The sequence below is a fragment of the Heteronotia binoei genome, chromosome 11, assembly GCF_032191835.1.
Source record: "Heteronotia binoei isolate CCM8104 ecotype False Entrance Well chromosome 11, APGP_CSIRO_Hbin_v1, whole genome shotgun sequence".
Classification (NCBI taxonomy): Eukaryota; Metazoa; Chordata; class Lepidosauria; order Squamata; family Gekkonidae; genus Heteronotia; species Heteronotia binoei.
In genome coordinates, this window is record NC_083233.1 from 11,120,960 (window position 1) to 11,409,317 (window position 288,358).

Here is a 288,358-nt window from a genome sequence, read left to right on the forward strand (position 1 = left end):
ACGCACTTACAGACAACTTTTCTATGACCTGGTACAGTTATAAAACAAATCGAATGCATGTAACCCATGCTTTGGCCTGCACATCTTCACCTTTCCCTGCTTTCTTCTCTCCTTCCCAGCCTCCCACCAACCTGCCGTTTCTCGACCCCCTCAATCTTCACCTCCATTTATTTATTTCCTTCGTTTAAACCCCACCTTTTGCAACTCAAAGCAGCTTAGGTCGTTTCCTTCTCATCCATTTTATCCTCGTTAACAACCCTGTGAGCAGGGGGGGACTGGGAATGAAAAAAAAAAAACTCTGGAAAAGGGCCCAGGTATGATTGCCAATCTCCAGGTGGGGCCTTGAGCTCTCCCAGAAGTATAACTATTCTCCAGACTAGTTCCCCTAGATCAGTTCCTCTAGGGCAGTGGCTCCCAACCTTTTTGGCACCAGGGACGGGTTTCATGGAAGACAATTTTCCCATGGACCTGGGGGGTGGGTGGGTGGGTGGGAAATGGCACTGGGTTTTTTTCTGCCCCAGGCTGCCCCCTTGCATGCGCCCCATCCCTGCCCCCCTGGGGTCTTTAAATGGGGGGGGCAGGAGACTGGAGCTGCTTCTGCTGCCTTCCAGCTTGGTAGGCAAAGGTTGCTGCCGTGCTGTCCCTTCCACTCGCCTGGGACCCAGGTGGATGAAAGAAGTGAGGCTGCCTTTCCTTCAAGGGGAAACAGCTTCAGAGCGAGGCTGTGCTGCCTCTTTCGTCCGCCCAGTCCCAGGCAGGCCAAAGGGGCAGCAGGGCTGCTCTGCATCCCTCCAAGGCAGCCTCCCCTGGATCGTCAACTCCAGGTTGAGATTTGGGATTGGAGCCTAGGGGAGGGGAGAGACCTCAGCAGGGTACAATGCCTTCGAGTCCCCCCTCCAAAGCCTCCATTTTCTCCAGGGGAACTGATCTCTGCAGCCTGGAGATGAGCTGGAATTCTAGGGGATCCCCAGGCCCCACCTGGAGGCTGGCATCCCTACCAGGCCCTACCTGAAAGCTGGCAACTCTGACTTTATGGCAGAGCAGTGATTGAAACCCCACATTTCCCCAGTCATCACTGAAACACTAACCACTACGCAGTGTGGAAGGAGGGCTTCTTATGTTTGGAATGACCTAAAATACGACACTTCCTCTGAGGCCACGGTTCTGTGAGAGAGTGCATGGTTTTATATGTGGCCTGTCATTTTGGATCCATGTCATCCTTCAGTAAAGGGTCTTGGGTAGGAGGAGAAGGGAGATATTCTGCTTGAGAGGCGGGTGAGCCAACGGTTGCTCTCTATGTAAGGCAGTTTTATGTATGTGTGGCCAATATGGCCATCCTGTTTCTGTGCCCATGTGCTAAAGACGAAAAGCCGTGTCCAGATGATTCAAAACATTTTTGGCAGCCCTGAAACGCTCCTTTCTTTTTAGCTATTGTCATTCCTGTGTTTTTTTCCCCAACCACTTAGTCATGGTAAGATGCAACGGATTCGATTTGGCTGCCTGATGATGATGCATGATACATAATGATGATTAGCTTGCTCCTTAATGTCATTATTAGGTAGCCAAATCAGATTGGTTGCAAACAATCATGACTTTGCATATCCTCTTACATCTCAGAAATGAGAAGAGCCATATGCCTGGGACACTGTCATTCTGTGACAAGGACTCATTTTCCTTCTCCCCCCCCCCCCACCGTTTGCTTTACCAGTTGCCAAAACCGCCCTCCACTGTTCACTGTTTTCCTTGGAAGATTCTGTTTATTTTGGAATAGGTTATCTTCTGCTGATTTAAAAGCCTAGGGTTAAGGATATGATTAAAAACATGATTGTCCTATAGTCTGTCATCAGAGCTGGGCAGGGATCATTTTGTAGAAAAATAGGTGGTGGAGCTCATTAGCATAACTCATTAGCATAAGTCACCCCACCACCAGCCTAAAGTAACTCGATGCAAGAAAGGAGAGCCTTGGGTAAGAGAGGCCTACTTGAGCTGGCTAGAGATCCAGCCAGCCCAAGCAGGCCTTGCTCACCTGGGGCTCTCCTATTCTGCCCCCTCCCCCAGTCAAAAGGCCAGCAAGCCACCCACTGCCCAAAATCACATAAGAAGTGGAGAAAGGGTGGCGTGGGCTTCTCCAGGGGTTAATGAGGGCTGCTGGGGGTGTGTGGCAAAGCCTCTGGTAGCTGGCTGGCTGCCTGCTCTCCTAATCTAGGGATTGTTATGCAGCTGCACTTACTATTCAATGGATAAGGTAGGTAGGTGGGGAGGAGGAGGGGGAACCATCAGAAAGGTTCAGGAGCTGCACTCCTGTGAGCTCCTGTGGAATCTGAGGCCTGAAGCCGGGGCCTGCCTGACATTTCTGTCTCCCTCTTTTGTGGGGAGAGAGGCGAGGGGGGTGGGGAGGCAAGCAACTTTAACCTGGGTGCTGAAGCTGAGGGCAAACTCAGGGCTGCCACGAGGCACCAGGAAGCCTCTTTGCTTTCCCTTGGTGCCCCTGCCTCTGGGACCCTAGGCGATTGCCTAAGTCTATCTAGCTGCCAGACCGCCTCTGCTTAACATCAGGTTGCCAGTCTCCAAGTAGGGCCTGGAGTTCATATATGAACATATGAAGCTGCCTTATACTGAATCAGACCCTTGGTCCATCAAAGTCAGTATTGTCTTCTCAGACTGGCAGCGGCTCTCCAGGGTCTCAAGCTGAGGTTTTTCACACCTATTTGCCTGGACCCCTTTTTGGAGATACCAGGGATTGAACCTGGGACCTTCTGCTTCCCAAGCAGATGCTCTACCACTGAGCCACCGTCCCTCCCCTAAACTTTACATCCACAATTCTTCCACAATTACCACTGATCTCGACCATAGAGATCAGTTTCCCTTGAGAAAATGGCTGCTTTGGAGGGTAACCTCTATGGCATTACTCCCCAGTGTGGTCCCTCCCTTCCACAAACTCTTCCGTCCCCTGGCTCCAACCCCAAAGTGCCCGGGTATTTCTCAACCCAGATCTGGCGATCCTAGCTCAACACCAAGCTAGATGAAGATGAAGAAGAGTTCTGTGGAACTCAAAAGCTTGCACTCAGTTTTGGGTAACGTTTTGGTTGATGTGAAGGTCAGGGTTTCAAAGGATGTTTGAACAGATGTAGCAGGATGTAAAGTTTGACCGCTGTGGTAGATTGAAGTCAAGCGGCTTCTCAGTGCAGTTATTTCAAATGTGGCATAAGGTAAATGGTTCAGTCAGGAGGCTCAACATGATGTAGAAGTGTGGCACATGGCACTTGCTGGCCTTGTTCACTTGTAAAATTTCAGTTGTCAGTTCTTGGGTGCAGGGATCAGCCAAGGTTTTTATTCTTGAGGTGACTCTTTGGCTGTCGCACAGCCTTTGGAATCACATAGAGCGTTTTTGCACTGACCTTACTCGGGAGCGACGTCTCTCTTCACCGCGCAGCGTCTGCGTGGATTTCGCACTAATTGCTCCGCAGAACCCGGAAGAGCCGCAAAGTCCTGCGGCTTTTGCGTCGCAAATGTAAACTGGCCAAAAAACAGTTTACATTTGCGACGCAAAAGCCGCGGGACTTTGCGGCTCCTCCGGGTTCTGCGGAGCAATTAGTGCGAAATCCGCGCAGACGCTGCGCGGTGAAGAGGGACGTCGCTCCCGAGTAAGGTCAGTGCAAAAACGCCCATTGTATGTGGGCCAAACTAGGTGTAACAGCAGCTATGTGACCACAATGAGGAAGGCGCTGCTGCAATTTTAATGTGATTTTAAAGTGCTATAAGAACTCAATCCTGATTCATCCTGCAGCGTGACAGTCTGAGGCATACTTGTCCCCCCGCTTCCAAAATGCTGAAATGACTGGGGGAGGAACAAGAGCACCACACTGTGAACCTGATCAGAATTAGGCCTTCGTGGCATTTTAAGATCACTTTGAAATGGCAGCTGTGTCCTTGTGTCCATCGTATCGGCTTTGGTCCTGTGTGTGAGCTCCTTCCTTCTGGAAATTCTTTTGTGAGCTTCCCCTTGAAATTTGGCTCCGAGGCAGGTACAGTCTCCTTTTAAAGCATTTGTTAAACTTACGTTACATTATTATATTAGCGCTGGTTCTGTATTTGTTTCATGGGCTTTGCAGCTACTCTTTTTCTGTTTTTTTGCAGTCAAATCACAGCTGTTCGTGTTGACCCTGTAGGGTTTTCAAGGCAAGAGACGTTCAGAGGTGGTTTGCCACGGTCTGCCCCTGGTATTTCTTGGTGGCCCCCCATCCAAATACCAACCCAGCTGAACTTCCGAGATCTGACGAGATTGGTCTACCTGGGCTATCCAGGTCACTTATGTACAGTTTTTCCAGAAATGCCACTGGATTGCCATGTTTTCCCATCCAAAAAAAGCAATTAGTCCCAGGTAGAGTTGGATAGAGTCCTCGAAACAAAGTCACAGCATTAGTGTCTAAAAAGGGAGAGAAAATATATTACCTTTTCTTTGGTTTTTAGAAATAGGAAGAGGTCTCCTGCAGCAAAGTACTGAGGTCGTTTGGAGATTTAAACAATAAGAGTTACTGGAAAGGAACATCCACGCACAAAGGGGCGAATCACACATCATTTGTCATTGAAACAGCAATCAAATAAACCTGTTACTAAGGTCACATGAAAAGCAGGCAACCTACACTTCCCCCCCTCCATATATGCCGTATAAACAGTTAAAACAGACATTAAACAGTTTTAAACTAACCTTCAAATTGCCTCTGAAGAAATCAGCTAAAGTGAGGATGAGGAAAGAAAATATCTGAGAAGAATCTTAAGAACATATGACAACCAGTGAGGGTCCATCTAGTGCAGCATCCTGTCTCACACAGTGGTCAACCAGTTCCTCTGGAGGACCAATAGGACACAGAGGCCAAGCAAGGCCTTCCCCTCACGTTGCCTCCTGGCTCTGGGATTCAGAGACTGACTGCCTCTGAACATGGAGGCTCTCCTCACTCACCATGGCTGGTAGCCATTGACAGACTGCCTGAAAGTGCAAGAAACCTAAAATAATGTAAAAGTTACCTGTTTGTACTGCTTACACTAAGGGCGTTTTCACACTGACCTTAATCGGTAGCGACGTCCCTCTTCACCGTGCAGGATCTGCGCGGATTTCGCACTAATTGCCGCGGAGCACCCGGAAGAGCCGGAAAGTCCCGCGGCTTTTGCGGCGCAAACGGAAACCGCCAAAAACCAGTTTCCATTTGCACTGCAAAAGCCGCGGGACTTTCCGGCTCTTCCGGGTGCTCCGCGGCAATTAGTGCGAAATCCGCGCAGATCCTGCGCAGTGAAGAGGGGCGTTGCTACTGATTAAGGTCAGTGCGAAAACATCCTAACATTTACAGTATCAGAAGGCAGAAGTGGGGCCTTGACCTGGATAGCCTAGGCAAGCCTGATCTCATCAGATCTTGGAAGCTAAGCAAGACCAACCCTGGCAAGTACTTGGATGGAAGATCTCCTTGGAATACCAGGAGTGGGAGGCAGAGGCAGGCTGCATCAAGCCACTTCTCTGAACATCCTCCATCACACACACACATATACAGAAAACAGCCCAAGATAATAATAATATTGCAGAAGTGGAGATGGCATCACTCTGGGGGCACTTTCATGGAAATGAGAGTTTGAATGGGTGATACTATCCTGTTCCAGAAAGGATGCCTGGGATCTGTGTATGACTAATGCAGGAAGAAAAAAAATAGCTGGCGCAACCAGGGAGGCGAAGGAGTGATATGGAAAAAGTCACAGCTAGTGCAAAACACAAGTTTTATTTTTAAACAATTTTCAGTCCTTTTCTAAGAAGGAAAGTTCCCCTCACTAATATGGGAAGTCATATGGGAAGCGTTGGTGGAACCACCTTCCAGAGATGATACGAGCCCTGCGGGACCTGAATCAATTCCGCAGGGCTTGCAAAACATTTCGTTTCCAGCTTGCTTTTGAAACAGAACCTGATTAACTTGACGTGCGGCCACCTAGCCATCTTGTGGATATTATGACTTACAGTATTTTAGCACCCATTTTATATATTTTATCTATTTTAAATAATTTATTATGTAATTGATTGTATTTGAGACTGTTTGCATTGTGTTATTGAATCATGGAATTCCATGTCTGTGAGCCGCCCTGAGCCCGCCTTTGGCGGGGGAGGGCGGGATATAAAAATAAAATAATAATAATTATTATTATTTCTCACTGAAAACGAGAAGTGGCAAGAAGTACTGCTCTATTAAGAGAAAACCAGCTTCCAAACATATTTTCCCTATTTTCCTTTGACACTGAAGACCAGTCGCCAATGCCATGATATTGTTCACATTGTTTGGCCTCCCTCAGTGGCTCAAGCACTACCTCAGTGCCGTTTTGTGGTCCCTGAAGGTCTGGACATCACTTCAGCCTGTGCCTGAGGCCAGCCAACATGTTGTCTGAGGAGCCCGTGATTTCTGGTTGAAGAAAATCTCCCTCGAGCACTTTGGTGTTTAGCTAGAAGGCAGCTACCTGGGGTCAGTCTTGCGGTCCCCAGGGGTTTTTCTTGTCTTATTCTCAGAACAATCTTTCCCTCCCTTTCATCTCGGCAATAGCTGTGCATGTTGAGAAATTATTCTTCTGTCAGCTCGGTCATTGCTTCTAACTACTATTGCTTCTAACTACTATTTAGCATTGTCACACTAACCCAGTAAGGTAGGCTTATATTATCATCTCCCTATTACACATGGTAAAAAGGTCAAGGTAGTCCCCTATGCAAGCACCAGTCGTTTCCGACTCTGGGGTGACGTTGCATCACGTTTTTACGGCAGACTTTTTTTATGGGGGGGCGGTTTGCCATCGCCTTCCCCAGTCATCTACACTTTCCCCCTAGCAAGCTGGGTACTCATTTTACCAACCTCGGAAGGATGGAAGGCTGAGTCAAACTGGAGCCAGCTACCTGAACCCAGCTTCCACCAGGATTGAACTCAGGTCATGAGCAGAGAGCTCAGACTGCAGCTTTGCCACTCTACACCACGGTGCTGCTATTACACATGGTAGGCATGTACATATATTCATTCAGCTCACATGAACACATTTTTAAGACAGTGCCTTATTTAAGACCAGCTAGTGTGCTTGGGGTCCAGGTGAGATAGTGGTTAAGAGTAGGAAATAGCAAGAGTCCAGCATCACCTTTAAGACTTAACGAAATTTGTGTCGGGAGGAGTTTTTGTGAGTCACGGCTCATTCTTCAGATACACCCAGAATGTGAGTCTGTCCGTCCTTATATCTTGCCCCACTCTCCAAGATATAAGGACAGATGGACATTCTAGCTGTATGAAGAAGCGAGCCGTGACCCACGAAAGCTTGTTTCCTGCCTCCGAATTTTGTTAGTCTTTAAAGTGCTCCTGGACTCTTGCTCTTTTCTATCTGAAGAAGTGAGGAGTGACACACGGAAGCTCCTACCTTGCCAGGGGTGCCAGGTCTGTGTTGGAGAATACCTGGATGCTTTGGGCATGGATCTCGGAGAGGGTGGGGTTTGGGGAAGGGAGGGGAGCGGCCTCAGCATTGTACAATGCTATAGAGTCCACCCTTCACAGCAGCCATTTTCTTTAGGACAGCTGATCTCTGCCAGTTGGAGATCAGTTGTAAAAGTAGGAGATCTCGAGGCCCCACCCAGAGGCTGGCAACTCTGTACCCTGCTACAAATTTTGCTAGTTTTTAAGGTGCTTCTGGTCTTCTCTTTTCTGCTGTTACAGACAGACAAACATGGCAACCCATCTTGATCTATCAGTGGTTAAGAGTGTTGGAGTAGGATTTGAAGACCCAGGTTTGAATCCCTGACTGTACGATGGAAGCTCTCTGGGTGGCCTTGGGGCAGTCCTACTCTCTGAGCGTAGCCTACCTCACTGGGTTGTTGGGAGGATAAAATAGAGAAGAAAATGCTGTAAGCTGCTTTGAAAGGTGGGATATAAATGAATTAAATACATTTCAACCTGGGGCTTGCTTTGCTCGCTTGCTTGCTCATTCATTCATTTATACTTCATCTTTCCTCCTAATGGAAACCCAAGTTAGTATATGTCATCTCCTCTCCTCCCTTGTACCCTAACAACAACCCTGCAAGGAGCTTAGGTTAAGATCCAGTTCCAGCACTTTAACCACCGCCTCACACTGGCTTCCTGAGTCACCTGTTAAGGTTCAAGCTAGACGAGCTATTGGAACATCTGTGATTATATCTCCAACGCACTGTTTTTGTGAAACAGCCATCATCTCCTCAGCCTGAAATATATTCTGCCCAGCAGCTTGGAGACATATAGGCGATGTGAAGGCAGTTGTATGTTTTTCCTATTAGGGCAAACAGCTGCTGCTGCTCAAGGTGGCCATTTGAGGTTGGGAAATTGGGGAACGGGCTAAGCACATGTGCTCCTTTCCCCATGACCTTTGTCCAAACTGTCCCTCCCCGCGGTTGTTATTTAACGATTATAAACCATGATGACTGTCCAATGGTGGATCTTTCTGTTTCTTTTCTAGATCGGTTTTAGGCCGCTACACAAGGCCAGCATTTCTTTTGCACCCTCGTTTTTAAGAAGCAGCAAGAGCTCCACAAAAGAACAAGGGAAGCTGTGTTTCTACCTTGGTTAAATGGCACTGGGAAACAACTGACCGCTTGCATCTGGCTGGAATTAGGAGCATTAGGACAAGGAATTGAATTGACAGAGAGCTAAGTTCTGCCTACCTTTTAATCTAAATGGATCTATTGATGGGAAGAAAATGGCTGCAGTCCCAAACTATCCAACCCTGCCCCTGTCTGAAATGATTAAGCTGATGGCCTCACAAAGGCTCCCACCCCCCTTCCTTTTGAAAAGTGGGTAAAGCAGGACACTGTCTTTGAGTGCTGCTGCCTGGTTCTCGAAGGAAACCAGATGAGGCAACTAGGATGCTCACGTGGAGCAGGACGAGTGCTTTGGGCCCAAAGAATTTGTGATGATCTGAAGCTGGGTGCGGCTGAACCTTGGGTTGATCAGGCAAATTATCGAAGGGTTGGAGCACCTTCAACGCCAGGACAAAGCTTTTTCATCCTCAACCTTTTTGAGACCGTAGGCACCTTTGGAATGATGACACAGGATGGGGGGAGTGACCATGACATGGCCACTGTGGGAGGGAGGTTACAAAATGGCCACTGCAGGAGGCAGAGGCAACCACATGCGTAGGAATCCCAAGTCCAGGGGAGAAGAGGAATAAAGAGAAGTCAGTGCACTTTAATCTGCATAGGCCAATCAGAAGCCCTGCTGGGCAGGAGCCCACCTGTCCCACCCACTTTCTGAGAACTCTTGGCTGACACCATGATGCCCCTGGGCACTGTGTTGGGAACCCTTGGCTTAGAAAAATGACAACTAATGGGAGGGTGGGGAGAAGGGCATGTGCTGGGAAAATAAGTGGGTAGATTTTTCCCCCTTCAGTAGAACCAAGAGAGGTAAACAAATAATGCTTTGCACAATGCTTAATTAACTTGTGGAACTCACTGCCGGATGAGGTGATGGTGACCACTTGCTTAGTGTCAAATTAGGTGAGATGCTGAGAGAGAGAGAGAGAAAGAGAACAAGAACTGTGGAAGATGGCTCCCAGACTGTAAGGTCCAGGTAGAGGCTTGAATCCAGGTAAGATATTTCTGGGCACAAGCAAGTCTCATTTTGGGCAGGAGCTCACAGGAGCAGAGCTCTCAAAGCTCTAAATTTTATTGTGCCCTTTCTTTCTTAACCCCACCTCCCCCCAAAAAGAAAGAAATACTTGCTTCTGGGCTCCATTGTTCAAACCCTCTGTGAGAATTTTGCTGTACTCTTAAGTTTTGGCAAACTCAAATATTTTTCCCACAAAAAAAGGAAATATCCAAAACGTATCAAGCAGACAGATGGAAATCTTCCTCATGCCACGTAGCGTCACTGTGGCCGCATAGGAGAATGTAATGTAAAAAGTATGACGGGAGTAAGGTTTTATTATGACCATTATAATTCAAGAAGCATTTTAAGGTAGATGCTAGTCCACCTTCTGGTGATGTCAGGGGTGTGTGGCATATGCAAATGAGTTGTGCTAATGAACTCCGGTGCCTCTTTTTCTACAAAATGACCCCTGGACCGGGATTCCTGCCCATGGAGTACAATTTCCTCATCTTCCCCTCCTGAGGCAGCTCCAAATGACCCCCGAAATTCTGAAGGAGAAGGAACCCCCAGCCAGGTAGGCTTGCCAGCCTCCAGGTAGTTGTTGGAGGTCTTCTGGTATCGCAACTAATCTCTGGGCAACAGAGAAAATGTTTCCCTGGAGAAAATGGCTGCTTTGGAAGGTGGGATCTGTGGCATTCTACCTCTCTCTTCCCCAGACCCTGCCCTCCCCAGATTCTCTCCCCCCTCCCAATCTTTAGGAGTTTCCCAACTTGGAGCTGGCAACCCAACTCTGAGCGCAGCCATAGTATTCTCAGCTTCAGGGAGTGGACCTTCTCCCTCTCAGCGCAGGGCCTGAGATGCTTCCTGTCTAAGTTCTGCCTCCTCGCCAGTGATTGGTTTATCCTTTCCCCTCTATTTTCCCATAGCCCAGCACTTGGGAACTGTAGGCCTGTTGGAAAATTTACACAAAGGCCTCAGGTCTTTGAGGAAGAGACGTCTCCTTGCCTCCTGTAGGCCACTTGTTCTTAGGCCTGGCATCAGTACAAGAATGACTTCCTTGCTTCAGAAACAGCCAGTGCACCAGGTACTCACCCACTCAGGGAGGAACCATTAATGGGACTGGGCAGCAGGTCAAGTTAGATAAAAGGCTACAAGTGAGGAACGTGCCCTGGGGTCTCTGCCTCATAAAAGAGGCGATTGAAATAGGGTTGCCAGCCTCCAGGTGGGCAGAGAAATCCAAAGCACAAGGCTTTCTGTGAAAACCAGCCTCCGTACAACCTAGGGTTGCCAAGTCCAATTGAAGAAATATCTGGGGACTTTGGGGGTGGAGCCAGGAGACATTAGGGGTGGAGCCAAGATCAAGGCTGTGACAAGCATAATTGAACTCCAAAGGGAGTTCTGGCCATCACATTTAAAGGGACCCCACACATTTTCAATGCCTTCCTTCCATAGGAAATAATGAAGGATAGGGGCACCTTCTTTTGGGCTCATAGAATTGGACCTCCTGGTCCAATCCTTTTGAAACTTGGGGGGTATTCTGGGGAGAGGCACTAGATGCTGTACTGAAAATGTGCCTCTACCCCAAAAAACAGGCCCCCCCCAGAGCCCCAGATACCCGTGGATCAATTCTTCATAATTTTCTATGGGAATAAATCCCCATAGGGAATAACAGAATTCCCAGCAGACATTTCCCTCCCCTCCCCCCGCTTTCTGACGACCCTGAAGCGGGGGAGGACCTCCAAACCGGGGGATCCCCTGCCCAAACCTGGGGGTTGGCAACCCTAGTACAACCAACAAACTCACCAAACAATTCAGCAATTACAAAAGCATATGTTAGTTCGTAAAAGACCATACAATTAGTCCTTAGCAAATTAGGGAACGTGTTCACCAAGAATCAGGCGAGTTCATTTCAAGGAATCCTAAATACATGACAAGACCATATCAAGATTTGTGACTTATATGCATACTTGTTAATTTTGTATATGGTCTTGTCACGTATTTAGGATTTTTGCGGCTCGAAGAAGCCTGTGCGAAACCAGGGTTCCAGCACGACCTTGTTCTTTTCAACCTTTTGGATTGCTGGCGGCATAGATTGAGAGACACTGATCCATTGCACAACTATTTCACCAGGATTCCTTGAAATGAACTGAGCAACGATTGCTATAAAGACTGGCCTGATTCTTGGTGAGCACCTTCCCTAATTTGCTAAGGACTAATTGTATGGCCTTTTACGAACTAATATATGCTTTTGTAATTGTTGAATTGTTTGGTGAGTTTGTTGGTTGTACGGAGGCTGGTTTTCACGGAAAGCCTTGTGCTTTGGATTTCTCCGCCTATATTTGCCGTGATTCTCTTTGTGGATTGCACGGCCTCCAGGTGGGGCCTGGAGATCTCCCACTTTTACAAGTCATCTCCTGCTGGCAAAGATCAGCTACCCTGGAGAAAATGGCTGTTTTGGAAGGTGGACTCCGTGGCATTGTGCCATGCTGAGGCCCCTCTCCTCCCCAAACCCTGTCCTCTCCTGGAATTACTCCAAAGGCTCCAGATATTTTCCAGCACAGACCTCGCAACCCTACAGTGAAATTTGCTTTTGAGTATGGGTCCCTTCCAGCTTAAAAGTGGTTTCCAAACTTATTAGACCCATTTCCACGTGTGGTTTGTACATGCGATGCATTAGACGTGTTCTGTGTGACTGTCAGGGGTGCCAACCTCCAGGTGGTGGCTGGAGACCTCCTGGGACTACAGTTGATCTCCAGACAACAGGAAAGGGGTTTCAGGCTCTGTGGGTGGAAATCCTTACACCTGCCGAAAAGTCTACCCTGGATCCAAGCTGGAGCGTTTGTTACTCTCCTGTTGCAGAGACTTAAGGCTTGGGTGTGGCCAGACACACGAGCCCATGGGCATGAGCCAGTTTGGGAGAGCCAGTTTGGTATAGTGGTTAAGTGAGTAGACTCTTATCTGGGAGAACCGGGTTTGATTCCCCACTCCTCCACTTGCACTTGCTGGAATGGCCTTGGGTCAGCCATAGCTCTGGCAGAGGTTGTCCTTGAAAGGGCAGCTGCTGGGAGAGCCCTCTCCAGCCCCCCCACCTCACAGGGTGTCTGCTGTGGGGGAGGAAGGTAAAGGAGATTGTGAGCCGCTCTGAGACTCTTTAGGGTGGAGGGTGGGATATAAATCCAGTATCTTCTTCTACCTCACAGGGTGTCTGTTGTGGGGGAGGAAGGTAAAGAAGATTGTGAGCCGCTCTGAGACTCTTTTGAGTGGAGGGTGGGATATAAATCCAATATCTTCATCTACCTCACAAGGTGTCTGTTGTGGGGGAGGAAGGTAAAGGAGATTGTGAGCCACTCTGAGACTCTTCGGAGTGGGGGGTGGGATATAAATCCAATATCTTCTTCTTCTTCTTGGCCTCCAGCGCTTAGTCTGAAGGCCACAGTCAAGAGCCAGCAGAAAGGTCTCCTGGAAGAAAGAGAGAGAGATTTTCTCTGCATTTAGAACCCCCCCTTCTTCTTTTTCTTTGCCTCTTCTGTTATTCTTGTGGGATGAGAAGGGCCTTTTTTCCTTTGGAAAACAACATCAAATGATGCCAGTGCTCCTATCTAAGGCTCTGCTAATTGTCACCAGTTCGCCCCTCAGTCTGCAGAGCCCCACTAGGCTGCTGTGGAGGGTTCATCTTTGTTCCTCGAGCTGAGTTGGGGATGGCCAGCACGGGATCAGGACTTGGGAGACCTGCTCCAAAAGGTACCAGTGCTCAGTACCAGTAGGTAGTGGACAGGACCGGATATACATGTTTTTTGAGGGGGGGGGGGAATTAAAAAATGCCGCCCCCTTAGGGGCCATTCTATCTTACGGTCCCATAGAATATAATGGACTCCATACCCAATTTGGCGCCCCCCTCCTTCGGCGCCCGGGGCAAGCACCCCCCTCTGCCCCCACCCCCTAGATCCGGCCCTGGTGGTGGAGGAAAGTGCCACCATCAAAGCACAGCCCTGTGGCAAAACCCGTAGGGTTTTCAAGGCAGGAGACATTCAGAGACATTCCATTTCTAGGAGCAGTATACCTCTCCATATAGATTCTGGGGCCAGACCTGTCTGTGGGCGCCCTGCTCTTCCTTATGTCAATCCTGAAAAGCTTATGGGAAAGCCGGAAGAAAAAGGGGTTTCCGTACACCATCCCCTGCTTATAGCCCTTCTCCTGTGGTCATTGACGAAAACTGCGAGCTCAGTGCCTGCAAGTCTATCAAGGGGGGGCATAAATCAAACTGCAGCTCTTTCCCAGCTTTGTCTGGGAGATCATTAGATGGAGAGAAGACAATAGGAGGTTTGCTTTGGAAACAATGCCCACCCCATTTGGCCCATTCCGCTCCTACGGAAAGTCAAGCTGGAATTCTCCCATCAGTCCTCATTAAATTACGGGGAGGGAGATTTTCAAGGGACAATCAATCACGAGGGTGAAGCCCAAGGAGGCGAAATTACCTCGGAGGGAGGGAGGGTGGGAGGCAGGGAGGGAAGGAAGGGGGCTGCGCTAGGACCTTGGAGGAGACCCAGCCAAACTGGCAGGCATTTCTCGCTTGGCTTTCAGACAACAAAGGCAGAGAGTGCTTGGGTTTCTCTCCTTCAGCATCTCCACCCTGCGAGCTGAAAAACCGGTAAGTAGAGCTGGAAGACTGCTATGTTCTTTCTCTCTCCAGGCAGAAAGTAAAAGATGTCAGCTGCAGGGGGAAGAGAAAGGCAGGTCCGTTCGTATGGAGGATACATCCCCTTCCCTGCATTCCTCTCTTAAAAGTTGCCTCGATGTCATTGTTCCCTCGGAACCACTCCTATACCTATGGGAAGTGCGGAGGAAACGCTGTGCCGCTCGCTCGCTCGGAAGAAGAGGGAAAGAGGGCAGGGTAGTCCCACAGCAGTGACAAGGAGAAGGTCAGAGACGGGTCAGTGTGCCGCTGTAGAAAGAGCAAAAAAAGAGACCGGGAAACGGACGGGACCGGATCCGGTCAGCAGAAAGAAAGCAACAGCTTCCTCAAGGTTTGGTACCAGATTGGGTTTTAATTCCCAATTCTGCTGTGCAAGTCCGCTCCGCACAGATGTGAGCTGCATGTTAATAGTTCGGAGCGGCAGACTGACAGCTGGGTTTACCCCCTTTTGCGGGGCTCCTTTTTTTTTAAAAAAAAAAATGTTCCAAGTTTCCGGTTGCAAGAAGACAGGCCAGCTCTTGGGGCTCTGCCCATGGTCACGGTTCTCCCTGTCATTTCCCCCCCTCCCTGCCCAAATTAAGCGGTTTCTCTCTCTCCGCTGTAATCATAACGTGACAAGGCGGAACAATGAAAGGTGCCCGTTTCGGGTGGCATGATGCACAGGGTTCTATTGGGTACTTAATTTCTTTTTTAAAAAACCAAGCGCCCAGTTTAAGAGAAGGAAAGATAAAGAAATAGGAATGCTGAGGGGGCTAAATTAAGCCCCCTCCTGATTAAATGAACGCAGAGGAGGAAAATACTGTCATGTAAGAGAAACTTAATTTCTTGTTATTTGAATGCTGGGGGTGGGGGGAAGGGTTTGGTCTGGGTTTTTTCTGCCCTTGCTGGTTCTGTTTTCTTGGAAATTAAGGATGGTCTGTGAAATTGATTGATGGCTAGGAGGGGTCTGTGGGGGAGGGGAGGGGAGGGCCGACTGCTCTCCCTTCCCGAGCAGCTGGTCACAAAGACCACTGCATCGGAGCTGTGTTGCCTGCTCAGGTCCATCAGCCCTTCTGGCATACAGTCCCCTCTGCTGAAATGCCCCTCTGACACAAGGGGTTTGCTCTGTCAACACATCAACTCAACAATAGGTTTGAAGCCCTTGCGGGGCTGGTTCTTCAGCCTTCAGGGGGTCAGAATCCAGGCTTTGGGCGTGCTTGGCTTTGCCACGTCCACGCATCGACACGCGTGCTATTAAAGTTTTCCAGGCTAAGCTGCAGTGAAACTTCCCTGCACTGATCACAGGCTCTTCGTGGTGGGTGCACATCTCCACCGCCGGACATCTCCGCTCCAATCTCTCATCCCTTCTGTTCCTCAGTGATACAGAGAGAGCGAGAGGTCCCTAAAGGACCACTGCACTGCTCAGAAGACCGCCTTCCCAGTACTTGAAGCATCTCCCAACCTTCCAGGATGAACCTCTCTCTCCATCCAGCCATCCCAGGGAGGTGAAATGCCTGCCTTTCTCCCCCAGGAGCCCAGGTTGGGTTCCTTTTAAATGAAAAGAGCTCCAGTCCAAGACCCACCTCTGTTTGCAGTTTCTCTCTCTGCACGTTGTGGTCGCTCACTTGTGATTTCTCCTTTGCACCTTTCCTCCCCCCTGCCCTCCGTCCTCCTCAGTTTCGCATCTCTAGGGCTCACCGAGCTATGGAACTTGATTTTGGACACTTTGACGAAAGAGATAAGGCGTCCAGAAACATGCGAGGCTCCCGTATGAATGGCCTGCCCAGCCCCACTCACAGTGCCCACTGCAGCTTCTACCGAACGAGGACCTTGCAGGCGCTGAGCAACGAGAAGAAAGCCAAGAAGGTGCGCTTCTATCGCAACGGAGACCGCTACTTCAAGGGGATTGTGTACGCCGTCTCTTCGGACCGCTTCCGGAGCTTTGACGCCTTGCTGGCCGACCTCACCCGGTCTCTGTCTGATAATATTAACCTGCCTCAGGGAGTTCGCTACATTTACACCATCGATGGCGGCAGGAAGATCGGGAGCATGGACGAGCTGGAAGAAGGTAATTGCTTGGCGGGAGACGGTGCGTGCCTGCTGGTGCGGGGAGGGTGACGGGAGACAGACTGCTGAGTTCCGAAAGCGGCACCCGGAATTCCACACCGCTTCTGCTCCTGATAGACAAAAGTGGGAGACCCTGGTGGGGCTTTGGTGGAGGCAGGATGCTCCCCAGTTTGGTGTAGTGGTTGGTGTAGAGAGCCAGTTTGGTGTAGTGGTTAAGTGAGTGGACTCTTATCTGGGAGAACCGGGTTTGATTCCCCACTCCTCCACTTGCACCTGCTGGAATGGCCTTGGGTCAGCCATAGCTCTGGCAGAGGTTGTCCTTGAAAGGGCAGCTGCTGTGAGAGCCCTCTCAGCCCCACCCACCTCACAGGGTGTCTGTTGTGGGGGGAGAAGATATAGGAGATTGTAAGCCGCTCTGAGTCTCTGATTCAGAGAGAAGGGCGGGGTATAAATCTGCAATTCTTCTTCTTCTTCCCCCATGGATTTTTTTTTCTTTTCACAAATGGCATTAGAGTTTCTCTCCAACATCGAACAGGGAAACAGAAACATAGGAAATGCTTTTCTCAAGTCAGACTGTTGATCCCACAGAGTGCCTTACTGTGACTAGGAGTGGCTCTCTGGGGTCTCGGGTGGAAGACTTTCCCACTCTTGCTTCTCATGACTCCTTAACTAGAGACTCAGGCGCCACATCTGGGATTTCTGTAGGTTAAAGCAGGCTCTCTGTGGTTCATGCAGGGACAGGGAAAGGGTAAGCTCCTCAGAAAGTTTTCCAGTGGATGGTGCATGCCAAAGACCAGTAAAGGATGAGTCTCATTGAGTTTGGGGGTGTGTCCATGATGCTTCTATGCAAATGGAGTGCATAGACGGGGCTGTGCATTTTATGATTTCTTTCTCTCATATGTATAGGTTGTGGGTGTGTTTAAGCATGAGATGAGAAGCCAGTACACACACACACACACACACACACACACATACACACATGGGGATGTCTTGTGTACAAGACATTTAATGGGAATGTCTTCTTTTGTATACATTTTTTTCCTCTCTGATAGTTAGGCTAGATGTGCCGCAGGGTTTGTATGATGCACTGTCTCCTTCTGAAATTGTACCCCTATCTACCAGCAGAGAGTACCGTGCCTACTATGACAGAGAGGAGCATTTAGAACCAAGCAGACAGGCGCACAACGGGTTTGCGCAGGATATTAATAAGATGCCACTTCAGTTTGGGTAGCTGATTGAGAAGCTGGGTGTATTTGTTCGGTTCAGCATGTTTGATTTCTGATGTGATTGGAATGTCGGTCTGTGGGGAGAGAGGCTGCTTTTAGTATACCCTTAGGAAAACGGCTATGACACCGTTGTCTTATCCCGGTTGTCTGCATTGGTGCTGGGTGCTTTGCACAGAAGGGGGTGTGCCTGGGATTTTTATAAGAGTGGGTGTGAAAGAGAATGCATGCGGTTGGGGGCTTTGTAAAAAGTACTTCTGTTATGGGTGTGTCTGTGTGAGGCTCTGTCTGTGTAAGGGGCGTGTGAACAATTTATGCCATATGCCACCTTCTCTCTGTGTGTGAGTGCGCATAGCAGGGTCGTATAGGTTTAATGTGCAAATAGCCCCTGTATTTGTGGTGGTGACTCAATGGCCGCAGTATGCAGAATCACTAACTTGAAACATTCAAATGTCACATTCGGAGTAACAAAACCACGAGAATGCCTTAAAAGCTAATGAGATTAAGGAAAATACACAACTGGCATGATCATTACATTTTATTTGGTGCAGAAAGATGTGCTATATATAGCAATAAATATATGACAATATATATGTATTTTAAAAGTCTTTATTGCTTTATGAGTTGGGGAGGAATGAAAACTGATATCTTAAAATGCAAGCTGTGGCTAACATGCGTGTACTACCTGTGGCTTTAAGAAGTGTTTTGTTTAAAAGAAAAATCCCCCGGACCTCCTATAAATGACTATCCCTGTGTCTGCAGGGTGTGTCCCTTTGTTTAGGGCGGCAGCAGTCGCTGTGTCTGTGGAAACACAGTGGGGACGACACGACACTCCACATAGCCACAGGGGAAGGTGTGTCTGTCGCGCGTGAGAGGATTAAGGACACAGGAGGCAAGCCCGTGTCTCTCGGTGGGGCTGTGGGGAGGGGGTGCACGGTGTTACCTGCATTAGGAGGGAAGAAAGAGTTGTGCGCATCACAGCCTGTAGGAGGGAGTGCAGGATGGTGCATAGTGCGGTTGTGTGGGGTGTGCCTAATGTATCTCATGGCGGCACTTAGGCAATGGGGGGGGGTGTAGGCTTCGCAGTGACACCTGCCGAGGTAGGGAGTTATGCCAAATTTTCCCGCGGGGAGGTGTTTGCTGCGATAAAGTGGGGAGAGCACAGCATATCAGAGAGGGCAGATAAAAGCGAACGAACGGCGTATGTATGCAGGGCTATTCATTAGCCTCTGCTGTGTGGCTGCGGCGCTGGAAGAAGGGAAAATGCACCTGTGGGTTTTGTAAGGGCTTTGCTCAGTTCTGAACCTTTGTGACCGTCTGGGCGAATGCACTGGATGCATTCTTGCCAGGTGTATTTGGGAAGGTGCAAAGGTTTAGCATCACAGTGCTCTCCGTAGTTGTTGGGAGTCATGGAGTTACTTCGCCCGCCTGCCTGCCAGCCAGTTGCCTTGAAACCAACAAGCTGCCATCTTGAATGATGTCATCCCTTGGAAATGCTATCCCAGAAGCTAGGATTTCCAAGAATGACATCATGCTGTCAGCAACTGTCCAGGCCTGCTTTTGTTAACACTTTGCCAGGGGGCTGGAGCCGAATCTTTGACAAGGTCGCCCATCGGCTGAGGCTGCATGGCTTCGTCCTTTGTTTCAGCTTCTGGATTCTAATCTTCCAGTGCGAGAAGCCAAGCGGTTTCGCTTTTCTTTCCGGGATTCGTTTAAAACGCAGGGCTTGAACCCTACATCGGCTTCCTTCCTTTAGGAAAAAAGAGAAATGGGAATAAGGGGGGAAAGTTCTGATCCTGCCAGCTTTATTCAGGCACTCCTGTGTGACTCTGGAAGCAGGGTGTGTTGTAGTGTTGTGCGAAACTGTTATCCAGATGCAGTACTGCACTCTAAAACACCCTATACGTGGGTGGTGCAGTGTGAGTTAATAAAAAACATCATCATCATGCAAAGAGCGTTTTGCTACAAGTCACTTGTATTTCAGAAGACAAAATGACTTGTGGTGACAATTATAACATGAATTTTCAGACCACTGGGACTTAGGGTTCCCAGGTCCAATTAAAGAAATATCTGGGGACTTTGGGGGTGGAGCCAGGAGACTTTGGGGGTGGAGCCAAGAGCAAGGGTGTGACAAGCATAACTGAACTCCAAAGGGAGTTCTGGCCACCACATTTAAAGGGGCTGCGCATCTTTTCAACGCCTTCCCTCTATTGGAAATAACGAAGGATAGGGCACCTTCTTTTGGGGCACATAGAATTGGATCCCCTGGTGCAATCCTTTTGAAACTTGGAGGGTATTTTGAGGAGAGGCGTTGGATGCTATACTGCAAATTTGGTGTCTCTTACTCAAAACACCCCCCCCCCCGAGCCCCAGATACCCGTGGATCAATTTCCATTATACCCTATGGGAATTGGTCTCCATCGGGAATAATGGGGAGCCCAGCAGACATTCCTCCCCCCCACCCGCTTTCTGATGAGCCTGAAGCAGGAGGAGGGCCTCTAAGCCAGGGGATCCCATGCTCCCCCCCCCCCCCCCCCCGGGGACTGGATCTGTAACTGTTTGACAGATCGCACCCAAAGAGTGCTTGTGAATGGTTCCTCATCCTCTTGGAGAGGAGTGACAAGTGGAGTGCCTCAAGGATCTGTCCTGGGACCTGTTTTGTTCAACATCTTCATCAATGATTTGGATGAAGGAATAGAGGGAATGCTTATTAAATTTGCAGATGATACTAAATTGGGCGGGGTTGCAAGCTGGATATAGACAAGGTCGACCATCGGCTACTGACCCGCCGCCTCGCCGATGTTGGGGTTAGGGGGTTGGCCTTACAATGGCTTTCCTCCTTCCTTGAGGATCGGGGACAAAGGGTGGCAATCGGGGGTGAGCTCTCCCAGAGGCGCACACTACATTGTGGGGTGCCTCAGGGAGCAGTTCTCTCGCCGATGCTATTTAATATCTATATGCGCCCCCTTGCCCAGATTGCCAGGAGGTACGGGCTTGGGTGTCACCAGTATGCAGATGACACCCAGCTCTATCTGTTAATGGACGGCCGGCCTGGCTACGCCCCAGAGAACTTGGACCTGGCACTGCAGGCCGTGGCAACTTGGTTAAGGCTGAGCGGGCTGAAACTGAATCCGGCGAAGACAGAGGTCCTTTGCTTAGGTCGGGGCGCTCTAGGAGGGGAAATACCTCTCCCGGTCTTTGGCGCCGGGTCAGAAGCCTGGGAGTTCTACTGGAGCCTTCATTATCAATGGAGGCCCAGATAGCAGCCGCTGCCAAGTCAGCCTTTTTTCGTCTGAGGCGGGCAAGGCAGTTGGCCCCCTTCCTGGAGCGTCGGGACCTGGCAACAGTGATTCACGCAACGGGCACCTCGAGACTGGATTACTGTAATGCCCTCTACATGGGGCTGCCTTTGTGCCGAACCCGGAAACTGCAGCTAGTGCAGAACGCGGCTGCCAGACTGTTGTTGGGGCTCCCAAAGCGGGAGCACATACAGCCGGGGCTGCGTGAACTGCACTGGCTGCCAGTTATATACCGGATTCGCTACAAAGTGCTGGTCATTACCTTTAAAGCCCTATATGGCCTAGGACCTGCCTACCTTAGGGACCGTCTCTCCCCGTATGAACCCCAGAGAGCACTGAGGTCAGCAGGGAAGAACCTGCTGACTATCCCCGGGCCAAAGGAGGTAAGACTCCAGAGTACCCATACTCGGGCTTTCTCAGTTATGGCCCCACAGCTGTGGAATCAGCTCCCAGAGGAAATGCGGGCCCTGCGGGACTTTGAACAGTTCCGCAGGGCCTACAAAACCATCTTGTTCCAAACGGCCTTCACCAGCTGAAACTACTAAACTGCCAAGTAAACTTGCCAGCGAAATAGCACTAAATGTATTAATGTTTTTAGAATTTTAATGGATTTTAATTAATTGTAGTTAAATGCTATTTATTGTATAATGTATGTATTGAGTCTTTTGCTGTTAGCCGCCCTGAGCCGCTTGGTCGGGGAGGGCGGGATACAAATAAAATGTGACTGACTGACTGACTGAAGCTGGAACAGGTCCAGAGGAGGGCGACAAAGATGGCGAGGGATCTGGAGACCAAGTTCTATGAGGAAAGGTTGAAGGAGCTGGGAATGTTTAGCCTGGAGAGGAGGCGGCTGAGAGGTGATATGATCACCGTCTTCAAGTACTTGAAGGGCTGTCATCTAGAAGATGGTGTGGAATTGTGTTCTGTGGCCCCGGAAGGTAGGACCAGAACCAATGGGTTGAAATTAAATCAAAAGAGTTTCTGACTCATCATTAGGAAGAACTTCCTGACCGTTAGAGCAATTCCTCAGTGGAACAGGCTTCCTTGGGAGGTGGTGGGCTCTCCTTCCTTGGAGGTTTTTAAACAGAGGCTAGATGGCCATCTGACAGCAAGGAGGATCCTGTGAATTTAGGGGGAGGTGTTTGTGAGTTTCCTGCATTGTGCAGGGGGTTGGACTAGATGACCCTGGAGGTCCCTTCCAACTCTATGATTCTAACAGGCTTCCCCCTCAGGAGGTGGTGGGCTCTCCTTCCTTGGAGGTTTTGAAACAGAGGCTAGATGGCCATCGGACAGCAATGAAGATCCTGTGAATTTAGGGGGAGGTATTTGTGAGTTTCCTGCATTGTGCCGGGAGTTAGACTAGATGACCCTGGAAGTCCCTTCCAACTCTAGGATTCTAGGTTTTTGAACAGAGGCTGGATGGCCATCTGACAGCAATGAGGATCTTGTGAATTTAGGGGGAGGTGTTTGTGAGTTTCCTGCATTATGCAGGGGGTTGGACTCAATGACCCTGGAGGTCCCTTCCAACTCTAGGATTCTAGGTTTTGAAACAGAGGCTAGATGGCCATCTGACAGCAAGGACGATCCTGTGAATTTAGGGGGAGGTGTTTGTGAGTTTCCTGCATTGTGCAGGGGGTTGGACTAGATGACCCTGGAGGTCCCTTCCAACTCGATGATTCTATGAATACTGACGGTGGACTGATGGTCTTATTCAGTATAGGGCAGCTTTATGTGAATCAGGGGATGCAGGAGGGGTGAGGGACCGCTAAGAACCAAGCTGGATGTGATGGGCAACTACGTGCTTATAAGATGGCCAAGACTGGGTTGGGGAATTCTTGATGGTCTGGGGGTGGAGCCTGAGGAGGGTGGGGTTTGGAGAGGAGGGATCTCAGTGGGGTATAATACCATAGAGTCCAGCTTTCAAAGCAACCATTTCAAAGCAGCCAGGGGAACTGGAGTTGTTACACTAGGAGAACTCCAGGCCCATCTGGAGATTGGAGACTGTCAAATACACAGATGTCTGAATTTCCTAGGCAGGGTCAGGGCCTTTTTGGTTGATGCTATCCATGCCCTGCGGGATCTTATGCAGTTCTGCAGGGCCTGTAAGGCAGAGATTTTGGCTGAGGACAGCAGTGGTTTTCTATTGTGGCTCGCACTGTCTCCTTTCCCTAATTCTAATCTTGTGTTCCCTCTTCCCCGCCCAGAAAGTGGCCAGCCAGTCCAGAATCAGGAAGTTGTTTCTAGGGATGCCATAGAATCATAGAGTTGGAAGGGATCTCCAGGGTCATCTAGTCCAACCCCCGAAATCTTGGATTTCTTTTTAACCTATAGGGGATCTAACCTTTGTTGTCTGTAGAAAACTCCAGGCCCCACCTTGAAGTTGGTAATTGGGCAGACCACTTGCTGGTAATTGCGGTGACAGCTGGTAAAACCTGGAAGTGATGTCATGTAGTTCAAGGAGTTGCCAGAAACTCTGATTTTCCCATAGAGTTTCCAGTAATTCCTAGAGCGATGTGATTGAAGTGACATCATGCAACACTGCAGCCCTCCATGTCCCCGCCCCCCAAGCTCCCTCCAGTTGTCAGGAATGACATGGCAACCTGTTAGGTGTGGGGCAGAGCTGTGATGGGGGTTCGCTCCCTCTATTCATGTCCCGCTTTTTGTCAAATAGACCCCCTACTCCCATGTCCGAACAGCAACAAAAGAGCGGTTCACAGAAAGGAGAACAAACCAATAATAATACAGTGAACAAATTATAAAGATGTCATCTCTGTATTCTGTCATTTAGTCATAATTTATACAAACTCCAGACATGTGCCATAATCTATATCATTGTAAATTGCCAATATACAACAGATAAGCCTGGTGGTCTGTCAATAGTCCAATTTTCATCCAGAATTCTCAATGGATTAAAGTGCATCGTACTATAGAAGATACTCCTGAATGATCAATTTCCATATGTTGGACAGTGGGTCATTGAAAGGACACCCCTGATAGAACAGAATGATCCACTGTCCAATTATTAGATATATATCTAATAAACAAATGGTTTATCCAATCCCTCTCCCAAGGAGCTAAAGGGTCTATCTGTCTGTCTGTCTATCTATCTAATCTGCTGTTCGCTCACTCCGCTATTTTAGCTTCACAACAGACTTGTGAAATAGGTTAGGCTGACAGCAACTGGCCCGAGGTCACCTAATGAGCTTCATGGCGGAGTAGGGATTTGAGCTTGGGTCTCAGTGGTTCATAAACAATTCATGGTTAAAGTCCAATGCTACGTCACATTGTCTTTCTGCCCTCCTAATCTCCCTGAGACACCAGCTCCCATATTTGCTAACATGACATGCATGCATTGTTGAATCTGTCCACACGGAGCCAATCAATGCATGCACGTTGGGAGTAGGATCAGTGGAGCATGGTTACAGTCAAAAAGCCATCCACCTCTCACATGCTATTCTGGGCATGTGCGCTTGGGAACACGGGGCCCAATCCTGGAGGACATCATGCCACCGATCCTGTCTGGGCTCAAATTAAAATTGTGAACAACATCCTTGAACGCTTGGGGGGACGGGAAACTCAGTTTTTAGTGATCGTTCTAAACGTTTCTAGATTAGATCCCTAGCACTTCATGCATGCACATTATTGCTTTGTGAGCTGGGGGAGACACCAGCCCAGAAGGAAACTGTGCTTTTTCTTCCCTATCCTCCCCCCACCCAACACACCGAGAAGAGCCTAGGAAAAAGTATTTGCAAATGGGAAGCTTTCTTCTTTTGTGTCAGCTGCTCGCCTCGCCCGTTTTGCCCACCTGAGTTCTACTCCTGCTGGGAAGCACAGAGGAAAGCTGCATGGCTTGTCTCTCTAGCCTTTCCCCATCTTGTGTGCTGGTTAAGGGTTCTGACCACAAAATTCTGCACACGTGCATTGCCACCACTTGGGAACTGTGGTTCATATGCGGGGGGGGGGGAGGGCGGAGTGGAGGCATTGCAGTTGTCTAGGCTACTGTGTGGCACTCTAGATATGAAGAAGAAGAAGAAGATATTGGATTTATATCCCGCCCTCCACTCCGAAGAGTCTCAGAGCGGCCTATAATCTCCTTTCCCTTCCTCCCCCCACAACGGACACCCTGTGAGGTAGATGAAGATACCAGATTTATATCCCGCCCTCCACTCCGAAGAGTCTCAGAGCGGCTCACAATCTCCTTTACCTTCCTCCCCCCCAACAGACACCCTGTGAGGCAGATGAAGATATTGGATTTATATCCCTCCCTCCACTCTGAAGAGTCTCAGAGCGGCTCACAATCTCCTTTCCCTTCCTCCCCCACAACTGACACCCTGTGAGGTAGATGAAGATATTGGATTTATATCCCGCCCTCCACTCTGAAGAGTCTGAGCGGATCACAATCTCCTTTCCCTTCCTCCCCCACAACTGACACCCTGTGAGGTAGATGAAGATATTGGATTTATATCCCGCCCTCCACTCCGAAGAGTCTCAGAGTGGCTCACAATCTCCTTTCCCTTCCTCCCCCACAACAGACACCCTGTGAGGTGGGTGGGGCTGGAGAGGGCTCTCACAGCAGCTGCCCTTTCAAGGACAACTCCTACCAGAGATAAGGCTGACCCAAGGCCATGCTAGCAGGTGCAAGTGGAGGAGTGGGGAATCAAACCTGGCTCTCCCAGATAAGAGTCCACACACTTAACCACTACACCAAACTGGCTCTCATATTGTCTAATGCCATCATGAGGCCTTGCCCCACTGAGCATGCTCCAGCAGCAGCTACCAGCTGACTGTTGAGGGTGAGGACGGATGCTGCTGACTGTACGGGCACAAAAGCAGCAGAGACGCTTGAAACGCAGATTGCTTAAGAACGGGAGCATCTCGGCAGCGTCTGGGTGATCAGCTCATGCGAGGAAAGGTCATGACAGGCAGGGTAAGTTGAATTTCCAAGCGCATTATTGGCGAGGGTTCTCGAGATTTCCAGCCCCGTGTTTCTCATTATGAGGAACAGCACAGCCAGGGACTGCGATCCTTTTCCTGGCAGCACTCTTATAATCTCGTAATGGGGATTAGTTACAATTTGTGCTTCGGATACCTACGTTTGTGATGATTAAAGAATGGATTTTGTTTCTGCTGTTTCAGTGCCTGGTAATGAAAGTAGCCTCCAATGATTCATCAAGAGCCAGTGCGGTGTAGTGCTTAAGCCTGTCAGACTAGCAATGCGGGATACACCGGCTTAAATTCCCACGCATGCTGTGGAGGCTTGCCGGGTGACCTTGGGATAGTCACGCTCTCTCAGCTTGACCTACCTCACATGGTCGTAGTGAGGATAAAAGGAAGGAGAGGAGAACAATGTATGCTGCATAGGGGAGAAACAGAAGAAAAGCTCTGCTGGGTCAGACTAGTGTCCATCTGGTCCAGCATTCTGGCCTCTGGAGGGCCAGCAGCAAGGCAGAGAGGCCAAGGCTTTCCCTCGTTGTTGCCTTTTGACTCTGGGATTCAGAGGATTGGCGCCTCTGAATGTGGAGGTTCCCCTCCGTGGCGGACCGGGTCTAAAAATATTGGTTGCTGGGAGATAAAGAACTTCTATTATATTGAAGAAGAAGAAGATATTGGATTTATATCCCACTCTCCACTCCGAAGAGTCTCAGAGCGGCTAACAATCTCCTTTACCTTCCTCCCCCACAACAGACACCCTGTGAGGTGGGTGGGGCTGAGAGAGCTCTCACAGCAGTTGCCCTTTGAAGGACAACCTCTGCCAGGGCTATGGCTGACCCAAGGCCATGCCAGCAGGTGCAAGCGGAGGAGTGGGGAATCAAACCCGGTTCTCCCAGATAAGAGTCCGCACACTTAACCACTACACCAAACTGGCTCTCCATAAGCTCCATATTGGAACTTCTATTACATTTTCAAGCTACTTAAAAGGTCATTAACATTTTAAACATACTGTCTAATGTTTAAGGGGGGGCATTTCCTCAGGGGCCCACGGTGCTCACTTGCCATCGGGCAAGCTGACAGCCTGGCCAGTCCACCACTGGTTCCCCTCAACCACCATGGCTAGTAGCCATTGCTAGACCTGTCCTCCTTGAATCTGTCTGTTTATTCCTGTGCCATCGCTGTGTCCTCAGGCAGCAAATGCCACACTTTAATCACTCTCTGTGTAAAGCAGTATTTCCTTTTGTCTGTCTGGAACCTATGGAGTACAAATGAATTCAATAAATGTTATGTGTAAAGTAAACTAATCAGAGGAGCCCCGTGGCGCAGAGTGGTCAAGCTGCAGTATTGCAGTCCAAGCTCTCTGCTCACGACCTGAGTTCGATCCTGGCGGAAGCTGGATTCAAGTAGCTGGCTCCAGGTTGACTCAGCCTTCCATCCTTCCGAGGTCGGTCAAATGAGTCCCCAGCTTGCTGGGGGGAAAGCGTAGATGACTGGGGAAGGCAATGGCAACCACCCCGTAAAAAGTCTGCCGTTAATGTCGTGAGTCGGAAACAACTGGTGCTTGCACAGGGGGCTACCTTTACCTTTTCAACTAATCAGATCTGGACTCGCAGTGACAAATACGGGATAGACTTTTTGTTGTGCTCTAAGAAATTCTCTTTGTGATGGAAGGAGATCTGTTCCACACACTCCCAACTTCCTCGTTACTCAGGTGATGAAGTGCAACCAGGAAGGGGTGGAAGATCTGGGGATTTTCCAGCTGCAAAGTGTGAGTCGTAAACTCACATTTGTGAAAGTGACCTTTTGCTTTTGGTTTGGGGCTGGTACTCAGCAGTAAGGGCTAAATAACTGAAAACCACTTAGTTTTGCAGACGTCTCTGTGGGACATTCAGAAATACTCAAGTGTCCAGTGGGATGATGCTCACATGATTCATTTGTGCGTACATGCACACACATTTTGTTACTTTCCCCCTTCCCCACCAGTTCCCTTTCCCACAAGCCACAGATTTTACCTTGGGTGGGGGAGAAGCTTGTCCTGGATGGGTGGATCTGTCAACAGAAATGGCTTTTTGCTGTCTCTCCATCATGACTTCCTGCTGGGATTCGTGGAAATTCTAGTTTCACAGCTTTCCAAATTAAATCACAAGGCCAGGAAAACTACAATTCCCAGCAGTCCCCGGGGGAGGGGAGGAAGGTGCAGTGAAAAGTGTCGAAGTCAATGGGTTTAGAAGGATAGAACTCTGGTTAGGATGGCACAGTAAATCTTGTCAGTTCTGGATATGCACCAGTCGGGACTGCCTGCTGGCTACCTTGGAGATCACGTTTGCCTCCCACTGTGCCAGCAGGATATGTTAAATTGTTGAGCACATTATTTATGAGGAAAGCAGCCTGGCTAGGGCTGATCTGAGACGATTTTATGGCCAGAATCCAATACTGTTGTCTACTTAGAGTAATAAATAACCCTGCTGGCAATACGACTGCTAAGTTTAACGGCAGAAACGGTTGTTAGTTTCTGCATAACAGCAAGGCTTCCTAGCAAGCCCGCTAGAAATGAAGAAAGACATTAATGGGCTACAGCGTATAATGCACTGCCAGCATTCGCACCTGATTTAGTAGTTCCAGGGCGATGCAATTCATTTGTGAAAGTGACCTTCTGCTCATGGTTTGGGGCTGGGTTCGAAGCTCTGAGCAAGCTGGAAACTAGCTTAGGAAGGGGAAATTAATGTTCTATGCCCGTTACGTTTATTAGGCTGCAGTTTTGCCAGATGGCGACTTGGAGAACCTGTCTTTGCAGGCAGGCACAGAATAAGAAGAACCGACTCCGTTGGATGGGATAATGAAAGGGGCAACTTTGATTTTACATCGATTGAGGGATTTATGATGCCGCTGGGTTGCATCCAGAAGTCAGTTGCAGGGCAGGCATCCCATATTGCAGGGGTGATGCTCCCTGGCTCTGAGCCCTGAGCCAGCATCGTGATCACAGCTCAGCCTTCCCCTTTGCCAAGCTTTCTTTAGCTTTCAAGGAAGGTGTTCCACATCCTTTCCCACTAGCTGCAAAAGTCTGTGGGTCAAGAATAATGGCATCACCTGGCCAGCCTGCTTGGAGATGGCACTTGTCTCTTTAAATCGCTTCGCCAAGCCAAGCCAGCCAGTAGCTTGGAGAATGCATTTAAAATTAAAGTTGCTTTCTTTCCACTTCTCCTTCCCCGGTCTACTTTCCTTCTTTTCTGTCTTGCAGCTCTCAAGCATCTGATGTTTATTCTGTGTGGCTCTTACACTGAGCAAGTTTCGCCACCCCTGCCCAAGAGGTTCATGTCCATCAAGGGACTGAGGCCCCGGGCTTCTGGTCTCAGAATTTTCTCTTCTGCCTCCAGACTGATGCCTCGGGGTGTTCATCAATGTTCCCTCTAAGCTGCAGTGTCTTGAGAGCAAAAATTCTACTTTGTGAGCTCCTGGCATTAAAGTTGTGAGCTGCTGCATAAATTATTGTGCTCTGGGGTCATCCTTCCTGAGCTAAGACAAAAAGGTGTGAGCTGGAGGTTAAAAATCTATGAGCTAGCTCACACTAACTCAGCTTAGAGGGAACACTGGTGCTCATACAACGTCTGTTTTGTATCTAGGGTTCTCAACCCCCAAGCAGGGCCTGGAGATTTCCCAGAATTATAACTGATCTTCTGAGTCAGAGAGATCTGCATTCCTACTCCTATCCAATGAAGGGAGTGTTGACTCTCAGAAGTCCTACCCTGAAGTTCTTGTCGCTCCTGGGCTCAAATCTAACTGTTCTACTGCAGACCGACATGGCTGCCCTCTGAACTTATTTATTTAGAAGAAGAAGAAAATATTGGATTTATATCCCGCCCTCCACTCCGAAGAGTCTCAGAGCGGCTCACAATCTCCTTTACCTTCCTCCCCCACAACAGACACCCTGTGAGGTAGATGAAGATATTGGATTTATATCCCGCCCTCCACTCCGAAGAGTCTCAGAGCGGCTCACAATCTCCTTTCCCTTCCTCCCCCACAACAGACACCCTGTGAGGTAGATGAAGATATTGGATTTATATCCCGCCCTCCACTCCAAAGAGTCTCAGAGCGGCTCACAATCTCCTTTACCTTCCCCCCCACAACTGACACCCTGTGAGGTAGATGAAGATATTGGATTTATATCCCGCCCTCCACTCCGAAGAGTCTCAGAGCGGCTCACAATCTCCTTTCCCTTCCTCCCCCACAACAGACACCCTGTGAGGTAGATGAAGATATTGGATTTATATCCCGCCCTCCACTCCGAAGAGTCTCAGAGCGGCTCACAATCTCCTTTCTCTTCCTCCCCCACAACAGACACCCTGTGAGGTGGGTGGGGCTGGAGAGGACTCTCACAGCAGCTGCCCTTTCAAGGACAAGCTCTGTGAGTGATCTATGGCTGACCCAAGGCCATTCCAGCAGGTGCAAGTGGAGGAGTGGGGAATCAAACCCGGTTCTCCCAGATAAGAGTCCGCACACTTAACCACTACACCAAACTGGCTCTATTTATTATTGAATGTATATCCCATGTCCAATGACAGTGTGGAATAACATGATTTAAACAAGTTTAATACTATATCAAAGGAAAGGAAATATAATACTATATTATGAGGAAAGGTTGAAGGAGCTGTGGGCATGTTTAGCCTGGAGAGGAGGTGGCTGAGAGGTGATAGGATCACCATCAAGTACTTGAAGGGCTGTCATCTAGAGGATGGGGTGGAATTGTTTTCTGTAGCCCCGGAAAGGAGGACCAGAACCAGTGGGCTGAAATTAAATCAAGAGTTTTCAGCTCAACACGAGGAAGAACTTCCTGACCAAAACAGGAGTCAGGTTGCACCTTAGGCCAGTTGATGTTGCTGGTAAGATCAACTGGTAGATAAGACCAACTTCGTTTTATTCAGAATGTAAAATGTGAGAATGTCTGTTAATAACGATATTGTATTAAATCTGGGTCAAAAGGAAGGTATTGAAATCTCAGAATATCTGAGATATAAATACCTTCCCTTTGACCCAGGCTAAATACAATATAGCCATTAACAGACATTCTCACATTTTGACATATTACCGCTTTATTGCTTTTGCATGCTCGTGCTACTCAGAGCAAAGGTTTGCTCAATTTTGTTAATTTTACTGTTCTGTCACTGAATCTTAAATTTGTACCATTTTGCATTCTAAACCACTCCCTACCAGATAATTTCACTATACTGCCATTGGATCTTAAATTTGTACCGGTTTGCATTCTGAGCAGCTGACTACCAGCTATGCGTGGCTTTGCTCACTGTACCGGATTCCTTGTCTGATGAAGTGTGCTTAGAGAGCACACAAAAGCTTACGTTCTGACTAAAACTAAGTTGGTCTTAAAGGTGAAACTTGACTCCTGTTTTGTTCTACTACTTCAGACCAATATGACTGACTACTTGGATCTAACTTCCTGACTGTTAAGAGTGGTTCCTCAGTGGAACAGGCTTCCTCGGGAGGTGGTGGGCTCTCCTTCCTTGGAGGTTTTTAAACAGAGGCTAGGTGGCCATCTGACAGCGATGAAGACCCTGTGAATTTGGGGTAGGTATTTGTGGGTTTCCTGCATTGTGCAGGGGGTTGGACTAGATGACCCTGGAGGTCCCTTCCAACTCTAGGATTCTGTGATTCTATGTAACAGCCAACAGCAGGATCAACTAACATAATGCAAAAGAAGTATAAATAAATGACAGGAAAGTCAGTATAAAAATCTAAAAATGTCAGCATCAAAAACTGGAAACCACAAAATCTGAAAACCAGAGGGGAGAAATAATTAGAGCTGAACAGAAACTGGTTGATATCAATACAATCCAGACTGCAGATATCAGTTCCCCTGGAGAAAATGGCAGCTTGGGAGGGTGGTGTCTATGGCATTAGACTCCAATGAGGTCTCTCCCCTCTTCAAAACTCTGCCTTCTTCAGGCTCCACCCCCAAATCTCCAGGAATTTCCCAACCCTGTCTGACCCCTCAAGCATCTTCACTTGAACTGCTGCAGGGGATACCAGACGTCTAACATATGATGCAGGCCAGTGATTCTGTCTCAGAACTTTTGGAGCAGAGAAGGCCACTCCCCCCACACCCTCCATCAAGAAAAAGGAGAGGGAGACAGCCAGTGGCCCTTTAAATGGCATCTCTTGCCCCCACCCCATCAAACATAATGTGTGAAAGCACACTGGTGGGGCTGGCCAACCCTCCGTTCTGCCCGCCTCCTCTGGTCTCTTTGCCTTCCTCCTTCCCCTGTCAATTTTAGAGGGCATAAGAACATAAAAGAAGCCATGTTGGATCAGGCCAATGGGCCATCCAGTCCAACACTCTGCGTCACACAGTGACACAAACCAGGTGCCGTCAGGAGGTCCATCAGTGGGGCCAGGACGCTAGAAGCCCTCCCACTGTGCCCCCCCACCCAGCACCAAGAATACAGAGCATCACTGCCCCAGACAGAGACCGATTTCCCACTAAACTTACGGCGCTCTCACTCTCCTCTTCCCTGCAGGCCGCTGCTGGATTTCGCACAAACTGCCCTGGACCAGCGAGTTGCTCCACCTCTCTTCAAGTTCTCTCCGCAGCAGGCAGGATCCTCTGGAAACCGGTTTCTGTCTGCTGCAGAGGGAACATGAAAAGGGGCAGGGCAACTCACCGACTCGGGGCAGCTTGTGCGAAATCCAGCAGCAGCCCCGCAGGGAAAAGGAGCAACGAGACCGAAACAAGGTGAGTGGGAAATTGGTCAGAGTTCCATCTGTACCCTGTGGCTAATAGCCACTGATGGATCTCTGCTCCATATGTTGATCCAGTCCCCTCTTGAAGCTGGCTATGCTTGCAACTGCCACCACCTCCTGTGGCAGGGAATTCCATGTGTTCATCACCCTTTGGCAGTCAGTCATCCAATCGGTGGGCGGGTATGTTGGGCGAGATATGGGCGGGTATGTTGTTATCTCTGCCCAATGAGAAACCTTGACCAAGAAGCCTTTCTAACCTGTGACCCATAGGTGCACAGAGACTTCCTTCGCTGGTTTAGCCAGGTTGGCTGCAGTTCCCTCCTTTGGCCAGGTTTGGGTTGTGGTGGCCAAGTGGAAACTGACACTGGCATCTCTGAGGCCACCCCTCTCACACTGCTCTGTGGGCTTGACACACCCTTTCTGCACTTGGAGCTCCGGGGTGCCTTCATTTGGATCCGCATATTCTCTGTGTGTTCCTGTCCTGCTCTTTGCATGTTTGCAGAGTACGTATGGAAGATCAGCGCAGAAATAACGAGGGATAAGTGGCACATACTCAATTTAAAAGTCTTCTGCTCAAACAGAGGCCCCGCTGTGCTTGGCTGAATTGGTCACTGAGAATGAATGCTCTGCTTGTGTCAGATTTAGGACGGCCCATTCATCCACACAACTCTTACCTGCGTGGCCCAGGCTCATCAGGTCTCAGAAGCTAAAGATCAGCCCTGGCTAGTATTTGGATAGGATTACTAGGTTGTGATGTGGAGACAGGCAATGGCAAACCACCTCTGAATGTCTCTTGCCTTGGAAACCCTACAGGGCCACCGTGTCACTTGATGGCACTTTCCACCACGGCCATTCATCCACGCAAGTCATCGCTCGATCTTCCGGTCACTGAGGGATGGAAATTTATTTACCTGTTTTCTTACTTTTATTTTATAGTCTGCCCTTCCTGCAGAGTCTTAAGGCAGATGTCACAGTGTCAGCCAATGCAATCACAAGGAGGGGGGCCTCTAATAAACAGTATCGTAGGTCTAAGATTACAGCAATCTGGAACAAAGTACAGAATGTTTGACATGATACCTTAAACAGTGCAGGAAATGACATCACATAAGTATAAAAACAAAGCAGCCGGAGTAAGTTAATGTATACAGCAAACAAGTAATCACGCTCTACATCCGTTTGCAAAAGTGTCTTCCAGAACTGTTTTGTTATAAAATAGCCATGCTTCCTTTATAAAAATGCTCTCCTGAATGACTCTGTTTTACGCAGTGTGCAGAATAACAGAAACATGGGAGCCTTCTTGACCTCTTGGGCAGGCCATTCCACAAGGTGGGGGCCCAAAAGAGAATGTGCGTGTACAGGCAGGTGTTGGTTTTGCCCATTTGTAGGGTGGCACTTGCAGAAGGCTGTGGTCAGATGGCATAACAGGAGACAGGGACCAAGGCCATGAATGGCTTTGTATGTGATAGCCAGTACCTTGAATTGAACCTGGTAGCTGATGGATGGACAGCCAGCCATTTCATGTTTTCCTAGGCTCAGAGCATTTTTATATTTTTAGTTTCTGCTCTCATACTTGTTCTTGATGTTCTGTTTTTCAAATTGCATTGCCAAATCCCGCTATTCCCCCACCTTTCCATTTTAAACAAAATGTTGCAAGAGTTTTATGCATCTTTGTATTTTAAGTTAAAAAGTAATATCTTTAATTGTGTTTGTCTGTGTCCTTTACAGGAGAGCCAGTTTGGTGTAGTGGTTAAGTGTGCGGACTCTTATCTGGGAGAACCGGGTTTGATTCCCCACTCCTCCACTTGCACCTGCTGGCATGGCCTTGGGTCAGCCATAGCTCTGGCAGAGGTTGTCCTTGAAAGGGCAGCTGCTGTGAGAGCTCTCTCAGCCCCACCCACCTCACAGGGTGTCTGTTGTGGGTAAAGAAGATTGTGAGCCGCTCTGAGACTCTTCGGAGTGGAGGGCGGGATATAAATCCAATATCATCATCATCTTCTTCTTCTTCTTCTTCTTCTTCTTCTTCTTCTTCTTCTTCTTCTTCTTCTTCTTCTTCTTCTTCTTCTTCTTCTTCTTCTTCTTCTTCTTCTTCTTCTTCTTCTTCTTCATAAAGTTTATATTTCTGCTGCCTGGCATTACATTTTATGACACCCATGGCCTGGCGCCACAAAGTCCCATTTATGTCAGATCTGATCCTCCTAACAAAAGAGTTCAGCAACCCTGATCTAGAAAATCCCCATGGGGTTTGGATAGAGATATAGAGAGCTGGGTGTCATCAGCATATTGGCCTCAGATTCAGCAGGAGCTCACAGGAGCGCAGCTCCTGAATCTTTCTGAGGGTTCCCCCTCTTCCTTCCCACCTGCCTTGTAGATTGAATAGGAGGTGCAGCTGCATAACCATCCCTGGATTAGGAGAACGGGCAGCCAGCCAGCCACCAGGGGCTTTGCCACACCCCCAGCAGCCCTCTTTAACCCCTGGAGAAGCCCACACCATCCTGTGCCCACTTCTTATGCGATTTTGGGTGGTGGGTGGCTTGCTGGCCTTTTGACTGGGGGCAGGCGGCCCAGGAGAGCCCTAGGTGAGCAAGGCCTGCTTAGGCTGCCTGGATCTCTAGCCAGCTTAAGCAGGCCTCGCTTGCCAGGGGCTCTCGTTTCTTGCATCGGGTTGCTTTGGTCTATGGTAATGGTGGTATATGCTATTGAGTTATGCTAATGAGCACCACCACCTACTTTTCTACAAATCGACCCCTCGTGATACCCAGTTCCTAAACTGTGAATGATTTACCCTGAGGCCTTTATGTAGAAATGTTATAGGGTTGCCAGACTCCAGACTGGAAAATCCTTGGCAATTTGGGAGCAGAGCCTGGGGATGGCTGAGTCTGGGGCGAGGAGGGCGCTCAACTGAGGTGTGGTGCCAGAGCCCAGGCTCTGAAGCTGCCATTCCTCTCTGGGGTCTGGAGACCAATTGTCATTCTGGAAGAACTCTTGCTTGGAAGTAGGAGGAGGAGGAGGAGGAGGAAATTGTGTTTATACCCTGCCCTTCATCACTTGGAGTCTCAGAATGGCTAACAATCTCCTTGTGGCTGACTCAAGGTCACTCCAGCAGTTGCATGTGGAGGAGTGGGGGAATCAAAGCCGGTTAAGTCCACACACATAACCACTGCACCAAACTGGCTCATGTAGCACAAGCAGAACCCATTCATGGGATCCAGGTTCTCCGCCCTTCTGTTTTATCATTAATGAGGTAGATGATGAGGCTCAAGGGAAGAGTCACTGGCCTGAGATCACCTTGTGCTGAATGGGGAAGGAACCGAGATCTTCCCAGTCCCAGATCACCGTTCTAAGCTCTATACTTAGATCCCAGAAATGTGAAGTCTGTCACTACTTCCATGTCTTCCCCTTCTATTTGCCAAGGTGTCATGGGGCCAGATGCCATGATCTTAGTTTTTTTGATGTTGAGTTTCAAGCCTACTTTTGTGCTCTCCTCTTTCAACCTCAACAAGAGGTTCTTTAGGTCCTCCTCACTTTCTGCCATTAGAATAGTGTCATCTGCATAGCTGAGGTTGTTGATGTTTTTCCCGGCAATCTTAATTCCGGTTTGTGCTTCATCTAGGCCAGCATTCCGCATGATGTGCTCTGCATATAAATTAAATAAGCAGGGTGACAATATACATCCTTGTCGAACTCCTTTTCCTATTCTAAACCAATCAGTTGTTCCATATCCCATTCTGATAGTTGCTTCTTGACCCTTATATAGGTTTCTCAGGAGACATGTGAGATGGTCTGGTATTCCCATCTCTTTAAGGACTTGCCATAGTTTGTTGTGATTCATACAATCAAAGGCTTTAGCATAGTCAATGAAGCAGAAATAGATGTTTTTCTGATACTCCCGTGCTTTCTCCATAATCCATCGAATGTTGGCACTTTGATCTCTAGTTCCTCGACCTCTCTGAAACCCAGCTTGAACTTCTGGTAGTTCCCGCTCGACATACTGCCGAAGCCTAGCTTGTAGGATCTTTAACATGGCCTTGCTGGGATGTAAAATGAGTACAATGGTGGGATAGTTTGAACATTCCTTGGCATTACCATTCTTTAGGATTGGAATATAAACTGATCTTTTCCAATCCTGTGGCCACTGTTATGTTTTCCAAATCTGTTGACATAATGTGTGCATCACTTTAACAGCATCATCTTTTAGGACTTTGAATAGCTCAACTGGGATACCATCATCTCTGCTCGCTTTGTTGTTAGTAATGCTTTCTAAAGTCCATTTGACGTCACACTCCAGGATGTCTGGCTCAAGGTCATCGATTTCACTGTCATGGTTGTCCGGGACCTTGAGATCCATCTTGTATAATTCTTCTGTGTATTCTTGCCACCTCTTCCTGATCTCTTCTGCTTCTGTTAGGTCCCTACCATTTTTGTCCTTTATCATGGCCATCTTTGCACAAAACATTCCCTTGATTTCTCCAATTTTCTTGAATAGATCTCTTGTCCTTCCCATTCTCTTATTTTTCTCTACTGCTTTGCATTGTTCCTTCAGGAAGGCCTCCTTATCTCTCCTTGCTGTTCTCTGAAAATCTGCATCCAGTTGGGTAAATCTTTCCTTTTTACCTTTGCCTTTCGCTTTCCTTCTTTCCTCAGTTATTTGTAAAGCCTCATCAGACAGTCACTTTGCTTTCTTGCATTTCTTTTTCTTTGGGATGGTGCTGATTGCTGCCTTCTGTACAATGTCACGAACCTCTGTTCATGGTTCTTCAGGCACTCTGTCTATCAACTCTAGTTCCTTAAACCTATTCTTTACCTCCACTGTATATTCATAAGGGATGTGATCAAGGTCAAACCTGAATGGCCTAATGGCTTCCCCAGTTTTCTTCAGTTTAAGCCTGAATTTTTCGATGAGTAGCTCATGATCTGAGCCGCAGTCAGCTCCAGGTCTTGTTTTTGCTGACTGTAAGGAGCTTCTCCATCTTTGACTGCAGAGTATATTATCAATCTTATTTCTGTGTTGCCCATCAGGTGATGTCCACGTGTAGAGTCGCCTTTTAGGTTTTTGGAAGAGGCTGTTCGCTATGACCAGCTTGTTCTCTTGACAAAACTCTATTAGCTTTTGTCCGGCTTCATTTTGTTCTCTAAGTCCAAACTTATCAGTTGTTCCGGTCACCTTTTGACTTCGTACTTTGGCATTCCAGTCCCCTGTGATGAGGAGGACATCTTTTTTTGGTGTTAATTCTAGAAGGTGTTGTAGATCTTCATAGAACTTGTCCACTTCAGCCTCTTCTGCATCAGTGGTTGGGACATAGACTTGCATTACTGTGATATTAAATGGTTTGCCTCGGATATGGACCATTCTGTTATTTTTGAGATCATTCTGTCATTTTTGAGATTGTATCCCATTACTGCCTTCCTCACTCTCTTGTTAATTATAAAGGCCACACCATTTCTTCTACGGGACTCTTGGCCAGAATAATAGATGTAGTGATCCTCTGAGTTAAATTCACCCATTCCCGTCCAATTTAGTTCACTGATTCCCGAGATGTCGATGTTCAGCCTTGCCATCTCTTGTATGACCACATCTAGCTTACCTTGATTCCTAGATCTTACATTCCACGTTCCGATGCAGTATTGTTCTTTGCAGCATCACAGTTTAGGACTGCTTTAATCCAATGCGGTCCTAAAAGAAATTGTCTTCAGCGGCTGGTAGTTTCTATTCAAATGTATAAATTTGTTTGCCTCGTTCCTACCCCACCTTTCTCCTCAGTGGGGACCCAGCGTGGCCAACATAGTTCTCTTCTCTGTTTTATCCTTGTAACACCAACCTTGGGAGGTTAGTCAGGCTGAGAGGGTGTGGCTGGCCCCATGGCCAGCCCTGCCACTTGACAAATTAGGCATTTGCCTAGGGGTGCTGGACTGGGGAGTTTCGAATGGGGTGCTTCCCTCCATCCCGGTGCCCTAGGCAAATGCCCCGGTTGCACAGTGGCTGTGTAGCCACTGGCTTTATTTACTTATTTATTTCATTCGATTTATATCCCTCCCTACCCCACCGAAGCGGGCTCAGGGCGGCTTACAACATAAAACTCTAACAATAAATCAGTTTAAAATATATTAATAATTTATACAGTAAAATACATAAAAACACATTTATCAATATACCATGCTACATCTTCCCTAAAAGTCAGTTCTTCAAGTATTCCAGTGTTCAGCTATGCTGATGTTCACGAATTTGGATATTCAGATATCGGTCAGTTGTATGCCAACCGGAAGAGGGTTGTCTTACAGGCCCTGCGGAACTGTCCGAGATTCCGCAGGGCCCTCACCTCCTCCGGGAGCTGGTTCCACCAATAGGGGGCTGCAATCAAAAAGGCCCTGTCCCTAGTTGTTTTCAGACGGGCCTCCTTTGGCCCAGGGATTGTAAGGAGGTTCTGAGACCCCGATCTCAGCACTCTCTGGGGAACATGTGGGGAGAGACGGTCCCTAAGGTAGGCTTTGCTCCGCCTCCCTTCTGATTGGAAGGGAGGCGGACCGAGGCCAGCAGGTGCGCATCGGTCGACTGGCTTTGCTTCAAAGCAAAGCTGGCAGGCTAGTGCAGAACTGCTGACTTCGCTCCTCCGCCCTTCCAATTGTAAGGGAGGCGGAGTGAAGCCAGCCAGCTGGGATGGCTTGTGTGCCTACACCTCTCTTCCCGGGTGCCCTCCCTGGCCCTGCTTTGCTGGAGGAGGGCAGCATGTCTGCCTGGGGGGCCGGCCAGCAAGCTTCAATGGCAAAGTGTGGATCCAAACCTGAGTCTCCACAATCCCAGTCCGGGTCTCTTACCGCTACACCATACATGTTCTTTCTTGGCTCTTTTTGTAACGGTTGGAAGCGGCCTGAGCTGAAGGAGCTGCACTGGCTTCCAATTATATTCCGAGTTCGCTACAAGGTGCTGGTCATTACCTTTAAAGCCCTATATGGCCGAGGACCTGCCTACCTTAGGGACCGCCTCTCCCCACATGTTCCCCAGAGAGCACTAAGATCTAGCTCCCAAAGCCTCTTAAGGATCCTGGACCAAAGGAGGCCAAACTGAAAGTAACGAGGGAGCAGGCCTTCTCTATAATGGCCCCCCACTGGTGGAATCAACTACCGGAGGAAGTGCGAGTCCTGCGGGACTTTAATCAGTTCTGCAGGGCTTGCAAAACCACCCTCTTTCTGCAAGCTTATAAGGAACCCTGAAAGTGACATCTAGCCATCGGAATACATCTGTTGAATATAGCACCTTAATTTATTTTTAAATGTAATGTAGTTTTAAATTTTATGTAACTGTTTTTTTAAATGTATTTATTAACTGTATTTTAAAATTGTTTTATACAAATCATGGTATATACCATGTCCTGTTAGCCGCCCTGAGCCTGCTTCGGCGGGGGCGGGATATAAATAACATTTATTATTATTATTATTATTTGGAATTATTTTACCATGTCTTTAAAAGTCATTGTAGTCAGTCTTGTGGAGTCATTAATGGATGGAAGAGCTTTCTTTAAAAATTGATTTTCTACCAGCCCCTACATAAAGCCCCGTTCACAAGCTGCTCAATCTACTCTGGAGTCAGGGGCTGTTTTCTTAACTTGCTCATCATAATGACTTGCATCATTTTGGAAAGGATGCAGCCAGGTCTCCAGAGGGGCTCCGGTCCCTGCTGTGCCAGATATTAGATTATTTGTTATGATTATCGCAGCTGTCCCTGAAGGCACCGATGGAATTGCACAAAGGCAGGAAGGGGTCTCTTGGACAGACAAGACAGGAAGCACTCTGAGACTCAATTTTGTGTGGGTTTTCACAACCTCTGTGCGTGAGGTGGTTTAAAGTTCAGGCAGCAAAAACTGAGCAAAGCACAGCGAAACTCCCCCCAAATCCTCTGAGGGTGCGTATTTCCCACTCAAATTATGAATCCATGGAAAGTGAAAACTGAGCCCATCCGGCAAAAACACAATCCGAATGTGGCACATAATGGATGATCCTGGTGAGCTCTGCTGACAGCTGGAGAAATGGGCTGCTGCCCTCTGGAGATGGTTCACTGGAATGAGTTTTCATGGATGGGATTTCCAAGGGGGGCTCAGCCCGGGTTTCTCCTCCTTCACCCACCAGATGGTCATGTCCAGCTTATTATGTGGGCTAACCTGACACTTCCCTGGAAAAGGTGACCTTTTTTGTGGCCCCGGAAGGTAGGACCAGAACCAGTGGGTTGAAATTAAATCAAAAGAGTTTCCGGCTCAACATTAGGAAGAATTTCCTGACCGTTAGAGCGATTCCTCAGTGGAACAGGCTTCCTTGGGAGGTGGTGGGCTCTCCTTCCTTGGAGGTTTTTAAACAGAGGCTAGATGGCCATCTGACAGCAATGAAGATCCTGTGAATTTAGGGGGAGGTGTTTGTGAGTTTCCTGCATTGTGCAGGGGGTGGGACTAGATGACTCTGGAGGTCCCTTCCAGCTTTATGATTCTATTAGGAAGAACTTCCTGACCATTAGAGCAATTCTTCAGTGGAACAGGCTTCCTTGGGAGGTGGTGGGCTCTCCTTCCTTGGAGGTTTTTAAACAGAGGCTAGATGGCCATCTGACAGCAATGAAGATCCTGTGACTTTAGGGGGAGGTGTTTGTGAGTTTCCTGCATTGTGCAGTGGGTGGGACTAGATGACTCTGGAGGTCCCTTCCAGCTCTATGATTCTATTAGGAAGAACTTCCTGACCATTAGAGCGATTCTTCAGTGGAACAGGCTTCCTTGGGAGGTGGTGGGCTCTTCTTCCTTTGAGGTTTTTAAACAGAGGCTAGATGGCCATCTGACAGCAATGAAGATCCTGTGAATTTAGGGGGAGGTATTTGTGAGTTTCCTGCATTGTGCAGGGGGTGGGACTAGATGACTCTGGAGGTCCCTTCCAGCTCTATGATTCTATTAGGAAGAACTTCCTGACCATTAGAGCGATTCTTCAGTGGAACAGGCTTCCTCGGGAGGTGGTGGGCTCTCCTTCCTTGGAGGTTTGTAAACAGAGGCTGGATGGCCATCTGACAGCAATGAGGATCCTGTGAATTTAGGGGGAGAGATTTGTGAGTTTCCTGCATTGTGCAGGAGGTTGGACTAGGTGACCCTGGGAGGTCCCTTCCAACTCTGTGATTCTGTGATTCCATCTTGCCAGTTTGCATAGCTGGTTTGCCTTCTTTTTTCTTTTATATTTATTCCTACACTTAAAAAATACATGTGCACATAGCTATGCCCGGACCCCAGGCACCTTCCGACATAATTAAAGCAATAAAAGATCAAACGCTAACGTTTGAAAGATCTGCGATCAAACCCAAATGCAATCCACCACTGCATTAAAAAGACTTCAGTAAAGTAGTAACAAAATACTAAGTGCACTTAATGCTCAGGAGAGGGAAGGATAAAACCAACATTTCCGCTTGTGTCAAAAGCTGAAAAAAAAATAAGTGCCAAGACTGTGCAGTGGGAGCTCTAGAGTGTAGCACCCCCAGAGAGGGCCTGTCTCTTGCGGCAATCCACTTTACATTGGGGGGCAGGGGAGCAGAACATGCATCTGCCTTGTACTGGATCAGAACAGTCTGTATTGTCTACTCAGTCTGGCAGCAGCTCTCTATGGTCTCAGATCAAGGCCTTCCATATCCTCAGGGGTCATTTTGTAGAAAAATAGGTGGTGGAACTCATCCAGGGATTGTTATGCAGCTGCACTTTTTTTTTTTTTTGCGAATTTATAGTCCGCCCTTTCCCAGGATGGGCTCGGCAGACTACAACACAATAAAACAGTTAAAAATTAAACAGTTAAAACCATTAAATAAAAAAAAAATGACAATTCAATGGGCTACTATTCAGTGGACAAGGTAGGTAGGTAGGTGGAGGGGAGGAGGGGGAACCCTCAGGAAGGTTCTGGAGATGCACTCCTGTGAGCTCCTGCTGAATTCAAGGCCTGCATATCCCCATGGCTGAATCCTTAACTGGGGATGCTGGGGACTGAGCCTGGGACCTTCTGCGTGTCAAGCAGGTAATGTACCACTGAGACACAGCCCTCTCAGAAAGTATGACCTCCGGAGAGGACTGATAGGCAGCCAGTTTGGCTAGGAGAGCCGGTTTGGTGTAGTAGTTAAGTGTGCGGACTCTTATCTGGGAGAACCGGGTTTGATTCCCCACTCCTCCACTTGCACCTGCTAGCATGGCCTTGGGTCAGCCATAGCTCTGGCAGAGGTTGTCCTTGAAAGGGCAGCTGCTGTGAGAGCCCTCTCCAGCCCCACCCACCTCACAGGGTGTCTGTTGTGGGGGAGGAAGGGAAAGGAGATTGTGAGCCACTCTGAGACTCTTTGGAGTGGAGGGTGGGATATAAATCCAGTATCTTCATTTACCTCACAGGGTGTCTGTTGTGGGGGAGGAAGAGAAAGGAGATTGTGAGCCACTCTGAGACTCTTCGGAGTGGAGGGCGGGATATAAATCCAATATCTTCATCTACCTCACAGGGTGTCTGTTGTAGGGGAGGAAGGTAAAGGAGATTGTGAGCCGCTCTGAGACTCTTCGGAGTGGAGGGCGGGATATAAATCCAATATCTTCATCTACCTCACAGGGTGTCTGTTGTGGGGGAGGAAGGTAAAGGAGATTGTGAGCCGATCTGAGACTCTTGGGAGTGGAGGGCGGGATATAAATCCAATATCTTCATCTACCTCACAGGGTGTCTGTTGTGGGGGAGGAAGGGAAGGAGTTTGTGAGCCGCTCTGAGACTCTTCGGAGTGGAGGGCGGGATATAAATCCAATATCTTCATCTACCTCACAGGGTGTCTGTTGTGGGGGAGGAAGGGAAAGGAGATTGTGAGCCGCTCTGAGACTCTTTGGAGTGGAGGGCGGGATATAAATCCAATATCTTCATCTACCTCACAGGGTGTCTGTTGTGGGAGGGGAGGAAGGTAAAGGAGATTGTGAGCCTCTCTGAGACTCTTCGGAGAGGAGGGCGGGATATAAATCGAATATCTTCATCTACCTCACAGAGTGTATGTTGTGGGGGAGGAAGGGAAGGAGATTGTGAGCCGCTCTGAGACTCTTCGGAGTGGAGGGCGGGATATAAATCCAATATCTTCATCTACCTCACAGGGTGTCTGTTGTGGGAAGGGGGAAGGTAAAGGAGATTGTGAGCCACTCTGAGACTCTTCGGAGAGGAGGGCGGGATATAAATCGAATATCTTCATCTACCTCACAGGGTGTCTATTGTGGGGGAGGAAGGTAAAGGAGATTTTGAGCCGCTCTGAGACTCTTCGGAGTGGAGGGCAGAATATAAATCCAATATCTTCTTCTTCTTATCTGGGAGAACCGGGTTTGATTCCCCACTCCTCCACTTGCACCTGCTGGAGTGGCCTTGGGTCCGCCATAGCTCTGGCAGAGGTTGTCCTTGAAAGGGCAGCTGCTGTGAGAGCCCTCTCCAGCCCCACCCACCTCACAGGGTGTCTGTTGTGGGGGAGGAAGATAAAGGAGATTGTGAGCCGCTCTGAGACTCTTCGGAGTGGAGGGCGGGATAGAAATCCAATATCTTCTTCTTCAAATGGGAGAATGCCCAGAGTCTCTCTCCACACGGAGATTTGAAGGCAGTCACCAGCACCTTGAAGGAAGTCCGGAAGCTTTGGCAGTCTGTTTTGTGTTTATGCAGCACACGAATTGACCAAACCCACACATTTGCAATTTCTAGTGTTCTAAAAGCAAACAGGCATTAGTGCGATGGGACCAGCTGCCACTTCCTGATGGCATTTGCCACCATCTGATGCCGGAAGCAGCTGAGGTCTTGATTCTTGCCTAGCTTTTAAGCGTGGTTGGGCTGCCACACCGAGGGCTCCTATGCCTACTTTTTTTGAACCGAATTTTTATTTTAACATTTTAACATTAATATCAGCTGCGCTCCCCTTCTGTCCTGTCCGCAGAGATGCTTCAGAAGGGTTAATGATGACCTCATTTGTTTTGTATCCTGTCTCCTCCAAGGTTATCCCGTTATATCCTCTCTGTAACCACCATAACCGCTGGAAAAGACAACAGTGCCAGGAGAAGCTGAAGGCAGCAGGGAAGAGGAAGACCCAATAGGAGATGAATTGGCCCGGTAGAGGAAGCCACGGCACTCAGTTGAGCAAGGCTGTGAACAGTGGCACATTTTAGAGGACATTAATTCGTAGGGTTCCTCTAAGTCAGAAGTTGACTTAATGACACTTATACATACACGTGCATAACCTTGTAAAGTAGATTAGGCTGAGAGAGCAACTAGAAGAAGAAGATATTGGATTTATATCCCGCCCTATATTCTGAATCTCAAGAGTCTCAGAGCGGTCACAATCTCCTTTACCTCCTCCCCCCCCCCCACAGCAGACACCCTGTGAGGTAGGTGGGGCTAAGAGAGCTGTTACAGCAGCTGCCCTTTCAAGGACAACTCCTGCGATAGCTATGGCTGACCCAAGGCCATTCCAGCAGCTGCAAATGGAGGAGTGGGGAATCAAACCGGTTCTCCCAGATAAGAGTCCCCACACTTCACCACTACACCAAACTGACTCTCAGTTTGATCAGCTAGAGCACAGTTTCATCCAGATAGATCTGAACCCGAGTCTCTTTCACATAAACCAGGGGTGGCCAACAGTAGCTCTCCAGATGTTTTTTGCCTGCAGCTCCCATCAGCCCCAGCCATCAGCCATGCTAGCTGGGGCTGATAGGAGTTGTAGGCAAAAAACATCTGGAGAGCTACCATTGGCCACCCCTGACATAAACCAATGCTATAAGCACTCTGAGCCCTGGACCTGCTGTTGCCCTTTACTTGGCTGCTATCCTGAGGATGAGAAAAATCCTGAGGATGGGTGTGTGTTAAACAAGACAACACACACACACACGAGTACACACGTGGAGCTGCCTTATACTGAATCAGTCCATCACGGTCAGTATTGTCTGCTTAGACTGGCAGCAGCTTTCAAGGTCTCAGGTGGAGGTCTTCTATATCGCCTATTGTCTAGTCCTTTCAACTGGAGATTAAACCTGGCACTTTCTGAACCACAACCCATCCCCATGGCTCTCCAGGGTCTCAGCTGGAGGCCTTTCATATCACCTGTTCCCTGTTAACAGGAGATGGGGAGGTTGAACTTGGGACTTTCTGCATGCCAAGCAGAGGCTGTACACTGAGCACGGCCCCTCCCCAGTATAAAAAAGCAAGTGAAGAGAGCAGAAAGGGCTGCCGGTTGTTCACCCAGAGACATCACCTTTTCATTTATACCTGCTGTAGGAATACAAGGAAGAATGCAGGCATTGAATATCCCCCCCCTTCAGCTTCCTCTTCTTCTGCCTGTGGTAGATGAGATGAAGAAGATATTGGATTTATATCCCGCCCTCCACTCCGAAGAGTCTCAAAGCGGCTCACAATCTCCTTTCCCTTCCTCCCCCACAACAAACACCCTGTGAGGTGGGTGGGGCTGGAGAGGGCTCTCACAGAAGCTGCCTTTCAAGGACAACCTCTGCCAGAGCTATGGCTGACCAAGGCCATTCCAGCAGGTGCAAGTGGAGGAGTGGGGAATCAAACCCGGTTCTTCCAGATAAGAGTCCGCACACTTAACCACTACACCAAACTGGCTCTCCAATCCTGGTAGGCAGGATTGACAACTCCAGATTGGAAAGAACCTCAGCGGAGTATAATGCTATACAGACCACCTTCCAGAGCTGACATTCTCTCTGCAGAAACTGTTCTCTGTAGTCTGATATCAGTTGTAATTCCAGGAAATCTCCACCTCCCACCTGGAGGTTGGCAGCCTTAGTGGTAGGACACAACGGACATCTGGCCAGCCTTCTGTAGGTTGAGAGCCAGTTTGGTGTAGTGGTTAAGTGTGGGAGAACCGGGTTTGATTCCCCACTCCTCCACTCGCAGCTGCTGAAATGGTCTTGGGTCAGCCATAGCCATCGCAGGAGTTGGGTTAGCCATAGCTCTCGCAGAGCTGTCCTTGAAAGGGCCACTGCTGTGAGAGCCCTCAGCCCCACCCACCTCACAGGGTGTCTGTTGTGGGGGGAGAAGACATGGGAGATTGTAAGCCACTCTGAGTCTCTTATTCAGGGAGAAGAGTGGGGTATAAATGTGCAATTTTTTCTTCTTCTTCTTGGGCAGGGATGTGGGTTGTCCACCCAACCAGCCACAGACCAGCCATGACATGTGACTTTGCAAGGAATCCTGGGGATTGTGCCTCTTGGAAGATGCCATTTAGGTTAGTCAAGAGTCTTGCCAGCCTTGCCTGTGGCTCTTCTAGTATTTCATTGAGAGAGTCCTTGAAGAATTTCAGCAGCTTGAATGGAGCTCCGTATGGCCTTTGGATAGGGTTACAGCTGTGCTGTAAATATCATAGGGTGTCGGGTGGGTGTGACACAGATCTCCCTCTCCCCCGTCAAGAGTATGTTTGCCCTTTCTCTCTCACCCAGATGGCTGCAGTTCTCCAGCACAACCTCAGTCTTGAGGGTTTTCATAATGGCAGGGTATTAAATTCCCACAGACTTCATCATTTATTTACTGCATTCACTGCTTCCCTTTCCCATAAAATGCTCCAGGCGACTTACAAGCCCATTAAAATGCAACGAGTTGGGATACACAGAATTCGGCTTCTGGAATCAAAGCTAAAACGGCCGTTTGCTAAAAACAACAAGGCGGCGTCTGTTACTAAAACCAGCGTTTGCTTTGCAGAAAGGTTTACGACAGATTCCTCTCTGAGGAAGGACAGGGGTCTCCCAGGAGTTACTGCGGGGTTAAAAAACATGCGTGGTCATGTCTCCGTATCTGGGAATCGAACCCCAGGTTATGAGGATTTCTGCTGTTTCCCTCTGATGGCAATTGACATTAGCCACAGAGAAACAGTAAGGAGGGGGACGCTAACCACCCAGTTGCAGTAAGCTTATTAGAGGCTTCCTTGTGGGCTAAACCTATTAGAGGCCTTGCCATATGTTGAATGGAGGGAGCGTCTCTCCTCGCTTCCTGAGCAGGTGGTAAGCAGGTGAGGACAAGCAAGGACACCTTGCTACAGCGAATGCTTTGAGGCGAGACAACAAGGGTGGGAAAGCTTTATAGGTTTATGTTTTTTTAAACCTAATGCTCTACTAGCCGTTGCCCTGTTCAGCTGTAAGTACACATTATCTAGTCTTTGTGCAAAGGTCAAGGTATCCTTTGAAATGCCCCAGCATCTCTCACCCATCTCGAGGGCTGCTGGGTACCTCCAGGGGCTCCCAAACAAGGGCTGATACCAGACCAGGTTGGCTTCAAGCTGTCCCAAAGAGATGCGGCTGGAAATTGAATGCCCTGGAGCTTCCGGACGGCACTCGGAAAGAGGACGGGCCGTGGGCACCTATGGAGCATCTGGAACACTCACGCATCCCGTCCATGGCTCCCTGGGTGCTCTCTGGCCGCTCCCTGGCCTTTCAGATGGCTGGGGAAGCCCCTTGGAGGCGCCCCAGTGAAAAGGCACCACTTTCAAAGATGTGTGCGTGTGGACGCACTTTTTTGGTCTGCCTGCCTCCCATCCCCCAGGCGGCTTTAAAAGCCCGTCTGTTATCAGCCAGTGATTGCCTTTCTCACCATCCAGACCTAATAATTACAAGAAAGAAAATCATGTGTCTTTCCTACCTACTTGGGACCCTGGGGAGGCCGGAGCCCTTTGGAATTTGGCTCCCCTAGCCCAAGGGTGGCCAAATTTGCTTAAAATAAGAGCCACATAGAATAACATAAGAACATAAGAGAAGCCATGTTGGATCAGGCCAATGGCCCAGCCAGTCCAACACTCTTTGTCACATAAGAACATAAGAGAAGCCATGTTGGATCAGGCCAATGGCCCATCCAGTCCAACACTCTGTGTCACATAAGAACATAAGAGAAGCCCTGTTGGATCAGGCCAATGGCCCATCCAGTCCAACACTCTGTGTCACATAAGAACATCAGAGAAGCCCTGTTAGATCAGGCTAATGGCCCAGCCAGTCCAACACTCTTTGTCACATAAGAACATAAGAGAAGCCATGTTGGATCAGGCCAATGGCCCATCCAGTCCAACACTCTGTGTCACATAAGAACATAAGAGAAGCCATGCTGGATCAGGCCAATGGCCCATCCAGTCCAACACTCTGTGTCACATAAGAACATAAGAGAAGCCATGTTGGATCAGGCCAATGGCCCATCCAGTCCAACACTCTGTGTCACATAAGAACATAAGAGAAGCCCTGTTGGATCAGGCCAATGGCCCATCCAGTCCAACGCTCTGAGTCACATAAGAACGTAAGAGAAGCCCTGTTGGATCAGGCCAATGGCCCCTCCAGTCCAACACTCTGTGTCACAGAAGAACATAAGAGAAGCCATGTTGGATCAGGCCAATGGCCCCTCCAGTCCAACACTCTGTGTCACATAAGAACATCAGAGAAGCCATGTTGGATCAGGCCAATGGCCCATCCAGTCCAACACTCTGTGTCACGTAAGAACATCAGAGAAGCCCTGTTGGATCAGGCCAATGGCCCATCCAGTCCAACACTCTGAGTCACATAAGAACATCAGAGAAGCCCTGTTGGATCAGGCCAATGGCCCATCCAGTCCAACGCTCTGAGTCACATAGGAACGTAAGAGAAGCCCTGTTGGATCAGGCCAATGGCTCCTCCAGTCCAACACTCTGTGTCACATAAGAACATAAGAGAAGCCATGTTGGATCAGGCCAATGGCCCCTCCAGGTCCAACACTCTGTGTCACATAAGAACATAAGGGAAGCCATGTTGGATCAGGCCAATGGCCCCTCCAGTCCAACACTCTGTGTCACATAAGAACATAAGAGAAGCCCTGTTGGATCAGGCCAATGGCCCATCCAGTCCAACGCTCTGAGTCACATAAGAACATAAGAGAAGCCCTGTTGGATCAGGCCAATGGCCCATCCAGTCCAACACTCTGTGTCACGTAAGAACATCAGAGAAGCCCTGTTGGATCAGGCCAATGGCCCATCCAGTCCAAGACTCTGAGTCACATAAGAACATCAGAGAAGCCCTGTTGGATCAGGCCAATGGCCCATCCAGTCCAACGCTCTGAGTCACATAGGAACGTAAGAGAAGCCCTGTTGGATCAGGCCAATGGCTCCTCCAGTCCAACACTCTGTGTCACATAAGAACATAAGAGAAGCCATGTTGGATCAGGCCAATGGCCCCTCCAGTCCAACACTCTGTGTCACATAAGAACATAAGGAAGCCATGTTGGGTCAGGCCAATGGCACATCCAGTCCAACACTTTGTGTCACCGAAGAACATGAGAAGCCATGCTGGATCAGGTCAATGGCCATCCAGTCCAACACTGTGTGTCAAACAGTGGCCAAAAACCCCGAGTGCCTTCAGGAGGTCCACCAGTGGGGCTAGAAGTCCTCCCACTGTGCCCCCGCCTTCCAAATGTCAGATGTTGAGAGCCACAAGACATGAATATCAGATGTAGGAAGGAAGGAAAAAAAACATGGGGAAGGGAAGAAGAGGTTGGGAAGAAAGCAATGTTAAATGCATTCTCCAAGCCGCCGTCTGGTTTGACTTGGAGAAGTGATTTAAAGACAAATGCCTTCTCTAAGCTGGCTGACGGGGCAGTGGGAGCTTCGAGAGCCACACAATATGTGTGAAATAGCCACACGTGGCTCCTAAGCTGCAGTTTGGCCACCCCTGCCCTTGCCTAATCCAGCCCTGACCTGAGTAGCTCAGGTGAGCCCAACCTTGTCAGCAGTTCTGGGAAGTGAAGCAAGGTTGTCCCTGGTTGGAACTTGGGTGGGAGGCACCAAGGAAGTCCAGAGTCACTCCACAAAAGTGGGGAATGGCAAACCACTTCTGAACATCTCCACTGGAGTGAACGACTCAACATGCCTGGACATTGGGGGCCTCAACATCACTGTAAATGTGTGTAGCTGTTATCTCTTTGAATAGGATCTTTGTCTTAGCCTGAGAGCTGCCCTCTGACCCTCTTCTCTCTCTCACTTTGTCCTCCTCTCTCCAGTTTGGTGTAGTGGTTAAGTGTGCAGACTCTTACCTGGGAGAACCGCGTTTGATTCCCCACTCCTCCACTTGCACCTGCTGGCATGGCCTTGGGTCAGCCATAGCTCTGGCAGAGGTTGTCCTTGAAAGGGCAGCTGCTGTGAGAGCCCTCTCCAGCCCCACCCACCTCACAGGGTGTCTGTTGTGGGGGAGGAAGGTAAAGGAGATTGTGAGCCGCTCTGAGACTCTTTGGAATGTAGGGGCGGGATATAAATCCAATATCATCTTCTTCTTCCTCTTCACATGGCCTTCCGTGAAGACACCTGTCTCTGCAGCTCTCCCCAGTAGAGACAGTGCCCTCCTACTTCCACAGGCATGATGCTGGACAACCTGGCCCTTTGTGACCGGAAAAGGACTCTTTAGATTAGACTTCTCTTTCCACTTTTGACTGCAACCTGAATGTGAACTGGATCTCCTTGAATAAATGTAGGTTTTTGTAAATGCTCCTTGGGACATTAAAGACGCTGCTTGTACAGCCAATTTGGCTCTGAACAGTGTCACACATTTATTTCCTGCACTCAGTATTACATTTCCGTGATTGGGCAAAACTCTGCCATATTAACCAAATATCCCAGTTGCCTTGAAAACTCTGCAGGGTTGTCATAAACCAGCTTCAGCTTGATGGCCAAAAAAGAAAAAAGCCCGCTTCCTGCCCCTTGGTCATCCTACTGTCTTTCACCTCTGCCATGGTTGCTGCTTTGCAAAGGGGGAATGTTTTGTGCATGTCAAAATCCGAGAACACAGTTAAGACTTCTTTTTTTAAGTGTTGGTAAAATTGACAAGGCTTTGCATGCTCCTACTGCAAAGAGTTTGGAGAAACCCAACTGAAGCTGAAAAGCCTTGTTATTTCTTCTGGCTTCTCCCAACTTGTTGGCAGGTTTCAGAGCTGCTTTAGAAACAATGACAGCGTCTGGGGACTGGCAGGTGCCACTGTGACGGCAGGGGCTGGAAAGCTGGGATTAGGCAGGCTCACCAGCAGTTTCGCTAATTACTCCCCTGCTTTGAGTGAAACAGTAGAAATGTAACTGAAATCCTGGTAAATTAGAACATTGGAGGACAAAAACAAGAACAACAATCATGGGGAGGAAGGAACCGACTGGAGGGGTCTTTGTTGTCTTTGAAAGGCCTGTAAGGAAAGGACAGACTTATTTCCTGGGGAGCTAATTCTATCGTTTTGATTCTTGTGAATCATTTTAGGGAGGGCATTCTTACTGAAAAACAGGGCAATTGTGACCAGAACCTGGGGAGCCCAGCAGGAACTTATTTGCATATTAGGCCACACCCCCTGATGACACCATTGTTCCCCACAGGGCTTTTTTAATGGGAAAGGCCCAGTATGAACTTATTTGCATATTAGGCCACTCCTCCTTACACCAAGCCAGCTGGAACTGTGTTCCTGTGTGTTCTGGATAAAAAACAAGCCCTGCGATGAATCATGTGTTTGGAGAGGAAGTGAACTATTTGGAAATCTCCACATTCCCCAGATCTCCACTTCTAGGATTCTGTAAGGTCACAGAGGCTTGAGCTGATATTCTCCACCCCCCTTCCAATATAAGCACCACTGACTTGGGGATTCCCCAGACATATGGAGACCTCTGCGTGTGGCCTGGTTTTGTAGTTTACATAGTGAATTTGGAGGACAGCTACTTTATTATTAGTAAGAGCCCCATGGCGCAGAGTGGTAAAGCTGCAGTACTGCAGTCCGAGCTCTCTGGTCATGACCTGAGTTCGATCCCGGCAGAAGCTGGGTTCAGGTAGCTGGCTCAAGGTTGACTCAGCCTTCCATCCTTCCGAGGTCGGTAAAATGAGTCCCCAGCTTGCTGTGGGGAAAGTGTAGATGACTGGGGAAGGCAATGGCAAACCACCCCACAAAAAGTCTGCCGTGAAAACGTCATGATGCCGCATCACCCCAGAGTCGGAAATGACTGGTGCTTACACAGGGGACTACCTTTACCTTTTTAAAAAAAACCCAAAACTTTACTATTACATGATCATTTAATGGGGATGGGCCATTGCTCAGTGGTAGAGTCTGTTTGATGGGCAGACAGTCCCAGGTTTCCAGCATCACCAGTTAAGAACAGAGATTTGCGGTAAGTGATGTGAAAGACCTCAGCCTGAGACCCTGGGATGCCACTGCCAGCCTGAGAAGACAGTAATGACTCTGATGGACCAGCTGTCTGATTCAGTATACGGCAGCTTCATGCATTCATGCGACGACTATGTCTTATTGGATAATTCCAAATAAAAGTATAGGCAATCTGCATATTCATCATCCGAAACACACTATATAATGGTTTCATTTACCCTAACCAAAAATAACAGTAAACAAGATCTGTCAGACTTTTACCTCCGGTCCATCAACTTTCCATGATAATAATATTGAGTATCAGGATGGAAAGAAATTAGGCACACAGGTATGCATATCCTTCAGACATCCTGATGGATATTTCTAATTACATTTCTAATTGACATTTCTAATGGCTAACTTATATTATTTCTCTTTTAGAACAGTGTATCAGAATATTTGGTTTTTTTGTTTTTGTTTTGTATTGACATCCTCAAATGGGGGATATTGGCTGTTTGGCTTATTGCATATACCAACCCATCCTCCACTGTATTTCAACGTCTTCCTTTTTTTCTAATGGCAAACTATAATGATTGTTATAATCACCTGAAAAACCATGCCCTCTGTTTAAACTGACAAAGCCAGGATGTTACTTAGATTTATGGCACTTCGCACCTACGACAGCAGTCTGCTTTTTATCCCCCTCCAGTGCTTTTTTCAGCCCTGCTTTGTCCTAACACTAACAAACACAGATCCCTATTTGTGATTCTTTTAATCTGCTGAAAACATTCCCATGATTCCACACTGCCCACTTACATTAAGAATTGCTGCGTCCATTCCCATACGTCTGACGAAGTCTGCTTAAGAGCATACGAAAGCTTACATTCTGAATAAAACTAAGTTGGTCTTAAAGGGGCACTTGTCTTCTACTGGTTTGCTCTGTTGCTTCAGACCAACACGGCTGCCTGCTGGGATCCATCCTTCAGACAGTTGCTGTGTTGATTTTTTCTGCCAGGTATCCCCAAATTCGTTGTACTGTAATACTTGGCACAGTACCAGTGGTGGAGCTTCCGTCCCTCTCTTCCGAGACCGAGTGATGCCTCAGCCACGCACCCTGCGGATCACTTGGATTCTTTCGACAAAGCAGTCTGGTGGCGATCCGAAACATAAGAGAGAAACTGATCCTGTAGATCAATTTGTGGAAGAGGATGAGCTTTCATGAATCACGTCTCACTCTCTTAAGATACAAGCTGTATGTATAAAATGTATCCGAAGAAGGCAGGAATGCCTCACGAAAGCTCCGCCCCTGCCACTAATTTGGTCGGCCTTGAAGGTGCTACTGGGCTCCTCCTCTTTTCCACCGCTGCAGACAGATTCACACAGCTGTGTACCTTGCAACTGATCCGGGGGTGTCGAACTCATTTGTTACGAGGGCCAGATCTGACATAAGTGAGACCTTGTCGGGCCGGGCCATGTAGGTACCTATTTAAGATTAGGTAGCTCAGATATAAACTTTATAAAGGACACAGACAAACACAATTAAATATATTTATTAAAAAAAAACCCCTTAAAACACGCTTAAAACATTAGCACTCGTTGGTCTTAAATGGAACTGGGCGAAGGAAGCTGTGGCTCTTTCCTTCCTTCACCAGGGGACTGGGGGGAAGAAGCCTCAGCCAACAGAAGGGAGGAGAGGCTTGGCTCAGTAGCTTTGCTATGTGATTGAGAGAACCTGGAAAAAACAAGCTCTGCCTCTCACCCCTTCCTCCCCAGGAGCCTCAGCCAATGGAGAAAATAGAAGTTTTGTTCTGTAGCTCCTGTGCAATTGAGCAAGCCTTGCAAAGCAAACTGTTATGCAGAACAGGGAGATGGAAGCGAGATATAGGGAGATGGAAGCAGATAACAGCCAGTTGCTCAGGGGCCTGATAGGAGCCTTCCAGGGGCCTGATTCAGCCCCCAGACTGCATGTTTGACACCCCTGCTATCGATGATTACTCAGAAGAAAGCCCCACTTCATTGGGAACTTCCAAGTAAATGCTCATACTATGCAGCCATAGTGAGTATATGATCAGAATCTGTAATTTGGTAAGTGGTATCTGATAAATGGACCACAGAGCAGGAATTCTTCTGAAAATATGGTGGGTTTTTTTACTGTTGATTTTTATTCTGCAGCTGTCTGTTGAGTCTGGCAGTGGCCTAATATTTCTCCTGTTATAACTAAGCAAAAGCCCAGAGCTGCTAAAAACCATATACAGTTATATATTTAAAACTATTCTATGCCACCTTTCTACCAAATGGAGTCCCCAAGGTGGCAAAAAAACAAAACATTAACACTTCAATACTGATAGATCCAAATAGGCGGCCATGTCGATCTGAAGTAGTAGAACAAAATAGGAGTCAATTGCACCTTTAAGACCAACTTAGTTTTATTCAGAACATAGGCTTTCGTGTGCATGCACACTTCTTCAGATGAGGAATGAGGCACAGTAAGCAGAGCCACATATCGCTGGTGGGGTTTGGAATGCCAGGTGGTACAAAGTTAAAAACCAATAGCAGAATAGTAAAATTAACAAAATCAGAAAACCTTTGATCTGGGTTGCATTAGCGTGGGAAACCATAAAACAGTAACATGTGAGAATGCCTGTTAATTACTCTATTGCTAATAAACCTGGGTCAAAAAGAAGGCATTTCTTTCCCAGAAGTTTTTCCTGTCCAACTAATTTACCTTTTAACATGTAACATACATCATTCTAGTTTGCCATTAGGAAAAATACATTAAAATATAGTGGAAGATGGGTTTAGTATGTGTAGTGAGATAAACAGCCAATATCCCTTGTTTGAGCATGTCAGTACAAAAGCATTATTCTGATACACTATCCTAAAAGAGAAATACATTGGAATACTGTGGCTATATCGCCATACTTGGGGAAAGTGGGTTTAGCATATGGAATGAGATTAAAAAAACCCCAGAACATCTCTGTTCAGTTCTGGGGAGGTGTTTGTTCCAAGTTTCATAATAGTTTGTAATTCAGCAATTTCCCTCTCCCTTCTGTTCCTGAAGTTCTGAGAGTATTGAATATTGATTCACCAGGGGTAGCAGTGTTAGTTGACAGTGTTTTATTGCATTTGCCACAATTCATTTCTCTCTTAGGGCGTTTTTGCACTGACCTTACGCCGGAGCGACGTCCCTCTTCACCGCACAGCGTCTGCGTGGATTTCGCACTAATTGCTCCGCAGAACCCGGAAGAGCCGCAAAGTCCCACGGCTTTTGCATCGCAAATGTAAACTGCCAAAAACCAGTTTACATTTGCGACGCAAAAGCCGCGGGACTTTGCAGCTCTTCCGGGTTCTGCGGAGCAATTAGTGCGAAATCCGCGCAGACGCTGCGCGGTGAAGAGGGACGTCGCTCCGGTGTAAGGCCAGTGTGAAAACGCCCTTAGTGAATTCCAGAAAAGCACATTTTCTATGCTTGCTGTTTGTGGCAGACAAAATGTCTTATAAATTGTCCTAACAAGAGTGTCTAAGGCTGTCATCGCACATACTAAAAAATGCACTTTCAATGCACTTTCCAACTGGATTTTACTGTATGAACTGGGAAAATCCAGTTGGAAAGTGCACTGAAAGCAGATTGAAAGTGCATTATTTAGTGTGTGTGATCACAGCTTGATTCTCTCCTTTTCTTACAAGGCTTTCTTTTTCTATATGATAACAAAACCCTGTTTTTAAATTTGAAATAGTATCTCCTACCAAGTTCATAGAGTTGGAAGGGACCTCTAGGATCATCTAGTCCAACCCCCTGCACAATGCAGGAAACTCACAAACACCTCCCCCTAAATTCGCAGGATCTTCATTGCTGTCAGATGGCCATCTAGCCTCTGTTTAAAAACCTCCAAGGAAGGAGAGCCCACCACCTCCCGAGGAAGCCTGTTCCACTGAGGAACTGCTCTAACGGTCAGGAAGTTCTTCCTAATGTTGAGCCGGAAACTGTTTTGATTTAATTTCAACCCACTGGTTCTGGTCCTACCTTCCAGGGCCACAGAAAACAATTCCACACCATCCTCTATATGACAGTCCTTCAAGTACTTGAAGATGGTGATCCTATCACCTCTCAGCCACCTCCTCTCTAGGCTAAACATCCCCAGCTCCTTCAGCCTTTCCTCACAGGACTTGGTCTCCAGACCCTCACCATCTTCGTCATTCTCCTCTGGACCCGTTCCAGCTTGTCTATATCCTTCTTAAAATGTGGTGCCCAAATCTGAACACAATACTCCAGGTGAGATCTTACCAGAACAGAGTAAAGCGATACCATCACATCACGTGATCTGGACACTATACTTCTGTTGCATTTGCCTTTGCCTTTTTAGCCACCGCTAAATTGCATTTGCATTTGCCTTTTTAGCCACCGGCAAATTGCATTTGCCTTTTTAGCCACCGCATCACACTGTTGACTCATGTTCAGCGTATGATCCACTAAGTTATCAATAGAATGTGTTTTGATGTGCTGTCGTTGATTATTACAGTTTACAAGAAGATGATATTGGATTTATACCCCACACTTCACTCTGAATCTCAGAATCTCAGAGCGGCTTACAATCTCCTTTACCTTCCTCCCCCACAGCAGACACCCTGTGAGGTGGGTGGGGCTGAGAGAGCTCTCAGGGAAGCTGCCCTTTCAGCTCTGCGAGAGTTGTGGCTGACCCAAGACCATTCCAGCAGGTGCAGGTGGAGGAGTGGGGGAATCAAACCAGGTTCTTCCAGGTAAGAGTCCGCCCACTTAACCACTACACCAAACTGGCTCTCAGATTTCTTAGATTTTCTGGTCTCCCATCCAGGTACTAACCCAGACTGACTCTACTTAGCTTCCCGACAAGATCAAGCTAGCCTGGATGTATTACACGTTTATAAGAAAATCTGCTTTGTTGCAATGCTACTGTTATTTGTAATGAGATTTATGTTCTTGCAAAATTAAACCTTGTAAAAAGGTTTGTAATTAAAGGAGAAACTATATTGCAAATGTCACTACAGTTTTCTTCCCCAAACAGTTGGAATATTTATGGGCATTCTGTGTCATCGCTCCAGCTGCGCTCATCTTTGTCTGTGATTTAATTGCCACGAGCACAAAACAATATATAAAGAAAAAATATTTTTTCCCCCTGTGTAGAGCATAATGGCATATGGAACGTTAAATATGGTGGCAGGCCCAAGCTCACCCAGCAAACTTCTGTGGTAGAAATGGGGATCTGAACCCCGGTCATCCAAGGCCGCTCTGGGGATCTGAACCCCGGTCTGCCGCTCTGTCCATTACACCACACTGGCTGTATGCAAATCTAAGCTGATTGATTTCAATTTGCTCAGACAGGAACAATTGTGTATAGGGCGGCACTGTTACTGTGATATTTTTCTTGTCTCTGTCCAACCAATATCTTACTGTGGCAAAGTAGTCCATTGGCGCAGTCTTTTGCAAAGTTTCCTCAATCTAAACCCACTGATTGCGGTGGAATAACTTTGCATAGTACTGCAGGGTTTGACTTCTACAAATTGATACGGACATCTTGCCCTATCTCTTTTGAGCATCCACCGATGTGTAAGGAGGGGAGATGATGTTATCATAGCCATGGGGCAGAGTATGTAGTTTTCGCTGTTTCAGACAACTGTCTACATCAAAGAAACAGTTGCACAAAGTGAACTTCTTCTCTACTTCCAGCTCCTGCAGGAAGAGAAATGACACTCTGCTCATTCCCTGTTTTTTTTCTGACCACTTCTCTGCCTCTCTCCTCCCAAGGTGAAAGCTATGTGTGTTCTTCGGACAACTTCTTTAAGAAAGTGGAATATACCAAGAACGTCAATCCAAACTGGTCGGTCAACGTGAAGACCTCGGCCAACATGAAAGCACCTCAGTCTCTGGCCAGCAGCAACAGTGCCCAGGCCAGGGAGAACAAGGATTTTGTGCGTCCCAAGCTGGTGACCATCATCCGGAGCGGGGTGAAGCCAAGGAAGGCCGTTCGTGTCCTCTTGAACAAGAAGACCGCCCATTCCTTTGAGCAGGTTCTCACTGACATCACAGAAGCCATAAAACTTGAAACGGGAGTTGTCAAGAAGCTCTACACTCTGGATGGGAAACAGGTAGGGCCTTTGGGGTCGTCCACCTGGCTCCTTACCTCTTTGATCCGTACATCAGCAAGATGTGCTATAAAACTGTGTGTGCCCTAAGAGGTTTTCCCCAGCGATCCTGTTACTTGCAAACTTTGGCTCGTTCCTAAGGAATGGGCCTAAGAATGGGGGCCCAGTTAATGTACTAACATCTCTCTCCTAGACTCCTGCTGATTGGGTAGCCAACTCTGGGTTGGGAAATTCCAGGATATCTGGGGGTGGAGCCTGAGGAGGGCGGGGTTTGGGGAGGGGAGGGACTTCAGTAGGAATGTGATGCCACAGAGTCCATCCTCTGAAGCTGCTCTTTCTTCCAGGGGAACTGATCTCAGACGTCTGAGAATCAGTTGTAATCCCAGGAGATCTTTAAACTGCGCTAGGAGCTTGGCAACACTAGTTGGTGGCCAGAGTTGGAACTCTTCCCTGGCCCGAAAGGAATTTTTGTCTCTTATTCAAATCCCTTATTCTATCCTTGGCCCAAAAGGAATTTTTAGCCCTTACTCAAATCTGCTACTGACTATAGCCAGAGCCTACCCACACGATGTTTCTGTAGGTCAGCAGACAGTTCTATAGGGCTTCTTTCTTTCTTTCTTTCTTTCTTTCTTTCTTTCTTTCTTTCTTTCTTTCTTTCTTTCTTTCTTTCTTTCTTTCTTTCTTTCTTTCTTTCTTTCTTTCTTTCTTTCTTTCTTTCTTTCTTTCTTTCTTTCTTTCTTTCTTTCTTTCTTTCTTTCCCTCCCTCCCTCCCTCCCTCCCTCCCTCCCTCCCTCCCTCCCTCCCTCCTTCCTTCCTTCCTTCCTTCCTTCCTTCCTCATCCTAGTTCATAAGTATTTTCAAGAGATTAGCAGTGCATTACTGAACAGAGTTATGCCTTTCTAAGCCTACCGATGTCAATGGAGTTAGGGAGGGGTGACTCTGATTATGATTGCATTGTATTTTGTGGGGTCACAGCTTTGGGGGACTTACGGAGTTAATAAACACACAGTTCTCAAGCAAAAAGTGAGCCTGTCTAAGTCTAAATACACTAACATTTAAATGTAATGAAATAATCAATGGAAAGCCAGTTAATTACTCAACTAAAGATCCCTTAATTGGTTGAGAGTTTTAGTCCCTTCACACTCCATGTTTCTACAATCTCATTCCTCCCCCCTTCCGCCATTCCCCTTATTCCTCTTCTACTGCTAAACCCTTGCTGGCTACCAGGGCAATCCTGTGCACAGCTACTCCATTCTATGCCCACTGACATAATGGAATCAGATTGGAGTAACTCTGTATGGGATTGCGCTGTAAGGGAAGGCCTGCTGAAGCCTAAAATTAACCTGCCAAAGTTGCCACCATCTGTTCCTACAGGAGCTCAGCTTTTCATGCCAGTGGTTGTGTTACTAAGTTGTCGCTGGTATTAGTATCAGGCAGGGAATGCAGCCAAGCGTTTGAGGGAAACAGATGCACAGTCACCACTGGTCTGAGTGCCAGGGAGAGGTGCATATTCCCCAAAGGATTTCTGCCTCCCTCCCCCCAAATAATACAGGCTGCTTGCATATTGCTGTTCTTTTGACTTTAGGGCACTGCCTCTATCATTCTTAGGCTTTGAGTTCATCAGAAGATTTTAGAGCAACTCGGGGTGTTTTCTCTGTCATGCTTTCAAACAAAGGCAGCCTCCCATCTCAGAAGAAAGCTGGCATAGTGGAAAGCACGGAGTAAGAAACCTAAAAGGTTAATATGCAGTTAAAGGGCCAGACATTAAAAACAAAGTGTAAAAAAATCATCAGTCAACATACATGTATTTATTGTAGAAAGCGAAAACCATTTAAGGGCCCATCATAAGCCTCTATCCTATGTAAAATCATAAAACCTCAATGGGAACCCACTCAACTTGACCTGACGCGTTTTGACCTAGATTGGTCTTCTTCAGAGGTCAGAAAGGTAAGTACACATATTGGCTCATAATACAGAACGGAGCCAGTTTGGTGTAGTGGTTAAGTGTGCGGTCTCTTATCTGGGAGAACCGGGTTTGATTCCCCACTCCTCCACTTGCACCTGCTGGCATGGCCTTGGGTCAGCTATAGCTCTGGCAGAGGTTGTCCTTGAAAGGGCAGCTGCTGGGAGAGCCCTCTCCAGCCCCACCCACCTCACAGGGTGTCTGTTGTGGGGGAGGAAGGGAAAGGAGATTGTGAGCTGCTCTGAGACTCTTCGGAGTCGAGGGCGGGATAGAAATCCAATATCTTCTTCTTCTTCTTCTTCTTCTTCTTCTTCTTCTTCTTCTTCTTCTTCTTCTTCTTCTTCTTCTTCTTCTTCTTCTTCTTCTTCTTCTTCTTCTTCTTCTTCTTCTTCTTCTTCTTCTTCTTCTTCTTCTACAATAAAACAATAGAACAATGCTGGACCACAAGGAAATTTGGTGAAGTGACAAAGGCTTAGAGATGTTCTTGAGGCCTCTTGTTCTATAGCCTTCTGTCTTAATCAAGGGCATACCTATAGCATACAGTGTTTTTGTTGTATGCCACGTGGTCCAGAATTGATCAAGTAAAGTCAGAACCTGTGTGCCAAGAGCTGTGTAGTGGAAAGCACCCCAGGGTGGTCAGACAGTGCACGGCCTGCTGCTGGAACAGGGATGGACTGTGCGCACCCTTGAGGAGCAGTTATGCCACTCAAGCGAGGTGCTTTCCTGGCACACCCTGGCCATTCAAATGGCCGGGAAAGGTGCCCCAGAAGTGCTTCAGTGATTTGCCTTCAGTTACAAACTGCTGGCTTTTTTAAAGCAGGAGAAAGACAGCAGAGGACCAGGTAAGGGTGGGAGCAAGGTGGGACCCAGATGTGCATGTTTGAACGCGCCTTTTTAATCCGGACATAGGGGGTGCCTGTGTTGGCCCAAATTGGCCGTCTGGATTCAGCTAAAGTGAGCCCAAAGGGAGGCAATAATCATTATGGGTGGGATGGAATTCCTCCAGTACTTTCAGGTGTTGCTTTGTAGGTTCACTGGCTGTACTTAGGGCTCCTCTCCACCTGCCTTTTTGGGAGCAGTTCTGGCGCAGTGGCAGAGCATCTGCTCAGCATGCAGAAGGTCCCAGGTTCTATTCCCCATTATCTCCAGTTAAATGGATCAGATAGGAGGTGATGTAAAAGACCTCTCTGAAACCCTGGAGGGCTGGTGCTAGTTTGAGTAAATGTTTGAAACCTTCTTCCAGCCTAAAGAGCCTTCCTCCAGTGTAAGTAGCTTTTCCAAAGCCACTGAAATTAGAGGAAGTCTCCTTAGGCTAGAAGAAGGCTCTTTGGAGGATGATTGGAGCCCTCCCACTGACTAGTGGAACAAGTTATACAGGAGAAGGAACGGCTCCAGAGACAGGAGAATCCATCTTGTGTCATCTGCCATCAGCTGAGTTAAAAGGTGCAATACCACCCTCTGACCACTAGCAGCAATGTCACAAGGGTTGTCAGGTCCATCCTGGCCACTGGCAGGGGATGGGGTGGGGGGCAGGGTTGCCACATCCAAGCTGGGAAACTCCTGGAGATTTGGGGATAGAGCCTGGGAGGCCGGAACCTCAGTGGGCTAGGGAGTCCACCCTCCAAAGCATCCATTTTCTCCTTGGGAATTATCTCTGTAGTCTGAAGAAGAGCTATAATTCCAGGGTATCTCCAGGTCCCAAATAGAGACTAGGCATTCCTAGATGTCACTCAAACTCAGCTGTGAGTCAGACAGCTCTCTCTTCTAGAAAGTTCCCAGAGTGGAACAGGGTAAAAGGGATCCGGTTCTTTCTACTACGGTTCAGTGTCATAGAATCATAGAGTTGGAAGAGACCTCCAGGGTCATCTAGTCCAACCCCCTGCACAATGCAGGAAACTCACAAATACCTCCCCCTAAATTCACAGGATCTTCATTGCTGTCAGATGGCCATCTAGCCTCTGTTTAAAAACCTCCAAGGAAGGAGAGCCCACCACCTCCCGAGGAAGCCTGTTCCACTGAGGAACCGCTCTAACGGTCAGGAAGCTCTTCCTAATGTTGAGCCAGAAACTCTTTTGATTTAATTTCAACCCACTGGTTCTGGGGCCACAGAAAACAATTCCATACCATCCTTTATATGACAGCTCTTCAAGTACTTGAAGATGGTGATCATATCACCTCTCAGCCACCTCCTCTCCAGGTTAAACATCCCCAGCTCCTTCAACCTTTCCTCATAGGACTTGGTCTCCAGACCCCATCGCCATCTTCGTTGCCCTCCTCTGGACCCATTCCAGCTTGTCTATATCCTTCTTAAAATGTGGTGCCCAAAGCTGAACACAATACTCCAGGTGAGGTCTTACCAGAGCAGAGTAAAGTGATACCATCACATCACATGATCTGGACACTATACTTCTGTTAATACAGCCCAAAATTGCATTTGCCTTTTTAGCCATCGCATCACACTGTTGACTCATGTTCAGCGTATGATCCACTAACACCCCTAGATCCTTTTCGCACATACTACTGGTAAGACTACTGGTCTCCCCCATCCTATAACCATGCATTGGATTTTTCCTACCTAAATGCAGAATTTTACATTTATCCCTGTTAAAATTCATTTTATTGATTTTAGCCCAGTTTTACAGCCTGTCAAGGTCATCCTGTATCCTGCTTCTGTCTTCTTTTGTGTGCAACCCCTCCCAATTTAGTATCATTGGCAAATTTAATAAGCATTCCCTCTATTCCTTCATCCAAATCATTGATAAAGATGTCGAACAAAAACAGATCCCAGGACAGATCCTTGAGGCACTCCACTTGTCACTGCTCTCCAAGAGGATGAGGAACCATTCACAAGCACTCTTTGGGTGCGATCTTACAGATCCACCTACAGTTACAGGTCCACCTAATGGTAACAGGATCCAAACCACATTTTACCAAATTGTCAATAAGGATAGTATGTGGAACCTTATCAAAAGCCTTACTGAAATCAAGATAAACGATATCTACAGCATTCCCTTGATCCAGCAAGGTAGTCACTTTCTCAAAAAAAAAAATAAGGTTAGTCTGACATGACTTGTTCTTGAGAAACCATGCTGGCTCTTAGTAATCACATCCATTCTTTCTAAATGTTCCAGGACTGACTGTTCGATGATTTATTCTAAAACTTTTCCAGGTATAGATGTCAAGCTGACAGGTTGGTAGTTACCCGGATTGTCTTTTTTCCCCTTCTTGAAGATGGGGACAACATTCTCCCGCCTCCAATCTTCCGGCACCTCTCCTGTTCTCCAAGAATTATCAAAAATAATAGCCAGAGGCTCAGAAATTGCATCCGCAAGCTCTTTTAGAACTCTTGGATGCAATTCATCTGGCCCTGAGGACTTAGTTTCATTTAAAGAAACTAGGTGTTTATGTATTACCCCTATGCTGATCCTAAGTTGGAACTTCATACTCTCCTTATGTGTTCTGTTTTATATGTTCTGAAGTTGTTTTCAATGCCCTCAGTTCCAATAGAATTCTACAGAATCAGAGCCCACTAAGAGACAAATTGTTCCCTGAATCAGCTATCTTGTTACACCTGACTGCCACATTAAAGACACATTCCTTTCCAAGAAATTTCCAATTTCATTGCCAGCCAAGGCATGTGAGAATTATTTTATAATCTGCATATTTTATGTAGTAGAACATGTCCATGTTAAGGATTTTGTTGATAGAAATTTGTCTCCCTCGATTTAAAAAGTTCCACAGGTGATGTCACAGCTGGTTCCACCCACTAATCTCATCTCCACCTGCTAGTTATGGTTATAGGATTCTAAAGCAACAGCATAATGGGACATTTGACTACATTTTCTAAAAATGAAAACAATTTTTTTTGCGGGGGGGAGGTAAAGTAGCTTTATGGACTGGTTATGAACCCCTTGAATAAAGAGGCACTAGCCATGCTTTGTGGGTTTTCTTTTGATGATATTGGATTTATATCCCGCCCTCCACTCCGAAGAGTCTCAGAGCAGCTCACAATCTCCTTTCCCTTCCTCCCCCACAACAGACACCCGGTGAGGTGGGTGGGGCTGGAGAGGGCTCTCCCAGCAGCTGCCCTTTCAAGGACAACCTCTGCCGGAGCTATGGCTGACCCAAGGCCATGCTAGCAGGTGCAAGTGGAGGAGTGGGGAATCAAACGCAGTTCTCCCAGATAAGAGTCCACACACTTAACCACTACACCAAACTGGCTCTGGCTTTTATTCCCTTGCTTCCGTTTTGTCTAAATGTTAGCTGTCTTTTCCATGAAGTTACATGTGTTCATGTGTCAGGACATTTATGGTCTTACTCATCAGAGAATTCTTTGTTATGATAATTCCACCCCCCCCCCTCCAAAGCAGTCTTTGCCTCTATGAGAATTTAATGTGGCATGTGGCAGGTGAGTCCATATCCCTACCTGGAAAGCAGATGCCAACATGTGGCAAGGCTGGGTAATTTGTAGCATCTGCAGAGGAGACATTGCCTCCCTCTGTTTAGGTGATGTGTGAAGTGAGATTGCTCCAGCGGAGAGAGAAAGATGAATTTAAGGAAGAGCAGGTCTCAGCCCAGGTGCCTGAATTGGAATCTTGGGTCATGGCCAGAACCACAATTGATCCGGTGGTTTCCAGAGGGGCAGTGGAGTTCCTCATCAAGGTCTATTAAGAGACACAGTTGCTATAGCACAGGGGTCCCCAGCCTTTTTTAGCCTGTGGGCATCTTTTCAGTTCTGACACTGGATGGTGGGTGCAAGGACAAAATGGCTGCCATGAGAAGTGGAGTCAAGCACAAAATGGCTGCCATGAGAGGTGGAGCCAAGTACAAAATGTCCGTGAGTGAAATCATGCATAAGAGCCAGTTTGGCATAGTGGTTAAGTGTGCGGACTTTTATCTGGGAGAGCCGGGTTTGATTCCCCACTCCTCCACCTGAACCTGCTGAAATGGCCTTGGGTCAGCCATAGCTCTCATAGGAGTTGTCTTTGAAAGGGCAGCTGCTGTTAGAGCTCTCTCAGCCCCACCTACCTCACAGGGTGTCCGTTGTAGGGGGCGTGGAAAGGTAAAGGAGACTCTAAGATTCAGCATATTGGGCGATATAAATCCAATATCTTCTCTGTCAAGTGCAGACAGTGAGTCTCAGGCTGAAGTCAGCAACTGCCCGCCCCCAAGTCCTGCAGCCACCAGCCTCACCCCCCCCCCCCGGGGTTGGCAGAGCCCTTGCAGCTTCAGAGAAGGCAGGCCGAGGGGGAGGTGCCAATGCCATAGCATAGTGTGCCCTTGGCAGCTCAGCACTGGTCAGCCTCAGCCTGTGAGCTGGAGTCATTACAGGATCAGGGCTGACAGCCCTGTTGAGTGCTTAGCCATTGAGGACTGGCACCTGTCCCTGGATAACCCAGCAAGTGGGTGAGTTGCACCAGGTAAGAGTGGGAGCGATGACACTCGATAAAAGCAGCCAGAAAAGGAAGAGGTTGCATGGAAGCAACCTTTGCCAAGAGAGCCAGTTTGCCAGGAGAGCCAGTTTGGTGTAGTGGTTAAGTGTGCGGACTCTTATCTGGGAGAACCGGGTTTGATTCCCCACTCCTCCACTTGCACCTGCTAGCATGGCCTTGGGTCAGCCATAGCTCTGGCAGAGGTTGTCCTTGAAAGGGCAGCTGCTGTGAGAGCCCTCTCCAGCCCCACCCACCTCACAGGGTGTCTGTTGTGGGGGGGGAGGAAGGAAAAGGAGATTGTGAGCCGCTCTGAGACTCTTCGGAGTGGAGGGCGGGATATAAATCCAATATCTTCATCTACCTCACAGGGTGTCTGTTGTGGGGGAGGAAGGTAAAGGAGATTGTGAGCCGCTCTGAGACTCTTCGGAGTGGAGGGTGGGATATAAATCCAATATCTTCATCTACCTCACAGGGTGTCTGTTGTGGGGGAGGAAGGTAAAGGAGATTGTGAGCCGCTCTGAGACTCTTCGGAGTGGAGGGCGGGATATAAATCCAATATCTTCATCTACCTCACAGGGTGTCTGTTGTGGGGGAGGAAGGTAAAGGAGATTGTGAGCCGCTCTGAGACTCTTCGGAGTGGAGGGCGGGATATAAATCCAATATCTTCTTCTTCTTTGTGTGTGTGCGCATGTCTGCGGTGTAGATGGCTGTGTGCCTTGACTTTCTGCACTGTGACCTGACTGGTGCTCTTTGGATTTTGCCCTTCTGGTGTGACTCTTGGACCTTTGACTAGCTGTGCTTTGACCCTGTCTGCGTTTGGACTGTGCTTCTTGCCTCTTGTCCAGGGGCCCGCTTGAACCGGGGCAATATATGCAACTGCCTTGTGTCAAGTCAGACCAGGGGGCCAGTGCTGATCTCTGCCTGCTCTGTGTTGACAGGCAGCAGATCTCCATAGGCTTAAGGCAGAGAAAGAGCTTTTCAAGCTCCCGTTCCTTTGAACTAGTAATGCCAACCACTGCACCTGGGACTTTCTGCCTGCAGACCGTGCGCTTTGTCATTGAGCCATGTTTGCTTTTTGAAGTTGTCCTCAGAGACTCTTCTCTGGGTGCCCTTGCCTTCAAAGGTTGGGTGAGCGGCAGTGGCAAAGGCTAGGGCGTTTTCTGTGGTGGCCGCATCTATGTTATTTGCTCCCCAGAGATATTTATTTCGAATGTCTGTATGCTGCCCAGGCCTTGGATTCAGCAGGAGCTCCCAGGAGCGCATCTCCTGAACCTTTCTGATGGTTCCCTCTCCTCCTCCCCACCTTGTCCATTGAATAGTAGGTGCAGCTGCAGAACAGTCGCTAGATGAGCTCCGTCAACTCTTTCTCTACAGAACGACCCCTGATGCTGCCCGTTCAGAAACCTGCCTGAGGCAGCTTACAATTTTTTTTAAAAGAAGATGTTTATTCAGATCCACAATTAAAAAACTCAGTCTGAAGGAGACCATAAAAACAGACCACTGACAGCTCAAAATAATAGTCTCCAGACTAAAACATCATTTAAAAAAAAAGAGAACAACGTAAGTGGCCAGGTGGCCTGAACAGGGAGAAGAAGAAGAATTGCAGATTTATACCCTGCCCTTCTCTCTGAATCAGAGACTCAGAGCGGTTTACAATCTCCTTTACCTTCCTCCCCCATAACAGACACCCTCTGAGGTGGGTGGGGCTGAGAGAGCTCTTACAGCAGCTGCCCTTTCAAGGACAGAGTCTCAGAGCGGCCTACAATCTCCTCTACCTTCCTCCCCCATAACAGACACCCTCTGAGGTGGATGGGGCTGAGAGAGCTCTTACAGCAGCTGCCCTTTCAAGGACAACTCCTGTGATAGCTATGGCTGACCCAAGGCCATTCCAGCAACTGCAAGTGGAGGAGTGGGGAATCAAACCTGGTTCTCCCAGAGAAATGTCCACGCACTTAACCACTACACCAAACTGGCTCTCTCTTATGGAAGGGCATTCCATAAGTGAGGTGCCACCACATCACCTTTTGCCACTCACCTCACTGCTGAAGACAGAGGCACAGAGAGCAAGGCTTGGGAGACCGATCTTAATTGGCAGGCTGAATGATAAAAGAGGAAGCAGTATCTGAATAACACCAAATCTGTGGTGTATCTTATGCTCCAGAAAGACAAGTTTTCTTCTCCCAAGCATGCAATGACTGTTTTTTTCTTTGATGCATCTTATTCGTTTGCTTTAGAGTTATATTCGTGGTCTTTGGAGGTTCAGAAGTTAACAGGTATGTGTATAATTGACTCCTGTGGTTGGTCGACAGTATGAATCCTTTGGATTGTATGGATTCTAGTCTAGCTATACAAGTATCCACCACAGCCTTGGCAGGGGATACCTCAGTGCAGTATGTCCAGCATTTTAAAATGTCTCCGGCCGAGGAACGTGGCTTTTGTGACCCCTGAATGTTTTGCAGATTCCCTAGGTAAGAGTTACATTTAACAGAAAGAAACACGAATAGAAGGCTATTTGGGTCAAAATGATGGAATAGATTTTGAGCAGCAGTGCTGGTTAACAGATCATATCCCTCTTGGTGATGGCTCTGAATGGAAACTAATGCAAAATCTAGTGGAAGGAGGAAGATTTGTGTTGCGTACATGGGAAACTGGCAGGGGAGAAGGGGCACACATAAAGCAGTGAAGAACACACTGGCTCCGTAGGAGTCGTTATGCAGCCAGTCTGCCTGTAGAGCAGAGGAGAGCTGGGCGGTAGGATCCTGCATCGTTCTTGCCATCTGTTCTTTGCTGCTGCTGAGCTGCTGCTTGGTCAACTGGGAAGGCCTGACAAGGCCTGTTGCAGGTGTCACAGTCTGTTCAGGTCTGTCCCACCATATGTTGTCAAGTGCTGGGAAGTTCAGGAGCCTAGCACAGGGTACTTGGCCTCTCCAGTCGTGTCTAGTGTGGAAGAACATCCAATGGCAAAGGGTCTCCCTCTTTTAATCACAAATGCAAGCAAGGCTCTTTGCCTTGGCAGTGGGAAAGGATTTTTGTTTTCTGGGGGCCGTGAGTAGTGGAAGCAAGCAGAGATATTCTGATGTCTACTAAACGGCAGTAATTGCCCTTGTTTCATGACAGGTGCGGTCCCTAAGCAGAATTAAACCTTTCTAAGTCCTTTGAACTGTTTGATAAATAATGCACAGAGGCAATGGATTGTCATTTTAAAATGAAAACTTAAATTCTATTGGGACGAAAGAACATCGAGATGATTCTAATAAAATAACGAAAGATCTTCTTCGTGGTCTCTGTGCAGTCCCACACATGGGTTATCCGCCAGGATCGAACCCGACCTCGGAGAATTCAAAGCAATCTTGGAGTGTTAATTTTGGCGTGCACTTCCTCTCGTCCCGGGGAGGAGGCATCCATTGCGCATACCTAGACGAGAGGGAGGCGCTTCACCCACCCAGTTTCTTCTTTACCGCCGCCAGGGATACACCTACCTCTCTGAGTCTCCTCTATTCATCACGATCTTCATCCTTTTCCTGTATTATTTCCTCACCGTTTTCCTCACCATTCATCCTTTACTTCAACTCACTGGTATCGTAAAAAAAAAAAATTCTTACTATCCCTCTCCTTCTCCTTCAGCCTTTGTCCCTCTCCTTCCCCTCCCTCCCTCTCCCCCGGGCGGATGGAAGGAAAAGACAAAATCACTTTTAAAAAGTGTGTTCAGTGCGCCTCAAAAATCCCATCTACCGACGGACATTTTTTATGCCTTTTCTGTCTGGATGAGGCTCATCGTACCGACACTTGCCTGCATTGCAGCCAGTTTGGGAAGCAAGCGAGAAAAAAACCGCGCGGCTAGACTCAGAAGTCACTTATTAGAGTCTTCCCTGTGCCCTACTATGTCCCATACTCCGGGATCCCAAACCTCGCCATCTTCCCTATCTACTCAAAAGGGAATGGCTTGACCGGCAGCTTCCGTGGCCTCGCTTCCCAGCAAGCTTAAGCCCGGGAAACATTAGAAGAAGTCTGACGGTTCTAGGAAGAGACATCACACAGAATCGACTTCTAAAGATCCTTCGACTGACATCACCAAAAACTAAGTCTAAGACAAGCCATAGACCCTCGGATTTGAAGTCTCCAACAATGACTTCTGCATCGCACCCGACTATCGACACCGCGACCTCGGTACGGACAGCACAGACTCCATTGGAAGTCTCGGCGCCCATCGATACCGTACCTCTCGAGGTCGTACACATTCATTCTCCGTCCCCTTCAGTTCACAGATCTTTACCAGACAAGATCCTCGACACCGAATCTCCAGATTCCATCAAAAGTCAGCGCGCAAACATTCTCGGCACACACTCATTCCGGGAGGTCTTGATGCCTACCAAACAACAGATAGTGACACCCGCATCTCCACTCCTAAGAGAACCCTCGACACCGAGAGAGCCATCCACTCGAGTTCGAGCCGAGAAATCTCGAAGCCGTCATAGGGAATGCTATTATTACAGCCCATCGAGGTCCAGGTCACCATCTCCTCGCAGGTACCGAAGATATTACAGATCACCATCCTCGGATTCCCATCGGTATCGATTCCGTGAAGACTGATACTGTGAAGACTCTCGATACCGTGAGGTATTTTACCATCCCTCGCATCGGGATCAGGCATATCAGGATGACCGTCCTGGGTACCGTGAAACTCCTTCACATCGAGAGCAGGCATACTGTGAGGACCGTCCTTGGTACTGTGAAAGTCCCTATCGTCACCCTAAACACTACACTATGGTGTCGAAGCCATTGTCTCCAACCAGATCGACGTCGGTGAGTTCAGTCTCTTCTAAACAACTGGAACAACCTCCTCTGTTGACCAAACAAACTGCTACAATTACTAAGCCTCTTGAGACACCCATCGAAACCCAGGAAGAGTCCAAAGCTGAGCAATCTGACTCATCCCACTCCACAGCCTCAGCTCTTCCTTCATCGGCATCTGACATTATCAAACCAGCTGATCTTTCACCCTCAGGGGGTTCCAAATCCTATCTGGATCTATTATCTAATATGGCAAATTCTCTTAACATCAAGCTGACTACTGACGCACCTAGAGTTTCGAATGTAGTCCACGATTTAGTGCACGCAGACCTGCCAGCAGGCTCCTATCTTCCGATGCTTCCGGTTCATCTGGAAACCTTGAAAGAAGCTTGAGACAAACCCGCTTCAGTGCCACCCACATCGAAACGAGTTGAATCCCTTTACAAAATTCATGCTCCTGAATCTAAATTTCTTTTCCATCATCTGGCCCCAAATTCCATGATAGTGCATTCGTCCTCAAAATCAAAACAAACAAGACACCCAGTCCCACCTGAAAAGGAAGGCAAGAAATTGGATACTCTAGGAAGAAAAATCTATTCTCTTACCACCACCACAACAAAAATCCACAGTTATATGGCCTATTTTTCGGCATATGCTTTCAACCTGACCTCCCAACTTAACACCTTGGTTCCTTCCTTACTGGATACAGCACAGAAGCAGGCTTCGCACCTCCTTCAGGAACTTACTAGGGTCAGCAAGCAGCAAATTAACACAGTGCGTCATGCTGTGGCATGTTCATCTAGGACTATGGCCTCATCGATTGCCCTATGCCGGCATGCATGGCTTAGGTCCTCATCACTGCAGCCGGACATCAAATTCAAAATAGAGGACTTATCTTTTGACGGACATGGCCTCTTTAATGCCACCATGGATGACATTTTGACCACTGTTGACGACAGTAGGAAACGGGCCAACAGATTGGGAGTTATTCAACCGCAATCCCAGCCTAATCGGCAGAGAACCTGGAAACCATCGTATTACAAACGCTCTCGATCCTCCCGACAAGCCGAATTCTGGAAACGTAAGGCTCCTCCGGCAAAACAACCATTTCAGCAGAGAGCACGTCCACAGACCTCAAAAAAGTCAACACCGGCCCCAAAGCAGTCTCTTTGACTTCTTCCCTCTACCTCTCGACCAGCCACAATACCATCCAGACACCACCACCAGACTATGACCATTCTACTCCATGTGGGAATCCATAACATCGGATTCATGGGTCCTGGCGATTATCCCCAGGGGTTACATCATAGAGTTCGATTCGACTCCAAAATTCCACAGGTTCATACCTACACCCCCCTCTCCTCCTCTACAATCAGAAATCGCTACCTTGCTGGACAAGGAAGCTATAGAACCAATTCCACCACAGTTCCATCACACGGGATTCTACTCCCGTTATTTTCTGGTCCCGTTATTTTCTGCACCCTATACTGGATCTTCGAGAACTCAACCTTCATATTCGCTACAAGAAATTCCGCATGGTCACTCTACAATCTATTCTACCACTCATTCCAGAGCAGGCCTGGATGGCGTTGATAGACATACAAGATGCCTACTTCCATCTCACCATCAGTCACCATCACAGAAGATTCCTCAGGTTTGCTGTGGGAGATCAGAACTATCAATTTCGCCCTCTCCCCTTCGGTCTCTCTACAGCACCGAGAGTCTTCACGAAATGTATGGCTGTGGTGGCAGCAGTACTCCGACAACAACAGGTCTCCATTTACCCTTATATAGATGATTGGCTGGTCGTATCCCAAACAAAGGAACAACTTCAGAAGAACATTTAATCTACCCTGTCCCTCCTGTCTGCACTAGGTCTTCAGGTCAATCATGCAAAATCCAACCTGAATCCCACTCAGAACATACAATTTATAGGAGCGTGCCTGTCAACAATATCTCACAAGGCCTATCTTCCAGCAGACAGAGTGCAGCATATCCAATCCTTAGCCAATACGATAATAACACATCGTTCCCAAACAGCCCTCATCTTTCAAAGGATGTTAGGTCGTATGGTGGCCACCACTGCCGTCCTCTGTTTTGCAAGACTTCACATGCGCCCTCTTCAACTGTGGTTTGTTCGGACATTCCATTCACACCGGCAACACCAAATGACCTTACTTATGGTTCCATCTCACATTATCCCATCTCTAAGATGGTGGACGGTGGATCGTCATCTCCTGGCAGGAATGTCGTACAAACACCGCCCTCTGTGATTGTCGTGACCGATGCCTCCAAGTGGGGTTGGGGAGCCCACTTGGGAGCACTGACAGTTCAGGGACAATGGACTGATTATGAGAGATCCCTTCACATCAATTGTCTAGAGCTTCTGGCGATCCACAGAGCCCTGAGATCCTTTTTCCCGTCTCTTCACAACCACCACATTCAGGTCACCTCCGACAATGTAGCCACTGTCTTCTACATCAATCGGCAGGGAGGCACAACCTCTGTTCGACTATGCAAACGAGCCCTATCCTTATGGCACTGGAGTATCGCTCACGGCATTTTCCTGACAGCGGTGCATCTACCAGGGGTCCAAAATGTCTAAGCAGACACACTGAGTCGCCATCTAGTCAACGACCACGAATGGGCCCTTAACCATCGTTACCTGCACGCAGTGTTCCAGACCTTCGGAACCCCAACAGTAGATGTATTTGCATCTCCAGACAACGCACAGTGCCTGCGCTTTTACACTCGGGGCCCTCCATCTCCACTGTCGGCAGGGGACGCCTTCCTCCAGCAATGGTCAGGGACACTACACTATCTATTCCCACCAATCCCTCTCATCACGAGTGTATTACAAAAGATAAAGTTAGATCAGACCAATTGCATCCTGATTACCCATGGTGGCCTCGTCAACCTTGGTTCACCACTCTTCTCCTCTCAGACAACACATTCCTCCGACTTCCCCAAGTTCAGGACTTGATTTCACAGCAAGAAGGCAAGGTTCTACACCACAACCCGGCACTTCTACGACTGACTGCCTGGAAAATCAATTTCTGAATTTCCCTTCGGACATTCGCCATGTCTTACTCAACGCCAAAAAACCTGCCACCAGAAAATCTTATTATTTGAAATGGAAACGTTTTTCGGTGTATGCTGTTCTACATAACTTCAAACCTAAACTCTCCACTATCACTCAGATCTTAACCTACACCTTATCTCTCTCTAACTCAGGACTTTCATACTCTTCTCTAAAAGTCCACTTAGCGGCCATCTCTGCATTTCATCCGCATATTGAAGGCTGCACTGTTTTCTCCCACTATGCTATTAAAGCCTTTCTGAAAGGAATCCTCCATCTTCATCCTCCAATCCACCAGATTCATCCTACCTGGAGCTTGTCGCTTGTGCTGAGCCAGCTAATGAAGCCACCCTTCGAGCCCATGGCATCCATTCCTTTACACCTCTTGTCCTGGAAGACAGCTTTACTGGTAGCACTTACTTCTGGCAGGAGAGCTAGCGACATCTGCGCTTTTAGAGCAGACCCGCCATACACCATTTTCCATCATGACAGAGTCATTCTATGTCCTGACCCCTCCTTTCTACCAAAGGTGGTCTCAGCGTTTCATCTGGGGAAACCTTCGACTTTACCTGCCTTTTTCCAACGCCCTACCGATGCAGGTCAACGAACTTTACATAACCTGGAAGTACGTAGGGTTCTTGCCTTTTACATTGAAAGGACACGCTAGTTTCGAAAGGACACTAGACTCTTTATAGCATACGCAACCCACAATCAAGGCACTAAAATCTCAACGCAGAGATTTTCTAAATGGATTGTGGCTGCTATTACATTATGCTATAGACTGGCAAAACAGCCTATACCTGAACATTTACGAGCTCACTCTACTAGAGCCGTTGCAACCTCAACAGCCTTCTGTAGGGGTGTTTCGATGGAAGACATCTGCTGCTGTGGTCTGGTCGTCACCATCTACATTTACCTTGCACTACGCCTTAGAGGTCCGTGCCCGGCATGACACGTCCTTCGGACAGGCTGTACTACGATCCATCTTCGACTGACGTCCCCAGTCGCCTACACTGTAAGTACGATATTGCTTCTTATATGCATAACTAACCTTGTCCTTTGGTTACACATCCAGCACCTGCCTCCGGACAGAATAGCTTGCCAGTCACCCATGTGTGGGACTGCACAGAGACCACGAAGAAGATAAACAGGTTTCTTACCTGTAACTTCTTCAAGTGGTCATCTGTGCAGTCACACACGTCCGCCCATCCTTCCCTGCTGCTGGTTTCTTGTTCCTGAGTAAAAATTTTCCACCTGTGTGGCGGCGGGAAGAAACTGGATGGATGAAGTGCCTCCCTCTCGTCTAGACATGCGCAACGGATGCCTCCTCTCTGGGACGAGAGGAAGTGCGCGCCAAAATTAACGCTCCAAGGTTGCTTTGAATTCTCCGAGTTCAGGTTTGATCCTGGCGGATAACCCATGCGTGTGACTGCACAGATGACCACTCGGAGATCATCAGTTACAGGTAAGAAACCTGTTTTTTCTAAAGCTACATATTTAGTCAAGAGTAGATTTATACACAGGGCTTTTTTTGAGCAGGAACATACAGGAATGCAGTTCCGGCTGGTTGGCACCGGGGTTGAGGCCTAATATGCAAATGAGTTCCTGCTGGGCTTTTTCTACCAAAACCCCCCTGCTTAAACATAAAACATGGGTAGTGACCATAACCAGTACTGAGTGCAAGCAGATAGCAAGGTAGGTAGGAGAAGCAGATAGACAAACAAGGCAGGGGAGGCTAATAGGGAACTAGCCTCTTTTCGACATTCCTGACAGGAAGAAGCTGAACACTAGCCAACCAAAACATTGATAAGTTAAAAATCCACCCAAACGATTTATCAAACACACCAATTAAAACACAGGATCGGCTCTGAGCCAGGTTGTCCTTCCAGGTCAGGTCTATGCTGGAATTAAGGGGAGGGACAGTGGCTCAGTGGTAGAGCATCTGCTTGGTAAGCAGAAGGTCCCAAGTTCAATCCTCAGCATCTCCACTAAAAAGAGTCCAGGCAAGTAGGCGTGAAAAACCTCCGCTTGAGACCCTGGAGAGCCACTGCCAGTCTGAGTAGACAATACTGACTTTGATGGACCGAGGATCTGATTCAGTATAAGGCAGCAAATTATGTTCAATATGATAACATAATTAAAACGAATACGTTAACCCTATAATGATTAAAATTTAGATCTTGCCATATCCCAACATGAAGTCCATGGATGTAAAAGGATGCAACTCTGTTTAGGAGTACATAGGCAGTTTACTTTTAAGTTGGCCATTTCTGTGTTGTTTCTTGGCTAGCAAAGACAACCCAGTTTTTTTTATCTTAAAGCCTTTCTTCATTGTAATTGGTGCTATTAAATTACAAAGACATAAGAATGGGTAAATTTGACATTGGGAACTTTAAACTGTGATCTTATTTGAGAGGGTTCATGCAGACTGCAATATGAGCTAGATTCAAGTCCAGAGACCAACAAAAGATTTTCAGGGTATTATCTTTCATGAGTCAAAGATCCCTTCGTCAGATACAAGCAGGAATGGAGAACACTGAGCTCTTATATACCAGTCAGAAGGTGGGAGGGGTGTTCATAGTTCTTCATCACAATGAATTGTATGAATTATATCTCAAATGATTAAGGGTCTTTTGTCCTGATAAAATTTGGTATGGAAACTAATATATCTTAATTGATAGAAACATTTTAAAAGGGACATTTTTGACAGCTGACAATCAAAAATTCTTCTCATAAAAAGGCTGCACAGTATTGTGTGTGTGTTTGTAAAATGCTGGCAAGTTACAGCTGATTTATGACAATCCCAGCAAGGGGCTTTTAAGGCAAGTGAGCAGCAAAAATGGTTTACTATTGCCTTTCTCTGCAGTGTCTTCCTTGGTGGTCCCTCATCCAAGTACCAACTCTGCTTAGCTTCTGAGAGCTGATGGGACCAGGCAATATTCTGTTTTCCCTCTCACAAGGTATCATAAACCAAGTCAAATCACCAGGGAACATGGTCAGGTTATTTAAATATTACTGCACTTGTGCAGGTGATCCTGGGAAAGAGTAGCTTCCATGTTTCTAGAGTAAAGTTTAAAGGGCCCACAGAAAGGGTCCAGAAGAGTTGGACTGTCTGTTGGAATTAGCTTTAGGAGGTTTCCATTAGTCAGCTACCTGTTTTTACGCTTGCAGAGCAGAAGATGAAAAGGGTATTTGGTATACGTTTGAAGTGTGCAACAGATAATTTCGTATATTTACAAACCTTCAAAATCAAAGGGTGTTTTCGTACTGACCTTACGCCGGAGCGACGTCCCTCTTCACCGCGCAACGTCTGCGCAGATTTCGCACTAATTGCTCCGCAGAACCCGGAAGAGCCGCAAAGTCCCGCGGCTTTTGTGTCGCAAATGTAAACCGCCAAAAACGGAGCAATTAGTGCGAAATCTGCGCAGACGTTGCGTGGTGAAGAGGGACGTCGCTCCGGCGTAAGGTCAGTGCGAAAACGCCCAAAGTTTTTCCCCCTTTAAAAAAGCTTCTACAACTCAGCAGATGTATATATTACCTTATTCTGAAATCCAGTCAGATTACACTGTTCTGCAGGTAGATTCTCTGTGCCAAATTTTACACAGCGGGCACAAATTTATCTTGATTTTATGATCAAAAGACTTTTCAAGCATCGTAACGCTAAAAGAGTAGAATCTTTTGGCATCTTGGATGTTATTTGTCTCAAAGCCATTTTTTATTTCAGACAATCCTAGCTAGAGTAGATAGAATAGTATTGCCAAGTCCTTCCTGGCTGCCAGTGGGGGCGCTGTCCTCATGCATGTGAAATGATGATATCACCCGGAAGTGATATAATTGCACTGGGATGCTTTAGCATTTTGGTAAAAAAAACTCTATGGTGCCATAGAATTTTTTTACCCAAATACTAGAGTGTCCCCACACAACATGCCCAGCGCAATTATGTCACTTCTGGGTAATGTCATAGTGCCATGCACATCAGGCACCAACAGAGCTCTTCGGGGTGGGGTTTCCCTGCCAGCCAATCCTGCACCAGCGGGTTGGAGGGCCATGCCATTCCACATTCTGAACTCTACTGTAATGGGTGTGAAATAACAGAAGGCCTTTCTCTCTTTCCTCCTAACATACACATATCAAAAATGTTATCAACGGCTGGCAGGCTGCAGGATTACATGTAAATGAAGAATCAAAGGCGAGAATTAGAATCTTAGTGCTGATGTGTCCTTGAGAGGCTTCACCATGGATTAGAACCAGCTTGGCCTCCATTGCTTAATGCTTGCTGAAAGTTTAAGGCACCGCTTCTGCTGAATTTTAATACAGTTATTACTTTCCCTGGAACTATAGATTTTCTGCTATTTTAAACAGCCGCAGTCATTGAGGTTTATGTTTTGACAAGTACATGTCAGAACAAAACTGAAAACCATAAAGCCATCGCCAAATAATTAAGTGCTTTGCCCGTATAGAAATTTTCTTTTTTCTCCTTTCACTTTTGGCATCAGTTGCTGTTTAAAATATGAAACACATTTTAAATGCATTCCTTATTTCTTTGCTTTCTGATGTTAATCTGCCCGTGTAACGTTTTTCAAAAATCCTGTTTTCCATTGTGTTGAGGGACTTCCCATCAAAGTGCCCACAAGCGCTGGGCTTGCTTTTCCTTCTATGATGCCTTTTTCTTCTGCAAAAAACAGACACCAAAGAAACTTTCAGCTGTGCCTGATAGAAGGGATCTGGAAGACTTTTAATTGCCAGTATTAAGTATTCCGCTGGCAAAAGCATCAATGCATGCTTATTGGTGTCACAGTTAATGGGCAATATAAAGACCGTGCGCTGCTTGCCGCCAAGACGCCTTTTCTAGATCTCATAAACTGATCCTGAAACCATTCTGAATTAGTTGTAATTTCCAGGTTGTCTTTAAGGGCAGCCTCACAAAGAATATGCCATGGTACCCTAACTCTGAGATTACAGAAGCATGTATTAGCATGCTCAGGCCTGCAGAGTTTAACACAGAGGTGGTCAAACTGCAGCTGGGGAGCCACATGCGGCTCTTTCACACATATTGTGCAGCTCCCAGTGGTCGAGGAGGTACTTAATGCAGGCTTACTTACAAGCAAGTGTGCTTAACATTGGGACCTCAGTCAGCCTCTGAGTGCTGGCCAATAGGTAGGCAACTATTTCTGCTGTGTGTGAAGTGGGAAAGAAGGGGGGAATAAGTAGGCTTGCAAGCTCTTATCCTCCACCACAGAGGTTGCCCAGAGACCTAGAGTGGGGAAAGAGTGCAAGAGCCAAGGGAGCCACTGGAAGGAGGGACAGAATTAAAGTGGGCAGTGCAGGGCTCCCGTTTAGTTTCATAGCTCTTGCAGGAGCCGTACTTACTAAGCTCGCTGTCAAGGCAAAGGAAAAAAAAGGCATAAGGGCAGTGATTGATATGATACATGTGTGTTTCCTTCTCCCATTGGTGCCACAAAATAATTCCCTAACCCTTTCCCTGTGCTGGTCTGATGAGCTGTTATTCCCAGCTTTTGCTTTTTTTAAAAAAGTCTCCTTCTAGCATGGTTGTGTTGTAAAGTGCATTCATATGTATTTATCTTTATGTGCAAAGAAAATATTAAGAGTTTTAACAAAGATGAGTGTAATATCTGTTCTTGTCTTGTGACTCTCAAACATCTGACATTTATTCTGTGTGCCTCTTACGTTAAGCAAGTTTGGTCACGCCTGGTCTATCAATAGGGTTGCCAAGTCCAAATCAAGAAATATCTGGGAGCTTTGGGGGTGGAGCCAGGAGCAAGGTTGGGACAAGCATAACTGATCTCCAAAGGGAGTTCTAGCCATCATATTTAAAGGGGCCGCGCACCTTTTAAATGCCTTCCCTCCATTGGAAATGATGTAAGATAGGGGCACCTTATTTGGGGGCTCATAGAATTGAACCCCCCAGTTCGATCCTTTTGAAACTTGGAGGGTGTTTTGAAGAGAGGCAGCAGATGCTATGCTGCAAATCTGGTGCCTCTGCCTCAAAAAAAAACAGCCCTCCCAGAGCCCCAGATACCCGCGGATCAATTCTTAATTATGTCCTATGGGAATCGGGCTCCACAGGGAATAATGGAGTGCCCAGCAGACATTTCCCTCCCCCTCCCTACTTTCTGATGACTCTGAAGCAGGGGAGGGCCTTCAAACCAGGGGATCTCCTGCCCCCAACTGGGGATTGGCAACCCTATCTAACAGAAGGACAGAGCTGGGAAACCAGCCATAGGTGGGAAAAACACCACCATAAACGAAGAGTGGGTCATATTGGCCACTACTATTAATAAAGACAGGGCAGGTATCATCCTCCATAGACAGGGCCTTCATTTTGGCCCATTTCCTATGAAACTCCCTTCCTTTATCTGTTCCTCTGCTGCAGACTCTTGAATGTTAAACTCTAGATCAGGAGTCCCCAATGTGGTACCCATAAGTGCCTGGCAAAACCTCTCCTGAAGTTCACCAAGTGTTTTCTGAAAGTGGGCTTAGCCAGATGGCACTTTTGCCAAGAGGGATTGACCGTTAGAGATCTGATTGGTTGAGCAGGTTCTTTTTAAATGTTGCTTTTAAGAACAGCTCCCCCCCCACCGCAGCACAAGGCTCTTCACTGTGTGACTGAAGGTAAGCTATGTGTATATGCACAGAAGTGTTTTAAAACAGTATGTTCATTTTAAAAAGCATTTTGTTAGAGCTTCTCTTTGAGGCATTGAGGAGTTGCTATTAAGAGTTATTCTCTGGTGTCCTGTGGTTGGCTCCCACTCCTCTGCCAGCCATTTTGAGGTTAGCTCTGTCTCTTGCGGCACCCATTTTGTGGTTACGCCCACCACCCTGTGTCAGAATTCCAAATAGGCTTCCCAAATCTCCCGCTCTGGCGGGAGACTTCTGGTTTCACAGCCTCACCTCCCGCTTTTCAAAACTCTGGAAGCGGGGGTGGGGGGTGGAGGGGGGGGAGAACATACCTTTAGGCTTTATGTTGTAGAGCTCCTGAGCCGTTTGCAAAATGTCTGCCCCTTTAAGGCTGGGCAGGAAGCCGGAAACAGGAAGGGCTTTTGAGAACGGCCCCTCCCTTTCTTTGCTTTCCTTTTCACAGGAAGTAGAGTTGTCCGGAGGAAGATCTGGTAAGTGTGTGTGTGTGAGAGAGAGGGAGGGGGCAGGGGATTCCCTAGTTTGGAGGCCCTCCCCCCCTTTAGAAAGCGTGGGGGGGGGGAGGGAAATGTCTACTAGGCACTCTATTATTCCCTATGGAGAACAATTCCCATAGGGAATAATAGGAAATTGATCTGAAGAAGAAGAAGAAGAAGATATTGGATTTATATCCCGCCCTCCACTCCGAAGAGTCTCAGAGCGGCTCACAATCTCCTTTACCTTCCTCCCCCACAACAGACACCCTGTGAGGTGGGTGGGGCTGGAGAGGGCTCTCACAGCAGCTGCCCTTTCAAGGACAACGTCTGCCAGAGCTATGGCTGACCCAAGGCCATGCCAGCAGGTGCAAGTGGAGGAGTGGCGAATCAAACCCGGTTCTCCCAGATAAGAGTCCACACACTTAACCACTACACCAAACTGGCTCTGTGGGTATTGGGGGCTCTGGGGGGGGCTATTTTTTGAGGTAGAGGCACCAAATTTTTAGTATAGCATCTAGTGCCTCTCCCCAAAATACCCCCCAAGTTTCAAAACGATTGGACCAGAGGGTCCAATTCTATGAGCCCCAAAATATGGTGCCCCTATCCTTAATTATTTCCTATGGAAGAAAGGCATTTTAAAAGGTGTGCTGTCTCTTTAAATGTGATGGCAAGAACTCCCTTGGAGTTCAGTTATGCTTGTCACATCCTTGTTCTTGGCTCCACCCCCAATGTCTCCTGGCTCCACCCCCAAAGTCTCCTGGCTCCACCCCCAAAGTCCCCAGATTTTTCTTTAATTGGACTTGGCAACCCTAATTCCAAAGGTACCCACAGGCTTAAAAAGGCTGGGGATCCCTGCACTAGATAAAGCCTATTATTACATTTATTGTTTCGCCTTTGAGCTGTTGTTATCTTTTGTTGAGTTATCATTTGTCATTGTTGGTCTTTAATGTGAGGTGAATGGCTTTTGGGTCTTGTTTCTGTAGTCAGGGTTACCAGATGTCCTCTTTTTAGAGGACATGTCCTCCTCTCTTGTTTTTTGTGACCTTCCTCTTTTGGGCTCTTTTTAAAAAACTGATGAAACCATCTTCTATTTGGGTTCGGAGGTTGAACCTGTTTTGTCCTGTAGTCCCTTAGTGGAGGCAAGTTTTAGCTGAAAGAATCGGGGTATCTAACATGAGATTTTTCAATGTAATCAGTTGTTTGAAGTAGCCAGTCAGGAAATATTGCCCTCATTTTTTATTTTCGATAAATGGTAACTCTAATAGTGAGGCATGTTTTTATGGTTACTGTCAGTATTTATGCTGTGGCTCATTTTTTTGCTACTGTTTTTTCCGTTGCTGATTTGTAGACTTGCTTGTCGTTTTATTGTCTTGTGTTTTATTGTGTCTGTAGTGAGTAGCGATGGGCACAAATTGAACCAAGAAGCAAAATTTGTGACAAATTTTGTCCTGTTTGTGGCTTGGGAACTGAGTCCATGATGGGCCCACAGCAGGAAAGCTGCAGCAGCAAAGCTGGGCCCAGCAGGAAGCAGACCGACCACAGGTGATACCCAGCCCACATGGTCCCCAGGCTGGAGTGGCCTCCTTCCCTGCTTGGCACCACGTTCCCCACCCTGGGTTCATGGGGTGGGCTCAGCATCTGAAGGGACTACAGAAGAAGGCTCAAAACAGCGCCCCCACTGGCAGCCAGCTGTTTTTGCTGCTTTCTGAAAACCCCATTTAAAGAGTGGCAGGGAGCTCCCACCACTCAGCTCTTTTTGCTGCTTTCTGAAAACCCCATTTAAAGGGACTGCAGTCCCTTTAAATGAGGTTTGGAGGGCTCACAAACCACAAACTAAACTGGTTCATCAGAGAGTGACCCAGTTTGGTTCATGGTTTGGCCAGAAACCAAACCACAATTTTGCAGTTTATGCCCATCCCTAGTAGTAAACCCCTGAATAGTCTTTGATGATGAAAGGCTAAAAACATGTCAGACAAATAAGCCAAGGGACAAATACATAAAGACCCCTACAGGGCTAGCAGCTCCATGGTTTTGGGAATTCCTGGAGATTGGTGAGGGGGTGGAGCTTGGGAAAGGTGGGGTTTGGGGAGGACCTATCTTCCACCCTCCATAGGGTTGCCAATCCCCAGGTGGGGGCAGGGGATCCCCCGGTTTGGAGACCCTCCCCCCGCTTCAGGGTCATCAGAAAGCGGGAGGAGAGGAGGGAAATGTCTGCTGGGAACTCTATTATTCCCTATAGAGATTTATTCCCATAGAAAATAATGAAGAATTGATCTGAGGGTATCTGGAGCTCTGGGGCGGGGCCGTGTTTTGAGGTAGATACACCAAATTTTCAGTACAGCATCTAGTACCTCTCCCCAAAATATCCCCCAAGTTTCAAAACGATTGGAGCAGGGGGTCCAATTCTATGAGCCCCAAAATATGGTGCCCCTATCCTTCATTATTTCCTATGGAAGGAAGGCATTGAAAAAGTGTGCCGTCCCTTTAAATGTGATGGCCAGAACTCCCTTTGGAGTTCAATTATGCTTGTCACAGCCTTGATCTTGGCTCCACCCCAATGTCTCCTGGCTCCACCCCCAAAGTCTCCTGACTCCACCCCCAAAGTCTCCTGACTCCACCCCCAAAGTCCCCAGATATTTCTTAAATTGGACTTGGCAACCCTAACCCTCCATAATCCGCCATTTTCTCTGTAGCCTGGAGATCAGCCGTAATTCTGGGAGACCTGTGGGTGGAGCCTAGGGAGAGCAGGGTTTGGGGAGGAACATCAGGCGTGTCTAATGCCTCAGAGCCCACCCTCCAAAGCAGCCATGGGAACTGGTTTCTTGTGGTCTAGAGATCAGCGGCAGTTCCAGGAGGTTGGCAACCCTACCCTTCCCTTGTCTTTTCCTGTGCTTGTGGTTAAAGAAGCACACTCACAGAAGGAACAAGGATCCCCCTTCAGGGGCCTCGGTCTCTTCAGACTGGGAGACAAATGCCTGACAGAGTCAGTCCCCACCTTCTCCTCTGCAGGCGCTTCCTTCCCATAAGTCAAGGCTTTTGCTCCAGTCTCCCCCCACCCCTCTGGCAGCTGCCGGGGCCAGTTGCTAGGTGACCGTCTCTGCAGCACAAAGAGCTCTGGCTGGGGAGGTCAGTCCTGCCACTCCAAACAGCTGTGCAAAAGCCCTGTTTGCTTTTCGTTCATTGTTGCTAATCGCAGGCAGCCGAATCAGCAGAAAATACCCACTGGCGACAACAGGCCGGCAGCTACTCTCCCACCATTCTTCTCCTTCCCTTTCCTGTGTTCTCTTCTCTTTGTGAAAGCATCGTTGCCTGTGCTTGGCCAAAGAGTTAAGAGCTGGGGGTCTAAAAGGCAAAGGGGCTGGCTTCCCTTGCTCCCCATGTGCCCCTTTCACATAGGTTTGAGGCAGAAACAGGATTTGCCAGGGTGAGCACTGGAGGCCAGCTCCAGCGTATCCCTGAGGCAGTGTTCTGGTGTTTTGCTGGTAAAACACATCCAGATTTGGCACACTCCACTGCGAATAAGTAGAGCATGTACAGGCTTCCCATTTCCTATGAACACATCCCATGTCCTGGGCGGGGGTGGGGGGTCGAGTGGGGGGGAGACTCCTCATCCTAAATCAACAGATGATCTTGCAGCTCTGGCTTTCTGCCTTGCTTTTGCAATCGGCACCCCCCTCCCCCGGTCTGCATTGCAGCTAGGGTGGGGCACAGAGCAGAGAGCTGGTGTCAGATGAGCATTGCAATGCGCCAGAAGCAGACCTGACCTCAGAAATATGGCCAGTGCAGGGAGACCCAACACAAAAGACTGACAGGAAGGGGCTGACTGCTGGAAGGGTTGGGGCGGCCTGTAGTGGTGCCTCCTTTAGGGCTCCCAGATCCAGGTTGGGAAATGCCTGAAGATTTGGGGGCGAAGCCCGGGGAGGGATCTCAGTGGAATATAGTGCTGTAGAGCAGGGGTGTCAAACTCATTTGTTATGAAGGCCGGACTAGACATAAATGAGACCTTGTTGGGTTGAGGTGAGCCATGTCAGACCAGGCCATGTGTGTAACTGCTTAAGATTAGGTAGCAGAGATATAAATTCTATAAAGAACACAGACAAACACAAATATATATATTTTTAAAAACTTAAAACATGCTTAAAACGTTAGCACTTATTGGTCTTAAAGATGTTTTCTTTGTATTTCTCCCATGGGATCCAGGGAATTGGGCAAAAGAACATATGAACATCTGAAGCTGCCTTATACTGAAACAGACCCTCGGTCCATCAAAGTCAGTATTGTCTTCTCAGACTGGCAGCGGCTCTCCAGGGTCTCAAGCTGAGGTTTTTCACACCTCTTTGCCTGGACCCTTTTTTGGAGATGCCGGGGATTGAACCTGGGACCTTCTGCTTCCCAAGCAGATGCTCTACCACTGAGCTACCGTCCCTCCCCTAAAGAAACTCTGGCTCTTTCCTTCCTTCCTTCCCCAGGGGACTGGGAGGGAGCCTCAGCCAATGGAGAAAATAGAGGTTTTGCTCTTTGGTTCCTGCGCAATTGAGCAAGCCTTGCAAAACAAGCTGTTATGCAGAAGGAAACGAGAGAGAAGAAGAAGATATTGGATTTATATCCCACCCTCCACTCCGAAGAGTCTCAGAGCGGCTCACAATCTCCTTTACCTTCCTCCCCCACAACAGACACCCTGTGAGGTAGATGAAGATATTGGATTTATATCCCGCCCTCCACTCCGAAGAGTCTCAGAGCGGCTCACAATCTCCTTTCCCTTCCTCCCCCACAACAGACACCCTGTGAGGTGGGTGGGGCTGAGAGGGCTCTCACAGCAGCTGCCCTTTCAAGGACAACCTTTGCCAGAGCTATGGCTGATCCAAGGCCATTTCAGCAGGTGCAAGTGGAGGAGTGGGGAATCAAACCCGGTTCTCCCAGATAAGAGTCCGCACACTTAACCACTACACCAAACCGGCTCTCCGGAAGAGAGGGAGAAGGAAGCAGATGACAGCCAGTTGCTCGGGGGCCTGATAGGAGCCCTCTGAGGGCCTGATTCGGCCCCTGAACGGCATGTTTAACATCCCTGCTGTAGAGTCTACCCTCCAAAGCATCTATTTTCTACTGGGGAACTGATCTCTGTAGTCTGGTGATGGTTTGTAATTTGGGGAGATCTGGAGCCTGGCAACTCTGTTGTTCCTCCTATCCAGAGCCTCCAGTGGGTTCCTTGCTCACCTGGCTCTTCTTTTGCCCCATTGCGTCTGGCTCTGATTAACAGGGCTGTGTGGCCAGCCTTCCTTGGCTTCCCCCCTCCCCTACTTATGAAGAGTGGCACAGGTATTGTGTTAATACGGCATGGCAGTGCCCTTAGACTACAACTTTTGCAGTGTATAACCAGTCATGGCTGGCTCTGCCCACCATATTTTGCCTTCCCTGTTTCTTGCTGGGGGGGAGCTTGACCAGACCCTCCCAGAATGCATTTCAGTCAGAGATAGAAACATAGAGTTGGAAGGGGCCATACAGACCATCTAGTCCAACCCCCTGTTCCATTCATTGATCATTGAATTTCCTAATTCAAACTAGAAGCCAAAGGGGTACATGTTGTTCAAGTTTTAGGAGGGTAGTCATGTGGGTCTGCAGGAGAACATCTCAGTTCAAGCCCAGTAGCACCTTACAGGCCAACCAGATTTTCGGGATGCCAGCTTTCAAGTGCCTGAGCTCCATTTGTCATTTGGTATCTGACGAGGGGAGGTGTGACCCCCAAAAGCTCATATGCCAAATGTCTTCTTGGTCTACAAGGTGCTGCTGGACTCAGATTCATGTTGTTCTGGTGTTTCTATCTTCATGCTTGTTCCCATGCTCTGAATCCAGAGACCCTTTCCCAAACCTTGATGCCATCTCTCATTTTTTGTAGCCAAGCCAGGACATGTGAGCATCAGCAGCTCCTAAGGAATGTCACCTCCCATTGCTGCCAAAAGCTTTCTAGAGCTTTCTAGAGCAGTTTCCTGTGCGGGTGGAGCATAGATAGCCCAGAAGGCTCCCAGAGATTTGAAGGTCAAAGGCTAATAGAAGGCAATGAGTGGGATGACAGATAAAATCTTTGTCTTGGTTTATTCCCACAGAAAATTGGCCCAATAGCTAGTGGTTATTACATTTCCTGCTCCCACATCTTCCGACTATCCATGCTACTTTGGTCCAGGAGAAAAGAAAGACAGGCAGGCTCGCAAAGATGTAGAGTGCTATTCTGAAAGGTGTGGTCCCTTTGTATGCATCTACAATCCTCTGGTCTGGAGACATTGTGTTATATCCAGTTCATGCCCACTACCCATGCATCTTGTGAGGACACTTTTATCATGCGACTTGAGCAAGACGTGGACTTTCCGTATGGCTGCAGCTTTAGTCACATGAACCAGAGCCCTGAGGGAGGGAATCCAAGGAAAGCACAGTACTGGAGTGAAACTCCCATCATCCTGTTGACACAATGCAGCGATCGCATGAATTGCACCCCCTAATCCTGTGCCTGGCGGACTCCCACTCTGCATGAATGGGATGCAACACTGTGAAGAGCTAGCATGTAGAGAGATCTCTTATGCAAGGACTCTAGGCACAGCCCATCAGGTGATCAGGCCTTGAGTGGGTTGTGAGGATGAACCACTCAGGTGAAATATGCACCTGCAGAATATTTGATGTAGTAGCTGTTGGGCAGGGGCAGCTATAGTGGAAAATGCAACAGTGGAAAATCTTTGTCCTCCTGGTTCTTTGCATCAATCACAGACATGATGGCCATTGAAAGTGCAGATCCTACCCCTGTGAAAAAAGGCACCCTGTGATATTGATGTTCAGGGTTGCATTACACAGTCAAGGGGGATATTGTAAACTAAGAAAGAGACGGATAGAGAAACACCACCATAGCAGATGGTGCTTGGCCTGAACACATAAAGGGGTGGGGGAGCTTGGAACCAGCAGGTTCTAATCCACATTTTAATCCTCTTTAGCTCAGCTAACTGATGTCAACAGTAGTGATAATGCTTGCATACCTCTTAGGGATTTTCAGGCAATGTTCATTAGCTAGATACAGACCATAGCTGGCTGTACCGTGACATATGGGGGAAGGAATCAAAAGGAAACAACAGACTGGGGCAATAAGGTCCTATCACATGTACCATACCAAGAGTACCTTCAGAGCTGCTCTGATCAGGTGGTGTCACTCTTCTGGTTGTGCTGATGTCCTTTGTGAAGGAAGAGATCAAGGGGGGCAATGAGAAAAGGTGCAGGGGAGAAGTTCTTTCATGGCCTTGGTCCCTCTTATCTGTAGGCCCATCTCTCTCCCTCTGCTCCACCCCAAAAGCTTTGCTCATCCCAGCAGGGCTTTCTGCAGGTAGTATCCCATAAATGGACAAAATCAATAACCACCTGTACTCCTGAATTCTCTATTGTGGCCTTAGGCACTACCTTCTCGACAAGATTGGGAAGGCCCCCCTGGCTTTCCACAAACAATACAAAGTGGAATTATTTAAGAGAGAGTTTTGCAGAGGTTAAATAGTATTGCACTGTAATGAAATTATCAGCAAGCTGAAGTGGTAAATGGATAGGGTCTGTGGCCTGCACTACTGTACTGCTACCTATAATTGTAAGTATGCTCCAGACTAGGTAGTTTCTATACCATTTAACATATCACATGTAAAAGTTCAAGCTTTGTTTCAGCTATCAAAGATTTCAGGTTTTCACGGCTGGTAACATCATTAGGGTTTGTAGAATCTTTCGGGATCAAGTGCCTTGTTCTACTGGAGAAAGTTTTCCTTCCAGATGTTTCGTTCTCAGCTGCGGAGAACATCCTCAGTGGCATTGCAGCCAGAGCAGGCGCTCTGACCTTCTTGGCTGCTGTGCATTTGTTTCAGCTGTTTGATATTCCCCCCCCCCCCCGATTTCTGTAGTCCAAATCTTATAGTCAGGGGTGGAGTTCTAGCAGGAGCTCTTTTGCATATTAGGCCACACACCCCTGATGTAGCCAATCCTCCAAGAGCTTACAAAAAAAGAGCCTTGTAAACTCTCGGAGGATTGGCTACATCAGGGGTGTGTGGCCTACTACACAAAGGAGCTCCTGCGAAAATTCCACCCCTGCTTATAGTATTGTTCATAGGATGTCTCATCCTGTTGATTGTACTTGATTTGCAGTATGTCATCTGCCTTGAGTCTCAGCAAGAAGGGTGGACTATAAATAACAACAACAATAATTAATATTACCAAAGAGCTAACAAGACATTGTGAACAAAATTAAGTGGAGACAACACGGTAAAGGTAATTAACATGTGGGCAATCCCAGTTCTCAGATACACAGTTGGCATTGTTGATTGGAAACAAGTGGAATTCGAATCAGTAGACTGCAAAACTCACAGAGAATTATTTTATTAATTTATCATTGCTATTATAAAAATGTTGTTACTCGCCCTATGGTAGCAGGGGAGGGCGAGTCATAAATTGATTAAGTCAATAAATAAGTAATGACAGTGCCCCAAGCACGACACCCTCGAAGTGATGTTGATCAGATGTGCTTACCAAGAAAATTAGGTGGAAGAAGGCTTCTGAAAGTTAAGCCAGCAGTTAAAGAAGAAAAACAAGCTCTGAATGACTAAACCAAGAAAAGCGAAGAGAAGCTTCTAGCTGAAGTATACTAGGCAGACTTATTTCACTCAACGCACAGCAGCCAAGAAGGTCAGAGCGCCTGCTCCGGCTGCAACGCCACTGAGGATGTTCTCCGCAGCTGAGAACGAAACGTCTGGAAGGAAAACTTTCTCCAATAGAACACGGCACTTGAGCCCGAAAGACTCTACAAACCCTAATAAGACTTATTTCAGGTTACAAAAACCAAAGAAGATTACAAAAAGATTGAAGTCAGAATTCACTTTGGCAGCTGGAAGGAAAAGCACTTGCATGGTCAGTATTTGAAAGACACAGAGAACAAAATTGATAGTGAAAATACCTGAAAGTGGCTCCAAAATGGGCACGTGAGGAAAGAAGCAGAAGGACTCGTTCTAGCTGCACAGGAGCAGGCACTCAACATGAATGGTATGGAAACCAGGATTCAGAAGACCAGCAAATGTCAACTTCATTCTGTTTTATTTATTTGTTTTGATTTATGTCCTGCCCTGCCAGCAGGAGCCTTTGCAAGACGAAGGGTGAAACAGTCGACCACATGGTCAGTGCCTGCAGTAAAATTGCTCAAACTGACTATAAAGAACGTCACAATAGAGCCGCAGCCATGTTGCACTGGAATCTCTGCAAGAAGCATGGCTTACCATCAGCCAGAAATTCACGGGAACATAAACCAGACAAGATTACGGAGAATGATGAAAAGAAGATTTTTGGGGGGGACTTTTTATTGCAAACAAATTAACACCTTGAGCATAACGCCCCTGATATCACCGTTGTAGGAAAAACACAGAAATAGGGTCTGGACCATTGGCATTGCGATCCCTGGAGGCAGCAGAACAGAAAAGAAAAAAACAGGAGATCTCAAAATACCAAGACCCTACAAGCAGAGTAGAAGAAGAAGGTGACCATCATGCCAGTTGTCATTGGAGCCCTTGGAGCAGTGCCTAGAAGTCTCAAGAAACACCTGGGCATTCTGGGCACAGACCGACTATCGCTAGCTCAGCTCCAGAAGTCAGTGTTGCTTGGAACAGTAAGAATCGTGCAAGGATACATCTTCAGTTCCCAAGGATTTGGCTAGATCTCAAATTGCAGAACACCGTCTACCAGTCCAATATCTGTCTGTGACAATTCAAAATGATAATGTCCGAAATGCCCAACCGATCTAGGGTGTCATCTGGGATGGAACAATGATCTCTCCCCTCTGTGTCAAAGCCTACATAACAGCTCCGTCTCTTCCACCAAAGAGGAATTCCACACTTAAATTGCACTGCATTGCCACAGGGGAAGGGACATCTCTTAATTGATAGCTTTGGAGTCTGACAAACAGCACCTATGTTGGAAAAAAAAAATGCTCCCGGTAATGCCACTTCCTTGCTCTTCTGGGGGAGATTTTGTAAATGGCTCTTCCAAAATAAGCGAAGTAAATCCTTCAATTAGCATAGGATTTGACACAGTAGATCAGACCATTCGTGCCTGGAGGTCTGTGATTTGCCGCTGCTGCTGGCCTTTAAAAAAAAAAAAAATCAAAATCCCATCAGACAATGCAGTACAGACCAGCTTTGGCAATGTGGAACAACATGTAGCAAGGTGATTTTGGTCTTCAGATTATGCGTCAGATTTTTTTTTTTTTTTTTTAAAAGTCTCTTGCTTCTGAAAGCCTGGCTTTGCAAACCTGATTTCAAGCCTAAGGCTCGGAATCAGAACCGGTTCGCAAAGCCAGGCTTCAAGCTGAGCTTTCTGGGGTTTGGATTTTTATTCAGATGTATAAACCGAAGTGACAACAGCACTGATGTCGGACATGTATAATGTATGCCTACATCCTATAGGGGAAAAAACTACTTTGCTAGAGGAGATCAAAGCTGAATGAGCACATGCCGAAATCCGAGCTGCTGTACGTGAGTCAATCAGGGGAAGTAAACAAGATTTTGATTACTTCTGCTGATTGACGGAGGTGTGCTGTCTCTGATTTCTGTACATGTCCGTTTGTGCTTCGCTCTTATCTTTCTAAACAGGCTTCCACACTCCACTGGATCGGGGCATTCACATCATTATCTCTGCACAAGGGCTTTATTTTCTGCTTCCCCATCCTTACGAAATCCGATGGTGCAGTCTTCATTTCGGTACAATGGCATGTTCATCGGTGGACATTTTTTGGGGGGTGGGGGTCTGTGGTGGTGGGAAGTGCTGTCAAGTCTCAGCCAACTCACGGCAACCCCACAGAGTTTTCAAGGGAAGAGATGGACAGAAGTGGTTTGCCATTGACTGCTTGTGTGTCGCAATGCTGGACTTCCTTGTTGGTCTTCCATCCACATACTAACCAGGGCTGACCCTGCTTAGCTTCTGAGGTCTGGCAAGACTGGGCTAGCCTGGGCCATCCAGTTCAGGGCAGGGGGTTGGTCCCAAACCCTGCAGGGGCCACAGAGACTCCTGTTAGGGCTGCCAGTCCTCTGGCGGAGATGGAGAGTCCCTCATCCGTGGTTTCCATTGGTTGCTTCTGCTCCCAGCAGTGGTGGGGGAAAAAAGCAGTGCTGTGTGATGTCTGGTTAAAAAACCTGCCTTACCCCCTCCCCCAAAAACCCCTCAATTGATTGAAAACTGTGGCTACATATTTGGCTGGGATGGGGGGATTAATCAAATCCTATCATCATCATCTCACCAGGGAAATATCAGCAGAGGGGCACTATGCAGGCTTCTAGGAAAAGGCTAGAGACTCAGAAGGCAGCATGGTTGAGGGGAGAGGTCATGGCTCCATGGTAGAACATCTGCTTGGCATGCAGAAGGTCCCAGGTTCAATCCCTGGCATTTCCAGTAAAAGCAATCGGGTGGTAAGTGACGGGAAGGATCTCTGCTGTCAACGCTGGTGAGCTACTAAATGATCTGGATAGAGCAATGGTCTGATTTTATATATGGCAGGTTGATGTGCCTGAGTGGGAACAGTCTGTGTGCTGCACACGGAAGGTGCTTCATTGCACAGATTGGGCTCAGGCAGGGGATGTAGACCATTACATGCAGGGCAAGTCTGTGTAGCTGTCGGGATGGTCTCCTGACATGAGTTTCCAGTATTGCTTTCCTTGCTCATGGATTACAAACCTTGTGGTGTGTTCTGTATCTTGGTATTATTTTCCTTGCTTATGAATCACATATCCTGGTATCGTTGTCATTTTTTGTGATTCTCATTTTATATCGCCTTGAGTTATTATTCTGATTATTTATTCATTTGATTCTTATATTCATATTCCTTAACATGCAATCACCATGTATATTATTCACTGTATAATCACCATGTAACCGGACTTTATATTGTAGTTTTATTATTGTTAACTATAAGTAAGAGTTTGCGGGGGCATTGGCATTGGGTCATTACCTCTGGAATATGATTATCTGGTATCCAAGACAACGGACAGGACTAGCTTAGGCAAATCTTCCTGCCAGTGTAAAACTAACCTTGAAATTACAATAGAGATATTGTAAAGACTTGGGAATCATTTTAAATGTGTGAAGAGCGCGAACTCTGGGCATGCAACCTTGGACCGTTATATCTGTATATAAATATGTGCTTAGTTTCAATTAAGCCATTTCTGGCAAGGATCACCTTGCTGCGTGTGGTCTGCTGATCTTTCAAATAAAGCTTTTTCTGTATTCATCAGAGGAGCCTCCTTGACTGAATCTGGGTAAAACCTCACAATAGCCTCATTTTGCCTCAAGGTTGTGCAGGAAAGGAATAACAAGGCAATCTCCCATAATGTGATATTTGAAATGGAACTCCTCACTTGGTTTTTAAATAGTCGGGGGTTTTTTTTCCAAAACACTAATAAGAAAGCAAAGCTTCAAGTTCTGAATAGACTAAGCATAGGTTGAAGGAGTAACCCTTTCTCTCCCTCTGTTCCCTGCACAGCCCCAAGGCAAATTGAGACGGCATTTAACACCGGAGTGCGATATTGATCTTTCATCTTGTCCATTGTGATCTATCTCTTTCTGAGCTCTACTTCAGAGTGCTCCTCTGCATACACACATAAGCAAATATTCTACTACATAGAAAACTGGCTGCTGGGAAAAATTATTCTAACCAATAGCATGACTTGACTATTGTGACTGGGTCTCTGGATATCTTTTCTTTAAAAGTGGCCAAAGAGAAGTCAACTTGGATTGGTATTGTGATGTTGGGATACGGGAGGTTAGCTTTTGTGGCCACTAAAGGTAGGGCCCTCTCTGTTGCAGTATCCTTCCCATAATTCTCCCCCTTTTGCCAATTGTTTTGACTTACCACCACCTGGTTAAAGTTTTCTTCTTTGCCCTGACATCTATGGATGGTTGATGTCTCGTCCTGTTTAAACAATTCTAATTGCAGTTGGCACGGGGATGGGCAATCCCAACTATTCACGAAACGGCATGGAGGAACAATCCATGTAGCAAGATGACAACCATGGGTACATTTGTGGTTCAAATCCACCTGTGGCCACTTATCCCAAAGAACAGTGCTTGTTTTATGTAACTGCAGAAAAGCGACTTCCCCTGTGATGTTCAGGGCTGCACATTGTCAGTATTCCACCCAGCATTCGTGAACCCCAAGGGGGATGAATGCAGAACAAGCAGGTCCGTACATGGCAGGCGCATCTTTTGTGGCAATAAGCTACCTCTACAAAGGCAGGGTCTCATCTGAGGATTTCCCTCTGAATTAGAACATCGTGTTGATCCAGCTCTTCCAGTGTCTGTGGCTGCCTGGCCCTTTGGAAGAAATGCTGGCTGCATGTGGCTTTATTCTTTTGGTTGCCAAGTCTCTTCTCCTTTTGTTTTTAGCTTCTTTTGCACCACAGAGCCCTTTTGATTCCTGGCCCCCTCCTCTCATGGAAGCTTCAGTCCCTCTAGGCCCGCTCGTTGCTCACCCCATTGTTGGGAGATTCAGAGCTCCAGACTGTGTCCCACCAACCCGCACGTCCCGGCTATTAGCAAAGCTGTCCCTTTCTTTCCTTTACTCCAAAGTTCGTTCAGCCTCTGCCTCTTTTGGATCCTGTTCCTCCAATGCATTGACTCAACTCTGGCAGATTAAAGAGTCAGCAAAATCTAAGCCGAGATCACCACAGCCAGCTGGCTATTCAGCCTGGGTGAGATGGGGCGGAGGGATTGCATCAGCTGCTAAGGAAACTATTAACATGTGTATTGCCTTTTTTTAAAAAAAAGGCAGAGCAGGAGTTCTCATATAAGTAGTTGTGGTTTTCCTTAAGCATGATATTGCTCAGGCTGTAAGCAGTTTCAAAATCAGCTGTGTTTGACTGTGTAAGATCTGCTTTATCTGCGCATCAGCATCTAGGGAAATAAGTTTTTTTTTCAAAATGGTCTATCCACAGATGAGGAGTTACATATTTGAAAGCTCCTTGGGGTGGTGGGGGAGAACGCCCTCCTTGCATGTAGAAAGCAAGGGTGTTAGGAAAAAGGGTTCTGTCCAGCTTTCTCCTTGGTGTTCTGCATGCAAGGCTTCTCTCCTTCAATAGGGCAGCATTTAAACAGACAGACAGGAAAAGCTGTGCCGTTTGATTTCACAGCATGTTCAAACTGGGCCTTAAGAACACAATTTCACACAAAGATGACTTCCAGTAATTCTGTGTTCGTGTGGTGACAAAATCTAACCATCCAATTTGAGATGGACTGCTGTTCTCTGCTTTAGAACAAAGTGAGAGTCCAGTGGTACCTTTAAGGCCAACAAAGTTTAATTCAAGGTGTATGCTTTCACGTGCAAGCAAGGGCACAAAAGCTCACTCCTTGAATTAAACTGTGTTGGTCTTAAAGGTGCCACTGGACTCTCACTTGGTTCTGTTGCTTCAGACCAATGCAGCCACCCACCTTGATCTGTTCTCTGTTTTGCTTCTCTTTATATCCCTCTATATTTTGTCAGTGCTGCTGTTGGTTTCTGCAAATGGATTTTGTACAGCTTTTATATGCAATTGACGGAGAATGTATAGATGAAATACGTGTGTAACATATAGTATAATGCTGTTTTATTGTCACACAAAAAAACCCACTGACGTGTAGATTTTTTTATTGGAAAAAAAGACTAGTTCTGCAAGTACATAGAAAATGATGGCAGAACAGTGAATCACAGGTTATCTGAATCACATAAAGGAGAACTCAGATCTCTGGTGTAGAGACAGCAGGGGTGAGAAATTCAGAATCTTCCCTACACCGCATGAAGGAGGATTGTGTCCCCGAGGAACTGTTCATGGTACTGAACACAGGTCATATTCACCCAAGTTTCATCCCTCTGGGAACCTGGCAAAGATGTAGCTTAAATTGAACATATGAACATATGAAGCTGCCTTATACTGAATCAGAACCTTGGTCCATCAAAGTCAGTATTGTCTTCTCAGACTGGCAGCGGCTCTTCAGGGTCTCAAGCTGAGGTTTTTCACACCTATTTGCCTGGACCCTTTATTGGAGATGCTAGGGATTGAACCTGGGACCTTCTGCTTCCCAAGCAGATGCTCTACCACTGAGCCACCGTCCCTCCCCTAATTCAAAGATACATTCATATAAAAATGATTTGAAGGCCATAATTATGCCACATCTGAAAAATAACAAATGCAACTAGGATATGTTCTACTTTAATCTGTCACCCTACTTTTTTGGATCAGGAGTCAGTGCAGCCTGAGAATGCACAATTTCCATGTGTCAATTTACCACATGTATGGCACGAGAATCATTTTAAACAGAAGTGCCCACTTCTGTGACCCAAAGATTCAAGAGTCAAAAGGACAAGCCAAACAGGAAGTGCATGTTCTGAGATAGGAAGAAGAGACGACACAACAGAAACTGTTCAAACATGCACAACAAGGGAGGGGGAACAAAAGAATATGAGAAGAGCTGGCTATAATGAGTGGTCCATCTAGGCCAGCATCTTGTTTCACACAAGTGTCAACCAACTGAGGATCGAACAAACAGAGCATAGAGTCCAATCCTGCCCTTCAGTGATGCTGCGGGCCGTCCTGAGCTCATCAGGGGAGGGCGGGATATAAATTTGATAAAATAGAAAACAAAAAACAAAACAATGGTTGTGTCAGGGTGTGTACCTTATATGCAAATGAGTTCCTGCTGGACTTTTTCCAACAAAAAAGCCCTAGTATGCACCAAACGGATTGAGTATTCAACTGGCATCTGACTGACAACTTTGAGCATGGTAAATTTGATAGTCAGATGCATTCATGATGAAATTTGCAGTATTCCTACCCCCAGGGCTTTTTTTGTAGTAGGAACTCCTTTGCATATTAGGCCACACACCCCTGAGGTAGCCAATCCTTTAAGAGTTTACAGGGCTGTTAGTGCAGGGCCTACTGCAAGCTCCAGGAGGATTAGCTACCTCAGGGGTGTGTGGCCTAATATGCAAAGGAGTTCCTGCTACCAAAAAAAGCCCTGCCTTCTCCTGATGCTGCCTCCTAGTACTGGCTTGCTGCCTCTTTGTATGGAGGTCATTTCAGAGGGTAGCCATGTTGGTCTGCAGTTGGACAACTAGATCAGAGTCCACTAGCGCATTGGACCCCTACAAGATTTCCAGAGCGTAAGCTTTTGAGATTCAAAGCGCCATTTGTCAGTATCTGACAAAGGCTTGTAGCCATTGATGGACCCCTCATCCACAAATCTCCCTTTGTAAGCCGTCTGTGCTCGTGGCCATCGCTAAGTTCAGTGGCAGCAAATGCCACAGATTAATTCCTCATTGAGTCAAGCAGTATTTCCTTTTGTCTGTCCTGAAACCTATTCCCCACCAATTTCATTGGGTGTTCCCAAGTTCTGGTAGTATGGAAGAGAGAGAAAAGGCGGTATATAGATCCAAGTGAGCAGCCATGTTGGTCTGAAATTAGTAGAACAAAGTAGGAGTCAAGGGCACCTCTAAGGCCAATAAAGTTTTATTCAGAACGTAAGCTTTTGTATGTTCCAAGCACACTTCCTCAAACGAGGAATCAGGTACAGCGAGCAGGCCTATATATAGCTGGTAGGCAGTGGTTTAGAATGCAAAATGGTACAAAGTTAAGATCCAGTGACAGAATAGCAAAATTAACAAATTGAGACACACATCCCTTTCAGCAGTACGCCTTTGTTAATGCTACCCAGATTTGCTCATACTACCCTGATCAAAGGTTTGCTCAATTTGTTAATTTTACTGTTCTGTCACTGGATCTTAAATTTGTACCCTTTTGCATTCTAAACCACTGCCTACCAGCTATGTATAGCCCTGCTCGCCGTACCTGATTCCTCGTCTGAGGAAGTGTGCTCGGAAGACACGAAAGCTGACGTCCTGAATAAAAAGCTGTTATGTTGCCAATTCTAAGAATGCAATCCTTGGATTCAATTTTATTCCGTTTAAATCTTTGTAGCTCCACAATCTTCTGTCCCCGCCCCCCACCCCCAAAAATATGTCTCTTTGTTTTTATTTTTCACAGACTGAGTAACGTAAAGTGCATCTCCTGACTTTGTTGGGAGGCAAGGCCAAGTGTATTTGAAGCAGAGCCTTGTCACAAAGGTCGTCTTCAGGATTTAGAGGGCAAGCATCCCAAAGCAACCATCGCAATGCCCCTCTGTTGATTCTGCTTATCTCTGCTGCTTAAATACTCATACTTCACAATTAATTTCGACGCAGGGCTTCAGGGAATTGGATCCTAATACTGCTAATGGAAGCGGGGTTTTCTTTGTTTCAGCCATCCTCCATTGCCTTGGGTAGGATAAATCTATTATTTTCTGAATTGGATTATCGCCTGGTGAAACAGGGTGGTGATTCCACTGCGCTCTAAGGAAACAGCTACCACCCAGCTCTGCAGAGGCTGCAAACGGGGAAGGCAGGCAGGAGTCAAAGCTACAAAGGTTGTGGGGGGGAGGGAATCCTCCAGCTGTTCCACCTTAACAGCTGGGTGATGGAAACTCTAAGCTCTTTTTCCAATTTCCTTTCTACCCGCGTGCATATCTATAACAAGGCATTCAAGGTTCCTGTTGGAACGCTAACTGCACATCCCTTTCAGCAGTGCGCCTGAGCTGCCGCTGTAACCAAGTTACCAGTAAACTCTTTGTTTAAGGCACTGCTGCAGTGCAGAAGAAAGGTGCCGCTAGCCAGCCTCCAAGATCTGCGATCAGGGAAGGCTTTGTCCTTTATGCCTGTTTCTGTGATTCGTTTGCTTTACAAGGGAAAGAAGCTTCCATCCTCCCCTCCTCTTTTTTAGGATCTCTTTCCAAATCATTCACTCAGTTGCTATTTTGGATTTGGGGCTTTTCAGTGACCCAATGCAAATATCTGGCTTTGGGTTTGATGTCAGGGTCAGCCTGAGAGAAGGTTGTCTGCCCCGCTGCAGCTGCAGGGTTGCTCTCCCACTGGGAGAAGTGGCTGGGGGCAAGGGGGGCAGCGGAAGGCAAGACTGTCTTCTCTGGGCACTCCCCCTCAGCCTAGAGATCCCTGCAGTGGCTTGTTCTTGCTGCTTTTTGATTTACCAGCAATAGTGGGGTGGGTGGGGGAAGGAGCAAGAGCACTTCCTTCAACATTGCAATTGGGCAGGGAGAAGATGAGCAGGCTGAATAGCACAGTTTAGCCCAAGTTTGTCAGCTCTTAGAAGCTAAACTGGATAGGCCAGGGTTAGTGTTTGGATGAGAGACCACCAAGGAAGTCCAGGGTCGCTATGCAGAGGCAGGCAATGGCAAACACCTCCACTTCTCTCTTGCCTGAAACACCCAATGGATGGAATAGGGTTGCTAACTCCAGAATAGGAAATTCCTGGAGATTTGTGGGGTGGAGCCTGTGGAAGATGGGGTTTGGGAAAAGGAGAGACCACAGCAGGGCATAATACCATAGAGCCCACCTTCTAAAGCAGCCATTTTTTTCCCAGGGGAACATACTTCTCCAGTCTGGAAATCAGTTGTAATTCCAGGAGATCCCCAGGCCCCACCTGGAGGTTAACATCCCTCGAGTGGGACTGCCATGGGTTGGGGATTACTACTGCTGTAAGGTGTGGGATGACTGCAGTGGGGTGGGGTGAGGAGAGGATGCAAAGGAGACTGTGTGTTGCTGAAACAGCACAGGAAAATAGTCTTGACATGATTACTGGCTGAATTTCATGGCTGTTTTTTGTGTCTGTGCAGCCAGCAGCAGCAGCAGATTTGGGAAGTGATCATAAGAACTGGTGGTGCAGGGCCCTTTTTTTGGTGGTGCAGGGCCCTTGATTCACCTGTTGAGAACAACAAGGACCAGGGCCTTTTCTATCATGGCCCCAAAACTGGAGGAATGCTTCGTCTCAGGAGGCTTGTGCCCTGTGGGACCTGTTTGTGTTCTGCATGCATGAAGAAATGCCTTTTGGGGGGTGGAGGTCTGACCTGAGTAAAACCTTTACGAGAAAGCTTTTAAAGTTTTTCCTCTCTGGGTAGGGAGGAGAAACGGGCAGGAAAGAGGAAGTCAGTCAGTGACTTTCCAGGCTCATCTCAGCTACCTCTTAAGAAATGCCAGTTGGCCTAGGTAGAGACAATAGGGTTCAGTCTCCTCCTGAACAGCAGGGAACAGAGATTTGGAGGTGTTAAATACTGGAGAGACTTTAGGAAGAAACTTCTGGAGACTTCCAGGGAAAGCTTCTTTGACCTGGCCTCACCTGGTCAGTAGGTGGGGAATAGAGAGAAGATAAAGCTCCTGAAAGCCAGGAGGAAGGTCTCTTTGCTGCTGAGTCCATCAGAGCAGACAGAATTGTTAACTAAGGTCTGGAGGAGGCCATTAACCATCTGCTGGCCTAGACAGCCAGATGAGACTTCAAGGTAATGCTACCTGTAGAGCTCTGTAACGTCCTTAGCTAAAGGGCCTGTGCTATATTTTGACATCTGATAGGGCATGTACGGAGAGAGGGACAGAGGAGCTGCATTTTATCGATTTCTTTTGAATCTCTTGCTCAGTCTGATGCTGTGCTAAAAGCATGCTTGTGAACATTTTTTCTTTTTAATAAATACTGTAACTTTTGATGCTGGCAAGGGTTCTCTGTACCACATTGACCTCTACTGTCTCAGACACACTATTTTAGAAAAACTGGGGGCGGGGGGGGGGGGGGAAGGAAGTGAGCAAGTGGTTATTCCTCCAGGGTCTCAGAGGGGAGTAAACAGTCCCTGTGAACTTGGAAGGAGAGCGGGGAGTCCTGACCCTCCCAGCGGGCAATTCTGTACAAAAATCAGGTGGTGGCAGTGGGCAATCTGACAGTGAAAGAAAAACCTATCCAGGTGTTGGGAAAACCTTGGAGGACAGGTTGGAACAGGGCCTGCAAGCCAGAGGGGACCCATTTTGTCACAGCATGTAAGACAGAATTATCCCACCAGGCATGCCGCTAATGTAATTTTGGTGGACTCGACCATCATGCTGCTGATCTTTAAAATGCCAGAGTGTTAGTTTGCTGTGTGCTGAGTTTTTAATTGGATTGTATTAACATGGTGATCATCTTATTGCAATTGTATTGTTACGTTGATGATGATATTGGATGTTGTTAGCCGTGCTAGCCCATAGATTTTTAGCCTCCAGCTCACACATTTTGGTCTTAGCTGAGGAAGGATGACCCCAGAGCGCACTAATTCATGCAGGAGCTCCCAGCTTTAATGCCAGTAGTTCACAAAGCAGAATTTTTGCTCACAAGACTCTGCAGCTTAGAGGGAACCTTGGTTGTTAGCCACCTGGATCGCCATTCTGGAGGAAGAATGGGATACTGTGGGATTCTGCGTACACAGAAGATAGGTAGGTTTCAGGTCAAAAACTGCGAGTCCCCTTCTCTCCCCCGCTCCCTTCTCCATTTTATCTCCACAATAATAATAATACCTTTTATTTATATCCCGCCCTCCCTGCCGAGGCAGGCTCAGGGCGGCTCACAACATATAAATACAATGTACAATAAAACCATAATTCACAATAATTATCATGATATAAAACCATCATTAAATCAACTTGTATTAAAATTAACGTTACGGTGCTATGACTCAGATCTTCTATAAAATTCAGTGGCTAAAACATGTCCAGCGAATCTTTCTTGGCTCGGTATTAAGTGAAGGCTATTTTAAAGAGGTAGGTCTTGCAGGCCCTGCGGAATTGGTCTAGACACCGCAGGGCCCGCACCTCCTCCGGGAGTTGGTTCCACAATAGTGGAGCTGCAATGGAGAAGGCCCGATCCCGAGTAGTCTTCAATCTGGCCTCCCTTGGCCCAGGGATATTCAGCTGGTTCTTTCCAGCTGACCTCAGCGCTCTCTGGGGTTTGTATGGGGAGAGACGGTCCCTCAAGTAGGCAGGTCCTCGGCCAATGTCCCTAGAGTGAGCTAAGAGGGATTGATTGACCCAAAGTCACCTTGGGAGTTTTGTGGCAGTGTGGGAGCTTTTTACTTGGGTCTCCCTGACCCTCGTGTCCTGCTCTAAACAATACACCACCCCACGCTGGCTGCCTTTGAACAAATACTGAGAAGTAAGAAAATCAATGAAACAAGGAGGGGCGGAGAACCAATGGATTTAATGTGTTATATGGAAAGCAGACCTCGTTAGATGACAGATTGAATTAGAGATTTCTGTTGATAGAATTGGGATCCACTTGCGCCTGAGCACCTATTGGAATCGGGGCTTTAGCCTTGAAGCATTTGGGTGTATAGATTATTTTATTTTAGCTTCCCTTTTTTGCCTGCTGGACACAAGGGGGAGACCCAGTCACTTTTTAGTTGTGTCTTCATGAGGCTACCCTGATTTGACCTTCAGGAAGAGAAAGAGTAAGTCCTCTAGAAATTGGAAGCCATATTTGAGTGGAGTTAGCAGATTTGGTGCTTGGCCTGACCTAGCCAGAGAAGATAAAAAGGACTGAAATAATTCCCCCCCCCCCTCCTTTCCAGCTGGGAAGTGAATGAATCTTTGCATGTGGTGGCCCTCAATAGCTGGGGTGTTCAATAAGTCTCAACTGCCATAATCACAGGTGCAAGATTGGATGGATTTTCTTAGACACAGACATTCCTTTCGCAAGCATTTGGCCAATTTCTGTCGCTGCTTCCTGGGGCCAGGTGTGTCTGTAGATAAGCACCAAACAAGAATGCAGTGGAGGGAGGAGGTGAACAGAGGGGTGGTCTGTTTGGAAGGTACAGAAAGAGGTACAGAAATGCTAAGGAGAGGAACTGCTTAGAAAATCTGAATGCAACTGAAAAGGGATTATAACTTGGACCTCTTACATGGTTTATTGAGATAAGAAAAAGTTGTTTATGCTAGATTCCAGTAACTTCATATTTTTACAGTGTCTTTTTAGCATCTGCCCAAGAACTGGTGGTGGCAGTGCGACCAAATTGGAGCCAATTTATGGTGATCCCTCATAGGTGTTTTAAGGCAAGAGACATTCAGGGTAGTTTGCCGATGCCTGCCTCTGGGTAGCAACCCTTGGTGGTCTCTCATCCAGGTACTAACCAGGGCCAACCCTGTTTAGCTTCTGAGATCTGAGAAGATTGGGCCAGCCAGGTCAGAGAACCCAGGAACTAGGGATGTCCATATTTTCCTTGTTCAGTTCCAGAATTTCTTTCTCTTGAGAAGTCTGCTCCTTTGTAATTCAGGCTTCCCTAGAAGAATTGCTAATCATTAGGGATAGGCACAGACTGAATGCCGAGCCAAAGTCTGGCCTGGACATGGCCCAGTTTGTGGCTCACGAGTTGAGGTCCGTGGAAGGCACCTTCCCCGGACGCTCACCCCAAGCTTTTCAGGTGGGCCTCAGGTTTGTGTTCAGCATGATGCACGTCTGCCTGTTCTGAGTGGTATCAGACCCTGCCCCCAGTGTGCCCATGTTTTCCAGAAGTGACACAAGCAAGCATCACTTCTGGAAAAGTTGGCATACCAGGGTGGGGTCCAACGCTACCCAGAGCTGGCAGGTGTGTGTCTTCTGGGTAATGGGGGCATACTGGGCTTGAAGATACTCATATGAACATCTGAAGCTGCCTTCTACTGAATCAGACCCTTGGTCCATCAAAGTCAGTATTGTCTTCTCAGACTGGCAGCGGCTCTCCAGGGTCTCAAGCTGAGGTTTTTCACTACTCGAACCAGTTCTATTTGGGTGGGGTTTGGGGCTCAGGGGTTCAGTTCAGGGTTTGATCCAGGGCCGCCTGGCTTTCGAACCAAATTTTTGGCAAGGGGAGTGAAAGTGGAAGTGCCAGATGAAAACTGTAGCTGTCCTCAGCCAAATACCTGGTGGAACATCTCCGTCTTACAGGCCCGACAGAATGTTAGTAACTGATACGAAATAACAGTATATTTACTAAATACTAAAGACTCGGTATAAGGAAGCTTCATGTGTTCTAGGCACGGATTGTTCCAGTATGGAACTCCAGATTCATCTGCTGCTTGGCCTCTGAATTCGCAGATGAGTGCCTCTTCTACCTCCACTGACAAAGCAGCTCAGAAGGAGAAGGTACACACACACACACACACACAATAGCAAGTGTCTTGACTGACTCGTCAATGCCCAACCTGAGCTCTTGGACCTGAGCTCAAAGCCCAGTCCAAACCCCTGGACCTAGAAACCCAAAATTCAAGGAGCACATTCCTTCTATAACTTAAGCACCCACTAAAGGAATTTTTAGAAATTCTACCCCTTAGGATGTGGAAATAACCTGGTGGAACATCTCTGTCTTACAGGCCCTACAGAATGTTAGTAGCTGATATGAAATATCTGCATGTTTATGCTACCTGTTCTTTTCCCTTCTTTCCCATTACCAGTGCACAGATGTTTTTGCATAGGGGTAAAGGTGTGCTGCGTGCCTGGCAGGCTACTGCCTGCTTCCATGCCCCCTCTCCCTGATTGGTCAGCTGCAGAGCTCGGTGTTCAGAGATGAAAATTAGTTAATGCAAACTGCAGACAGTTGAACAGGTGTCCTGACTGACTCATCAATGCCCAACCTGAGCTCTTGGACCTGTGTAATAACATTGCCACTGCTGCTACTGATGTTGGGAAGGACATAGGGTTGCCAGCTCCAAGTCATGAAATTCTTGGAGATTTGAGGGGTGGAGCATGGAGAAAGTTGGGCTTGAGGAGGGGTGGGACCTCGGACAGATACATTGCTATAGACTCCATCCTCCAAATCAGCCACTTCCTCCTGGGGAACCATTGTTACCACTCTCCAGGTGAGGGCTGGAGATCACTTAGAATTACAACTGCTCTCCAGATGGCAGAGATCAGCTCCCCTGGAGAAAATGGCTGAACATATGAAGCTGCCTTATACTGAATCAGACCTTTGGTCCATCAAAGTCAGTATTGTCTTCTCAGACTGGCAGCGGCTCTCCAGGGTCTCAAGCTGAGGTTTTTCACACCTATTTGCTTGGACCCTTTTTTGGAGATGCCGGGGATTGAACCTGGGACCTTCTGCTTCCCAAGCAGATGCTCTACCACTGAGCCACCGTCCCTCCACCTGCTTTGCAGGTGGGACTCTGTCATTATACCCTGCTGAGGTTGCTTCCATCCTGCTTTGGTCCACACTGTGATTTCAGACCACTCATAGACTTTCAGCCTAACATACTTCATAGGGTTGTGCAGACCAAAAGGCGAAGTTGGCACTAAACCAAAATAGGCATTTTTCATAACAGCCAGTATGGCAACTGATTTTATAAATCTTCCAAAACCCTTCCTACGTAAAACAAACAATTTTTTTTAAAGGTAGCTAAATGTCACAGCAAAACCCTCTCTCTCTCTCTCTCTCTCTCTCTCTGTGACATCTACATCTTTTCATCATGATTTTCTTTTGTCTGGGAAAATCTGACTGCGCAAAGCAGTGTATCACAGGAGACAAAAAGATCATTTTCATCTGATAAATAATTACAGATGCCTAAATAAAGCATCATTTATCCTTTTAAAAACATCCCTCGGGTTTGGCACTTTTTCCGAGCGCTTTCAGCATAATACAAGTCGTTGGAACCAGCAGTGATTTCCCCATGCAGTGTTGATCTCCACTTATTTAATATTTCATCGGCTTTTATAGCTAGTTTAAACTGTGGTCTTGGATGGATTCATAGCCATACTAGCATTCCTGCTTATAGTTGCATTTAGGACGCTGCCATGAAACTCAATAAATGCTGCATTCAAAATCAGACCAAAGGTCCATAAAGATACAGGCGAAATATTTCCTTTTCGTGTGTGCATCTAAATCTGTCTTTTTGATATCGAGCTTGTATTGCATTTTACTGTTTGGTTTTGTCTTGTTGGTGTATTGTTACGTTTCTGTTTTGTAAATCATTTTTGTGTGTTGCCTTGTGGGTTATTTTAATGGAAAAGCAAAATAACAGATGTTAAATAACTATCAGTAAATATTATTCAGCATGCTGGATTTCACAGATGGTTCCAGGAAGTCCCCAGAGCATGAAGGCAACACCAATTCCTGGCTGTCTCCTCTCTCCCCAGCATACGTCCTCTAAACCTACAGGCTGTATTCAACTTGCATGGCTAGCAGCCATTGACAGATCGCTCCTCCATGAATTTGCCTCATCCCCCTTCCTTTAACACCATCTAACCCATCTGTCATCATATCCTGTGGCTGTGAATTCCATACAGTAAAGATAGGAAGGCTTGGGAAGATCCAGGCTTAAATTTAAAAAAAACTCTCCTCCAACACCACATTTCAAATGAATCAACTTTCTTCTTCCTGTCAGCTTTCTTCATTCTGGCCACAGCCATAGATGGCTTTAAAGGGGGATTAGATAGATTCATGGGGGACAGGGTCCACCAGTGGCTACTTGCCATGGTGAACAAAGGGAACCTCCACATTCAGGGGCAGAAAAGATCTAATTATCAGTGCTGGGTGGTAACCTCAGGGGAAGGCCTCGGCCTCCATGCCCTGTTGTTGGCCCTCCAGAGTTGGACTAGGTAGACCATGGATCTAATCCAGTAGGCCTCTTCCTGTGTTCACTGGTGACGGACTGGTGATGCTGGAGGAGAGGGAACATGGGCTCAGTGGTGGTCTAGATCCAAATGGGCAGCTGTGTTGGTCTGAAGCAGTAGAACAAAGTCAGAGTCAAGCGCACCTTTAAGACCAACAAAGTTTTATTCAGAACATAAGCTTTCATGTGCTAGAAGCACACTTCATCGTACAACAGGATGTAATGGAAAGCAGTCCTACATGTAGAGAGAGTGGGCAGTGAATTAGTATGCAAAATCATGGAAATGTTTCTTTATCAGATTAAAAGGATCACAGGTTGGGGTCTGGTGATTGCTAGTTTGTGTTGACTGGGTAGAAACAACAGCAAAGGCAACAAACGTTAGAATAGCAGATTGATGTCTATGTCATTAGGTATCCTAAATGTGAAGTGCAATAAATCTGTTGTAATGTTAGCAAATCTGGGTTAAAATGAGGACATTTCTTTCTCAGGGGTTTTTCCTGTCCACTCTCTGTATTAAGAACTGCTTTCCATTCCATCCTATTGTCTGATGAAGTGTGCTTCTGGCACACAAAAGCTGACATTCTGAATAAAACGTTGTTGGTCTTAAAGGTGACACTTGACTCCTGCTTTGTTCTACTGCTTCAGACCAACACGGCTGCCCGCCTGGATATATCTCACTGCTGCTGGGTGCTTCCCGACTTGGCTATTCAGCCATGGACTCTGGCTTTGAAGGGACTTCATTGCCCTCAGACCTCACATGACCTGACTTGATGGCTCTAGTCCAGTTCTGTTTCTGGAGTATCCCTTAACTTGATAGGTTAAGGCAGGGGTCCTCAAACTACGGCCCGCGGGCCAGATGCGGCCCGCTGAGGACGTTTATGCGGCCCGCCGGGTTATGGCAAAATCAGACCGGAAGTGACGTTCGACCTAAACTCGCATTAGCAATGCACACTTCCGGCACTGGGCTGAGGCGGCAGAGACAGAGGGTGAGGCAATACCGAGGTGAGGTGAGTTCCCAGGCTGGGGTGTGTGGTGTGGGGAAGGGAGAGAGATGCAGAAGACGGAGAACTGACGGCCCGCGGCCTTGTACAGTAACGGCAGCCACCACAACAGTCCGGCCCTCCAACAGTCTGAGGGACAGTGAACTGGCCCCCTATTTAAAAAGTTTGAGGACCCCTGGGTTAAGGGGAGGGGCTGTGGCTCAGTGATAGAGCGTCTGCCTGGCATGTGGAAGGTCCCAGGTTCAATCCCCGGCATCTAATGTGGTGTTGGAGGAGAAGGAACATGGGCTTAGTGGTGGTCTGTGTGGGTATGGGAGTGACTTATGCAGTTCCAGACAAACCTTCCTTTCCCCGCTCCCGTTTCCAAAGGCTGCCAAGTATTGGAGGGGGCCAAGTGTCGAAGAGACACAGGAGCAATCAGTACAGTCAACAGAATGAAATATGCATGGGAATGAATTCCTCGGCTGTCTAAACATGACCCTTGTCAGAAGGAGAGCTGGCTGCCTCTGGCTCCACTCGCTGCTGCAGGGAAGTCTTCCACTGCCAGGGAGCTCACGGAGGGTTTCTCCAGGAGGGGCTCAGTAATGCTGGGGAAGCAAAATCCAGGGGAACCGGAAAGGTTAACAAGTTTTATTTCAGTGTGAGCTTCTGGTGCCGCTTGATTTTTTTTTTTTTAAAAAAATAGTTTTTGCCCAGAATGTCTTACCTGACTTACACTATCCATTTCCCTCTTTTGAATGGCACCCTGTTTCTCTCTGGCTGTTTTCGCACTGACCTTAATCAGCAGCGAGCCCCTCTTCACCGCGCAGGATCGGCGCGGATTTCGCACTAATTGCCGCGGAGCACCCGGAAGAGCCGCAAAGTCCCGCGGCTTTTGCGGCGCAAACGGAAACCGCCAAAAACCAGTTTACATTTGCGCCGCAAAAGCCGCGGGACTTTCTGGCTCTTCCGGGTGCTCCGCGGCAATTAGTGCGAAATCCGCGCCGATCCTGCGCGGTGAAGAGGGGCGTCGCTGCTGATTTAAGGTCAGTGCGAAAACAGCCTCTGAGAATGCAGCGCTGTTTTGCCTGCCTTAGTAGGATGGACCAACATAATGGGCAGAGAGGTGGAGTCACTGTTGTCTCTTGTGGCTCGCCTCTCTTGCCAGGTATTCAGTCCAACAGCTCCCCAGTTTTGAGTGGCTGCCCTTAACGCCAGACTGGTTCAGAAGGAGTCTGTCAGTATAGCTCCCACCTGCTGCCTAAGAGTATCCCTTTCTGATCTTCTCAAAGAGCCTGGAGATATTTTTATTTACCCCCTGCTATTAGGATTGCGGTTACTATCCCACATGCTTTAAAAATAATTGATTTTAAACAGCCTTTAATAGGATGTTATTATGGTTTATGCAACACACCCCGAAGGTCGAATAGCACGGGGAAAGTTGGAGAATGAAAAATAATAGCATTTACATGGTTTTTAAGCGAGATGTGCCTGATCTCATTAATGTCTGCCACAAACCTGTAAGGTCATCGTTATTGCTGCATATTGGGGAGGGGAGATGGATGAGCTCTGTGGCTAGAAAGAAGGATGATGGTTTGGGGAGGAGCTGCGGCTGTGGAGGAGCCTCTGCTTGGCATGCAGAGGGTCTAGGCTCACCCCCCAGGGTCTCCGGCTGGAAGGACCAGGCAGTAAGTGATGAGGAAGACCTCAGCCTGAGCTGCTGCCACTTTGGGGTAGATGAGGCCGACTTTGGCGGGCCAGCGGTCTCATTCAGCAGAAGGCTGCTTTGTGTGTGTTCGTGCGTGACTGTTTCCATGCGAATTCGAGGAGGAAAGGGAGCAAGCCTGCAAGGATAAATCCATTCTGTATTATGAAAAGGATCATTTCTGCCACAGGAACAAATCGCTCGGAATCTGAAAGAAGCCTTAAACTCTCTTATCTCTCCGATGAGTGATTTCACCCCTTTTGCAGTGTCAGCTCTTGCAGCCTTTGTCATTTATCCAGTAATTACCATCCGCTTTGCCATGACAAAAGTACAAATCTGATTTGTGCAGAGGCCGAAGCATTGTGCCGTGCCCGCGCGGTAGCCAAGGGCAGCGTAATTTGTCATTAAAAGCCTTTAATTTCAGCTAATCTTCATTAAGAATATAATGCTGTCCCTGCATTCTTTCGGTGTGACTGTCGTAGATGTAACACAACACGCTGTATTCTGTCAGGGTCTTGTTTGGTGGATGATCTGAGGGTAGATTTATTAGTTTCATTTCTCACGGGAAAGGAGGATGCTGCTGGCACATTCAACAGGGAGGAGGACACAGGGCCAAATCCTCCCCTATGAAAAGTTCTACTCTTAGCCTTCTTTCAAGGGAGATGTATAAATCTCAAGATTGCCCTGACCTGGATAGTCTGATCTCATCAAAAAGGTCAGCGCTGGTTAGTACTTGGATGGGAAAACTTCAAGGAAGCCCAAGGTAGCTGCGCAAAGGCAGGCAACGGCAATCCGCCTCTCATCAGATCTTGGAATCTAAGCAGGGATGGTTCTGGTTAGTACTTGGATGCAGGGGCCGTTTTGTATAAAAATAGGTGGTGGAGCTCATTAGCATAACTCATTAGCATATGCCACCCCCGGCGACCAGCCAAAAGCAACTTGATGCAAGGAAGGAGAACCCTGGGCGAGCGAGATCCAGCCAGCCCAAGCAGGCCTTGCTCTCCTGGGGCTCTCCTTGGCTGCCCCAACCACAGTCAAAAGCCAGCAAGCCACCCTCTGCCCAAAATCACATAAGAAGTGGAGAAAGGGTGGTGCGGGCTTCTCCAGGTGTTAATGAGGGCTGCTGGGGGTGTGGCAAAGCTCCTGGTGGCTGGATGGCTGCCTACTCTCCTAATCCGGGGATTGTTATGCAGCTACACCTACTAGTCAATGGACAAGGGAGGAGGGGTGGTTCAGGAGCTGTGCTCCTGCGCGCTTCTGCTGAATTCAAGGCCTGACTCGGATGTTTCTGAAAGTATCTTTGAGTTTCTTCCTGGTGTTTAGTGGTGTTGTGTACATTTATGTGACGTTTTATCAACCTTGATGCAATTGCATGTATTATCAACATCCTTTCTGTTCTATGTTTTAACAATGAATAGGAGCACATCCCAAGTCTCTGGGGGAGGCATTGTATACATTCCCTAAATTGAGAAACACTCGGAAATCTTGATGAAATCATTTGTAGGATCACACTGTCTGCTTTTTAAATATTGCTTTATCAATCCTCACATGTACATTTTTGAAGCAGAGAAGAAAAATGATGAAAATATAGGTAAGAAATCGGAAGCTCCAGCAACCTGCTTGTCAGCTTATATTCGGGCGTATAGCCATGTTTGAAGCAACCAAACAAAAGTCTAAGTCCATTGGCACCTTTACAATCAACACAGTTTAATTCTGAGTATAAGCTTTCATGTGCATACACACTTCTTCAACTTATACCCAGAATTAAACTTCATTGGTCTTAAAGGTGCCCCTGGACTCAAACGTCGCTAGTCAACTTGTGGAATCATCTTAGAAATTCATTTAGTTAAACCAGAATTCAGGAGTGGAATGCAGGGCAGGGCAAACCCAGGAAGCAATTAAGAAACTGAAGAGAGGAAGGCACCGATCCCCATTTACAGCCCTGTAAGGCCACCCAGTGTTATTTCTATTGTGCAGACCGGTTGGGCAATTGCTTCCTTTTCAGATCTCAAGGCATACCAGTAGCGCTACCAAAGCAGGTTTTTGCCCAGGGTTCTCCTTTCTTGCATCAAGTTGCTTTTGGCTGGTCGGCGGGGGTGGCATATGCTAATGAGTTGTGCTACCAAAGCAGGTATGTCTTTGCCAAATTTGCAGCCTGAGTTTACAGTGGTCTACAGCATCTGCTGCAGCGGCTCATGTCTTTTACTGGGGCTGTGATTCATGCAAAGAAATCCAATGATTTTCTTCCAAGGCATTTGTATCAAGTACCTTCAGAACACAGCGCTTTAGTACAGCGCAAGTTAAGAGCGCGGAGAAAATTTCATGCTCAGCTATGCACAATGATTTGAATGGTTTATATTGGGGAAAGCATACTGGTGATGGCACGTGGTTTGTTTTCTTCAGCTCAGCTGTTGCCTCCATTTCCAGAGTTGAACGCATTAATCAGAGTTGTTTGATTAGTCTGTAAGGTTGTCAATCCCCAGTTGGGGGCTCTCTCCCCACTTCAAGGTTATCAGAAAGAGAGGAATGTCTACTGGGCACTCCATTATATCCTATGCAGACTGGTCCCCATAGGATATAATGGAGAATCAGTCCATGGGTATCTAGGGCTCTGCAGGGGACTGTTTTTAAAGATAGATACACCAAATTTCCAGCATAGCATCTGGTGCCTCTCCTCAAAACACCCCCCAAGTTTCAGAAAGATTGGACCATGGGTTCCAGTTCTGTGAGCCCCAAGAGAAGGTGTCCCATCCTCCATTATTTCCAGTGAAGGGAAGGCATTTAAAAGGAATACTGTCTCTTTAAATGTGGTGTTCAGATCTCCCAGAGCACCCTTGCTCCTGGCTCCACCCTCCAAGTCTCCTGGCTCAACTCCCAAAGTCCCCAAATATTTCCTTAGTTGGACCTGGCAACCCCTAGTCTGTTCACTGCACATTCTACTCAGGGCTTTAGCTGATTGCATCTCAGGATTTCATCACTGAAATTTGTGTGCATCTCTCCGTGCAGGAAGTGGGCAGGATTAGGATCCTGTCAATGGGAGCTGCATGCAGACCCCTAGCCAGAGGGCATTCAAGTGAGATGAGATGTTGGAGGGAGGAGGAAGAGGCTTTGCTGATGACTTAGCCTGGAATCTTGATAGCAAGTTCCAATATGAGAAATTCCTGGAGATTTGGAGATGGAGAGGGGAGGGACCTTAGCTGAGTATAATTGCATAGAGCCCCCCCTCCCAACCAGTCATTTTCCTCAGGGGAACTAATCTCTATCATTGGGAGATCTCCAGGTGCAAGGCTGGCCACCCTACTTCCTTTCCTGCCCCTTTTGACCTCCAGATAAACCATTCCCAGGTCTGCAGGAGCTCAGAGAGGCAGGGAGTGAAGAGGTACAAGGGGGAAGAAATCACTTCCTTCAGCAGAGGTGTGCTCGTGGAGGAGGAAGAGATGTTCTAGCCCCTTGTCCCTTCTTATTCTACCCCCCCTAGTCTCCTTGGTCCTTCCTTTGTGGCCCCAGGAATGATCTTGGTGGTGGTTGGGAGAGGCTGCAGGAATGGAGAGGACTTTGGGGAAACCACATTGTGTGCAATAATGGTGGTATGCAGACCATCCAAATCTTTTAGCTGCTCCTCAACACCAGGAAAGCTCTCTTTCATGTTCACATTTCCACTTGCCTGGTATTGGCCCATGGCAAAACAGCCTGAAATGATTTTCCAGACAATGAATGGGCACATTGTAGATGGTTTTTAGTCTTTGGGAAGTTATAATTATTCCAATATCCTCAAGAGTATCACGGTTGCTTAAATGGTTTAATTAGTTAATAGCAGCAGGACCATTAAACAGCTTGTAAAATTTTAATCAGTTGGTAACCCTAGTATTCTTCTTTCTGTATGGACAACGCCTTAGAAGAGTGGATATAAACCTTTCTGGACCTGGGATCTACCTTTAGCCTCTCGGTTTTAGCCCAGGACCCAGCAGGCACATGCCAGGAAGTCACATAACTCACAGTCACATGAGTTTTGGCGGGTAATAGGAAGATGGGGAGCCAGAGTTCTGTGGAGTCGCCAGGTCCCCTTGATGGGTGGTGACATGGAAGTGACGTCTTTGTGTTGGCGATGTCTTGTGCAGTGCTCTGGTTTTTGGGTTTTTTAGCGTGGTGATGTCGTCTGGAAGTGACATCATTGCATGGGGGGATGTTGCGTAGCGACCTCCCTGTCTGAGGGTGGGGTTTCTCCCACCAGCCAGCTGGCCTGCAGCAGACCGAAGCCCCCTAAAGTGGGGGAGCCCCCACTGGGACCTGGGGACTTGCAGCCCTAGAGTGATGACCTCACTGGTGTCAAGACCAAGACTGCAGCAGTAGCAAACCAAGAAAGCTAGGGTGGGAAATACAAGACAAACAGCAGGCTATTTCACTGTAGTAAGTATTGCACTTGTTACACTATCATAAGGGTCAGAGCCCTTGGGGAATCCTCTTCCACTACGGCTACTTAACTCCAAGGTGGCCCTTCTCCTGCTGTCCAGTGTTGCCCTTCTGCTAGTTTCCTGCAGGCAGCAGGAGGAAAAAAGAGTGGGAGAGGGGGAACAACAATGGACACATGAAGCTGTCTTATACTGAAACAGACCCTTGGTCCAGCACTGTCAGTCCTGTCCACTCAGGCCAGCAGCTGCTCTCCAGAGTCTTTCACATCACCTGATTCTGACTGGAGATGCTAGGGATTGAACCTTGGACCTTTTGCATGCCAAGCAGTTGCTCTTCCATTGAGCCACAGCCCCATTTCGTGGGCGTGCATGGTAAAGTAAAGTAAGTAAGGTAAATTTATTTTTATATCCCGCCCTCCCCCGCCAAAGGCGGGCTCAGGGCGGCTCACAGACATGGAATACCATGATTTAAGTAAAATACAATCTAGACAAAACAAATTTAAATACAATTCAGTTACATAGGTTAGTTAAAATAGATAAAACAGCTGTTATGGATTGAAATTAGGTTAAGGTGCTATAGTTCACAATCATACATAAGATGGCTAGGTGGCTACAGGTCAGTTTAGCCGGGTTCTGTCTTAAAAGCAAGCTGAAAGAGAGTGGTTTTGCAAGCCCTGCGGAACTGATTCAGGTCCCGCAGGGCTCGCACCATCTCTGGAAGTTGATTCCACCATCGAGGGGCCATTGCCGAAAAGGCTTCTGGCAAAACCCTGGAAGTGATGTCTCCAGGGCTTTTGGGGGGGTTTTTTTGAGCAGGAATGCAGTTCTGGATGGCTTGGCATCAGGGGGTATGGCCTAATATGCAAATGAGTTCCTGCTGGGTTTTTCTACAGAAAAAGCCCTGGATATCTCTGTTGCGCGCGCTCTCTCTCTCTCTCTCTCACACAACACCTTAGGAATTCCCCAGATCTCTATGACTATAAAATTTTGAGGAACTGCTAGAGTGTTGCAGTTGCCTATGAACATTACAACATACCTGATGGCTTTTGCTGGGAGTCACACTGCAACACACCTGACTTCTTCCTGAAAGCTTCTGCTGTTTGCCGGGCCCAGACTGGCAATCCTAGAGTGAGCTCACCTTCCCGTCCTCCTGCTTCTCTCTGCGTGTGCGCAAACAGAGGAAGAAGGTACGGATGGTGCCTTTGCTCTTGACACATCTGCACTAGCAGCATTTCCTTCCCCAGAACTGTACTGGAGCTCACAACCCATCTTAAACTGAAGGCTCCTTAGGAAAAAAGTCCACACAAAATAGAAGGCAGGGAACTCGCTGGTGTGCGATTGAAAGCGAAGTTTAGCGGTGTGCTTTTGCAATTACTTCCACATCCTTGAGCCTGGGTTAATGCAGCAAAAGGAAAACACTTGTTAAATCAGTCTAGTGTGCCAGTATTATCGTGTTTTTTGTGTTCTAGGCCTCGCCCGGGCATGCTAATTCCAAAGACGACATGAAGTTTTATGGGTAGCGTGGCCTTTCCGTTTCTTAAGGCAAAGCATTGGTCAAGGAAATTGAAACCAAGAAATAAAAAGGCAACTCTCTTGGCCTTTTGGGGAGGGTAGAGAGAGCAGCACGAACCTGCATCCACATCCCACTGGACGGGTCTAATCGGGGTTGACAGCCTTCTGTGGCTTCCAGGCTCTTTTGTGCTCAAGATCTAGAAGTTAAATTTTTTGAGCATTTGCAAATCCGCACACATACCTTCTTGCATGAAGGCAGTGGCCCTCCAAGTTGCAGCTACCAGACGCCGGCTAGACAAATGCCACAGGAAACCATCACCTAGTATTAATCAGTCGCATCAAGTCGGAGGGGGCCATGGCTCAGTGGTATGGCATTTGCTTGGCATGCAGAAGGTCCCAGGTTCAGTCCCCAGCATCTCTTGTTAATGGCTTTGGCAGTAGGTGAAGTGAAAGACCTCTGCCTGAGACCCTGGAGAGCTGCTGCCAGTCTGAGTAGACAGGACTGGCTTTGATGGGCTGAGGCTGATTTTGTAGAAGGTGTGTTCAAGTCGATTGGCAGCCAGACTGCACACCACAGGGTGGAATGATTATTGAGATACTTGGTTAGTATAGCAGAGTTTTGCCCCCAGTCACAGAAGTGTGATAGTGCATTAAATAAATCTTCCAAAAAGTATATGACAGGTTTCCGGCTTAACATTAGGAAGAACCTCCTGATTGATAGAGCGTTTCCTCAGTGGAACAGGCTTCCTCAGGAGGTGGTGGGCTCTCCTTCCTTGGAGGTTTTTAAACAGGCTAGATGGCCATGACAGCAATGAAGATCCTGTGAATTTAGGGGGAGGTGTTTGTGAGTTTAGAGCGGTTCCTCAGTGGAACAGGCTTCCTCAGGAGGTGGTGGGCTCTCCTTCCTTGGAGATTTTTAAACAGGCTAGATGGCCATGACAGCAATGAAGATCCTGTGAATTTAGGGGGAGGTATTTGTTGAGTTTCCTGCATTGTGCAGGGGGTTGGACTAGATGACCCTGGAGGTCCCTTCCTATGCTTCTATGGAAAAAGAGAGAGATAAACTTACCTTTATTCAGGTAGATCCAGTTCACATTCAGATTGCAGTCAAAAAGAAAGAGAAGCCTACTCTAAAGAACATGTTCCCAATTACAAATGGCCAACTTGTCCGGCATCGTTTGTGGGGGCATGAGGGCATTGTATTTACAGGAGAGACCTGCAGAGACATGTGTCTCCATGGAAGGCCAAGTAAGGAGAGTGAGAGGACGAAGTGAGTGAGAGAGGAGGGGTCCGGGGGAGCTCCCAGATTAAGACAAAGAGAGGCATCCCATTCAAGGAGATAACACCTAGACACCCTCAGAGTGCTGCATTGTTGTTGTTCAGTCGCACAGTCAAGTCCAACTCTTTGCGACCCCATGGACAAAGTCACACCAAGCCCTCCTGTCTTCCACCATTCTCCGAAGTGTGTTAAAATTTGTGTTAATTACATCAGTAACACTATCCAGCCGTCTCATCTTTTGCCGTCCCCTTCTTCTTTTGCCTTCTGTCTTTCCCAGCATCAGGGTCTTCTCCAGTGAGTGCTCCCTTCTCATTTGGGGGCCAAAGTATCTGAGCTTCAGCATCTGACCTTCCAGGGAACAGTCTGGGTTGATTTCCCTCAGGACTGACTGATTGGATCTTCTTGCAGTCCAAGGGACTCTCAAGATTCTTCTCCAGCACCACAGCTCGAAAGCATCTATTCTTCTGTGCTCAGCCGTTCTTATGGTCCAACTCTCACAGCCATACATTACGACTGGGAATATCATTGCTTTGAGAGTGCTGTAGCACCCCTCAATATCCAGGCGTGCTGAGTCACTCACTCCAACAACGATGACTGAATCCCTTCACTGTAGTTGGGAAGGGGGATTTTGATCAGCGGCTGCAGCAATGGGCAAAGGGGCTGGTGCTTTCCCCATTCACCTTTTCCCCTGGACAGAGTCCCCCAAATGCTTGTAAATAATTGTAATCTCTGACTGGACGCTTGTCTCTGATTTGCAGTTATCACTAAGCAGTATCGTTTTTTTTTAAATGGGTCGTTCTTTTTGATGGGGCCTGTGCAGGAAAAAGCGATTTGTTGGAATCAGTGGTGTGCCGCTCGTTCCAAGAAATCCTGGAGTACTGTGGAAGTGGATCAGAGTCAGGGTTGCCAACTCTGGGTTGGGAAATTCCTGGAGATCTGGGGGTTTGGGAAGAAGAACCTCCACGGAGTATAATTGCCATAGACTTCACCCTCCAAAGCAGCCGTTTTCTCCAGGGTAACTGATCTGTGTAGTCTAGAGATCAACTGTAATTGTGGGAGATCTCTAGGCCCCACCTGGAGGTTGGCAACACAAAGCAGTGTTCTTCCTCATTGCGAAGATAAATAACGGCGGACTAGCGCCATCACCATCACCAGCAGAATTAGCTAAAGGGGTGCTTTCCTTGGTTGGGTGGCTCCTGCTGGAACCGGGGAACTGCATGAATTGTGTGTCTGCTACAGCCTCACTTCTTTTGCCTGCCTGAATCCCAGAGCCAAGTGTGTCAGTGTCAGTTGGTGAGTTCTAAATTAGATCATAAATGTCTTGTAAGGTTTCACATTGCTGCCTGGGAACTGCAGTTCAGAGCCTGCGCCAGTGCAAGGAACGCTGCCGACTGCGCAGATGCGAAAAGCAGCACCTGCGTTTTATACAACGCCCAGGGCTTTTTTTGTAGCAGGAGCTCCATTGCATGTTAGGCCACACGCTCCTGAGGTAGCCAATCCTCCAGGATCATACAGGGCTCTTTGTACAGGGCCTATTGTAAGCTCTTGGAGGATTGGCTACATCAGGGGCGTGTGGCCTAATATGCAAAGGAGTCCCTGCTACAAAAAAATCCTATGATGACCCTGAGGTTTACGTTATCCAAGGCAGAAAATTTGTGCGCCTACGCCAAACTGCTGTCCTGCAGGCCTCCATGCTGAATGCAAAATCATTTGAAAGGTTGCTTATTAGGCTTCCCAATCCTCCCGCTCTGGCGGGAGTCCCCTGGGTTTGCAGCCTCATCTCCCGGTCTTCAAGAAGTGGGAAGCGGGGGGGGAGTGGAGGGGGGGGGAGAACATACCTGTAGGCTTCATTATAGAGCTCCTGAGCCGTTTGTAAAATGTCTGCCCCTTTAAGGCTGGGCAGGGAGCAGGAAGGGCTTGGGAGAACAGCCCCGCCCTTTCTTTTGCTTTCACTTTCGCAGCAAGAGTTCTCCGGAAGAAGATCTGGTAAGTGTGTGTGTGAGGGAGGGAGGGGGCAGGGGATTCCCTGGTTTGGAGGCCCTCCCCCCTTTTAGAAAGCGTGGGGGGGGGAGGGAAATGTCTACTGGGCATTCTATTATTCCCTATGGAGAACGATTCCCATAGGGAATAATAGGGAATTCATCCGTTGGTATTGGGGGCTCTGGGGGGGCTATTTTTTGAGGTAGAGGCACCAAATTTTTAGTATAACATCTAGTGCCTCTCCCCAAAATACCCCCCCAAGTTTCAAAACGATTGGACTAGAGGGTCCAATTCTATGAGCCCCAAAAGATGGTGCCCCTATCCTTCATTATTTCCTATGGAAGAAAGGCATTTTAAAAGGTGTGCTGTCCGTTTAAATGTGATGGCCGGAACTCCCTTGGAGTTCAATTATGCTTGTCACATCCTTGTTCTTGGCTCCACCCCCAAAGTCTCCTGGCTCCACCCCCAAAGTCTCCTGGCTCCACCCCCAAAGTCCCCAGATTTTTCTTTAATTGGACTTGGCAACCCTATTGCTTATTTTGGATTGTGAGTGATTTTGTGAACTTACGGGGTGCTTGACTTGAAAGATCACGGCTATTAAGGCATGTTTGATTTTGGAAAACAGCATTGGAGAAAACCGAAATCTAGTTTCGGGGAGGAAGATAAGCTACTTTAGGCCTGTAAAGCCGGCTGGCTGCTGCGCCTCGTCAATTAGTGGTTGGTGGAGAGTACGGATAAGTCACAGCCAGCAACCCTGGATTTGCTTGGTGATCTCTCGTCCAAATGCTAACCGCGCAATCCTGCTTAGCTTGCAAGATCTGATTATACTGGGGAAGGCGGTGCCATCTAGGTCAAGGCCCATTGGTTAGCCCACCTGTTTAAAAAAAAAAAAATGGGAGAAGGATAAATGAATAGCTTGAAATGTATTTCGTGTGTTTGCTGCAATTCATGAAGGGTTTTATTTGTAGAGACGTCTGGATGTTATTTGTGGCAATCTGCAAACGTACACATAATTTAATAAATCTCCTATCTTATTTCTCTTTGTCCTGTGGGGCAAGAGAAGGAGCGCATCTTAAACCATCTGCCTCCGGTATTTTCCGCTAGGCTACCGAAGCTGGAGGCTCAGATTGTCTCCTGATGAAATTTTCCTGTTACGCAGCAGCAAGCGAACGTGATGGGATTATAAATTAGGGCTATTTTTCACTCTAGAAATATTTGCACTCGTTCCAATTAGGCAGCCTCTGCTTTTTATACATCTATTTCGGTCTTCGCTGCATCCGTTATTCAATTCGTGGAACTGGGCACTGAACGGGTACTTGTTGCTGGGGCTGGAGGCGGCAGGAAAGCATTGCTGCGTGTCTTTTGAAAGATGTTTGGATTTTGATGGCTGTGGACGTCTTTACACATTTCTATTTTAGGCATCCTCATTCAAACGAACACTGTGAATGTGACACAAAGGTATTAGAAAGTATAGATATCATACAGGCACACTCTTCGAAATGACCGAATTCACGGCACTTTTCAGTTTCAGGGAAGGGCCACAGGCCAGCGGTGGAACATCTGTCTTTCGGGCAGATAGTCCCAGGTTAAATCCCTGGCATCGTCTGCTGAAAGGACCGGGCAGGAGGTGATGTGAAAGACATCAGCCTGAGACCCCGGAGAACTGTTGCCAGCCTGAGTAGCAAGACTGATTTCAGTAATAATAATAATAATAGATTTTATTTGTATCCCGCCCTCCCCGCCTAGGCGGCTCAGGGCGGCTAGCAACATTTTATGTATTTACACAGTAGACCAAAGGACTTAATTATCAGACAGCTTTTTGTGTGTTCTTGTAATCTAATAGCAAACCTGGGTTTGTTGTCCTGTCATAGGTGAAATGGCCCTATGTGAGATACGTGGCATGACCATGTGTGAAATGATTTACACACACGCCTGGAACAAAATGTTGACTGTACAAAACTTGCCTTGTAGAGTTTCAGATCATAGATCCATCTAGCTTTTGAAGTTGAGTTTCCCAGATTCTAGTCTGATGCTCCAGCCACTGCAGCATTCTGGTCTCCGTAGCCCAATCCCATCAACCTGGCTCCGAGCACCTCTGAGGGCACCCTTCGCCGTTCTACCCCTGGTGCCCCTTTCCTGCCACCACCTCCCCACAGATAGACAGTGAGGTGGAAGAGGACAGTGGAGAGGCAGGTGGCAAGAGCAAGCCCCACAGCAGCAGGGAAGGGGCACCAGCAGCAGTGGGGGCGCATGCAAGGAGGCAGAGGGGACACCCACCGGCCACCCCGAGGCCAGGTAGGGCCCTAGGCAGCCACCTTACTGGGACACTCCGGCCCTGAATCCCATCATTATCTTCTGAAGCAGGGGCAACCAAACTGCAGCTCAGGAGCCACATGTGGCTCTTTCGCACTTATTGGCCAGCTTTGAGAAGGCACTTGTCTCTTTAATCAGTCCTCTCAGCCAGGCCAGCCAGCTGTTTGCATTTAAAGTTAAAGTTGCTTTCTTTCTACCTCTTTCTCCCTTCCCCCATCAATTTTCCTTCCTTCCTTCCTTCCTTCCTTCCTTCCTTCCTTCCTTCCTTCCTTCCTTCCTTCCTTCCTTCCTTCCTTCCTTCCTTCCTTCCTTCTGACATCTGACATTTATTCTGCGTGGCTCTTATATTAAACAAGTTTGGCCGCCCCTGTTCTGAAGACCACTTATTAAACTGAATTATACAATGCAAAACATCAGTTTCTCCTGGCTTGGTATTCTCTACTTTGACTGGGATTAGGGTTCTTCAGGATCTTGGGCAGAGCAATCTCTTTCCCAGCTCCTCATACCTGGAAGTCCTTTGTTATAGAAACCAGGAACTAGGGTTGTCAGTTTCCTGGTGGGGGTTGAGATCTCCTGGGCTGCGAGCAGACGGGCAGCTTGCCGCTGTAGCCTCTTGGCTTTAAAAAAGCCAGTGCCGTTCAAGGTGCACTGTGGTGAACAGACAGCGCACACCCAGAGAGGTATGGGCTGTGCACATGCTAGAGGAGCAGTCACACCCCTCGTGCACATGCGAGGCACATCCATGGCATGCCCTGGGCATTCCATAGTGCCATGGAAGCGCTTCAGCAATTTTCCACTAGGAAGTACCCAGTTGTTTTTTTAAAGCAGAGTCGAGGCATTGGAAGAAGAAGGCGGCTTGGGGCCCAGATGTGCGCATGTAAACACGCCTGTTTAATCCGGGGGTTGGGGGTTGCTATGTTGGGACAAAATGCCCGTCTGGATGAGGCCCTGGAGAAAATGGCTGCTTTGGAGAGTGGATTCTCTCTCATTATAAAATCCCCAGTCCTTGCCTTCCCTAACCCCCACTTGCAAACCTTTGGGAATTTCTTAATCCAGAGTTGGCAACCCTATCAATCAATCAATCACCTTTTATTTATATCCCACCCTCCCCGCTGAAGCAGGCTCAGGGCGGCTAACAACAAAATTCAATATACATTGTACAGTACAACATTTTAAACTACAATTAATTAAAATCTGTTAAAATTCTAAAACAGTAAAATTAACATTTTGTGCTATGACCTAGATGGCGAACTTACTTCGCATTTCTAGTCAGTGAAGGTCATTCGAAACATGGTGGTCTTGCAGGCCCTGCGGAATTGCTCAAAGTCCCGCAGGGCCCGCATTTCTTCTGGAAGTTGGTTCCATAACTGTGGAGCCATAACGGAGAAAGCCCGGTTACGGGTGCTTTGAAGTTTTACCTCTTTTGGCCCGGGGATAGTCAGCAGGTTCTTCCCTGCTGACCTCAGTGCTCTCTGGGGTTCATGTGGGGAGAGACGGTCCCTAAGGTAGGCAGGTCCTCGGCCATATAGGGCTTTAAATACCCTACTAGGCATTGATCCTGGATCTCATTCATGCAGGTTTTCGTTGAGCTATTAATCGGCTTTTCCGCATACGGATAATTCATAGTTCTATATTTAGTGAACGTAAACAGCGCAGTGTCAAACCGAGTGTTCTGCAACTTTCCAAAAATCTGATGGCTTTCTTAAGTCTGCGGCTTTACAGCAACTGCCGCCGTCCCTGTTCTTCAGCAGGGCTGCTGGGACCATGTCAGGGTTGAAAACATTTCCTTTTAGCCTCTTGCTAATCTCTAAAATTAATAGTCTAATAGAGATCCATGCGCAAGCGGGGGATTTAGGCAGTCGAAATGTCTTTGCAAACCCCTTTCAGAATAGCTTAGCAAGTCCCTGCTTCGGCCTAATACCAGGGAGTGCGGGCAGTTTGGACTGAAGGTGGTGATCCCAGAACGGCTTCGTGAAGATGCTCTGCTGCTACAATTTTTATCTAATGTCGAATGACTTACTGGCTGCCGACAGGCTTCACGCTGCTCGGCGGGAGGTGAGAAAATGCAAGGCTATTTATAGTCCAGAGCGGGGAATTTGGGAAAAAAATTAGCTTCGGGTTTTTCTTTCTTGGAAAGCAGAATCTCACACGTTAGTTTGCTAACTTGTCAGAAGCAAGGAGGGCGAAGCCTCCCTGCAAATCCCCTACATCCCGACCCTCTGCAAATCAAAATTGGAGACGCCAAGGATCACTGCCTGACTGCCCCCGTTATTAAGGTCGCCAACCTCCACGTGTGGCCTGGAGATCTGGGATTGCAACTGGTCTCCAGACCCCAGAGATCAGTTCCCCCTGGAGAGGATGGCTGCTTTAGAGAGTGGATTCTATGGCATTATACCCTGCTGAGGTCCCTCCCCTCCCCAAACCCCATCCTCCCCTGGATCCGCTTCCAAATCTCCAGGAAGTTCCCAACATGGAGTTGGCAACTCTACCCATTACTCATTGCTTTAGGCCATACTCTGTCTCTTCTGCAATGTCTTCCTTTTAGGCTTGCCAGATCCAGGTTGGGAAACTCCTGGACATTTGGGGGTGGAGCCTGGGGAGGACAGGGACCTCAGTGGGGCACACTGCTCTAGGGTCCACCCTCCCAAGCAGCCATCTTCTCCAGGGGCACTGAGCCAGTTTGGTGTAGTGGTTAAGTGTGCGGACTCTTATCTGGGAGAACCGGGTTTGATTCCCCACTCCTCCACTTGCACCTGCTGGAATGGCCTTGGGTCAGCCATAGCCCTGGCAGAGGTTGTCCTTGAAAGGGCAGCTGCTGTGAGAGCCCTCTCCAGCCCCACCCACCTCACAGGGTGTCTGTTGTGGGGGAGGAAGGGAAAGGAGATTGTGAGCCGCTCTGAGACTCTTCGGAGTGGAGGGCGGGATATAAATCCAATACCTTCATCTACCTCACAGGGTGTCTGTTGTGGGGGAGGAAGGGAAAGGAGATTGTGAGCCGCTCTGAGATTCTTCGGAGTGGAGGGCGGGATATAAACCCAATATCTTCATTTACCTAACAGGGTGTCTGTTCTGGGGGGAGAAGATAGAGGAGATTGTAAGCCGCTCTGAGTCTCTGATTCAGAGAGAAGGGCGGGGTACAAATCTGCAGCCGCCTTCCTCCTCCTCCTCCTCCTCTTCTTCTTCTTCTTCTTCTTCTTCTTCTCCTCCTCCTCCTCCTCCTCCTCCTCCTCCTCCGCAGTCTGGAGATGAGCTGTAATTCCAGGGGACCACCAGGTTCCACCTGGAGGCTGGCATCCCTACTTCCTTTCCTCTGCAATGTCCTAATGGCCAGAAAACCCAAATCAGTGTTGTTGTTTGAGAGAGAGTGACTGGCCTGAGTCCAACCATTGATTTTTATGGATTAGTGAGAATTTGAACCTGGGTGTCCCCACAGTCCAGGTCCAGAACTCTAACCACTACACTGTACTGTCTCACTTTCAAAAGCATAGTAAAAACTGGGCAGTCCTTTAGCACACGTCTCCCGAATGTTTGCAGATGAAGGGACCCTACTAAATAACTTCCCTGGCGTTAATCAGCAAACTCCGTGGTTTCTTTTCACAACCGACAACTGTAGTTATCCTTTGTCACTTCATAGAAATATCAGGCTGGCCCATACGATGCCTATTTAGATAGTCACCATTCTTTGCAGTTGGAAATTCAGCCTTCTGGTCCAGCAGAGGCAGCAACTCTGGGAACAAAATGTCAGGTTGACCCACAGTCAGCCATGAGGCTGAGAAACAGGGATTCAGAGGGATGTGCATTTCCCCCCACCCGTTTTGAACCTTCAGTTACTTGTAATTGCCAGTCCGTATAGTGCTGCTGACATGGATGGGGCCATGTGCAAAGGCTTAAAAGCACACTTGAAATCCTACAATTAATCTAGGGTTTCAGGTGTTTACACAATACTTACAGACGTTAACGCCCCCCACGTGGCTGCGGATAGGTGGCTGAGACAGATCCGGCACATTGGGTGTATGTAAGGTGTGCTTCCGTTTTGCCCTGCGTTCATTTCCATGCATAAACTTGCAAATATATGTTTCAACACACATCACCATCTTCAAGTACTTGAAGGGCTGTCATATAGAGGTTGGTGTGGAATTGTTTTCTGTGGCCCCGGAAGGTTGGACCGGAACCAGTGGGTTGAAATTAAATCAAAAGAGTTTCCGGCTCAATGTTAGGAAGAACTTCCTGACCGTTGGAGCGGTTCCTCAGTGGAACAGGCTTCCTCGGGAGGTGGTGGGCTCTCCTTCCTTGGAGGTTTTTAAACAGAGGCTAGATGGCCATCCGGCAGCAATGAAGATCCTGTGAATTTGGGGGGAGGTATTTGTGAGTTTCCTGCATTGTTCAGGGGGTTGGACTAGATGACCCTGGAGGTCCCTTCCAACTCTGTGATTCTATTACTCTAACACTAGAAGCGGATAACCTGTAAATGGGTTGGGGACCTCCATGTTCAAGAATACTACAATGCACACTCATTAGCACAGAATTCCCCAATGAGTATCATGGTGCCCGCCGACACCTAACCTGCTGCCCACCAAGTGTTTTCAGGAAGCAGGTGAGACTCTTGCCTAGGACAGCTTCTGAATGACCACTGGTGATTTCACTGGTTGTGCCAGTTAAAATAACGTTGCTTTGTTAGCAGCTGCCACCACAGCATTGATTTTATTCTCTCTCTCACGCTCCTGTTTCTCGGTGTCTTGTTCAAAATCACCTGACTTCCCTTTGGACTTCCTCTGGGTGTGCGTGGGGCTCCGCCTCCTGTGGCCGCCATTTTGTGACTGCACCCGCCATCCTGAGCCCGATTTCCAAAGGTGCCCACAGGGCCAAAAAGGATGGAGACCTCTGCATTAGAGCATTCTAGTTGAATGGCTACATATCTAGGCTCTAGTAATTTGAGTTAAAAAAATTATTTTCTTAGTTATTATGACCGAATCATTTCTGGACTGTGGAAACTTTGGGTCCCTGAATTGCTGACCCATGGGGTCATCCATTCCACTCAAGAGCGGAGTGTGGTCAGAAAGTTTCCTGTATTAATTTTCTCCTGAGCTGCTCACTGAATTGGAAAATCCAGACAGTTAAAGACCTCGTCCCGATAACTCTTAACGGGGGGGAGCTAATCCTGCACTTGGAAGTCAATACACAGGCCTCCCCACCCAGAAATACACACGGAAACTCTGGCAGAAGCTGAATCAGACTCGGGGCTTGACACAGTAATAACAGCAATACTGCCGAGTCTGACATCGATTTTCCCCAGCATTTATTCTGGCAGGGAGCTCTTGGTGTCAGCGGGAGCGGGTGCCAAGTGTTTCAGCCATAGAATTTAATGTGAGACTTTCACGCTGAGCAAAATATTCCTCCGGAGCCATTGGAGAGCCAAATCCCTTCGCAATGTTTCCTTTTCCTACTTTAGGTATTTTCCAGCGATACCCCAGACTGTCGTAAAGATACACTCTTTTTCAATCATTTCTACACTTGGCCCTTACGTCATCTTGCAGAGAGGCGGTGAGAGACACCTTCCCCCCCCAACCCCCCCCCCCCCCCCCCTCCTTTCTGTCTCTCCTGCATCTGCTTCACTCATCAGAGCTGCTGGAATGTTGAACAGGGAGAGCTGGCACAAAAATCTGGCAGATACCGGAGAGGGTTTTCTGTCCTCGTTGTTGCCATGGTTACATGAGTGATGAAGGGGGGGGGGCGTGTCTGGACCCTGCAATTTGAGCGAGCATAGCCAAGTGGGGCTACTGAGATGCATTAGAAAACAGCAAGAGTCCAGTAGCACCTTCAAGACTAACGACATTTGTGGCAGGGTGATTATAATATAGTGGGTTCCATGCAATGAGGTGGCAGCCATCATAGCTCTTCTATCAGATACAGCATGATATAGCGCTGCACTCAATGACTGGAGACTGGGCCAACGGGGCCAACTATACACACACACAAAGTTCCTGCGCTAGCATGCTATTAGGCCATTCAAACCAGCAGGGGGGCTCGTGATTGGAGCAGGGCAGCAGGGATTTGGATCCTACTGCCTATTGTTCCTGAGTCCCCAAGCTCAGTCCTACGGGCTCCAATGAGCCGGGCAAGAACTCCATATCATAGCCACAGTTCCGATCACATACACAACAGTGATCCTAGCAAGGCTGTCAGTGGACCCAGCGACATCAGCCACACCGTTCCAGGTTTGCGCTCGTCCTCTAATGTGATTCATGCCAACATCTGTCAGCAGTACCCTTCCACCCTCTACCTAGGACAAAGGGGCTAGTCCCTGGGACAAAGAATAAATATTCTGACATTAGGAACCACAACATTCAAAAACCAGTGGGGGGGGGGACATTTTAACCTTTCAGGAAATTCAGTTGCTGACCTAAGAGTAGCAGTTCTCTTACAACGGAATTTCAGAGGAAGATTAGAAAGAGAAACTGCTGAACTGCAGCTGATAATGAAACTCGAGATAACGCCTCCTGGACTGAAACGAGACCTAGGTTTCCTGTCTCATTACGAATGCCAGTTTCTCCACATATACTTCCCCTCTGCGTGTTACACGACCCAGTCATGCCTGCTGTTGTCATTCACCTGCTATTGTCATTTGGCATCTGAAATCACTCCACCCTCCAAGATATTAGAACAGATGGACTCACATTCTAGCTGAATCTGAAGAAGTGAGCCATGGCTCATGGAAACTTCTACTGTGCCACACATCTGGTTAGTCTTTAAGGTGCTCCTGGGCTCTTGCTCTTTTCTGCGGCTGCAGACAGACTAGCATGGCCACCCATGGAGATCAATTGGAATTCCAATGTATTTGCAACAGCAGTTCCAGGTCTCAGAATGAGCCAGCGCCAAAGTGGTTGGCCATGAACAGGCCAACGAACTTTTGCTGTAACACCAGTCGATAATCCAACCTCCGACGCCATTGGCTCTCGGTTCCTTGTTTATACGGAGGAAAATAGCATCTCAGCTTGGGAGTAATTGAATTTCTCCTGTTTGAAGGGAACAAAAGTTCACCAGACACGTTCAATTCCCTTTTGTCTTGGGCAAGTTGGCTGTTGGCCAAGAGGCAGTCGACTTTATTTCAGACTGACATGCAGTTGGGGGTGAGAGTGGGTAGTCTTTAAATAGAGCAGCACTTAATCATGTGTGTGTGTCCTTGTTTGGGCTCAGCAATGTTCTGCAAACGTTTTTAAAAATACGAATAAGGAGCTTTCAAGGGGTTCAGCAGATTTCCCAAAAGGCCACCCCAGTTTACCTTTTCCATGGTATTCACAACTCCACTTGAGTGGAGCTTCAACAACATTTTGTTTGTTTAATTCATTTTATATCCTGCTTTTCCCCCCAATGGAGACCTGAAGCAGCTTACATTCTTCTCTAATGTGTCCTCACAACAAGAACCCTGTGAGGTAGGCTAGGCTCAGAGAGTATAACTGGCCCAAGGTCACCCAGTGAGCTTCCATGGCACTAGTGGGGATTCGAACCTGAGTCTCCAAGACACTACTCCAACACTCTTAACCACTATACTACACTGGCTTTCTTTCTGTTTTATAGTAGCCATCTGTTTTCCTAGTAAGAGTGACGTCAAGTTCGGTTATATTTGGTGATGTCACTAAAAGCATGTGAAGCTAGTTCCGTGCCCTCACTCTGAAGCAGCATTCATTCATTCATTCATTCATTCATTCATTCATTCATTCATGTATGTTCCCCACTCCTCTGTTTTGTCTTTCCAAAAACAACCACCCTGTGAATAGGCTCTCAGCTTTTTTCAGCTCAGAGAAGGTGATCCACTGAGTTTCATGGCTTCCTCAGTGGAGTTTCATGGATGATTATTTGTTGGAGATGCTTTAGGCTGATCCTGCATGGAGCAGGGGGGTGGACTAGATGGTCTGTATGATCCCTTCCATGATTTATGGCAGGTCAGGAGAGAAGTAGGAGGGTTGGACTAGATGACCCTGGATGCCCTTCCAACTCTGTGATTAGAAGAAGAAGAATTGCTTTTTTCTCCCCTAAGGAGTCTTAAAGTGGTTTACAATCAGAGAGAGTTCTGAGAGAGCTGTGGGTGCCCCAAGGTACCCCCAGCAGGCTTCATGTGGAAGAGGAGTGGGGAATCACACCCAGTTCCCCATACTGCAGTCTGCTGCTCTTAACCACTGCACCACCCAGGGGGGATTTGAACCTCAGATTCCCGGATCTGGTTCCAACACTCCAGCCAGAACACCATACTGGTTCATTTGCCATTGGTGAAATCACTGCATAGCCAAACCTGATTGGGTGCCTAGCAAAATCACTGTTGCTAGGAGGGAGGGCTCTGCTGACTGAAGTAAATGAGAATGAAGCTGGGGTCACGATGAAGTCCACAGAGAAGAGGAGGCAACGTGCCAGGCTGGCTACGCAGCAGGGCAGGGCTAGAGCAGTGCCCTGAAGGTGAGCCCTTGCAGGATCATGGCCAGTGCGCAGCTGCCTCAGGAACTCCAGCTCCTGTCGCCAGTAAAGCTGGGCTCAAATGTCTCCCAATTTACCTAAGCTGGGGCTTGGAAAAACAGCCTCGCTGGATGAACCAGTTTGTAAGGCCACAACTGGTGCATGCTGTATCAGTGCTAGACCCTGCTGGTTTGTGACTTTGACTGCTCCTGACCTTGCACAGTGACCATATGCAGGGCAAGTCCTGCCTCTCAGGGAGACCAGCTGAAGGCTGTAGTTAGCGGGAACTACTGGCCCAATCACAGCACCACTCTCAGAATGGCCAGCAGAGGAACTAAAACAGAGACTGAAGAGGCCAGTGAAACTTCCTGAAAACAACTGACCGCAAGGACCAATGAGAGCTGCCCTGGCAGTATAAAACTCTGACCTGCAAACTAAACCTGCCAGTCTGAGCAGCTTGTCAGTAGTGTGGTGCTCTGTCTGCTGGGCCTGCCGCCTGACTGCTTTCACTGGGATTGTCATGCATATGACCATGCTTCTTCTTACTCTTGGTTTGCCACCTCAGCTCCTGGCTTCTTGATTGGCCCTCAGTATGTTTTTGCCATGCCCTATAAACTTGCAGTCCGAAGCTCTGCTCACGACCTGAGTTCGATCCTGGCGGAAGCTGGGTTCAGCTAGCCGGCTCCAGGTTGACTCAGCCTTCCATCCTTCCAAGGTCGGTAAAAGGAGTACCCAGCTAGCTGCAGGGAAAGTGTAGATGACTGGGGAAGGCAATGGCAGACCACCGTGTAAAAAGTCTGCTGTGAAAACAATGTGAAAGCAATGTCACCTCAGAGTTGGAAACGACTGGCGCTTGCACAGGGGACTACCGTTACATTTATAAATTTGAGATATCCTACAGACTTAAGAAGACACTGGAAAAGACAATAATGCCAGGAAAAGCTGAAGACCCAATATGAGATGGAGGAACTCCACAGAGGAAGCCATGGCCTTCCACTTACAAGACCTGAGCAAGGATGTTAATGAGAGGGCATCTGGGTGGTCATTAATGTATAGGGGCTGTATTCTGAATACATAGTGCACACACACAGATAGTCTCTGGGTTTCTGGTGTGGCTACCTTATCTTGGACTTGACTAGGGCTTTTTTTTTAGCAGGGATACAGTTCTGGCTGGCTTGGTGTCAGGGGGTATAGCCTGATATGCAAATGAGTTCCTGCTGGGCTTTTTTGGGTAGAAAAAAGCAAAACAATTGTGAGGTGAGGGGGTGTAGCCTGATATGCAAATGAGTTCCTGCTGGGGGTTTTCTACAAAACAACAAAAAAAGCCCTGGGCCTGACATGGATTATTCTACTCTTTCTGACCTTCCTTATAGCTTAGTATCTGACAGTAACTTAGTGAGCTTATTGACTAGATCTGTCCAGCCAAGTGTTTCCTGCCTTCCCGCTCCCATCGCCTATTGCTGATGACCCCAGCCCATAGCAGGAAATTAAGTAGAGTGTTAGTAGATTTCTGAACGGGGGATTTGCAGTTCCAAAGACTGAGGGACATTTGGATGAAGAACCTTTTGGAAGCATTTCTATGATTAGTGTAGCTTTATTAAAATCCCACAATTCCTGTCGTTCTCTGGGTCACTTGAAAGGAACAATGCTTATGCTTCAAGCAAAAACCCACTTACTGACCTCCAGTGATGAGCTAGGGGTGCCAACTTTGGGCTGGAGAATTCCTGAACATTTGAGGGTGGCGACTGAGGAGGGCAGGGCTTGGGGGATAATACTACAGAGACATCCCCTAAAGCAGCCATTTTCTGCAGGGGGGACTGTCTCTGTCGTCTGGAGATAAGTTGTAATTCCAGTAGATCTCCAGGCTGCACCTGGAAGTTGGCAATCCTATAATGAGCCAAAGTGAGCTCCACAATTTTTTCTTCAGGACTTCTGGTTTTGAGGATTATTCTTTGCTTTTCTGATCTTAAATGTGATAAAGCACTTTCCTGCAGAACAGCTTTTCAGCCTGACCATGAGCCCGTCAGCTGAGGGCAGGATATAAATCTGATTAAATAAATAAAATATTTCTGTAAAAGAAAAATCCTTTCAGAGGAAACAGGAAACCGCCAGGCTTATGAGAAGTCTCATTCCTGGTCCCAGGGACAACATATTCATGCTAATTTACAAATGTATCGGGTTGTGTTTTTAAAATGAAAGCAATGAATGTAACTGACAGTTTGTGAGCCTGATCAAGCAGCATTCATGCAGGCAAACCAACTTCGTTGTGGAAGTCAAGCGGCCAGCTGTGGGTTGGGAAATACCTGGAGATTTTGGAGGTGGAGCCTGAGGTGGGCAGGAGTTGGGGAGGGGAGGGACCTCATAAGGTTATAATGCCATAGTCCGTCTTCCAAAGCATCCATTTTTTTCCCCAGGGGAATTGATCTTGGTTGTCTGGGGATCAGTTAGGGTTGCCCGGTCCAATTCAAGAAATATCTGGGAAACTTTGGAGCTGGAACCAGGAGACATTGAGGGTGGAGCCAGAAGCAAGGTTATGACAAGCATAATTGTACTCTAAGGGAGTTCTGGCCATCACATTTAAAGGGACTGCACGCCCTTTAAACGCCTTCCCTCCGTTGGAAATAATGGATAGGGGCATCTTCTTTGGGGGTTCATAGAATTGGACCCCTGGTCCAATCTTTTTGAAACTTGGTGGGTGTTTTGAGGAGAGGCATTAGATACCATGCTGCAAATTTGGTGCCTCTCCCTCAACCCCCCCCCCCCCCGAGCCCCCAAATACCTGTGGATCAATTCTCCATTATACCCTATGGGGGAATCGGTCTCCATCGGGAATAATGGAATGCCCAGCAGACATTTTCCTCCCCCCCCTCACTTCCTGATGATTCTGAAGTGGGGGGAGGGCCTCCAAAGCAGGGGATCCCCTGCCCCCCAACTGGGGATTGGCAACCCTAGGATCAGCTGTAATAGTGGGAGATCTCCAGGTGGCCACCTGGAGGTTGGCAGCCCTAGTTGGAAAGGGTATGCAGATATAACACTTTTTATTGTCAGTGAGATCAATTGTACATATTATTTTCTCTAATGTTTGAGAGCATTCCTTCACCTACTCCTTCAGTCTTGTTTACCTGAAGCATTGTGGGTAAATGCCATTGTTCCATCTGATGAGTGAGGAAAGCTATAAATGCCACATTGATTCACTTTGGGGAGCCAAACATGGCTGGCCTTTGTGAAGGAGAAAGGGCCCACAGAGGCGGTTCCCTTTGTATCTGCTGTTTACCAGATGTTATCCCTTCCTTCTTTTCTTCCTCTTTCTCCGCTCTTGAAATCTCTGATAAACCTACAAAGGGAAAGGAGCCGCCACACAGTGCAAGGATGCAGGAACTGACAGGAAGGACGACTGTACAAAATGCTTCACCTATTTTGGTGGCTATTTTTATATATTTATCCTCATTGGAAACACCATTTTATCCTTACAATGAACCTGTGAGGGTAAACATAAGGCATAAGAAAAGCCTTGTGGATCAGACTAGTGGTCCATCTAGTCCAGCATCCTGTCTCACACAGTGGCCAACCAATTCCTCTGGACAGCCAACAACAGGGCATAGAGGCCGAGGCCTTCTTAAAACATCATGAGAGCCCTGCTGGGTCAGACCATTAAGAGTCCATCTAGTCCAGCATCATCTCTCTCTCTACAGTGGACGACCAGTTCATCTGGACAACCAACAACAGGGCATAGAGGCTGAGGCCTTCCCCTGATGTTGCCTTCATGCATTAGACTGAGCATGTGTGACTGGCCCAAATCACTCAGCAAGCTTCTGTGGCAATACATGCACAAATTAGTGAATATTCAAATTTGGGTCTCTCAGATTCTAATGACTACACAACACTGTATCTCAATGCAATCACACTGCTAACCATATTGTCTAAGTATAGTATATGAGAGTCTGGTTTGATTTTTAATCCATATTATCATTAGAATAAACCATTTCAAACTTTAAACCATTAGAGCAGTGTTGGCTTCTATTTTGTCATCTCAAAAAAAGCAGCAATGGTTTGTTAAAGGATTAATTTTTCTAATCAGGAAACTACCCATGAAAATCACCCTGACAACAAAAATAGCCCCAACAATGAAATAGTCTCTATGATAAAACAGCTGCCAAGCCCTTGGGCCGGGCGGGGATTCTCCCGCCCTGGAGGTTCCCAACCCGTCAGCCCACATTGGGCCGGCGGGGGGAACCTCCCCTGACGTCACCAGTACCATAGTTTTTCCCTCTCAAATTGCTAGAGTGTCCAGGAAAATCATAGAGTTTTCCTGGAAATGCCTAGAGTAGCTAGCATGATGACGTCACTTCCGGGTGATGTCATTATGCCAGAGGCCGCGGGGGACTTGGCAACCCTATGCCTGAAATATAACTAATTTTAAAGCAGACCAAACATTTAAAACCAAAGGACTTTGAACTATAATATACAGTATGTCACAGAAGTGAATATACCCCCTCGCATTTTGTAAATATTTAAGTATATCTTTTCATGTGACAACACTGAAGAAATGACACTTGGCTACAATGTAAAGTAGTGAGTCTACAGCTTGTATAACTGTAAATGTGCTGAGTACACCCCTAAATGATAATGTCCAAATGGGGCCCAGGTAGCTGTTTTCCCTCCCTGGTGTCATGTGACTCGTTAGCGGTACAAGGTATCAGGTGTGAAGGGGGAGCAGGTTATCGCTCTCACTCCCTCCTGCTGGTCACTGTAAGTTCCACATGGCGCCTCATGGCAATGAATTCTCTGAGGATCTGAAAAAACGAATTGTTGCTCTACATAAAGATGGCCTAGGCTATAGGAAGATTGCCAAGACCCTGAAACTGAGCTGCAGCATGGTGGCCAAGACCATACAGCGGTTTAACAAGACAGGTTCCACTCAGGACAGGCCTTGCCATGGTCGACCAAAGAAGCTGAGTGCCTGTGCTCAGCGTCATATCCAGAGGTTGGCTTTGGGAAATAGACGTATGAGTGCTGCCAGCATTGCTACAGAGGCTGAAGGGGAGAGGGGTCAGCCTGTCAGTGCTCAGACTATACGCCGCACGTTGCATCGTATTGGTCTGCAGGGCTGTTGTCCCAGAAGGAAGTCTCTTCTAAAGATGATGCACAAGAAAGCCCGCAAATGGTTTGCTGCAGACAAGCAGACTAAAGACATGGATTTCTGGAACCATGTCCTGTGGTCCGATGAGAGCAAGATAAACTTATTTGGTTCAGATGGTCTCAAGCATGTGTGGTGGCAACCAGGTGAGGAGTACGAAGACAAGTGTGTCTTGCCTACAGTCAAGCATGGTGGTGGGATTGTCATGGTCTGGGGCTGCTTGAGTGCTGCCGGCACTGGGGAGCTACAGTTCATTGAGGGAACCATGAATGCAACATGTACTGTGACATACTGAAGCAGAGCATGATCCCCTCCCTTTGGAGACCAGGCTGCAGGGCAGTATGATAACAACCCCAAACACACCTCCAAAATGACCACTGCCTTGCTAAAGAAGCTGAGGGTAAAGGGGATGGACTGGCCAAGCATGTCTCCAGACCTAAACCCTATTGAGCATCTGTGGGGCATCCTGAAACGGAAGGTGGAGATGCGCAAGGTCTCTAACATCCACCAGCTACGTGACGTCATCATGGAGGAGTGGAAGAGGACTCCAGTGGCAACCTGTGAAGCTCTGGTGAACTCTGACCATTTTCGCACACAGCTTACCGTGCAGTCGCAATCCTGTTCCACAATCCTGTCGGATTTCCCACCATCTGCGCCGGAGTTACAGGAAGTGCCGCAGCTTTTGCGTAACAAACGTAAACTGGGTTTTAGCGGTTTACGTTTGCTACGCAAAAACTGCGGCACTTCCTGTAACTTTGGCGCAGGTGGTGGGAAATCCAACCGGACGCTGCGGAGGGAACAGGATTGTGACTGCGAGGTAAGCTGGGTGCGAAAACGGTCTCTGTGTCCAAGAAGGTTAAGGCAGTACTGGAAAATAATGGTGGCCACACAACATATTGACAGCTTGGGCCCCATTTGGACATTATCACTTAGGGGTGTACTCACTTTTGTTGCCAGCAGTTTAGACATTAATGGCTGTGTGTTGCATAATTTTGAGGGGACGGCACATTTACACTGTTATACAAGCTGTAGACTCACTACTTTACATTGTAGCCAAGTGTCATTTGTCACATGAACAGATATACTTAAATATTTGCAAAAGATATACTTAAATATTTACAAAATGTGAGGGAATGTACTCACTTCTGTGACATACTGTACATTAAGAAAAACTGACTATATCCAAGATCCTCTGGCTTTACAAATTTGAAACAGGAATGCACAGATGTGCCTGTTTTTTGTTACTTTTTATTTTCGAACTTATTCATTTCAGTTCTGCTATTTCCTTTGGTAGTTTTCCCATTTTGATTTTTTAAATGCTTTTTGTATGCTATTTTTACTATATGGCATATTGTAGAATGCATATGTTGTTTGCCGTTAATGTGCAAATGTAGGCATAGATTTTAACACAGCTTTGTTACTATGACTTAGGATGGTGGGAGAAAAAACTCGCAATGTTAGATGTATTGCTATGTCACTTCCAGGGAAAACCCAGAAGTAACATAGGCCGTTTTCCCACTGACCTTATTTCGGAGCGACGTCCCTCTTCACTGCGCAGACGCTGCGCAGTGAAGAGGGACGTCGCTCCGGAGTAAGGTCAGTGGGGAAACGGCCATAGAGTAGCTCTAGGAGTTGCCATAAACTCTTTTAACTGGAAACTTGGTTTTTCTGGTGATTCCTAGAACTACCTCTGACATTTTTGGATTTCTGTGGATGTAACATAGTGATACAGCCCTAACCCTCCTGTCGGTTGCCAGATTCAGCCTGGCAATCCTACCCTCCCTGGAGTTTAGACCTGGGTCGGTCAGCCTTCTAGTCTGGCATTTTATCCACTGCAACATGCTGGCTGCCAAGACCTCGCGAGATAATTTTGTGAGATCTCAGTGCAAACTATTTTATGTTCCTTCTCTCTTTTTCAGTTAAGTTGAAGGTTTTTTTTCCTGAAAACCTGAGAGTTCCCCCAGGTTTGCAGAACTATCTTCCTGATCTGAACTCTGTTATATTGTGTTGTTGGTACATACAGTTATTAGACTGTGGGATCTTACAAAGCAGCCAGTCAAGATGGATTGTTGTTGCCATGGCAATTTATTTCCATGCACAACACAAGGGGATAGTTTTTCCCTTACAGAGGCATGTGTTTCTCTCTTTCTGGAAAAAAAAAATGTTAAATGTGCAATCGACTAGAAGCCCACTTTTAAAGGGCTTCAATTATGGTAACAAATCCAAGACATCTGCAGAGAATCAGAGATATAATCTTGTGGGGAGGGGGGAGGATTATTTTGGGTTTGACGTTGCAGCTGTGGACCAAAAAGGACTTAAAATCTGGTGAATGAACCAACAATAATGCAGTCTCATTACTTTTATTCATAACATTATGGTCTTCCATAAACACGTAAAGAAACCTCTTGTGTATGGACAGCAGTTGCAGTTCTCTCAGCAATTAAGAGGGCATCTTGTGGCTCAGACAAACTTGGGGCATTGTTAGTTGCTTTAGCATTCTCGGTTGTGCATGCCGTGCTAGAGGGCAAGAGGGTTAGGGAAGGGATAGTCCGGCCTCCAGAAGCGAAGAGGTGGCATGCTATACTATAGCTCAAGCTCATCAGGTCGCAGAAGCTAAGCGGGGTCAGTACATGGATGGGAGATCAGGAAGGAAGACTCTGCAGAGGAAGGCAATGGCCAACCACCTCTGCTTCTCACTTGTCCTGAAAGCCCCTTGCTGAGGTCAGCTGTAACGTGGCAGCATTTTATATACACACGTACAGTTTCCAGACTCCATCTCTAAGCCTGCCTCCCCTGACCCAGTTGGAAAGAGACAGCAAATCACAGCTGACTCCTCGTGACCCCACAGGGTTTTCAAGGCAAGAGATGTTCACAGGGAGTTTGGCCATTGCTTTCCTCTGCATAGCAACGCTGGACTTCCTTGGTGGTCTCCATACATTAATGAGGGCTGTCTCTGTTTAGCTTCTGAGGTCTGACAAGGGCTGGTCTTAGCCATGCAGGTCAGGACCATGTGTGGATATTCACATATTAATCTGGAGCAGGCAGCAGCTGGTGACTCTTGACTGTTCCTTGCAGCCAGTTTGGTGTGGAGAGCCAGTTTGGTGTAGTGGTTAAGTGTGCGGACTCTTATCTGGGAGAACCGGGTTTGATTCCTCCACTTGCACCTGCTGGAATGGCCTTGGTTCAGTCATAGCACTGGCAGAGGTTGTCCTTGAAAGGGCAGCTGCTGTGAGAGCCCTCTCCAGCCCCACCCACCTCACAGGGTGTCTGTTGTAAGGGAGGAAGGGAAAGGAGATTGTAGGCCGCTCTGAGACTCTGTCCTTGAAAGGGCAGCTGCTGTGAGAGCCCTCTCCAGCCCCGCCCACCTCACAGGGTGTCTGTTATGAGGGAGGAAGGGAAAGGAGATTGTGAGCCGCTCTGAGACTCTCCGGAGTGGAGGGCGGGATAAAAATCCAATTTCTTCTTCTTCAGCTCCGTCTTATGCTTCTCCCTGCATGAAATGCCACATCCTGGGGATGTCTAAGGCAGTGGCTCCCAACCTTTTTTGGCACCAGGGACCGGTTTTGTGGAAGACGATTTTTCCACGGACCGGTGGTGAGGTATGCTGGGGGTTTTGCCGCCCCAGACTGCCCCCCCCCTATCCTGTCCCTGCCCCCAATGAGGGATAGGCGAAGGTCGTCATGATGCCCTGCCCACCTGGGACCCAGGCAGGTGAAAGTGGTGGTGCTTTGGAGCTAGGCTGCGCTGCCTCTTTTGTCTGCCCAGGTCCTAGGCTGGTGAAAGGGGCGGTAAAGCTGCTCTGCCTCTTCCAGTGAAAGGCTAGCTGGGCTGCTGTGCCTCACTCCGTGGCCCTGTTGCTAACAGGCCATGGACTGGGGGTTGGGGACCCCTGCTCTAATGCACTATCCTGTTTTCTGGTGGGAGCAGATGGGCTAAGCAACTGGAATTCTCCTGGTCCATCCACACCGTTAGGGTTGCCAACTGAGGGTTGGGAAATTTCTAGACATTTTAAAGATGGAGCTCGGGGGGACAGAGTATGGGGAAGGGAGGGACCTCTGTGGTGTAAAGCCATTTAGCCTGCCCTCCAAAACAGCCGTTTTCTCCAGGGGAAGTGATCTATTTTGTCTGGGAGATCTCCAGGCCCTAACTGGAGACTGGCAATCTTAACATCCACAAATGCCCTCCATGCAGATTTTTTTTTTTACATAGGACATGCAGAAAGTCCCAGATTCAGCCCCAGGCATCTCAGGTAGTGCTGGGAAAGGCCTCTGCATAGAGATGTATGGCCAATGAAAAGGATTCAGGCGGACCAACGGTAAGGGAGCACAAGGCATCCACTGAAACCTGGTATCATTCATTTTCTCCATTCGGTTTCTCCATTTACTTATGATACAGAAAACAAAGCAATATCGTTTTTCATAGAACAAAACCGTGTAGCTTTTAGTAGTTGATTTTGTTCTGTAACGCAGCAATTACATTATTCACAATCCTCTGCTTAATTCCAGCTTCAGCATCATGTTGCCCTCTAGCAAGCTGCTCGTCTTCTTTCCTGAGCTTTGCCTTAATATATTCATTGCTAGGAGCATAAAGCAACATTTAGAACAATTAACGATGTGCCGGATATCTGCTTGGATGTATTTCCACTGACGTGTTTCCTCTTGGGATTCCTCCGTTTTTCCGGACTAATTATGGAGTGTAATTAGAACATCCAACTAGAATAAACATAAGTGACAACCACCCGTTTTCAAGTGAGTCAAACTTATTTGGAAGTATTTCTTAGGCTCGGTTTAGAGTTGGTGGAGGCCACGAGTCAAGCAGACATTGTTGTAAGCGTTTTGTGTTGCTCCCACCGTTCTTAAAAACAAACAAGGCAATGCCAGTCTCCAAGTGGGACCTGGGGATCACCCACAACTCCAGATCACCTCCAGACTACAGAGATCAGTTTTTTTTCTGGAGAAAACGGGAGACTTTGGAGGGTGAGCTCTATGGTCTTTTGTCCTCCCCAGTCTCCATACCCAAATCTCCAGGAGTTTTCCAACACGGAACTAGCAACCCTCCCTCCCCCACTCCTCTACTGGTTGCTTGCTGGGGGGCGGGGGAGGACCTGCCAACCCTCAATACAACATAAATGGGTTGGTTCATTGATATGAAGCATTGCCAGGCCAGGAGCACACCCATCAAGGCTAGGAACGCTTCTAAATTCTACCTGGATTTGGGGCCTCTAAATGACCTGGTCTCCTTTTAAAAGCACATCTGATGCATCTGGAACCCTCCACTGAGTTTGCATTTTGTTTTGAGATTTCCGGAAAGCATTTGCCGTTTGCAACAGTGTTAAAAAAAAAAAAGTTAAGGTAGTCCCCTGTGCAAGCACCAGTCGTTTTCGACTCTGGGGTGACGTTTTTTCACAACGTTTTCATGGCAGACTTTTTATGGGATGGTTTGCCATTGCCTTCCCCAGTCATCTACACTTTCCCCTTAGCAAGCTGGGTACTCATTTTACCAACCTCGGAAGGATGGAAGGCTGGGTCAGCCTTGAGCCGACTACCTGAACCAGCTTCCGCTGGGATCGAACTCAGGTCGTGAGCAGAGAGCTCCAACTGCAGTACTGCAGCTTTACCAGTCTGTGTCACGGGGCAACAGTGTTAAGCACCTAAAAATTCTTTTCTCCCCTTCCCTTCCACATGTGCAGGGTGTGTGTGTGGGGGGAAGTAATCTTGGGCTGATTCCGCACTCACCTTGGTCCAGGGCAGGCTTCTGTTTCTGAGTGGAGCAAGCTGGTGATTTCGCACCAGTTGCTCCACACCACCATTTTGCCTTTTGTTTTTTTCAGGTTTACACTGCGGCGGGGCAAATTGCAGGTTTGCCCCACGCAAAATGGCGCGGGGCAACTGGTGCGAAATCACCAGCTTGCTCTGCGCGGAAATGGAAGCCTGCCCCGGACCAAGGTGAGTGCAGAATCAGTCTTGGTGTGATTACCCCTATGACCGCATCAAGAATCTCTGTGTGTTGTTTTACCAGTCTATATGTTGGGGGTTCTCAACATTGTGCCCATGCATCTTGCCTGCTGAAACCTTTCTTGGTACCCACCAAAGGTTTTTAGGAAGTAGGTGGGGTCACATGTCTCGCTTGCCAGCAGGGCTTCTGATTTGCCACTGAAGATCTGATCGGGCATGCAGCTTAAAATAATATTATTTCAGTGGCAGTTGCCACTACACTTCATTCTCTCATAGCTCTTTCCTACTGTATTTTAAATTATCCCCCCCCTTCTCCCCTGTGGTTGGCCTTCTTGTGTGTGTGGCCCCGCCTCCTGCAGCAGTAATTTTATAGTTGGCTCCGCCCTCTGTAGCAGCCATTTTGTGGTTGTGCCCAACACCCTGTTGTCAGAATTCCAAGAGTGGCCACAGGCTCTAAAAGGTTGTGGGCCCTGCTGTATCTAATAGCTATATATCCCTTTTCCTGTGTTGATCAAAAAATCCACACAATGGGGGTCATAGAGTTATTACAAGTCTCAACAAAACCCCAGGTTTGTGGGGAAAATGCAAAGCAACTTTTTAAAATTAGGAGAATTCCCCAAGCTGTACAAGTGGTATCTGTTAATGCAGTCATCAAAAAAAGAAAAGAGTTCATTTACATTTTGTGAGAACATCTTCTGAGATCTGTCACTATTTTGGGTAATGATGAGAACTCCACCTTTGTGATCCGCAACCCTAGATGAGGTGCTAGAGATGGCAGGTAAGATGGCAACTTGAGAATGAAGCCGGCAGTATGTGTGGGGAAGCAAGGGATGGAAGGGAGGAGCGGGGGAAGGGATAGGAAAGGGGCAGGGTGAATGGAGAGAAGAAAGAGCAAATGGATCGGGGCAGGGGAAGCCTGAACAAGAGACAGGGCGTTTTCGCACTTACCTTTTACTGGCGCGAGTACCCTCCTGACGCCGGCGAATCTGCAGGGATTTCGCACCAGAAGCGCCGGCGCACCCAGAAGCGCCGGCAACTTCAGTGGCTAAGCCAGCGCAAACGGAAATCGCAAAGATGCAGGAAAACGTTTGCGCTGGCTTAGCGACGGAAGTTGCCGGCGCTTCTGGGTGCGCCGGCGCTTCTGGTGCGAAATCCCTGCAGATTCGCCGGCGTCAGGAGGGTACTCGCGCCAGTAAAAGGTAAGTGCGAAAACGCCCACAGTGAATCAGGGGCCGCTACAGGAATGGGTTTTCCCCTCATCAGCAAGAGCCAGTTTGGTGTAGTGGTTAAGTGTGCGGACTCTTATCTGGGAGAACCGGTTTTGATTCCCCACTCCTCCACTTGCACCTGCTAGCATGGCCTTGGGTCAGTCATAGCTCTGGCAGAGGTTGTCCTTGAAAGGGCAGCCGCTGTGAGAGCCCTCTCCAGCCCCACCCACCTCACAGGGTGTTTGTTGTGGGGGAGGAAGGTAAAGGAGATTGTGAGCCACTCTGAGACTCTTCGAAGTGGAGGGCGGGATATAAATCCAATATCTTCATCTACCTCACAGGGTGTCTGTTGTGGGGGAGGAAGGTAAAGGAGATTGTGAGCCACTCTGAGACTCTTCGAAGTGGAGGGCGGGATATAAATCCAATATCTTCATCTACCTCACAGGGTGTCTGTTGTGGGGGAGGAAGGGAAAGGAGATTGTGAGCCGCTCTGAGACTCTTCGAAGTGGAGGGCGGGATATAAATCCAATATCTTCATCTACCTCACAGGGTGTCTGTTGTGGGGGGGGGGGGAGGTAAAGGAGATTGTGAGCCGCTCTGAGACTCTTCGGAGTGGAGGGCGGGATATAAATCCAATATCTTCATCTACCTCACAGGGTGTCTGTTGTGTGTGTTTGTGGGGGGGAAGGTAAAGAAGATTGTGAGCCGCTCTGAGACTCTTCGGAGTGGAGGGTGGGATATAAATCCAATATCTTCAACTACCTCACAGGGTGTCTGTTGTGGGGGGGGAGGAAGGTAAAGGAGATTGTGAGCCGCTCTGAGACTCTTCGGAGTGGAGGGCGGGATATAAATCCAATATCTTCTTCTTCTTCTTCATGGGTCCCCTTTTGTGCACATAAATATAGATCAAAGAAGAAAACAGATATCAACAGAATATTGGCGTCGTCATCATCAATAATTTATTGATCACCCAATCCGTGCTGCTGCAGCGCTCTGGGCGATTTACAATGTTTTAATAAAACATAATTAAAATACATTTCAGAACATTTAAATATTCAAGAATAGATGGCGAATGGTAATTTCTCCAAATTGCAGACTGCCGGCTTCTTCGCGGGCGGGGGAGGGGGAAGCGAGCTTGAAGCAGGCAGGCAGGGGGGCAGTTTAGGATGAAACTCTTGCTCAAACTCCCGGCAGAACATCTCAGCCTTACAGGCCCCGTGGAATTGCATGAGGAATCGCATGCTCTAATTTCAGAATTAATTTTACAAAGTCTTACTTCCCAGGCACCCACAACGTGACATCTAAAACATGACATCCGCAGCATGGCGTATAAAAGATGTGTGAAAATTGAGAATAGCAACGGCAACTCTTTGCCATTTGTATCTGTCAAGCTTTCTGCGTTCCCTCTGCTTTAATAGTGTCACACGCTGAAACCCATCAGGGTCATGGAAACCTTTGCATTGGATTTACCAAGGCTTGCAATTAATTTATTCACAGTCCAGTTCAGATCCGTCTGGTGGCAATGGAGATGAACTACTTCTGGCTCAGTAGACAGTCAGCTTATGTACATTTAGCCCAGGAGGCATGGCACCTTCTAGGGGGAAAGCATGGGCGCTGTAAATGCTGCAACTTGGGCTGCATGAGCCAGGCTGGGGGTTGATGCGTGCCAAGAGAAGTGCCGTAGTTCAGCTCCATTGGGAGGCTGGAGCCAGGAACCTTCTGGAGACTACAGGTGGGAGAACGACTATCCCACATTTGCTGCAATCATTTTTATTATAGATCATCACTTTTACTTTTTTAATAATAATAATAATAATAATAAATTTTATTTATATCCCGCCCTCCCCACCTCGGCAGGCTCACAGCGGCTAACAACATTTTATAAAAACATACAATAGTAGATAAAAGCCTTAAATTTAACAATATAAAACATTAAAACATTAAACTTAATAACATTAAAACCAATCCAATAAGTGCAGTTATTCAGCGGTATAGGTCTTCAAACCGCATTGGCGGATCTTTAATTACCGATCTTCTTAGCAGTGCAAGTGTGCAAGTTTAAAAAGGGCGGTCTTGCAGGCCCTGCGGAACTGATCAAGGTTCCGCAGGGCCCGCACCTCCTCGGGGAGTCGGTTCCATAGGGTAGGGGCCGCGATCGAAAAGGCCCGTGCTCTGGTACTCTGATATTTTATTTCCTTCGGCCCAGGGATAGTCATTAGGTTTTTCCCGGCTGACCTCAGTGCTCTCTGGGGTTCATATGGGGAAAGACGGTCCCTCAGGTAGGCAGGTCCTCGGCCATATAAGGCTTTAAAGGTAATAACCAACACTTTGTACTGGACCCGGTATATAATCGTGGGTGCTCGAAAGGCTTTGCATTGGGCACAATCTCTCTTTTATAAGGCAAGTGGAGTTTTAATTATATTTATCTAACACATTAATTATTTATTAGCTGCCTTTCTCCCTCGATGAACTCCAGTTGGTTACAATATGAATAAAGCAAGTATAAAAGCAATAAAAATCAATAAAGCAACAGTTATAAAAACGCATAATGTCACAATTTTAAAAAATGAATGAGGACTGCCACTAAATAAAAACTAAGTTAGTCTCATGCAGTCCTAAATAAAACAGTCTTCCATTGCTTCCTGAAGATTGGCAGTGAGGGGTCCAGGTGCACCTCCTGGAGAGGTCGTTCCATAATTGTGGGGACAGTCAAGAGGGCCTCTTCCTGTGATCTTCAATCCCAGCTGGGTAGGGACATGTAGAAGAAGATACCCCGGTCCCAAGCCACAAAGGGCTTTGAGTTCAATTCGGTCTACAAAGTTTCTCTGTGTCCCAAATTCACATGAGATGAACCAGTCAAAAACAGATAACATGTAGAGATGCCAGTCCCCAGGTGGGAACACAAAGAAAAACCAAGAAAGAGGAAGCTGTGTACAGGACTAGAAAACGAAATGCAAAACACAGCTATATTACTGGCAAAATAAACAATTTTTTAATAAATACTTCAATAGTACCACTCAAGGCACAAATTTCATATGTTCAAAATGGGTGGTTTGCCATTGCCTTCCCCAGTCATCTACGTTTTCCCCCCAGCAAGCTGGGTACTCATTTTACCGACCTTGGAAGGATGGAAGGCTGAGTCAACCTCGAGCCGGCTACCTGAACCCGCTTCCGCCGAAATCGAACTCAGGTCGTGAGTGGAGAGTTCAGACCACAGTACTGCAGCTTTACCACTCTGGGCCATTGGGCTCCATCAAGGGGGCATGGCCTAATATGCAGAGGAGCTCCTGCTAGAAAAAGAGCCCTGCTTGCACCAGCGGATCAGAAGTAAGAACCCCGTTAATTAAGATTCTGGTGACGGGGCCGCAAGCTGGAACTAGCCGTTTCACTGTTGAGCTTCATCAGAAATGTGAATTGGGGTATTCATTATTTATGCATTACTTAGTACTCTCTAAACCTGACGAATCGTAAAGCTGGCTCCTCCCAGGACGTCAAGAACACAGTGGACTTTTGAACAATTGAGATGGACTTCGATCTCCGCTGTCAGCGGTTCATTTGTTGAAAGCATTTTTGCACATATTGAACATATAAAATTTATGCCTTGAATGGTGCTATTGAAGTATTTATAAAAATTGTGTTTATTTTGCCAGTAATATAGCTGTGTTTTGCATTTTGTTTTCTAGTCCCTAGGTGGAGGCAGGGGATCCCCCAATTTTGGAGCCTCCTGCCCGCCTCCAGCAGGCTGGCGGGGGGAGCCCCACCCCAAGTGTGACTGATGGGCCCTCCAGCTGATTTGCAGGAGCACATGACCTGCCAACCAGCTGGAGGGTCCTTTAAATCTTGCAGAGAGGCAGCCACTTCCAGAGAATTTGCACTGGAGTTCAGGTGCCACTGCTTCTTCCAGTCAGCATTTAAAAGATCCCTTTAAACGTTGTCTGCAAGAAGCAGGTGGTGTGTGTGTGCCTGAACTCCAGTGGTGAATTTGCCACTTTAGAGTTCAGGTGTGCAGGGTGCCAGTCCGCAATGTGATGACATCACTTCCGTATGATGGCATTGCATTGGGGACATCCCTGCTCCTCCGGGAATGCCTCCTAAAGCCCCCTCCGGGGAGGAGGCAGGACCTGGCAACCCTAGAGAACAGAATTAAAATATTTAGGACTCTTCCTGACTGCTTAGAGGAAATTAACAATCAGATGCGTATGTAACCATTTTTTAAAACATTGCACCCAAAGAAGATTGTAGTCAGAGCTTCAGTTCCCTTTACGCAGTTGGTCCGCTCTGACTCACCTTAATTCGAGCTCTCTGTAAGACAGGCTGACAGGGTGATGTGAGGCACTGTGGAATTATTGCTATTTCCAGTAGCTTCATCGTGAAACTTAGTTATCTTGTTGTTACTGTGCAATCACAACGGAGAGTTCGCAATAAGGTACTATTAAATTGTCGGGCTCGGGCTGACGAGGAGTGCAGGGGAGCTTGTTTCTTGCTTGTTATTTGTGTGGCCGCCATTGTTCTTGGCCTCGCCCTGCCATCGCAAGGGAGGTCTGTCTTTCCCATCCCTTTATGTAACCGTCATCGGTAGGTGCTAGCCGTGGGGGAGCCTGTCTTGCGCCTCCGCGAATCATCCATGTTGTGAAGCGACCTGGGCAACTGTTCTAGCAAACTGTTCTGTTACTGAGTAGGCGGTCAGCTGACAGGCATGAGCCTCACATGACCTGCAGAGGCTCCAAGAAGAGACGGCTGTGGTGTGCTTGGGGTGGTGGGAGTGAAAAGTGCCATCAAGGGCGGCCATATAGGGCTGCCTCTGTGCTGAACCCAGAAGCTGCAGCTGGTGCAGAACTAGGGTTCCCAAATCCCCCGCTAGGCCTGGAGACTCCAGATTTGGAGCCTCCTCCCCCCGCTGGCCATAAAAGGGAAAGCGGGGGGAGGGGAGGGAGGAGAACGGCAGCCAGAGCTCTTCCGTTTTCTCAGGCTGCTTCCCGCCCCCAGTCAGCTGGCCGGTGAAGGGAGGGGAGCCCAGCCACGCCCCCAAAGGACCATGTGCCTTTGCACCTCCGGAGGTGAGTGAGTTCTGTCCCCTGCATCAGATTTCCCAGAAACGGGGGGGGGGGGGGGGGTGGAGAGGGAAACGTCTTCTCATAGGGTATAATGGGGAATTGATCTGCAGGTTTCGGGGGCTCTGGGAGAGCTGTTTTTTGAGGTAGAGGCACCAAATTTTCAATATAGTATCTAGTGCCTCTCCCCAAAGTATCCCCCAAATTTCAAAACGATTGGACCAGGGGGTCCAATTCTATGAGCCCCAAAAGAAGGTGCCCTTATCCTTCATTATTTCCTATGGAAGGAAGACATTTAAAAAGGTGTGCTGTCCCTTTAAATGTGATGGCCAGAACTCTCTTGGAGTTCAGTTATGCTTGTCACACTCTTGTTCCTGGCTCCGCCCCAATGTCTCCTGGTCCACCCCCAAAGTCTCCTGGCTCCACCCCCAAAGTCCCCAGATATTTCTTGAATTGGACTTGGCAACCCTATGCAGAACGCAGCTGCCAGACTGTTGTTGGGGCTCCCAAAATGGGAGCACATACAGCCGGGGCTGCGTGAACTGCACTGGCTGCCAGTTATATACTGGATTCGTTACAAAGTGCTGGTTATTACCTTTAAAGCCCTATATGGCCGAGGACCTGCCTACCTTAGGGACCGTCTCTCCCCGTACGAACCCCGGAGAGCACTGAGGTCAGCAGGGAAGAACCTGCTGACTATTCCCGGGCCAAAAGAGGTAAAGCTACAGAGTACCCGCACTCGGGCCTTCTCTGCTGTGGCTCCACGCCTATGGAACCAGCTTCCGGAGGATATGTGGGCCCTGCGGGACTTTGAACAGTTCCGCAGGGCCTGCAAGACCATCCTTTTCCGAATGGCGTTCACCGACCAAGAGAAAGACTGCTGAGCAAGCTTACCATCTGTATAATAGCACCAACGGTGAAGGGACGGTGGCTCAGTGGCAGAGCTTCTGCTTGGGAAGCAGAAGGTCCTAGGTTCAATCCCTGGCATCTCCACTGAAAAAGGGTCCAGGCGAATAGGCGTGGAAAACCTCAGCTTGAGACCCTGGAGAGCCGCTGCCAGTCTGAGTAGACAATACTGACTTTGATGGACCGAGGGTCTGATTCAGCATAAGGCAGCTTCATATGTTCAACATATTAGTTAATTTTATTGCTTTTAGAATTTTAATAGAGTTTTAATTAAATTGTTGAATTGTATTCTACTGTTCAATATTGTACAATGTAAATTATTGACTTGTGTTGTTAGCCGCCCTGAGCCTGCCTCGGCAGGGAGGGCGGGATACAAATAAAAATTGATTGATTGATTGAAGTTGCAGCCAGATTATGGCAACCCCATAGGGGTTAACGGGTAGTTTGCCATTACCTGCCTCTGCATAGTGACCCTGGACTTCCTTGGTGGAAGTACTAACCAGGGCCAACCCTCCTGAGCTTTGGGACATAATGAGATCAGACTAGCTTGGGCTATCCAGGTCAATGCACGGTTGGGGTACACAATATCAAAATAACAAATCGGTGCTTGGAAAATGTTGTGTTCGGAGGCCGTAGGCCTTAAGTCTCCAGTCAGGCCAGCGGTATAACACGACTTCCATTTTTGTGGTGGTTTGGTAGGCCTAGGAAGGCAGCACGATGTTCTGACAAGGCTTTCTGCCCCGGTCATCAATGACGATGCTGTTCTGTTCTACCTACTGGCGGTCCTATTCTCCAAGGAGCCCTGAATGCCCATCATCACTGTGAGCACTAGTGGGAGGAAAAGTTCTTTCTTTTTTAATGTCATTTGTAGCAGTATGTTACACTGGGGGAATCCCAGAGGTTAGGGTTAGGGTTAGGGTTAGGGGGGTCAGCCAGGAAAAACCTGCTGACTATCCCCGGACCGAGAGAGGTGAAGTTGCAAAGCACCCGTAACCGGGCCTTCTCCTCTATAGCCCCGAGCCTATGGAACCAACTTCCAGAGGAAATGCGGGCCCTGTGGGACCTAGAACAGTTCTGCAGGGCCTGCAAGACCTTCCTCTTCAGACTGGCTTTCCCTGATGAAAAGGGAAATTGCGAAGGAAACCGCCATCAGAAAAAGTAAACATAGCACTAGCACTTTTAAAAATTAATTAATTTAATTTTAAAACTTAACCAGATTTTAATTAAATGCTTATAATGTTTAATGTAATTTTATCCATTTGTATAATTCAACCCTGAACCATGTTGTTAGCCGCCCTGAGCCTGCTCTGGCGGGGAGGGCGGGATACAAATAAAATTTGTTGTTGTTGTTGTTGTTGTAGGTGACGGAGGGTATCTCTAGGAATGTGGCTTTTACCGTAGAGAGATTCCAATGATTTCTACAGCTACCCTATGTCCCTTCCAGGTTTCCCCCAGAAGTGACGTAGCAGCACAGACAACAATGCCCATGTCCCTCACTTCAAGCCTAAGGACGATAAACCTCTGTGCTGGGAGGCTATAGTAAAGGCAGTGCTACTTTATGCTGGCCTCTCTGCCCTGTCCGTTGGCCCTCCAGAGCTATTTTGCGAAAGAGGGTGCTGACTGGGTATAACACGGATCCATCTTCTGGGTTCCTCTCCAGGACTTCCACATGTCCAGTGATGACAGCAAGCTTACAAGTAGATCTGGTGACCTCTCCATATTCTGTGCCCCTCTCAATGGAAAGCAGGCCTTGTCTCCCTTTTTGCTAGGGATGCCAGCCTTTGGGCAGGACCACGAGATCCCCTGGAATTACAGCTCCTATCTAGAATACAGAGATCAGTTCCCCTGGATGCTCTAGAGGGCGGACTCTATGGCACTGAGCCCCACTGTTCTCCCCAGGCTCCATCTCCAAATGTCCAGGAGTTTCCTATCCTGGATTTGGCAGCCCTACCCAACCCAGTCCCCCAGCCCCCACTAGTGGCCGGGAGGGGGGGTGGGTCCTGGCAACCCTACTTTATGCTTACCAGAGGGTGGTGATGATGTGGAGGATCCCACACTCCACAGATGCAGAAAGACCTTAGACTTCTCTGCATCTGTGTGGTGCACACAGGGTAGATGACACTGGTCTCCATGTTGCACCATCTCCAGTAATAGAGCACATGTCCTTAAGGGTGAATGAGCTCCATATGGGTCTAGAGGTAGGCTCAGTCCTGGGGGGGGGGGGGGGAGAGCACCTGGGGAAAAAAAAAAGAGAGCTAAGACAAATAGATTTAAGGGCAGCTTCTATCCACGTGCTGTGGTTAGGCTAAATGCAGGGCTATGAATGGTTATCTGTTTTAGATGTAGGCTAAATGTAGGGTTATGAATGGTTATTTGTTTTAGATGTATTTAAATGGTTTATGTATATATTTTTTTCTTTAGTGTTGATGTGTTGCTATGTTTGTGGAAGAGCACCTCATTTCGTTGCTCTCATTTTCCTTTTTTGAGAACAATGACAATCTATCTATCTATCTATCTATCTATCTATCTATCTATCTATCTATCTATCTATCTATCTATCTATCTATCTATCTATCTATCTATCTATCTATCTATCTATCTATCTTGCCACAACTAGTGGTGACTGGTGAGGTCTTGAACCATTACCATTTGCAAAGTAGCAGGTTTCCCGTTTTTAAAAATAAGAGCTTATACACGAAGTGGGCTTTGCCTCGCAAGAGGCCGATGAAAAACTGTAACATTAGCAGTTGAGGGGGAGGAGTTTGCATGAAACCTGAGCCATAACCAGGTCTGCCAATTTAAATTAAACAAATTGCTTTGTTCTCTCGGTAGGTGACCTGCCTCCATGATTTCTTCGGGGACGATGATGTGTTCATTGCCTGTGGTCCAGAAAAGTTCCGCTATGCACAGGACGACTTTTCTCTGGATGAGAACGGTAATGCCAGTCTTGCGATGATGTGCTCTGTGTTTTTGCGAGATCTCACTACTTTTGCCTCTGCTTAAACTGGGGTTTCTGTGGGACCATTGAATTTTCAATAATCGGGTTTTGCATGCATGTGCTTGTACTAGCAGCACACAGGTCTGTAGGTCTTGTAAAAGATACAGGCACTCTGACATATAGGTGCCAACTCGTGGTTGGGAAGTGCCTGGAGATTTGGGGTTGGGTGGGGTGTAGAACCTGGGAAGAGTGGGGTTTTGGGGAGGGGAGGGGCCTCAGCAGGGTATAATGCCGCAGACTCCACCCTCCAAGCGGCCATTTTCTCCAGGGGAACTGATCTCTGTTGTTTGGTGATGATACTCTGACATCTGGTATCTGGGGAAACTCTTTTTAAGATGCTGAGCATCATCTTGTGGCTGTTTTATTGAAAACCAAACTAGCAAAACCAGGTATTGAAGGATGGCTGTGCCATGTTTGTAAATCTGAAAGCGGTGAAAGAATGCAGTTTAACGAAAGCAGAGTGGTTGCAGAGGCTGGTGTTACGCCAGGTAGGCACACTGACGTCCTGGATGCAAACACAATCTCCAGGTGAATTCACTGAACTGGGACTGAAGAACAGGAGCTCCTTCTTCTTTCTTCGACACGTCCTGCTCAATTAGAGTGCAGAGCTGAGCCGCTTCAACCTGGCACAGTTGCTGTGACTGTTGCCAACTCTGGACTGGGGGATTTGTGGCCATTCAGGGGGAGGGGCCCTGAGAAGTGGAGTTTGGAGTTCCCTCCTCTGAAGCAGCACTTTCCTCTGGGGGAGCAGACCTCTGTAGTCTGGAGAGCAGGTGTAATTCTGGGAGAGCTCCAGACCCCACCTGGATAATTTTGTATAAAACAAAAATAGGCGGTGGTTAATTAACTAACAATACAAGTTCATTCCAAAATCAATCTCGGCTTGACTTCGCGAACGAAGATTTAAGAAGAGTGCAGTAGTCCACGTCTGCTGCAGGCTCGCTGGTGGCTGACAAGACCAATGCGGGACAGGCAGATCCGGCCACAGTGGCTGCAGGGAAAAGTCCGATTTGGGGTTGGTGCTGTAGCAGTGCTATTCTTCCTCAATCTCCTTTTGTCCTCGAGACCAGCTATGCGTGCGTTCTCAAAGGAAGAGACAGCCTGGTGGATGGTGTGCCTCCATGCTTTGCGATCTGAGGCTAGGTCAGACCACTGGTGATGGTTGACCAAAATCAATACAACAATATATAAATTCCTGTACGTTGATACAAAATGCCTCATATCAGTCCAAACAGGCTCATCCAATTAATAAAGGGCTTGTGCAATGTCTTCTTCTATATATTAAATATAATAATTTCAGAATCTTGTAACGGATGCTCCAACGCCACCTCTGACATCGCTCACTAGCTGGCCAGCACGTTTCAGTCGCCCTTCCTCACAGAGTAGTAGAAAGTTGTCCGCAAGATGACAATTTCCAACCGCTGGAATACTTTCACTTTTATTCTGAAGAAGATATTTCATCACACTGCTTTTTTAAATGATCCAAATGCTTCATTACAGAACATAACACCCTAAGAATTTAATTAAGAAATTAATAAGCCAATTGGATGAACACTCAGGAGGGATTTCCAGAAGCCTGGATGATAAAGCTTTGTAGCCTTCCGTGGTTTTTTCCAGTGAGAATCAGAAACAGAATAAATTATTTTGAGCCAACATATCTAAATTCAGTTCATTGACAGAAGTAATTTATCTTCCAGAATCCAGTGTTGCTCTGGTTTTTGTGCAACCTGGGCATCGGATTTCCTTTTCTTTTGTGCTTTAGAGCAAAAAGGATGTACAGATGTCATATAGAGTCATGCCTGGAGGCATGGAAGTTTTTCTCCCCCTAGATCTCCTGTATTCATATTTGATACAACATGATCTTCCCCCAAGTCGCATGACCCACATGTGACTTTCTGGCATTTTGAAGAGAGGACTGAAGTCACTTCCAGGGGAAACCCTGAAGCGATGGCAGTCCTCTCTAGGGATCGTGAGGAATTTCAAGATAAAACCACAGAGTTTCCAGTGATTCCTAGAGAGGACTGACATCATTTCTGGCTTTCTCCCTGGAAGCGAGTCAAGCCATAAATTCAGCAGCCATTATTTTATTTTATCTCCCCCCTCCCTCCCCCCTCCGCTGCCACTGGAAACAGGAACTGGGGGTGGGGGATCCACACTCCTACCAGGGGACTTGCAACCCTATTGTGACATCTTCCAGAAGTCTGGCTTTGACTTAGGTGGTTTTTGAGCCTCACATTATAAGGCGTGAAGTTTTTCAGAGAGAGAATCTGAAATTGCCCTGAAGATTTAACAGAATCTGAAGGCCTACTTGAGACTAAGATATTGGCTGCAGTTTGAGCCTGATCTGAATGAGTAGAGAGAGTTCCCGCTTCTCCGTTCTGCTTGGGACTCTTTCCTTTGCCAGTATTTCTTCATCCTTTCCCCACATTCAGATGTGCACCAGAAAGTTTCTCTGCTGGTTTTTACTCATCTGTGTGTGGCCATGTTCTCTTGTAAGCCTTTCCTTCCAGCCTCAATAGCCAGCTCTGGGTTGGGAAATTCCTGGGGATTTTTGGGCTGGAGTTTGAGGAGGGAGCTTGGCAGGGCATAATGCCATCGAGTTCACTGTCTAATGCAGGCATTGATCTCTGTTGCCTGGAGATCATTGGAAATCCCAGGAGATCTCCAGCCACCACCTGGAGGTTGCCAACCCTGGCTTAGGAAACTCCTGACATTTGGGGGCGGGACATCCTATGGAGGGTGGGGTTTGAAGAGGTGGGGCTAAGTTCGCAGGGAAGTGATATCATGGCCTCTGTCCGCTACAGCTGCCATTTCCTCTGGGGGACCTGATTGTTGTAGCCTGGTATAATATAGTGGGTTCTATGCATGGAGGAGCCGCCAGCTGAGTGATCATAAGCTCTTTAATAGACATGCTATAGATCTTGGGGTCATGATAGATAACTCACTGAAAGTGTCAAGACAGTGTGCGTTTGCAATAAAAAAGGCCAATGCCATGCTGGGAATTATTAGGAAGGGAATTGAAAACAAATCAGCCAGTATCATAATGCCCCTGTATAAATCGATGGTGCGGTCTCATTTGGAGTACTGTGTGCAGTTCTGGTCGCCGCACCTCAAAAAGGATATTATAGCTTTAGAGAAGGTGCAGAGAAGGGCAACTAGAATGATTAAAGGGCTGGAGCACTTTCCCTATGAAGAAAGGTTGAAACACTTGGGACTCTTTAGCTTGGAGAAACGTCGACTGCGGGGTGACATGATAGAGGTTTACAAGATAATGCATGGAATGGAGAAAGTAGAGAAAGAAGTACTTTTCTCCCTTTCTCACAATACAAGAACTCGTGGGCATTCGATGAAATTGCTGAGCAGGCAGGTTAAAACGGATAAAAGGAAGTACTTCTTCACCCAAAGGGTGATTAACATGTGGAATTCACTGCCACAGGAGGTGGTGGCGGCCACAAGTATAGCCACCTTCAAGAGGGGTTTAGATAAAAATATGGAGCACAGGTCCATCAGTGGCTATTAGCCACAGTGTATGTGTGTATATAACATTTTTTGCCACTGTGTGACACAGAGTGTTGGACTTGATGGGCCGTCGGCCTGATCCAACATGGCTTCTCTTATGTTCTCTTATGTTCTTAATATGGCAACATTGCAAGACTGGGAATGGGGCCTACCGGCCCAATTTATATATACATCTCTGGATTCCCGCGCTAGCACATCATTGGGTCATTCAAACCAGCGGGGGCTTGTGATTGGTCTAGGGCTGCAGAGATTTGGATCCTGCAGCCCTTTGTTCCCAAGTCCCCCAGCTCAGTCCGTATGGCTCCAATGAGCCCGGCAGGCACATCCAAAGTCTTCACTTGAGTCCAAATACATAACACCGCTCCCCCCTTAGTTTGCAAGCTCCTAGTGGACATAGTCTTTTAGGTACACAGCCTTGCAATGCTCTCGTGTCGACCGCCTGAGCGCTGGTGTGGCTGGGGATGCGGCGGCAGCTCTTGGCGGCCTGGGCGTAGGGCTTGGTGCCAAGGGGATCTCGGCTGGCAGAGCCGGGTTCCCCACGGTATCTAGTTCAGGTGGTAGTCTTGGTTGCTCTGCCATCTCGGTTGCCGGCAGGGGTGTTGCTTATGGTCTTTCTGCTTCCTCCAGCTCGTACGATGCGGCATCTGCGTGGCTGTCGGATTTGCGACGCTCTCGTCCCCCTCCTCTCCGGGCGACTCGTGTGCCCATAATTGTGCCGCCTCATTGTGAAACCTTCCTTGGATGTAATCTCATACATAACAGCACCCAATATTCTGGAAACCCATGCTGGCCCATCCCCGAAGTTTTTAGCAAACGCTAAGTCCTCTTGTAGGTCAGGAGTTCGGTCTGGGTGCATACAGTCAAGCAGGGTAGTCAGCCGTCAGCCCATGAGCTGCTCAGCTGGACTATGGCCGGTGACGGTGCTGGGGGTGGAATGTTGTGCCAAGAGGCATTTGGCTAAGCGGGCTTCCCACTCTCCATGTATGATGCGGTGGAGTGTTTCGTTCGTAACCTGCACCATCCTCTCTGCTTGGCCATTGGTGGCGGGATGAAAGGGGGCCGACTGTATGTGCTTTATTAAGTTCCGGCCGCAGAAATCCTGGAACTCGGCCGAGGTGAAAGCCATCCCGTTATCCGATACCAACGTATCTGGGAGGCCATGGGTGGCAAAAACCCTGCGGAGGGCCCCTAGCGCCGCCCGCGTGGATGTGGATGCTACTGGAATTACCTCCATCCACTTAGAATAGGTGTCCACAATAATGAAGAATACCTGCCCCTGGAGTGGCCCTGTGAAGTCGAGGTGCAAACGGGACCAGGGGTTGCGAGTGGACTCCCAATGTTGTGCTGGGGCCCGGGGCGGCTGGTCGGGTCTCCTGACATGGCTGACATCCGGCCACCCAGGATTCAATTGCTTCATCTATCCCGGGCCACCACACATAGCTGCGGGTTAGCGCCTTCATGCACACAATTTCCAGGTGGGTCTCATGCAGGGCTATTAGGACTCACTGCCGCAGTACCGGGGGCACCACCACTCTACTTCCTCACAACAGACATCCTTTATGTACAGACAGTTCATCTCTATGAGATGCAAATACCAAGAATTCAGAGCCCACCCAGCCTTCCGGCCACCGCCTCCATACCCAGTCCAGAACTCGAGATAGAGTTTTGTCCTTGGAGGAGCAGCAGGCAATGTCCTTGGCATGCACTGGGCGGTCTGGGAGGGACTCTAACGACATGATCTGGCATGGCCCATCGCCTTCCCCGGGAGGTATTTGAGGTCGTACTGTTACCCTGGGAGGAAAATGGACCACCTCAGCACCCAAGGTTGGGGTGCATTTGGGGTGCTTGGTGGTCAGGGGCGAACAGGCCCAGTAGGGGTTTGTGGTCCGTCAGGATGGTGAAGGGCCAGCCATACGAGAAATCGTGGGATTTTTTAACCCCCGCCACAATGGCCAGGCCCTTTGTCTATCTGAGTGTAGTTTCGCTCCAGTTTCTGCAGAGTCCTCGAATAGTAAGCTACTGGAAACTCGCAGCCATCCAGTAGTACGTGCGCCAGAATGGCGCCCACCCTGTAGGGCGATGCATCGCATACTAAAACAACGGACAGCCTCTCGTTGAAGTGCGCCAGCAAGCTGTTGGACGTTAGAATGTCTTTTACAGCCTGAAAAGCAGCAGCTTGCCGGCGACCCCAAACCCATGGTGCTCGTTTGTCCAACAGTCTGTGTAAGGGCTCCGTTACCACTGCTTTGTGGGGGAGGAAGGCGTGATAGAAACTGAGGATTCCTAAGAGGAATTGTAATTCCGCCTTGTTGGTGGGAGCCGGCACATCACAAATGGCCTTTATTTTATCCTGAGTTGGGTGAATGCCGCTCGCGTCCACCGTATTCCCTAGGAAATCAATGGAGGGCACCCCCAACACACATTTCTCCCGTTTCACCTTCAACCCTGCCCCGTCGAACCTCTGCAACACAGCCCAGAGGCAGCTGGTGAACTCCTCTTTGGTGGCGGCTATCAGCACATCACCGAAGAACGGCTGGACCCCAGGAATACCTTTAAGAAGGGAGTCCATCAGGTTCTGAAAGATTCCCAGAGCCACACTGAACCCGAACTGCAAGCTCTTTACTCTGAAGGCCCCTCGGTGCGTAACGATAGTTTGCACCTCTGCTGTGGCGGCGTCCATAGGGAGCTGTTGGTATGCCTGTGCCAGGTCCAGTTTCCCAAAAATCTTTGCCCCCACTAATAAAGCTAGGACATGGCTCACCACTGGAACTGGGTAGGCATGGCCCTGCAGCACCTTATTAATCGTGCATTTGTAATGAGCACAGATGCGGATGCTGCCATTACCCTTGATCGGGGTGACAATGGGGGATTTCCACTTCGTGTTCGCTACTGGTTCTAGGACCCCTTGAGCCATGAGGTGGTCTAGCTCCTCTTCAATCTTGGGTCTCAACGCTAGGGACACGCACCTGGCCTTCAGCCATACGGGCTGCACATTCGGGTTTAACTGTAGCGCTACGGGGTCCCCTGTGTACGTTCCCAGAGTTTCGTCGTGCACAGCGGGAAATTCCTCGCACACGGTTTGGAAGTCTCTTTGAATGGGAGCGTGATGGATACCCGTTGCTAGTATCCCTAGGGCCTTGAACCAGGCCCACCCCAGAAGGCTACTCAGGCCCCCTTTGGCTACGATTAGGGGAAGCTTGCCCTTGAACCTCCTGTAAGTGACTTGGACCAGGCCCACAACCTCCCGCTTTGAAAAATTGCAGACTATGAATGGGGATGGTTGTAATTGGGCCTCTCCTCCTGGGCATAACCCCCTAAAGGTGCGGGCTGAAATGACCATCTGGCCTGCCCCAGAATCTACTTCCATTTTGCAGGGCTTGCCGTCAATGAATACAGTCACGTGGTACTTATCGGGGGACAAAAGGAGCAGTTGGTATACCTGGGTCCCTGCTGTGGAGAGTGCCTGTATGTCGTGGCGGCAGCCATCTTGTTGGTGTGGAGGTTTCCCTTGTCACTGTGCCAATGATCAGCAGACCCGGGCCAGGTGCCCGGCCTTTCTGCATGTGGCAGGTCATGCTCCGGAACCTGCAGGTGCATTGCTTGTGTGGCTCCCCACAGCTGGCACAGGTCTTGGGGGTGGTTGTTTCTGTCGGCCATTCTTGTGGCTTTTGTCGACTTGCCAGGTGCAGTTTCAGGGTATTGTCCCCGTCAGAGTCTTCCAACTCTGTGGCCAGTCGCAGATGGCAAGCGCTGGTGCCCAGGCGGCGGCCCTTCTCCTTACTTGCATCTTCGGCGGCAGTGGCTATCTGTAGCACCTTCGTCAGAGTAGGATCGTCTTCCGAACCAATCTTCCTACGTGCCTTCGAGTCCCGGAGGCCGTGAGTGAACTTCACAATCAGGGCATCTTCCAGTTGCATGCCATAGTCCGCCTTCCTTCCCATGTCACGCAAGCGGGCCAGGAAGATTGCGGCCGTCTCATTAGGTTCCTGGAATCTATCGAGGAACTGTAGCCTCCAGGTGAGGTGGGTAGGCTTCGGGACGAAATGGCCAGTCGGCGCCTTGATGATCTCATAGAAGGAGGATGCTTTGAGCATTCCTGGCACGACCAGGCCCTCTACGAGCTGTAGGGTTGCGATCCCGCAGTTGCTCAGCAGGATGGCCTTTTTGATTTCAGGTTCGTCATCCTTGATTCGTTCCGCCACGAGGTGGTACTTAAGTCTTTTGACCCAGGCCTCGGGCTGTGCTATGTCGAACTCTGGAATGGAGTTTTGCGATCCGGACGCGGTGGCCATGCCTGTTGCGTGGTAACACATGAGCTCCGTGAGTTTGGCGATGCTGGTTGGTCCTGGGCCTCGCTCATCCGGATCCCACCTTCGTTGCCACTATAATATAGCGGGTTCTATGCATGGAGGAGTCACCAGTTGAGTGATCATAAGCTCCTTAATAGACATGCTATAGGATATGGCTACATTGCAAGACTGGGAATGGAGCCTACCGGCCCAACTTATATTCATCTCTGGATTCCCACGCTAGCACATCATTGAGTCATTCAAACCAGTGGGGCTTTGTGATTGGTCTAGGGCTGCAGAGATTTGGATCCTGCAGCCTTTTGTTTCCAAGTCCCCAAGCTCAGTGTGTATGAGCCCGGCAGGCACACCCAAAGTCTTCACTTGAGTCCATATACATAACACCTGGAGAATCAGCTGTAATCTCAGGAGAACTCCAGACTCCACTTAGAGGCTGACAGAGCCCTGCTTCCAGACATTAGAAGAAATTCCTGTGTTTGTCAGATTTCCCCCCCCTCCCCGTCACTGGTGGGGGATGGGAGATAGGGTTGCTAGACCCAGATGGAGAGACTCCTGGAGGTCTGGGGATGGAACCTGGGGAGGGCAGTGGGATACAGTGACCAGAGTCCACCCTCCACAGCATCCCTTTCCTCCCAGGGAACTGATCTTGGTAGTCTGGGGTGAGCTGTAATTCCAGGGGATCGCCAGGTTCCACCTGGAGGCTGGCATCCCTAGAAATTTCTCTTTGCCCCTTTGGTTGGCATGAGTTAGGCTGTAGCAGGGCTTTTTTTTTTTTTTTAGCAGAAACTCCTTTGCATATTAGGCCACACATCCCTGATGTAGCCAATCCTCCTAGAGCTTACAGTAGGCCCTGTACTAAGAGCCCTGTAAGCTCTTGGAAGATTGGCTACATCAGGGGGTGTGGCCTAATAGGCAAAGGAGTTCCTGTTACAAAAAAAGCCCTGCTACAGCCTAACTCATGCCAACCAAAGGGGCAAAGAGAGATTTCTAGGGATGGTATTTACCCTCCCGCTTTACTACTGCACCCTTGTTTACTGATAGAATACTAGAAGTCTTGATGTGATCAAGCATATAATTGCATTGAGTTTCTTTTTTATGTAGAGTATCATTGGCGCTCTCATGCAACGCTGCACACAAAAACAGCATTTAAAAAGCATCTTGATGCAATTGCGAGCTTGATCATACCAGGATTTCTTTCCGAAGTGCTTTGTTAGTGCATTAGCAATGGTGGGGAGGGAGAGGCTCAAAGGAGCAGAAAGCTCCTCACAAATTGGGCCTGTGCAAACCAAAGGAGAGTTCCTAATGCTTTGGGACAGATCCAAGGTATTTCGAACTCTACAGTCCAGGGAAAAGGTTGGATGAATAGGATTTGGAACATCTCTAAAACTGTGGGGCCTGGATTGCTAACTCTTGTTCGGGAAATACCTGAAGGTTTGGGGGGCAGAGCCTGGGGAGGGCAGGGTCTGGGGAGGGGAGGGATCTCAGCAGGGCATGGTGCCATAGTGCCTACCTTTCAATGCAGCCATTTTCTCCAGGGGAACTGATCTTGGCTCTCTGGAGGTCTCCTGTAGGCTTCCCAACCCTCCCACCCTGGCGGGGGACCCCCGAATTTTCAGCCTCCTGCCCTGCTCTTAAAAAATCTGGGGGCGGGGGGGAGAGAGAACATACCTGTAGGCATCATGTTGTTTTACAGCTTGGGATCCGTTTTTAAAATGTGTCCCTTTAAGGCTGCACAGGAAACAGGAACGGCCCCTCCCTTTCTTTTCCTGTGCAGCTTGCTTTCGTTTTCACAGCGAGCAAATTCTGCTGGAAGAAGACCAAGTACGGTAAGTATTTGTGTGTGTGTGTGTGTGTGTGTGAGAGAGAGAAGGAGGGGGCAGGGAGGGGGATTCCCTGGTATGGAGCCCCCCCTTTAGAAAGCATGGGGGGGGGAATGTCTACTAGGCACTCTATTATTCCCTATGGAGAACGATTCCCATAGAGAATAATAGGGAATTGATCCATGGGTATTGGGGGCTCTGGGGGGGGCTATTTTTTGAGGTAGAGGCACCAGATTTTTAGTATAGCAGCTAGTGCCTCTCCCCAAAATACCCTCCAAGTTTCAAAAATATTGGACCAGAGGGTCCAATTCTATGAGCCCCAAAAGATGGTGCCCCTATCCTTAATTATTTCCTATGGAAGAAAGGCATTTAAAAAGGTGTGCTGTCCCTTTAAATGTGATGGCCAGAACTCCCTTGGAGTTCAATTATGCTTGTCACATCCTTGTTCCTGGCTCCACTCCCAATGTCTCCTGGCTCCACTCCCAAAGTCTCCTGGCTCCGCCCCCAAAGTCCCCAGATTTTTCTTTAATTGGACTTGGCAACCCTAGTCTCCTGTAATTCTGGGAGATCTCCAGGCCCCACTTGGAGGTTAATAACATAAACCCAAAGGGTTCCTATGACCCACATTATTGTAATAATAAACATACATTTATTACAAGAAAGACAGGCGAATACTACAATTCTCAATATATAGCCATTGAGGAAATTCCATGCCTAGGGAAATTTATGAAACAGGAAGTGGAATTCCTGTTGCCAGGGGTGGAATTCTAGCGGGAGCTTCTTTGCATATTAGGCCACACACCCCTGATGTAGCCAATCCTCCAAGAGCTTACAGGGCTCTTAAGCTCTTGGAGGATCGGCCACATCGGGGGTGTGGCCTAATATGCAAAGGAGCTCCTGCTAGAATTCCACCCTTGACTGTCGCACACACATCTTTTCACGGGGTTTGATGCCATTGGAACATGACCACATGCATCAAATCTACTGGAATCGACATGATTAATATGAACTGAGTATTTTATTACTGGACTGAGTTTCAATGGCTATATATTGAGGATTGCAGTATTTGCCTTTCTTTCTTGTAATAAATGTATTTTTATTACTATAGTAATGAAATGAAATGTTCTCTTCCCTTACGCCCATCTCGCATCTGTCTGGCCACTTCCTGCTTCTTTGCCTCTGAGCTCTTTCAGAAAAAGGTGATCCCGTCTCCTTTAAATCTCGTGCTCTTGGCCATGTCTTCGGGCTCCTAAAGCAAGTCCTGCTGCATCCTCATTTCTTAAAAATTGTCATTATGGGTGTCAGAACTCCCTCCCCCCCACCACCTAATTCTGATATGTCACCTTTTTTCCAATTGTGGCATCTCAGATGAGCGGCTGTTTTATTTCCTTTCTTCCTAATTATAGGGAAATGCGGGGAGCTTTATGGCCAATCTCTGCCGTGCCACTTGAGGTGTAAAATTACTTTGCTGTCAGCTCAGCCCTCGTTGGTGAACTGTGACTTGGCTATGTAATAATGTTGCACTTCTGCATATAAATACTCTTATTTCCTGACATTTAATTTTATTCGACTGTGTGTTACATGTTACGTACCATGAGACAGCTTCTTACTACTCATTCTTATCACAGATGGACAAATGTTTCCTCTTTCATTTCTACGCTTTGCTGTCGGTTTTTGTAGATTTAGTTCTATTGTGTGCATGGATTTGTATGTAATGCACAGGTCGTGCAGCATCTGTATGTTCAGTGATTATCTGTCTACTGTTAGCCACCCGTGGCTTTGATCTGCAGATATCTAAACCCACAGATTGGGGCCATGTGGAGGCTAAACAGATCTTTCTGCACACTTGGGAGACTCCCCCAGAAAATCTGAAATGATTACATTTTCCCCAGAGTAAAATAAAAATGAGAAAAAGCACTGTCTTTGCATGCACAGACAACACACTCTAAATCTGTGGAGGCTGGGAGCTCCGTTGGAGCCCGGCACTAGCTGCAGAGGAACCCTGGAGTGCTAGTGGATGTCAGGAGTTGCTTGGGATCTGGCTATGGCAGCAGTGGACACATGGGAACCGCTTAGGCTTCCCAACCCTCCCGCCCTGGCGGGGAACCCCAGGATTTCCACCCTCTTCCCCCGCTTCCCCAAAAAACGGAAGCGGGGGGAGGGGGAAATGGCACCAGGGAGCATGGCGAGCCGCCGCATGCCGGAACGGCCAAGGCTGCCGCGCCACGCAGCTGCCGCCTCCTCCCTGCCCACCGCAGCTGCTCCTCCGAGATGGGCCCAGGCTGAGCCCATCTTGGAGGAGCAGCCAAGAGGCGGCAACAGCGCAGGCAAAACCAGAGAAGGGGAGGGCGGAGGCAGGCCAAGAGCATGGCGAGCCGTGAATTCGGGCCCTTCTAGGACCCGGACTCGCGGCTCGCCACGCCCCCGGCCTGCCTCCACCCCCCCCCTCCGATTCCACCCCAGAGGCGGAGCGGGCGAGGCTGCCGCGCCGCTGCCGCCCCCCCCCCCCCTCCCGGCAGCTGCTCCTCCGAGATGGGCTCTGCCGCCTCTTCTCCGCTCGCCGTGGCTGCTCCTCCGAGATGGGCTCAGCCTGAGCCCATCTCGGAGGAGCAGCCACGGTGAGCAGAGAAGAGGCAGCAGCCGCGCAGCGGCGTCGCCCGCTCCGAGACGGGGCGGTTCGCCACGCTCCCAGGCGCCGTTTCCCCCCCTCCCCCTAGCTCCACCCCAGTGTCTCCTGGCTCCACCCCCAAAGTCCCCAGATATTTCTGGGATTGGACTTGGCAACCCTAGAACCGCTTGGGGCTTAGCCACTTCAGCAGCAGGCACAAGGAGCTGTTTGGCGCTTGGCTGCCACCGCAGTACATGCTGGGATCCACTCAAGGTACAGCCAAGGTTGCAGACACCAGTAACTGCTTGGGCCTTAACCACCACCCCACACTGCAGCACAGATTGGGAGCTGCTTGGGGCTTGGAGCAGCTCCCAGACACTGGTGTGGCAACGGCCCAAGGTGAGTGCTAGGCCCTGGCAGAGCTGGCCTTGCACTAGGCAGACTAGGCAATTACCTAGGGCGCCTGTCTTTTGGGGTCGCCGAATTGGGCACCTATCACATGACTCGGTGATGTTATCAGTGGGGGGGGGGGCGCCAGAAGTTAGCTTTGCCTGGGGTGCCATATAGTCTAGGGCTGGCCCTGGGCCCGGAACGTGCTGGCTCAGCTATGGGGGGGGATTCCCCCCTGCAAGTTTTATAGCCCCTCCCTTGTATATATAACACACCTACATACAAATAATGCGTAAGTAATTTATTGACACCCAAGTGAACTCTGAAAAGTAAGTACAGTTTACAAGAAAACCCAGTGTGAGGCTACAGAAACAGCTTGAAATAAAAATCTGCAGATCCAATTTGCACCTGGCAAAAATCCGGAAGATTAATTCAATAACAAAAGCTAATGGTTTTCGGATTGCCTGAAACAGCGTGAATGGAAGAAGAAATTTCCACAGAGTATTCCAAATGGGCAGCAAGCCCAGGAGACAGGATTTTCTTTCTCTTTTATATTTTTGGATGCGTGTGCACCTTGGGGAGGCAGCATTGTTTGGCAGGGACAGCAGCCGTCTCCACTGCAGATGGCTGTCCTACCGGGTCTCCAGGCAGGCTCAAGTAATTCTGTTGCTGTCTTTAACCTTCTGCATCTGGTATTGTCTGCAGCTTAAGGCCAAAGCTTTGAATATTCCATGCTAAAAATGTCCCCTGCCCTGCATAAATTAGGCAAATAGAGCAGATTTACAAAATGCCTTCGGTTTTGCATACATTATTCTGCATCCTTACCATTTTCATAACTTATTCATTTATGCTGGTCAAAAGGCCTGTGCAATACACTGGATAGACTCAGAAAACCCTCCTGGAGCCACCAAGATGGTCAGTGACGGGACAAAAGTAGAAACTTTTAGTAGAAAATTTTCAGTTGGAATTAGGGATCGTCAAACACCAATTGGTTTGGCTCATGTTCTGTTCTAGCGTTGCCAGCCTCCAAGTGGTGACTGGAGATCTCCTGGGATTACAACTGATCTCCAAACCAACAGAGATCAGTTCACCTGGAGAAAAAGGCCACTTTGGAAGGTGGACTCTGTGGCATTATAACCCACTGAAGCCCCTCCCCTCCCTCCTCAGGCTCCACCCCCCAAATCTCCGTTATTTCCCAACCTGGAGCTGGCAACCGTGTTCTGCTCTTGTGAGCAGTGAGCCAGTTTTTCACTGAACAATTCATGAGCAGGTGAAGACTGTTAATTGGGTTCCTTTTCAGGTATTTAAAAAATGTAATATACTACAGCACAATAGGAAGTGTCTGATGCATGAATATCTTCACACCACCCAGTGGAAGTCCTAGTTTCCCCTGTCCTCCACAGGCCTAACTATACCACCCAGCTGCCAATAGCATAAAGAAACAGAGAGAAAATCAAGTCAATCAGCCAGTGATTATAAATGTGTTTTCCCCCTACCATTTGGTATTTGTTTAACTCAATGCTAATAAACAGTTATTTCCTACAATGGCATTTTTACATAGCCTTATTGGAGTTGTAGTACCAAGCCCCGTGATGCAGTGTGGTAAAGCTGTAGTACTGCGGTCAGAGCTCTCTGCTCACGATCTGAGTTCGATCCCGGCAGAAGCTGGGCTCAGGTAGACAGCTCAAGGTTGGCTCAGCCTTCCATCCTTCTGAGGTCGGTCAAATGAGTACCCAGCCTGCTGGGGGGAAAGTGTAGATGACTGGGGAAGGCAATGGCAAATCACCCTGTAAAAAGCCTGCCATGAAAACGCTGTGAAAGCGACGTCACCCCAGAGTCGGAAACGACTGATGCTTGCACAGGGGACTACCTTTTTTATCGGAGTTGTAGTTTTCTCCTTTCCACATAATTTAATCTTGACCTAATCATATATGACCCTGGGAGAGAGAGATGTAAAAGTGCCTGCAAGGTGGAAGAAAATGGAAATTCACCACTGAATTCACCTCCACCAAAGAGCTGCAGTTTTTTGACAGCTGTTCTGCTAGGCAGTGGCTAGCAGAGAGATCCAAGGCTTGGCTCATGATTGATTTCAGCAGTCAAAAGTGGCAAGTTCACCTGCCAAACATGCGTCTTGTGAAGATCACGGCTTCTCTAGTCAGGATAACATTGTTCACACATAAATTTTCTAAGGCTGAGCTACTGAGTTACTGTCAGCTCTGACCCCTCCCAACTCCCCCTATCTAGAAGACAGAAACCAAAGGTACAAGACTGTCAGATCAGAAGGCTTCCAACATCTCTTGAATCTTAGAGAACATTTTGTTCCACTTCAAAGCACTTCTACTATTTTTGAACGCATATTGTTCTGGCTGGATAATGACTGTCAAGGTTTCCTCTCACCCCATGCCTGGGATGAGAAGACCCTTGTTCAAAGTAAACAAAGCAAAACAAGTTACAAAACATTAGAGAGAGACTAATTCTCACTCTAGTCTAAAAGGCATCTGCCATCAGTCTTTTCTTGACTATTTCCCAGCATCACCAGAATGAAAAGACAAGCCTCTGGGCCTCTCAGGGAATTAACAAGAAAGTCAGCCCTGCAAGGTGGGCTTGCAGTGTGCGCTTCCAAAACTAGGATATTACACAGGAGGTGGTCTAGTCCAAGACTCCTGGATTTAGGCTTTGAGGGTTACAGGAGACAAGAATCCATACAAGGTTATAAAATATAATTGATTTATTAAACTGCAAAAATATTAAAAGACAAGACTGTGAAGGTTAAAAAAAACAGATCTAAGCATATCCAGCATAGCTAGTCCACAAGATTTTTAGGTTCATCATCAAAACTCTGGTTCTCAGAAACGTCAGGGCCTTAGCCCATACAGGAATAGCAATTCAAGGTGGACCTCAAGCAAGACTGAGCTAGGCAACCACTGACATAATTTCTGCTGAATGGCCACCAAACTAGTGCAAGACAAAAGGCCAGCTAAATGAATCAGAGCTCATGAAATTCCACTGGATGGGAGTGGGGGAGCCAGGAACTGTTTGAAAACTGTGAGGAAATTTTTTTCTCCTTAGACAGGGATTTGTGGCACTGGGTAAGAGCATCAGATTAGCCAGGATTTTTTTTTATTTGGCTTTTAGGTAGGATTCAGGGAGGCTTAGGGAGAAAAGCTTATTGTTAGGTTATAAATAAGCACCTTGGTAAAAGCTTCAGTACCAAATATCACTGGGCAGTTTCTGAGAACCACAGACTGTGAGGTGAAAGGGGAAACCTACACCTTTGAAAGAAACTACATTTTTGTAATCAGGTTGGGTAAACCTCCTAACCCAAGGTAAATGTTCTGGGGAACAGGAGAGAAGAAAACTTGCCTCAGTGTTTGCTGTAGATTGTCCCAGTTACAAAGCATTATATGTTTTTCGGAGAAAGGTTGCAACCACATGTCACGATTGAGGGTTGTTTTACCGATTTAAGCTAAAACGTTCCATTCGTAACACTCGATCTGTTAAACAACGTTTTAGTCCAGTGACACCAACACAGTTTTATTCAAGGTATAAGCTTTTGTTTGCATGAACGCAAAAGCTTATAACTAGAATAAAACTGTGCTGGTCTTAAAGGTGCCATTGGACTCAAACTTTGTTTTGCTGTTCAGGCCAACACAGCTATCCACCGGAATCTAACTTAATCTGTTGAATACCTGGGGTTCCCTCACCCATAAAATAAAATCAGTTATTTTGCCTTCACCCATGTCTTGTCTGTCCAGCTGAACATTTAGTAAAGTGGGGGGCTTAAATTGAACTCATAAATACACCCAGTATTATTATAGAAGTGTCTGAAGAAAAGACTTGTGGGAGATGTGTGGTTTACAGGCTGCCAACCATCATATAAAGTGGTGTCACCTTAATGTGGGCAGTTGGTGATTCAAATCTGAAGGGAAGCTAGTGTGAGGAAGGGCTCATTTTAGAAGGGCATCCATAAAGGACCCTGATGTAAGGCTGCCAGGTCCCCTTGCCATCATGACAAGGGGATTTAGGGGACATTCCAGGGGGGTGGAACATTATGGGCCTTTTCACACTTACCGGTGGAAACCAGAAGGGAGTCGGTATTGTGCCACCTTGCAGTAATCCGAGAGAGGGATGGGAGTTTTCAGACACATGTTGTTTCCCCCGGTAGGGTTCCGTGATTGAAGCAAGCCATTTCACACTGTTCCGCTTTTATCTCGCTTCCACTAGCGCCAGCCGTTTTCACCTGCCGGTGCGCGATCTCCGGCTTATTTTTTTTGGGGGGGAACATCGGGCAAAGATTGCTATAGCGCTATAGTGACGTATCACAACAGCACCACCATAGAGATGGCTAGGCTCCATTGAGATAAGTTACCAAGTTTCAGCGGCGGCTATCTCTGACATCTTAATGGAACCCAGGCATCCCTATGGTGATGCTGTTGTGATACGTCGCTATAGCACTATAGTGCTATAGCGATCTTAGCCAGATGTTAAAAAAAAAAAAAGCCGGAGATCGTGCGCCGGCGGGCAAAAAAGGGCATGAAAACTGCTCCCGGATTAGATACTGGAAATTTCACACAGCGCCCCATACCGATTTCAACCCGGAAGGAGGGGTTGAAAACTGGAAGAAGCTGCTCTTTGTTAGTAACGACTCAGGCATGCCTCACTATCGGGACAGCCATGGGACTGTGTGAAAAGGTGACAGTATTCCGGTAGCAGCCAGTTACTGAGTCGGGTCTGTCTGAAATGCCAGCAGAAACCCGTTACTGTTCAGTAACTGACCAGCTTCCATACCGGAATACATAGGCTGTGTGAAAAAGTTCTATGTTTGACATCCCAAACACAGTGATGTCACTCGGAAGTGCAATGTCCCTGTTTGGAGGTGGTTTCCCCCAACAGCCAGCTGGCTAGCAGCAGATCAAATCCCCCCAAAATGAGGAAAACCCAGTGGGATCTTGGAACTGGCAACCCTACACTGATGGAATTTAAGACAACAGAATCTTAAACATACCAAAACTTTGAGCATAGGGCCTAGTTGCTTCACAGTAGGGCTGCCAGCCTCCACACAGCACCTAGAGATCTCCTGCCATTACACTTGACCTCCCGATGACCAAGATCAATTCCCCTGAAGAAAATGGCTGCTTGGGAGATGGATTCTATGGCATTTTACCCTGCTGAGCTCCCTCAGATTTAGGGTTGCTAACCTCCAGATGGTAGCTGGAGATCTCCTGGGATCACAAAAGATCCCCAGATTATAATATTATTACATCGTGGTCTCCTACTGTTGAATATCTGTCTGCTGAAAATATTTTCCACTCTAATCCTTATTTTCATAAAATGTGTTATCTGTAATAGACCTCTGTATGCAAAATGTTTTTATATCTTTGGTCAATGATAAGTTTTGAATATGTAGATAGGGTTTTTTAAAAAAAAAATCATTAACAAAAGAATTATTAAAACAAAAACAACAGATCCCTAAATGACGGAGATCAGTTCACCTGGAGAAAATGGCTGCCTAGGTGGGTGGGTTTTATGGTATTTTGCCCATTGAAGTCCCTTCCCTTCCCTCCCCAAGCCCTGCCCTCCTCAGTCTCCACCTCCAAAATCTCCACATATTTCCCTATCTCACAGCTTTATCTTCCTCAGTCTTCATAACCGCCACACACCTTTTCTAAGACTTCAATGGAGTGAAGGGCATATCTCTGCTGAGGATCGCAATGGCAGTTGCTGAGAAGTGTTTCAGCCTCCATCTTCTGTTCTGTGTACATTCAGATGTTGTACTGAAAGACCTTTGGATTAGCTACATTGTCTTGGAAACGAATTGAAGGCAAAATGAAACACAAGATGCTGGAGTCTAAAAATGTAAATTTAAGGATCTAAAAATGTAAATTTAACAAGACAGTAGGGATTGCGATGATGAGTAAGGAGGCGTTAAGACTTCAGCAGTGTGGTTGTGGTGGTGGTAGTCCCAAAAGAATATGAGCTGAAATGGTCTCTCATGTTCTTCTGGACTGCCCTTTCTATAGCAGTCCACGAGCAAGATACCTAGATGCTCTGCTCTTCAACCATCAAGGCCTCTCTGTCAATGCCAAGGTTCGCTTTTTACTCCACGGGAAACACAGTTTTGTTATTACTCACGTTGCTTGCTTTTTACAGGTTGCGATCCAAATCAGGGAGGCTTTTACTCATGCATAGCTCACAGCTATTTTATGTCATTTAACTTTTGCTGATTTTTTTTAAAGTTTTATTTTATCCCACAGTGTTATTGTTGGTTTTTAAAGTATACTGTACCCTTATATCAATGCCAATAAAAGTCTATGGTATCAATATGAGCTGAAGGGGAAAATAATAAGGTTTCAGGGGTCTGTGAGACCACATAAGAACTAACACTGGGGGTCCTTACAGACTCCAGATTTCATACCTGTGTGACATTAGTCCATAATATACCTTGATGAAGTGGGATTGTTTTTATATTACATCTCATAAAACTGAAGGCAGTTTTCTTAGCATTAATATGGAGCCATTGTTCCCTGTGGTTTGCTTTGCTTTCCACAGAGTGCCGAGTAATGAAAGGGACCCCCGCGACTACTCCAGGCAGCAAGTCATCCCCAACACCTCAGAAGAGTTCGGCCAAGAGCCCAGCCCCTGTGCGCCGGAGCAAATCCCCCGCTGATTCAGGTAACCTTCAAGATGGTGAGTGGCCATTTTACGCAGCAGATGTTGAATTTTTCATCAAGGCTGTCAAGCCTCATTCACACACGGGCACGATTTTTGGAAGTACATTGCATGTGTTTTAATTCTGTGATTTTATGTGGGGTTTTGTACGTGTGTTTGCTGTGGTTTAAAATAAGGGCTTCTATGGTAGCTGTATCCAAGGGGGTGAAATTGACTAGATTTGTTCAGATGGTTTGCGAAAGAAGGGAGAGGAAGAGAAAGGGTTGCCAACTCTGGGTTGGGAAATATCTGGAGATTTAGGAACTGGAGCCTGGGGAGGGGAGGGACCTCAGAGGGGTGTACTGCCAACGATTCCACCCTCCAAAGCAGCCATTTTTCTCCAGGGAACTGATCTCTGTTGTTTGGGGATCAGTTGTAATTCCAAGAGATCTCCAGGCCTCGTATGGAGTTTGGCAACCTTAGAGAGATTGAGTGAGGTGATTTAGACAGAGAGAAGTCTGTGTTCTTAGAGTGGAAGGTATCTGCCTAAGTGGCAAATGCCTGAACGTCGTTCTGATTAGGTCTATTTAGGGAGCTCTAAGAAAGAGAATAGATCTGAGCCCATCTTGCAACCGAGAAGCTAGTAGTATAACGGAAACCAATCTGCTTTTGAACCACAGAGAAACCATTAAGCTTTTTTTTAATAAACTGGTTGCTTTATTTAGAATAAAGGATGCCCTTTTAACTCAGAGCCACCCCATCATTCTGTCATGCTACTGAATATAATGAAGCCATCTTGTTCTTCATATATGAACATATGAAGCTGCCTTCTACTGAATCAGACCTTTGGTCCATCAAAGTCAGTATTGTCTTCTCAGACTGGCAGCGGCTCTCCAGGGTCTCAAGCTGAGGTTTTTCACACCATTTTGCCTGGACCCTTTTTTGGAGATGCCGGGGATTGAACCTGGGACCTTCTGCTTACCAAGCAGATGCTCTACCACTGAGCCACCGTCCCTACCCCGTCCCTACCCCTTCGGGTTGAACTAGTATCATTAGGGAACTTTTAGGAAGTTAAGGACACAGTATAATGTAGGAAATTTCAGAGCATTACAGAGAGGTGCCATTGTAGGTGTTGCATACAAGACATTGCAAAAAGGGACAAAATGTTGCAAACACCTTTAGGATTTATTTATTTTTTTAAATCGCCATGGGCCGTGTGGGATTCACTTTTCAGGGCTGCCTCTTTTGAGGCAACTCCAGAAGCTTAAGGATAAAAAAGATACATGAGAGCCCCAGGTCCTGATTGGAAGACAGATGACGCTTTGCTGGACCTTAATCAGCAGGTCTGGTTTGTGGTTGGTGCCTGGAAGGGAACTCCCTCATGTACACTCCCTGGAATTCCATGACGGGATATGCATGGAACAAACAGCAGGACTTCTTCTCATGTGAACATCTTCTGGTTCCAGGGAGGCTATCATGGCATGGCAAGGATCGTCACTGTTGGTTCCCCTTGCATGGCTCCTTCATTCATTGGTTACTAGAGCAAATGGCCCTTCTTTTAGCCATTTCATCTACACAAACGCTTACAAGAAGACCCTGCCAGGTGACCGGAAACTGCCAAATTCTGAATTATTTTTAGTCACAATTGCCTGGAAGGCAAACTCATCTCCCATAAGAGATGAATAATTTTTTTTTGGGGGGGGGGGGGGAGTGTGGCTAATATTTAAAGAAAGCAGCTCAAACTCAAAGGTAATCGGCTCTGAGTGCCTCTGGAGAGGGCAGTGCTGCCCTTTTTGTGGACTTCCTAATGGCAACTGGTTGGGCAATTTTAAAAACACAATGCAAAGTTAGATGGATTTGGGGACATTCTGACATTTTCGTGCTGCCTTCACCTTCCCCTACTCAAAGGAACAGTTTCTCCCGGAGGAGAAGAGGGGAGGGCTGTGACTTAGTGGAAGATCCTCTGCTTTGCACGCAGAAGGGGTGCAAAGGTTCAGTCCCTGCCATTTCCCGTTAAAAGGGACTAGGCAGGAGGTGAAGTCAAAGAACTCTGCCTGAGACCCTGGAGAGCTGCTGCCAGTCTGAGTAGACAGTACTGATCTTGATAGACCAAGTGTATAATAAAAGTATTCAGTATATGGTGGCTTCATGTGAGAGAGGAAAGGAAAGAACGTTATTACCTTTTGGTCCTATCTTTCCTTCAGAGGTCTCCTGAGTCCTCCATTTTCTCCTCAAAACAACCCTGTTAGGCTGAGCGCCACAGACCAGCTGAAGGTCACCCAGTAAGTTTCATTGTGTGGGGAGATTTAAAGCTGGCTCTCCCCAACCATAGTACAGTACAACCCTGTGATCACTACATCGTACCAGCTCTTGCTTGAGGATACAAGTTATTTATTTTTTTCAGCCAACCCTCATCTTCTACCACTGTGGAAGGAGTCAGTGTGATGTAGGGGCTAGAGTTCCAAACCAGGAGAGACAGTTTGGTTTAGTGGTTAAGTGAGTGGACTCTAATCTGGGAGAAACGGGTTTGGTTCCCCACTTCACCTCCCCATGCACCCACTGATGTGGCCTTTGGTTAGTCACAAGTTATCTCAGAGCTGTTTCTCTCAAGAGCAGTTTCTGTCAGAGCTCTCTCAGCCCCACTTACCTCACAGGATGTCTGTTGTGTGGGGGAGGAAGGGAAAGGAGACTGTAAGCGGGTCTGAGACTCTGACTGAAGGGCAGGGTATAAATCCAGTCTCTTTTCTTCTTCTTCATCTGGGAGACTCAGATTCAAATCTCCTGTCTGTCATGGGACCTTGGGCCAGTCACATACCTTCTCCCCCAAAGCTACCTCACAGGGTTGTTGTGAGGCTAAAATGGAGGAGAGGAAAATAATGTAAGCCACTTTAGTTCCCCATTGTGGAGGAAAGTGGAATATAATTGAAGTCAAGTAAGTAAATAAATTAAAGTCCAAGGAACTCAAGTAAGTATACCTTGTTCTCCTAATCCACACATACTGTAGCTAACAACAACCCTTTGCCTAGCCCTCATCAACGGGGATTCCACAGAGGAAAGCGAAAGTCTTGTGTCTTAGTCTGTCGAGGAATAAATAGCGTCTGTCAGAGCTCTTGCAATTTACAACCCCGCCCACAGCCTTATCAACCATCCCTTGTGGCAGCAGACATTTTGCTAGTTTTATTTAACACTTATTGCAAATATGCTAAGTAAGATCTTGGCTGGAACAGATTAAAGGAGACACATGGGAAGGGGGAAATGGCGCTGAACAAAAACATGATTAATAATACATTATCTGGCCCCAAGTTTATACAAAACTTACATGTTTTATTGTGATGAAACTGCGTAATAAAACCTTTAGCCGTTGCTTATGACTTTGGCGGCATGTTATAGCCAGCTGTTCTGTTTTCTGACCCAGCCATCTTTTGCCTAAATCAGATGAAAGGGGGAATTTAGGCTGGAATCAAACACCGTTTTATCAGTGGAAAACATCTGTATCTTGGCACGCATTTCCTGGGTCTGGCAGCATTCTCGTTTGGATGATGAACAGGCAGACCGTGTCCGCGAATGGATTCGTTCAGTATTCCTGCCATTCAAACCCTGTCGCTACCAACAAGGGTGAATATTTGCTGAAACCATGCCGGTGCCTAAAATTAAAATTTCTCATGAACATAGGTAAAGCCAGAGTAATCTTTAAAGACAAAATCACCATTGATTTTCCCCCTATGATTTTGTCTTGTGGCAAATCGAATGCAGGGTCACCGAGAAGGCTTGTCCCTCCATTCCGCTTCTGGAGGGCGGTCCACTTTTTAAAAGTGCCGTGCATATTGTATATTTACCCACTTACATGTTCCTCGTTAGCCTTATTCTTTAACAAGCAGAGATGTTTTTAAAAGTATTGCAATACTGGATGACTGCCTTTGTGACAACACAGTTGCTAGCCAGTTCGCACCGTATGCTGTTGGCATTTGCTGGAAACTTGAAGGCCCAGTTTGTTCATGGCTCATTGCTGGAGAAGAAAAGGGAGGGCTGGAAACAGCGAGGAGACTTTCAAGCCAGCTCCACTGCTCTTGTGGTTGCCAGCGGATGCGGTTGTCTGGATGCTTTCCAGGTTCTAGATGGTCGTTTTCACACTCACCTTAATCAGCAGCGACGCCCCTCTTCACCGCGCAGGATCTGCGCGGATTTCGCACTAATTGCCGCGGAGCACCCAGGAGAGCCGGAAAGTCCCGGCGCTTTTGCGGCGCAAACGGAAACCGCCAAAAACCAGTTTCCGTTTGCGTCGCAAAAGCGCCGGGACTTTCCGGCTCTTCTGGGTGCTCCGCGGCAATTAGTGCGAAATCCGCGCAGATCCTGCGCGGTGAAGAGGGTCGTCGCTGCTGATTAAGGTGAGTGCGAAAACGACCGATGTGTCACGTTTTATTAGGCCAGGGATCCGTGGCTGTCCTCAACCGAACACCTGGCAGAACATCTCTGCTTTACAGGCCCTGTGGAATTCCATCAGGTCCCGCAGGGCACAGATGTTATTCAGCAGAGAGTTCCACAAAGTCAGGGGCAGGACCAAAAAGGCTTTGGCCCTGGTCAAGGAAAACTTGGCATCTACAAAGGATTGGTAACTTCCAGATTGGGCTTGTAGTTTTCCCAGCATTACAACTCTTCAATCTATTAAGGTTACGAACAAATAAAAAGACTGAGCTTATTTTTGAGCATCCTCAGATGCTGCTCACAATTGTCGAGCCACTGAGATTCAAGTTCAGAGAAAGTCCCCCCATCATAAATTCCTGCATTGGTCATGTTTCTGTTTCAGTTATTGGTTCCCTGCAATGGTTCCCTTTTCTCCCCAGAATTCCCACTAATATTTCGTTGAGTTTTTAAAGAGTTAGGCATTCCATCTTTTTAGTAAAGAGCCCAAAGCATCTGCTGAGGCTCTCCTGAACCAGGAAACATGCATAGAAAAGGGGGGAATGTTCTGTTTAATACCACAGGTGCTCAGTGCTAGTGAAATATTTAAAAGGAGGTGGCAGGAGGCTGTCTCCAAGCCGTGTGATTATTCCCACTTTGCTTGCATCATAATGGGCTCATCATTCTGCTATTATTTCACGCGTCAATCTGAATTCACATCCCAGTATAATCAGAGCTTTCCTTTTCCTTGCCCTCCAAAAATTAACCATAATAGCATCTTTTAATTAGACTCATTTTTCATCTCAAGATTCTGCAGAAATGGAAGTGGAAGCACGTGGATACTGGCATCTCATTGTTGTAGGGATCTGTGTTGCTCCTTTGTGATGGCAAATGTTCTGTAGCAAAGGGGGTTTATTCAACTTTTGAAGTTGCCCTTTGCCAGATCAGCCCATCTTGCTCACTCATGTCTGTTCTGACTGTCAAAAAGGTTTGCAAAGACTAAAGCATCGGCCTCAGAGGTAACAGAAAGGTTGCAAAGGGAAGCTGAATGACCCATGATTTATAGCATTACCATTAATGTGACCAATACAGGAATAATGGCCCCTACTCGAAATAGGCTCTGTTTGCACTTTGTGATGTCAGTAGATAGCCAAATCTGATTGGCTATGCAGCATAATACCATACAGGCTGGGGTCACTTGAGGAGAAAGAAAGAAAGAAAGAAAGAAAGAAAGAAAGAAAGAAAGAAAGAAAGAAAGAAAGAAAGAAAGAAAGAAAGAAAGAAAGAAAGAAAGAAAGAAAGTGTTCCAAAGTGGAGGCGGAGAGGCAAGGAATGGCTCAGTCCCAATAAACTTACCTTGATTCTATGTGTATGTGAACATGCTCTCCCTCAATCACTTCCAACAATGTCTCTGCAGGGAGCCTTACTGACAGATTGCAGGAGCATTCCATCAATGATTCTCAGTGAAATATTTTTCCCCTTTGTGTTTCTCGTCATTTACATTCTAGTCCCTTGCTCCATGTTAGCCGTGTGCTTTGTTTCTTATTTATACCTCTCATAACAAAGACCTCCTTCTTCCATCCAGCAGCCAAATGAGAGTGCTTGGATCTACGGCACTGTAAGCAGGCTGATCCATTAGCCAGATAAGATGAAGCATAGACAACTAGGGCTGAAGTAAATGGGAATCAGTCCTCTTAAACCCATAGGGTTGGATCCTCCTTTTCCATTGGTAAAAAAGGGCCACCAAAAGGCTATGCTAGAGATTACAGGGCATGCATGGAGATATTTTCCCCTTAAAATAGGCCCCCCTCCTGGTAAAATATCAATGTTGAACTGTTTTGGACTTTTTCTTCATTAGTTCTGGTGGATTAATATTGATCCCCCTGCAGACATCTGGCATCAGGGCCCCTAGAATACATTGATAATATTTTGGCATCCTTTAGATTAGAACTATGATCAGAGCAGCTAAGCAGTTGATGGATAAGGAACGGACAAGCAAAAAAGTAATGCAGCTGCAAATGAATCTGCTGTTCTGTTTCCTGGTCATACCTGAGGTTCAGTTACCTCGTTGGCCTCCTAGAAGGGGCTGGTTGTTTTTTTCTGTTAAAACCTCTGTCTGTCCAGGCAAGGCCTTGAATGCATAAATAATATCTGGGCAGGATTCAGAGAGTCAAGAAATGAAATCCTGGCTCTGCACTTAGACAGCTCTCTTCATTTCATTAGAATTTTGGAAGGACAGCGAACTGCCCTCATAGCCGAACTCAGCTCTGTGCATTCGTATCGAATGGCCGCTGCCACCTCTGCTGTCTGTCTGAATCAGTCTTTTGGTGGGTGATATGAGGAGGGGGGGGGGGTGGTCTGTGTTGTTTTCAGGAGAAAAGAACGATTAACATTTGCATGCCCTTTGCAGATAGCAGTGGTAGATCCAGAAGACATTGATTTTAAATTAAAACATGACCTTCTCTACTTATAGCGTCTAGCAGGCTGTGCCCGACTGAGAAGCTGTGATCCAGCCAGTGAGAGTCTGATGGGCACTCCCATTTCTTTCTTTTCCTCCAGGCCAGCAGAAAACAAAAGCATTTTCTCCAGTTTGCATAGGGCTCCCAGCCTCCAGGTGGTGGTTGGAGATCCCCTGGGATTACAACTGATCTCCAGGCAACACCTGGAGGAAATGGCTGCTCGAGAAGGTGGGCTGAATGGCATTGGACCTCATTGAAGTCCCTCCCCTCTCCAAATCCCGCCTTCCCCTGACTCCACCCCCCCCAAATCTCCAGGTATTCCCCAACCCAGAGCTGGAAGCCCTCAGCTGCAAGATCTTGCAGAAGACCCACCTCAGAATGATTCCTAAAGGTTATTCTTAAAAAGGGATGTGTCAAAAGGTAGCACAGTTAGAATGCTATTAGAAGAAGAAGAAGAAGAAGATATTGGATTTATATCCCGCCCTCCACTCCGAAGAGTCTCAGAGCGGCTCACAATCTCCTTTCCCTTCCTCCCCCACAACAGACACCCTGTGAGGTAGATGAAGATATTGGATTTATATCCCGCCCTCCACTCCGAAGAGTCTCAGAGCGGCTCACAATCTCCTTTCCCTTCCTCCCCCACAACAGACACCCTGTGAGGTAGGTGAAGATATTGGATTTATATCCCACCCTCCACTCCGAAGAGTCTCAGAGCGGCTCACAATCTCCTTTCCCTTCCTCCCCCACAACAGACACCCTGTGAGGTAGGTGAAGATATTGGATTTCTATCCCGCCCTCCACTCCGAAGAGTCTCAGAGCGGCTCACAATCTCCTTTCCCTTCCTCCCCCACAACAGACACCCTGTGAGGTAGGTGAAGATATTGGATTTATATCCCACCCTCCACTCCGAAGAGTCTCAGAGCGGCTCACAATCTCCTTTCCCTTCCTCCCCCACAACAGACACCCTGTGAGGTAGGTGAAGATATTGGATTTATATCCCGCCCTCCACTCCGAAGAGTCTCAGAGCGGCTCACAATCTCCTTTCCCTTCCTCCCCCACAACAGACACCCTGTGAGGTAGATGAAGATATTGGATTTATATCCCACCCTCCACTCCGAAGAGTCTCAGAGCGGCTCACAATCTCCTTTCCCTTCCTCCCCCACAACAGACACCCTGTGAGGTAGGTGAAGATATTGGATTTATATCCCGCCCTCCACTCCGAAGAGTCTCAGAGCGGCTCACAATCTCCTTTCCCTTCCTCCCCCACAACAGACACCCTGTGAGGTAGATGAAGATATTGGATTTATATCCCACCCTCCACTCCGAAGAGTCTCAGAGCGGCTCACAATCTCCTTTCCCTTCCTCCCCCACAACAGACACCCTGTGAGGTAGGTGAAGATATTGGATTTATATCCCGCCCTCCACTCCGAAGAGTCTCAGAGCGGCTCACAATCTCCTTTCCCTTCCTCCCCCACAACAGACACCCTGTGAGGTAGTTGAAGATATTGGATTTATATCCCACCCTCCACTCCAAAGAGTCTCAGAGCGGCTCACAATCTCCTTTCCCTTCCTCCCCCACAACAGACACCCTGTGAGGTAGATGAAGACATTGGATTTATATCCTGCCCTCCACTCCGAAGAGTCTCAGAGCAGCTCACAATCTCCTTTCCCTTCCTCCCCCACAACAGACACCCTGTGAGGTAGATGAAGACATTGGATTTCTATCCCGCCCTCCACTCCGAAGAGTCTCAGAGCGGCTCACAATCTCCTTTCCCTTCCTCCCCCACAACAGACACCCTGTGAGGTAGGTGAAGATATTGGATTTATATCCCGCCCTCCACTCCGAAGAGTCTCAGAGCGGCTCACAATCTCCTTTCCCTTCCTCCCCCACAACAGACACCCTGTGAGGTAGATGAAGATATTGGATTTATATCCCGCCCTCCACTCCGAAGAGTCTCAAAGCGGCTCACAATCTCCTTTACCTTCCTCCCCCACAACAGACACCCTGTGAGGTAGATGAAGATATTGGATTTATATCCCGCCCTCCACTCCGAAGAGTCTCAGAGCGGCTCACAATCTCCTTTCCCTTCCTCCCCCACAACAGACACCCTGTGAGGTAGATGAAGATATTGGATTTATATCCCGCCCTCCACTCCGAAGAGTCTCAGAGGGGCTCACAATCTCCTTTACCTTCCTCCCCCACAACAGACACCCTGTGAGGTAGATGAAGATATTGGATTTATATCCCGCCCTCCACTCCGAAGAGTCTCAAAGCGGCTCACAATCTCCTTTACCTTCCTCCCCCACAACAGACACCCTGTGAGGTAGATGAAGATATTGGATTTATATCCCGCCCTCCACTCCGAAGAGTCTCAGAGCAGCTCACAATCTCCTTTACCTCCCCCCCCACAACAGACAATGAAGATATTGGATTTTTATCCCGCCCTCCACTCCGAAGAGTCTCAGAGCGGCTCACAATCTCCTTTCCCTTCCTCCCCCACAACAGACACCCTGTGAGGTAGATGAAGATATTGGATTTATATCCCACCCTCCACTCCGAAGAGTCTCAGAGCGGCTCACAATCTCCTTTCCCTTCCTCCCCCACAACAGACACCCGGTGAGGTGGGTGGGGCTGGAGAGGGCTCTCCCAGGAGCTGCCCTTTCAAGGACAACCTCTGCCAGGGCTATGGCTGACCCAAGGCCATGCTAGCAAGTGCAAGTGGAGGAGTGGGGAATCAAACCCGGTTCTCCCAGATAACAGTGCGCACACTTAACCACTACACCAAACTGGCTCTCCTGACTTATTACTGACTTCTTTTCTGTGACATGGAGCAATTTATTACGTTTTTGTCTCACCCTTCCTCCAAAAAGTCGGGGGGGGGGAGCATTCATCCTCCCCCCCCCCCCTTCATCCTCACTAACTCTGAAATACAGGTTAGGCGGACAGACCGTGACTGGCCCAAGATCACAATATCAGGAACTTCACCTGTAAATGGGAATTTGAACCCAGATCCCCATCCCCATATCAATCCTACACTTTAGTCACTGTCCATGGGTGCCAGGATGTAGAGTCTGGATATAGAGCTATTTTTACTAATAGTAATCCCCACAGAGAATTGGAAGAGTTTCCCATTCTGCCCTGTCATATAGACCTTTGACTATGCTGAATGATCATCAGGTTTATTTACAGTTGCCCCCACCAAATCATCCCAATATTCCTCTTTGTCTGCTTTGTTTTTCGTTTTTTCATCTGCTGGAGGTTTTTTTTTTTGTTTTGTTTGCCCTGGAGACAAGGGTTTTTTTCTCCTCCCTAGAGTCACGCCAGCTGATCAGGAGTCACATCGTAAATTTGATGATGCTGTTATGCTATCTAGCTGGTTATATTGGGCCATGTGACAATGATGTTGAGGACAAATGAAGCCAACTGAGAGCTCCTTAAATCTTGAAATCATCCCCTCCTCCCAAGAAGGCAGCAGATAAATTTTATTACATGCACCTCGACTGCTCGACCTAATAATAAAGCAAGGAATGAAGATCCCATTTCCTAATTGTTTCTGCCGACTTCCAACCTTTATGTGAACATCTATTATGAAACACATCCGTCTTACCAGATATCCCACTGACTTGCCAGTCCTTTAATTGTGCTTTTTTTTTTTTTTTTAGCATTGTGCAATGGTACTTTAAAATCTTATTGGACTGAGAATCTCCTTCCCTAACCAGGCAGAGATGACATGTGGATTGCAGTGTACTGCCATTCATACATCATGTTATAGCACATGCAATGGAACAAAGATAATTTTTCCTGCACAAAATTTGGCCTGGTTCTGAGTAGGCTTGTTTAAAACTTTGACATACACACACACACAATAACCAGGGAAGCTTCTCTTAATCAGAAACTCTTGACTACACAGGGCAGGAGCTCCTGATTAGAACACCTGAATGGTTTTCCTCAAAATTCATCTTCAGCACCATGGCAAACAGCTTTGCAGCTGTGCAGTAGCTGGTCATGCTACAGGGCCAGGTTGTGCTTTGGTGATAACTTTAGAAATAAAAATAAACTTGACAATATCTTATAGTTTACCAAAGAGAAGGTATGATATCCCCCAGGTTCATGGCTAAGTCTTAGCAAGGAATAGCTTGTGGTTGTTTCCGGCAAGCCAATCCCTCTTTGTACATGTGCAGCTGAATGCATCCTTAAAAGACAAACATTGCATCCATTGCACTGCCTGTTTTTTTGCACCTGTGCACAGTGGTATCTGTTTGTAGATTGATTGCATCCTAGGTTCCTGAGCAGCCATACACTGAAGGCACACAAAACCATCTAAATAGTAAGTCTTAACTCAAAAATCACCACCACATTTTTTCTTTTATTAAATGTGAGTTTTAAATGTAAAGGCAATGGGAGCAGATGGGGAATGGTATCTGTGAGGATGCAGCCTAACTGTGTAAGAAAGTGGAGAAAGAACACAACGGAAATTGTTTGGAAGTATCTAAATAGCTCAGTGACCTATTGATTCCCTGGATGCAAACAGTGAACAAGACATAATCCAAATCAGCGAGTGTTTTAAGCATAACCAGTTCTCACTTCAGCACAGGTGGGTGTTAAATTTATTATTTGAAATATTTTTCATGCTGTGCTCACTCAGCCAAGTTGGTTGTCAATATGCCAAAGAAGCTCCAAGGTAAAAAAAACAAAAACTAAAGTGACACCATTAAAACCACCTGCAAAAAGGTGCAACTGGACTCAGAACCTAGTTGTTCTACTGAAGTAGCAAAAAGATACTTTTTAAAAGCAGCAATTAAAAATAAGTGGCAGTTGTTAAAATGCCATAAAATATGGTGGAATGGCACACAGAACACAATCCCATGCTCTCTCATTAAAAAAAAAAAACATCTACACAGAAAATTAGCTTGCTAGACTGGTCCACCTTTTCCCCAAGTACACCATGTTGGTCTTTAGTAGAACAGTTAGATTCAAGTGAAGTAACACTTTAGAGGTCAAGAAGAAAACTTTTACCCCAAATATCTTTTTGATCTCTGAGGTCTACTGGACTCCAATCTAGTTGTCCCAAAGTATTTGTTTCCTGTGTGCAGAAATGTTTCTTTTGAATGGAGGAGGATTTGATCACCTGCGTTCCCTCCCTTCAGTCTCGAGTGATATGATGGAGACACACATTCTCCACCTTTGTGAGTCCTTTGTTAACAGCAATTTGCTGCCACTGGAAAGGAATTAAGTTAAACTCCGGATAGGATCAAATGTGTTGATGTTTGTCTACTCATACTGTTATAGAACGGAAAGTCATGTTTGTCTTCTAAGATCTACAGGTCTGGATTTTCCTCTTACTGGATTGAACTAGGAGATAAACTCTTTTGTGTCTTTGTAAAAGCACTCTTTAGTTTGTCAAGAGGGAAGAAGGGCTGGGGATGGGATTGTTTCACGTTCCAGACAGCGCCTATTAGATTGCCTTTTCAGACAGAGAGAAGTTGCACCATGTCAGTCAACAGACTGGTGGAAGGTTTGGATGGTAGTGGAAGGAGGCATCTTGGTTCCAGTTCAGTGGTTTTTTGATAGGTACAGGGGTGAGTCTGAGCTTTCCAAAGCTGCCCCTGAATTTTACTTAACACAGAATTTGAAGCTGGTGACAGAGGTTGCTTTGCTGCTTGAGCAAGGCATCTAAAGAAGTTCAAGGAAGCTCAGAATGCCCTGATAAGGCCCTTGGAATACTGAATGGGACTTCACACAACTCTAGGTTGCCAGTTACATTTCCTTTAAAGCAACTTCTGAGGCCAATGTGGAGATCTCTTCTTGGACAAAACATGTTCAGGGGAAACTCAAAGAGTTTTGGAAAGGTTAAGGGCATTTCTCACGGGGCTTTGCACATCTCCAAGGCCTCCCCCTCACCGCCCTGCTCCCTCCCATCCAGCCTTCCCTCAAAAACCAAACCAGTGAAACCTACTGCATGAGAGATGTTTTTCTAATGTGCTGGGGTTTAGTGGCATCAACATTAGCATGCCTCTCTGTTCAGTTTCTTGGCATTCTGCCCAATACAGAAGCATCTGGGATTTCTTGTGTTTCAGTGCCCCCCCCCCCTTTTGTAGACTTTAATTAGCAGTGTTTGAGCAGGTGATGCTTCAGGAGGGACTGCACAGTTTTTCGAAAGGCAACATTTAGGCAAGACAAGATTTTGCTATCATTCTTTCAACAGATTCTAAGGGTGTCGCCACGTGTGGGTTCAGTAGGTTTTGTGTAGAAATTGAAGACTTTTGGGCTAGGAGGAAATTTCTGTTACTTGGATTGTCTAGTATAACCGGGGTTCATTTTGTAGAAAAATAGGCGTTGGAGCTCATTAGCATAATTCATTAGCATATGCCCCCTCACCAGCCAAAAGCAACCTGATGCAAGAAAGGAGAGCCCTGGGCAAGGGAGGTCTGCTTGGGCTGGCTAGAGATCCAGCCAGCCCAAGCAGGCCTTGCTCTCCTGGGGCTCTCCTTGGCCATCTCCCCCTGCAGTCAAAAGGTCAGCAAGCCACCTGCCACCCAAATGCACATAAGAAGTGGAGAAAGGGTGGTGTGGGCTTCTCCAGGGGTTAATGAGGGCTGCTGGGGGTGTGGCAAAGCCCCTGGTGGCTGGCTGGCTGGCTGCCCGCTCTCCTAATCCAGGGATTGTTATGCAGCTGTACCTACTAGCCAATGGACAAGGTAGGTAGGGAGGAGGAGGGGCCATCAGAAAGATTCAGGGGCTGTGCTCCTGTGAGCTCCTGCTGAATTCAAGGCCTGGGTATAACATACAGCAGGGGTTGGGTCCAAGCTAAATTCTCCATGGGTGGAGTGGAATGTTCCTGCCCTCCCCTCCACCCCTGCAGCCCTCCGGGCTCCATAAAATGCCGCTCCTCCTGGGGATTTGGGGACTCTGAGCAACCAGGAGCGGGGAGGGGCCTGCAGCAGGATGGGGGAATTGATGGAAATTGACAGTTTTCCTGCATCCAGTCCTACATATTCTAAATAATGATAATAATTTCCTGTAATTTATCCAGTTACATTAATGTTGAGTCTTGCTGCATTTGTGGCAGTATCATTTTACGACAAGATGAGTTAGCAAGATAAAGGCTGCTTTCAGGAGTAGCCAGTCGTTGATTTCAGAGGACCCAGGAGAAGCCAGGTAGGAAATACAAACAAGAATCCATAGCATTCCTTAAATGTCAAACAGCTTCAGCCTTCACCTTGGCCTTGCCTTACCTTTAGCTCTTCTAAGAACATAAGAGAAGCCATGTTAGATCAGGCATTTGTTCCTTACATATTACCCCAGTTCTCTCCAGTATTCCAGGTAGATATGACAAGTTGTATAAGTCCCCTTAAGGTGGACTAGTTTTGTTCTTCAGCTTGTTTAATAAGGAAGCATCTGGTCAAATCTTTTTATTAACTATGTATGTAACATGGAGTTTAATTGATAACAAGGGTTTTTTTAGCGTATGTGCATATTTCCTATTATTCGTTGCTGCCTGTTGATTATGTTATTGCTGATCTATTATTGTAATAAAATTAAGTAAATACAAATAGGAATAAGATATGCATAGCTGCTCGCATCGCTTCACATTTTGCACGGAATCTTCCAGACAGCTTTTGAAAATAAATACTTCCTTTTCAAAAATCCAGAGCTGATTCCCTTTGTGCTTGCTGTTCACAGAACTCAGTAGAGCTGGGCTACATGATAATTTTTGCCACCATTTTCCCCTCCCTTCCTTCCCTTCCGTGGCATTCACTTGCCTGGAGTGCATCAAGAAAACGCCACATAAACTGGTGTTGCACGTTTTGCACTCACTTCCAGGATCACCACAGTCCTCTCACCTTCCTCTTCTGCCTTTACATGGGAGCCTAAGTGATTAATTATCGTATGGTGTTGTGTGTGGATAGCCAGGAGATCCGAACATTGTCTGTCTGCTTGAAGTACTAGCTCTTTATGCACCCACTGGGTGGTGACCGAGACTTAACTTTGGGGTTGAGAGAGCTCTGGGAAGCTGTAACTGACCCAAGGTCACCCAGCTGACTTCGTGGAAGAGCGCAGAATAGAACGCGGTTCTCCCCACACAGAGCTGCTGAGGTTCGGTTGTCCTTTTGCAAGTCTGTCTGCCTTGGAACTAGGGAAGTCTCCCTTTGCCTTTGCATGCCCTCTGGGGCTTCAGCGGTTCCGTGTCCCCCCCCCCCACCCCTGTGGCTTCACCTGAGCACCTGCCGCTTGCCACATTTCCTTATCAGCCGAGCCCAGACTCCTGACAGGAAGTCCACGCAGAAGATGTGGCTGTTGCATGCAAACCAAAAAGTGTGCACCTTGGCTGCAATGCTGGAAAAGATACTTAATGCTTAGTCAGAAAACCATTATCTACAATTTGATTTGTGGGCTGTGGATTTCGTATACTGATGTGTTTTGATGCAAATAGAATGGGTTTTCCCCTGTCCTCTTGCTCATCTTTGTTCATAGCTGATTTCTCTCTTGTTTTATGACAGCAAATGGAACATCAAGCAGCCAGCTGTCCACCCCCAAATCGAAGCAGTCCCCAATCTCCACACCTACCAGCCCAGGGAGCCTCCGCAAGCACAAGGTATTACGTTTCTTATACCTTACTAAACCTCCTTCAGTCCGCTTTGAGTTCCTGTGAGAGAGGGGTGTTGCAGATGCAGGAAATCCAGCCAGTGGATCTGGGCATCATCCTCAGGTGCCCGTACCACCATGGTAGCTTGTTGGAGGGGAGAAGGGCGGGACAACTCTGTGCTGCGCTTTAATGCCACCACTGGGCATGGCTGTGGGCAGTACTGCAGCTCAACAGGAGGCTTGTTGCATGAGGGTCTAGGGTGGTTTTATTCCCTACGAAGTGTTGGCACTTCCCTCAGAGTAATTTAGAACCCAGGCACTGACTTTGTGCTCAGGCTGTCTTCTTCGTGAGCCTGCCAGATTATTTCCTTACTGCCACCCCTTGTACATTTCACCAGTCCTGGCATTCATGTGCTGAACATTTATGTACCGGTGGGGAGGGGGGGGGGGGAATCCTATAGTGATAATCAAAAGACTGGACTATTATCTATAATCTCTAAATGCTTGCTGTTTGCAATTTTTAAAAAATGTGATTTTTGTTATTTTGTGAGTCTTGTTATATGTTGATTTGTCAACTGTCGCGCAGTACTTTGAGTCCTGTGCTCAGAGAGAGCATTTTATAAAGTAACTATAATAAGTATAAAGAGAACCCAGCTTGCTCGGGGGGAAGTGTAGATGACTGGGAAAGACAATGGCAAATCACCCCATTAAAAAGTCTGCCAAGAAAACATCGTGATGTGACGTCACCCCATGGATTGGTAACAACTTGGTGCTTGCACAGATAAACCTTTACCTTTATCTTTTTACAGCAGGGATGGCCAAACTGTGGCTCTTTCCCACATACTGTGTGGCTGTTGAAGCCCCCACCACCTGTCTGTCAGCTTGGAGAATGCATTTAAAGTTGCTTTCTTTCTACCTCTACCTCTCCATCTATTTTCCTCCCTCCCTCCCAGCTCTCAAACTTCTGATGTTCATGTTTTGTGGCTCTCAAATATCTGATGTTCATGTCTTGTGACTCTCAAACGTCTGACATTTATTCTGTGTGGCTCTTATGTTAAGCAAATTTGGCCACCCCTGACCTGCAGCAAGGTCCCCCAACCCTTTGAGCCTGTGGGTGCCTTTGGTAAATGGTAAATGGCACCCTGAAATAGGAGGTGAAGCCAAACAGAAAACCTCCCTCCTCATCCCTCTTGGGAAGAAGGAAATCCTGGAGGGGGGATGGAACCACATGCTGCTGAAGGAAAGCCCAGGTGCTCCCTGGTCCTCCTGATCCTCCAGGGCGGGGCGGGGGGGGCTTTCCTTTGAACGAGGGCAGCCAGTAACAAGCCTTGCTGCCTGACAGTGGCCCCTCCCACTTGCTGAAGAATCCAGTGAGTGCTGTGGCGCCTGCAGGTACCAGACTGGGAACTCCTGTCTTTGAGCATATTTGAAGGGTGTTTTTGTGGTGAGTAGTTGCCCAGTGTGCAACTGCTGATGTGCAGTCACTCCATGGGAACCAACCAAATCTGTCCCCAGATTTTAGAGTTCCAGTCTCATGTCCAAAACAGACAGGAATCCTCTTTTGTTCTGTTTTTCTTACCAGATTTCACGCAGGCCATGTGCACTTTGCCACAGCTTTCATTTCTTTCAGTCTTACACATCACCCGCCCTCTTAGTGTTTCTGATCACAGCCAAAAGTCAATGAATCAAACTCTGCTCCCAAAGAATCTTGACGTGGTCACCTGTGCAGTCACCTTAAGGATGCTTTTTGTTCTGTACTGTTTGAAGTGTTTTTGAGCAATGTAGTATTTTATCAGCATGGTTCCTCCATTTTATTTATTTATATTTATTTTATTTATTTATATTTCGATTTATATCCCGCCCTTCCCACCGAAGCGGCTCAGGGCGGCTCACAGCATATAAAACTAACATAGGTTTGGCTTAAAACATTACATAGCAGCAGTTAAAACAGTAGGTTAATAAAACATAAAACATAAAACCAGCAGTCTGTCAGAGTGCACACTACCTCCATCCAAAATTCTCAGTGTCAGTTAGTTGTAGGCCAGCCGGAAGAGGACTGTCTTGGAGGCCCTGCGGAACTGCCTGAGGTCCCGCAGGGCAGTTTTCATTTCATTCTCACAACAAGCCTGCAAGGTAGGTCGGTTGGCCTGAGAGACAGTGACTGGCCCACCGCCATAGTGACTGGCCCACCGCACACTGAGCTTCCATGACAGAGTGGGGTTTTGAGCCTGGATCGCCCAGATCCTAGTCTGACGCTCTAACCACTTAACCTGACTCAGACTTAACTGTGCTATAGCCATTTTGCTGCACTGGCTCTTGTGCTCAACCGTTTGTTTGTTTTTTGTACACCTGAGAAGTCTAAACAAACACCGAGATCACACAGTACAGGTTTGGCAAACCATGTATAATATCAAAAACCAGCAATCAAGGCACCTCACTTCACAATACCATTTATATATTTCACAAGCATACAACTGCCAGCACAAATGCAATTTACGAAGCAAGTCTCATGAGCAGTCACACTCAGCATGTTGCCCTAGGCAATTACCAACGTAGAACTACTCTGGTTTCCACCGTTGCCATTATAGTCACGGAAATCATTGTGGGACTTCTCCAAAGCTGCTCTAGGAGTCATCCTGAGTTAATTTCCTAGATGGTGGCTTCAGAAGTTTGGGTATCTTTGGGACGGAACTTGGGACCTGGTCTGTCTGAAGTAGATCCCAAAATCTGGGTTAAAAAGGTAGGCTTGGTGTGGTTTTCTTCTCCCTCTCCCATTGATTGGTTAACACATTTTGTTTCTCCACATGCAAACACCACCATGGAGTTTCAGGCCTGGTTGCCTGGGCAGAAAATACATGGCGCAAATTGCCCCTTAATAAGAGTCAGCAGGACTCAGCAGGGGCTTCCTGACTGCCACAGCCAGCATCAGGCCTTTCAGATCCTTATTGTTCTTTCCCAGATTTCTCTTCCCGCAGTGCATTGTCTGGAGGACGGTTTTTGTATTATTCTAATAAGGCCACAACCAAGTAAGCACCTCACTTTCTCCAGTAGGAGGGAAATAAAGACTCTTTGAGCAGATGCTGCTCATTCAAGGGCTTAAAAGAAAGGAAATAATGCAATGCCCTCCGTTTTAGTAGAATCTCTGATTTTTTCCCCCCCAAGGCTCCTGGGGCTTCCTTTGAAAGGTTGCTTTTATTTAGCCATACCAGAAATATGCCCTCCAATATTCCAGCTTTGCAACATTTCGCTACCAAACAAAGAGAAACAAAGGCTTTAACTCCAAAAGCCACCCGCTGGTGTTTTTTGTTGGCATTTTGGTGAAATGCTACCTCATTTTCTCACCTGTCCGTTTCAGTTGCTAGAAGGTGTAGATTTTCCAAGTCAGATTAGTTCATCAGGGTTGCAACGAAGGGCCTTCCTCTGACATACTGATTATTTGGCGGGGGGGGGGGGGGACTGGGAACCATTGGTCAAAAATAGAGCGCACAGCCGCATCCATTTAAAAAGGGTCACATGTAGCAAGGCTGGGAAAGATCTCTACTTGTAACCAGTGTTCCCTTTAAGCTGAGTTAGCGTGAGCCAGCGCGCAGATTTTTGGCCTCCACTCACACATTTTTTGTCTTAGCTCAGGAAGGATGACCCCGGAGCACAATAATTTGTGCAGTAGCTCACAACTTGAATGTCAGTCACTCACCACTTTAATGCCAGTAGCTCACAAAGCAGAATTTTTGCTCACAAGGCTCTGCAGCTTAGAGGGAACATTGGCCCCTAGCACTCACTAAGCTGAGTGAGCGTGAGCTAGCTCACAGATTTTTAGCCTCCAGCTCACAGGTTTTTGTCTTCGCTCAGGAAGGATGAGCCCAGAGCACACTAATTGATGCAGGAGCTCACGCCTTGAATGCCAGGAGCTCGCAAAGTGGATTTTTTTGCTCACAAGGCTCTGCATTTTAGAGGGAACATTGCCTGCAATCCTGGAGAGACTCTGCCAGGCAGAGGAGACAAAACTAGGCTACAAAGACCATTTGATCTGTCTCCGCCTAAGAATGCGGGATTCAGTCAGCTTGTGGTCTAACGAAGTAGGAAAAGGTCAAATAGTTGGGGGGGCGGGCTTGCTTGAAAAGCCTTATGCCATTTCAGGTTAGGTCCAGGTGTCCTTGAATATGAGTTGAGTTCTAAATAGTTTTTTTTTTTCTTCTTCCCAATTTTGTTCCTCCTAATGTGATCGTTGGCACATCTTTGGCTGCGATGACATCACAATGTTACAATAGTTTGCCCCACCATTTGTGAAACCTTGTGCCCTTATCCCAATTAGTTCCTTCCCCTTCCTGAGCAAAACCCCCCCCCCCCAAAAAAAAACTTCATGTTTGCAAAAGGGATATTATTAACGTAAGTGACACACAAAGGATGTTTAATTCTTACCTGCTTTTTAGCAAAATCTTTTTTTAGAGGCGTTGAGGTTCTGTGTCTGCAGCTGCTGACTTTGGTTTTGCAATTGTTTTATTACAGTTTCAGTTTTCTCAGTTGAGAAAAATATGTGGCAGACGCCAGAGGAATGCTGCTCAAAACAGCACCCAGCTCTTGTAACGTAGGAACTCGCTCTGTGACATGATGCCATCAGTTTTCAGTTCCTTGCCGCCTTACCACACAATTGGGGAGGGACGGTGGCTCAGTGGTAGAGCATCTACTTGGTAAGCGGAAGGTCCCAGGTTCAATCCCCGGCATCTCCACTAACAAAGGGTCCAGGCAAAGAGGTGTGAAAAACCTCAGCTTGAGACCCTGGAGAGCCGCTGCCAGTCTGAGTAGACAATACTGACTTTGATGGACCGAGGATCTGATTCAGTATAAGGCAGCTTCATATGTTCATATGTTTTGGGGAGGGACAGTGGCTCAGTGGTAGAGCATCTGCTTGGGAAGCAGAAGGTCCCAAGTTCAATCCCCGGCATCTCCACTAACAAAGGGTCCAGGCAAATAGGTGTGAAAAACCTCAGCTTGAGACCCTGGAGAGCCGCTGCCAGTCTGAGTAGACAATACTGACTTTGATGGACCGAGGGTCTGATTCGGTGTAAGGCAGCTTCATATGTTCATGTTCAATTGACTGCTGTTCCCAGGGAATGGGAAGAGGGAATCTCATATTGTGCTGCTGTCAAATCACAGGGTGACTTTTCCTATGTGTTATGGGGGAGAAGGCAACACAGAACATCACCTCCAGTTTGTTTCTTTGAGGCATACATGACACGTTCTTTGGCCTAACACTGCTACTTCTCTGAAACTTGCCAGGGGCAGTTGATTCTCTACGAGTTCATTCCAACCTCTGATCTACCCTATGGACCATCTCTGTTACATCCCTGAGAGAGTGTTGCGCTCCTTAGACAACAACTTGCTGGTGGTCCCCGGCCCTAAAGATATCCAGCTGTCCTCAACCAGGGCTAGGGCCTTCTCAGTCCAGGCCCCAACCTGGTGGAACTCTCTGCCAAATCCCATCTGGGCCCTGCAGGATCTGATGCAATTCTAGAAGGCCTGCAAGGCAGAGATGTCCCGCCAGGCTTTTGGTAGAGGACAGCGACAGTTCCCATCTGCCTGGCACCCTTCTCTACTCTCTATGATTTGCACCGATTTTGCCCTCTTCTCCCCGCCTGCAAATGTAGCTGGCTGTCAGAATAGGGGTTATTCATCACTCCCCATCGGATTGTTAAAACGTTCTGTAAATTGATTTGGACTGGCTTTTATTTTGTTGTGGTTTTATGTGTTTTACATCGCCCAGAGCAGGGATTGGGCCATTTATGGATATAGCGATAATAAAATGTACACACACACAAAACCAGATCAGAGGGTGATGTGATTTGGGAGTTGCTGTCCCAGAACAAGTACTTGGATCAGCAACAGATTGGGTCAGGGCTAGGAGAGCAACAACCTTAGATTTCTATAAAAGTGGCCTGCACAGGTGGCTTTATTGAAAAGCGAGGGAACGATCTGCTGGAATACAAATAGCAACTGAGCATGCTTCTCACACCGTCACCACCCAGTAAATCTCTCCCCTCCTGTCACGAATAGCCTGAAATCCTAGCAATTCTGCCCTATTAAGCAATGGAAGAAATGTGGATATCTCAAACGCTCTAAGCAGTCATGCTAATATTACCTTTTAAGGAGGTTTTCGAACAATATTGAGGTTACGCTCCATTCTTCGAGCTGTAATGTACTCCGTAATTACTTTTTCCTGGCATTGTTGTAGTGGTTTTCTGGGACAGGAACGCCTGTAGGAGCTCTTGGGTTTTGCAGGTGACATCCTTTCGTTTTATACCTTTGAGCCAGCAAGAAGATCGCTTCCTACAAGGGGAGACTGTCCTCATTTAAAATCATGAGCTGATGGCTGACAAGTGTTCTCATATTCAGTGACAGGCGGGTCTTGAGTACAAAGACACACACCGTTGAAATGTTTGGTGAGTTTGGTGTAGAGAGCCAGTTCGGTGTAGTGGTGAAGTGTGTGGACTCTTATCTGGGAGAACCGGGTTTGATTCCCCACTCCTCCACTTGCACCTGCTGGCATGGCCTTGGGTCAGCCATAGCTCTGGCAGAGGTTGTCCTTGAAAGGGCAGTTGCTGTGAGAGCCCTCTCCAGCCCCACCCACCTCACAGGGTGTCTGTTGTGGGGGAGGAAGGGAAAGGAGATTGTGAGCCGCTCTGAGACTCTTCGGAGTGGAGGGCGGGATATAAATCCAATATCTTCTTCTTCTTCTTCTTTTACTTTCTCCATTGGGCAAGCCATCAGAAGTCAAAAGAGAAAGTGATAGCACAGATCCTGAATGTATTCCCATGGCATGAAGCTCTATGAATTCTGAGATAGTTTACTGCCCCCAAAACATGCAGATTGCACATAGTCCATATTGCAAAGTAGATCAAGATTTGAAGAAGTGAGCAGTTACTCACAAAAGCTCCTCCCCTACCACAACTTTTGTTAGTCTTTAATGCGCTACTGAACTCTTTCCTTTTTCTGTATCAGAGAGAGAATGATTTTTTTAAAAAAAAAAAAATCTGACAGCAATGAAGATCCTGTGAATTTAGGGGGAGGTATTAGTGAGTTTCCTGCATTGTGCAGGGGGTTGGACTAGATGACCCTGGAGGTCCCTTCCAACTCTAGGATTCTAAGTTTATTGAAAAATCCCAAGTTGTACATAGTCTTGTGAAATGAATTAATGTCAAAAAATTGATTCAACACATAACAAAATTCTACTGTCCGTGTAGAAGGTACAATACAGTATATGTTGGAAGAGAGTATGGCTGTTTTCCCACTGACCTTACTCCGGAGCGACGTCCCTCTTCACCGCGCAGCGTCTGCGCGGATTTCCCACCAACTGCTGCGCACAACCAGGAAGAGCCGCGGCTTTTGCGTCGCAGATGTAAACTGGTTTTTAGCGGTTTACATCTGCGACGCAAAAGCCGCAACACTTCCTGGTTGTGCGCAGCAGTTGGTGGGAAATCCGCGCAGACGCTGCGCGGTGAAGAGGGACGTCACTCCGGAGTAAGGTCAGTGGGAAAACGGCCTATGATTATGATCCTTCCCAGAATCAGTTGGAAGAGAGCTTGAAGGGGAGTGGACCCATGATTGCTTCATTCCATTCTGTGGTGCATGGAAAACGATGCGTCTTGCCTTTCCCTCTGTGCCACAGAGAGTTTGGAACGTATGAAGGAAGGGAAGCGCTAGACTAACACCTGGTGTCCTAAATGTTCTCTGATATGGAACAAAGTTTGAGTTCAGAGGCACCATTAAGACCAGAATTAAACTTGGTTGGCCTTAAAGGTGCCACTGAACTCAAACTTGGTTGTGTCGCTTCAGACCAACATGGCTGCCCCCCTGTTCTCTGATACAGTGAGAGAATATTTAGGTTTTCATTTTTTAAAAATCAACTTCTAGTGCCCTGGAGATCCCCTAGGAACGTGCAGAGAAGTTCAGCCACACCACATGTAATGTGTGCCTATCCAGAGTGAATTGTAAAAGCCATTCCGGCTTCCACTATCCATTGTGTCAAAGAGGAGTGATGTCATTCCATTGTGTCAAAGAGGAGTGATGTCATTCCAGGAGTGATGTCATTCCACGGGAGACTCCATTCAGTCACATTCCGAGGGCGGAGGGGGGGGGGGCGTAGCATGACAAGGGCTTGTGTATATCAGCATAAACATTGTTTTTTTTCTTCCAAAAGCTACACACCAGGGAGACAACCCAGAAGATGAAATTAAATGGCATTGCCGTGACATTTAAAGGGTAGCATGGCTACATTTTGATCAATAGACGGCTAATGTGGATTTAACAATGTAGATGTGTGCCCCTCCCCAATCCAAAGTGAATTACTGGGAACAGGCCGTATGCTGAAGCTCAAATGTTTGAGATACAAAAGGAGACATTTCAGAGGGGGATTAAAGTTTTCCAGATCTTGCCACTGCTTAACCTTTCGTGCTATTTCATGCCTCAGCAGCAGAGCAATTGCTTTGCATGCCAGATCCATTCCTCTACATCTGCAGTTTCCAAAGGATCAGGCAGTGGTGAACGAGTGTTCCCTCTAAGCTGTGTGTGTGAGTAGCCACTCATTAACACAGGAAGCCCCACTCAGCAGCAGCCTAGACTAGGGTTATATACCGAGCTGAACACATACCTGAAAATACTGATAATGCCTTCTGAACTTGCCAAGGATGGGGACAGTCCCCATGGGTATAATACAGACAAATTAATTTAGGTTTCCTGCAATGCCTGCAGAGTACCAATACTGGTATTCAGGAATGCCAATATTTTTCAGGTTCAATAGACCCGAATAGGAGGAGAAGACTCGAAACAAATGTTTGCACACCCCTGGTCTGGATCCTCACAGTGTCTTGCATTACCCATTTTAAGATTACAGCTAACATATTCTGCTCAGGATGTGAACTGCGCAGCTCAGCAGGGAGGAAAATTGGAAGGCACATTTATGGTGATGCTGAAACATCTCCCCCTGAGATCTTGGAGAGTTCAACTTCAGTAGGCCCATGGTCTGACTCCGTATAAGCATAGTTGAACACTGAAGAAGGCAGGAGTCTTATTTATTTAATGCCTTGTTATCCCAGCTTCCTCCGAGGGGCTCAGGACACTATATAATTCTCCACTTTATCCTCTCAACAGCAACCCTGTGACTTAGGGTTAGTCTGAGAGCTTGTGACTGGTTCAAGGTCACCTGGAAAGCTTCGTAGGAGAGAGGGGATTTGAATCTGGGTCCTCAGATTCTAGTCCTACACTCCAACCACTACGTGATGAGGGGGTATAATTTTTTGTGCACAAGAGTGAAAAGAGAAAAGATCTTGGCACATGGAGGACTCTTAAGGGTCTGGCAATCTCAAAAGACTGTTGTGAGACCAAGAGGCGAGATCGTATCGGAGAAACGGCTGGTATACAGTACTGGCTCCACTTAGATTGCCATACTGGCAACCTGGGGCACTGCCTTCCCTTTGACCAATCAGATGCAAGAGGAGATACGGCTGATGAAATGGGATAAGAAGCGTTTTCTTGGGGGCAGGTGCCCAGGTGTGGAATGCCCTCACCCTTGAAGCTCACCTAATGCCTGCCTTACTGACTTTTAGGCATCGGTTGAAACAAATGCCCCTTCACCCAGGCTTTGAGATAATTTTATACCCTCTTTTAGTATTTTAACTCCTTTGCTGTAGCCTGCTGTCTGTAAATCTTACACAGATGGATTTTACTACCTTATCATTTTACTGCTGATAATTTTATTGTTGGGGTCTTATTAACGTTTTAAACAGAACTTTTGAAAAGTAGGAATGCTGTTCCAGTTGGCTTGACGTCAAGGGGTGGGGTGGGGTGGCCTAATATGCAAATGAGTTCCTGCTGGACTTTTTCTACCAAAAAAAGCCCTGCTTTTAAATGGTTGGAAACTTATTATCGCTTGTTATTTTATTGTTAGCTGCCTTGAACATGACTCTTTTTTCCTTTTTTTGAGCATTCTACATAAATTAAGTCCTGCTAGGCTGCTGCCAGAGCGGTGCTCAAGGGGCAGGAAGGCCAGCGTCCTCTCTGGCAGGGGCTGAGAGGCGGCATCAAAGCCTGGGGTGGGGGGGAGCTGGATCACTGCCGTGCCCTTTCGGGCCCCTGAATATGAAAATGGCATTGATGTCAGTCTCAGTACCGGCAGGATAAAGACACAGGCCCCACTGGCCTCTCTTTCCCTCTCAACATATTTCTCTATCTCAATCAGGAGACCTAAAAAGAAAAAAAAAACCAGATGTTTCCAGTGTAGTCCTAGAAAGGGTTTTCCCAAGCCCATAGACTCTGATGCGCTTAGGAGGGGGGTAAAGCTGTGGCGCAGGGGGGTAAAGCTGCAGTACTGCAGTCCAAGCTCTGCTCATGACCTGCATTCAATTCTGGAGGAAGCTGGGTTCAGGTAGCCAGCTCAGGGTTGATTCAGCCTTCCATCTGAGGTCGGTAAAATGAGTCCCCAGCTTGCTGGGGGTAAAGTGTAGATGACTGGGGAAGGCAGTGGCAAACCACTCTGTAAAAAATCTGCCAAGAAAATGTCCTGATGCAACATCACCCCATGGGTCAGTAACAAGTGAGTGCTAGCACAGGGGACTATCTTTACCTTTTTAAACTCTGTTTAAGATTTCACTGCCAGGTTTTTTTTGGGGGGGGGGGGGGGGCGGGGCGGTATTACATTTTACCCAATTGAGAATGACGGTACTTTGCCCATTTGTTACTTGCTTTCCCATGCTTTGCATGTTCTACAGAAAAGGAGTTTAGAAATAATAGACAAGAACTAATTCTTGTCGCGCATTCTTCATTCATTCTCATGGCAATAACTCTTTCCCTATGAACTGAGGACCTGTCTCTTCTACAAACTTGCATTGATTTTACATCACAGTTCGACACCAGTGAGTTTTGGTAAATGTAGCTTGGTAAGGTACTTGAAAAGTCATGGTTAAAGATACCTAGTTCTTGCCCTCCATCTTTCCCATGAACTGTGACTTCCAGAGTTTCCCTGGGAATGGGAAGAACTGCCTTGTGTTTCATGCAGAACATCCTAGATTGAACCCTTGGCATCTCTGGTTGGAAATGCGCTCAGAAAACAGGTGTTGGAAAGAGCTCTTCTATGCTTAAGGCTCTGGGGGAACCTGGCTAATACAGTAGACTCGGCTAGGTGAACCCAATGTACATAAAATATTTTTGTATATGCAAGTCCCAATCCTACCCAAGTAATTGCTTGTTAATGTAGAAGAGGCCAATTGGGGGGAGTTAACACTCTTTCTTTCTTCTTACAGGACTTGTACCTGCCTCTGTCCTTGGATGATTCTGATTCCCTCGGAGACTCCATGTAAAGAAAACCCAGTGGGCCCGTGTGTATAATACACGCTTCTGTTTTAGATGCAGTGCAGTCCTTCTGCCCAAAAAGGAGCAGAGAGGGCACTGGTGCTTGCGAACCAATCCAAGGACACAAAGTTATGTCTTTTTCCTCCCCTTATGGTTTATCCTCTGTGCCACAAACCAACACCCATCAGCCAACAGAGATAAAGGGATACCATGATACGAGTAACTTCATAATAGAGCAAAACAGCGACCCCTGGCAATTGGAAATCAGGGTGATTATCATCTTGTGCCCTCGCAGATGTCTCTTCCTCTATTCTGGGGTGCTACATTTATGTTTGGCTGCAGGGAAGGTGATGACTTCCTCTCTTTTTTGTACAAGCTTTGCATTAGCACACGTCCTAATCCTGATAGCAAATGTTGTCCTAAGGCCAAAATGGAAACGTTTCTAGACACCAGCACCTTTCCCCAAAATAATGATAAAACCAGCAAGAATTCTGCAGAGGCAGAACTGTTTCCCTTTTTGTCTTTCCGAGAGTTCACACCTGCCTAGTGTATGACGCCAGTTTCTGTTACTCAAGGCCAGTAGGGAGAGAGATCTGTTGATACCATCTTTAAAAGATGCCAAGACAGAGTGAGGTTGTTACAATATCGCATAGTAAAGAGTTTCATCAATTGTAATTCTACTCTCAGATTGGACAATAGGGTACATTTTAATAAATGCACAAGGATATTTCAGCTGTATTTGATTTTTTTTAAAGAAGACTATAATATATAACTGGCAATAAAAATGGTCTGACTGATATGAAGTTATTTTAACTGCCGAATGGTATCTCTCTATCTCTGTGTAGAATATTAATGCCTTGTAAACAGCCAACACTGAAAACACTGTGAAAATTCTGTTTTCAGGTCTGACACCTCGAGGTAATTTTTTTAAAAAACAACACGCTTTTATAGAGGAAAATAATTTTAGCTGTGTTTTAGAAAGTCTGTACTTCAAGCTCCTTTTTAAAAAAAACCTGGTGACTTTCTTTTACTTAAAAAATGCAAATTTTTTAAAAAATGTACAAAAAAAAGTTCAAAACAACTGTTTCGAAGTTGCTGCCAAACTGGCGCCAGAGGTACAAAAACCCGGAAGGGGGTGCATGGGTGGTGGGGGACAGGGATATTGCAATCAATTCAATATTTTGAGAGTGTTTTATAACATATTACACTTCTGTTTTGCATTCTCTGTGTTTCTATAAACTTAAACTCGGGCCAGATGCTCAGATTGTAGAACTGGTAGGGGTATTCACAACAAAGTACTTTGAACAGCTCTTTCTTCTAAAGACAACACGTTCTAATGTAATGGAAAGACAAAGGGATCTTTTCATTTTTAACTGACCTTGGTACACAGTTATATGCAGAGCTGACCATTTTTCCTGGGCCCAGATATAGGTGGGGCATGTGGATGTGTCCCTTATTTGGGGGGAATCAGCGCTCAGTAGTCTTGTTGTCAAATGTTATCCAAGCAATACCCATCCAAACCGACCTTTGGGCTGCTTTCCAGCTCTGCTTCAGATTTCTTTGCTACCCCCTGTGATTATAGAATGTATTACGACCATTTGTTATGATTGGGGATTTTGGGGAGGGGAGACAATTTGTGTTTTTAAAATTCTGTGGTCTGTGTTTTTTGTTTTGCGAGCTGCCTTGGGCAATTTGCTTAAAGTGGAAAGAAAAGAAGTGACTCATCGTAATAAAGGAATCCTAACCAATGGGCCACTGAACTCTGCAAGAACCCTTGGCTGTGATAGGATTGGCTACTCCTAGACGCTCCTTGGAGGCTAGCCTCTGTGTGTTTTTTTTGCCACGGACATCTTGGAAGTTAAATGTGAATATGCCAGGCTTATGATCTCTTTAAAATGGAGAAGATTTGGAAGTAACTGATGGCTGCAGTCGGTAGGGATGCTGCGTCTCGAGCACACGATACTGCCCTACCGTTTGTTAAAACCAAACCATTAAGACCTGGAATCCCCTAACCACTATGTCACTGTTTTGCCTAATATCTCTGACCTTTGGTTCAGAAGATCCAGCATTCGCGTACGTTCGTGGTCAGATGGCTGTGGGGAAGGCTGGCCTTGAGGACAAAGCACAGGGAAGACTTACAGGAGGATTTTCCATTGTGTGTTTGGAACCTGACAGATTTGGTGTGTGAATTGGAGCAGGTCTCTTAGTTTCTTGGTGCCTCAATTTACCGTATCTGTCAAATGGGGACAGTAATACTTCTCTACCTCACGGGGAGGGACGGCGGGGGGAATTGGGTTGGCAAGTGAGTCATTTTGTTAACATCGCAAATATGTCTTTGGATCAACTGGTGGCAAGAGCTGTATATAATGTCCATAGTGGTTGGTGTTGTGTTAATAATAGTGATGCTTCCCGATGCTAACCGAGAAATGACCTTTGCTGAAACAGCCACGTGGCCATGATCCAGCAGAGAGAGGAAGTCCATGCACACAGTGGGCTTTTACTGCTCGTCAGCTCCAGGAACGTGGAGCCAATTGTACTCCCTGGTCTCTCCCTCACAGAGCCTGTAAAGGGGGCTCTGGGTCATGGACGATGAACATAGCATAGATTGTGAACTCCTTAAGCCAACAAACACTCCAGTTGAATTGGAGGTCATGTTTCGTTTGTGAAATTTTAACTTTGGTCCAATGTTGATCTCCTCTCTTTATCTCGCTCCCCGTCTGTGCTCCGAGTGGGACCGCAGGCCATGCACTGGAAGGAAGGGAAAACTGAACAATCGTTTCTGCTAAAAGAGGGTAGGTCAGGATTCCACAGAGGCGGCGCAACTTCTCAGGAATATGGAGGAGTAATGCAATGGATTCCCCATCCGGTTGCTAAAGTTCTTGCCACCTACCGCTCCATCATTACTGGTTCAATAAGACGTAAATAATCAGCACCATGCTGAGCAATGAGGAAGGTACCAATTCCCCTTTTCTCATACACCGGTCCTACATGCACCTGGACACGATCTACCTGGTCGCTATCCATGTGCAGGCCTCTTATTGGCATCAGTACCGTGGAGTCTTTTGAATGTTATATATTCCGTTCCCAACTCTTCATCCAAGTCATTTCTGTAGCAGACAACATTGGGAAGCCTTCAAGTTAACGTGATAGTTAAATGGAATCTCTGAGGTGGAGGGTATCTCTGAATGCCATGTATTGGGAGCAAACCAGAGGACTTATCTTTCTTGTAAGCTCCTTGAAGTAGCTTTCTGATCCCCTTTGGACTAGACAGGCCTTTGGTCTGACCCTTTGGGCTTTCCATATGTTCCTAAGCAAACCATTGTTTCCAAGGCGTAGTCCCCTCCCATCTTCCATCCGCAACACCTTTCCTTAAAACAGTATAGCTAGAGGCCTTTGTCTCCAACTGCGCTTAACAAAGAATTGTCTGAGAGCCCGATCCATGTGCATGGATGTACAGACCACTCTTCTGAGTAGGAGCTTGCAAGACTGGGATTCCTCATAGTTCACGTCGCCACACACACGTCGCATCAGCAAAATATACAGAGTCCTAGTGGGAAACAGAAGGTTCTTTTTTTCACAAGGGAAAAGAAAAGCCATTCAAACCTGCAAAAAGCGAAAACAGGGTAAAGGACCAGACTCCCAGGTTTTAGAAGCAATTCTTCAGGTAAGAAAGTCCTTGAACTATAGGTAGAAATCGGTGACCACGTCGGATGTAAAACTGCCTGTATAGTTGATGTTGCATGATGTCGTCGTACAAAAATAATGCATGCGGAATAGCAGTATACGGAGTGCTAGTTGTGTTCAGCTTTGAGCTCTCATAGGCTATTTTTTAAAAAGAGATTTCACTGCACTGAGGTCAATTCATAAATGCATTTGGTATGGATGAGGTGGGTGGGTGCAATTAGGTGATTTGAGACTCTACTTTTGTCGGTAATGGTACTCCAAATGCAAAATGCCAGCCAGCTCTTGGGTGCGTGAGAGGCCTTTTGAATCCATTACCAAGACTCCAGAGTCGTCGTCTGAAGGCCAGCCCCGATGTGGCAGTGCCGTTAATGCTTCTGTAGCAATTACTGTCCACAAGAGTGATTTTCTAAACACTCCTGACTCCAGCTAAGAGGTCTTTGTGTATCCGTTGAAGATTCTGTCTGCACTGCAGAGAATACTGGGAAAGGTTGCAAAGTGTAGACTCTTAGGAGGGGCCATTCAGAGCTAATGGAGGTCGTGTTTCGTTCATGAAACTTTGGTCCAATGTTGATCTCCTCTCTTTATCTATCTTGCTCCCAGTCTGTGCTCCGAATGGGACCTAAGATTGGGTGCTTAAACACTTTTGTAGCTCACCTGAGGCAGAAAAAGATGGAGAGTGGTGCCCAATTGGCCTTTCAGAGGAACAGACTTATCGAGAGAACCCAGATAATCTGCCAGGGTTATAATAGGGGTCCCCAGAACACAATTTGAAAATCTCTGGTGTTAGATCAAAGGTTATCTAGTTTCTTGTCCAGTACGGGCAGCTGGCTGTTATAAGCATGTGGAGTCTCTACGGAGGGTTCAATTAGATAGATTACTGCGGTGGTAGTTCCTTTCAATATCAAGTTGTCGTGTGAAACCGTAGCCATTACTGAATAAGCTTCGTAGTTTCCTGTCTCTCCTTCCTCTTCCTCCTGTTCTTTCGCAAAGTTCTGCAGCACAAAATTGTCACATTTATTTGGTTGTAAAAGCACTGCTAAATTTAACTCTCGAAGTGGGCTTCATATTTCTAGAGGCCAACTGGACAGTCACACAAAAGCCCATAATGTAACCAGTTCACATTATCGTGCATATTCTAAAATCAGAGAAGGGGACAGTGACTTAGTCTGATTTCTTGCATGTCTAGGTAGATTATCTTAGATAGCAGAGTTGGGACATGCCTTTGCCTGTCAGCAGAGTCTAATGTGATAGACAGGCCAAGAATACCAGGAGCTCCATGCCTTCTGGCTTCCTTTTCAGCATTCTGGCTCCATCCAGAACTCCCCAGAATTCTTGATAAGTCTGCCTTCATTGTCTTCATCATTGAGGGAATCCTCACGATATGCACCTCATATTCAGCCAAGAAAACTGGGGCACTCCCTGCTTGTGTTCGTTGTCCCCGTCACGTCTCAAAAGCCCTCCTTGTGCCCTGAAGCCTCAGGACTAGCAAATTAAAGCTGATCTCGTGGTCTGAACCTCTCACTTCAGATTGGCTCTACTGGGCCAGCCTGTGGCACAAAGGACTGCCATATTGGGGGGATGAGTGGAGGCAGCCCCTAGGTAGTGTCTCGGGAGAGGGCAATTTGCAGTGTCACCCCTTTCACCCAGCCACTTTTACCCCCACTGGATGTCCATGCTTGTGCTTCATCTGGAACCAGCACCACAGAGGGAGTGGGGGGTGGGGAGACAGGAACTTCAGAAAAGAGCCACAGGCCTGAGAAGGGGTAAGCGCACACGTGACCTGCTGCTTCTTCACTGTGCATTATCCCTCCCAAGGATCCTGCTCAGCTCTCAGACTAAAATTAGACTTGGCTGCATCATAACTTGTAGTTCGGAGGTACTTCCTGTGCCCCCGGGCTTCCATAAGAACATAAGAGAAGCCATGTTGGATCAGGCCAACGGCCCATCAAGTCCAACACTCTGTGTCACACAGTGGCAAAAAATATTTTATATACACACATACACTGTGGCTAATAGCCACTGATGGACCTGTGCTCCATATTTTTATCTAAACCCCTCTTGAAGGTGGCTATACTTGTGGCCGCCGCCACCTCCTGTGGCAGTGAATTCCACATGTTAATCACCCTTTGGGTGAAGAAGGACTTCCTTTTATCCGTTTTAACCTGTCTGCTCAGCAATTTCATCGAATGCCCACGAGTTCTTGTATTGTGAGAAAGGGAGAAAAGGACTTCTTTCTCTACTTTCTCCATCCCATGCATTATCTTGTAAACCTCTCTCATGTCACCCCGCAGTCGACGTTCCCTCGGATCGGGTTGATGGTGCCACGGTGGGGGGGAGGCGATGGCAAGCAGAACCCGCGCTTGTGGCCTTCCTCCAGCGGTGGTGCCAATTGGCCTCAATGGCTCGGGCAGGAAGCCAACCTTGTACGAAACACAAATGGTCTTGCAGTGAGCCAATGTGCTGGGCCTGCCGAACCCGCGTCAAGATAATTTAGAATTGTTTTAACTGTAAATAAAACAGCCAATAGTCCTTGCGAATAAGTTACCCATTCGTGTTGGGTGTGGGGAATTACCCATACAGTCCAAGGAGGAGGATGTCGCACTTTCTCAATCTTGTTGTCTGAGGTCTCCTCCAAATCTAAAATGCAGCCAAGTGTGCAACTATAAGCAGTGGAGCAGAAAGTTCCACTTGATAATCTGAGTGGACATTCCTTAACATTCTGATTCTAATCACCTTTCATGGAAATAAGTTCCAGTCAATTTAAGTGGGCTTCCTTTCATGTAACACATTGAAGTTACGAGCGCGTTAATCTCTGGTGTAGTTTTACAGTGACCGGAAAATAGATTTAAATATTTAAAGCCAATCACTTTCAGTTGGGTACGTTTCTGAAAGCATGACGCTGGAAGTGTGAGTTTACCATCTGTCCTAAGATTATCTGCACATCTAACATCTGTATGTGCTGAAAGATCTTCCTTGAGGAACTGGTACCCCCCCCCCCAAGGTGCCCCCTAAGAGATTTCAAAGTTTCTCTCACCAAACAGCTGTCTCCTTTTTTTCTTGCACTTTTCATCTTGCACACACACCAGCTGTTGTTGAGCCTCACAACCAAGATTTTATATGAACAACCATTTTTCAAAAGGAAAATTGACAAAGAATATGAATAATTTTGGCATGTGGCAGAAACCATGTCGTTCAAATACTTCTGATTTTTAAAAAGTGTGAAATAAAAACCGCAAACCCTTTTTCAGATGATGCTGTTTTCTGTCTGCTGGAATCAATGTGAATGTTGTGCTCTTTGAAACTCAAACTTGTGGGCCTCCTAGAGGAACTGGATTGGCCAGGAATGGGTGCTGGACTGGATGGACCCTTCATCTCATCCAGCTCTGCTATTCTTATGGAATGCAGAAAGTTCTCTCTCGGCCGCATGGACTGATAGCCATTTAGGGCTAATGATGCTTCATGGCCTAACCCTTCATGGCTTGACCCTTCATGGCCTAACCCAAGGAGAATCACTGCAATACAGCCACTTTTAGGACCAGGCGGAATAAATGTCTGACTTCCGCTGCCAACACTGGAAAATGCTCCCAGGCCAAGTGTTCCCTGATCCTTCAGGCAACTTCTTTTGCTCACTGTTGATGGACATGTTTTCTTGCAGTGCGTTTTGCTTTGGCTCTAGTCGCAAGGTTCCCAGCTGCCTGCCTCTCACCACTGCTGCCTGCTGCAGCTCGGGTGGGAGGGAGGGAAATGGTGAGTGGAATTCGGGATGCACAGTCAGCATCCCCGGTGTAATGATGCCACTTCTGGTACAGCATGGAAGTGACGTAATCATGGTGGTGCTTTAGGATTCATCCGAAACTCTATAGCAGGGGTGGCCAACGGTAGCTCTCCAGATGTTTTTTGCCTACAACTCCCATCAGTCCCAGCTATTGGCCATGCTGGCTGGGGCTGATGGGAGTTGTAGGCAAAAAAACAAATGGAGAGCTACCGTTGGCCACCCCTGCTCTATAGTGAGACCATAGAGTTTGAGGCAAATGCTCAAGTGTCACCTCTGGGGCAATGACATCACTTCTTGGTTATGCTGGGAGTGACATTCTCAACAGGTATGCCAATTTCATGCCCCCCCCAGGGAATCCTTGCTTCCCCCATTCTTGTCAGCTCTCGATCTAGTCAGTCACTGACTTTTCACAGTTTCAGAGCTGTCGTGTTTAAATGTAGCTGAGAAGACTTTCCCCACAAATCATGACCCAATTAGTCGCCTGAATTTGCCTCTCTCTTTTTCATTATTGCAAGATCACCCATTGTATGTAATGCTCCTTTAAAACAGTTAGCAGAGGATGCCTTCTCCATCAGCTCAGCTTGATTTCTACCAGAACATGGTTTATCATCCATTTGAGCGACTTTATGACAACCTGAGTTTATTCTTCGATATCAGATCCAAAAACGCTCTGCCATTCACAGTCCTTCAACTGACGGAAGAACTCCCTTCATGAATGGAAGGGCACCTGCGGTTCCATCCCTACTCTTTGGATCCAGCTCACTGCTGGATTCATTTGGTAAATGACCAATAAGAGACTTTCTTTCAAAAATCAAAGCATTCTTGTTCTGGCTCGCTGCTTTGGGGACGAATTGACTGCACACTGTGAATGCCAAGTATAGCGGCTTTATTTGGAGCAGAAGACAAGGGAAACAGGCAACACAGCTCACAGTGGGGAAAGCCGCGACCAGTTTGGAACGGTGATTGTTCATGCTTCCCTCATCCCTTTAACAGAGTGCCATCTCTCTGAACAAAGCAGGAGTCAAGTGGCACCTTTAAGACCAACCAAGTTTTATTGAGAACGTAAGCTTTCGTGTGCTCTCTAAGCACACTTCATCAGACAAGGGGATCAGGCATTGTGGGCTGAAATACAAGCAGTTTGCTGATTGGTCACATGGTAAAGCAGTGTGGCTTGGCCATTTGGTCTGGATAGCCATAAACGGTAATAAAGTCCTCTGCCAATGGCTGTTTCTAGGTGAATCACAAAAGGACATACATTTCCCAGTTGTAGTCCACCTAATTTACTTATCAACATCAATCTATATAAACATCATTCTCATCTGCCATTAGAAAACAAGAATACATAAAATGAAAATGGGTTAAGTATATGTAATGAGATAAATAGCCAATATCCCTTGTTTGAGTATGTCAATATAAAACATTATTCTGATACACTATTATAAAAGAGAAATACATTGGAATACTGTAGATGTATAGCTATACTCACTGAGAGTGCGTTTAGCATACGGTACTTGCTGAACGGAAACTTTTTAGCCCCTGGAGTAGTATAATATAATGTCTCACTGCAAAGAACCACCATGGAATTAAGTCCACGTGATTATACCATTTGGAGATACTCGGTGTAAGAACAAAAGAGATAACTGGTAACTCTAATCCAGTCTATGCAAATAATTCAAGCAAGATTTCCTGCTGTGCTCCTAGATGTTCTCGTTTTCTTGTTGTTCAGTCGCACAGTTGAGTCCAACTCTTTGCGACCCCATGGAGAAAATCACGCCAGGCCCTTCTGTCTTCCACAATCCTCCAAAGTCTGCTCAAATTTGTGTTTGTTACATCAGTAACACTGTCCAGCCATCTCATCTTTTGCCTTCTGTCTTTCCTAGCATCAGGATCTCCAGGGAGTGCTCCCTTCTCATTTGGTGGCCAAAATATTTGAGCTTTAGCATCTGACCTTCCAGGGAACAGTGAGGGTTGATTTCCCTTAGGATTGACTGATTTGATCTTGCAGTCCAAGGGACTCTCAAGAGTCTTCTCCAGCACCACATCTCAAAAGCATCTATTCTTCTGCGCTCGGCCTTCCTTATGGCCCAGCTCTCACAGCCATACATTACTACTGGGAATACCATCGCTTTGACTATACGGACTTTTGTTGGCAGGGTGATGTCTCTACTTTTTATTATAGTGCCCAGGTTCGCCATAGCTGTCCTCCCAAGGAGCAAATGTCTTTTAATTTCATGGCTACAGTCACCATCTGCAGTGATCTTGGATCCCAGAAATGTGAAGTCTGTCACTACTTCCATGGCTTCCCCTTCTATTTGCCAAGGTGTGATGGGGCCAGATGCCATGATCTTAGTTTTTTTGATGTTGAGTTTCAAGCCTACTTTTGTGCTCTCCTCTTTCACCCTCAACAAGAGGTTCTTTAGGTTCTCCTCATTTTCTGCCATTAGAGTAATGTCATCTGCATATCTGAGGTTGTTGATGTTTTTCCCGGCGATCTTAATTCCGGCTTGTGCTTCATCCAGGCCAGCATTCCACATGATGTACTCTGCATATAAATTAAATAAGCAGGGTGACAATATACATCCTTGTCGAACTCCTTTTCCTATTCTAAACCAATCAGTTGTTCCATATCCCGTTCTGACAGTTGCTTCTTGACCCTTATACAGGTGTCTCAGGAGACATGTGAGGTGGTCTGGTACTTCCATCTCTTTAAGGACTTGCCACAGTTTGTTGTGATCGACAAAATCAAAGGCTTTAGCATAGTCAATGAAGCAGAAATAGACTTTTTCTGATACTCCCGTGCTTTCTCCATAATCCATCTAATGTTGGCACTTTGATCTCTAGTTCCTCTACCTTTCCGAAACCCAGCTTGAACTTCTGTAGTTCCCGCTTGACATACTGCTGAAGCCTAGCTTGTAGGATCTTTAACATGACCTTGCTGGCATGTGAAATGAGTGCAATGGTGCGATAGTTTGAACATTCCTTGACATTACCCTTCTTTGGGATTGGAATATAAACTGATTTTTTCCAATCCTGTGGCCATTGTTGTGTTTTCCAAATTTGTTGACATAATGTGTGCATCACTTTGACAGCATAATCTTTTAGGACTCTGAATAGCTCAACTGGGATATCATCATCTCCGCTCGCTTTGTTGTTAGTTATGCTTTCTAAAGCCCATTTGACTTCACACTCCAGGATGTTTGGCTCAAGCTCATCAATTTCATTGTCATGGTTGTCCGGGACATTGAGATCCTTCTTGTACAATTCTTCTGTGTATTCTTGCCACCTCTTCCTGATCTCTTCTGCTTCTGTTAGGTCCCTACCATTTTTGTCCTTTATCATGGCCATCTTTGCACGAAACATTCCCTTGATTTCTCCAATTTTCTTGAAGTGATCTCTTGTCCTTCCCATTCTATTATTTTCCTCTATTGCTTTGCATTGTTCCTTCAGGAAGGCCTCCTTATCTCTCCTTGCTGTTCTCTGAAAATCTGCATCCAGTTGGGTGAATCTTTCCTTTTCACCTTTGCCTTTCGCTTTCCTTCTTTCCTCAGCTATTTGTAAAGCCTCATCAGACAGTCACTTTGCTTTCTTGCATTTCTTTTTCTTCGGGATGGTGCTGATTGCTGCCTTCTGTACAATGTCACGAACCTCCGTCCATAGTTCTTCAGGCATTCTGTCTATCAGCTCTAATTCCTTAAACCTATTCTTCACCTCCTCTGTATATTCATAAGGGATGTGATCAAAGTCAAACCTGAATGGCCTAATGAATTCCCCAGTTTTCTTCAATTTAAGCCCGAATTTTGTGATGAGTAGTTCGTGATCTGAGCCGCAGTCAGCTCCAGGTCTTGTTTTTGCTGACTGTAAGGAGCTTCTCCATCTTTGACTGCAGAGTATATAATCGATCTGATTTCTGTGTTGCCCATCAGGTGATGTCCACGTGTAGAGTCACCTTTTAGGTTGTTGGAAGAGGGTGTTCGCTATGACCAGCTTGTTCTCTTGACAAAACTCTATTAGTCTTTGCCCGGCTTCATTTTGTTCTCCAAGGCCAAACTTGTCAGTTGTTCCGGTCACCTTTTGACTTCCTACTTTGGCATTCCAGTCCCCTGTGATGAGGAGGATATCTTTTTTTGGTGTTAATTCTAGAAGGTGTTGTAGATCTTCATAGAACTTGTCCACTTCAGCCTCTTCTGCATCAGTGGTTGGGACATAGACTTGGATTACTGTGATATTGAATGGTTTGCCTTGGATACGGACCGAGATCATTCTGTCATTTTTGAGATTGTATCCCATTACTGCCTTCCTCACTCTCTTGTTAACTATAAAGGCCACACCATTTCTTCTACAGGACTCTTGACCACAATAATAGATGTAGTGATCCTCTGAGCTAAATTCACCCATTCCCGTCCATTTTAGTTCACTGATTCCCAAAATGTCGATGTTCATTCTTGCCATCTCTTGTTTGACCACATCTAGCTTACCTTGATTCATAGATCTTACATTCCACGTTCCGATGCAGTATTGTTCTTTGCAGCATCGGACTGTTCTTTCACCATCAGACACAGCCACAGCTGAGCGTCCTTTCGGCTTTGGCCCAGCCACTTCACTCTTTCTGTGGTTACTTGAACACTTTCCCCCAGTACATATTGGGCACTTTCTGACCTGAGAGGCTTATCTTCGAGCGTCATATCTTTTAGCCTTTTGTTACTGTCCATGGGGTTTTCTTGGCAAGGATACTGGAGTGGTTTGCCATTCCCTTCTCCAGTGGATCACATTTAGTCTGGGTTCTCAGCTGTGGCCTGTCCATCTTGGGTGGCCCTGCATGGCATAGCCCACAGCCTCATTGGACCGCGCAAGCCCTCTCGCCACGACAAGGCAGCAATCCATGAGAGGGAGATGTTTTCTAGGCATCCATTATCTTGCTTTCCTGCTAAGGCACTCTAGGTAGCATACAGGGTTCTCCCTGCCAACAGTTTACTCTCATTAAAACCCTGTGAGGCCAAGAGACCATGAACCAGGGTTACGGCAGAGAGGGGGTTTGCATGCAAGCTGCCACCGTCCATCGGATCCTCTAACCGCATCGCTTTCACTACCTTAGGCTGCCGTTGTAATCTTAGGAGGAAGGCAATGGCAAACGTTGTGAAAGCAGCGTCACCCCAAAGTCGGAAATGACTGGTGCTTGCACAGGGGACTACCTTTACCTTTTCAGAAGAGGAACTCTTCCACCTGAACTGTTGGGCAAGTTTACCCAACGATGGCTGAATCTGGAAGGGAGCAAAGTCTCTCTTCCACTTTCTCTGCTGAGCGCTCTTACAAAGTAGAGTTAGAAGCAGACACAAAAGAGTTCCAGAGGAATGCACATAAAGCTGCGAGCCAGTTTTCTGAATAATAAGGAAACCACCACCACCGCTCCCCCCTTTTTTAAAAAAACAAAAAAAAATTAAAAATCCCCTAATAAGAACTGCGTGAACTCGGCGTTCCCTTCTGCCCTCTTCAATGTATTTATCTATCATTCTTTGAGACGTAAACTGTGGCAAGGGACGTGTGCGGCCGAACTGAAAGCTGAGGGTGGGCAGCTGGTGCTGACATTAAACGATTTTCCTCATTCATAAAGAAGCGGCAATATAATATAACCAAGAAGTCATAATGTATTTTCTTCTACCGTCATTCTATGTTGGGAGGAGGGAATCAGGGGGGTGGGAACAGCAGGGGAATTTTAAGGCGTTAAATGAAGACAAGGTGAAGTTTAAAGTTTAGCTGGCATACTTTAAACTCTGTACAGAACCTTGAAGGACATGTCCTGCCGGGAGTGTATTTTTACAGCGTGGGTATAATTTTTCTTTAAACAACATATTTAATGAATGAGGGATTGTAAAAAAAAAAAAAAAGAAAAAAAGATGGATTAACTTAAGTTACATTTGTTGTCTTTCTCTAATGGATCTGTCTAACACAGCATTTTGGCAAGAGCTTTTCATAAGCTTCGAAAGAATACCAATATAGTAATGTTACAGTTGGGAAAGCTTTTTCATGGTTTATATGTTGGGTATTTATTTGATCTGACAAAGATTTTATCCGTTTGAGTGGATCTTCCAGACTGTTTTTTCATCTTGTTAAAGAGGCAAATTTTGAGGGCGTCACCTTTAAGTAACATCCATGTGGAAATGCATTATAAGAAGGATTTAAAGTATGTGTCCAAAAATCAAAGGTTTCCTGTTCTCCAGGCCTATTTTCTCTCAAAGTACTCCATACTCTTGAATCAGTTGCCAATTTAAAATATGCATTTTTGGTGCATCTGTCCAGGGGCTAGAGTCCATTATATAAAGAACTTTCTTGTAGATCCTGTTGGTGGGCGCTCAGAACTTCTGGGCTTGCTTGAGGTTAATGGGAATCATAGATTTCTCAACCTTCCGGTTCCACTGGGCCGCAGAAACTACAATTCTCATCAGTATCAGCAGGCAGTCATGCTCAGAAAACTGGGAAGAGCCATTTATAGTAAGCTCTGATCAGAAACGGTCCTCTGTTTCCAGAGCCACTCTCGAGGGCAGCAGGTCACCCCGTCTCTTAAGAAACAACAGTGTGTGGCTTGGAGAAGGAGAGAGCTGATTGGGGGGAGTGGTGCGCATGTGTTTGGGTGTGCACGGGCACATTTTGCAGCTGTTCAACCAAGGATGCTTGCAAAACTGCGAGTTGTTTCAGGTCAAACATTGTTCAATCATCCCAAAAGAAACCGTTCAATGACATTGGTCCCGTGACATAGGCAAATTTCTGTGGAGCCGCTATCCCTAAACAAATAGTTCTTCTTTAAATAGGCAGCCAGCCTTTGAATGTAAGACGTCAGTTGCCCTAAACGTGGCAACTTTTTCTGTCGTAGCCATGGGGAAAAGGAACAGAGTCGTGCTGGATTTTATGGCCCTTTGGCTAGATCAAGTGTAGTATCTGTTCTTATCAGTTTAATATCTGATACATCCTGTATTTGAGGACTATATATTAAAAAAAAGGTCAGAGAGAATCCAAAGTTCATGAAGCCCTTCATACTCGGCATCTAAGGGATGAGGCATTTCCTGACTGGCTAAACTTTGTTTATGTCTATCATGGTAAAGGGTTTTCCCCGTGTAAATATTTGACAAGTGTCCCCCCCCCCACACCTTGATTTTACAACTTTCTCTTATTTAAGATACTTCGCACCCTTTATCCGTGGAAGCAAGCATTATTTAGTTCAGTGGGACTTGCTCCCAATTTAAGTGACCATATAGGGTTGCCACGTCCGACACCGGAAATACTACCTGGGGACTTTGGGGGCGGAGCCAGGAACAAGGTTGTAACAAGCATGGCTGAACTCCAAAGGGAGCTCTGGCCATCAAATTGAAAGGGGCTGCATTTCTTTTAAATGCCTTCCCTTCATTGGAAATAATGGAGGATGGGGACACCTTCTTTTGGGACTCTTGTCCAATTTTTTTTTTTTAAACTTGGGGTGTTTTATGAGGAGAGGCTCTGGATGCTATGCTGAAAATGCGGCACCTCTACCTAAAAAAGCCCCCCCCCCGAGCTCCCCATATTGATTCTCCATTACACCCAATGGGGACTCTCCTCCACAGGGTATAATGGAGTGCCCAGCAGACATTTCCCTCCCCCCACTTTCTGATAACCCTGAAGCAGGGGGAGGCCTCCAAACCTGAGGATCCCCTGCCCCCACCTGGGGCTTGGCAACCCCTATGAGCATCAGATGGTGGCTTCAGAAGGTTGTCTTCTTAGCAAGTATTCTCTTAAGCCCTTACAAGTTGGCAGCTCTTTCCCATGGCACAAGCCAAGGTCATACCTGAAAACCTTACAGGTGATTTCAGATTCACCCAGCTGTTCTCACATGCAGATTTCCATTTCATTTCCCCTTGTGTGAATCAAATGCACGGTTCTCACGTTCATGCCGTTCTCCCTTTGTGCATCAGTTTTTTCATACCCATTGTTGAGTATTTCTTGCGCAACAGCAAATCAGGATTAGGCATCGGGCCTATGTGATTTGTATAAACTACCACCTAGATTGTGTGTGACATGTACAATATGTGTGCTTAATGCAACTGAATCTACAAAGCGACAGCACAAAGCACAGAAGTGTGGTGAATGCGTAGATTAACATACAGAGAAACACAACAGGGGAAAGTTGCACATTCCTTGCAAAAGTCTCCTACACAGAGGTCGTTTTCGCACTCACCTCCAGCCGGCGCGACCCCCCTCTTCACCGCGCAGGATCTGCGCGGATTTCGCACTAAATGCCGCGGAGCAGCCTTTTGCGCCGGAAACTCCCGTTGCAAAAGCCGCTCAAATGTAAATCGCCAAAAAGCAGTTTGGCGTTTGCGCGGCGTTTGCGACGGGAGTTTCCGGAGCAAAAGGCTGCTCCGCGGCATTTAGTGCGAAATCCGCGCAGATCCTGCGCGGTGAAGAGGGGGGTCGCGCCGGCTGGAGGTGAGTGCGAAAACGACCAGAGAATAACTGTGAGTGCAACTGCATGGAAAGGAGCAATACACTGGCAGCACATTTTGCATCCACCAAAGTCAAGTATGCACCCATTTGGAAATTGCCATCCCTTCAGCCCAGCGGTTTACCATACTGAACCAGTGAGGACTTTGGGGATTTTGAGACCAGGAAAGTGGGCACCATAATAAAATGGTTGCCACTGGGGGAGGGGGGGAGGAACCAACAACAAAATGGGAGGAGGTTCTACAAAAATTAGTTGGTTCGAAGCCAATTGTCCTTCTGGGACAGAGACTGCTGTTTCCAAGCGGGTGCTGCCCGCAGAGCCAAAGGTGATTCATTCTGAGCTCTTCTGAAGCACCTGCTTCTCCAATGAAGGGGAGAAAACCCAGATTGGCTGGGGGGGGTGGTGTTACATACCGGGTATGATGCACAGCTGTTCAAACAGGAACATGCTTTATTGATAACTCCAGAACAAGAAATGGTGGGGCCGTGCCCCCACTTACATGCATGCAAAAGGAACACACACACCCCAGATCAAATCATAACAGTTGAGCTTTGCACCAAACCTACTGATTGGTCCCTGAAGAGTCCAGGTCTCTATTGTCCATGCGCAAACACTCCGCCAAACATAAAAGTCCAGTACACAACCGGGAGAGGGGTGTAAGATAAGCTTTGGGGAGGAAGTGAGTGGACCCTTTGAAACACAGTGCCATGTTGAAGGTGACCCCGGCTCCAGCCTATCCCGTATTCCTCGTTTGCGTCTTGGTTTGGGGTCACTCTTGACAGGACGTTTTAGAAAGCAGAGAAAGAAAGAGCCCTTGTCCAACTCTGCAGGAGGTGCTTTTTAAAATCACTTTCATTTCAGGCAGGGAAATCCACCCTCCCGTTGCCATAGTGTAATTGACTCTGAAACTTTCCATGAATTGCAGGCGCATGCCAAAACATCTCTCAGCTGTACCATCTTGTAACATACTGCAGCTTTAAGCCAATGATTCTGCTTTCGTCCCTTTAACAACAGGCATGTTTTGAACCCATTCTGCATTCTCCGTTTGTGGTGGGTTGCTTAATAATTTTAACCACCTTTTGTGCCATTTGACTTGTACAGAAAACATTATTATTGATGCATTCGAAGAAAAGGTTTTTTTTTAAAAAAAAAAAGATAGGGGAAAAAAACTTTGGTTCCATGGCTAGAGTTAGAACTAGAATATGTAGCGGACAAATGTCAATTAGTGGTGGTAGTTTTAGACATTGCTAGCAAACAAGCTTTTAAGAGTAAATGCATGGTTCTGACATCCTAATTCACTTGTCTTTCTTTCTGTCTGTCTGTCCCTTGCCCTCAGTTTCTCGTGGTTGTAACTTATAAATATGGGCATCGAGAAAATGGAAAGGAAAAAAAAAGCCCGAATATGCATAGGTTATGACGGTGTTTAATCAACCAGCTGCCTTTGTCTGTATGGCACAGTTCAAATCAGTGCTCTCAAGAGTGGGCTGTGGCAGCTTAGTCTTTCCGCAGACCTGTTTTGCTCATGATGCATCCATGGAACATTATGCACAATGCGATTCAGGGTGTTTTTTTAAAAAAATGCACACACACACACAAATGAAGCAATCTTAACAGATATTCATGCTTAATTTCTCTGAAGATTTTGAAATGAGGTAGGGAGAATACCAATGCAGTGGTGATGAGTTATAGGTTATAAAGTTGCCCCCCCCCAAGATGCTGAAGATTGAAGAGGGCTTAGTGTATTTCACATCTGAAATTAACATGGTTCCCTTTGTGATAAAGAACTTGATATCTGTAATGTTGTCCAGAAAATGAATGGCTTATATGGACAGAAGACCAAACCAGGCCAACATATTACAGATCCACACATTTCATGCCTCTTCCCCCAACTGAGCCGACTGCCATTTTTTATGAAATGTCACAAACTGTTTTTATGGCTTGTTCTACTCCATCCGAACCAATTCTCCGCACCCAAATGGATTGTTTCTGTAATTGGATGCCATGCAGCTGAGGGGGCCTGTGTGCTTGATAGCTTTGCTCTCAGTATTTGTTATGCATTGTTTTCTCATCTAAGTGTACCTTTGCAAGGTGTGTGTAATGTCATTTTTCCAAAATAAACTTTGGTTTCAATACTTAGGCTAAGTAATACAAGTTGGCTACTTTTGGTCATTTCTGCTGCACTGTTTCTCATTTGTTAGCATGAGAAAACCGTTCGTCTCGATAGTGTTCGTGGCTGGTCCACATGTGCCAATAGATTTGTGTTTAAAATCTTCAGTTCTGTTTCCAGCTGGAAATGTCTCACAGCCAATGGATACTCCACTGATAGAAGAGGGAGGGGGCCGTTTTGTCCAATCACTGCCGCTGTTTTTTGTCTGCAAGGGTCTCTTACCTCCCAGTGATGTACGTACTTTTGTAGAAAGGAGAAAATGAACTACTTCTGCCAGCATAATGTCCATAGGATACAACCCAATAACATTTGCACCTCCCTTAGCACTTTCTGAATCCACAAAAATTTATCAGCATAATTAGATGTAGAATATTAAGAACATAAGAGAAGCCATGTTGGATCAGGCCAATGGCCCATCCAGTCCAACACTCTGTGTCACAGAAGAACATAAGAGAAGCCATGTTGGATCAGGCCAATGGCCCATCCAGTCCAGCACTGTGTCACATAAGAACATAAGAGAAGCCATGTTGGATCAGGCCAATGGCCCATCCAGTCCAACACTCTGTGTCACAGAAGAACATAAGAGAAGCCATGTTAGATCAGGCCAATGGCCCATCCAGTCCAACACTCTGTGTCACAGAAGAACATAAGAGAAGCCATGTTGGATCAGGCCAATGGCCCATCCAGTCCAACACTCTGTGTCACAGAAGAACATAAGAGAAGCCATGTTGGATCAGGCCAATGGCCCATCCAGTCCAACACTCTGTGTCAAACAGTGGCCAATACACACACACACTGTGGCTAATAGCCACTGATGGACTTCTTCTCCATATTTTTATCCAATCCCCTCTTGAAGCTGTCTATGCTTGTAGCCGCCACCACCTCCTGTGGCAGTGAATTCCACATGTTAATCACCCTTTGGGTGAAGAAGGACTTCCTTTTATCCATTCTAACCTGACTGCTCAGCAATTTCATTGAATGCCCACGAGTTCTTGTATTGTGAGAAAGGGAGAAAAGGACTTCTTTCTCTACTTTCTCCATCCCATGCATCATCTTGTAAACATCTTATCATGTCACCCCGCAGTCGACGTTTCTCCAAGCTAAAGAGCCCCAAGCGTTTTAACCTTTCCTCATAGGGAAAGTGTTCCAAACTTTTAATCATTCCAGTTGCCCTTTTCTGCACTTTTTCCAATGCTATACTAGTTAGGGAAACTGTGAATTTCTCAGCAGTTTAACTTTGCTACTCGAGCTTAACCTCCCTTGACATTCACTATCCGACTGTGAACAGATCAGGGTTATTTGGATAGCACCAAGCACTTCCATCAGCTGCAGAACAAGTTTTCAGTTGTGTGTTGGACAGGAGCCCACTCGAAGTTTCCAGGGGATCACTGGGCTCTGACCGCACCTCAGCAGGTTACCTACACAGCAAAGTTGCAAAAGGGCTCTTTTCTCTTCCCACCCCATCAAACCTGGGTGGGGGCAAAAGCAATACTTTCAATCTCTGCGTAGCAAAATGGAAGGGAGGACAGTTTCTAGGCTGGGAAATCAGAAGAACCTGAGTTCCAGTTGATCATTTAGGAGTAGATTCCACATTCTCCCCCCTCCCACCCAAAAACTTGCTGGGTACAGAGCAAAATTTCTGCACCAAGAGATCAAAAACCGGCTTCTGGTGGCTACAGGTAACCTGTACCTGCGAATGTCTATGAACAGGTTGTGAACAACTAAGCAACCCATTGATTAACTGCCTGATCAGCACCAGCAAACAGGAAGTGAGTTGACCTGGCAGAGATGGGGAACTTTAGAGCTTTCTTGTCAGGTTTTGGGAGAGCCAGTTTGGTGTAGTGGTTAAGTGTGCAGACTCTTATCTGGGAGAACCAGGTTTGATTCCCCACTCCTCCACTTGCAGCTGCTGGAATGGCCATGGGTCAGCAATAGCTCTGGCAGAGGTTGTCCTTGAGAGCTGCTGGGAGAGTCCTCTCAGCCCCACCCACCTCACAGGGTGTCTGTTGTGAGGGAGGAATATAAAGGAAATTGTGACCGCTCCAAGACACTGAGATTCTGAGTATAGGGCAGGATATAAATCCAATATCTTCTTCTTCTATATGGTACCTTAGCTGGCTCATTCCTTCTTCACAGGTGCTCCCTGGGATGGGGTGATCTTGCAGAGCAAACTGGCCTTGTGTTTACCATCCCACCACTGCACCTTAAAAAGCAAAGGACAACAGCCATGCATTTCCTCTCCTGGGATCCATGCAAGTTCTCACATGGAGAGCTGGCTTCCAGAGCTGTGGAAAGCCAATGTGGCATTTAAAGAAGGGGCTGCAGCTCAGTGGTAGAGCATCAGCTTGGCATGCAGAAGGTCCTCCAGGTTCAATCCCCAGCATCTCCAGTTAGAAGATCTGGCAGCAGGTGACATGAAAGACCTCCGCCTGAGACTCTGAGGAGTGCTTGAGGGACCAAGGCAGCTTCATGTGTCCAATACAGAGGAAGAAGCCCCACAAGGCATGCGAGACTCATAATTCCATCTGCCTGAAGCTGCCAGTATCATAACTGGCAAATCAGCCAGTATCATAATGCCCCTGTATAAATCGATGGTGCGGTCTCATTTGGAGTACTGTCTGCAGTTCTGGTCGCCGCACCTCAAAAAGGATATTACAGCATTGGAGAAAGTCCAGAAAAGGGCAACTAGAATGATTAAAGGGCTGGAGCACTTTCCCTATGAAGAAAGGTTGAAACGCTTGGGGCTCTTTAGCTTGGAGAAACGTCGACTGCGGGGTGACATGATAAGAGGTTTACAAGATAATGCATGGGGTGGAGAAAGCAGAGAAAGAAGTACTTTTCTCCCTTTCTCACAATACAAGAACTCGTGGGCATTCGATGAAATTGCTGAGCAGACAGGTTAAAATGGATAAAAGGAAGTCCTTCTTCACCCAAAGGGTGATTAACATGTGGAATTCACTGCCACAGGAGGTGGTGGCGACTACAAGCATAGACAGCTTCAAGAGGGGATTGGATTAACATGTGGAATTCACTGCCACAGGAGGTGGCGGCGGCCACAAGTATAGCCACCTTCAAGAGGGGTTTAGATAAAAATATGGAGCACAGGTCCATCAGTGGCTATTAGCCACAGTGTGTGTGTATATATAAAATTTTTTGCCACTGTGTGACACAGAGTGTTGGACTAGATGGGCCGTTGACTGAGAAGTCAACCTTGGCTTGTCTAGCTCAGGGTGAAACGTTACTCCATGAATGGTACACAGTGAGCAGCAGACAGATAGCATAGAAACAGGGCCTCAGGGTAACAGTTTTTCTACATTGAGGGAAATTTTGCTGAGTCTACCAAGACTGCTCTGTGAGTGTGCTATGGCCTCCCATCCAACAGGGGGAGCTCTCTACAGTCTGTAGATCAAGGATGTCATTTGGGTGCCCTGATCAGGAGATGACTTTGATTGAGGACACCAAATAAATTCATGAAAGAGCTCAAATCTAATCACAGATCAAGTGGCTTCAGAAGTGGCCAAAATGTAGTGTTCTTACAAAGCTAATTACAAAAACATGCATAAATCAGCCAATCCAAACAAATTAGGAGACATTCCTGCCAAACTAGCTTCCTCTGGACTTCTACAAAGTGGCACTGGGGGTGGGGAGAGGCTGAGGAAGAGTCTTTAATCCTTCACTGCCTGTCACCTGTCTTTTGCCCTCCCCCAGGTGTATATTTGCTGTAGCTAGGGGAAAATTTTCACTATTTGATCCTATCAGGGTTACAGAACATTACTTTCAAATATATACCAAGAGCAGGGAAACAATACATGACGTCAGGCATTTAAACATCCAAATAAGTTTACATTAGCAGCATAGAAGATATCAAATATCACCAGAGAAAACAGTGCAATTACCCAGAGGAGTCAGCTAGATTCGTCTCCAGTAGCAACCAACGAGATTTTCTGGGTATAAACTTTTGAGAATCAAAGCTCCCTTCACATAAGAACATAAGAGAAGCCATGTTGGATCAGGCCAATGGCCCATCCAGTCCAGCACTCTGTGTCACATAAGAACATAAGAGAAGCCATGTTGGATCAGGCCAATGGCCCATCCAGTCCAACACTCTGTGTCACATAAGAACATAAGAGAAGCCATGTTGGATCAGGCCAATGGCCCATCCCGTCCAGCACACTGTGTCACATAAGAACATAAGAGAAGCCATGATGGATCAGGCCAATGGCCCATCCCGTCCAGCACTCTGTGTCACATAAGAACATAAGAGAAGCCATGTTGGATCAGGCCAGTGGCCCATCCAGTCCAACACTCTGTGTCACAGAAGAACATAAGAGAAGCCATGTTGGATCAGGCCAATGGCCCATCCAGTCCAGCACTCTGTGTCACATAAGAACATAAGAGAAGCCCTGTTGGATCAGGCCAATGGCCCATCCAGTCCAGCACTCTGTGTCACATAAGAACATAAGAGAAGCCATGTTGGATCAGGCCAATGGCCCATCCAGTCCAGCACTCTGTGTCACATAAGAACACAAGAGAAGCCATGTTGGATCAGGCCAATGGCCCATCCAGTCCAACACTCTGTGTCACATAAGAACATAAGAGAAGCCATGTTGGATCAGGCCAATGGCCCATCCAGTCCAACACTGTGTCACACAGTGGCCAATATATGTGTGTGTGTGTATACACACACACATACATATATGCATACATACACACACACACACACATATATATATACTGTGGCTAACAGCCACTGGAGTCCTGAAAGCTTATACCCCAAAAAATCTTGTTGGTCTAAAACAGGGGTGGCCAAACTGTGACTCAGGAGCCACATGTGGCTCTTTCACACATATTGTGTGGCTCTCAAAGCCCCCACAGCCCCATCAGCCAACTTAGAGAAGGCATTTGTTTCTTCCCAAATACCTCCCAGTACATGGATTGGAGACATCCAAGGAAGTCCAGGGTCACTACCCAGAGGCAGGCAATGACCAACCATCTCTTGCCTTGAAAACCCTTGGGGGTGGCCACAAATCGGCTGTGACTTGACTGTACTTTCTACTACCAAAAAAGCGTTAGAGTCAATCCAGTGGCATTCAGGCAAAACAAGATCAGCAGCATCCCCCTCTCCCTTCTGAAGTAAGCAATAGCACAAAAGTATGCATAAGTACGCAAAAGAAGTATGCAAAAGAGCCCCATGGCACAGAGTGGTAAAGCTGCAGTACTGCAGTCAGAGCCCTCTGCTCATGACCTGAGTTCGATCCCAGCGGAAGCTGGTTCAGGTAGCCGGCTCAGGTTGACTCAGCCTTCCATCCTTCCGAGGTCAGTCAAATGAGTACCCAGCTTGCTGGCGGGGGGGGGGGGGGGGGGGGGAGGCAATGGCAAAACACCCCATAAAAAGTCTGCTGTGAAAATGTTGTGAAAGCAACATCACCCCAGAGTCGGAAACGACTGGTGCTTGCTTGCACAGGGGACTACCTTGACCTTTACCTTTTTATGCATAATAAAGAAGTAGCCCCATGGTGCAGAATGGGAAAGCTGCAGTATTGCAGTTCAAGCTCTGCTCACAACGTGAGCTCGATCCCAGCGGAACCTGGTTCAGGTAGCCAGCTCAAGGTCGACTCAGCGTTCCATCCTTCTGAGGTTGGTAAAATGAGGACCCAGCTTGCTGGGGGGAAAGTGTAGGGGAGGGACGGTGGCTCAGTGGTAGGGCATCTGCTTGGGAAGCAGAAGGTCCCAGGTTCAATCCCCGGTATCTCCAAAAAAAGGGTCCAGGCAAGCAGGTGTGAAAAACCTGAGCTTGAGACCCTGGAGAACCGCTGCCAGTCTGAGTAGATAATACTGACTTTGATGGACCAAGGGTCTGATTCAGTATAAGGCAGTTTCATATGTTCATGTGACTGGGGAAGGCAATGGCAAACCACCCCGTAAAAAGTCTGCCGTGAAAATGTTGTGATGCAACATCACCCCAGAGTCGGAAATGACTGGTGATCGCACAGGGGTCTACCTTTACCTTTATGCATAATAAAACACAGAAGCTAGAGCCTGGAAGTATATGAAAATCTCTCCCACTAAAGCCAAGTGTGGACAAGAAAGGTAGAGAAGGGGTGTCAGGAAAGCGTATCAATCACCTGAACACCTGGCTAAAGTTCACCTGGTCCCTACAGCTGGCTAAATCCACAGCTAGATGAGCTGCTGCCAAGAGTTCCAAAGCCAACACACCACCGCTGAGATGTCCCTAACTCTAGTGGCCACTCATTCCAACACTGCCCATATGGAATATTAAGCAGGGCCTTTTCAAATGGTCTTTTTCATAGGCAAATGCATTCAAAACCATTCCGTTGATGCCCGTTGGCCCTGATTGTTAAATGGAACCTCTGTGTTAAGAGGTAATGTGCAACAGACAAAGGCTCTTACTTTGAAGCCCAGCTTGTAGACTTCCCAGGGCAGCCAGCTGACCACCGTGGGAAACAGATGGGTCTGTGGTCTGATCCGATGGGGCTCTGCTTCTGTTCCTCCGTTGAGCAGTCCTTCAAATCATGGACTCGCAGCCAGTTCATGACTTCAGTTTCGTTGCCCAAGTCCAAAGCACATTCATTGATTGTTAATGAATGAAGTCTTGTTGGACCGTTCTCAGCTCCCGTCTGTATATGATTTGTCTCTGCTTGGATCCAATTGGTAATCAAATACGAAACATGCAGGGGTCTGCTTACCATCTCGTCATTAGTATCCGGGATACAAAGACTTGTCCATGCAAAGCTCATGTTCTCGTGAATAACATTTCGTCGGCAGAAGGAGTCTTTTGTTCTTCCTTTTTTTCCCCCCGTAGTCATTTTACCCAGAAACCAGCTCTCTGTGCCGAAATTATCCCAATCCCATAATGAAAGCGCATAATGAAAGTGCTCATCTCGTGACGCCTCCATTGCCTGGGCCCTGGCACCAAGGCGTCATTTATCTTATAGCGTGCCTGGAAAAACAGAAAGGGGAGAGAACACAGTGCTAGTGTTTGCTGGGGGGAGATGACCTTAAAAATTCAGCGCTTCTTTGGAAAATACGATTGGCAGACCAAAGTTTGCCAATAAAGACACATTTGTTTACATTCATCCAATAACAAGGGACACAGAGGTTGAAGGAAACCCAGAGGAGGAGAACATGCTGGTGGGGGTGGAGGTCTCCTGGCATTACAATTGATCTCCAGGCAACTGGGATCACTTCCCCTGGAGAAAATGACTGCTTGGGAGGGCGGGCTCTATGGCATTATATTTGGCTGAGGTCCCTCCTCTCCCCAAACTGAGAGCCAGTTTGGTGAAGGGGTTAAGTGTGCAGACTCCTATCTGGGAGAACCGGGTTTGATTCCCCACTCCTCCACTTGCAGCTGCAGGAATGGCCTTGGGTCAGCCAGAGCTCTCTTATCTGGGAGAACCGGGTTTGATTCCCCCCTCCTCCACTTGTGCCCGCTGGAATGGCCTTGGGTCAACCAGAGCTCTCTTATCTGGGAGAACCGGGTTTGATTCCCCCCTCCTCCACTTGCGCCTGCTGGAATGGCCTTGGGTCAACCAGAGCTCTCTTATCTGGGAGAACCGGGTTTGATTCTTCACTCCTCCACTTGCAGCTGCAGGAATGGCCTTGGGTCAGCCAGAGCTCTCTTATCTGGGAGAACCGGGTTTGATTCCCCACTCCTCCACTTGCAGCTGCAGGAATGGCCTTGGGTCAGCCAGAGCTCTCTTATCTGGGAGAACGGGGTTTGATTCCCCCCTCCTCCACTTGCGCCTGCTGGAATGGCCTTGGGTCAACCAGAGCTCTCTTATCTGGGAGAACCGGGTTTGATTCCCCACTCCTCCACTTGCAGCTGCAGGAATGGCCTTGGGTCAGCCAGAGCTCTCTTATCTGGGAGAACGGGGTTTGATTCCCCACTCCTCCACTTGCAGCTGCTGGAATGGCCTTGGGTCAACCAGAGCTCTCTTATCTGGGAGAACCGAGTTTGATTCCCCACTCCTCCACTTGCAGCTGCAGGAATGGCCTTGGGTCAGCCAGAGCTCTCTTATCTGGGAGAACCGGGTTTGATTCCCCACTCCTCCACTTGTAGCTGCTGGAATGGCCTTGGGTCAGCCATAGCTCTCGCAGGAGTTGTCCTTGAAAGGGCAGCTGCTGTAAGAGCTCTCTCAGCCCCACCCATCTCACAGGGTGTCTGTTGTGTGTGTGTGGGGGGGGGGAGGTAAAGGAGACTGACCGCTCTGAGATTCAGAGTGGAGGGTGGGGTATAAATCCAATATCTTCTTCCTCTTCCTCTGCCTGCTCCACACCCAAACCTACTAGAATTTCCCATCTTACAGCTGGCAATAGAAGTCAGCTGTCAGGCCATGAAACTCAGATTAGCTGATTGAAAAACAAAAATAAATCTTTAAGTGCCACCTGTCCAGAGTCCTGCTTGAGGAGGTGTACAACAAAAAAAGGAAAATGTCGATACAAAAACCAACAAGCCATTATAACGTAATGCTGCGAACGAAACCACTTGCTCCAGGGAATTGATCTCTATAGTCTGGAGATCAGCACTAATTCTGAGAGATCTCCAGGACTCACCTAGAGACTGGCAACCCTACGAATGCAGCAAGGCGTTCTTTATGCTGCTGGTGCGGATGGACTGAAATTGTCCTTTTCCGCTCTTTTTAGAAAGCCCTGGGTTTCTGCCATTTCCACTTCCTGGCTGCCTTTCAACCGTCGCTTGTTGAGTAAATATTAGCCAAATCAAAGGAAACATCGCTTTGCTCTGTATGGCTTGACACTTGCAAATCATTCCAGAGTTCTGCAGCTGGTGGTTTTGAACACATTTCAAAGGTGGAGCCCAGGGATGTGCTGCTGCTGGAGGCAGATGGCAGGGCTCCCACAGACCCTCTTGCACCCCGAAATCTGGAGGCCAGCTGCCTTGGACGCATTGAAGAGCAGCAATCCATGACTTCAGATAATACTGCCTGCAAATGGCGGGCACCTCTGAAAATGCATCAAGGCAAATGCTTTGGTATTTTTTTTAAAAAATGAGACATTCCTAAAATTACCATCAAAATACCCCTTTCAACAACTTTCTTCCTACACCTGTGTCTTCTTCCCATTCCAGAATATATTAAGTTCATGGCGACCCCCCCCCTTTCCTTGATCAGTATGTTTTCTTCTTTTGGAAGACAGCTGGAGGCTTTTAATGTCTTCATACTGTCTGTTCAATATTTAGATGTTCAGAGACCACTGAAAGCAAATATAGACCTAGAGCAGTATAAATAACTGCATCAGTATATATAACTGCATCATTTCCCCAAACCCTATTAGGGTTGCCAAGTCCCCAACAGCCACCGGCGGGGGACTCTTTTTGAATGCCGGCTGCTCTAGGAGCTTCCGGGGAAACTCTATGGTTTTCCCGGACGCTCTAGCAATTTGGGAGGGAAAACTCTATTGCTCAAAGAGTTGCAACTACAGTCTGCAACTGGAGTTTGTACCAACATCTCTGTAGAACTCGAGGTGCAGCCTCAAGCTCTCCAAGGTTTACAATTGATCTCTAGATTATGGAGACAGACAGGCCCCTGGAGGAAATGGCAGACTGGATCCTATGGCATCGAAGCAATCCCTTCCCCTCCCCGCCACCCTCAAATCTCGAGGGATTTCCTAAACCAGAGTTGGGAACTGTGAAAATGACTCCTTATTTGAGAGTAACCTGGAGAATTACAAGCGAAGGAGTGAAAGAAAGAAGGACTGAAGCAGAAGAAAAGCCCAGACCAAGACCCAGCGAGTGAGCCTCAGCCAATAGAAGGAAAAGAGGCTTGGCTGAGTAATCCTGCTGTGCAATTGAGAGAGCCTGGCAAAAAAAGCTCTCCTTCACCCCCTTTCCTCCGAAGGAAGGAGCTTCAGCCAATGGAGAAAATAGAGGCTTTGCTCTGTAGCTCCTGTGCCACTGAGCAAGCCTGGCAAAACAAGCTGTGATGTGGAAGGAAGCAAGAGAGAGGAAGGGAGCAGACTTGCTCACAGGACTGATAGGAGTCCTGTGTGGGGGGGGGGGCCCTGATCCGGCCCACAGGCCGCATATTTGACACCCCAGTACTTCCAGGCTCCACTTGGAGGTTACTAGCCTGATTGGAAATGCAGGCCATCAATGTAGATTCTAATAGATGTTTAGGCGAGGGAAGTGAAATTACATGTCTGGCAGCTGAGAGCTGAACTTCTGCTTCAGCTTCCAGTTGACCCTTCAAGGTAGACAACACACAGCTTCTACTTGGAGGGTTCACCCTTACAGCTCTGAAGCAGGAAGTGGTGCTAACTGAGCGAATCGAATGCGAGGGAACAAGCAGCAGGATCCATTCCAGTTATCTCTCCTGACAGCTGTGCAGCAGCCAACGTGAGCCTCTCTCCTGCTAATTAAAATGCTTTAGCAGCAGCAGCAAAGCATTCTGGGACTCTCTAATGATGCCTTTTCTTCTCAGTCACCTTGAGAAGGACAACTTGGCAGCTTTTGGCTGAGGAGGGTGCAGCATGTTCCTGTCATGGTCCAAAGAAAAAGCAGGCTTAGTTCAGCATCATTCTTTTGATTGGTCTATAGCTAACCTGTGCCTGGACCATCCCCTTTGAGCCTGCCAGTGGGGACATACAAGGGGAACTATTCCTCCATGCAAATTACTTCCTTCCACATGGCGAGCTAGGATGTCGGGTTCTAACCTAACCTTCTCCATGACATGCTAGAGGGATCTGTTTTTAACCAAGAGGCATTATTTGAGTTTAGGGTTGCCAAGTCCAACCCCAGAAATATCTGGGGACTTTGGGGGTGGAGCCAGGAGATTTTGGGGTGGAGCCAGGAGACACTGGGGTGGAGCTAGGGGGAGGGGGGGAAACGGCGCCGGGGAGCGTGGCGAGCCGCCCCACAGCTGCCGCCTCTTCTCCGCTCGCCGTGGCTGCTCCTCCGAGATGGGCTCAGCCTGGGCCCATCTCGGAGGAGCAGCTGCGGTGGGCGGGGAGGGGGCGGCAGCGGCGCGGCACGGTGGCCTCGCCCGCTCCAGGATCGGGCGGCTCGCCATGCTCCCCGGCGCCGTTTCCCCCCTCCCCCCGCTTCCATTTTTTTGGAGAGCGGGGGAAGAGGGTGGAAATCCTGGGGTCCCCCGCCAGGGCGGGAGGGTTGGGAAGCCTATTTGAGTTGCTCCCTGCCTGAAGCAGAGCAGCCCAGCCACAGGCTGAGAGCCTCAGTGAGAACCAGGTTGTAGGAGTGCTCCATGAAAATCCCTAAAATCAGATCTACCTCATTTGCACCCTCTACTCCCTTTCCCCCCCCCCCCAGGGCGCAGTTATGCAAATATTTATACCAGAGGTGTCAAACGTGCAGCCTCCTATCAGGCCCACAAGCAACTCACTGTTTGTCGTCTGCTTCCTTCTGTCTCTCTTGCTTCCTTCCACATCACAGCTTGCTTTGCCAGGCTTGCTCAATTGCACAGGAGCTACAGAGCAAAGCCTCTATTTTCTCCTGGCTGAGGCTTCTCCCTTGGGGAGGAAGGGGGGAGAGGGAGAGCTTGCTTTGGCAGAGCTTGCTTTTCCTCCCTCCCTCCCTTCCTTCCTTCCTTCCTTCCTTCCTTCCTTCCTTCCTTCCTTCCTTCCTTCCTTCCTTCCTTCCTTCCTTCCTTCCTTCCTTCCTTCCTTCGCTTATAGTTTTCCAGGCTGCCCTCAGGTAAGGAGCCACGTTCACAATTCCCAGCTCTGGCTTGGGAAATCCCTGGAGATTTGAGGGCGGTGCTTGGGGAGGGGAAGGGATTGCTTCGATGCCATAGGATCCAGTCTGCCATTTCCTCCAGGGGCCTGTCTGTCTCCATAATCTAGAGATCAGTTGTAATCCTGGGAGAGCTTGAGGCTGCACCTCGAGTTCTGCAGGGATGTTGGTACAAACTCCAGTTGTAAACTATAGTTGCAGCTCTTAGAGGTGCCAGCTCCAGGTTAGAAAATGCCTGGAGATTTGGGGGTAGACCCTGGGGCAGGTTGGATCTGGGGTGGGGAGAGAGTTTTGCAGGATAGAATGCCCCCACAACAGCCATTTTCTCCAGGGGAGCTCGTCTCTGCAGCCTGGAGATCAGTTGTAATTCAGGAAGAACTTCAGGTCCCACCTGGAAGCTGGCAAGCCTGGCTAACCCTATATACTTGGCTGAATACATACAAAGAGCTATTGTGGGTAACAAACCCCACCGGGCATCTTAATGCAAGGGCTAGCCTAGATCTTTCTTCTTGCTGTGCTAATTTTGGACTTGAAATTAAATTTTTAGTAGAGGCGAATTCAGAAATAGCATCACCTGAGGTAATAGCAGACAAACTAACTTTGATGAGGAGCAGGCTGGTCTTCATTTTGGAGGAGGCAACAATGAGGTCATCGAGTCCTTGCTGGTCCATCCCATGAACTCTGAATATCTCCTAAGAGGACTCTCAGAGGCCGCTCTCATAGGGTGATTACAGAATGGCAGTTTCGGCCAACTCAAAGACGCCTCTGAAATCGACCCCAAAATGGCAGGCAACACCCGCTGCCCATCCTCCCGGCCGATCTGCGCTTTCAAAGAGGTGGCAAACCATTGAGACAATCAGCCATCGCCTAGTTGCCGTCTGGAAGCAGAAGGGCGGAGGTTGCCGACGGGGCGGTGTGAAAGCTCCAAGCCGCCCTAAGTCACGTCTGGCTTTTTAAAGATAAAAACTGCCCAGTGCGCATATGCACATGCGCAGATATGCGTGAATGTGCGCACGACTACTGAAATGTAGTCGGGGAAGCTGAGTGACGGGAATGCTGCGCAACAGCCGTCTGAACACACCCACGTCACCCCATGGATGGGATGGGGACGGCTTGCGGGGCAGCATGTGGAGGCTTCAGGACAGCTCTTTTTGAGCCGTCGCAGTTTGGAATGCCTCCCAACCACCCCAAAATGCCCGTCTGTTATCAGCCATATGGTCCTTTTCAACTGGTTGTTGTCTGTTGCTGGCCTGATTCCATGTAAAATGACATGGGTTTTTTTTTTTTTTTTTAAATTATGAGCTGTATCTCAAGCACTCTGCCCATTTCAAACCATGCTGCTCCCCCCCCACACCATTTCATCTTTTTTTGGGGGGGGGGCATTCTAATTTTGTTGCGCTATAGCACAAACCTTAGAACACTGCAAAAGGGGGAAAAAAGATGAAGTAGAACTTTCTGAAGAAAGGAGAGGGGAAGCTGTCCTTTTTGAAGCACCGTAGACATTTCAAACACCACACTATTGAGATTCAGAAGCATGAGAAACACCTGAAAACGGAAGAAAGGATTAAAAAAAAAGAAAAGAAAACCAGTCCCACTTTGCAAATGGGACACAAGCAGCTTTGTTTGGAAAGGGGGGGGGGGGAAATCCATTAGCAGATGAGAACCAAAAGAGTTGTGTTTGAAATGACACAAAAAATCCATTAGTTTTACAAAGGATTCCAAAGGCTGTTTGAAAAGGGGAGTAGAACCTCCTTCACACTTTGTGGCACACAAGGTGAGCTCCCTCAAGAGACAAAACCAGGAGGAAAGGTTTCCCTGGGGTTAGGAAGCTCAAAAGCCACTGTTCTGAATCAACAGCTTGCAAACAGTTTACCTCCAGAGAACTTTCTTTCCCAGGGACCTTCCTGCCAAGGAAACCTTGAGCATTGTAGGAATTCTCAAGTACAAGCCAGGGCCTGCAAAGACGTCTGGTGGCATCTCGTTTTACCCCTCCCAGACTATTTCCTCTTCCTGCTTCATGAAAGCTCCCCTAGCATCTCCCCTTTTTCCTGCTTCCTTCTCTCCTTCCCACCCAGCAGCCAACCTTCCTTTATCTGTCTTCAGTTCTCCCTCCTTTCCTCTCGTTGGCATCTCCTTCTCTCTGTAGAAGCTCTGCAGAGCCTGCTATTAGGCTGAATCTGGGTATGTAGTAGTGTTGGCTGCCAAGCTAGCCCAGTTTACAGGGTGGGGAAGATGCAGGGACTTGTTCACCCAAAGAGTGATGAACGCATGGAATTCACTGCCACAGGAGGTGGTGGCGGCTACAGGCATAGCAAGCTTCAAGAGGGGATTGGATAAAACATATGGAGCAGAGGTCCATCAGTGGCTATTAGCCACAGCGTATTGTTGGAATTCTCTGCCTGGGGCAGTGATGCTTTGTATTCTTGGTCCTTGGGGGGCCACAGTGGGAGGACTTCTAGTGTCCCGGCCCCACTGATGGACCGCCTGATGGCACCTGGGGGGTTTTTTGGCCACTGTGTGACACAGATACCGTTTTTGCACACAGTTTACCACGCAGTCACATTCCTGTTCTCTCCACAGCGTCGGTCGGATTTCCCACTATCTGCGCCGGAGTTACAGGAAGTGCCGTGGCTTTTGCGTAGCAAACGTAAACGGCTAAAACCCAGTTTACGTTTGCTACGCAAAAGCCACGGCACTTCCTGTAACTCTGGCGCAGATAGTGGGAAATCCGACGGACGCTGTGCAGAGAACAGGAACGTGACTGCATGGTAAGCTGTGTGCGAAAACAGTAAGAGTGTTGGACTGATCCAACTTGGCTTGAACATATGAACATATGAAGCTGCCTTATACTGAATCAGACCCCCGGTCCATCAAAGTCAGTATTGTCTACTCAGACTGGCAGCGGCTCTCCAGGGTCTCAAGCTGAGGTTTTTCACACCTATTTGCCTGGACCCTTTTTAATTGGAGATGCCGGGGACCGAACCTGGGACCTTCTGCTTATCAAGCAGATGCTCTACCACTGAGCCACCGTCCCTCCCCGTCTCTTATGTTCTTACGAGTGAGCAAACCAAAAGCAACACCGAGACAGTATACCATCTCTAAAGCAAATGATATAGACTATCATATTTTGTATATAATAAAACAACAGTTTATTCCAAAGTTGTAAGTTGTAAGTCATGTCTTTTTTTAAAAAAAATATATCCTGAGTTAATCACATGCTGTTGCTGCTTCTAAGATACTAACCAGCAGCAGTGGCTGAAACACCAGTTGTGCTCACAGGCAAGATGCCAAGTAGAACCGATGCACGCAGGCGCCTTGCATATGCACAACATAGCCAGTGCTCAGGAGCACCGCTGACATCATCTTAAATAGAGCAATTCAAATAAATGTATTCCAGTCAAGTCCACAGTTATAACTGGCAGGAACACTAAGGGCATCTCACTTTCTCTCTCGCCACACGATGTCCTCTTTTCTGCCTCTGGACAGCCTTCAAAGCCTCACCTTTCCCTGCTTCCTTTTCTCCCTCCTACCCACCCACCCACCAACCTTGAACCTGCCCTTCATCTTCAGCTTGTATAGAAATATACATCTAATGACTTCATTCACACCCTTTGCCCTCTGCACAGTTGGTGCCCAAAGCAGCTTACATCGTTTTCTTTTCCTCCCATCTATCCTTACAATCCCCCTTTGAGGTGGGCTAGGCTGAGAATGCGTGACTGGCCCAAGGTCACCCAGTGAGTTTCCATGGCAGTGGGGATTTGAACATGGGTCTCCCAGATCCTAGGCTGAAATTCTGACCAATACACCCAAGTGGCTTTCATGGAGTGGACGATGTTGGAACAGCTGGGCATGGGTGAATCTTGCAAGTAGCTTGGTGATTGCTCCCAGGCCGTACCCTGTTCGGTACTCTCTCAGAGGCCAAAACAGCCCTAAGGGAGCAGAAACTAAAGATTGAAGGCTGACAATACTGTAGTTGTTACCTAGCAGCCTCTACACTGACCACTGAGAGGGCACTCATTTCTTAAAGCTAAAGGCACTGCTTGTGTTATTTGAGAGGAGAGCTAATCTTCCAGTGATTGGTTATGTTTGTTTGTTAGATTTCAGATTTTCTGCAAACCTAGGGCTTTGTTCATGTGTGCAGAAAGATCTTTGGGGTCTCAGGTTCCACAGTTTCCCTTCCTCCCCCACAACAGACACCCTGTGAGGTGGGTGGGGCTGAAGAGGGCTCTCACAGCAGCTGCCTTTTCAAGGACAACCTCTGCCAGAGCTATGGCTGACCCAAGACCATTCCAGCAGGTGCAAGTGAGGGAGTGGGGAATCAAACCCGGTTCTCCCAGATAAGAGTCCGCACACTTAACTACTGCACCAAACTGGCTCTCCTTGAAAGATGGCTTAGTGTTCACAAAATAAAGGAGATTGTAAGCCGCTCTGAGTGGTTCAGAGAGAAGGGCGGGGTATAAATCTGCAATTCTTCTTCTTCTTCCTCCTCCTTGACCTGACCAAGCTGGCTGTTGGACCTTGTGTTGCTGGAAGTCATTGGTGTAGGCACCCTTTCATGGGGTGCAGGTCGCTGGAGCATGCCAGAGTCTGGGTCCGTTAGGTTGGACCCTGGACAGATCTGCCTTATATGTTCCTGCCCTCAAGCTCCAGATTTAAGTATCCACAGATGGGGCCATGTGAGAGATTAGACATATCGATGATGATGTTCTATAGATGCTGGGCCAGGCCTCTTGAGACTCATCCAGGACTTTTTTTGAAGCAGGAACTCCTTTGCATATTAGGCCACACACCCCTGATGTAGCCAATCCTCCTGGAGCTTACAGTTGGCCCTGTATGAAGAACCCTGTAAGATCTTGGAGGATTGGCTACATCGGGGGGAGTGGCCTAATACGCAAAGGAGTTCCTGCTACAAAAAAAGCACTATTCATTGCTATTCTGCATGAGCTCAAAGAACAGCCTAGAACATTCTACCACGGCTGTCCATTGGAGGCAAAACTTGGTAGTGAACACTAAGCCATCTTTCAAGGAAATATGCTTAGGGTTGCCAAGTCCAATTCAAGAAATACCTGGGGACTTTGGGGGTGGGGCCAGGAGATTTTGGGGGTGGAGCCAGGTTGTGACAAGCATAATTGAACTCCAAGGGAGTTCTGGCCATCACATTTAAAGGGACAGCACACTTTTTTAAACGCCTGCCTTCCATAGTAAATAATGAAGGATAGGGGCACCTTCTTTTAGGACTCATAGAATTGGGCCCCCTGGTACAATCTTTGTGAAACTTGGGGGGGGGGTATTTTGGTGAGAGGCACTGGATGCTTGGTGCCTCTATTTCAAAAAACAGCCCCCCCCCCCAGAGGCCCAGATACCCGCAGATCATTATACTCGATAGGAATCAATCTCCATAGGGAATCCTGGAGCACCCAGCAGACATTTCCCTCCCCTCCACACCGCTTTCTGATGACCCTGAAGCGGAGGGAAGGCCTCCAAACCGGGGGATCCCCTGCCCCCACCTGGGTATTGGCAACCCTAAATATGCTTGATAAAGAATCCCTGCTGAGACACCAAGAAACCCAGAAAGAGCACATGTCGAAAGTCTTAAATAAAGTAAGCCATGTGTTCCAAGGCTTCGAGATCAAGACCACACAGTGGTGGGTACGTGCTTTGCTGGCATAGATATATGGGCTTTTCAGCTTAACAAATGAGAATATTTGTTTTTCCTCCTCATTGGTTAAGCTGAAAAGCCCTTATATGGCAAAAGACTCAAGGTGAACTTCTTAATAATGAATGCAAGCCAGATGGAAATCTGGACTCTTGAGAGTGCCCCCGAATGTCATAACTTGTAAGAAAACAAAAGTAGATTGTGTGGCCTATTCTGCCTTGTGCTGACACAGAGAAAACTGGCAGATCTCTTCAGCAACATTCAGACTGATTTCTCATTAGGCTAGTTCTGGTCTCAGAGCCCTCCCCCACCCCCCACCCCCCAGCGCTTTTGTCAAATTTTGCACAAATTGCCGTGGGGCTGTGACTTGCTGTGCCTCTTTCCTACAGCAAGCAAGATCCTCTGAAAACTGGTTTCTGCTTGCCACAGGATAGAGGCGGGGCAAGTTGTGGCCCTGTGGCAACTTGTGCGAAATTGGACAGAAACACCGTGGGTGGGTGGGGGGAAAGGACTCTGAGACCGAACAAGCCTAGTGAGAAATTAGTCTTACTTCTCCTGAGGGAAGTTGCCGATTAGTACAGGACTGATGGCTGACAGGATAGCCCTAAAATGCCCCAGCCTGAGGAAATTGCAAGGGCAACTCTCTCTTCCTCACTGTTGGATGAGGCTTTGCGTTCATCTCAGTCATTTGATCCCCCCCATTCCAGCATCTTGCCCATGACTGAGGTAGAAGCAGCACCAACAGCAGCAATGGCAGAGTGGCAGAGAACATACCAGGCAAAGGATCCCTTCGTGTGTGATGCTTACACTACTGTGTTCCATCTACGACTAGAGTTCAGCAGATCCTTTGGGGAGCGGAGTAGATTTGCCAGCCTCCAAGTGAGACCTGGAAAAACTGATCTCCAGTCTTTTCTGATCAGATCCCCAGTAGAAAACTAATGCTTTGAGGGGTGGATGTTATGGCTTTTTTATACCTCACTGAGGTCCTTCCCTACACTCCACCCTTAATATCCAGGAATTTCCCAACCCAGAGTTGGTAACTCTATAATAGGAAGATGTTAAGCAAAAGGAGTGCTCAGTGCTGGAAAAAAGGGGGCGTTCTGAAGGAGCAAATGTGACACAATTCTTCTTTTTAATTATTTATTTATCCAATGGATATTTTTTAACCCCCTCCCCATCCCCAGTCACCCAAAGTGGCTAACATAGACAAAGTTACAATACAGTTTGCACGAAGGAATTAAAAGCCGCAGCAAACCAGAGGGCACAGTGCTGTACGAAATTCATAGAATCATAGAGTTGGAAGGGACCTCCAGGGTCATCTAGTCCAACCCCCTACACAATGCAGGAAACTCACAAACACCTCCCCCTAAATTCACAGGATCTTCATTACTATCAGATGGCCATCTAGCCTCTGTTTAAAAACCTCCAAGGAAGGAGAGCCCACCACCTCCCGAGGAAGCCTGTTCCACTGAGGAATCGCTCTAACCCTCAGGAAGTTTTTCCTAATGTTTAGCCAGAAACTCTTTTGATTTAATTTCAACCCATTGGTTCTGGTCCTACCTTCTGGGGCCACAGAAAACAATTCCACACCATCCTCTATATGACAGCCCTTCAAGTACTTGAAGATGGTGATCACATCACCTCTCAGCCGCCTCCTCTCCAAGCTAAACATCCTCAGCTCCTTCAACCTTTCCTCATAGGACTTGGTCTCCAGACCCCTCACCATCTTCGTCGCCCTCCTATGGACCCGTTCCAGCTTGTCCATATCCTTCTTAAAATGTGGTGCCCAAAACTGAAATGTGGTGCCCAAAACTGAAATTCAGCCAAGCAAACAGAACTATGAAACCAGTCGCTCATACTGAGGTGCAGAAGACCTCATATATGAAACTGCTAGGGCCACCCCCCCCCCCTTCGCTCCAGACCTTTGGAACCACATGGTCTGGTCTAGTCCTTCCCTCACTATGGCTCCAGGCCTTTTCCCAGAGGGTTGCCAACTCTGGGTTGGGAAAGAGAGCCTGGAGAGGGCAGGATTTGGGGAGGGCTGGACCTCAGGAGGGTATATAATGCTGCAGAGTCCACCTTCCAAAGCAGCCATTTTCTCCAGGGGGACTGATCTCTGTTGTAATTCTGGGAGGTCTCCGTGCCGCACCTGGAAGATGGCAGCCCTCCATGGAAGACTGTCTATCCCAGAAAAGTTTCTGCCGCGACATGTTTTTTTAAAGGAGCTAGAGAAATTATTGTCATTTTAAGAGACTTCCGGGAGCTGTCTCTTTCTAGCCTGCAGACACCTTTAGAATTCTGGGAAAGGGTGGTGGGCGCAACCACAAAATGGCTGCCAAAAAGAGGCAAAGCCAACCACAAAATGTCAGGGATTGAGATGATGGATAACTCCAACGGTAACGGTTCAACATTTCAGGCAGGATGTCCTTTTGAATGAACACATTGTTTAAAAATATTTGCTTGCTTATACACTGCTTCTCTGAATCCTTGCTGGCAAAAGCCCCGCCTACTTTTTGAACACTTGGTAGGCACCAGGAGAGGAGTTGGTGGGCCCCATGGCAACCATGGCACTACCCTGAGGATCCCTGCTCTGGCACATGAGCGAAGCCCTACCAAGCCATTGGTTTCAGGCATAGAGCAAGACTTGGAAAGGAAGCTCTTCCCTGGACTGCAGGGCAGGAGCGTCGGAAGCCAATGTCTGGTCTGTGTGGAATGGCAGAAGAGAGGATGATGGCCCAGGGGACCTGTCGGACTGGGCTGAGATTGGGCGCCAGCAGGCCTGATTTGCATGAGAAGCGCAGTATAAAAGGAGGGGAGGCCTAAGAGAGGTGGACAAGAGAATCCTGTTAAGCGACACTGCCACCTAGTGAACAGACAGCGGCCCATTTTTCAGCTTTCAAAGCTGTTACGATGCAGCCAAATGGCAGTGGTCCCCTCAACAATTTAGGTAGATGTGAAATTGGGGTGCCATTGAACTGTGAACGCTCTCAGGGCTACGGCTGGATATGGCTGGGGCTGTGCTGGCTCACGGCATTCGTCTCCTGAACTTGACCTCCCGCCCACCAGCAAGGACCCAGCAGGAGAGTTTCCCAAGTAGGGTTGCCAGCCTCCAGGTGGGGCCCAGAAGTACAGCTGATCTCCAGCAGCAGCTTCAGAGGGCGGACTCTATGGCAGGGGTCCTCAAACTACGGCCCGCGGGCCAGATGCGGCCCGCTGAGGACGTTTATGCGGCCCGCCGGGTTATGGCAAAATCAGACCGGAAGTGACGTTCGACCTAAACTTGCGTTAGCAACGCACACTTCCGGCACTGGGCTGAGGCGGCGGAGACAGAGTGTGAGGTGATACCGAGGTGAGGTGAGTTCCCAGGCCGGGGTGTGTGGTGTGGGGAAGGGAGAGAGATGCAGAAGACGGAGAACTGACGGCCCGCGGCCTTGTACAGTAACGGCAGTCCGGCCCTCCAACAGTCTGAGGGACAGCGAACTGGCCCCCTATTTAAAAAGTTTGAGGACCCCTGCTCTATGGCAACACGGCCCTCCTTAGCTCCATTCCCTCCACAAACACCATCTCCGAATCTCCCACAGTGGAGGTGACAAGCTAATGTCCCCCCCAGGCATCAGCCTCGGATCTGCAGGAATTTCTGAGCAAGGAGCTGGCAACCTGTTCTCGGGGAAGTCAGCATGGGGAGAGCTGCTTTGTTTGCTGCAAGGCCCAGCACTTTGGGGGTCCGAGAAGCCCCGCATGGAGGATCCCATGCAAGCTGAGGCCTGGAGCCTACCCAGGTTTCCTACTGGCAGAATGAGAGGGTGGTTGTTGATCGCCCGCTCCACTGGAGCCTGCCATGCCCTTTGCAATGACCATTGGTCCTCTTTAGCGATGCTTGAAGTTCTAAGCGGTTTTTCTGCCAGTTTTTGGTCATCTTCATCTTCAACTGGAGACATCTCAAGATTCAGGCAGGCTGCAGTTGCCAGCCTCTAGGAAAGTCCTGGAAATCTCCTGGAATTACAGGTGATTTCCAGATGGCAGATATCAGTTCCCTGGGAGAAATGGGCAGCTCTGGAGGGTGGGCTCTATGATCTAGGGTTGCCAGCCTCCAGGTGAGACCTGGAGATTTCCCGCTTTGACAACTGATTTCCAGCTGGCAGAGATCAGCTCCCCTGGAGAAAATGGCTGCTTTGAGGGGTGGGTTCTGTGGCATTGGACCCTGCTGAGGCCCCTCCCCTCTCCAAACCCCGCCCTCTCCTGGATCCACCCCCAAAGTCTCCAAATATTTCCCAGCACAGACCTGGCAACCCTATATTGTACCCCACTGAGATCTCTCCCCTCCTCAAACCTGCCTTCCCTAGGATTCACCCACAAATCTCCTGGAATTTCCCAAGCCGGAGTTGGCAACCGTAAGACAGCACGGCCTCCTCCAGATTCTGACGCTCCCTCTTGGGTCCCTCTTGGAACAAAACTGCTTCAATAAGTGGGGGGGACGTAAAACAAACACGTTGCCCGTAGGGAGAATGCCTGCTGGAAGCACGCTCATTTTTTATTAACCATTTTGCACAGGGCGAGTGTGTGAATAATTGATGCCGAGCAGAAGCCGTCGTTGGAACGCAGGGAGCAGCTAGCAGCATTTGGCGTTTGATTGGGAAAGCTCTGGTTTGCCATTGGCACCCGTAAATGCTTGTATGATCCCAGGTGTCAGGGGTGGGAGAGGCGGGCACAAAAGCGGATCTCTGAGCTGCTCCAGCAGCATCAATGGGATCGGAGGCTTCAAAGAGGTGGCTGAAACCTGACCGGCAAGTCTCCATTCAACGCAATCAAAGCCAGGAAGTGGAGACTTTAGACTTCCTCTCCAGTTTTATAGCTGAGCAACTGGGAACCTGGGAGGATTTTCTGGGGACTGGAATTCCTATTTCCTGCCACTCTCACACTCCCCCTGACTCCAGGTTCCACCACCCCCCCTTGCTGCCAGCCTCATCCTCTCCCACTCACGAGGCTGGTGGTGTCTTGCCCTGCTGCCTCAGTGTTGGGTGCCATTTGGGGGTTGGATCCCAAAGGGATCTGCTGAGGCTGGGTGAGTGGGCGTCAACGTGGCAGATGAGGTTCAATGTGGCCAAGTGCAAAGTAATGCACATTGGGGCCAAGAATCCCAGCTACAAATACAAGTTGATGGGCTGTGAATTGGCAGAGACTGACCAAGAGAGAGATCTTGGGGTCGTGGTAGAGAACTCACTGAAAATGTCAAGACAGTGAGTGATTGCAATAAAAAAGGCCAACGCCATGCTGGGAATTATTATGAAGGGAACTAAAAACAAATCAGCCAGTATCATAATGCCCCTGTATAAATCGATGGTGCGGTCTCATTTGGAATACTGTGTGCAATTCTGGTCACCGCACCTCAAAAAGGATATTATAGCATTGGAAAAAGTGCAGAAAAAGGCAACTAGAATGATTAAAGGTTTGGAACACTTTCCCTATGAAGAAAGGTTAAAATGCTTGGGGCTCTTTAGCTTGGAGAAACGTCGACTGCGGGGTGACATGATAAGGGGTTTACAAGATTATGCATGGGATGGAGAAAGCAGAGAAAGAAGTAGTTTTCTCCCTTTCTCACAATGCAAGAACTCGTGGGCATTCAATGAAATTGCTGAGCAGCCAGGTTAAAACGGATAAAAGGAAGTACTTCTTCACCCAAAGGGTGATTAACACGTGGAATTCACTGCCAAAGGAGGTGGTGGCAGCTACTAGCATAGCCAGCTTCAAGAGGGGATTGGATAAAAATGTGGAGTAGTGGTCCATCAGTGGCTATTAGCCACAGTGTGTGTGTGTGTGTGTATTTTTGGCCACTGTGTGATACAGAGTGTTGGAATGGATGGGCCATTGGCCTGATCAAACATGGCTTCTCTTATGTTCTTATGTGGTGGTGGAAAGGGCTGTCAAGTGTTAGCTGACTGGTGGTGACCCTGCAGTGTTTTCAAGGCAAAAGACATTCAGAGGCGGTTTGCCAGTGCCTGCTGCTGCATAGCAACCCTGGGATTCCTTGGCGGTCTCCCATCCAGGCCTTGAATTCAGCAGCTCCTGAACCTTTCTGAGGGTTCCCCCTCTTCCTCTCCACCTACCTTGTCCATTGAATAGTAGGTGCAGCTGCATAACAATCTCTGGATTAGGAGAGCAGACAGCCAGCCAGCCACCAGGGGCTTTGCCACGCCCCCAGCAGCCCTCATTAACGCCTGGAGAAGCTCACGCCACCCTTTCTCCACTTCTGTGATTTTGAGTGGCGGGTGGCTTGCTGGCCTTTTGAATGTGGGGGGGGGGCAGCCAAGGAGAGCCTCAGATGTGCAATGGCTGCTTGGGCTGGCTCGATCTCTAGCCAGCCCAAGCAGGCCTCACTTGCCTGGGGCTCTCCTTTCTTGAGTCGGGTTCATGGGGGCAACATATGCTAATGAGTTATGCTAATGAGCTCCACCACCTGTTTTTCTACAAAATGACCCCTGCTCCCATCCAAGTACTAAACAGGGTTAGCTTCCGAGACACAAAGGACAAGGTAAAGTGCGGTCAAGTTGCAGCTGACGTACAGTGTGTCAAGCATGGTGAAATTCCATTGATAATTGATTGTTTTAGGGTCCTGCCTAAACCTGGTCTGTGAAGTGTCATGGAGAATCCAACTTTGTTAGCTTGTTATTCTTTCCCTTCCCCCCGTCTTGCTTTATGGCTTAAAATTAGAAGTAGTGAGAAACGAAACCAAGTAATCAGCACCTTCCCATACATTCCGTTAAGGGAGTACGAGACATCTGGGGAAAGCAAGGACGAAGTCCTGATAACGCTATGGGAACGTAGACATTTATGATAGTTTATGTGTGAATGCTACCCTGCAACCCTATCCCTTGGAATCCTTTTGAAGTAAGCCTTAAAAGTATTGTAACAATGTATTGACTTCATTATTCTCAAGAACCTGCTATACCAAAGTATCGGTCTATCAATAAACGTAGTCTTTGTATCAACTTCGACTCGTCATTGAACCCGCATGCTTGACACGGTGCCCGCGTAGTGTTTCCAAAGCAAGAGATGGTCAGAGGTGGCTTGCCGTTGCCTACCTCTGTGTGGCAACCCTGGACCTCCTGGGTAGTCTCCCATCAAAGAACTAACCAATCCCGCTCAGCTTCCAAGATCTGACAAGACCGGGCTAGCCTGGGCCCTCCAGATCAGGTAGCATTTGGGTCCCTACCGCAACCCAAAGTCGCACCTGACCTCTGGATTCCCCCCCCCCGCTCATGTCTGTGCATGTGCTGTCGCCACTTGCAATTATTTAAAATCGTATTAGATGCTGCCTTGAGGAGGCGCTTCTCTGTTCAGTGGTGATGGAGAAATACTGGCTTGCACCCTCCAAACTGGGTGCAAAGTTTCCCCTCCAGGGCAAGGAGCCTTCCTCTGAAGGAAGAGCCTCTTGCAGGAAAGGGTTATGGCAGGGGTGTCAAACATGTGGCCCAAGGGCCAGGTCAGGCCCCCGGAGGGCTCCTATCAGGCCTGCGAGCAGCTGGCTGTCTTTTGCTTCCTTCCCCATCTCTCTTGCTTCCTTCTGTATCACAGCTTGCTTGGCCAGGCTTGTTCAATCGCACAGGAGCTACAGAGCAAAACCTCTGTTTTCTCCATTGGCTTACCAGCACATGAAGCAATTTACGTACAGAAGTCCACAATACCCAGCCATTTCATGTTTTCCCCTGGATCTTAGGCTCAAAGCATTGACCATGAGATTTCTGTAATGAATGTCAATACATCAAAAGTCGGTTTGCAACTTACAGACACACACCTGAGCAACACTTGAACAGCATACTCAAAATTGCTGCAGTGCAGACATTGTCTCCAGATTTTGATGCAATAATTCAGAGCAAGAAGTGTCTAAAGACCCAGAACATGATCCATGTAATACATTTTGTTAGGACTAGACAAATGACAAGTAAGGCCTTTTTTCTTCCTTTACATAATATTGTGATTTCCAGCTTCCAGTCATTGATGCTAAAAACATAAGAGAAGCCATGTTGGATCAGGCCAGTGGCCCACTCAGTCTAACACTGCGTCACACAGTGGCCAAAAACCCAGGTGTCATCAGGAGGTCCACCAGCAGGGCCGGAACTCCATAAGCCCTCCCATTGTGGCCCCCCAAGCACCAAGAATACAGAACATCACTGCTCCAGACATAAAAAAACATAAGAGAAACCATGTTGGATCAGGTTAATGGCCTATTCAGTCCAACACTCTGTGTCATGCAATGGCCAAAACCCAGGTGCCATCAGGAGGTCCACCAGCAGGGCCAGAATTTCAGAAGCTCTCACACTCTTGCCCCCAAGCACCAAGAACACAGAGCATCACTGCTGCAGACATAAGAGAAGCCACTTTGGATCTGGCCAATGGCCCATTCAGTCCAACACTCTGTGTCACAGTGACCAAAACCTAGGGGCCATCAGGAGCTCCATCAGCAGGGACTGAACTCCAGAAGCTCCCCAGGCACTGTTGCCCCTCATGGACTTCTGCTCTTAAGTACGTAAAAGAAGCCATGTTGGATCAGTCCAATGGCCCATCCAGTCCAACACTCTGGGTCACACAGTGGCCAAAGCCCAGGTACCATCAGAAGGTCCACCAGTGGGGCCAGAACTCCAGAAGCCCTCCCACTGTTGCCCGAGCAAGCACCAAGAATACAGAGCATCACAGCTCCAGACAGAGAGTTCCATCTATACCCTTTGGCTAAAAGCCACTGATGGACCTCTGCTCTGTATGTTAATCTGTGGACAATCCCCTTTTGAAGCTGTCTATGCTTGTAGCCGCAACCACTTCCTGTGGCAATGAATTCCATGTGTTAATTATTCTTTGGATTACTTACTCTTTGGGTAATGTTGTAGCCCTTTATTATCTTCCCACTAATAAAACTTTTTCTGAAAGCTCAAAAGAAAGATTTTAGAAGTAAGGAAGGAGATACTAACTTAGGAGTTCACAATGCACAGGGGTCAAGAAGACTATCCCATAATGGTCTTCCTCCCAAAGTCAAAATATGAAGAAGTTTGACCCCATTGTCTCTGTCTCTAGGATCTAGATACTTTCTGTCTTTGGGGGCCATTCGTAACTGGAAGATAGATTCACTGTGTGGTTTTGAAATCTTTAATCCATGTCTGCCATGTTCTCCTGTTCCCCATTTTATCTTCACAACAACCCTGTGAGGTAGGTCTGGCTGACCATGTACGACAGACTCAAGGGGTACTTTCACACACACACTAAGCAACACACTTCCAATCCACTTCTAGATCCTTTGCGACTGGATTTTACCGTGTGAAATGGCAAGATCCCCATGCCAATGGTCCCTGAAATGGATAGAAATGGCCTTATTTAGCGTGTGTGAAAGAGTCCCTTATGGTCACCTAGCAACCTTCTACGGCAGATTGTGGAGTCGCACATTAGAGGCACATGACAGGTTCTTTTAAAGCTCTTTTCTTAGTGAACCCCGCCTGGCACAGGGTTTTCTGATGCCCTCATTTTTGACATGCAACTCCCATAATCATCCCCAGGTTGGGGGACAATTTTCAAACACCTGGCATTATTTTCGTACAACTTCTGTGTGCCGCAAAGAGAGACATTTGGCTTCCACTCCAAACAGCATGGGGGGGGGGAGCGGTGGAATAGGGTTGCCATTTCAGGTTGAGAAATACCTGGAGATTTGGGGGATGGAGCCTGAAAAGGGTGGAGTTTGGAGAGGGGAGGGTCTTAAGGGATGTATAATTCTATGGCTCCCACCTTTCAGGTCAGCTGATCTCTATCAGCTGGAGATCAGTTGTAATAGAAGATCTCCAGCTACCACCTTGAGGTTGGCACCCCTGGGAGGGGTGTCTGGAGTTTATCTGATCCAGCGTGTAGAGACAGCCAGTGTGGTGTCGTGGTTCAGAGTGTCGGACTAGGATCTGAAAGACCCAAGTTTGAATTCGCGTTCTGCCATGGAAGCTGCCTGGGTGACCTTGGGCCAGTCACTCTCGGCCCGGTCTACCTTACAGGATTGTTGTGAGGTTAAAACAGATGAGAGGAGAACAATGAAAGCTGCTTTGGGTCCCCGATGGGAAGAAAGATGAGGCATAGAGTAAATAAATAAAAATGAAATAATATTCTGATTCTTTAATTTTAATTTGGGGCATTTGAACTCCCGATGATCTTCCTGAAGTTCTGCTCTGGGAAGACCTCACCTGGAGTCTTGTGTTCAGTATTGGGCACCACATTTTAAGAAGGATATAGACAAGCTGGAAGGGGTCCAGAGGAGGGCGACGAAGATGGTGAGGGGTCTGGAGACCAAGTCCTATGAGGAAAGGTTGAAAGAACCAGGCATGATTAGCCTGGAGAGGAGGCGGCTGAGAGGTGATAGGATCACCATCTTCAAGTACTTGAAGGGCTGTCATATAGAGCAGGGTGTGGAATTGTTTTCTGTGGCCCTGAAAGGTAGGACCAGAACCAATGGGTTGAAATTAAATCAAAAGAGTTTCTGGCTCAACATTAGGAAGAACTTCCTGACCGTTAGAGCGGTTTCTCAGTGGAACAGGCTGCCTCGGGAGGTGGTGGGCTCTCCTTCCTTGGAGGTTTTTAAACAGAGGCTAGATGGCCGTCTGACAGCAATGAAGATCCTGTGAATTTAGGGGGAGGTATTTGTGAGTTTCCTCAGCGGAACAGGCTTCCTCAGGAGGTGGTGGGCTCTCCTTCCTTGGAGGTTTTTAAACAGAGGCTAAATGGCCATCTGACAGCAATGCTGATCCTGTGAATTTAGGGGGAGGTGTTTGTGAGTTTCCTGCATTGTGCAGGGGGTTGGACTAGATAACCCTGGGGATCCCTTCCAACGGTATGATTCTATGAAGTCGGTAGCCAATTTCGAGACCACTTTCTGATGAATTATATCTAAGACACCGATCCTTTAATGGCTACAAAATCAGGGTGTCAGCAAGCCAAGAGATTGGGTTTGGGTGGCATTTCGTTTGGATCAGGGCCATGCGTAGGGGTGGGTGGAATCTTTATCTGGAGGCCTTGCAAGTTCTGCTGAGAAGGCAGGCAAGGCAAGGAAGGCAGCAGTCCTAAGGAGAATTTCCTGGCGGGAAGACCCACTGAATATCACAGAGCTTCGCTCTGCTCCACACAATGTGGCCTTTTGGCTCAAGCCCTGCGTTCCTTTCACCCTGTGCTCCTTTTTGCGTCTTGCCAGTTTGGAACTTGATAACCGCTCTTGTCGTTGCATGCCATCCGGACCAAAAATAGGATCACGCTGGTCCACCTAAAGCCTCTCTGTCCTCACAAAGGGGTCCCCAGCCCTGTCCCTGGACCCCTACAGCAAATTGCTGCTGGTTCTGCGTTGCTTGCCGAAGTTCACAGGGGCCTCCGCGTAGTCTGAAGCGAAGGGCCATTGATTCCTGAATCCTGAAAGATTGCCTTTGCTAGGAGGTTTAATCTCACAATGGAGCCATTGTGCAAAAGAACAGTGCCAAAAGAAAGGGAGTACCAGGCTAGCAGTTTTTGTTGTTGTTTTAACCAGGAGAAAGGCTAAAGTTAGAACTCTGTGCTTACAAGCCGGCTGTCATGCTGTTACCAACCCCAGCCCTGCCTATAGGAAAGGAATGCCAAAAATCCCACAGACGAGCCCTCCTTTCTAGTATTCTCCTTAGTTATTTATTTTTAAGCAACAGGATGTGAGCAGGAAAGCTCTTTGTCAGACGTGCTCCAGGAATCAGCCAAAAGAAAGCACCAGTGTCTCCTTCCAGATGTGGTTCTCTTGTCCCGCGAGACTCATAATGAAATTACCGCAAGCCGAATTTGTGGAGGGGGAGAGAAGAGCAAAGTTATTGTATAAACCTCCCCGCCGATGACTGCATTTTGGTACAGTCCAAAGAGTTTGCAGGTTAATAAAGCCAAGTTGTGGTTTGTTTGCAGTATTGATTTAGGACTTTCAGTGCCTGCAATTGCATGACAGCTTGGGAAGACACCCCCCCACCCCCTCCAGAGGAATCAGGATAATCCAGGTAAGAGCAAATTACAAGGATCGCTTTTGCAGTATTCATTCATTAATTTTTCCCTGTCCAAAACACAACAGTGAAAGAGCCGAGATGCTTATGGGGTTGATGAATGAAGTCAGCCTTTTCTGGCAGCAGCAAAATGGATTAAATTGCACCGTGCACGTTTTTAAGGATTCGGTGCTGTGCGCACTCGGGGAGTTTAAAAAGATTTCCAGTGGAAGCGCCATCACGTGGGCACTGATCCTGGGCAAAGTCTATCTTTACGTCAACTCTGTTCAGTTCTGCAGGCTGCACTGGAAAGAGTCACAGGTGGTATCGGAGGGTGGGAGGCTCTTTTTGGAAATCTTACAGCCATTTCCAGCTTTCTAGATCGTGAAAGCTGGAAAATCCTGCATTTATGACCATCTACAAATATTGTCTGCTAACTGCATGTGTTTGTGGAGCACTTTCCTTATGCCCCATATTAGATTATTCAGCACGATGCCCAACTTGCGGCTCGCCAATCCAAATGCAACCAACAGCCACATAGTGAGTGCTGCCAGAGTCTCGAAAGGGGCATAGCCAGCCTTTCTCACTAGGCAAAGTCATAGAATCATAGAGTTGGAAGGGACCCCCAGGGTCATCTAGTCCAACCCCCTGCACAATGCAGGAAACTCACAAACACCTCCCCCTAAAGTCACAGGATCCTCATTGCTGTCAGATGGCCATCTAGCTTCTGTAAAAACCTCCAAGGAAGGAGAGCCCACCACCGCCCGAGGAAGCCTGTTCCACTGAGGAATTGTTCTAATGGTCAGGAAGTTCTTCCTAATAGAATCATAGAGTTGGAAGGGACCTCCAGCGTCATCTAGTCCAACCCCTTGCACAATGCAGGAAACTCACAAACACCTCCCCCTAAATTCACAGGAACTTCATTGCTGTCAGATGGCCATCTAGCTTCTGTAAAAACCTCCAAGGAAGGAGAGCCCACCACTTCCCGAGGAAGCCTGTTCCACTGAGGAATCGCTCTAATGGTCAGGAAGTTCTTCCTAATGTTGAGCCGGAAACTCTTTTGATTTAATTTCAACCCATTGGTTCTGGTCCTGTTTTTCGGGGCCACAGAAAACAACTCCCCACCATCCTCTATATGACAGCCTTTCGAGTACCTAGGAGGGCTTAAAAGGAGTCCACGGTTCAAAAAAGAGAAGCATGTAGAACCTCACCACCAAAAGTAAGTTGGGGAATACATGTTTTTGTAGTTCTGCAGTTTTCAGTTACAATAAACTTCTTCAGATAAGTAAGACCTTCTTTAAATCTTTCCCATCTTATGATGCTGAAGTTACTCTACGGTGTTCATAATCATATATTAGCTAAAGGAGGATTTTTAGAAAATCTAATAAGGGTGAGATCCAGTGTGGTGTCCTGGTCAGACTAGGATCTAAGGGACTCAGGTTTGAATATTCATGAAAGTTTGCTGGGGAACCTTAGAGGTCAGTCACCCAATCTCAGCCCAACCCATCTCCTAGGGTTCTCATCGGGAGGAAAGGAGAATGATGTCAACCACTTTTGGCCTTATGAGAAGAAAAGACAATAAAGAAAAGTCAGGAATGGATCAGTTGGACAAGCCAGTGGTCACTTAAGGTACCCAATTGGTTACAGGGGCCATATTACTCCAACCTTGACCCATCCACACGGCTTCCAGTTTGTTTCCAGACAGTATTCATGGTGCTGCTGTTGACCTTTAAAGTCTGACTTGGCTTTGGGCCAGCATGCCTGAAGGACCACCTACAAACCAACTGACCACCGCAGTCACCTTCTGAGGCCCTGCTGCAGGTGCCCTCCCCTTCTAAGATTAAGTGAGTGGCATCCTGGGAGAGGAGGAGGAGGAGTTGGAGGAAGAGGAGGAGTTGGATTTATACCTTGCCCTTCACTCAGAATCTCAGAGCAGCTTACAATCTCCTTCCCTTCCCCTCCCCACAACAGACACCCTGTGAGGTAGGTGGGGCTGAGAGAACTCTGAGAGAACTGCTCGAGAGAACAGCTCTGCGAGAACGTCTGACTGACCCAGCTAGCTGCATGTGAAGGAGGAGTGGGGAATCAAACCGGGTTCTCTAGATTAGAGTCCGGCTCTCTTAACCACTACACCACAGCGGCTCTCAGAGGATCTTCTCAGTTGTGGTACCAAACTCTGGAACTCCTTCCCCTGAGAGACTAGCCTGTCCCCTTCTGTTGCTGTCTCCTGCCAGCGGGTGAAGATGTTTCTGTTTCAGCAGACGATTCCTTCAGTGTGTGTGTATATATATATATATATATATACATTTGGCCGCTGTGTGACACAGAATGTTGGACTGGATGGGCCATTGGCCTGATCTAACATGGCTTCTCTTATGTTCTTATGTTCTTATGTTCAGTGATCCCTCCTTTCTGCCCTGTGCTTTCATTTACTGTTTTCCTCTTTTTGTATGTGTGTTATCCTAATGATATGCTTTTGCTTGGTTTTAGTAGTTTTTAAGATATGTCGTTATGATATGCTTTTTATAACTCTATTAGCTGCCCAGATGAGTGCAGAAAGGGTAAGGAACGTTGTCAGTATATCGGGGGCAACGGCACAGGAGGAGGAAGGGGTACGTGCTCTGGAGTGCCGCTGTTGTGATCCAGGTTCAAGGCAGGCTGCTGAATGGTGACTCTGGAGCCCGAGGGGGGGCTCCCCACTGCCCCAGCCTGACTACAGCCCTGGGCTTGATGCAAAACCTTCCCATATACTTTGCATGCAGCAAAAGTGAGAGAGAAGAAGATGATGAAGAAGAAGATATTGGGTTTATATCCCGTCCTTCACTCTGAATCTCAGAGTTTCAGAGCGACTCACAATCTCCCTTATCTCCCCAGACCCCCCACAACAGACACCCTGTGAGGTGGGCGGGGCTGAGAGGGCTCTCCCAGCAGCTGCCCTTTCAAGGACAACCCCTGCCAGAGCTATGGCTGACCCAAGGCCATTCCAGCAGCTGCAAGTGAAGGAGTGGGGAATCAAACCTGGTTCTCCCAGATAAGAGTCCGCACACTTAACCACTACACCAAACTGAGAGCGAGACAGAGACAGAGAGGCTTGCTGAGTTTCTGGGAGATCACAAAATGTGGCCCATTCAGCCAGATGAGTGAGCAGGTTTCAAAGAAACAAAACAAACACTTGAATAAGAAGTGACTTCAGATGAGCGGTTTCCTTGGCCTGGCCTACCTGACAGGGTTGTTGTGAGGATAAAATGGAAGAGAGGAGAATGATGTTAGCTGTTCTGGGTCCCCACCGGAAAGAAAGGCAGGGTATAAATTCAATCAAGTAATTGATACTACTACCGTTGCAGCATTTATACAGCAGTTCTCATTGTTCCAGATGCGTCACATCCATTATGTTGGAATGATCACCAATCCTATAACATAGGCTAACGTGGCCTTATAACATAAGACAGGCACAGAAAGAGAGAGTGGTTTAGGGCACCCGGTAAATGACGTGGGAAGGGATTGACGTTTGGGTCTCCTGGACCCGTCTGACACAGACTAGTCACTCAGAGGAAGGAGCTCCAGAGTTTTGGTACCACAACTGAGAAGATCCTCTGAGAGCCAGTGTGGTGTCGTGGTTAAGAGTGGTAGACTCTAATCTGGAGAACCAGGTTCGGTTCCCCCCTCCTCCTGCGCTCGCTCTCAAAATACAACAAAAGTTTATTTAATACTGGTTTTATTATTGGATTATTATTTCCAGGTCTTTAAACGGACTTTATATTTGTGTCTATTAGGTAGTTATCTTGTTTTAATATTTATTGATGGAAGTAGACTTGAGATCCTGGTTTTAAACAATTTTATTAATAACATACGGTAACAATGTCTGTTTATATCATTACTATCCCTAACCCATATGAAGTAGACTTGAGATCCTAACGCTAAGAGGCAGTGGAAAATTTCTCCTTTTTTCAGTTTATTACTTCCCTCCCCCAAAGAATTGTTCTAATGCAAAGTTGCAACAGCAGAATTAATCTCCTAAATTCCACACGTTATTATGAAAAAGGAGATCGGCGACTTGCGGAAGCATAAATAGAAAAGTAAATAGACTTAATGTGTTTAATAATTAAAACATTGTTAGATTATTTAAAAACACAGCAAACAATAGAACTGGGACAGGTTATGTATTCGAATAAGAGGGCAACAGCATTCCCTTTTGTACCGTCGTTCTTAAGAATCTAAAAGTCTCGCTCTGAACTGGCTTCTTGCTTTCGCATCATATCGACAGGGTAGTAAATAAATGGCCTTATTCGAATCTCTTCCTCTTGCTCAGACGGAGCGGCATGCATTCCTCAGCGAAGCCCTTCAAAGATCAGAAGTATCGAGAACTTAAGCTACAATGCATTGAACAAAAGAAACTCTTTGAAGACCCCGAATTTCCAGCTTCTGACGCATCTCTTTTCTACAGCGGCCCCCCGCCCAGGAAAGTAGAATGGAAACGCCCAAAGGTAAACATGTTGCCTGCAGGGATAGTAGACTAATCTTTGCGTCTCGTTCTTTAACAGGGGTTTGGTGGTGGGAAAGTGCCATCAAATCACAGCTGGCTTTGGGGAACCCTGTTGGGATTTCAAGGTGAGAGATATTCAGAGGTGACCTGCCTTTGCCTGCCTCTGCGTAGCAATCTCTACTCTGCTGGGCTTATTTCGTTCCTGCAGGGCATGCAAGGCAGAGTTGCTGAGGTTGGCCTTTGAAGAGTAATCCACATGGCTTTTTTTTGGGGGGGGGGGTGCTTCTTGACAGAGCAGCTCCTCAGTGGGACAGGCTTCCTCAGGAGGTGGTGGGCTCTCCTTCCTTGGATGATGATGATGATGATTTTGCAGATCATCATCAGAGCCGGTTTGGTGTAGTGGTTAAGTGCGCGGATTCTTACCTGGGAGAACCGGGTTTGATTCTCCACTCCTCCACTTGAAGCTGCTGGAATGGCCTTGGGTCAGCCATAGCTCTGGCAGAGGTTGTCCTTGAAAGGGCAGCTGCTGGGAGAGCTCTCTTAGCTCCATCCCCCACCTCACAGGGTGTCTGTTGTGGGGGGAGAAGGTATGGGAGATTGTAAGCTGCCGTGAGTCTCTGATTCAGAGAGAAGGGCAGGGTATAAATCTGCAATTCTTCTTCTTCTTTCTCCTCTGAAAAGGGTTTTAATGGAGCTGAGAAAGCAGAAGAAAGGAAAGCAAAATAGGCTTGACTAACAGTGTTATGAGCTGTTTTGTGGCTATATATCCTAGACAGGCAAGCCTGAGGCTCAAAGGGAGTGACTATCATGCGCCTCTTCTGCGTCTGCTCTAGCCATGGTGATGTATACAAAACAAATCACAGCAGAGTCTCTTGCAAGACACTTTCTTGCGCAACTTAACTTCCAGTGTGCCGAAAGACGAGGTTTTGGGCAGTGCTGAATCTACCCTGGCCTTTTTAAAAATGTTGCCTTTTTCTCTAAAACTAGATGCAGTGTTGGGCCTTTGTCAGAGTGACCTGGGTTCAAATCCCCGCTCTGCCACGAGGAGCAGAAGGTGACCTTGGGCCAGTCCGTTTCTCTCGGCCTGAATTACCTCACTGGGTTGTTGTGAGGATCAAATGTGAGGGGGTTATGGCTACCTGCACTCTTTTCAGGAAGGGTGGGACAAAATTTTAACATATTCAATGAGGTCAGTCAGTCAGTCAGTCAGTGATATTTATTACGGCCATTAGACCATCCATGTACAGAAGAAAAAATACAAAACAAAAGTTAAAAATTAAAAGTTGAAAAGTATGCATTCTTGTATACAAGCAGAGAGGAGAAATATGAAATATACCAATTATTCAAGTCCAGTATTCAAACCTGGTTAAATGAGGCCTAAAGGTGAGGTACAATTCACACATGGCGTTCAACAGGTGAAACGAAGGTTTGGAGAGATTTAAGCTCCCACAGTCTTAAGCTCCTTGGCCAGATTTCTAAGATTCCTGAGTTCAGCTTTTTGAGTTCTAAATGCTTCTTGATATTCATTCGGAAGCTGGATTCCAGGGTATGCCTTAAACAAAAAAACCCCTTGTTGATTAATTTTAAAGCAAAAATCCCCTTAAACTTCAGCCCACTAAATTCAATAACTTGAGAGACAGTGTGGTATAGCAGTTACAGTGTCAGGCTAGGATCTGGGAGAACCAAGTTCAAATCCCTACTCTGCCACAGAAACTTGCAGGGTGACCTGGGGCCAGTCACATACTCTGAGACTCACCTACCCCACAGGGCTGTTGTGAGGACAAAATGGGGAGGGGAGAAGAATATTGGGGTGAAAGTTAGGCCATAAATAAAGCAAACAAATAAACTACATCTTGCTTCCTATTGTAAGTTTACAGCAAGTGTTTGGAACAGAGCTGAGGCCCAGCTTTCTCAGGCTGCCACACCACAGCTGGCAAGCCATGGGAGCCATCTGGCGGGACTGGCACTGCACTGATATCATTTCTGCTAAAAACAGGAAGTGATGTCATGGACCATCTAGGAATTGCAAGAATTTGATGGTGTGTGATGCCAACACACACTGCTGCTCCCCCTCTTTCCTCCTGCCAGTGCTTCAGTCCCCACCAGTGGCCAATGAACGGGAAGTCTCCCCCTTTATCAGGAGGCCTGGCAACCCTATGAAGGAACCAAGCTTAATAATGTTTTAATCCTGCCCCCAACCATCTGGTATATCTCCTGCAAACAGCAGATTCATCCTCAGGTTACCAAACTCCCTACCACCACCCAAAAACACACACCCCCTTGAATTCCCCATAATGGGGAATACTGAAAAAAAAAATCTAATTTGGGGAACATACGTTCAAATTTTTGCAAGCCAATGAAAGCAAGAAGAATCTGAGATCTTCTTCACTCCAGTCATGCCCTTCCAAGTTGTCTGAAGTCAGCAGCTTGCTTAGGATTGCTTTGCGTGACTCCCTCCTTCTGAAACATGCAGCAGCGTCTATGGTGGGGAGCAGAACTGGTGGCATCTTCATTGAAGATCAGCCAGCCAGTTACATAAAAGGTAGGTAAAGGTAGTCCCCTGTGCGAGCAAGCACCAGTCGTTTCAGACTCTGGGGTGACGTTGCTTTCACAACGTTTTCACGGCAGACTTTTTACGGGGTGGCTTGCCATTGCCTTCCCCAGTCATCTATACTTTCCCCCCAGCAACCTGGGTACTCATTTGACCGACCTCGGAAGGAAGGATGGAAGGCTGAGTCAACCTGGAGCCGGCTACCTGAAACCAGCTTCCGCTGGGATCGAACTCAGGTCGTGAGCAGAGGGCTCTGACTGCAGTATTGCAGCTTTAGTGCTCTGCGCCACAGGCCAGTTACGTAGCAGGTTGGAAATGCGAACTGGGTAGGGTTGCCAAGTCCAATTCAAGAAATATCTGGGGACTTTGGGAGTAGAGCCAGGAGACACTGGGATGGAGCAAGGTTGTGACAAGCATAATTCAACTCCAAAGGGAGTTCTGGCCATCACATTTAAAGGGACCTCACATCTTCTAAATGCCTTCCCTCCATTGGAAATAATGAAGGATAGGGGCACCTTCTTTGGGGGCTCATAAAATTGGACCCCCTGGTCCAATCTTTTTGAAACTTGGAGGGTATTTGGGGAAGAGGCACTGGATACGATGCTGAAAATTTGGTGCCTCTAGTTCAAAATCCACCCCCCTCCAGAGCCCCAGATACCCGTGGATCAATTCTCCATTATACCCTATGGGAATCGATCTCCATAGGGAATAATGGGGTGCCCAGCAGACATTTCTGATGACCCTGGAGCAGGCCGAGGCAACCCTAGAACTGGAATTCCTCAGATAGGGTTGCCAGGTCTGGGTTGGAAAATACCTGGAGACTTTGGGGGTGGAGCTGAGAGAGGGTGGAGTTTGGGGAGGGGAGGAGACTCACTCAACAAGGTACAAGGCCATAAAATCCACCCTTCCAAGCAGCCATTTTCTCCAGGGAAGCTGATCTCTGCCAGCTGGAGATCTGTTGTAAAAGCAGGAGGTCTCTTCAAGACTCACGAGATCGTATTAGGAGTTGGAACCAGGATGGAAATGACAGGCAAGTTACAAGTTTGGTCCCAGAGACAGGATGCTTGTTGAGTGACCTTGGGCTGTTCGCTCTTTCTCAGCCTAGCCTTCCTCTCAGGGTTGTCGTGAAGATAAAATATGCAGGGAAGCCGTCTGAGCTGCTGTGAGTTCCACGGAGGAAGGGCGGGATCAAGACACATTAGACAGACTTGACAAAAGAACATTAACAAGCGGGGGTGTTTGCCACTAGATTTCGGGAAGTAATACCATCTGGTCAGTGGGAGGTGCAGAGAAGCTGTTTGTTTCAACTCCAACAGAGGGAAGGGAGAATTTGGGCCTTCATTTAGCTGAAAGAGAATCTGCCTATGGCAGTCTCTGTCCTTCCAACACTGGTGCAGGATCAGCAATTCTGCTACCTGGCTGCTATAGCAGCCCATTTGTTCCCATTAGGCTCTGCTCCTATGTCTGTAACACTGCTGTTATGTAAAAGAGAGTTTCCTTTTCTGACTCTTTGAGATACAGCCTTTGATTCTTCTTATTCCCCCCCCCCTTTTTAAAGGGGTTTTGCTTCCATTTTTCTCTGAAGAGAAATCAGTGCACCCTTTTGTAACTTCAGCCCTTGTAATTGTTTTACGTTTCATATTAGGGGGTGGCGGGGGTCGTTTTGTAGAAAAATAGGTGGCGGAGCTCATTAGCATATGCCGCCCCCCCCCAGCCAAAAGCAACCCGATGCAAGAAAGGAGAGCCCTGGGCAAGCGAGGCCTGATTGGACTGGCTAGAGATTTAGCCAGCCCAAGCAGGCCTCGCTCACCTGGGGCTCTCTTTGGCCACCCCCCCCCCAAAAGGCCAGGAAGCCACCTTTTACCCAAAATAACATAAGAAGTGGAGAAAGAGTGGCCCGGGCTTCTCCAGGGGTTAATGAGGGCTGCTGGGGGTGTGACAAAGCCCCTGGAGTCTGGTTGGCTGCTGGCTCTCCTAACGCAGGGATTGTTATGCAGCTGCACCTACTATTCAATGGACAAGGCAGATGGGGAGGAAGAGGGGGAACCCTCCAAAAGATTCAGGAGCTGTGCTCCGGTGAGCTCCTGCTGAATCTGAGGCCTGGGGGAGTGGGGTGTTTTAGCAATAGGGCAGGAAGGTTTGGGAAGACATTATCTGCTCCTGTGCATCTACAGAATGCAATTCTGCAATTTTGCAGGATGTCCCTTCTTGCCCCTCCTCTCTTTGGATTTCTCCTTCATCAAAACAGGATGGATTAGAAAGTGACTCCAGACTCCTAAAAGATGAAAACAAATGGATTATCAGATTTCAGGGAGAAACTGAGTAAAGAGGAATGAAGAGAAATTTCTCTTAACAACTTTATATGTAAACAACACCAATCTTTTAATGTAACCATTCTGTGCTCCCTGGTCCGGAGAGAAATAAAACTGCAGGATAAGAACATAAGAGAAGACATACGGGATCAGGCCAGTGGCCCATCCAGTCCAACACTTTGTGTCACACAGTGCCTGAAACCCGGGTGCCATCGAAAGGTCCACCAACAGGGTCAGAATGCCAGAAACCCTCACACTGTTGCCCCCCAAGCACCACGAACACAGAGCATCACTAGCCCAGACAGAGTTTTTCCATCTCTGCCTTATGGTTAATAGCCACTGATGGACCTTTGCTCCATATGTTTACCTGTGAACTGCTCACGGCAGCGTATAACAACACAGAAAGGCTTTCTCAGGGGGACAGGGGGACCTCTCTGAATACCTGTTCTTCAGGCATGAAGAGTTAGCCTTTGAAGAATTGGAAAGAATTCAAGAATCTTATTTATCATCCTCTTGAGCCAGCTCCCACTCAGCGCTTGGAGAGGCCAGGAAGGATAATGGGGGGGATGGGGGGGGGAATGCGGCTAGGAATCTGAGAGGAATGATTTCCCAACATTGTGGAAGTTACCCCACACTCCCTGTACTGGAGTATTGACTGCAGTCAAGAGATCTGCTCTCCTTGTCTGTCATTCAATGCTTTTCCTCCTCCGCTTCCCGACAGCCCCAGGCAGACACAGCGGTGTGGTTGACAGACTGCTTGGCAAGGCTATTGAGAGCCACTGTGGGCACCAGACAAAGATCTCTGTCTTGGTTTCCCTGTCATACCGCATTTGGCACTTTTGGCATTCAGAAATGTGCAGGCACAAGCCGCTTGGCCAGAACAGGCACGTGGCTACTGTCATCTGGCCTCACTCTTGTGTGCCCCCAGTTTTGTACTCCTAGCCCCCTCCCCAATATCCCTGCTGGCTGGAGGGGAAAGCAAATGAGTCATCACCCTAGGCCACAGCACCAAAGAACACTTCCTAGATATCGGCTCACGTTCCTGATAAGCAAGGTGGCAACATTTCATTTCATTTTAGGTTATTTTATGTTAGTTGAATTGGAAATCTGAGATATAAATACCTTCCTTTTGACCCAGGCTTAATACAATATAGTCATTAACAGACACTCTCACATTTTGACATATTGCTGTTTTGTTGCTTTTGCATGCTCATGCTACTCAGACCAAAGGTTTGCTCAGTTTGTTAATTTTACTATTCTGTCATTGAATCTTAATTTTTTTTTTTTACCATTTTGCATTCTACACCACTCCCTACGAGATAATTTTACTTCACTGTCACTGGATCTTAAATTTGTACCATTTTGCATTCTGGGCCACTGCCTACCAGCTATGCGTGGCTCTGCTCACTGTGCCGGATTCCTCGTCTGATGAAGTGTCCTTAGAGCATACGAAAGATTACGTTCTGAATAAAACTAAGTTGGTCTTAAGGGTGCAATCGACTCCTATTTTGTTCTGCTACTTCAGACCAACACAGCTGCCCTCTTGGATCTATTTTATTGTATTTGAACAAAGCAGGAGTCAAGTGGCATCTTCAAGACCAACCAGTTTTTATTTAGAACGTAAGCTTTCGTGTGATCTTGAGCACACTTCGTCAGATGAGGAATTCTAAATAAAAATTGGTTGGTCTTAAAAGTGCAACTTGACTCCTGCTTTGTTCAACTGCTTCAGACCAACACGGCTGCCCGCTTGGAGAGCCAGTTTGGTGTAGTGGTTAAGTGTGCGGACTCTTATCTGGGAGAACCGGGTTTGATTCCCCACTCCTCCACTTGCACCTGCTGGAATGGCCTTGGGTCAGCCATAGCTCTGGCAGAGGTTGTGCTTGAAAGGGCAGCTGCTGTGAGAGCCCTCTCAGCCCCACCCACCACACAGGGTGTCTGTTGTGGGGGAGGAAGGTAAAGGAGATTGTGAGCCGCTCTGAGACTCTTCGGAGTGGAGGGCGGGATATAAATCCAATATCATCATCATCATCATCATCATCATCATCTTCTTCTTCTTCTTCTTCTTCTTCTTCTTCTTCTTCTTCTTCTTCTTCTTCTTCTTCTTCTTCTTCTTCTTCTTCTTCTTCTTCTTCTTCTTCTTCTTCTTCTATCGCTTCCTTCGCTCCTTGGAAATCCCACTCACTGAAGTGCTTCAGAACCCACTGAGCGATGGGGGAGGAGGTTCCCATTGGCTCCAGCTTGCTAGCGAATCAAATAACACTGAAAGTGACTGGAGGCATAAAAGCTTGAGCGCAGGAATCTGAATTCGAATCTCAACCAAGCTGATGAGGGGGTTGGAGCACCTGCCCTGGGAGGAAAGGCTGAAGAGGCTGGGGCTTGTCTGTTTAGAAAAGAGGCAAGTCTGTTTAGAAAAGAGGCAACTGAGGAGGCTTATAAAATTATTCATGGGGTGGAGAGAGTTGACAAGGAGGACTTTTTTCTCCCTCTCCCAAAATTGTGGCACTCGAGGGCTTCCAATGAAACTGATGGGCCGTAGGGTTCAGGACGGACAAAAGGAAATACTGCTTTACGCAGAGAGGGATTAAAATGTGGACACTGCCAGAGAATTCCATTTGGCGGGGCGGTTGCCAAGGCAACTCAAGGCAGGAATAAGCAGCTTTAAAAGGGGATGGGATCGATTTATGGAGGATAAGTCCATCAATGGCTATGATAGGGATTGAGGAGAACCTCCACATTGAGAGGCACTAATCCTCTGAATCCCAACACTGGGAGGCAACCTCAGGGGAAGGCCTCGGCCTCTGTGCCCTGCGGTTGGCCCTCCAGAGGAACTGGTTGGCCATAAGAACATAAGAGAAGCCATGTTGGATCAGGCCAACGGCCCATCAAGTCCAACACTCTGTGTCACACAGTGGCAAAAAATTTTATATACACACATACACTGTGGCTAATAGCCACCAATGGACCTGTGCTCCATATTTCTATCTAAACCCCTCTTGAAGGTGGCCGTGCTTGTGGCCGCCACCACCTCCTGTGGCAGTGAATTCCACATGCTAATCACCCTTTGGGTGAAGAAGTACTTCCTTTTATCCATTTTAACCTGACTGCTCAGCAATTTCATTGAATGCCCACGAGTTCTTGTATTGTGAGAAAGGGAGAAAAGAACTTCTTTCTCTACTTTCTCCATCCCATGCATTATCTTGTAAACCTCTATCATGTCACCCCACAGTCGACGTTTCTCCATTGTGTGAGCTGGACGGCTGGTCTGATTCAGCAGGGCTCTTCTTATGTTCTTGGGTATATATATACCTATTGATTTTCACTGAGAGAAAAATCACATTGACACAGAATGTAGTGAGAAAGAAGTGTCTGCGTTGGCGTGTGTGTGTGGGGGGGGGGTGCTTTAATGAACATTAATCCCCTGTTATGTGCCAAAGGGAGCTTCGGCTCTTGAGAATTCATACCCCCAAAATCTTGTTGGGCTCTCGGGGGCTCCTAAACTCAGCCCTTCTTCTGCAAACCAACACAGCCACCCTCTTTAAAAAAAAAAAACAGGCTGGATTTAAGAGAGAGGGGGGGAAAGAAACGGCCTTCTATCGACTAACTGGATATGGGTGCATTTTTCCAGCAGCTGAGAACCGTCCTACTGAGTGCCAGTCAGTTCCAGCTATAAATATATTTTCAAGAGCTCGGGGAGAGAAAGCTCTACTGGAGTGATTTGGCGGATGTTTTTTATAAACAGAAGAGACCTTTCTGAAACCTCCCCCCCACACACACACACACACTGCCTCTGTGTAACCACAGCCCCCAAAGCCCACAGACCTTGTCCACCCTAGCTGGGATTACCTTTTCTGGCTCTCCAGCAGCTGAATAAAGCGCTGGTCTAAAATTACCCCCTTCTGCTTCAGAAGCTCCCTCAGCCCCAATCGTGTCTCTGTTCAAGTCGGCTGCTGCTCAGGGGAAATAACTGTAAATCATTATTAGACTTCCCAATTAGCAGGATGTGGGTTCATTAACCTTTCTGGGGGGTGGGTGGGTGTGGGGATTCTGCAGAGCCCTGCGATAATTCTCCGCAAGACTGTAAACGGCTCAGCGCAATGAAAGAGAGAAGAGGTCACCCTGTCCTTCTGCCGCTGCTCGAAGGAGCTTTTTTCGTAATCTTCCGTCATCCACGGTATCCCCTGCGTGTGTTGCTGCTTTCCCACAACTGCTCCAATGGGTCTTTCCACACTGTACAAGCGAGTGGACATAAAAGGGTTCGATGTACCCCTGGTGACAGGAGCTCAGGATGCTGGCTTAGCGCCCAGAGATGCATGTGGCAGAGAGGCAGGCTGCTGCCTTGCGTTGCCTTGGCAACCGCATCTCCAAATGGAAGCAAGACCAGGGCTGCAAGGGTGCAGCAGTGATGCAGATGAGTGGCCATCGGATAGGGGAACGAAGCAAAAACCGATGATTAACCTCTTGGTGAACTTAAGAAGGACAGCACACTGTTTGCCATGAGAGTCATGTTTTCTGGGAGCCCAAATTGCCCACCCCACAAGCTGGGTCTTTCTGATTCAGCATGGTTTAGATCAGGGATGTTGAACGCATTTGTGTGCAGTTCTGGTCGCTGCACCTCAAAAAGGATATTATAGCATTGGAGAAAGTCCAGAAAAGGGCAACTAGAATGATTAAAGGGCTGGAGCACTTTTCCTATGAAGAAAGGTTGAAACGCTTGGGGCTCTTTAGCCTGGAGAAACGTCGACTGTGGGGTGACATGATAGAGGTTTACAAGATAATGCATGGGATGGAGAAAGTAGAGAAAGAAGTACTTTTCTCCCTTTCTCACAATACAAGAACTCGTGGGCATTCGATGAAATTGCTGAGCAGACAGGTTAAAACGGATAAAAGGAAGTACTTCTTCACCCAAAGGGTGATTAACATGTGGAATTCACTGCCACAGGAGCTGGTGGAGGCCACAAGCATAGCCACCTTCAAGAGGGGTTTAGATAAAAATATGGAGCAGAGGTCCATCAGTGGCTATTAGCCACAGTGTGTGTGTGTATATATAAAATTTTTGGCCACTGTGTGACACAGAGTGTTGGACTGGATGGGCCATTGGCCTGATCCAACATGGCTTCTCTTATGTTCTTATGTTATGAGGGTTGGATCTGACAGAAATGAGACCTGGTCGGGGCAGGCCATGTGTATAATAATAATGCCGGGTAGCAGAGATATAAGCTTTATAGAGACAAACACAATAAATATTTTTTAAAAACTTAGAACAAATATGCTTAAAAGATTAGCACTCTTGCAATATTGTGTTTATTAAACAGTTTTCAATAACAGACACCTCTTGCTCGGAATTATTGCATCCAAATCTGGAGACGATATCTCTGCTATAGCAATCTTGAGTATGCTGTTCAGGTATGCATGTGTCTAAGATGCAAACCTACTGTTGATTTATTGGCATTCATTACAGAAATCTCATGGTCAAAGCTTCTAGGGGGAAACATTAAATGGCTGGGAATTGTGAGCTTCTGTACATAACTTGCTTCATGTGCTGGTCAGCCAATGGAGAAAACAGAGGCTTTGCGCTGTAGCTCCTGTGCAGTTGAGCAAGCCTGGCAAAGCAAGCTGTGATGCAGAAGGAAGCGAGAGAAAGGAGAAGGAAGCAGATGACAGTCAGTTGCTCGCAGGCCTGATAGGAGCTCTCCAGAGGCCTGATCCAACCCTCAAGTTGAATGCTTGACACCCCTGATTTAGATTATTTCACCATTCCCAGTGCAGAGATACAACAGAACTGCCTGCTCTTGGAAGAGGCTGCCTGTTGCATCACTATACGAATTGCTGCTCTGGGGTGGTCTGTGCATTATGAGCTGGCATGCCATGTCGAAAATCCTTTTCATATGTTACATCCAGACATACCAGGAGCTTGGCACATATGTACTGAAAGCATATTGTGGTACTGGCACCCACAATGCCATGCTGTCTGAAGAAGGGAAATCTGTAGATTTTTTTCCATGCATGTATAATCAGGGTTCCCTGTTGATAGTGGTAACTACTGGGATGATTGGTTAACATAGCAGAGTTTGCCCAGTCATAGAAGCATGATACTGAGGGCAGTAAATAAATCACCTGAGGTATAAGCCAAAAAAGGTAAACTGACACTTATTCCAGTAGATCCAGTTCACATCCAGGTTGCAGTCAAAAGGAGAGAGAGAGAAGCCTAATCTAAAGAGGACTTTCTCCATCACAAATGGCCAGCTTGTCCAGCATCATGCGTGAGGAAGTAGAAGGGAATTGGCTCTGCAGGAAAGACATAAAGAGACATGGAAGGCCATGTGAAGCGGCTGAGAGGACAGAGAGAGGGAGGGAGAGAGAGGGGGGAGGGGTCAGAAGGCAGTTTCCAGGTTAAGACAAAGAGAGGTATCACATTCAGGGCTTTTTTTGAGCAGGAATGCCCAGGACCACAGTTCTGGCTGGCTTGGCATCAGGAGGTGTGGCCAAATATGCAAATGAGTTCATGCTGGACTTTTTCCACAAAAAAGCCATGATCATATTAAAGGCGATAACACCGATATACCCTAAGAGCAATGTATGCTGAGTTGCCCACTCCAGCAGTCCCTTGCCTTATCTCTGAAAGCAGGGCCACCCAAGGCACAGTCTCCTTCTATGGAAACTTGACTGTTTTCTGCAGGGCCCCTGGGCTTTTTTGAGCTTGCAAGCCCTTTGGAATTCTAACATAGGGAGTGGGTGCAGCACCATAACTCTGATGGCAAATCTTCAGGCAGAAACTCTGTTTAACAAGATGCCTTTTAAAACTGTTTAAAGTGTTTCTGTGCAAACAGCTGGCCTGCAGTCATGCAGTGAAACTCCTTGTGTTGCACTGGCTGCTGATTCTGCAATGCAGTCATGCAGTGAAACTCCTTGTGTTGCGCTGGCTGCTGATTCTGCAATGCCAGATCTCCAGTGCCGGCCAGAAGACCTGCTGGGCAAAAGTCCCACCTGGCCCTGTCCATTTTGACCTGCATCAGCACACCACACTGAGGGCTCTATCTCCCCCCCCCCCTGCTTCTGCCCAGTCACCTGCCCTGGCTCACATCAGTCACCTGCTCCACATCTCCCATGTTGCCTGCCCCAGGAAGGAAGGAAGAGTGCCAAAGTTCTGCCCCCAGCCCCTGCCTGAAAAGCCAGGACCAGCATGCGAGCAAGCTTCTCTCCCCACCCCTGCCCTCTTTGGACCTTGCTTGCACCCACCATGAGCAACCTGCACAAGGAGAATGAGCACAGCAGCAACAGCCTTGAGGGAGAGGTATGGACACTCTTTGTCAGTGGCCTTCCTGTGGATATGAAGCCCAGAGAGCGCTACCTGCCCATTTCCTAAAGACACTTGGTGGAGAGGAGGAAAGGGGTCAGCAGGTGCCATGGCAACCGTGGACACCAGCGTGGGGACCCCTGTTTTAAAAGTAATGATCAACATGCTGAATTATCATTACAAGCAAATAGCCAGCAAACTAGCAAGGCATATTCCTGAGAGCTTGCATCACGGTCGTCAATCTCACTGCAGCATTTTGAACAAGCTGAAGTTTCTAAGCAGTCTTCAAGGGGAGACCCAGAGAGAGCACATTGCAGAAGCCCAGTTTAAGTTTCACCAGAGCATCATTTTAACTTTATTCTTTCTTAAGTCTTCATTATTAATTGTTTTGTTAGCCACCTCATGCAAGATAGAAATCTTTTACCTGAAATAAATGTTGGCAAGCTGGGTTGAGCACGAGAAGACTTCTTTGGGAACAGTGTGGGAGGACAGCATAGAGTGCTGAGACAACACTGCCTCAAGGGAACTTCAGTCTTCAGTCATCAAACACTGTTCTGTGGCATGTGAGAACTGCAAAATGCCTGCTGCTTAAATTGGGCACCCCAAAACTCCATTATGATGTGCTGAAATCACAATGTACTGTAAGGTGAGTGTGTTATTGTAGCTCCAACTCCTGATGCACAATTGCTCTCCTGAAGCCACAGGAGGACATGGTTTGGCTTACGACTGAAACTTCCCAGAACTTCATCAGGACTTCACACACACACACACACAGAGAGAGAGAGAGAGAGAGAGAGAGAGAGACATGGAATTTGTGCTGATTATTTGCTTGGGTGTAGCTAAATATGACAAGGGTTGGGAAATATACAGTCATTCTGTTATCAGACAGTCTGAATTCTGTTAAAACTTGGGACTATTGTTCCTCTAAAGCAGTGGTCTCCAACCTTTTTGGCACAAGGGACCAGTTTTGTGGAAGACAATTGTTCCACAGACTGGGCGTGGGATGGTTTCAGGATGATACAATTGTACATTTTATTTCTATTGGTGTGGTGGTTAAGTGTGCTGACTCTTATCTGGGAGAACCGGGTTTGATTTCACACTCCTCCACTTGCAGCTGCTGGAATGGCGTTGGGTCAGCCATAGCTCTTGCAGAATTGTCCTTGAAAGGGTAGCTTCTGTGAGCACTCTCTCAGCCCCACCCACCTCACAGGGTGTTTGTTGTGGGGGGGGAAAGATAAAAGAGATTGTAAGCCACTCTGAGACCCTGAGATTCAGAGTGGAAGGTGGGATATAAATCCAATGTTGTCTTCTTCTTACATTGTAATATATAATGAAATAATTCTACAACTCACAGCCCGGTTGCTAATAGGCTATGGACCGGTACTAGTCCACGGCCCAGGGGTTGGGGACCCCTGCTCTAAAGAATATGTTTGCTTTACTTTGTTTCCCACTCTGATATTTTTTTGGATCTGAGTCTATTTCTGTTGGAACATATGGAGAAACGCCATCTTGGTTAATGTTGGTGCTTAGTTGGAGGGGAACATGAAACTACAAGGCAGGCTGTGTGGCCTAGCCTTCCCTTCACCCCCCCTCCCTTCCGGAGTTAAACCATCAACTCTAAGGGGAAAGCCTCCTAGAGGGGCAGAAAGTTCTTTAGCCTTCCCCTTGTTCCCTCCTCCCTTCTGGAGTTAAACCAGCAACTCTAGGGGGAAAGCCTCCTAGAGGGGCAGGAAGTTCTTTTGGTTTTTTTTATTTGAATTAGGCGAGAAAAGGGCAGTTCGCAGGTGGCCCTCAAAGAGAGAGGTTGTGAGTCTGTGGGCTCCTGACTGTGGGAGAGGCCTACTCAAGAGGAGGAGGACCCCAGGCAGTCAGACGGAGTAAGTAATTCACAAGGTAGACCAAGTTTACACCAGGGACGAGAGGATGCGTTTAAGTCCACCTTTTATTTGCCCTTCTTGTTGCTGATCAGGTACTGTGCTAAACTTTTACATGTAACTGTTTTTGTTTTTCTTTCTCTTCTTATTAAACATTTTTACTGTTTTGAATGCTGGCAGTCAAACTCTGTACCACATAGATCCCAACCGTTTAGACCACGCTGCTTTATGAAGGGGGCCCTGGGGAAGGGGGAAGGCATGCAGTTGGATAAGGTGCCAATCCTCCAGGGGTTCCCCGAAGAAGTGCTGTGGTCTCTGTGATACCCAAGTACAGGGTGGCAGAGGACCTTGAGGCCTGGCCTCATAGCTGGAGAGGGGGATTGGGAGTCCTGTTCCTCTCAATCTGAAGCCCTAGACTGAGCAGGTGGTGGCAGCGAGCCCAAGTGGCCGGAGGAGAAATAGCTCCCTCCAGGAGTTGGCGACTCAATAGGGAGTTGACGGGACCGGGTCTGAAGGCAGAATCGGGCTGGTTCCGTCACAGAACATATCCAAAGGCTAGATGGATTGCGATTATGAAACATAAAAACATAAGAGAAGCCATGTTGGATCAGGCCAATGGCCCATCCAGTCCAATCTCTGTGTCACACAGTGGCCAAAACCCAGGTGCCACTAGGAGGTCTATCAGTAAGGGTAAAACTCCAGAAGCCCTCCCACTGTACCCCCTCCAAGCACCAAGAACACAGAGCATCACTGCCCCAGACAGAGTGTTCCATCTGTAAAAAGGTAAAGGTGCAAGCACCAGTCATTTCTGACTCTGGGATGACATCGCATCACAACATTTTCACAGCAGATTCTTAATGGGGTGGTTTGCCATTGCCTTCCCCAGTCATCTACACTTTACTCCCAACAATCTGGGTACTCATTTTACTGACCTTGGAAGGATGGAAGGCTGAGTCAACCTGGAGCCGGCTACCTGAACCCACCTTCCGCCGGGATCGAACTCAGGTCATGAGCAAAGCTTGGACTGCAGTATTGCAGCTTACCACTCTTCTGTACCTTGTGGCTAATAGCTACTCATGGACCCCTGCTCCAGATATTTATCCAAATCCCCTCTTGAAGCTGTCTATGCTTCTAGCTGCAACCACTTCCTGTGGCAGTGAGTTCCACTCACTTAATTACTCTTAGCGGATCTTTGATCTGTTCTAAGCCAACTGCTGATTGATTTCATTTAGTGTCCATGAGCTGTATTATGAGAAAGGGAGAAAAGTGTTTCTTTTTCTACCTTCTCCATCCCATGCATAATTTTGTAAACCTGTGTCATGCCACCCTTCAGTCATGGTTTCTCCAACCTAAAGAGCTCTTAACCTCTTTAACTTTTCTTCATAGAAAAGATGTTCCATCCCCTTAATCGTTTTGGTTGCCCTTTTCTGCACCTTTTCCAGTGCTGTAATATCTTGTTTGAGGTGCATTGACCAGAACTGTACACAGTATGAGGCCACACCACAGATTTATGCAGAGGTATTTTGATACCAGCTGATTCGTTTTCAAGTCCCTTCCTAACAATCCTCAGCAGAACATTTGCCTTTTTTATTGCAGTCGCACACTCAGTTCTCGAGCAGGACTCCAAGATCTCTCTCCTGGTTAGTTACCACCAGTTCCAATACCATCAACTTATATTTATAGTTAGGAGTTTTGGCTCCAGTGTGCATGACTTCGCACTTGCCCATGTTGAACCTCATTTGCCATGTTGATGCCCACTCCTTACGATCTCCCTTGGTTCTCACTGCCATAAACAACTTAGTGTCATCTGCGAGGTTAACTGCCTACTCCCACCACCAAATCATTAACGAACAAGTTAAAAAGCACCAGACTTAGTATCGAGCCCAGAAATACCCCACGGCCTACCGCCTTTCACTGTGAAAGCTGCCCATTTGCACTCACTTGCTGTTTCCTGTTAATTATGCAGTTTTTAATCCACATCATCAACCATCACCAGTGGTCTGACCTAGCCTCAGATCGCAAAGCATGGAGGCACACCATCCACCAGGCTGTCTCTTCCTTTGAGAGCGCATTCACAGCTGGTCTTGAGGATAAAAGGAGATTGAGGAAGAATCGCACTGCTACAGCACCAACCCCAAATCAGACTTTTCCCTGCAGCCACTGTGGGCGAACCTGCCTGTCTTGCCAGCCACCAGCGAGCCTGCAGCAGACATGGACTACTGCGCCCTTCTTAAATCTTCATTCACGAAGCTAAGCCGAGAGAATCCACAAGAGGACTTGTCCCCTTGTTCCATGATTACAGAGGTTACTTAGGAGCCTTTGATGAGGAACTTTATGCTTTAACTCCCTCCACCGGTTGAGAGAAGGGAGCTGATAATTCAGCAAGCACTTTAGATTTGGCCAAGTGAATTTGGATTTGTCTGAGCATCTAGGGCTGCTTTTTGCATGACTATGCTTGCTTGCTGCTACTCTCCTTTCCCTCTGTTGTGACCTCAGTTTTGAAAAGGGGGAGAAAGAACCAGGTCAAGATTTTTGAGCCGAGACTTACTATTAGTGGCTCTTTGTGCTTTTGTTGACTGCCCATGAACCCAGTCAATCTTTCAACTGGATCTTCAAGTTGCTTCTCAAATAAATGCCCTTGACCGCACAGACACAAAGAGGAGGCAAGCTGATGTCAGTCATTTAAAGGTGCAAAGGGAGGGTGACCAGCAAGCAATTTCATTCTTTACTCATCAGTCAGTTTAATGACCTTAACAGCCCTAACCCCAGAGGACACTGCCTTTTCTCTAGTAAACAACATGATTTAGTTCTCAAAATGAGCAAAGTCAGCGGCGGGTCCCCAAGTGGCTACTGAGCAGATGCAAGAGAGGGACTTCATCAAGGCACATTTCAGTGTTCCAAAACATGTCTTGCATGTCGCAGAGGGGGTCTGAACAAAATGTGCTCCCTTGGCAGGCATGCTTGCAGCATGACTATGCTGAGTGCCTTGGATGGCCCAGGCTTGCTTGAGCTTGTCAGATCTCAGGAGATAAGGAGGCTCAGCTCTGGTTAGGCCTTGGATGGGAAATCTCAGGTCATCTAATCTAAGGAAATCTAAGGTCACTGTGCAGAGGCGTGCAGTGGAAAACCACCTCTGTTTGCCTCTTTCCTTTAAAACCCTACAGGCTTGGCAGAAGTCAGTTACAACTTGACGGTGGAAAAAAGATATGGCCTGGGAGCCTCACCCAGACAAGCATGCAGATCTCCTTTTGCTAGACTAATCCTTTCTGGCAAGTCTTATCAGCTGCTGCCAAGATCTGGGACTGTTGGACCGTTCTTATCTGCTTGGAGTAATACTTGTGCTTTATTTTGAAATGAAGCCTTTGGCTTTCTCCTCCTGACCGCCACGGATGCTGACGTTATTGTTGTGCAACACCATCTGTCATGGCCAAGGCCTGAGTTCTTGATGCTTCCAAAATGTTGCCTTCCATATGTGCCGATGCACAAGTCTCTCCCATATGTCCTTTGCAAGAAGTGCAGCACAACTGTTCTTTGCGAAATAGTTCAGTTGAGGCAATCCAATATGTCAGCGCAGGTCTTATATGTAGGGTGTGCTCCTTCGGTGATACCCTCCCTGTCTTTGGAGAAACCTGGGATCTCTTGAGAGCCACCAATTGCTGAGAGGCATTCCAGAAACCTTGCTTTGAGAAGGTTCCCGGCTCCATCCCTGGTGTCTCAGGTGTTGGGAAAGACCTTCTCTGCCTGAGATCCTGTCATGCCTCTTCTAGTTCAAATAGATGAGATGAAGCTAGACAGACTAATGTACATGGTAGCCTACTACTTACTGAACTTCTATACCTCAACCATCAAGCAGGATAGTTTCAGATCCGGCTTTTGCAAGGCTAAAGGTGTGTGGAGACAAAGGATGAAAGATGCCACTAACTAAGCAAGTCAGTTAGTAGCTAAGAAGAGCAAAGTTCCCAATTGCTCACACCTAACTGCAAGCAACTATGGGGGGAGTGGTTTGCTGGCAGAAACCTCCTTCTGTCACTGCATGCAGTTCTGGAAAGAGGGTGAATAATTTCCTGATCAGGCAGTATTGCTTCCAGGAAGCCTCAAATCTCCACATTTTTGGTCATCTTAAAAGTAAAACACTAACGCTGAGTGCAAAAGGTGCCATGGCTTAGGGGTAGGGTAGTGGTTTTGCATTCAGAGGGTCCTAGGTTCAAACCTGGGTACTGCTAGTTAAAGGATCTCAACCTGCAAGTGCTGGATCTTTCTTTGGACCCTGGAGAGATGCTGCCATGCAGAGTGGTCCATACCGAGTCCAATGGTCCAATGTCTGAACTCGATGTAAGGCAGCTAGGGTTGCCAAGTCCTCTTCATCCCCTGGTGGGGGACATTCATGTGTGTGACGTGCGCGCACAAGACAGAATGACGTTGCCCGGAAGTTACGTCATCAAAATGGTGGCGCTCCGTGCGGGGCCGCTCTAGGCATTTCTGGGAAAACTCTATGTTTTTTCCGGATGGTCTAGCTATTTGGGAGGTTAAAACTCTATGGTACCTATTGTGCCATAGAGTTTTACCTCCCAAATGGCTAGAGTGTCCGGGGGAAACCATAGAGTTTTCCCAGAAATGCCTAGACTGGCCCCTCACGGGGCGCCACCATTTTGATTATGTCACTTCTGGGTGATGTAATTGCACCAGTGATGCAGGGGGAGGCTCCCCCTGCCAGCCCAATGTGGGCCGGCAGGTTGAGAACCTTCCGGGCGAGAGATTCCCCACCCAGACCGGGGGTTTGGCAGCCCTAAAGGCAGCTTCATAGATTCGTATATACCAGGAATCTCTAATGTGGTGCCCACGAGTGCCAAAGTATCCACTAATACCTGTTCTGGTGCCCTCGGAGTATTTAGAAATTGGGCAGGGCCAAATAGGGCTTCTGATTGGCCATTAGAGATCTCCATTAATTGTGCAGTTCTTAAAAAATATAGCTTCAGCAGCTGCCACCACAGCACAATGATCTTCACTTTGTGACTGAAGGTGAGCTATGGCAGCCATTTTGTGGTTGGCCCCACCTCCTGTGACAGCCATTTTGTAGCAAGCCATTTTGTGGTTTAGCATTCCAAAGGCTTGAAAAGGTTGGGGTGCCTGCAGGCTCAAAAAGATTGGGGACCCCTAATATATCCTTCACTGGGCTTGTGGCCTCTAGATAGGGTTGCCAGGTCCAACTCAAGAAATATCTGGGGACTTTGGGGGTGGAGCCAGGAGCCAGGTTGTGACAAGCATGATTGAACTTCGAAGAGAGTTCTGGCCATCACATTTAAAGTGACCATGCTCCTTTAAAATGCCTTCCCTGCATTTGGAAATAATTTGGAAATAATGGAGGATGGGGGCACCTCCTTTGGGGGCTCATAGAATTGGCCATCATATTTAAAGGGACCACACTCCTTTTAAATGCCTTTCCTCCATTTAGAAATAGTGGGTGACAGAGGCACCTTCTTTTGGGGCTTATAGAATTGGACCCCCTGATCCAATCATTTTGAAACTTTGGGAGGTGAGGTTTGAGGAGAGGCACCAGATGCTACGCTGAAAATTTGGTGCCTCTACCTCAAAAAACAGCCTCCCAGAGCCATAATTACCCACTGATCAATTCTATATTATACCCTATGTGGGAACTGGTCTCCATAGGGAATAATGAGGTGCCCAACAGACATTTCCCTCCTTCCCCCTTTGCTTTCTGATAACCCTGAAGTGTGAGGGGGCCCTTCAAATTGGGGTATCCCCTGCCCCCAACTGTGGATTGGCAACCCTATCTCTAGAAGAGAAATGGCAACACTGAAAGAAAAGAGAGACAATGATGTATACCTTTTCAGATGAAGCATCTGGCAAGCAGAACTCTGCCTCATAAAACCTTGTACCCTGGAAAATGTTGGTCTTTAAGGTGGTACTGAGCCTGAATTTTGTTCTCCTACTACAAACCAGCCTGGCAACCTGCCTGATAAATTTCCGGACTTTCCGTCTTGTTCTCAGAAAGCTGTCTGCTTTTTAAATGGTTACTAGATTTCAGGCACCGTCCTTCCAGTAAAATATGTTGCAACACATCGGGTCCTGTTGGTTTGTTCAGGCATTTGTTTTCACTAAAAACTTCTGAGACATACAGTGTTTGCAAGATCCGAGAGGAATTCCTATTTATAACAGGACTATTCCTGTCGGCGGCTTCCACGTAAGTCAGGCAGCGCACGCCTTGATTTGCATAGCGGCATCGACACGTTTAGGCGCAATTGCAGCTAATGAGATCTGGCCCCGGTCCTTGGCTCTGTGGCAGCTCCGTTAATTAGGTGGGGGAGGAAGGTTTCTTGCAGCCTCTCTTTTCGGGGAATTTTAAGATGCCTCCTGGCAGCGGGACCCAAGGAATCTCTTGCGGTAGGCTTCTCAATTTGTTCCCATATTTAGAAACATAGTGGGATGAGTGAAATTCTCTTTCCTGGAAAGGGGAGGGGGAACAGTGCATATTTTCAGGTGTTTGTCCTATGATTTTTAAATAAATGCGTATGGACATAGATTCAAAAAGTAGCATGCACCTAGGTATTCTTGGGAGGGGGGCTTCTATTAGCACAACAGTAGAAACATAAGAACATAAGAGAAGCCATTTTGGATCAGGCCAATGGCACCCCAGTCCAACACTTTGTGGTCCAACACAGTGGCCCAAAAAAAAGGTGCCATCAGGAGGTCCGCCAGTGGGGTCAGGACACTAGAAGCCCTCCCATTGTGCCCCCCCCTCCCGAGCACCAAGAATACAGAGCATCACTGCTCCAGACAGAGAGTTCCTTCTATACTCTGTGGCTAATAGCCACTGATGGACCTCTGCTCCAGACGTTTATCCAATCCCCTCCTGAAGCTGGCTATGCTTACAGCTGCCACCACCTCCTGTGGCAGTGAATTCCATGTGTTAATCACCCTTTGGATGAAGAAGTACTTCCTTTTATCAATTCTAATCTGACTGCTCAGCAATCTCATTGAATGTCCATGAGTTCTCATATTGTGAGAAAGGGAGAAAAGTACTTCTTTCTCTATCTTCTGTATCTCATTCATAATCTTGTAAACCTCTATCATGTCACCCCTCGGTCAGCGTTTCTCCAAGCTAAAGAGCCCAAAGTGTTTTAACCTTTCTTCATAGGGAAAGTGTTCCAGCCCTTTAATCATTCTAGTTGCCCTTTTCTGCACTTTTTCCAATGATATATCTTTTTTTATTTTAAACAATTTTATTAATAACATATGGTAACAATATCTGTTTATATCATTACTATCCCTAACCCATATGATATTTTCAAATCCCCCCTCCCTCCGTTACTACACTCCCGCCGAGTTATATACTTGAGTTCACTTATAAAGGTACCCTAAACCAATCAAAGTTCAATTTCTACCTTTTCTCATACTTATTATTAAAAAATTGTCCAATGTCTTTTTACATTCCACTCTTTCTCTATATATCCTCTAAATTTCTTCCACTCCCTTTTAAACACTTCCAAATCATAATCTCTTAAGGTTCTTGTTAGTTTGTCCATCTCACTCCACGATAAAACTTTCACAATCCAATCCCATTTCTCTCGTATTTTTTCTTGCTTCCACAACTGTGCATACAGTGTTCTAGCAGCTGAGAGCAAGTACCAAATTAGAGTTCTACCTTCTTTTGGAAATTTTTCCATTTGTAATCCCAACAGAAAAGTCTCTGCAACTTTCTTAAAGTCATATCCCAAAATTTTAGATATTTCTTGTTGTATCATCTGCCAAAACTTTTTCGCTTTTTCACAAGTCCATCACATATGATAAAAAGAACCTTCATGTTTCTTACATTTCCAACATCTATCCGACATGTTTTTACTCATCTTTGCTATATCTTTTTTGAGGTTTGGTGTAGTGGTTAAGTGTGTGGACTCTTATCTGGGAGAACCGGGTTTGATTCCCCACTCCTCCACTTGCACCTGCTGGAATGGCCTTGGGTTAGCCATAGCCCTGGCAGAGGTTGTCCTTGAAAGGGCAGCTGCTGTAAGAGCTCTCTTAGCCCCACCCACCTCACAGGGTGTCTGTTGTGGGGGAGGAAGGTAAAGGAGATTGTGAGCCGCTCTGAGACTCTTCGGAGAGAAGGGCGGGATATAAATCCAATATCTTCTTCTTCTTCTTCTAAATTCGAAGGCACTGTTATTCCTGAGAGAGCATTATTAATGCCGCTGTACATTGGCTAGGGTTTGGAGATAGGACCAGGGTGTCCAATTCTATGAGCCCCCAAAGAAGGTGCCCCTAACCTCCATTATTTCCAATGGAAGGAAGGCATTTAAAAGGAGCCCTTTAAATGCGATGGCCAGAACTCCCTTCGGAGTTCAATCGTGCTTGTCACAACCTGACTTCCGGCTCCACTATCAAAATCCCCAGATATTTCCTGAGTCAGACCTGGCAACCCTAGTGGCAAACCACCCAGAAGCTACAAATACCTACATGGAAGAGTAGGAAGTTGTTTGTGAAGAAATTATTCTATTTCTAGATCACAAAAAACTGGAGCCTCAACGTTCCTGACACCAGATGGTACCTCCCCCGCACCTACCTTTCTGTAAGGTTCGGTAAGGGAAGATCTTGTCTCACTTACCTGTTAGAGTTCTTCGAGGGGGTGAACAAACATGTGGACAAAGGAGACCCAATAGATGTTGTTTATTTTGACTTCCAGAAAGCTTTTGATAAAGTTCTTCATCAAAGGCTCCTTAATAAGTTCAAGAGTCATGGGGTAAAAGGACAAGTCCCCTTGTGGATCAAAAATTGGCTAATTAATAGGAAACAGAGAGTGAGTATAAATGGGCAATTTTCTCAGTGGAGGGTGGTAAGCAGTGGGGTACTGCAGGGCTCAGTACTGGGCCCAGGAAGGCCCCAACTCATCCCCTTCCAAGGAATCTAAATCTGAAAAAGTTTCCATTGGGTCCACCCAAGTCACCCTTTTCTTGTTGGTTATACCAGTAGATGTCCACCAGCTGTAGGTTCAGCCCAACAAATAATCTTTAAGTTGCCTATTAAATGTTTTGATTTTAACCTCTTTTATTTAATCCTCAGACCTGCACTAGTATTCATCCATTTTCTTCTTAAAGACATCTGTCAAGAGTCACTCCATCTTGTTCCTCTTGTCATGTGTGTTCAATTATACAATGCTAGTCTGTGTCTTAATGCTATGCTGTGCTTGGCTATGCCTTTGATATAACTGTAACTTGTTGCTTATCTGGAAGGAGGATGGCATGTCTGGGAATGGGCTAGTTGCTAGGTAACCAAGGCTAAAGAGCTGGAGGAGATGCAAACCACGAACTGATAGTGAGCACCTGCAATGATGACAGCTTTGCAAACCCCCCGCAAAAAAACCCCACTTTTGCTTGGCACGCTTTGGCTTGAATTATAACAGTCAGGGCAAAGGTTTATAAGTTGGGGGAACTGACAGAGAGGTCAGTTCCGACAACGCGTTTGTATGCCCATGAAGTTGGAATAAGGATCTTGAACTTCAATTGTCTTTTCCTTGACTCTGGGTCTGACATTTTGTCGGAACTCACTTTTTACCCTGGCCTAGCCTAACCCCAGACTCGTGATGGCTGGTGAACAGGACCAGGCTACGGGGATTACTAAAACAAATGGTGAGGAAGAACACAAGTCCGAAGGGCCGCGGATCACTCTGGACACCGTGACGGTGTGGAGGAAAGACTGGGGCTCCATGGATTTCTGGGAGAGTATTATCGGAGATCTGAGAGAGGACCCCCAGCAGCACCACCGGCTTTCGAGATTGCAACACTCCTATCACCCATGGGGTTTCCAGGGTGACGAAAGTCGAGGGGATGCTTCTGCGGAGTGGATGCAAGAAACTTTAGCCACTCAAAGCACCCAACTCCGGGAATAGATGCAGGCCATGCACGTCTTCATGATCCAAGAGATGCAGGACCTCGCCGGCAAATGCGAGCAATGGGGGAGTGGATTGCAGCTGCACCCCCCCCCCCCCGCAACCAGCCCCTGAAGGAAGGGAAAGACCGCTGATTCTGGCTGGAGGGGGGAGCCCCTGTGGTAGGTGAACAACTTGTGGATGGCAACCGGGTGGCAACCGGGTGCCACAACCTCAACCTGAACCAGATGAACCGGTGGCAGTGCCCGGGGGGCCCTAAGTAAGTGAAGCGAGATTTTATGGGGATCCATTGGAACTAGCTTACTTCATTGTGACTGTACGAGGGCACCTCAGCGTCTGGGCCCGAAATTTCCTGACGGAGCAGTCGTGAATCGTGTACATTGGCAGCTGCCTCTGAGACCTGGCGGCCCGGTGGTACGTCACCCTATTCAAGAAGTGATCCCCTGTGCTGAACTCAGCCATGGACCTCCTGAGGACTCTACGCCGCCATTTTGAAGACCCTCTACAGGAGACCAACGCGATAGCAGCAGTACATGAGTTGAAGCAGCGTGCTGGATTGGTCCGAGAATACCTCAGCTAGTTCAGGAAGCTGAACTCCAAAGTCCAACGATGGGACGATGGGGCCAGGATCGAGCAATTCAAGAGGGGCCTCAACTCTCACATATATGGAGAAGCCCTGAAATTGGGAAAGCTGCGAGACCTGGAGAGGTGGACCCAGCTAGCTTGCAAAATAGAGGATTGCAACAAGATGATTGCCCTCCATAAGAAACACCAAGGGGGCCTCCCGAAAGAAGCACGGGAGAAGACACCCTGACCCAATTTGGCTAAGCGCACCCCAGTGTACAAAGGTACACTGCCCTGCAAAGGCACCACACCTGCCCTGAACAGCTGTCCCGGGAGGAGTGCAACCAGAGAGCCAAAGCAAAGTTGTGCTTCAAGTGCGGGGTGGGGGGAAATCATATCGCCAGCGAATGCCCCAGCAAACCAAAGGAGCCGCGAACCTCCACACCTCTGAAGGAGGAGGCTAAGAAGAAAACCACCTGCGGCGGAGCCCCAATGGCCAAGGTCAAGTCGGCAGTGCTGCAGTTTCGTGAGCCGGCCCCTGAGGAGTCTGAAGAGGAGGACGGAGAGGCCCAGCTGCCGGGAAACGACCCAGACCTGCTGTGAGGAGTGCACAACAGCAGGTCAGAGCCACGGCCGCGCCACTACGGGTAAGATTATCCGGGACATTGTATTATGTACCAATAACACTAGTAAACCCTGTTATGAAGTTATTTTCTTGCATCAGGGCCCTACTGGACTCAGGATGCCCCAAAGACTTACTATCCCCAAGCTTGGTGGAAGCGCTAGGATTAAAGACAGTACCCCTGCAAGAATCCTATGTATTTGAACAAATGAACGGGAGCCGAATGAAGGGAGAGCCATGTAGGACAACACCGAAGTGTGTGCCCTAGGGGTGGGGGAGCATTGTGAACCTCACATGTTCATTATCACCCCGGCCGCCAAGTTCCAGGCCGTCCTAAGCCTGGAGTGGCTAGTCGACCACGATCTGCTGGTCCAATGGAGCGGGAACGACATTTACTTCTTGGATCCAGTGTGCGAGAGTCACCGGTGGAATAAAAAATGGGGCCCGCACCCCCCTCTCCAGCTTGAGAAACTTTGTGTCACCAGGAGTGCCCAGTCTCCCCAATGAGTATCGAGACTTGCAAAAGGTGTTTGACACCCAAGAGGCGGATGAGCTTCCCCACCACAGATCCACTGACTATGCTATTGAACTGGTAGAGGGGGAGCCGCTTCCCAAAGCCAAGCTGTATTCAACGAGTCGGGGGGAGAGGGAGTAGCTACAGAGTTTCCTGGAACTCAACCTGCATAGGGGGGTTCAGACAACCCACCAAGTCCCCCCACGCCACTCCGGTACTTTTTAGAAAGAAAGTTTATGACTTTACACTGACTTTCACGGCTTGAACGCAATTTCCATGAGTATTGCATACCCCCTCCTTCTCATACGGGATCTCTTAGGGGAGGTGTCCCAAGGGAAAATCTTCACTAAACTTGACCCCAAAGATGCGTACTTCCGGGTGCGCATCAAGGAGGGGGACGAATGGAAAACCACCTTCACTACACTCCTGGGCCAATACGAATACTTGGTCATGCCATTCAGCCTTAAGGGGCGCCAGGGGTATTCATAAACTTAATCAATGAAGTATTGCATAAATACCTATATAAGGGCATGGTCTGTTACCCAGATGATGTTTTGATATACTTGCAAGACCTGCCCTCGCACATTCAGTTGATAAGGGAGGTACTACAAACACTGTATAAGCACAAGTTATTTGCCAAGCTTTCCAAATGTGAGTTCCACAAAACCGAGCTCGATTTTTTGGGATACCACATTTCCACGGGGGTTCTGGGAATGGATCCTACCAAAGTACAAGCTGTGGCTAAGTGGGAGCCCCCTCGAACCTGTAAACAATTCCAGAGTTTCCTCGGGTTCACAAATTTTTATAGGGGGTTCATCAATAACTTTGTGGAGATCACCCTACCGCTCACAGAACTGTTGAAAACTAAGGAGAAGGGATGCAAGCCACTAAGGGGTAGCTCTAGCCACCTGTGGATGGGGGAGTGCCAAAAGGCGTTTGATGAACTTAAGGCCCGGTTCACCTCCGAGCCCTGTCTAATACACCCCGATGAAAACAAAAGGTTTGTGGTCCAATGTGACGTGAGCGACGTCGCCCACACAGCTATATTACTCCAGGATGGGCCAGATGGCCAATTGCACCCCTGCACCTACTTGTCCCAAAAGTTCAGCCCGGCTGAACGCAATTGGTCAGTGTGGGACAAGGAAGCCTCCACCATCAAACTGGCCCTAGAAAAGTGGAGGCACTACCTAGAAGGGGTGCGGGAACCATTTGAACTCTGGACAGATCATAAAACCTGGCCACCCTCATTGCCATCCACAACCTCAACAATAAGCAAGTACGGTGGGCGGGGCTATTCCGGTGGTTCAATTTCAAGCTGGGGCACATGCCCGGGAAACTGAACTTTTTGGCGGATGCGTTGTCCCGCCTCCTTCAACATGATAGCAAGAGGGAGGAAGTTATCAACTCACTGTTCACGCCCTCCCAACTAAGCGCTTTGGTAACCACGCGTGTGCAGAGGCGAAAGGAAAAGGAGCCCCCTGACGGGCTCCTAACTGAACTAAAGCAAGCGTTCCTCAACAGTCCCCCAGAGGAGGATTTACAGTTAACAAAAGCAGAGGATGGGTTTGGGCACTGAGGGGAGAAACTCTACATGCCCCCCTCGTTATGTAAACGAGTGATCCAGAGGGCGCACAACTCCAAACTGGGAGGGCATTTTGGGTTTGTAAAGACAGTCCATTTGATTCAGAGACAATTTTGGTGGCCAGGATTGCAGAAGGATGTGGGAGAGTATACAACAGGGTGCCCCACCAGTATCATGGCTAAAAAGCAGGGGGGGGGGTTGCTGCTGGGGCACTTAGAAGCGCTTCCCCCCGCCTCGCACCCCTGGTAATGCATATCTATGGACTTCATAACTGACTTACCCCCCTCGATGGGGAAGACCTGGGTGGTAGTGGACACTTTTTCTAAGCAGGCTCATTTCGTGCCATGTAAGCAACTCCCCACGGCCAAGCAACTGGCCCAACTATTTATCCAGCATATCTTTAGGCTACACGCCTTCCCTGCTAAGGTAATCTCTGACCGCGGCCCACAATTGGTTGCTAAATTTTGGTCGCGTCTCTGTGAACTGCGGGAATGGAACAAGGGCTCAGTTCAGCCTACCACCCACAGATGGATGGACAGATGGAATGCACCAATGTGGTGCTTGAACAGTTTTTACATTGCTATACCTCCTTCCAGCAGGACCAATGGGTGACTTTATTACCTTTTGCAGAGTATGCTTACAACAACAGTGTACATAGCGCCACCAAAGTGAGCCCCTTCCAAACGGTGTATGGATATGAGAGCAAACCATTCCCTGAACTTACCCCCCCTTGTCAGCCCCCGCGGACTTTACGGAATGGTGGCAAGGGATAGCGGGAGGCTGGGAAATTATCAGTAAACAACTGCAGAGGGCGCAAGAAGCCTATAAAACCCAATATGACAAAAAACACTCTGAACTTTGGGACTTAGCTGTGGGAGACGAGGTGTGCATTTCGACCAAGCATTTGCCTAATGCACAAAATTGCAAGAAATTAGGAATGAAATATCTGGGACCTTTCCCAATCAAAAGGATTATAAATAAGGTAACTGTTGAACTGGAATTGCCAAAAACCCTTAAACACATCCACCCTTGTTTCCATGCTAGCTTGAAGAAGAACCCTGGACCCTCACGTTGGCACCCCCAGATGGAACCACCACCCCTGACCCTGGTTCATGATCAGATTCATCATGAGGTGCAGGAAATCCTTGATGCCAAGATCAAACGTGGTGAACTGTTCTATCTCATCAAATGGACTCATTTCCCATTGAGTCAGGCCGAATGGGTCAGTTCCAGAAACATCAACTGCAAGGCCTTAATTAAAGTCTTAATGAAGCTGGAATAAAGATCTTGAACTTCAATTCTCTTTTCCTTGACTCTGGGTCTGACAACATCTCCAGAGCAAGCATTCTTAAGAAACTGCTCAATGGTTTTAACTTCATCTTTGATCTTGGTGATCTCGCTTTTGGACCATGAAATGATTAGCAAATCAAGTCATTGCACTGGGCCCATTGGGTGCCAACAGAGCTCTTTGGGGGCAGGGATCCCTTTGCTGGCCAGCTCTGTGCTGGTGGGTTGGAGGCCCTAAAACTGGGGGAACCCCCACCCCCAGTGGGAGACTGGGAACCCTAACTGAAAGCAAGTCTCAGGGCGGTGATTTTATAGTGTTGCCAGTCCTCATTTGGGGGCAGGGTATCTCCTGGTTTGGAGCCCCTCCCTCCATTTCAGGGCTATCAAAAAGGGGGGGAGAGAAATAGCTGCTGGGTGCTCCATTATGCCCTATGTAGACCAGTCCCCATAGTGTATAATAGAGAATCAATTCTCTCACTTGTCAGCCTCACCTGGCAACCCCACATTCAAATCAAGTTAAATAATTAAAACAATAACAAAATAATTCCAGACGGTGGTAAAATAGATCAATTTTATCACTACCCTGTGGGGGTGGGTGGAGAGGAGAGAAAAGGAGAAGCCAGGCAAGGTGGACACCGTTTCTTGTCTTCAACTGCAGGCCTGGCAGAACATCTCTGCCTTTCAGGCCCTGCAGAACTGCATCAGGTCCCGCAAAGCAGTATTCAGCAGACAGTCCCAACCAGATACGAGTCAGGGCCGAAAAAGCCCTGCCTCTGGTTGAGGACAGCCAGATATTTTTTGGGCCAAGGATCACCAGTAGGGTTTTCTCTCCTGAGCGTAATGCTTTTCTGGGGGTATACCAGTCCTGGAGATGCATTGGTTCTAGACAGAGCTGAATTAACAATTAGGCCAAGTAGGCACTGGCCTATGGACCTGTTGATGCGCCCATGCTTAGTGAGGGTGGTCTTTAGTGACGCAAAGAATGAAGGCTTGCACACAGTAGCTGTTAAAGCCACTATATACAATTTATTTACACCTTTCACTCTCTAATCCGACAAAGTGCTCCGCTGCTCTCCACCATACATATCCCACACACAGTAAAGTGTTTCTGTACATTTATACATCAGGTCCAGCCAGGTAACCAATCAGCTTCCTGCTGAGTCATGCTGACTTTGCTCAGGCTGATGCAATCTGGCAACCAGCCACCTTCTGTCACTTAGATGATCTACCTGGCAGTTCAGTTTCACTTTCCCAGCATGTGCTATAAACTGTTTACATGTGCATACAATTGACACCTTTAAGTGCCCTGGGCCAGTTCCCCCCCCCTCCAGTTTTCCCCCTGCTTGCAGCCCTCCCAGCCTGCATGCACAGCCAGCAACTGAGCTGCTCTTTGCCTGACTTGCCTGGTGCGGCTGCTGTTGGCCTTGTTTCCAAGTTTGCCTCTCTCTGCCTCTCCCCTGCAGCTTTGTCAAAGGGGCTTTTAAGAAGGTTCCTGCAGTCTGCAGTGGGGGCTGAGGGTGGCAGGGCGGGTGCTCAGACTCTGAGATAATTTGCGAGGGGGCCCCCAAGATTTCAACTGCCTAGGGGCCTCCACAGAGTTTAATCCGGCATTGCTTCTAGACCATTTAGGGCCTTGAAGGTTAATACCAGAACCTTGAACCTGAGCTGGTATTCTCTTTGGGGCCAGTACAACTGGCAGAGCACTGGCTAAATGTGCGCTGTCCATGGAGTTCTGGTAAGAACATGCACCGCTGCATTCTGGTCCAGTTGTAATTTCTGGGTCAGCCTCAAGGGTGGCCCTGCACAAAGTAAGTTACAGTAATCTAGTCTGGAGGTGACCATGGCATGGATTACTATGGCTAAATCAGGGCAAGTCAGGAAGGAGGCCAGTTGCCTGACCTGGCATTGCTGGAAAAATGCCAGTCTGGCAAGATTTGTAATCTGGGCCTCATTCGATAAGGAGGCCTTCAGAAATACACCCAGGCTCTTGACAATCAGCACAGGTGTTAAAGGCACATGGTCAAGAGCTAGGAGTCAGCATCCCATTCGTTAGAGGAACTGACCTCTGCCCCCTACAGATCAGTTGTAATTCTGGGAGAACTCCAGGCCCCACCTGGAGAATGGCAACCTACGGGGGAGGGTGATGCTTGCTCAAGCCAATTTAGCCTGGTTGTGGCAAGATCTGGCTTGAACCACGTCAGTGTGGAAGGAGGACTTCACCTGACTGTACCCTTCCTCAGTTGTGGGAATAACAATATTCCTCTGCATAGAAAATAAACTTCTTGGGGAGAAGTCTAAGTGAGAAGGCCTGTTGTCCCTGCCACATACACACAACACACACACACATTTTGTATATGTGTAGGTTGACCATATTCTGAAAAGCAAAAAAGAGGACATATTGCCCAGCTGACTACTGCCAACAAGTGATCACAATGAACAAGGCTCATTTTAAATACTCCAATTATTTAAGCTGCAGTAATTGCTACTCACTAGAAATATTCCTAATCATCCAACCCTAGAAGAGGACATTTTCATCAGATTTTTTTAAAGACCCCAAAAGAGGATGGACACCCTAAAAAAAGGACATCTGGTGACCCTAGATTTGTGCGTCCGACTTTGATTCCCCATCCTTCCTTGTCAAATTAAACCATACCTTAAATTCTACTTATGAATGGTTATAGGTGATTGGAGGGTCCGGCAGCTGTGTTTGAAATTACATTTCCCCCCCCCCTTTTTTTTTTTCTTTTTGCCTTTTGGCCATCCCCCTTATCAGGAAGTGGAGGCCAGGGGGCTGGAGGCTCCACAACTTGCTTTTTTACCTCCCCCCCCAACACCATTAACCAGTGCGGGTCTCATCATTTTGTCACTGGGCTAAAGCTGGTGGGAGAAACTGGGGTTGCATGTGTGATTGTATAATGTTTGCATGTGAGGACTTACGTGGTGATTTTATGTAGCTCTCTTCCCGCAATAGTCTGGAAAGAGAATGTGATTGTATGTGAGGGAAATGTGCCTCTGTGCATGTTTATGGGTATGCGTTCATGCATATCTCTGTTTGCTTATTACATTTTTGTCCCACCCTTCCTTTGAGACATTGTACATAATTCTTCCTCCTTCCACACGGTTGTGGTTGGATGTGCGTAGCTATAACAATATTTCTGTGTTTGGGAGGGGGGTGTTCTGCTGATGGATGAAGATGTTTTCCCTTGCTTTTCCTTTTTGCCCTCCACGGTGTGTGCCTCACTCAGTTCATCTATGGAGGAGGGGGGAGCCAGACAGGGCAAGAAAAGGCTGGTAGAGAGATCTCCCTCCCTCCCTCCCTTGTCCTCCCTCTCCACCCAATAAAAGAAATTATCGCCCCCACCGGCAGGCAACGCTCAGATTCTCTGCCTCGCTGGAGCTGTAGAATTGATATAAAGCCTGACCCCCATCAAAAGTCGAGGGGAAGTCTGGCTGCAGTGAGGTCCGTATTTCATCCATAAAGACATCGACTGCTCCAGAGGTCTTCATTCCATCTTGCTGGGGCTGGCTGGGGGTGGAGGGAGGAGAGAAATACGAGGCTGAACTCCGCTGGTGGCATCCGATTAATCCTCAATAATAAATAAAACTTGCACATCAGGCCTAACAATGAAGGCTCATCCTCCCAGCCTTCTCTTGATTCAGCCATGTAGAATAGAGCGATTGGACACTGAGCCAGGTGACAGGGAAGTATTTTGACAGGACTAGAATTTGTGGAGTGAAATAGGAACCGGAATGAATATTCATCTGGCACTATCCCTTTTTTTAAAAAAAAAACTTTATGTTTTTATATGTGGGTGTAGGCGATAGTTGAGTTATGGTTAATAAGGAAGGCCAGGATCATTTAGAAACAAACTGACGTGGCTGTATTTAAACCCAGCAGATAAACGGCCCCATGGTTCGCTCTTGGTGGTGGCTGGCTGTTGTGTTTTAATGGCTGTTTTGCGAGTGGGTTCATTGTTGACATTTAGAAGTGTGTTCTATTGGGGACACTGTAGTCTGTTGGTTGGCGGATGAGGCCTATCTATACCAAATGGAAAAGCAGAGTTAGGCTTGCCAACCTCCAGGTGGTAGCTTGAGATCTCCAGATAACAGATAAAATGGCTGCTTTGGAGGGTGGACTCCTTGACATTATAAAGGTAAAGGTGCAAGCACTAGTCGTTTTCGACTCTGGAGTGACGTTGCTTTCACAATGTTTTCACGGCAGACTTTTTTACGGGGTGGTTTGCCATTGCCTTCCCCAGTCATCTACACTTTCCTCCCAGCAAGCTGGGGACTCATTATACTCTGCTGAAATTCTTTCCTTCTCCAAACCTCGCCTTCCCCAGGTTGAACCTATGAATCTTCAGGTTTCCCCAAGCAGGAGTTGGCAACCCATTGCAACAGAGAAGAAGTCACTAAAAGGAGAAAGTAGAGCAGGGGCTATAAGAAGGAAACAATAATAAAACCAGATGTTAAGAATCCTGCCTTGTGTTGTCTCCTTTTCTGCGTTCAACTACAGAACTAGGGTTGCCAGCCTCCATATGTGACCTGGAGACCTCCCAGAATTACACTCCAGGCTACAGTGATCAGTTCCCTGGATGGCTAAAATGGCAGCTTCAGAGGGCAGACTTTATGGTATACGATAGAGTCTTCCCACCATAGACTCCACCTCCCCCAGTCTCCTGGAATTTACCTGGCTGGAGTTGGCATACCTTACTAGTGACTCTGTATTGAAGGACAGGTTCTGGAGGCTGTGATTTGCTCTCGGGTTCTGCACTAATTCCTGTGTTTGCCATCTGTTCCAGTCAGGGAAATTAAATAGGCTTCATAGCTCAGGGCAAAAGCAGATTCTTCTGATGAGGGGGAAATGTGATTGCGGTTGTTAGTGAACAAAGAGTGCAATCCGAAGAAGAATTACACCATTGACTTCAATAGGCTGAGAAGGGCATAACTCTGCTTAGGGCCACACTATAAATGGTGGGGAGGGGAGTGCAGATTGAATCGAGAACCCTAACGAATGTGAACCACTTTGCGGAAGGCTTTCCAAGAAGGCAGGCTGGAAAAGAGGCCCTGAAGGAGTTTCATTTGTTCACGTTTTGTGAGTCCTTCTCCAAATGCTCTCAGGGCGAAAGCCTTGTAAATGTGTCTTTTAAATATCAGAAATTAAATCGCACATAGCTTTATGGCGGCGCTTATTACATTTTTACGAGCGTGGCAAGACTGCAGGCAAGCATTTGGGATCTCTTAAATTTGTTCTAGTCAGTTATGCAGCTCACGAGAGAAACGCCTGGGATGGCTTTTCGTCTTGCTGTCTGCACAGCCTTGCTGCAACTGGATATGATTCTGTCAGCCCCCTCCTCTGCAGAGCTACAACCTTCTAAGCCCACTGATCTCGAGTGATTTAGAAGGGGGTAACTCCTTTCAGAATGGAACCATTAGCCGCCCTTTTGTCCCTGTTGCATGCCTAAAACTGTAATCATTCTGGAGAGGTGTCTGTATTAATCTGTTCTGGCAGAAATAAATGAGAGTCTTGTGGCACCTTAAACACTAACTACATTTTATTCTATTTTATTTCCTTCCACTGTTTTATTCTGGAGCAAGTCTTGAAGGTGTCCCCAGATTCCTGCTTCTCCACCTATGCTGTAAATCCTTAGGAGAACATTAAGGGTGGGGGTGGGGGTGGAGCTATGCAGCACGAGAAAAACGGGGTTGCCATCTTGTGTCTGAGACAGACCTCAAGGCCATTTCCTGCCCCACAGCCAATGAGGCTGGTGAAGCTGACACAGAGATACCCCGGGTGTCTCACAACGTATAGCACTTTTCTTTTTCTTTACGGAACTGTTGCTTCCATAATTTGCCATTCCCCAGTCACATGGTAGCAGTGCACATCTGGTCTGGGGAGGGCTTTTATAATTTGTTATAAGTTACAGAGGAGAGTGCCAGTTTGGTGTAGTGGTTAAGTGAGCAGACTCTTATCTGGGAGAACCGAGTTTGATTCCCCACTCCTCCACTTGCACCTGCTGGAATGGCCTTGAGTCAGGCATAGCTTCCACAGGAGTTGTCTTTGAAGGGGCAGCTGTTGTACAAGCTCTCTCCTACCTACCTCACAGGGTGTCATGGGGGGGGGGGGGGGGGTGGAAGGTAAAGGAGATTGTAACTGCTGAGATTGAGAGTATAGGGAGGGATATAAATCCAATATCTTCTTCTAAATTTCTTTTTAAAAAATTAAATTAAATTTACTCAGAAATTAAAACAGTGGTGCAACAACACCAATAAAACAGCAAAGGAGTTCTTTTGGAACAGCCCCGTAGCCAGAAATTTTTGAGTGGGGGGGGCCGTGGAGGTTTGACTGCTTCTTCCAGCAGCCAGCCGCCGGGTCCCAACTCTCTCTCACACACGTTTTTGGGGTGGGAAGAGCCTGGGAAGAGCAGCGGCAGCGAAAACGGGGCTGTGGGGAGAGCGGGGGAGGCAGGGAAGAGACTGGGGAGAGTGGTGGCGGCGAAAACAGGGCTGCGGGCAGTGCGAGGAGAACGGAAGAGGTAGGGAAGAGCGGCAGCAGAGAAAATGGGGCTGCGAGGAGAGCGGGAGAGGCAGGGAAGAGCCTGGGGAGAGCAGTGGCAGCAAAAATGGAGCTGCAGGAAGAACTTGGGAGGCAGGGAAGAGCCCAGGGGGAGTGGCAGTGGTGAAAACGAGGCTGCAGGGAGAGTGGAGGAGGGAGGGAAGAGTTTGAGGGTGCGGCGGCAGCAAAAACGGGGCCGTGGGGAGAGCTTAGGAGGCAGGGAAGAGCCCAGGGGGAGTGGTGGTGGTGAAAATGGGACTGCAGGGAGACCGGGGAGGCAGGGGAGAACAGCTGCGGCAAAAACGGGGCCACAGGGAGAGCAGTGGGGAAAGGAGAGGCCACACAGGTGGGAGGGGGGTTGGGAGGAGGGGCCATGCCCCCTGGGCCCCACCGTGGCTACGGTCCTGTTTTGGAATGCGTCTGTTCTTTGCCAAATAATTTAAAATAGGAGACCAGGTTCTTAAACTTGGTAACCAATGCTGTTGAAGACGAATTAAGATTAAAAGTTAGTTTGGCTAAAGCATATCGTTCCCAAAGTCTGGAGTGCCAAGCCGAAACCAATGGAGCTGAAGGGGATTTCCATTGAGAAGCGATTGCAAGTTTTGCAGCTGCTGGTAGGATACCAATAACCGATTGTTTTCATGTTGGTAGATCATCATTCGGAAGTAGTCCCAAAAGTAGATATTCATGGACTAGGGTTGCCAAGTCCAATTCAAGAAATATCTGGGGACTTTGGGGTTGGAGCCAGGAGACTTTGGGGGTGGAGCCAGGAGACATTAGGGGTGGAGCCAAGATCAAGGCTGTGACAAGCATAATTGAACTCCAAAGGGAGTTCCAGCCATCACATTTAAAGGGACGGCACACCTTTTCAATTCCTTCCTTTGGAGGAATCAAGCATGAGATTTCAAAATAACCAGTCCTTGGATTTTGAAACAAAGTTTGGTTTATTGATAATCCATGTGGCTCCGCCAGGCTAGGTATTGGAACTGATACTTTGTAACATCAGAGTACATGCTTTAAAATGGCACATCAAAGGTTCTGTAAACAATTCTACATTCACGTGTGAAATTCACACTCTATATTCCTTATCTATATTGAGACTAGCGCATCCTGGGTCCAGGCCTAGCAGGGCCTGGGAACAAGTCCCAGGAGGTCTTATCTTCAAAGAGGACATTCCTGCATTTGTTAGTAAAGCGAAAGAGGCAAGGGAAGGGGGTTTGCTACTTTGATGTGCCTGACTTTAATTCATGGTTAGTAACAATTCTATAATTTAACTACTACAATGAATAATGAATACACAATGCTTGAACACATAGGAAATAATGGAGGATAGGGGCACCTTCTTTTGGGGCTCATAGAATTGGACCCCCTGGTCCAATCTTTTTGAAACTTGGGGGTATTTTGGGGAGAGGCACTAGATGCTATACTAAAAATTTGGTGCTTTTACCCCAAAAAACAGCCCCCCCAGAGCCCCAGATACCCGTGGATCAATTCTCCATGATTTTCTATGGGAATATATCTCCATAGGGAATAATAGAGTTCCCAGCAGACATTTCCCTCCCCTCCCCCTGCTTTCTGATGACCCTGAAACAGGGGGAAGGTCTCCAAACCGGAGGATCCCCTGCCCCCACCTGGGGATTGGCAACTCTATCATGGACTTAGAAGGACGTAACTTGGTTTTGGTTTGCCCTTGCTGCTATAGGATTCTAGTCTTCTTGCCACCAATTGCCCTCTCTTAAAAAGTGTGCATGAAAACAGTGAGGGAGAGGGCATAAAGGCTGCTCCTTGTTTAGTGTAGTGGTTAAGTGCGCAGACTCTTATCTTGGAGAACTGGGATTGATTCCCCACTCCTCCACTTGCAGCTGCTGAAATGGCCTTGTGTCAGCCATAGCTCTCGCAGGAGTTGTCCTTGAAAGGGCAGCTGCTGTGAGAGCCCTCTCAGCCCCACCCACCTCACAGGCTGTCTGTTGTGGGGGGAGAAGATATAGGAGACTGTAAGCCACTCTGAGTCTCTGATTCAGAGAGAAAGGCAGAGTATAAATCTGCAGTTTCCTTCTTCATCATCTACCATGTTGAGGGGGCATACACGGGGAGAATAGGTTCTTCAAGTATGTGGGTCTAAAAACTAACAGCAGCACTTTTAATTGAACCTGGAAGTAAATAGGCAGCCATGGAGAATGATGTAAAACACACTGTACATGGGTGCACCACACAGCTCAGGCCAAGAAGCACAACACCTTCTTCTCTTGTTGAAGCTCCTGAACTGTCTCCAAGGGAAGCACCAACAACAACTGCATTGCAGTATACAAGCATGGCATCGATTAGCATGGTGAGATCTAGAAAAGCCAAAAAAAGAGGCACCCTTAGCATCAGTTCTTATCTGCTTTTCAAAGAACAAAATGTCTCAAGTGCTTCTCTAGCTTGTCCAGCTAACATGACTGGGAGATCTGGCCCTGGGTAGATCACCCCCTTCCAAAAAAACCCAGCGTTTCAACTTGCACCCCTTCCAACTTGTCTGTGTTCCATTTCAGTTTATTCATTCTCATCCATTTGACCACAGTTTCCAGGCATGGTTCCTGCAACAGCTGGAGGCCATTAATGAAAAGTGGAACTGGGTGTCATCGGCATGCTCTTGATGGCCAACCCTGAAGCTATAGGATGATCTCATTCAGTGGCTTCCTGTTAAGCAATTTTGGTGACAGAACTGGTCTTTGAGGCAGCCAAAGTCCCAAGGAGGTGGCTCAACTTCCCAAATGATGTGCTCTGTTAGAAGACTTTGAAAAGGGGGGGGGGACGGTAGCTCAGTGGTAGAGCATCTGCTTGGGAAGCAGAAGGTCCCAGGTTCAATCCCTGGCATCTCCAAAAAAGGGTCCAGGCAAAGAGGTGTGAAAAACCTCAGCTTGAGACCCTGGAGAGCCGCTGCCAGTCTGAGAAGACAATACTGACTTTGATGGACCAAAGGTCTGATTCAGTATAAGGCAGCTTCATATGCTCATATGTTTTGGGGAGGGACGGTGGCTCAGTGGCAGAGCATCTGCTTGGGAAGCAGAAGGTCCCAGGTTCAATCCCTGGCATCTCCAAAAAAGGGTCCGGGCAAAGAGGTGTGAAAAACCTCAGCTTGAGACCCTGGAGAGCCGCTGCCAGTCTGAGAAGACAAGACTGACGTTGATGGACCAAGGGTCTGATTCAGTATAAGGCAGCTTCATATGCTCATATGTTTTGGGGAGGGACGGTGGCTCAGTGGCAGAGCATCTGCTTGGGAAGCAGAAGGTCCCAGGTTCAATCCCTGGCATCTCCAAAAAAGGGTCCAGGCAAAGAGGTGTGAAAAACCTCAGCTTGAGACCCTGGAGAGCCGCTGCCAGTCTGAGAAGACAAGACTGACGTTGATGGACCAAGGGTCTGATTCAGTATAAGGCAGCTTCATATGCTCATATGTTTTGGGGAGGGACGGTGGCTCAGTGGCAGAGCATCTGCTTGGGAAGCAGAAGGTCCCAGGTTCAATCCCTGGCATCTCCAAAAAAGGGTCCGGGCAAAGAGGTGTGAAAAACCTCAGCTTGAGACCCTGGAGAGCCGCTGCCAGTCTGAGAAGACAATACTGACTTTGATGGACCAAAGGTCTGATTCAGTATAAGGCAGCTTCATATGTTCATATGTTCAAAACATGGGACAGATGGCTCTGTTAACCCAGCCAAGCCAGGCTTTCTTGGTGGTCAGGAAGGGTGACATGAGCAACTACATAATAGGCCAGTGGGAGGTCTAGCAGAGGGGCATGTCCACAGAAAGGGCTGTGTTTTCCAGGACAGCAGCAAAAACACCAAATCACCGTATTGTGTGGTAGTTTGGTGTAGTGGTTGAGTGCGCGGACTCTTATCTGGGAGAACTGGGTTTGATTCCCCACTCCTCCACTTGCAGCTGCTGGAATGGCTTTGGATCAGCCATAGCTCTGGCAGAGGTTGTCCTTGAAAGGGCAGCTGCTGTGAGAGCCCTCTTCAGCCCCGCCCACCTCACAGGGTGTCTGTTGTGGGGAGGAAGGTAAAGGAGATTGTGAGCCGCTCTGAGACTCTGTCCTTGAAAGGGCAGCTGCTGTGAGAGCCCTCTCCAGCCCCACCCACCTAACAGGGCATCTGTTGTGGGGGAGGAAGTTAAAGGAGATTGTGAGTCGCTCTGAGACTCTTCGGAGTGGAGGGCGGGATATAAATCCAATATTTTCTATAGCTCTCGCAGAGCTATCCTTGAAAGGGCAGCTGCTGTGAGAGCTCTCTCAGCCGCACCCACCTCACAGGGTGTCTGTTGTGGGGGGAGAAAATATAGGAGATTGTAAGCCACTCTGAGTCTCTGATTCAGAGTGAAGGGCAGGGTATAAATCTGCAGTCGTCTTCTTTATAAACACACCTCTGATATCCTAGGTCAGGATCCCCAGCCTTTTTGAGGTTGCAGGCAACTTTGGATTTCTGATACAGGGTGATGGGTGCAAAAACAAAATGGCCACCACAAAAGATGGAGTGAAGCACAAAATGTCGGAGACTGGAATTATGCATGACTCTAATAGTAACTTTTCAGCACTTGAGGTAGAAGCTCTGTTTTAACAGGATGCATTTAAATATGAACACACTGGTTCAAAAATATTTTCTTGGATGTGCACAGATCTCTTCAGTCACTTGGAGCTGATGGCAGCTGCTTCCAAAACAACATTTTTTAAAAAAATCTGCTCAGCCAATC

General features: G+C 47.5%; 2 protein-coding genes and 1 non-coding gene across 4 annotated transcripts in view; all 3 read left to right on the forward strand.

Moving 5' to 3' along the window:
* Positions 1-15,947: 15,947 nt before the first annotated feature.
* On the forward strand, positions 15,948-198,386 carry DCX (doublecortin). 2 transcript variants are annotated; one of them, XM_060249729.1, is made up of 6 exons: positions 15,948-16,354; positions 58,443-58,783; positions 150,385-150,487; positions 169,744-169,881; positions 185,202-185,296; positions 196,578-198,386. In XM_060249729.1, the coding sequence occupies exons 1-6, from the start codon at positions 15,991-15,993 to the stop codon at positions 196,632-196,634; spliced, it is 1,098 nt and encodes a 365-aa protein (XP_060105712.1). In that variant the 5' UTR covers positions 15,948-15,990; the 3' UTR covers positions 196,635-198,386. The 2 variants fall into 2 exon arrangements, with proteins under 2 accessions (XP_060105712.1, XP_060105713.1); XM_060249730.1 differs by having other exon boundaries at positions 169,744-169,866.
* Positions 198,387-210,980: 12,594 nt separating this feature from the next.
* Positions 210,981-211,167, forward strand: LOC132579775 (U2 spliceosomal RNA). Its single transcript, XR_009555997.1, has one exon. It is a non-coding gene; the product is annotated as a U2 spliceosomal RNA (small nuclear RNA).
* A 32,520-nt stretch (positions 211,168-243,687) lies between these two features.
* Positions 243,688-288,358, forward strand: part of CAPN6 (calpain 6) — a 130,049-nt gene continuing 85,378 nt past the window's right edge. The window contains exons 1-2 of the mRNA XM_060249791.1: positions 243,688-244,117; positions 248,409-248,583. Coding sequence (XP_060105774.1) covers positions 248,419-248,583 — 165 coding nt within the window. The 5' untranslated portion in view covers positions 243,688-244,117; positions 248,409-248,418. The remainder of the gene's footprint in view (positions 244,118-248,408; positions 248,584-288,358) is intronic.

Bases quoted from the DNA above. Each gene is read 5' to 3' on its own strand.
- DCX (XM_060249729.1), top strand. From the start codon at position 15,991: ATGGAACTTGATTTTGGACACTTTGACGAAAGAGATAAGGCGTCCAGA. The intron at 16,355-58,442 runs GTAATTGCTTGG...TCTCCTCCCAAG, and splicing joins CATGGACGAGCTGGAAGAAG to GTGAAAGCTATGTGTGTTCT. The intron at 58,784-150,384 runs GTAGGGCCTTTG...TTCTCTCGGTAG, and splicing joins ACACTCTGGATGGGAAACAG to GTGACCTGCCTCCATGATTT.